This window comes from Topomyia yanbarensis, chromosome 3, assembly GCF_030247195.1.
Source record: "Topomyia yanbarensis strain Yona2022 chromosome 3, ASM3024719v1, whole genome shotgun sequence".
In the NCBI taxonomy this organism is placed as follows: Eukaryota; Metazoa; Arthropoda; class Insecta; order Diptera; family Culicidae; genus Topomyia; species Topomyia yanbarensis.
The window spans coordinates 348,639,200-348,927,557 of NC_080672.1; the positions used below are offsets into that span (position 1 = coordinate 348,639,200).

Genomic DNA, 288,358 nt, shown 5'->3' on the forward strand with positions numbered 1-288,358 from the left:
TGCTCCAATAAAAGTTTGTTTGTTATTCCTAAATTTCGGCTTTGGGACGCACTATGGTCAGCTTTTGATATGTACTGGAAATGTAGTGCCATGTTTTGTATTGACGTCGTAATAATTCAAAGAGAAAGGGGCTCACAATGTAACTAAGGTTGAATTGAAAATTTACTGCAGAACTAGTCTTATTATGCAGTGTCGCGAATTCCTCTGTACTTCACTCTTAAAGTGCACAGACTCTGGGTCTTACTAAAAAACCTGTTTTAATCCACCTAGCGGTGCAATTGTGCCTTTCTCATTTCTCTAAACTATGGCACGGAGGCTTTTTATGTTCAACATAATTGTGGAAATGTCCATTACATTCTTAGTACACTTTGTACTTATACACAATGGCATGCCAGCCACGAACTTGATGAGATACGTGTCGACGGTGAAACACTTGAAACAAAAAAATATCATATTCCATTAGCCTAATCAGCATTAGATCAATGTTACCTGCTTGCAAACTCATTTTGTCATGCGGGGATGGGTATGTGAGGAGGGCGAAAGTCCCATGAACGAACGACTCCCCAGCTTAAATTGGTATGCTTTGTAATATAGTGGTGGTTTAAAGATGATGGGGTTGAAAGGGAGGGGTATGAGGTGGTGGTCTGAGGGGTGATTTAAGGAGATTTTTAAAGGAGGGGAGTGAACAGTAGAGGGGGGGTGTAACCCCTCTCCGTAAACCATCAACTACGCCCCTGTTAAAATCCAGAAACCTTATGCGAGTCGAAAAAAATTAGGTTGACGTTTTTCAGAGTGATTGCATAACCTTTCTATATGAGAAAGGCAAAAATGATTCCGTCAGACACTAGTTACACTATTATCAATTATATTATACATAAATAATATATCTCTATACTTATTGTAATCACTAAATACAACACGTATAGTGTAAAATATAGGTAACCCTTAAATGACAATGTTTTAAATCAACATTGCGAAAAACATCTCAAAATTATCACAGTAAGGTATTAAAGCTATGAGATAATTTTCACAAAATTAAAAGAAATTATTTGCGCCTTTGAGGGTTAATATGACTCCCATGTTTGGAAATAAGTCAAATGTGATATCAATTGATACAAAAAATATCCATTGCACATTTTTAAAAGACTTATTATGTACAATAAAAGTGTTGCCAAAATCGGAACCCATTTGTTGCCAAGATCAGAGTGTGCCAAAATCGGAGTGTGCCAAAAAGGGAGCATGCCAAAAACGGAACGTGGCAAAAACGGAATCTTACTGTACATTTTTTTCACTCTTGGGATTAATAAACAATGAAGAAACTTTAATCGATTATACAAAAAACTTGAAATTATCTGCCACATTGTAAATAACTGCAGGAAAACGTGGGAAAACTCGTATTCCTGCGTTTAAATTTTCACTTCCATCTTCAATTTTTCACGATGTAAACAATCGCGACGCTAACTAGTATTAGTAAAACCATCCAACTTTTTTGACAGTGGTGCCAAAACTGATTAGAAGAAATAGTTTAAAATTCCCTTTATACATTTTTATTTTGACGCGTTACCCATCAATCAATCAAACAGAATAACTCAAAAACGTGTATTTTTGACGATGTTATAAAGGACATTTTTGTACTGAAATAACGCAAATTTCGACAACATTAATCTCGAGCAAACTGGTGCTCCAGCACTGTGATGATAGCTAGAGCTGCAAAAGTAAACATCCAGCGCAAGTATTGCGGAGGTCGCTCGCCGGTTAATTTATTTAATCTCCCAAACTGATAGCTTTTTAATATAATGTTGTATTTAATTACTGAATTGGTTTGTTTTTATTTACCACCGCGCAAAACTTTGTATTTTACCTATAGCATAAAAACAAAACAGGTGCGCGAATTCGATACTGTGTACGACCAAACACTGTTGGCTGTAAAATGATCTTGATAAAAAAGGAAGTTTACAAACTAGTGAAAAAGTTGGTGGTTTTTACGAATATCAACCTGCTTCGTACATTACGTTGCATCATCGGTAAAACATTTAGGATAGCTTTCAAATTATTTCGTGAGAAGTTTGTTCAGAAAACCTTGTTAGCTTATTGGCGTTTGGGTCGAATGTACCCCTGGGAACAGTTCCAGGGTTAAGATAGGGTTTTATTAGTGTTTTGGTCCGATATTCATGCAATATACTTTTGTCACTTTCTAAATACAAGCTTCGCTCTGTGCCATTTTTTTACCTCAACATACTGGTCTTCTTCATGCCACCGAAGGTACAAATATTCAAGCGCTGCGTGGTCTTTCTAGATCCCCGTCTTTGTAAGCATGGTGCATTACTAGGATAGTATTACAGGTAAGATTTTCGTTGAGGATACGTATTTGATTTTCAGCATTAATGTAGTCTGTTGTAAAAGGCCGATTTTTGTTTTGTGATACGTTGCTTAAAGCTGTTATAGAAATGCCTGTTTTATAATAATGTTTCGCTCCAGCACATCGATATCCATTAGTGGGAAATGCATGTATCCGAGGGGCGATAAATGTCATACTAATGGACCATTTGTACCGTACAAGGGGTACGGTACAAAGGGTACGATTTCTACTTCCAACGCTCTTTAAAAAACAATGCTAAAGGGCATTTCAATTCTATCTTCGTTTTCAACTAGAATATTTAATCAACTCTCAAGAAAAAATACACAAATTTGTAAATGAATTGGCAGACAGTGCAAAATAGCCGAAAAGCCCAACAATTCTAGAGTGCCATTCACCGATCACTTCAAGTAATAGATATCCATTTGCCGAAAATTCTAGGTTTATAATTTTTTATTACCGACAAATTAGCTCCAAACATGTGTTGCAGACTTTGTTCATTCGGTTTGTGTATAATTCACTTAGAAATATTGTCCTTACACAGTTTTATTAACAGTTGGCTTTGAGTTAAGAGAAAAAAGCGGTAAAATGGCAACGGATTTAATGCAGCATTCAAATATAATTATTTGGAAAAATACGAAAAGATGAATAATGAAAGTGTATATTATATTGATGTTCTACGTACTATTTCCATATTTCACTTTATTTATAATTTCTAAATTCCGTGCAATATTCCAGTCAAAACAATTTCGCCGTCAAATTGATCGGTAAATGGAGGCCTAGCGGTGGATGGGCTCTGCACGGTATGTAAGAGAAGAGCGCGATAATATTGAAGCAGTACTTGTAACGAAATGCGCCAACTAGTAGTAATAATCTCTTTTTTATGTTCTCATGATGTATTACAGTCAACCATAAATTCAATTTCAAATCACATCCACAAACAAACTAAAAATGAATAGTGTATAAATTAAATCGGTTTCATTTTTATAGGTGACTTGATCAATTCTAAATTCACAACAAACTTTGACAGCTTGTGGTAAGGTTCGTTTGATTTGCGGTGATGCCAGCCATTCAAAAACTACTTAACCGATTTCTTTCAAACTTTGCATACACATTCTATGTAAAAAATACCTAACCTCTACGCTGAGTTATCGAGATAAATTTTCAATTAACGAAAAAACTATCCAAACTATGCAAAATTAAGCATCTGGGCTAACTTTGACACTTGTCACGATTTGAAGGGAGGCTTTGAGAAACACAAACAAAAATCGCAATGCCCTACACTAACTTCGAAAGCTTTACTTTCAAAAAGTTACAAAATAATCGTAACTGAAAAATATTATTTGTTAATTTGGTAGAACAATGAACAATGGACGCACGCGAAAAAAAAAATCCTCCAAACTCGTTTGGTTTGATGATGATAATTACATTCTTTGGGTTGTTTTTAAATCTAAGCACTAAGGTTTTTTTTTACACGGGGGATACGTGCCGTGTAAAAAAACCGTGTAAAAAAACCGCGTTAATTGCGAAATCCGTGTAGAAAAAAACCGTGCTAATTCCGAAAACCGTGTAAAAAACCGTGTTAATTCCGAAAACTGTGTAAAAAAAAATCGCGTTGATTCCGAAAACCGTGTAAAAAAAATACTGCGTTACATTGAATGCAAAAGACTTTGAACGATTTTTGAATTTTGTTTGCACGGATTTCGCAATTACATACCACGGTTTCTGCATTCATTCTAAGTCTTTTTAAATATGTACAAAAAACTTAGAAGATTTTTTAACAATGTAGATGAATCTTGAAGATTGAAGTCGGCACTTCAAGGATATGGGTGTTTTCAGAACAGGATTAACGCCTAGACGCCAAATGTCGATGCCTGACATTATTTTGAAAACTACTTTCGGTTAAGTGAAATTCTCTAAAACCCAATCAATATGGGTATTGTCGGAACGGGCTTGATGAGTGTATAATAGAGATCAATGCCCGAATATATTTTGTAATACATGATGACTACTTCCGGCATAGGAAAATTTTATATAGCTCAGACAATACGGAATGTTTTGGAACCGGATGACTAAGCAGTTTCCGGATGTCTACATCTGAAGCCATTTCAAGATCCAAGATTTCAACTTACCGAAAATACATATACACTAGGTTTTTTGTACACGGGTGATACATACCGTATAAATGGTGCAAATTACCGCGATAATTGCGGACTCCGTGTAAAAAAACAGTGTTAATGCAACTACAAAATGTGCAATAAACACGGTTTTGCGGAAACAATCTATATTCTTTTAAAAGTAAAAAACTTAGAAAATTACAGAATGAGGGATAACGACTGGTCTTGGAGATTCCTTTTGAAAATCAAGATGGCGACTTCAGGTTCAGCGGAATTCTCAATAATTCAGTCAATATTAGTGCTTTCGGAACGGGATTGGCACGTAGATGCCAGAGATCGAAGTCAGATGGCATTTTGAAACCAAAATGGGATTAGGGCGATGCCTGGCCCATAAACCATTGTTTCTTAAACCAAATAATAATTATTTTATCAATTCTAATGGATTGGATTTAGCCCGGTCTGGTTAAGTCAAATTCTTGGGTCTAAATTATGACTGAAATCTTACTTTTATGCATAAACACTAAAGAAATTCAAGCAAAACGTAACAAATATTTGAAAATGGCGAAAGTTATTACGAAAACCATCACCACTGGAACCGTTCCAACAGCGCTTAGAAAAGAAAAACCAACTTAATCCACCTAGCAGTGAGATGAGACATTTCTTACACATATCACTGTTGGAGCATTTATTAGTTTGCAGAATTTACGCGAAGTAGGCACACAACAGTTTCATGTCTGCACGAATAAAACCTCGAATAAACTGAATAAACTATCAAAAATCAATAAAACGAACAAAATAAAAAAAGGATCGAAAAACGAAAAAACGGCTTTCAAATTCTTAAAATCAATAGAAAGATTAATATAAATAAAATTAATAAAATACATAAATCAAATTAGATTAGCTCATTAAATGGAAAATTAGGCAATATTTAAAAATAGTTATAAAACTAATAGAATAAATTAAATTGACTCAAACTAACAAATTGAATAAAATAAATTATCATGAAATGAATAAAATGAATCAAATGAATCAAATGAATCAAATGAATCAAACGAATCAAACGAATCAAATGAATCAAATGAATCAAATGAATCAAATGAATCAAATGAATCAAATGAATCAAATGAATCAAATGAATCAAATGAATCAAATGAATCAAATGAATCAAATGAATCAAATGAATCAAATGAATCAAATGAATCAAATGAATCAAATGAATCAAATGAATCAAATGAATCAAATGAATCAAATGAATCAAATGAATCAAATGAATCAAATGAATCAAATGAATCAAATGAATCAAATGAATCAAATGAATCAAATGAATCAAATGAATCTAATGAATCAAATGAATCACATGAATCAAATGAATCAAATAAATCAAATAAATCAAATGAATCAAATGAATCAAATGAATCAAATGAATCAAATGAATCAAATGAATCAAATGAATCAAATGAATCAAATGAATCAAATGAATCAAATGAATCAAATGAATCAAATGAATCAAATGAATCAAATGAATCAAATGAATCAAATGAAGTTACCTACTTGGTTTTCAAAATGGCCACAGACATCGATATCTGACGTCCACTCATCCCATGTTGATGGGGTTTAGAGAATTTCATTGAACCGGAAGTCGCCATCTTGGTTTTCAAAATGGCCCCAGACACGGCGTCTACTCGTTAATACTGTTCCAAAAGCAACCAAATTGTTGACGTGCTAGAAGGAACCCTTTTCCACTTTTTCAAAAATCTTTAGCCTTTAAATAAAAGCAAAATCCGCGCAAAAAAACTTGATTAAAAATCGTCTAAGTCATTTGCCTTCAATAGGACTGCGAATAACCGTGTTAATTGCAAAATCCGTGCAAAAAAAAACTTGGTTAAAAATCGTCTAAGTCATTTGCCTTCAATAGGACTGCGAATAACCGTGTTAATTGCAAAATCCGTGCAAAAAAAAAAATTATCAAAAATCGTCTAAGTCTTTTGCCTTTAAAAGGACTTAGAACATTTTTGCGAAATCCGTGTAAAAAAACTTGGTGAGAAATCGTCTAAGTCTTTTGCTTTTAAAAGGACTTAGAATATTTTTGCGAAAAACCGTGTTAATTGCGAAAACCGTGTAAAAAAAGCCGTGTAAAAAAACCGTGCAAAAAAAAACCGTGTAAAAAAACCTTAGTATTATTAGTTCATCTTAAAGTTCTCTAAATTAATCAAAATTCACAGTTGAGAAAATGTCATCGAAAACGATTCATACGGCCATTACAAATCTTTTTTAAAAATTATGTCCAAGTACAAATTTTTTTCTGAAGGGGGGGCAAACAAAAAATAAATATTTATTTTAATAAACACAATTTTTTTTTTCTTTTTGCATTTTCTTTCGATTGTTCTCGTGGACGTTTCCGCAGGGTGATTTCGTATAGCGGGGTTGAACTATTTGTTTTACTAGGAAAATTCAAGCAAACATTACTGAATCAATCAAAAGTTCACATAGGAAAGGGATGCTAAAGTTTTCGTTTTGAATAATTTTCCCAACAGTGCAATTTTTAAATTCCCAATAAAAGCTTGAAAGTTCTCTAAGAACATAATGTAAATATTTAAGAGTACTTTGAGGTATTAACTTTTGGTTGCTTGAATAGTTTTCGTTCCGTTGTGGTGGCACATGGACCGACTGTACACTCAAGGCATAAAAATCGGTCAAAGGTGAACCTGCTTGATTACAATGTACAGAAACAGGATTGCAACATTTCACTTATGAACTTTTGGAAAACATTCTGGAATGAATCCAAAGGTAAAGTGTGCGTCAATGGAATTATTCATCTCAGATATGGTTTTCTCTGATATTTTTTTCTATTGCGTATTTCTTATGCAGTAGCCTGGCGAACGTACATCCTGTGCATACTATACTTTTTCGAGCTCTAGTGGAAACATCAGCTTTGGTTTATCGCTTGTGCTTTAAGACTTGTAGATTTGTTTGTTTGGTACATGATAGTAATTCGGCTCGGTTCCGTGTACATCTTCGAAATCTTTGCATTTTTCTCCATCTTGTTGCGCAGTAGGTAGCCACATCAGATAAATTCATTTGATAGTCGTACGGATTTATGAAATGTATAGCAATCATCAGTTCATTGTGTGCCTTTTTCATATAAGGAAGACTGTGCAATCACTCTGAAATTCGACTTTTTAAGCTACACCCGGAGTGTCGAGTGTCATATACCACTAGATTCAGTTCGTCGATATCTGAAAATGTCTGTATGTGTTATAGTATGGTTAAATAGCTTCAAAAGTGCATTGGCTCTAGGTGGGATTCACTTTTGTGCGTAACCGCTACTAATAGTCCTTACTTCTCTTCCTTCCTTTTGTTCCACGAGACTGCATCGAAGTGTTATATCGTGGGGAGGCTGATTCAGTCTTAAGACAAAATGATACATTAGAGCGGTTTAGCTCCGAACACATATCCGGCTAATCGCAGTGGTGAACTTCCGTTAGCCATTTGGCTCCCGTTTCTGTGAACCATTTAGTTTCTGTTTTCGCGAGTCATCTCAATTCCTCGTCGGAAGTTCACCCGATACCGATGCCTTTTACGTGAGTCATTTAGCTCCTAGTTTTGTCGCAATCTTCTCGCATAGTCCATAAATCCTACTCAAAGGGCCAACCAGTACTTGGCGAGGACGGTTCGGCGATACCGGATGGAGCGTAGCTTCTGGTTCGCTGCTTCCGGTTCGTTGAAAACTCGACGACCCACCGCTGGTGCTTCACTCGACCTACTCGATCTTGTCCCTGACGGTGAAACTAGTCTGCTCACATGCTTCGGTCCGGCGATTCCAGCTGGTTCGTGGTGCCCAGTACACTGGCGCCTCAAGCAAAGCTGTGGTTGCTCTCACATCCTGCCCCTTAACATAATCATCGTAACTTTAAAAGTTCAAATCGATGATATATTTTCCGACCGCGCTGTCTTTCGGCTGCTAGTCATCACCAACTTTGTTTTATGATCTTCTCCGTGTCGAGTGTCTCCTCTTCTAGCGATTGTCCGATTACTTGGAACACATCATCCGTGAAGCCGAAAATCGTTATATCTCTGGGAAGGTTCAGCTTCAATACTCCATCGTACACTGCGTTCCACAGCGTCGAGTCGAGGAACGTCAGTTGTAGTTGTGATTCTCCCTTGTCTGTCTCGTAGATCAGTGTTCGGTACTGAAAGTAGCTCTATAATATCCTGCAGATTTACTCATGCTGTACAGCGAATGGGCGATTGCTTCCCAGCTAGTACTATTGAAGCATTCTTCACGTCTAAGGGAACCACCACGCAAAAACGATATCCTTATCTCTGCTGTCTCCACAGTCCCCACAACCGTTTGGATGGATTTCACTGTAGACCTGCCTATAAGGAAGCCGAATTACATGAGATGGCGTTCTCACGGTCCGCGTACTTCGTTAGCTTGTTCAGGATTACTTAATCTCTGTAACATTACCAGGGATATATTAACTACGCTGAAAGATTTCCATGTTGTCCCGGCATCGGAAGCAACATCAGCTTTTGTCGCTTCCAATTATCGGATCGTTTTGAACATATCCGGGCTCTCGTGTATCACTTCACTTTTATGGCTTTCGTCATCTCGATAAGCTGTTTGTTGGTAAATCGATCTTCATCTTTGTGATCATCCTCCTCACTGTACGGCGAAAATAGATTCATGTTGTGGGGAAAACCTTTCGATGGTTACCTCCATCTTTTCCGGGCACCTTTCAGGTGGTGCAGCTGAGCCTTTTATCTTTGTTAGGCCAACTTTGTGGGTCACTCCTAAAGAAATTCGCGTTGGCTTTGTGGCAAGGCTTTCTTGTTCAGCTTGACTGCTTTGTTGAGAGCGGTTCTTGCAGCTCGCTTCCCTCGAGCTTTCTGACTTCTTTTTCATTTTAAATATATTTGACACGGCTCAATGCGTTAGCACAACTGAGCCGTGGAGCGCACCTTGGGGGTCATTTGGTCCGTCGTCTCTCGCGTTTTCGTTTACGTCCATGTCATCATCGGTACTGCATTCATCTTGCTCATCGTCGGATGTTCTTATTTGTTGTTTGTGCTTACGGGTCGCTATTGTAAATCCTTCTTCATCGGTATTAGATTCCTTATTGGTGGTGTTGGTTGTTGGTTTGGAAACATTTGCTGTAATCGTTGTTACTTCGATGTTGGTAATGGCAGTTGGTTTAGTGGTACTGGGGCCGATCGTTGTTGAGCTGGTGCTTGTGAATGCCCGGTCTGCAGTCGTTGGTTTACCAACTGGTTGTGGTTTAACATACGATGATTGTATACCGGCTTTGGTCGTATTAGGTGGAATTTCTTTAGCATTCTCTGCGCAAGGTTTCCCGTGGTGTAGCGGATGATCACAATATTGACTGGTAGGAATCTGTCCTGGGTGCGTGACTAGTATTCGTTGAGAATATTCAACACCATGAGGTGATTTGCATGTGAAAGTTAAGTAAGAGGGAATAGGTTTTGTCGGACGCATTCTCACCACACGAACGCCGTTGCGGAGTCTTGGGAAGAAGTTCCTCCAAGTATCTTCCTTAACACTATTCACCTCTCCGTATTTTGACAGGATTTGTTTGATAGCGAAGGAACTAGTACGTGGTGCCAGGTCATGTATCTTTATTTCAATACTGTCTACATCTATATACGTTGGGATACTGTGTAAAATGTCATTACATTCGATGACGTGTTTCATGTTGTTCTGGGAAGCGAATGATTCTGCTTGACTAATGTTTTTCAACATATTCAGTACCGCATGACATAAATGGTGGAATTGCACCGCATAAAGTACCGCAAGCTACGTTGAACTTCAAGTTCACCTTCAACATTTGCTCCCCTTCATGAATTGATGGTATTACCGGATATTTCGTGTAGTCAACAGCAACACAGTTTGCCCGCATCGTGATATACTTTTGCTTTGCATTGTCACTCATTGTTTGTTCACGTTTCACACACTAGGCAGAAGGAATCAATTTTTGCCTTTGCAAATAGACCAAGCGTCGCGCGGGTAAATTTGATTATTTGCCCTGCTATTGCAGCGGAGCGATTTCTAGCTTCTGAACTGAGCGAGATGAGAAACCGAAGTGATCTCCGACTTCTTCTCCAAGCTCGGAGGCAACTTATACGTAGATCGATAATCGTCGTATTGCACCCGGCGACCGTTTCTCGGTTTCCCATCCCTTGGGATGGTCGCATTACACGCCCTTGTTAGAAGTGCCGTGAACTCGTTCGCATTTAGGTTGAAGAGGATACCCTCAAATTTAAGTTCTTCGACGGACACGTTCCTGTGAAAAATCGCTGTTTTCCATCTTCACTCGATTATATATCTCCCACCTATTCATATTCATGTGTAGTTCATAGTCCTGTTATCAATGCTGTACCAGATCGTTTGGTGGTCGCTGTGGATATATCCTCGCACACTTTTCAGTCCATCTTTCCGGTTACTTCAAGGCTACAAAAATTGACACCGATAATGGATTGCCGGTTCCCCCTGCGGTAAGTGCCGATGATACCATTATTTGAAAGATCTATATTTAGCTTTGCTAGAGCATTCTTGATCGCTGATGGCCAGACAAAGTTCTTTTGATTCCAGCGTCTATCTCGAAAATTTCGCATGTTTCTGGTTCTTGGAATATTTCAGAATTAATGTCACTTCGGCTTCTTGGAAAACGACTTATTCGATTTTCACAAGCTTAGCCTTAAATGGAAGGTTTGGTAGCAGATTTTGATCTGATCAAGTTCATAAGAATCGCACATATGGCTGCGAAAATACGGTATGAACACTACGATCCCATATAAAATCTTTAATTGTCAAAAACTTTTCGGTAAAGCTCATGTATATTGAATATTGAACCACATATAAATCGCCAGGAGTCTGATTTGAATTCAGATTGTTTCCTTATCGAAATTATTTTCGAATACAACGATCGATTATGTCTATCGACTGTTGCGTTTAAAATGGAATCGATTCAGAAGTCGGTCTGTATTAGCCTTTTCATGAGATTTTCGTTTGATAATACACAGATGGGTCCTTCCTTTCGCGACCAGCAAACGTTTCATTTGATGTTGGACTGGATCGATGATCTCATTTAAAATTCACATTTACCCGAGAATGGTCAAAATAAAGATTATCATGGGATGGTAATTTCTAAAACTACCATAATAGTTTTCAGTTACGAAAAGCGAAATCTATGGAAGGTATTGTTGCTCTATAAAACGTGACAATTTTTTGAATTTTGGTTATTTAAAAAAAAATATTTGCCCCTGATTTTTTTCAGCGATTTTGAAGGGGGGGGGGGAGGGTGACATAATTTTTAAAAAAGATTCGCAATGGCCTAATTCCACGATTGCCAAGAGGAGTCGGGAGAAATGATGCATTTTTTAATTGAATTTACGTACAATTCAATTGTTTTTCAATGATTGGATTGTGCGTTTTATGTATTTGAAATGGTTCGTTTGTAAATCTTTAGTTCAAAGTATAAAATAAATAGTTTTCAAAATATGTCGTAAAAATAATTATTAATTATTATTAATTATATTGGACGCAGCTTTTAGATTGTATTTCTTAGAAACAGTATGTTTATTATGTTTCTCTATTGTAGGGTAATAAGTAAAACCCGAACGTTCTGACAGAGGAATTTTTCTAATAATGACATTGCTAAGCGTTCGTTCAGAAAATAAATCCAGTTGCGTCCTTCTCAAATGGTACAAGTCATAGTTTTAAGTCATTTTTAATGCAGACTGCAGTGTTTATCAATTATTCTTTGAAGTGTGGTTGCGGTAATACCGCGTGGTAAAAGCTCATTTCCCGCACTGCATCCGCTGGAAAAAGAATCTCACCGCACCGCAGTTTTTGCGGTGCGGGTGCGGTAAATACCGCGCGGTTGCGGTATTTACCGTAACTCGACGAACCCTAACTTGTGCTTACAACACTATTGGTAAAATTCAGCTCATTCTACAAATACCATCACTGTATGGAGAAAATATAAATTTTTAATATTACATAAGATTTTCCTGGCTTCTACATATCTTAACCTTAACACAGGCATTTGTTGTTATGTTATGAAAATGAGATTGAAGCAAGAGTAGAAACAGCGCCTATCGCACGTCAAATTGTTTAGATTCAGAAATGTGTCCAAATCCACTGGCACCAACCTAATAAAAGTGTTCGGAAAACGTTTATCGACAGCTAGGAAGACTGGATCGAAGGAAAATCGAAATCCGGAGGCTGTAAAAACGGCAAGATGTTTCAAGTAGAACCTTGATCACTTCGTTCGAGATATCGCAAGCAAGCTGGGAGTGTTGTCTACAACCGTGCGTTGAGCTAAAAAACAAAGCGGACTGCCGACTTACAAGAGGGTAGTTGCTCCAAATCGTGACGATAAGCAAAACAAGTCGGCCAGATAATGCTCACAGAAGGTGTACATGAAAATACTGACGAAGTTTGATAGCGTGGTACAGGGTGATGAAACTTAAGCTAAGGCAGACTTTAAACAGCTTCCTCGATAGTAATATTAAACGTCGATTGGAAGAGGAAAGGTGGCAAAGGTTTTCAAATACAATAAACTGTCGAAGTTCGTAAAGAAATATCTCGTGTGGCAGGCTATCTGTTCCTGTGACTTGAAGAGCGACATTTATATCGCAACCGGGACCATCAACCAGGAAATTTATGTTCAGGAGTGTCTGGAAAATTCATGTTTCGATACATCAGTACATCATCTGAGAATATGTGTTACGAGTTTATTAATATATTAGATAAAGTGCTTGTCTTTCTGAACTAAATAGCAGTTTATAGGATTTTTTAGCATTTTCTGAAGAATACACCAAAGAACTTCATTTCCCATTTTATTTTTTACATGAATTGCTATAAATTTATTTGAATAGTTTCTTTTTGCAGTATTTGGCCACACATTATCAATGGTACGCACTTTAAGTGAAAGGTTAGATTGACTTTATATCGAAATCTGAAATTGTGAGTAATATATATTTTATCAAGAAAGCTCAGAATGAGCGCTCCATTACGCATTTACTGGAACCGCTTATGATTTAAGGGCCATTACGTCGTATTCCAGTTTTGTCCACTGTTTCTTATGCTGCGTAGACGCAAATTTAAAGAATTTTCGAAAACATAAAAAATAAACCATTGATAATTCAATCCCTTTACAGAGTTTTCACCGCCTGATTTATGGAGCCAGCATCACCAAAGTGATTTCAATTGCAATATTTCATTACATAACAGCTGATTCCAAAATATGCAGCTCTAGTGATCATAGTTTAAATCAATTAAACAATCTCTGAAACGCATTTACTCAATCTCACTTTGTTTTGAAAGCACTTCTTAACCACAACAAAAAGTCAAGGTAAACTTCATCCTCAACGGAATATAATCATGAATAGCCTTTATATTTATTTGAAAATAAACCAAATAAAACCATTTAACGCACACACATACACCTAACTATAAATGCACCAAACACAGCTCAATCCACCTGCAGCTTCCGGAACGTACCGATCGCTCCGCTCTCCAGCTCGGAGTTGGTGGATTCCTTCCAGTATTCCGACCCCTCAGCAACGTCCATGTCCATTTCGTCGTGAGCCAACAGCTTCGGGCGCAACTGCCGACAGAGCTGCTTGTAGTTTTCAATCAACTCCGCTTGCGGAATCTTACCACCGTACTCCTTTGGCAGCAGATTCTTGTCCACCCTGGTGTAGAGCTCTTCCCAGTTGCGATGGCACTGTAATTATGAAATAAAAGGCACGTCACAGATTAAAACCTCACTCCGAAGAACGCACTCTGAAAAAGGAAACAATACTCACAAACACTCGATTCCGCAGCTTTTCGTTGGCCAACTGAAGAGCAAAATTGGCCACCGTCAGTGCTGCTGGCGGCGTATTGACAAAGTGCACCTCCTGAGTACGCATCGGCGTTGCGTTGTTTAGCACTCTCGTCAGCATACGTATTTCATTGAAGGACACAATATTCAAGTGGGCGAGTGTGATCTTTGAGAAGTCATAAATAAGCACAAAACCTGCACACTGAACTTCATTAACATCATGTAACACCTCGGCCGCCAGCATATGAATTCTGCAGGCGTGGGCTCCCGTGAACTTGGCCGGATCAACACCGGATGCTTCGCTGAACATTAACGTGCGCCCCTTGCTGTCCCGTTCGGCCAGTGGAAACAGATAGCCGGAATCGACCAGAGCACCCAGTTCCGGTTCGTCGACATCCAGCCGACTGAACCATTTCTTGTGCAGAACGCGAGCCGCCAAAAATCGTTCCAGCATTTTTGACGAATTGATAAAATTGTATTTTTTGGTTCTCAGAAATCGAAGCAGAAACGGTGCATCTGTGCGGACTTTTTTGATGTGAGGATGCTTGGCGATCCAGTCCCGGAATTGCTTCAACGATTGTTCGCGTATGTTGTCGTCTTCGCGGAGGTATTTCGTTGCAAGATTTTTGAAGAAATCGTCCAATTCGGGCATATTGTCATCGTACTTTTTGGGAGCCTTGTCCAGACAGGGAGCCAACACTTCACTCGGCATTTTGGCAGAAAACAACAAAAACTCTCACTCGAGACGCGCGCGCGTGCAAACAAATTAGCGCTGAATCTCCAAAATCGCGGTTAGCACTTCTTCGATGCGATGAGCTGGACAATCCTAGAAATCAGCTCCGTACGCGATGGTCCTCCAATGCAAACTAAGCGTCGGCAGCGAGATGGTTTTCTTTTTTAATAAATTGATGTATGTACGACTCATTACCGGAGCTCCCAGCATCGGCGGCTGTGATGACAGTGTATTGAGATTTTGGGCGCATATTCATCCACCATGCCCATACAGTCTCGCGCTTAGGTAATTGCGCCAATGCAATGGCTTGAAATGTAACGAGACAACACTTCATTGCGTGGTGGCGTTTCGGCGTAGTTGGGAGAACCAGATTTACGGGAGACTCGGACAAATTGAAGTTTTGTTGAACTTTCGGGGGTAGACGTGTTGGTAGCAAAAAATAATTCGTTGCTCACTTATATCATGACCGCATGAAAAAGTTGAAGTACCAGATCTATCCATGCTGTAATAATAATTCTTTCACCCACCGATGCGAGCTTGCATTGAACTTTTGTTTTCATACATACAGTGAGAAACAGAAAGAATTGATGGCATAGTAGAAACTGGATTTAGTGCATGGTCGCTCGTGATTGACTTTTTTTTTTTATCCAATACTCGTATTTGGGTGCGATTTTGATAGTCCGGACATTTCGCTTTAGCGTATACATTAGTAATTCGCGAGTTCAATTTGCTAACTGGACTTGATTTATAATGGGAAGGGGGTCATCTACCTGATAATTATAGCACGGAAAGCTCATTTTTATAACATGTGTAATATTAGAAACTTTTCGAAAACATTACCATTTAGTTTCGCTTCACAATTCGCATGTTTTTTTCTTCTTCGTTTCGTAAAATTTGGGGCGCGTTGCCAAAAATTATATATTAAATTATTATTAGATATAAATACAAAGTTTTTTTTCTACCATCATAAAAAAAAATTATTTGATTACAGGTCCACTGAGCGTCGCACCGTGCCTCAGGGCTTAAAATACTGATGAGGTCTTCTAATTATCTACTTAAGCATTTGAATCTCAATTAAGGAAATTTTAAGAAGACGCGCGCGATTTACATATATTTCGCTTGAGATATGCAGTTAGTAAAGCAATAACGATAGTCCCTGTCTATTATGCTAGTGTATATACAACGAACAAAATCCTGTGACTGTGGAACATAAATATAGCCTAACTATATTGATTTCAAATTTGTGCTTGAAAAAATTAGTATACTGGAGATGTTAAGTAATCTTTATTATTCGCCTACAAAAAATATGTGTCCAGTTGCATCGCGGAGCGCCGAAAAATTGTAGTACCACGTTGAAATTTCGTTTTTTTTTTTTAATTTTTCGATTTTTTAGGGTAAATCATGCATGAGTTCAACTGTTAGGCCCTTTTTCAAATTTCTGATCACGAATCGTCGCTTTTGTGCTATCTTGTGACAAGCGCCATTTTGTACATTTCGAGAAAAACGATTTTTAAAGTTTGGGATTGAATATCATGAAACTTATAAATGGTACAAACAATTCAGAGAAGACAATTGTTGCTTCTAAAGGGCGAACACGAAATTATTGCGACACATTCAACAGGGCATAATGGGTAAAAATCAACCAAATTTTGCACACTTTCTCATTGATGTGTATTGTTTACATGCTGTCAAACCCGAAGTCGTGTTTTTCGATTCAACGAAATTGGAGGTGAACCAACGCGAGTCGCGAGAACAAATTCTTTCCAAATACCTGGAATTTCCTGACCTGTCACACCGGCAGTTGGGAAAAATGTTTAACATTCACCATTCAACCGCCTCCAGAGTGTTCAAGCGGTTCCAGGAGCGGTTGACGTTGGACCACGGCAAAGGAGCTGGAAGAAAACCGGGACCGGAGAACAAAAAGACGGAGGGGAAGTTGAAGCGGATGATTAAAGCAAATCCCAACGTCTCAAGCCGTGATTTGGCTAAAAAGATCGGCATGTCGCAGAGCTACGTCCAGAATGCAAAGAAGAGAGCTGGACTACATACATACAAGGTACAGAACTTCCCAAACCGCGATGAGCGGCAAAAATCGACGGCTAAAACTCGGGCACGGAAGCTCTACGAGAAGATGCTGACAAAATATGGCTGCTGTGTGACGGACGACGAAACGTATATAAAAGTCGATTTTAAGCAAATTCCGGGGTTGGAGTTTTTCACCGGCAAGAGCAAGTTCTATGTGGACGACAAAATTTAAGAAGAAGAAAATTTATAAGTTCGCCTCCAAATATCTCATTTGGCAGGCCATTTGCTCTTGCGGACTGAGGAGTGAGCCTTTCGTGACAAAGGGCACAGTAAATGGCGAGATCTACAAATCTGAGTGCCTCGAGAAGCGTTTTTTGCCGTTCTTGCAGCAGCATAACGAAGCTCCGCTATTTTGGCCAGATTAGGCATCATGCCACTATTCTAAAAGTGTCCTGGAGTGGTATGAGGCCAATTCTGTCCATTTTATTCCAAAGGACATGAATCCGCCAAATTGTCCGGAGCTGCGCCCGGTGGAGCAGTACTGGGCAATAATGAAGCGGGAACTTCGGAAGAGCAAGAAGACAGTCAAAGACGAGAAGGACATGTTAAGAAAATGGAAAAAAACTGAGAAACTGGTACCGGATGACACTATAAAGACTTTGATTGTGGGCATCAAGCAAAAATGCGTTACACTCAAGGCTCCATCGATTAAGTTTTCTTTTGATTTTTGACGTAAATCTATGTAGAAAACTACCCTAAAATTTTGGTTTGATTTTAAACATTATAAGAAAAATGGCATGACATTTTCGGTGTCGCAATAATTTCGTGTTCACCCGTTACCTATTCTATATTAATCTCTCAAATATTATGAAGATCGGTTGACTATGTTTCGAGTTTTGACTAAAATTGTAAACAAAAGTCGCACTCACACGTGTCATAGGTGTGCATTGATGAAAAAATTGTATGACGCGTCATAATCGTGCATGGAAAATTTTCCATAGAAAAAAAGCACCACTTATGCACTTTTATTCATATCTTTGGTTTAATTTGGTCTATAAACAATCGGTTAGATGCATTTTGAAGGAAATGAGTCAGGGAATCTAGAAAAATAGTGATTTTTGGTTACAGTGTTGCCAAATAGGCAATATTTCTAGTTTAAAGCTAAAACTGCGTTTTTCTCCCAATACATGTATTTTTCTTTTGAAAATTATTATGCCATTGTGTTCCTACGACATTTTTACACTTAAACGCAACTAAAACTGCATTATAACTTGGGCCAATCCCAAGATATAATGATTTGAAGCAAAAAATTCACAATTTCTAAACACTTTTCTCGCTATAACCAAGCAAAGTTTTAAAATTCAAGAAACGCCATCTTGTAGAGATTCGTTAGACGAGTAATGTGACATATCTAACTCAGATTACCCCAAAATGGCGTTTGTCATAAGATAGCACGGAATACGGTCATCTATATTTTCAGAGGAAAATGTCGTCAGGCATCTCTCCCATACCATTGGGATAGATGCCGCATCACAATTGCGGGTAAGATGCAACACACGATAATTGAGGATTCGTAGCTAAAATTTAGTAAATTTTGGAATGAAAAACGAGAATTTCACCGAATAAATGCTTTTTCAAGATGCTTTCAAGAATAAAACTTAGTGGTGTAAATTCATTGTATTCTCCTACGTCCAAAATCTTATTTTAAGGAATCCCTACCAACACATAGATATGGATCGCTCATACAAATAAAAGCATAAGCATAAGAGATCACCCGTGGTTTCTATTCCGTTATTGACCAGAACCAATTTAGATTGTAAAATGTTCATTGTAACAACATGCTTGGGAATAGAACGATGAGCCACATTGTACAATCTATATTGATCCCTAAATGCTGATCAATACCGCCGCCGACCACGTCCAAGGAATGTTAGTCCAATACATATCGCTGCTGGAGACCGACGAATCCTCTGCATCTCCACATGTATCACGAGAAGGGGAGATTTGTTAGTAAGTGTGCCAGCAGCGTAGCCTTATCATTTAAAATATTGCTCTGGGCAGCCGGCTGCCGAGAATTTAGGAAATTCATCATTTGTTGCGTTCCTGCGATTGGTTAAATATGCAAATTAAGCTCCGGAAGCCTGTTTATGAGGAGCACTTCTTATATTTTAATAATTCAGTATCGTTCAATTTTCTATCACGCCGCGAATGTTTTGCGTATTCTGCCGTGCGTGTGAAAAGTTTTCCCGGCGATCGTTTGAATAAAATTCCGAATCTTATAAATCGTTGCAATTGTACGTGGTTTCGTAGTGAGAGGAACTTTTACTAATCTTGAATTGCAAAAATAGAATGCTGATTCGTTTCGTTTTCGTTTTCTCGCGTGTATTATTTATTGTTATGTTAACTACTTGTTATACTAAGTACCTACTAGATAAGTGTAAAACATGAGATAGTTGAAAGAATTACAGTTCTGAATGATGATATAGAATATGGAATTTCTTTTAAGTTTAAGGGGACATAGGAGTCTCTTATTCCGCCCTCCGACACAATTTTTTTTTTCACTGAAACGGAAAGGCAAAACGGATTGAGGCCCTTCTTGAAAACTACAAAAAACGGCCCTAAAAAACAACCCCCAGTTTTACGCGAAATCCCGTTAAAAGAGTCGGATGCACAAAATAGATGCAACGCGGCACCATGAACCGGCGCTCGCACGTTTACCGATAATGAACAACCCTTTTTACACAAAACATGTCCCATAAACTCTGTTGTCGCACTTCAAGTCCACCCTCACCACGTCACCGACCAATACTAAAGCCATTCTATGAACCGTTTCTGATTAGCTGTTACCTTCCCTGACATTTCGCGGGTGTATCCAGCGTCCGGCAAAATCGTCGATTCGGTCCAACACTCAACAAACATGACCAACGAAAGACGCTTGCTGAGGAGCCCTCAGAGAGCTGTCAAACATACATCACATGGAAAAGTAAATGATCGATTTCTGTTGAGCGAAAACACCATAAGAAATCCTAATCACCACAAAACTAACACATAAAAACAATGTTCACAGTTGATTGCGCCATTGCATTCCGCTTTGTAGTGGAATTTTATAGTCTAATTGGAAAATATATTAGCAAATTACTTCCTTGTGCGATGCCGTTTTGCGTGTTCCGGCAATCGCAATTTTACACACGCTTGTTATGTACTCAATACATGTTTTCAATGCTCAAATATTTTCACTAGCCACCACAAGAGTTCCACGTTAACTCTACACTTATAGCACTTTTTCACTTTTGGCTACTTTAAACACTTGAAAAAAACAGATCTATTGGGACACCAAAAATCTGCTCATTAGCATTTCAGTGATACCAAAAAAACCTGTTTTAATCCACCTAGTGGTGCAATTGTGCCTTTCTCATTTATCCAAACTATGATTTATTAGCTGGTTCCGTTCAATAAAACGGGGATATATCTATTATATTCTTATTACACTTGGTAAGTATATATAACTACACGACTACCACGAACCTGATGAGCAATATGTCGACACTAACACACTTGAATCAAGTAAAAATATAATATTTAGTTAGCTTAATCAGCGTGAGTTCAATGTTGGCTTTATGCTAACATATTTTAAAATGCGGGTTTGTTTGGGACGGGGCGGGTATGATTAGTGGGAGGAGGGAGGATGCGTCGGCAACCACCTAACTTACTTTGGTATACGGGAAGAAGAGTGAAGGGAATGCGGGTGTGAGGTTAGTCTGAAGGGGGGGGGGGGGGGGATGGGGTGAGAGAGGCGGAAGTGGTGTTAGAGGAAGGACGGGGAGGGGTGGATGAGTGTGCAATACCCAGCTGCATATTATACCTTCGAGTTGAGACTAAGCTAGTTTAAATTGGTTCAGTCATCACCGAAGCGGCTTAAGTTCTGGAAAATGCCCGGAACCCGGGACTTCCGGAATCATGTGAACAATATATTCCAAGAATCTGTGATGTGTGAATCAAGTGATCTAGGCCTGCGAATCGAAGTACATTTAATGTTCATTTCAATAGACTTTTAACCTATGAGGTATTACGAATATACCGGTTCCAGTGTGACCGCAATAACCAACCTATAACTCCGGAACCACAAGTCAGAACTGAATGAAACTCAATAGCAGTCAATGGGAGTATTATATCTTTCATTTGAAATCAAGTTTGTAAAAATCGGTTAGGAGTTTTCAGGGAAATAGGTGTGACATTAGCTCAGGAACTTGGCGAGTTCCCCGAAGGCATCAAGAATCGTCATAGGTGGCCAATGTGGTCAAAGCTACTTTGATTGGCCATTAGTGATCTAGACCCGCAAATCCAAGTAATGATGAACCCATTTGAATTTGTATTACTTCATTCGAACATCATAGGTCTGCCAGTTTATATGGGAATTTGCTGTGTGATCACACTCTTCAACCCGTAACTCCGGAATCCGAGGTCCGATTAACTGAAAATTCAATAGTGTTTTATGGGAGCGTTAAACCGTTCATATGAAACTAAGTTTGTGTAAATCGATTCAGCCATCTCTGAGAAAATTGAGTGGCATCATTTGACACACACATAGACACAGACATTTTCTGATAAATCAAATATAATTCTTACGTATAGTTTAAGCACAACCAATTAACATCGAATGTTACATATTGAATCAAATCTTCTTGGTTATCAGGTCATTTCATTTGTAGTAGGTGATCGAATAGGATTAAACTTATTTGAGAAGTTCTGAAGAAAGAAGACAGAAAAAAATTGTAAAAAAATTTTTGTATGGTAAAATAACCAAATTTTATTGTGTGTGGTAAAAATCAAATTTTAGACAATATAATCACACTTCATGTATAGACCAAGCTTTCTAGTTAGCCATTATTGTAACTTTCCTAAACTACGCATACAAATGTAGCAAACGCAGTGCTCTTAATCATATATCGAAACTATAATTATACAAGAATTGAAAACAATTTTATATATATGCGTTTTTGCAACGGTTTTTCGAGTGGCAGTTTATTCATTCATAAATAGGCTTTGTAGTATGTACCTATTAGTAGAATCAAAATAGGATGGGCTGAGTGGAAATGAATCACGCGAAGTGGAAATGAGTCAATGAATTGATCGAACGTAAATAATGATTGCTTTCATGCAGGTTACGCATGCAACCGCTAACAAACAGGGATGCCACATTGAAATTTGTGTTTTGGTCAAAAATATCTTTTTACCATCTGTGATATCAAAAACAGGAAAATCTGTGAAAAATCACAATATTTCCAAAAATCTGTGAAAATCTATGAAATTTTCATCAAATTTCCAAAAACCTGCCATCTGTGAAAAAGAATCTCCGATCGAAAATTGTGAAAAAATCTGTGACATAACAGAAAAGTCTGTGAATATGCTAACCCTGCTAACAAATTAGAAATACCTATCTACATATTCGCCTCAAACATTGAACCCAAGCGCACAAAGCAAAATGCGTCAAAAATGATGATGATGAGTAGAGCGAAAGAGACAACTAATAACACTACACTATGGTAACCGTGTTTGCAAATGGAGCTCGAATGTACAAGCGATTTTGTGTACAATTGTGTTCGAGATTGTACATAAAAGTATGCTACAAAAAACGAGCACAACACAAAAGAAAGTGTTTGAATGGACAAGCTCAGTCGCGTGTTGGACGGTACTGGTTAGCGTGTCTCCACAGCCAGTGCAACGGACTTCTAATTCAGCTACACTGGCTGTGAAAACACACAGCGCCGTGATCTGCTCCGTCTGCCGTTCAACAGGCAACTGAGCTTGTTCGGCCAAATCAGTTCATTAAATAGTCAATGATGACATCAGCGTAGCGCGCTAGGTACACAAATCTGTCGTGCCGGACTTGGGATGCGCTATCTTCTGTGTGTAAATGCGCGATATTTTGACTAGGTTGACATTATTTAAATTTTTAATGCCATGATATCAAACATCTTTGAAAAACAAATGAAATAGATCCTGCTGGTACTGAAGAGAGTCCCGCGCTATATAATTTTAAAACCAATAACTATTTGAGTACTACAACATATGTTTACATTTGTTATTTTACAAATATATTAAATTGTTCATTATCTCGATGTATAAATAAACAGTACCAAATATTTTGTACACTTTCATTGAACCAACAAAACACACTTGAAATCACACAAACCAAGTTCATACAAAATGCAGAAGACGTATTGATTTAGATGTCACTAATCAACTTGAAGTTTCCGGAAGGATCCGATAGCTCCATCCTCCAGCCTTCCCGAATAATTTGTCCAGATATCGTTCGGATTGTCAACCAGCTCGATTTCCATATCATTCATCGCAAGCAATCGCGGTCGCATCTTCCGACACAATTTCTTATAGTTGGCAGTCAATTCGGCCATGGGTAGTTCTCCACCAAACTCCTTCGGCAGCAGTGATTTATCCATCTTAGAGTGCAGATCCTCCAACGATGGGTGACACTGAAAGTAGCACAATTTGTATAGCACTTGCCAGTAAGTTAAAAACTTCAATCACCTACAAACACTCTACTGCGAATCTTCTCACTCATCAGCTGCAGTATCAGATTGGCGATGGTCCGGAAAACCGCCGGTGTGTTAATAAAATGCAGCTCTTTGATCCGTGCTGCGGCAGCCGTGTTCACCAAATCCGTCAACGTTCGAATGTCCTGAACGGTGATCATTCCTAGCACTCTCTTATCAGTCTTTTCCATGTCGAAAATCCACACACATCCGGCGCATGAGATTTCCTGCGTTTCATAATAGATCTCCCCCATCATGTGAATCAGCTGGATAGGGCTGATAATAGTATGTTTGGCAGGATTAAATTTAGACGAGCAGATGAAAAAAACTACACGTCCCTTCGAGTCCAGCCGTGGCAGCGGAAACAAATACGACGTGTCAACCAGATCCGCGAGGGCTGGATCGTCTATATCGAAATTGTTGAACCACTGTCTATGCTTTGTTCTGGCTGTTAGAAAGGATTCCAATGTTTTTGCTGCGTTAATGAAGGAGTACTTTTTAGCTCGCAGGAATCGCAACAAGAATGGGGCATCCGTTCTGCAACGTTTAATGTGCGGATGTTTTGCTATCCATTCTCGCAACTGTTGAATACTTTGCTCCCGAATGAATTCGTCCTCGCCCAGTTCCTTGGCGATGTTTTGAAAAAAATCACTCATTTCGAGCATCGCGTCATCATAAATTTCTGGCACTTTGTCAGCACTGGGTACCTTATAATTAAATCCCACTCCTTCCGTCATGGCACACTACTATATTTACTGCAGCGGATATTTCCGACCCAATCACGTTGCACTACCGGATTCTGACTGAGCTCGTTCTGTGGCTTGGACCAAATATTTATTGGTTCTGTGCTGATCCGCGGATTCGAAGGCATTCATGGTAAAGTTGCAATTTGGTTGATTTTATTGTCGAAGTTTTGCAAAGTTGTTTCCTACATATTTATAGTCTTCAGGGTCACGAATGTCCGTCTGCAATAATTGTATCGGTTTCAGTGCTGGTCTGTTTTCATTTGCGGTGATTGTACCCCGGCATAGGGAGCATTCTTGTGTTCCTTTCCCTTCACGTTATCACTATACCAGGGTGACCTCGCTTATCAGGCTGCATAGAATTTTTTTATTCGCGAACTGTTTATTGGCAGATTGTAAATCTGGTTATGGATTATATATGGTATCAATCACAGATGATGAAATAGGTTTATTGGTAACTATACAATTACAAGCACCATAATTTGGATCACATAAACACTACCCATGTGGATCAATACGCGGATTGTTACATTACATTCAGACGAGCATTTCAACTTCAAAATCCCTGAATATAAATATATTTATTATACAATTACCTAAAAGTATGCTCCAGTCGTGAGATTTTCTTCAAGTATGTAATTTTGTGTACGCTTTGTTATTTGGGAGTTAACAATAAATTAAGCATGAACTGTAACGTAAGATGGTTTTGGAAGCAGCTCTTTGCAAAGTTGGAAAAGTCATATTTCTCAAGCTTCAGGATAAAAATATAAAACAAAATTTCGAGTGAGATGAAAATCAATGTATTGACTTGTATAAATGCAAAAATGTTCGGACCGCTACGTTATACAAAAAGACTGTTACGTTACATGTTCACATCTACAGTTGGATTAAGCACTGAAATGACTTTAATTGTTAAACTTAAGCACCCTAGAACTACACTTCTAAATATAGAATACTAGCTAATACCCACCGCACGTAGCTGCTTTTAACTTTTAACTTTTACTTTTAATGAAATAGGAGTAAAACAAAATTTGTTCCGAAGTGCAATCACGGAAAAAATCTATTCATAAATTCATGAACAAAAGATCACGATTCTGTGAACTCAATGATTTACGAAAACCCTGATCAAGTTCCTTAACTTGCGAAAATGAACCTCGTTTTCATGAAACTATTTGTGTTTCCAAAAAACATCCAAATTACATTCGAATGTTTGGTTGGGTTACATGTTGTTGTTCCCTGGACATGCCTAGTTTTTTTATGATTCTTGATCATAATTTGGGAACAGTCAAACGATGTTCATGATTTCAGGACCTTTTTTGCAATTTTTGTGATTTCTCATCACGTTACCGTGACATTTTATTCATGAGTTTACTATCAGATTTTTCTGTCCGAGTGGCGGGATTTATGTTCATGATTGCAGGGTTTTAATCGCGAATTTCGTAATTTCTATTCAATTATCGTTATATTTTAGTCATTAGTAAAGCGATTCATGGTCAAAATCTCAGGACCTTGGTCGCGATTTTGTTATTGTGATTTATGTTCATGGTTTCAGGAACTTTATTATGGTTTTCGTAATTTCTATTCATGTTGTCGTGATGTTTTAGTCACGGGCAGAGATTTATGTTTATTTGTGTTCATTTCGGGATCTTGGTCACGATTTTTTACATTTTTGTCACGAGTTGCGTGATTTATGGTCATGATTTCAGGATCTTAGTCACGATTTTCGTAATTTCTGTTCGTGTTATCGTAATATTGTAACTGTAACTGTATTGTAACTCATGTTCATGACATCAGCAGTTTTATTCTGTGAACTATATCACGAACACGATTTGTGGTGCTCAACGGAGTTCTCGTTTTCTATCACACAGAACCTTATCAAATAAATAACGATGTTCGAGGTTGTTATAGTGTTCTTATACTTACTGCTCGCACCTATTATTGGTCGCTAGCAGCTCGATATTTCATGAAAAAGTACATGGAACAAAAATGAATCCACGAATAATACCCCAAATTTTTTTGAAAGAGTTCACGTGAAAATTTCATTACAATATTGCATGAACTTGAAAATGATAAGGAATATATTCTAAATATTACAAGCACACACAATATATCGTAAATCATGTAGTAGAAAACATGAACTAATTTACGAATCCATGAATAATATTTCATGAATGGTCAGACGTGCCTATTGTACTAGGAATCGTGAACCAGTTCATGAATAAAGTAATATTTTATGATTTCGTGAACTATTTCATGATGACGAATGGTAAGTTGTGACTATTGTACCAGGTATCATGAACCAGTTCACGAATGCATGAAAAATATTTCATGACTTTGTGAACTATTTAATGAACACGGATATTGGATCCTTAATAATATATTAGGAATCTTGTGCCAGTTCACGAATACATGAGTAATATTTGATGATTTTGTGAACTATTTCACGAACATGAATGGCAAGTCGCGACTAGTTCACGTATACATGAATAATATTTTATAATTTTGTGATTTGTTTCAAGGGCACGCATAGTCAGTCGTGACTATCAAGCTAAGAAACATGAACAAGTTCACGAATACATGAATAACACGGTGCTAGGTTATAGATCTCGTAAAATACAACACAAAACCACGTCTGATCAAAATTTTCATTTATAGCAAAAAAGAACATTTTTCAGGGCTTTCAGCACGAAAATTTTTTCTACGCGATCATTGTTCAAAAGATTTTAAGCGTTTTGGAAAGAAATAGAAATTACCTTTCCAACGGTATGCTATATTTTGTACTTTTGTTAAAAGTACTGTGCGGTTTTGGAACAATAATATGAAAGTAGCCATTATTTTGCAATTTTTTCATTAAAAATATGAAAATTGCTCTATATATTTATTAGGAAGCGTCTTTGTTTAAATAAAAATTTAGGAGAAAATTAAATTCCGCATCCAAAGACCTATTTATGATCAAAATTGGTTTTTCGTATAAGAAATCTGCTCGCATGAACTTTTAAGGGGACATTCTCATATAAAATTTAAAAAAATTTTTTTTTGCTCATCTCAGAACATCTACATTCAATAATATGTGTGTGAACTTTGAGCTTGAATTTAGAAAAAAAAAAATAACGGAAGGTATACTTATAGCATCTTATATTGCGAAACAATACCTCACTAACCCCTTATGGGTTCATGCGAGCAAGATTCTAACTTTATCGATTTTGTTGGCTATTTTCGGCAAATTTGAGACTAAGAGAAACGAAAGCAGTGAAATTGAAAGACGGATAGGTAATCAGTTATAAACTTAGAACGGAAAACTAGAACTAGGCAGGCTCATATGGGCATGATCGAAAGGAAATGTGAAGAATTCTTTGCCTTCTGCAGAGTAGGAGTTGGGCGTTGCACCCAAGTCTACCGCATGGTCTATGGTAGAACATAACTCATCATCATGTTTTACCGCCGACGCCGGTCTCTCTAAAATTTTATTAAATCAAAAACGCTTCTTTAGAAGAATCTTGAGTATTTTTTATAATTTTCAAGGAAAAATCGCAAAATTATGGTTGTTTTCATACTGTTGACCCACAACAGCTAAGTATCTTTGACAAAAGAACTTAATATAGCATACCGTTGGAGAGGTCATTTTTTCTTCTTTTCAGAACAACCCAAAAATTACAAATCGGTTGAAAAGTAACCGCTTAGAAATTTATTCAATGCCGATAGTCCCGAAAATAGTTTTTTGGCCATAAATCAAGACTTTGAATGTATACAACATTTTAAAAAAATTGTCTTAAGTTGCATTTGGCGAGATCTACAACCTATACTAGGTCACTTGAAAAGTACAAAATTACTGTAGCACCGTGTAATGTTTCATGATTTTATAAACTAATGTACGAAAACGGATATTGGATCGTGACTAACATATTAGAAATCATGAATTAGTTCACGACGATTGAATGAATTCATGAATAAAATTCGTGAAATAGTTCACGAGAAAATTTCCAGCATATTTTGATTTTATCAACAATTGTTCCTAAACCTATGAATAGCATCATGACTCAACCTTTGCTTTAATGAATAAAGCTCATAAAGCTGTGAACTAGTTCACGTACAGAAAATCGATTTGGTACTGACATGGCGGAAACCGTAAATGAAACAAAAACAAATATTTTCACTAATAAAAGCCATTGAACACATGATTTTTGTTCATAGTACTGTTTTCGTAACGTAAAAACGTGATTGTTCCAGAATTTATGGTACTTTATTCACGATTTGGGAACAATTTTTTCCGTGATAATAATTAATTATTTAGTATATCCCTCCCCTAGGTTTATGGGTTTGACGGTATTGCAAACATTATCAAGCATATTTCGTGCATCAGTGCTACAGAAGCTCTACCAGACAATTTGTTTAAGATGGTTATTGCATTAAGCTTCGATAGTGGTGTTTTGAGGAGACCGCGAGGGTTTATGGTTCTTTTTTAAGTTTTGTGTTTTTTAATACTCTGCATCATCCCTAACTAACGATCAACCATTAATCTGAGCACGCTGGCGTGCCTGACTGACGGGTCAATGTGGATTGACTGTTGCCGTGTTTACAAACATTGCTTCACACTTTAATGACAGTGTTGGTGGACACGGCGTGCAGTGGAAGGCATTGTGTGTCGATTTATCGATCGACTTCGTCATCGTGCACAGGCCAATTAAAGAAATATCTAAGTAGAAACCTATTAGTGCTAATTACGCAAACATTGTAGCTTCTAGTCCTACTGCACAATTGTTATGTGCTAGTCGTACATCTATATTTGTATGTGTTCGTCTGAGTGTTTGTGAAAGCTGTGTCAGGAAATGGATGCAGAACTGGCCTATATGATGGAATAGTGGGTAATCCTTCCTAGGATTCGTTGGTCACTTTTTCCGGTATTCAATTCGTGCATTCGTTTCGACTCCGGGAACATCGGATTCGATAAATTAAGGTACCGAAGCACATGAATCATCCATACCCGGTCAGCATAGCATGGAAAAATTCCAACAGAATACATTTGTCGTTAATGGTAAACTAATATCATTTGAATACCGCAGCGAATATGATGTTAAGTATCTGTAAGATAGTCTTATGAATGAATGAATGAAAGAATTTTTTTAACCTATTCCGGACAAACCCATGGCTATGGAAAACCAACAGAACACTATAGTTATGTGAAATTTTAAGTATAAGTTCGCTACAGATTTGCCTTTAATGTCATTCGAAGTTAGGTATCTGAAGACGACGGACGTAGCATTTTTTCGGGAGACTTTGGGAAATCAATAGACCCTAGGTATTTAATGGTGACGGTGGGAGAATTGTTCTGGAAGACTGTATGTGTACCCCCAAAATCCGACGGGTAGGTTTCTATTACTTTTGGGTCTATTGTCTTTTAGGTAACAGACCACACAATTGCGCATTGCGATATGAAACCAGTATTACCGTAAACCAGTATTACCGATATGAAACCAGTATTACCGAATGACGAATTTCGGTATGTGCATCACACAACCAAATACTTTTGCAGTATGTGTCAATCTCAGCTGTGTTCGTATGTAGGATAATTCGATCGATTTCTATGATGGTATTAGTATCCAAACCAACCGGAATTTCTGCTGGAATTTAGGCTGGAATCTGTCCCAATAGAAGCTTGCAAGACATCACGCTTGACTAGGGGTCAATCCGGCGCAAGCTTAGTCCGTTAACTTAGTGTTAAGTTAATGTCGGATTCGGATGAGACGAAGTTCAAACGAAAATTCCATAAGTAATTTAGTTATAGGTTTTGGGGCATTTCTCGCGGAAAGATGGTTTTAAACAATTTTCTCCTTAATGGAGAAAATAGTTTTTACCAAAATTGTTCTCCACTAAGAAGAAATATAGCATAGTGCATCTGGCATTGGACTGCTAAGCCAAACCAATCAGTTCGATTTGATTAGTTCGCATTAGCTTAAAATGAGCTTTTTCTTGCGGGATCTCACGCTTGACTAAGGGTTTGCTCAGGAACACTAATTGTGTCTCCGTTTGTTGAAGCTAGCGTCAATCCGGCGCTAGCTTAGTCCGTTAACTAACTGTAACGTAAACTGAGATTAGGTCACATGTGCTTTCAAGTCCCTTAAAAGGAGAGTAAGAGAGAGACAGAATGATGTTCGTGAATGAGACTTGTAAATATTTCAAAGTATTTTTTTTGAGTTGAACTAAACAGAAGGGAGTATACACTGTCTATGCTATGTTGGCGATTGTATTACCGTTGATAGCCCAAAAGCAGTGCATTAGGTCGATTACAATGCAGTCTCTATCAAACCATCCTTATAGCTTGCGAATTGTTTCGTTCGGAATTCTCGTTATGGAGATATGGGTTAATGCGTCCCATTAAACAATACCATGGCAAAGTAATGGTTCAAACTACCGGAATACGTATTTAAATTCTTGGAAAACAATGCGACAATTGAAAGAGTCCCTGGGCATATAAACGTCACCCGGAAAGGAACAAACTAATAAAAATTATTTGGCATCTCTGTCTGAATCAAGTAAAAGGAAACAGTTCATATTCAGAATCGCGTGAGAATGGTGTTTCAAACTAAACGAGCGAGCAGCCAAACTTCATAGCGTACGAAAAAGAGAAAAGGAAGTGATGCACTCCAAACAGAGGACGTCTGGAACGATTTGGAAACGAATGATTCACAAGAGATGGCAGGACCAAGTGATGTCAGTAATGTTACCGAACATGACAATTCGTTTTTGTGCCTGATTTGGAATCAGAATATGAAGAAAAAATAAAAGAGATTGTGGTTAAATTTAACTGGAAACTGGAAATTGTCGCTAGCTCCAAAAGACGAAATCACGATTTGTATGTCTAGGCAAACCCCTAGCCATGTGTGATATCCCGCAAGAAAAGGAATTTTGATTAAGCTAATGAGAAACTTCCCGATGAGTAGATAGGGGAAAGTAGGCTAAGACGGACACTATGGGTAATATGGATGCTTTGCAATTCCTGAAACTGGAAAAATTCAGCTAAAATGTACTGATAGTATAACACTTTTAGAAGATTTCAAATGATTAATTAATGATTAATTAAGATAATGATATTACCTAATATGCGAATTCTCAGATATTTAAGCAAAACGATTTTCTCTCGAGATCACGCTAATGGATATAAGTTTTTGACGCAAGAAAGTAACAATTTGAAGCTGAAATCCGTTGATCTCGGGAAATATTTTTAACTTGACGTGATGTACCGGTTATTGGTGATTGGTGAAAAAACAGTCGATCATAATGCAATAGTTATGCAATCGGTCAGAATTTCGACTTTCTAACCCCGAGGGGATGTCAGTTTTTACCCGGAAGATGAGCGTCCGGTATTCATAGAAGAGCAATAAAAATAGTAATTGTAATTGTTATAAAAGCGAGAAAAAAATGTGAGGGACATTTTAATTAAATAGAGAATTTGAGCTTTATTGTGGATACCAAACTTTATTTGATATTTGGCATTTGTTAAGGGGGCGTCTGATACTTTTCTTTTTTGTACACAATGAGTATATAAATAGAACTTAACATTACACAAAAGATCCATTGTTGCCTTGCCTTCAAAATCGTGAAACAAAATAACTTTCGGTTTGAGCACTTTACGCTCAAACCGAAAGTTATTTTGTTCCACGATTTTGAAGGCAAGGCAACAATGGATCTTTTGTGTAATGTTAAGTTCTATTTATATACTCATTGTGTACAAAAAAAAAGAAAATATTTTTAGTCACGCTGAGCCACACATACGAGCGTTCCAAGAGTAAACCAAGGAGTTTTTATTCTCAGGTAATGCGATCCTCAAAAACGCCGATCAGCCATGTTGGTTTTAGAAACGACAGCTAACAACATTGTTTACTAGTTCTCTCCATATGTTTGCTTGGATTTCAGTGGGCAAACAAAGTTGTTCGCCGTCATCTTTCTTCCCCGCAGTCTGTTGCACGCTTACCTCACTCCTAGTTACTGCCAAAGACGAATCACCTTAGAACTCTAAGCACCTTGGAGTAGACATCCAACCTTTTCCACGCCCAGAAGCGCAGCAACGAACATGATAACTCTTAATAAAAGTGTCTTACACAGGAACTTCAATAAGATTGTAGTTACTCGATGAATAAAAAAATAGAAAAAAGTTTGAGATTCGCTTAACGAAAACCCAAAAATCTCATATTTTACTGTAAAATTTGTTCACTTTTCTTCAAAATAAAAGGAAAAAATCGGTTTCCGTGGTTCATCGACAGGCTACACACATTGTGTATTCTTATAAAAAAAATCAAGTGAATTCGTTAATTAGATTTTGAATTATCGTGTTCGCCAATTCGAAAAATGCGGATTCGAGAAAAACGCTATTAAAGTTGCAGGTAGATTGAAATCTGCGTGTGTTACAGCAAATAGGCGCGAGGAATGTATGGCTGTTTAAAACAAAAGAAGTTAAGCGTGGCCACCAGATTGCGGGGGACTATTCTAGAGGTTCGATACTAACAATTAGGCTAATAAAAAAGCCGATTTTTTGCCCACTACACCAGTCGCCCCCTTAAAACAAACGTTCTTAAGGGAGTTGTCTACTTCATGTCCAATTCAAAAAAACGAGTTTTATTGCATGACACTATAAAATATTGAGGTGTATTTTCGAAGAAAGCAATAGAGCGTTAATTAGGAATGCGAACGCACGGACGAACGCATCCGTCTTCTTCTATGTTCGTTTCTTTGCTGGTGGTGCCGGTTGTTGGCTTGGAGACACTGGGCGCGATTGTTGCTGAGTAAATATTTGTTCTTGTCAGATCCGTAGATATTGTTTTTGTAGCCGTTTGTGGTTTGGCATAAGGTAAAGGTATGCTGTTTACGGTTATAGTAGGCAGGCTTTTCTTAGCTGTTTTTCCAAGAGACCTGATCAGGCTGTACCAAACAACGATAGTCGGTGATGGAGTACGGGAGTTTCTGTTTGCGCTCCGCTGCGAACATACATTTCATCAAACTAGAGCGAATCAAATATTGTTGTTTGCGTATTGCTTTGGGTTGCATGCACTTGACTCATACGATGAGTTTGGAAGTGCTATCCTTCCGCTGAAAAATCGATTTTGAGACTTCTCGTATCGATTGCTCATCCGATGCGATATCTTGAACCCGTTAGTAATTGCAAATCTCGAGAGGCTTGTCGAGTCCAATTCTCAAACCCCATTTATGTCCTTGTACTTCCATTACATGGCACAAAATATCAATCCTTCTTCATATTATCCCAACCGTGTCAATCTCCTTCGTGCTCCTGATTCAACTGTATTCTTGGACACATTCATGAAAGACGAGATTCGTGAAATCCCGAATCACATACGTTCGCAAGTGATCCCAAGCATCTTTCATAGTAAATTTCGTGAAGTCAACTGTAACAAGATGTTTTACACCGACGGGTCAATCCTCGACGGCACCACGGTTTCGGTATATTCAATCAAAACCTCACCGCCTCATACAAACTCAATGATCCTGCTTCAGTTTACGTCGCAGAGCTTGCTGCTATTCAGTATACCCTTGAGATCATTGATACTTTGCCCACCGATCATTACTTTATTGGCTCGGATAGCCTCAGCTCAATAGAGGCTCTCCGTTCAATGAAACCAAGAAAGTACATTCCATATTTTCTGGGGAAAATCTGGGAGCGCCTGCGTGCTTTGTCTGTAAGATCGTACAAGATTACCTTAGTTTGGGTTCCCTCGTATTGCTCCATTCCAGGTAATGAAGAAGCGGACTTTTCAGCCAAGGCGAGCGCTTTACAAGGAGACATATATGAAAGACCAATTAGCTTCAGCGAAATTTTCAGTATTACTCATCAGAGAACCCACGAAAGTTGGCAAACTTCATGAAAAAATCGGGAACTAGGAAGGTGGCATTCGATAATCCCTAAGGTATGGACGAAACCTTAGTTCAAAGGGATGAATGTGGGTCGGGATTTCATTCGGGTGATGTCTCGGCTAATGTCCAATCACTACACGCTGGACACCTATCTCCGACGTATTGGGCTCGTGGATAGCGGCATCTGCGCTTGTGCCAGCCGATTACTGTTCTGTCAGATGTCAACTATTGGATTCCCTTCGGGCCCGAGGAAGATCACCCAATGTTCCGGTTCGAGATTTGCTGACAAGCCGCGATCTTCGCTATATGTCCTACCGTCCTAAAAACCATCAATATTCAGATTGAACTGCCCCTATTATTTTTCTTATCATTCTCAGAAGTGCCCTCTTCCGCCTACCATACCCCAACGATAGTTTGATGCGATTCCAAGACGACACAAAACATCTCCGTCCAATGACCCAACAAACACGAGACCTACAGTAGAGATGGGCGGGTATTTTTACCCGATACCCGATACCCGACCCGAACCCGTACCCGTAGGAATCGGGGCGGGTTCGGGTTTTGTTACCACCGGGTACGGGTCGGGTCGGGTACATTAAAAAAATATTTATTCTGGGTACGGGTCGGGTCGGGATTTTTTTCGAAAAATTCGCACTTACCCGTTTTTTCTGCCAAAATCAAAAAATGATAACTTATCCTCGTAGAAAAATATTAAAACAAGCATAATTTTTCATTTTGACATACATTCGTCCTATAGATGATTGTGTATCGAGTGAACGGGACTATCCATAGATTTTGAAGTGGAAATTCATCATTTAGAAAATTTCGTTTGAAATTAAGTAAGCATAGGAACTTTGTGATTTTCACCCAATCGCACTTTCGGTTGAAAATAAGCTTTTCAACTTGAACGTTTTCGTATGGGACCATTCATAAATTAAGTAACGTAAAAATTGCCCAAAATTGACTTCCCCCTCTCCCCAAGTAACAAAAATTCACAAATTTCTCTCTACCCCCCTTCCCTTATTACGTAACACATTTCGGGATTTTTTTTCTTCAGTAAAAATATGTTACGTAACGATCTAGCACACTCCCCCTCCCCCATATGTCACAACATGTCACAATTTGTTGGACCCCCTCCGCCTAAAAGCGTAACGTAATTTATGAATGTTCCCTATGTGTTGAGTTAAATATTCTCAGAAATCCATGCATAACGTCACGAAAAGCTTTTGCTTCAGCATCGTTCAAAAACGATGTTGAAAAGTCCTTTTTCAAATCGTCCATTGGCTCGACGCACAAGTTCAACCTTCTGATATTCACATGAATGGCTCCCAAAATGAGCAGCCGCTGATGCTCAGACGTGATTTTGCTGAAGCTTTTAAAGGTGTTGTACCAGATATAATGACGCGAGTTTTAGAAGGTTAACAAAGTCGTGGATGTTTTAAATACATTTGCAAAAAAAGATAATGAAAGAAAAATCAATCTCAACTCGTGTTCATTGAATCCCGCGCACGCAATTTACCAATGCGGACTGGGGTTCTTTTCCATGCTGGCGAGGCGATTTCAGCATCCTTGATAATACCAGAGGTTGATCGTTTGATCTGACCCTTCAAATACCCTTGTCGACCAAAAAATGTCATTATTCCATTATTGAATGTGAAATGATCCCGAAAAATATTGGCTGAAATATTTTATATAAAGGCTAATCGTAGGCTTAAAATTTATGTGAGGAGATTCTCTGTCACATAAGATTTTGATAGACTTTGTTATGAATTGTTACTAAAAAAGAATAATTTTCCAATAAATTACTTTTTTTTGTTTTTGGTCGCTCTTAACCCCAAATTGTTGATATTTAATCCGAACACGTTATACATTTTTGTTATAGGCACATCAATACCTTTCGAAAGATGGGTCGATTATGTTGGTCGGAAGATTTATTCTCGTTTGTTTTGTAAAAATCATGGGTGACAGTTTTTGAACGTAATAAATGCATGTCCTTAATTTTGTGAGTTTGTGTTATTTCCGGTGAGTTTTATTATATTACGTGAATGATAATATTTTTCAATACTGCACAATCTAAATCTTAATAAAAGAGATGAAATATGAAAAATCCGCCAACTAACACCGTACTTCCCTACTCAAATAGGTTAAATTTATTTATTGAAAATCGGGATCGGGTCGGACATGGTTTTTAATTTATTTTAATTTGGGTTCGGGTCGGATTCGGGTCGGGTACGGGTCAGGTTCGGGCCGGGTACGGGTCGGGTTCGGGCTCTGATTTTTTTTACAGGCCCGGGTATGAGTCGGGTTCGCGTTTTGTATATTTACAAAATCCGGGTACGGGTCGGGTTCGAGTAAGCTTACAAAAATAATATTCGGGTTCGGGTCGGGTTTTCCCCCCTGTCAGCTTTGTCCACCCTCTCTCCTGTCTCTGATACACAGATGTAGTTTTAGTTAATCAATATAAAATTTTGTTAAAAAATGCCCAACAGTACCACTACCCAAAAATAGCCCTAATTAATCTCCCTAATCTTAATAAAATTGAACCACTCCCTCTAATTATTCTAGTTTTAATATGCTCGTAAAAATTTAATAATTAATTACTCCAATAACCTCCCTTCTAAAAATTCTAAAGTGCATTACTATACAAAACACACAAAATGACCCCCTCCCCCCTAATATTACGAATATTATATTATCCCCTAATACGTATAAGTTAGCTGTAAAATTTCTTTAGTTTCATTATATATAAACATAATAAAATTTAAATGTGTAACTCACTAGTTTTAAGAAAATCAAAATGCAAAACAAAGAAAAAATGGCATCTTTAATCTAATGCGTTTGCGTTCCTTATCAAATAAAGGAATTGAATATTGGTTCTCCGAAACCGGAAACCGGAGCACCAGAACTCATTTTGAAATGGTCATATGTGTCTAAAATTACATTTTTTCTCTTGACTTAATAGAGAAAGTGTGATTTGACATGTCGCATGATGGAAATCTGAACTGATCCTCCGGAACCGGGTACTGAAGTTCCGGAACTGAAGTTAAAATGGCCATGTGTGTCCAATATGGTCTCAATGTCTTATTTCGTCGAGGAAATATGAATTGACGTGTCGCATGATGGAAATGACCTCTAAATCTGAAGTGGTCTTCCGGAACCGCACATCGGACTTTCCGGTAACCTAACATCCGGCAATGTAAGTTAAAGCAATTGAAGCATTCCTGTATGATCTCAAGGGAAAAAATTGAAGTTTTCAGCCGTTTTCATTCATAAACATGAAAATCAGATATGAATTTCTTTAGAAAATACTAGGTGATAGTACATTTCCGGCTATTTCTCCGGATTGGCCACTTGCATCCCTATTTCTCCATATTCGTTTGATAGTGCTACTATTCCTCTATATATAACCGTTTTTCGATTGAAAATGGATTCTCTGTGTCAAAACATATAACCAAAAATATGCAACAAAGTTGTCCCAGTGTTTTAAGGGTTAATTGATTTCACGTGATTTATTTCCAATCAGCCTATCCTATACTTTGGTTCTACTAATACATACTACAAAGCCAATTTATTAATGAATACGCTGCCACTAAAAAACCGTTGCAAAAGCGCAGCTAAGTCCATTTGGTTAAGGCTTCTGTCTGTCACGTTACAAGTTTACGCCTATTTCATAAGATAAGTCTGCAAAAACGACAAAATCAGATTCTATCACAATTGCACATTATTGAGGTCCTAAAACCCCACATTTTTTTCTAAAGGAAGTTATTTTCTATCATGAACGGTTTCCGCATTATTGTCATTTTAATACGTCTGTAACGATACACAATTTTCGCAGTGAGTTTGGAGGTTTCCCGACTAAATTGAAAATGACTGTTCCATTGGCCCCCAAATTTGCGAGAACACAGTTTTAAGTTAAAGTTTGGAAATCAAAGATGAGTTTGAAATATAGTTTTCGTGAAAAAAAACCTTTTTCCCGATTTTATGGAGTATTCTCAATTATCTGTCTGTCACTTACAACCAAAATCTGTCACGTTACTCACATGTAGTTTTCCAGGCTGCAATCAAGGCCCTTAGCTCAGACAAATCACGGTCCAAGCTAGTGATCGCGTGCCGAACCCAAATCGAAGAACTAAGCATTGTCAACACTATCTACCTTGTCTGGGTGCCCGGACATTGCGGTATTACTGGAAATGAATGGGCTGACGAATTGGCCAGGGCAGGTTCAGCGATTGACTTCGTTGGACCTGAGCCCGCGCTGCCAATTTCGACAAGTTGGATACGGGAAAAAATACGGTCCTGGGCTTCGTCCGAGCACCGCAATTATTGGAGAAATCTACAAACGTGTCGTCAAACAAAGGCGTTTCTAGAACAACCGTGCTCAGTGATTACGAAAAATCTCCTACATTTTTCGAAGCTCCACTGCGGCATGCTGACCAGGGCTTTAACCGGCCACTGCAAACTCAATTATCACATGGCAACTATTCAGCGCGCTGAGTCTTTTTCATGTGATCTTTGTGAATCCGACTACGGAACCTCATATCATCTGATATGCAACTGTCCAGCGGTAGCGCGACATACTAAAGTTTCTTATCCAATGTGGTAAAGAGCTTTAGGCTTATTCGCAGGCAAGTTAAACTACTTGTGAGTTTAACTTACCTATTGTTTATTTTTGTTTTTTGTGCTGTTATTTTTCCCACCCTTCCAAATCTACTTCCCCACACCTCCTTGTCCTTTCCTTCCGCTCAGGAAATGATGAAAACACACGGCAAGGCACAAATCCCCGACTACATGCGGGGAACGTGCCTTTTAAGCCAATATATTCCCCATGGAGTGGTTCAAGTATCCCCACTCGTGACCCGTGGGGATACTTGTGCCATTTGACATCTTTAACAAAAATGCGTATAATTTTGATAACACGTTACTTTTGTTTACATGCAATACCTATGCAATGTTTGTTCTTCCATATTCATGCATATAGAATATTTATGTATCCTCAATGAATGAACATGAATAACTAGTTCGTATTTTCACGAAGTAACACTTTATGTCGAAAAATAATCTAGAATAACTTGAAAACAGCTGAATTTCGAAGGACAATTTTTCACGACCATTTTGAAGTGAAAAATCATTTTGAAATACATTCTATAATTACATTATTTATATATGTTGCAAATTAAATGATTTTGTGAAATACGTTTCAAGTTTTTTAGTATTTTCTCCAAAATACAATTATATTCTAAACGTGTTGTGTTTTTTGGGTTTGGGATTTGTGAATAAGTTAATAAAAGGGCGTATTTTCACTACTTGAAATTTTTGTTGAAAGAAAAAACAAAATAGTTTTTTCCTAAGAAAATTTTGCTTCGAAATGGCATTTAGTATTAATATTGTATAAGAGAATTATATTTATGACTGGCAAATACTAATCAATTTAGAAGCGTACTTGAAGTCGTTAAAAATGCTTTCTTACTGATAGCTTATTTATAATGCAATTTCAGTTTCTTCTATTTTTGGGCTTGCGTGTACAAAAAATCATTGTTTTTTGCAATTGCGATTTTAAAATTATTTTTTTATATTTCTTTGGGATTTTTTTTTTTTAAATATTCACTCAGAAGAATTTATTTCTGAGAACTCGCTATCGTATAATTTTGCTGCACAAATGGCGATTTTAGAACAATATATTTTGAAAGTAGTGCATTCAAGATCTCATACGCCCTTTTTAAACATTACTCGTAAATAAAAATCTTTTGTTTAATTGTCCAAAATGCTTTAAAAAATTTCATCAGAATCGAAGATGGTCACCTTTTTAGACGTAATTGTATAAATCTTGATGGAATTGCTTTACAGGAGAGAATATATGTCACGTTACATAATAATTTGAAGGTTTCCATAATATTGTTTCAAAAAGTTTACTCCAAGTAGCAAGAAAAAATGTAGGTTACACTTTGTATGCAAGCTGTTGGTGTGGTCCACAAAACTTTTTCGAATTTTCGATCCGTCACGTTACAAGTTTTTTGTTTTTCAATACATCACAATTAAAAATAAGCATTAATCCAGTTTCATATCAAACTCTCAAGCAATATCATTAAGTTTATATTGAACTACGATGGAAAAATGTGGTTCCAGGGAAAAAGTTGAAAATATGGATTATATTTACCTTTTTAACTCCTTATGGTCTTTTAGTGATTTTCAGGTCACGCAAGAAGCATCAACAAGTTTTAACAAATGAGAGACATGAGAATCTTTTAGGGATCGCCATTCATATTGTTCAATATTAGAGGATATGTACATACGGAAAAAAAACTGTTTGTCGCAAAAATTGATAAAATAAATTTTCGCCTGTGGTTACCATTTTTTTATAGAATTATTTTCGATTCTTGTATATTTATTGCTTCGATATATGATTAAGACAACTGCATTCGGTTCATTTATATGTTTACTTTGGGAAAGTTACAATAATTGCAAAATAAAACTAGAAAGCTTGCTCTAGACATGAAATGTGACTATATTGTATTAAACTTGATTCTTCTTCACCGGTCCGGGTTTTTTACCGCACACAATCGATAAGTTTTTACAATATTTCAAGGATAAGATTGCCCCACAAAGTTTTAAAACAGTATCAGCTATTAGTTCAATTTTCGGTGCAAGTTTTCTGTCTTCTTTCTTCATATCTTCTCGAATAAGTTTAATAGGATTAGATCGCCTACTGCAAATAAAATGACCTGATAAGCAAGACGGTTTGGTTGAACATGCAACATTCGACTTTGATTGGTTATACTAACAAGGTTATTGGCAAAACTGTATGAAAGAAATATATTTATTTTTTATTAATCCAAATATACTAAGAAATGAATTATTTCACATTAAGTAGTGTAGCCCTACGTCTACAGTTCGTGCAACCTGATATGGCTGTCCCTTATAGTTTGTTGAATTTTGCTTGGGATCAATGCTCATAACATCAATGGCTCAAAATCGCAAAAAAAGAAATGTGACTAGCGTCCGGTGTACCGATCTAATAAACAAATTTAAATTAAAAATTAGTAGGTTTTAAGTCCGACGCACGGGTCTACGATATGGCAAGATTTCTGGTTAATGATTGACGATTGACAAAAAATGGAAGAACAGATTACGTTGATGATAGTAACAAAGGTTTTAAAAAACACGTTTATTAATTGAATCACTATGATGATCAGTGAATGAACTCTCTGTGTAGAACCGACAAGGTAGGTACGTAAATGTAATTTAACGGATCCGGTGATTGCATGGCATGGGTAAACCACCAATATGTTGCTGATGTCAATGTTTTTGATACGGAAGAAATTTACAGCATTATTGGGCTCAAGGCCTTCTGCATGAAGCTCAGGATCTGAAGATAAAATAAGCAGTTCTTCGGAAAATAGCAAGACAGATGGAATGAAAAAATCGTCACCGTCTATCTCCGCACCACCATACGAAACAGGTTTTGCGATGAAGGTCGAACCAAACCAAAAGGTACTTTTCCTTTCACTAAAGGTAAAGTATTTAGTTGGTGCTCTTACAATACTCGTATTCGTATTCTAAATAAATGTTCCTACTATACCATACAAGCTGCGCTTTCGTGGTCGTTGATCCAAGCGGTCAACAACCAGCATCTGTACGATTTTCATGCACTGGCAAATCATACAAGCGTGTGGAGGTGTGCAATCCAAATAACCCCCGAATTACCACAGCCAAATCTTGCAAGACAAACGATTTCAATACGCATCACTTGCTGCAGTACCCGAGTCCACAATGACCACACATTCGCGTACAAAGTACATATTTCCCAACCAAATGATTTTTGATCACCTACAGTCTTCCAAAACTTCTCCGAGTTTGTCCAAATTATGTACAAAATGTGAGTCAGTAGGTACTTGCTCCCCGGCGAGCACCATTTGCAAGATCCATTGAACCGCAATACCGTGACGGTCATTATTTTTTGTAGGGTGATGAGCTTATTTTAGCTATATTGCTAGCGTTTGCTGTCCAGGTCCACGTTCAACGCATTGTACTTTTTTCACAAAAGTTTCAGTAACTCTGTGTTTTACGACTTTTTCAAAACCAGTACTTTGATAGGATCGAGTGATATTTTTCTTTTGTGGTTTAATAAAGGTTTTATATGCATAAAAAGGGGGGGATTGGGGTTAAACTTAACACATATTTTCTATGCGCATACTAAAAATCGCCCTACCAGAGAACCTTGAGACTTAATATATATTTTTTATGAATGAAGGGTAGATTCAAGCACAAATTCATCGATTGTATACCTAACCATTAATAAAATAGTATGGTAGGTCCAAAATAGACGTATCACCCTATGTATTCCGATGACCCAATGAAACAACATAAAAGTAGTTGAAATCAAACACTTTTCGGCTTATGAATAATTGCGCCCAATTTGTTGGTTACGGCATTCCCTTACCGCCACTGCCACTGAAGCCAGCGATGGTAGGTAAATACTGCTGATCGTTAGTATGGAAATTGATTGAAAGCAAAATTGACGAAAAGATTTTGTATTAGGTTAAGATCAAAGTATGGTTAAGATCGAAGTACAGGGGAGAGGCAAACGTGAATTAGTGTAAAATAAATATTGATGCTGTGATTTGTTACGTCGTAGAAGAAGCGGTCAGTCGTTGGAGTTGCAGCTGTTTGACCAACCTATGTTGGATCTGAGCAGCTTCGGAGTTTACCTTTGGTGCACTTATGATGATCTTTACGATGCTAACCATCACCCTCATTTGATACTATGAATCTTGACCTACTGGATGATTTTTAGAACTCTAAAATGGTGGGTGTTCTGGAAATTAAACCTTCACTGTTTCGACTTGACCTCATAGAACTGCTTAGCATGTTTCTTGTCTACCTTCATGGTTGGAATGAGGGGTTGACATTTTGTTAGCTCGGTAAACAAAAATACTAACACATGGGATTAGCAAAATAGTTTTATATCTAGACAATTGCTGGTACGGCAAGAATGGACTGCAAAGGATAGGTGTGGATTTTTGTATATTCGAGGAAGAATCAAATATTTGATATTCGTTTTACCTAGGCGCGAACTTGAACCTCAACAAATTAAAAACCGCGCGAGCGTGAAATTGTAATTAGCTATTCTGGTCCCACCCGATACTTATTTTGATTATTACCTTGTGCGACAATAATGGAGAAATGTTCAAATTTTCAATTCAGCGGCAACGTTTCGTATGTACATCCGAGTGTGCTGAAAAATTTAAACGCGCTTTTCTCGAAACCACCCTTTTTGGGCTGGCTGTAAATGTAACTCAAATAAATGATTTTTGATCGTTGTACAATGTACAATTTGTACAATGCATTCAAAAAAAATTTCTTCGACGACGTTGGAAGAATTTTATTTTTTATTTGATTAATTTTTTTACTAACCATTTCATGTCAGACTTTTTTGGTTGTATCCAAGTAGGAAAACTGATCGAAATGGTGAGTGAAAAGAGAGCTTTTATGTGTAAAAAATCCCCCCAGGGGCGAGATTCGAACCCGCAACCTTTGAGACTCCACCAAAAAAGGCTTAAATAAGGTATTGGCACCTACGTCAAAAACCACATAAATGAATTATTAGCATTTTATGTCGATTTTTATGTCATTTTCAGCGTTTTTGTTGTTTTTGATATTTTGATTTTTCACGAAATGAGCCCTCATGGGTTATAAGGGCTCATTTCGTGTAAAATCAAAATATCGAAAATAATGTTATTGTTAGCCGACCGTATTCGGCCCAATGTTGTATATACAGGTCTGGCGAAGATGGCATTTTGGTATTCGTAAGATGAATCTTACATCGATTTGCTTTCGTCATAGCGGTCGTTCCGCTCCCATTGAATCGTGTGACCGCTATGACGTCGACCCGTTGTGCTTCTGGATTGTTTTCATATTTTTGGTTGCCAACACTAGCAAACCGTGTGTTCTGCCACACCTATATATACCTCATTGTATTCGGCCTACGTGCGCACCTTGCATTCCAAGACATTGGCCTTCGCACACTAACTCAGTCAACATCGTGCTGTCAAACTGTCATTCCGGTGAGTAAGCAGAAAAGAATTCCATTGTAAACATTGAATATACATCGTTAGATTTGATTTCAACATCCCTAAAATAATTGACTTAAAACTAGCTTAACCTAGTGTACAATTATTGCTTAGTGCTCTATCTTCCTACTTTACCCAAATCGGTTACGATAATTGCCTTTCAATTAGCAGAATACGCTGCTTTGTTCCCTGTTACAATTAGGTAAGCGGTTATGATATAAGTCTAGGATTAATAGGATATATGTAACTGAATTTATTCGAACAGTTCCTCGACCAAAAACCCATCAGAGTTTCAATATCGCAAACAGATAAGCGAAAACATAAAGGGAACTAAACGTGAGTAATCTAAACCTAAAGTGTATATAGTTATTTATATGATACTTACGTCTAGCTTATCTAAACTTATATCTAGGCAAATGTAATTCCAAACTGAAATTGAATTTATTGTTTCATTACTAGAAAACTTATAATCTCCCGTTACGAAACCTGAGTGTTTTATTGGAGATTACAATTCCGGAAATACCCTACTGTCAATCCGTTGGTCAAAGTTATTGTTACAGTTATTGTTATAAGAATTGCAAATACTAGTCTTAACTCTAGGTAAAAACTACGGAAGATAGTTTTTCGGCCGTTGACTTTTTCCAAAAAAAACGCGTCGTCGGGAAAATACTGCACCGGGCACAGCCGCCAGTTTGCGACAAAATCGCTTGAAAAATATTATTTTTTGTGCTTCATAACTAGTATCCTAAATCCTATTTTCCAAGATCTCGGGTCACCTCTTGATTGCCACAAGACCAATTCCCCTCCGAAATGTTCACCTAACTGAGGAATTTAAATTAGTTCAAATTTCAAATTAGTTTCAAGGTCAAAATCATTTCAAGCTTAATTTTTCACTGATTTCCAAGAAATGAGGTTAGTACCTATATGTCACGTATTGTATAAATATCATTTCGAAATCGAAATTTCAGAAACACCAACCCTCCCGAATATTTTGTTTAATACGCCCCTACTAGTCGCGTTCTAAGTAAGCGGTGAACTAATAGGAGAGATGGCCCAATAGTGGGTGAACTAGAAAACGTCAGTCATCGTTATGTTTGATGAATTTCCAATGAGATTAGTGCAAATATAAAGACAAATCGAGCTGGATCAGAAATTAAGAAGGAATTTAAAGTGGGTTACTGATAAACAGTAAATAACCCCGGGATTCTCCGGAATACATGCACCGAATAATCGAAAGAATCTGGGATAGGGAACAGCTACCAGAGGAGTGGAAGGAAGGGGTCATCACCCCTATATGCAGGAAAGGCGACAAATTGGACTGTGAAAATTACAGAGCGATCACAGTGACAAATGCCGCTTTCAAAGTGCTGTCCCAGATTATGTTCCGGCGCCTATCACCGCTGGTAAATGGATTTGTCGGGAGTTATTAGGCAGGTTTCATCAACGGCAGATCAACAAACGATCAAATCTTTACTATACGGCAAATCCTCCAAAAATTCCGTGAATACCAGGTCCCGACACATCACTTGTTCATCGACTTTAAAGCCGCATATGACACGGTGGACCGTGTAGAGCTATGGAAAATGATGGACGAGAATAGCTTCCCTGGGAAGCTGACAAGATTGATTAAGGCTACGATGGATGGTGTAAGGTATTGTGTCAAAATTTCGGGCGGCCTTTTGGGTCCGTTTGAAACACGCAGGGGACTAAGACAAGGCGATGGGTTGTCCTGCCTGCTGTTCAATATAGCGCTGGAAGGTGTAATGCGAAGAGCGGGATCCAAAATGCGGGGCACGATTTTCACGAGGATCGGACAGTTCGTGTGATTCGCTGACGTGGACATCATCGGTAGCAGATCTATATACCCGACTGAAGCACGAAGCAGCACGAGATGGACTGAAGATAAATGTGTGCTTGGGCAGTAGTATTACGATCGACGGCGACGAGTTCGAGGTGGTTGACGAGTTCATCTATCTAGGCTCATTGGTGACTGCGGACAATAACACCAGCAGGGAGATCAGAAGGCATATTATCTCTGGAAGTTGTGCTTACTATGGGCTCCACAAAACTTTGAGATCCAGGAAGCTTCACCACCGCACGAAATGCGCCATGTAGAACACACTGATTAGACCGGTGCTTCTCTACGGGCACGAAACGAGGACAATGCTCGAGGAGGATCTGCAAGCACTCGAAGTCTTCGAAAGAAGGGTGCTGAGAGCGATCTTCGGTGGTGTGCATGAGGATGGCGTGTGGAGGAGAAGGATGAACCACAATCTTGCGCGACTCTATGGTGAGCCAAGTATCCGGAAAGAAACTCAAAATGGAAGTGATGGTGGGCGGGGCATGTTGTGAGGATGCCGGACAACAACCCCACCAAGTTGGTTTTCACCTTCAACCCGTCAGACGGAGAGGAGCGCAGCGTTCTCAGTGGCTGGACCAAGTGGAGCAGAACCTATCGAGTATCGGGCACCTGAGAAGTTGGAGACAAGAGGCAACTGACCGAGTGACGTGGCGGAATATTGTGGAACAGATTAAATCATGTTAATATGATGTACAATCAGTAAATAATAATAATAACCCCTGGATTCTGAGAATAAGTTGAAAACTGAGACTACAGATTACAGACGTTCATTTATTGATTTTATTTTTTTTTCTTTGCAATTTTTACCAGCCATAAATCAAATTTTCGGATTAAAAAAAGTTGTTTTCACAAATTTGCAACACCAACCTGTAGGGTCTAGAGTATTTTTTTTCAAAATCGAGCTGTATTTTTATAACTTCACCAATCTAACACTTTTCACTGTATCTCAATGAAAAGTAATAAGAATAGTTGTCAGACTCCCAAAAAGTAGATTTCATAAGTTTGCAACATTTCTCACTTCATATTCCTGCGTTATGAACGAAACGAAAAGTTGGCAATATAGTTGCCTCCGCCTTCAAAAGGGTTAAGACTCCATTTTTTTACCAAATTAATTTGTTTTCCGGTTGAGCTGTCAAAATTGTCAATGGCATTAAAAAATTGATCCTTTTCTTGCAATCCAGGACGCCAAGTAAAACAAAACATATCGGCTTTGCGCATTTAATATCTCCCAAATGAAGGAATATATTTTAGCCGAAAAAATTGACATATTTATCTACAAAATAAAAAAAGTTTTAGCCTTTAATTTTGAAACTCTTTTTACTGAACCACGTGCAAAGATTCAGTATGATTTCGACCGTTTATTTGATAATTCCCCCTAAATTGAACAGCTGAACGGATTAAAACGGGTCTCCAACTACACGGGTCCCAACGATGGACGCATGTTGAGCGGACGTCGTCGTCCAACGTTGGTCTATTGGACGATTTTGAAAGCAATCGTGCTTGCGGGAAAATCACACTCAAAAGTGTAATGGTAAGCAACAATTTGAATCGGTTGAACTGGGAATCCGAATGGTAACGCTGTGTAACGCTTAACTTTTGTCAATGTAATCACTGCTATTTTATAGCCTACATCTTGGCGTCAGAATCGTCCCATAACTTCAGCTTCAACTCAACTTTTGCCGCCTACTTAAAAACAATATTTTACCATTCAAATTCCCTTTTATACGAGATTGTTTTTGAAGTTTTTTTTCTAAGGGCCTAGATTTTGTTTTATTTTGAGAATATAAATAAATATAAAAATTTTAAACTTATGGATACTTCATTACTCATTTGTACGGCGAACTAGGAAGCTAACATTTTTATTTTAAAAATTGATGAATAATTTATATTAGAAAATAAATTTGTCAGTTAATAATGAATCTGTATTGTTTGTTATATAATCCATTTTGTGTGCACCGATTTCAATGAAACTTACAGTGTTTATTAGTGCATATGTTTAAACTACATGGGCTAATATCAGCTTTCTACTTGAACGGTAAGTGCAGTCAAACGGGCTTTTTTCTACTTCAAAATTGAATAAATAGTTGAATAATTGAAATTTTACATAATTACATAATACTAATTGTTACTTACGTAGCAAAAGAACCGGTATGTGAACTGGTAGTGTCACCACGAGTCACATTTCCACTGACAGCGCGAAACGCTAACGGCAACGGTACACTGGGGGACAAATGTACCCCACGCCAACTTTGACTCCTGCTTCTAGAAAGCCAAGGGCCTTCCTTCTCTTACTATGAATTCTAAATTTAATTATGGTTATGGTTCCAGGTCGGCAAATGCCGAGTTCTCGTTTTCACACGACTTCAAACATGGGTACATTTGTACCCCAATGCAACGTTCTAGGGCTAACCTGCTAAAATTGGTAGGAATGTTGAATACTGTTTTCTTTCGATTCGCTTTCAATACACTAAATAATTGTCGTATGGTTAGGGTTATAAAGCTGTTTTAACACTCGGAATACCAAGGGGGTAAAAAGTTACGCGGACTACCAAGGGGGTCTAAAAAAATGGGAACGCTTACTTTGACCGGTCATATCTCAGCCGTTACATAATCGATTTTAAATCTGTCTTCACCAATAGAAAGATATGTCTTTTGTAAATACGTCAAATTAAAAAAATAGAAGAATAGAGTTGTCTACCGTAAGTTACAGTAAAAAGAGTATAACAAAGTCAGTGAGAAAAAAAATGGGAACGCTTCTTTGACTTGTCATATCTTAGCTGTTTGCTCACCAATTTTAATTCTTTCTTCATCATTGGATAGGTAAATCTTTTATAAAAACAGTGAACAAAGAACGATGGACATTAAATTTGTATGTCTGAAGTAATTGTAAAAACAGTAATTGAGTGTCAGTACAGAAGAAATGAGTTTTTCTGTTCAAACAATCGTATCACGACCGTTTGTCAACTAATTTCAATTTTCCTTACACCAATGCAATCCTTAGAACTTCTAGACTTGTAATATATGCAATAAATAGTAGATTTTCAAAAATTACTAAACTTTTTCGAGTTTTTAGGAGATAGGATTTTTACAATGTACGTGGCATACGGTTGATTGAAATTCTTTGCGACTTGTTAGTTTTACGGTTTGAAAATTACCTGTTTACTCAATAGTTCTACATATTATACATGGATATTATTATATCAAAATGATTGCACGAACGTGGAGAAATTATTGTATGTAAGTTACTAAATAATAGAGTGTGTTAGGACGATTCAGTAAATACGAAGAAGTTCAGAATTTTGAAATATTCGTCATATAACTTTAAATTTGAAGCGATGATCTATACATTTTAATACACCAGTCGATTGTAATTGATGGCGGCTACAATTCCTGAAAAAACACATTTTTATATTTTCTCAAAAAATAGCCAAAAGTACGTAAAAGTACAGAAATTTCATTTAGTTGGCAAATAACGTCGAATTCAAAGTGATGGCCTATACCTTTTTATATACCAATTGATTATAATTGATTTTGGTTACAATTTCTGAAAGAACGATTTTTATATTTTCTCAAAAATAGACAAAAGTACGTAGAACTACAGTAATTTCATTTAGTTGACAAATAACTTCAAGTATTCAAAGCTATCACCTATGCAAGTTATACACCAATCGGTTGTAATTGATTTTGGCTACAATTTCTGAAAGCACATATTTTTATATTTTCTAAAAAAATAGCCAAAAGTACGTATAAGCACAGAAATTTCATTTAATGGGTAAATAACGTCGAATTTTAAGGGATGATTTATACTTTTTTATACACCAATCGATTGTAATTAATGGTGGCTACAATTTCTGAAAGAACACATTTTTATATTTTCTCAAAAAATAGACAAAATACGTAGAAGTACGAAAATTTGATTTAGTTGGCAAATAAGGTCAAATTCAAAGTGATGACTACACTTTTATATATACCAATCGATTGTAATTGATTTCGGCTACAAATCTTTGCAAGATAAACCTTTTATATTTTCTTTAAAAAAATGACAAAAATACGTAGAAGTACAAAAATTTCGTTTGATTGACAAATAACTGCAAATTAAAAGGGATGACCTACACTATTTATACACCAATCTATTGTAATTGATGGCGGCTACAATTTCTGATAGAACAATTGTTTATATTTTCTCAAAAATTAGCCAAAAATACGTAGAAGTACGGAAATTTGTAGTTATGTGCCAATCAGACGAAATTTCTGTACTTCTACGTATTTTTGTCGTTTTTTTGGGAAAATATGAAAAGTTTATCTTGCAACAATTGTAGCCGAAATCAATTACAATCGATTTGTATATATATGTAAAAGTGTAAGCCATCACTTTGAATTTGCCCTTATTTGCCAACCACATCAAATTTCCGTACTTCTACGTATTTTGTCTATTTTTTGAGAAAATATAAAAATGTGTTCTTTCAAAAATTATAGCCGCCATCAATTACAATCGATTGGTGTATAAAAAAGTATAAATCATCCCTTAGAATTCGACGTTATTTGCCCACTAAATGAAATTTCTGTACTTGTACGTAATTTTGGCTATTTTTTGAGAAAATATAAACATATGTTCTTTCAGAAATTGTAGCCAAAATCAATTACAATCGATTGGTGTATAAATTGCATAGGTGATAGCTTTGAATACTTGAAGCTATTTTTCAATTAAATGAAATTACTGTAGTTCTACGTACTTTTGTCTATTTTTTGAGAAAATATAAAAATTGTTCTTCCAGAAATTGTAACCAAAATCAATTATAATCGATTGGTATATAAAGGTATGGACTTTGGACGCTTGAATTCGACGTTATTTGCCAACTAAATGAAATTTTTTGTACTTCTACGTACTTTTGGCTATTTTTTGAGAAAATATAAAAATGTGTTTTTTCAGAAATTGAAGCCGCCATCAATTACAATCGACTGGTGTATTAAAATGTATAGGTCATCGCTTCAAATTTAAAGTTATATGACGAATATTTTAAAATTCTGAACTTCTTCGTATTTACTGAATCGTCCTAACATACTCTATTATTTAGTAACTTACATACAATAATGTGTTTCTCCACGTTCGTGCAAACATTTTGATATAATAATATCCATGTATAATATGTAGAACTATTGAGTAAACAGGTAATTTTCAAACCGTAAAACTAACAAGTCGCAAAGAATTTCAATCAACCGTATGCCACGTACATTGTAAAAATCCTATCTCCTAAAAACTCGAAAAAGTATAGTAATTTTTGAAAATTTACTATTTATTGCATATATTACAAGTCTAGAAGCTCTAAGGATTGGATTGGTGTTAGGAGAATTGAAATTGGTTGACAAACGGTCGTGTTACGATTGTTTGAACAGAAAAACTCATTTCGTCTGTACTGACTCTCAATTACTCTTTTTACAATTACTTCAGATATACAAATTTGTTTTCCATCGTTCTTTGTTCACTGTTTTTATAAAAGATTTACCTATCCAATGATGAAGAAAGAATTAAAATTGGTGAGCAAACAGCTAAGATATGGCAAGTCAAAGAAGCGTTCCCATTTTTTTCTCACTGACTTTGTTATACTCTTTTCACTGTAACTTACGGTAGACAACTCTATTCTTCTATTTTTTAATTTAACGTGTTCACAAAAAATATATCTTTCTATTGGTGAAGACAGATTTAAAATCGATTATGTAACGGCTGAGATATGGCCGGTCAAAGTAAGCGTTCCCATTTTTTTACCCCCTTGGTATTCCGAATGTTAAGGACTTTTTGGAATTACTTCAAATCCGTGAAACAATATTCGTTTGCTTAAATTTTATGTTGTTGAAGTTTTTTTACCCTGGATTCTTTTCCAGGGTAAAAAAACTCAGACCTTGATTTGGTGTATTTTAGTCCTTTGTTTCGACGAATAATCCATTCGAAATACTTATTTTTGATATAGCGCATCAGAGCACAGTGGTCCAGAATTGTTACAACTGTTGTGAAAATTTGCCGCTAAATTTTTAAAATCACTTTTTGAATCTTCAATCCCTCGGGGAATAACAAAAATGTGTGTCTCAGACATTTTTTTTTCGAAAAACACTATACTATTTACTATTTAAAGTTATTCACAAACAAAATGATTTGGAGAGGACACTCTTAGTTTTGCGGCCATTGTACGTAATTTTAGAATAAAATCCTTTAAAATTTCAACTTTTCATATTTCCTAGGATTGTTCTACAATGATACTGAACGAAGGAACCAACCCTACAAACAGTTAACACCTAAAATGCCCCTTGCTATTCCTAACATTTCTACACAGACCACAAAAAGATAGCATAGATATAGATAGATCATGTAATGATTTCGCGGAAAATAATATTTTCTGTTAAAAGGTCGACCACTGCTCTTAAGTGTTTTTGAGCTTCCGTTTTTCGATCCCAGTAAAACTCAAAATTTACAACGAAACCAAAGAGTAAAAGATTTGTAATTCTCACTTACTCACGCGAAAAGAAGCTTATCCGAGGTCCAACTTTTCCGAGATAAGATGAGCCGTAAAATTCTCCGCCTCCACAAATAGCGTGAGAATTATTTTCCCGATATCTATTTATCTATTTTTTCCTTCTCACCGAGAAGGTGATAATATTTCAATTTTGTGGATATCAATACAAATGTTAAATACGAAAATGTATCAAAAACTCAATCTCGGGGTATCGTGGAATAAGGTAAAATTGGGTAAACCGTGTTGAAGCTAGTTTCCCTTTAACCACGGCAAAAATGACAACTCATTGAGAGGTTTTTTATACTCAACTTTGAGGTAGTTAAATTTAAGTTGAATCTACCTAATTTTGAGTAAACTTCAAACAACTCAAAAGTACCTTATTCCACAAAAGACCCGGACTGAGTCGAACCTCTCTCTTTGTTTTTGACAACACTAATAAGTGCGAAAGCGACGCAAAACTCAAAACTTCCTAAACTAAAGTTAAAAGAATTTATTCTGTGGGTTGTTTTATTTTTCCGTGTACACTTGATTGATTGTTTTATTTGGGGTTTTAACCTTACGGCCATTCACCTTCCGTGCACGGTTTACATATACTAGGCTAGCTCGTTAGAGTGTAAACATTTGTGCGCGTCATAGAAATCGTCGGTGGAAACAATTAGATGAAATTCATTTATTGTATGCTACTAACGAATTCTTTTAAAAGGAAAATATAGAAACCTTAAACATTTAAGATTTTTTCCTAGGCCTGGAGAGCCGAGTCTTGTGTACCAATAGTCTTAGCTCAACAGATTGAGTAAATGTTTGCTATCGAGAAAGAATTATCAACAGGCACTGCTGCCAGCGGGCTCGTAGTAGATTCGGATTGGTTTGTACTAGCTAAGCCTGCTGACTAAACCTAAACCACTTGTATCCCCCAATTCTCATCTGTCTGGGGCAACCGTTAAGCACTACTTCAGTAGGGATTATTTCATGTTAATCGTTCATGTTTTTGTCCATAGCTGCTTTTCTTTGCACGCTGTCCAACCTTCACGCTTTATCTGACCTGCTCTGGTCTGCTGCAACCTGGTGAGACTCAAACAGATCCGGAGGTGTCAACCATAATGATTTAGATCTCTTCACAAGCACCTTCGTAAGGTTTCTTATCCTTCTTGACGCTACTCGTTCCTATTTATCTGCTATCTGAGAATTCCTCGGCGGCGGTATTTCACCTGATACCGATGCCCATATGCACGATCCACTTAGCTGTCAGCCACTCTGGCGGAGTGATCATCGGCAGTGAAATTTCTCCAGATAACAATATTACGATTTTTTCCAACCTTCTGTTTTTCTTCCTTAGTCCCCGTTGTAGCCCGCTGGCCGACATCTGCTGTGGAGCTGGTCTACTTACAACTGTTGCTAATATCGAAACTTCTCGAAACGTGTACCGATTCATCGGAGAAGCCGACCAACTTGTCATACATCACTTTCCAGCCCTCGCAAGGTTTCTTCCTTGTTTTCATCATCGACTAACAAAAAAATAACAAAAATAACAGCACAAAAACAAAAATAAACAACAGGTAAGTTAAACTCACAAGTAGTTCAACTTGCCTGCGAATAAGCCTAAAGCTCTTTACCACATTGGATAAGAAACTTTAGTATGTCTCTTAGTTTCAATCGTCCAAACATGGTTTCGTCTATATAAGGACGGCCGAAGACTCAAAATCGCAATTGTGGTATCGCTGGACAGTTGCATATCAGATGATATGAGGTTCCGTAGTCGGATTCACAAAGATCACATGAAAAAGACTCAGCGCGCTGAATAGTTGCCATGTGATAATTGAGTTTGCAGTGGCCGGTTAAAGCCCTGGTCAGCATGCCGCAGTGGAGCTTCGAAAAATAAAGGAGATTTTTCGAAACCACTGGGCATGATTGTTCTAGAAACACCTCTGTTTGGCGACACGTTTGTAGATTTCTCCAATAATTGCGGTGCTCGGACGATGCCCAGGACCGTATTTTTTTCCTTATCCAACTTGTCGAAATTGGCAGCGCGGGCTCAGGACCAACGAAGGCAATCGCTGAACCTGCCCTGGCCAATTCGTCAGCCCATTCATTTCCAGTAATACCGCAATGTCCGGGCACCCAGACAAGGTAGATAGTGTTGACAATGCTTAGTTCTTCGATTTGGGTTCAGCACGCGATCACTAGCTTGGACCGGGATTTGTCTGAGCTAAGGGCCTTGATTGCAGCCTGACTATCGGAGCAGAAGTTTATAACTCTGCCGGAAAAACTCAGTTGAAGGGTGCACCCCGCACATAATCGCAAAGATTTCTGCTTGGAATACAGTACAGTATCTACCTAGTGAGTGAGATTGTTTCAATCTCATTTCACGACAGTAGACACCAGCACCAGCACGTCCCTCCATCAGGGAACCGTCAGTGTAACAGACCACTTGCGTTTGTTGTTGTCTTTCCAAAAAGCCACTCCTCTCGAGAGGGAATCTTCACATGGAATGTCCTGTACGGAAAACAAGTGAGTGCAATATCGCTGGGAGCAACAATATCTTCACCCCATGTAACCATTTGTGACCACAATCGTGTATGACTGGTAGCAAGATCAACATGATTACTGTTCCAAAGCCCAGTAACCTTCAGTCTGTATGCACATGATAGTGCTTCTTGTTTGAGGTGTATGTGTAATGGTTTGATATTTAGAAGAGCCTCAAGAGCAGCAGTCGGAGTCGTGGTGAAAGCACCAGTCAACGCCATGAGCGCCATTCTTTGCAGATGGTTTAGCTTTGACTGGACTGTCACCACCTCTCCCCTCTGCCACCACACAAGGCATCCGTATGACAGTATTGGACGTACAATTGTCGTGTAAATCCAATAGATGTATTTAGGTTTGAGACCCCAAGTTTTTTCAAAAGTTCGTCTGCACTGCCCGAAGGCCATGCGCGCTTTCTTGACTCTGAACTCAATGTGAGCAGACCAATTCAGTTTGGAACCCAATATGACTCCAACGTATTTGGCTTGATCTGCACACAGTAGCTCAGAATCAAAGAACTGCAAGGGACGAACCCCGGTTGTTATTCGCTTCTTCATGAAAAGAACCATTGAAGTTTTTCTTAGGTTAACTGATAATTTATAATTTAACTTGTCGACACCACTGTTCGACAGCTCTTAATGCCTTAATTGCTTTAAGTCAAAGATTGTTCCGATGCAAAATCCAGTAATTAGTATTGTATGTTACTATGTTTTAATTGCCGCAAGGTTCTACTGTATCGATTTTGTTGGCTATTTTCGGCAAATTTGAGACTAAGAGAAACGAAAGCAATGAAATTGAAAGACGGATAGGTATTCTAGAGCGAATCAGTTATAAACTTAGAACGGAAAACTAGAACTTAAAGGGGAAAAGGGAGAAGAATGATCGCATGGTCGTTCTAGGCGAGGATTTGTGAAGAATTTTTTTGCAGGCGTCGGCGGTAAAACATGATGATGAGTTATGTTCTACCATAGACCATGCGGTAGACTTGGGTGAAACGCCCAACTCCTACTCTGCAGAAGGCAAAAAATTCTTCACATTTTCCTTTCGATCATGCCCATATGAGCCTGCCTAGTTCTAGTTTTCCGTTCTAAGTTTATAACTGATTCGCTCTAGAATACCTATCCGTCTTTCAATTTCATTGCTTTCGTTTCTATTAGTCTCAAATTTGCCGAAAATAGCCAACAAAATCGATGCAGTAATTAGTATTTGGTAATCGTCAGCAAACCCGTAGGTTGGAAATCCAAGCTCATTGAGTTTCTTCAACAAGCCGTCGGCTACCAAGTTCCATAACAAAGGTGACAGAACGCCGCCCTGAGGACAACTGCAAATACTCAACTTCCGTATCTCAGCCTGTCGCAGTGACGAGCAAAGTATGCGGTTACTAAGCATTGCGTTTATCCAACCCGAGATACATGCAGGTACCCTCATGACCGCGCGTCGCTTCCAGAATAGACTAGAAGGACACATTGTCAAAAGCACCCTCAAAATCTAGGAATACACCCAAGCTAGATTGCTTGAGCGAGAAGGCTTTCTCAATGTTGTAAACCAATGTGCGTGCTAACGCCCAATGGAAACCAATGTGCGTGCTAACGCCCTGAAAAGTGTGTGTCGAAGAGACAATTAAGAACATCTTTTTCGTCCGTCATATAAACACCGTCTCTGGTTTTTAAGGAGTTCATCTGAAAATCATTCGATTTGGAGAGAATTTTATTTAACCTGCTAGCCTCGTTCAGACCTGAGACATTAGTGCATAGGTTTTGCCAGCCAGCCCGTTCTGCAGATCTAAGACATTTCTTATATGCACTACTCGCTGACCTGAAAGCCCTGGAGTCATCACGCTGACGCCGGTTCCAAGCTCTTCTCATAACTTTCTTCATTCTTTCAAGCTCAGCCCTCCACCAAGGGGTTCCCCTAGTCGATTTAACAGTACGAAGTGGACAAGCTTCTTCGTAGGATGCTAATATGAATGAGTTTGTCGTATCCACGACGTCATCTAAGTCGTCTAGTTGACTAATTGTTGGAAAATATCCATGAAATTTAGTCGCCAAGTTTTCCAAAAAGAGGTCCCAGTTTGTAGATTTAGGATTACGATATGTCACCACATTGAAGGTGACATCAAAATGATCGAAAAATATATATTTATGATCGGATAGAGACGGTTCAGAGTTTATTTGGAACCAGCCAATTTCCCAGCTCATGCAAAATTCTATCAGAGCAAAGTGTTATGTCTAACACCTCCTCCCTCCCAGACCTCGCAAAAGTTGGTCGGTTTCCCACATTTAGAATATAGAGATTTGTACTACTTATGTACTCCATCAGTTCAGAACCTCTCAGATTGTGATGAGCATTCGCATCATCTGCTACAATATGATACAACGCTTTTGAAATCATCAGAAGGAGACGACTCGTTATGCGGTAGATATGCTGAACAATATATATATTTTTTGTCTACGTTTCCGACAGTCAGTGTAACTGTGACAACACAGATATCGCGAGTTGTGAGCTCCGATATGAGACACGCGTCAATAGCCTTATTTGCAAGAATGCAAGCACGAGGCATTTCACGTGGGTTAATCATGCCTGTCTTGTTGTAAGCAATGAAGGCAGTGTTAAGTAACTTTCCAAAATAGAAGTTTCCTTTATGGAAATACGGTTCTTGAACCAATGCTATGGAAGCTTTACCCTTCTGCATGAGTCGAGATAAATTCATAGTTGCTGTACGTTTATGCTGGAGATTGATTTGTGCTATTCTAACCATTGTTGATTAGAGAACTGTACATTTCATTTCCAACATAAATTGCACAAAAACTAGAGTAGAGGCGAATGACCTTAAGGTTAAAACCTCTATAATCGAAATAAAAAAAATAACTAGAGGACACCAAGCGAGTTGGGATGTTAACGCATGTAGCGAGCCATATCAGGTTTAAATGGGACACGATCATTTGATTCCCACGATTCGCGAAGAAAATAATGGTCCACTGAGTCAGAGATTTGCATAACACAGTAAGGGCAAAACCCAAAATGCTCCGTGCGCGACTGGCATATTTTAGACCCTCCAGTCATCAAGTCCTCGGCACGAAACTACACCTTGACTTAGGGTCTCCTATTTTCAGTCGCCTCCTACGACATGGGAGCAGGACCCTAGTGGCTCAATTCTTGGCCGGATACCACACGGCCTCTGGGCAGGTTCGTCTGTACACATCGAAATTTGATAATCGAAACTCAACAAAACTTCACTGAACTACCATCAGCTGAGAGTCTCAGCAAACCCCCAATCAACAAAAATTCGGCAAAATTAAGCGGACCATCGGTGAAAAAACTTCGGTGCGTAGAGTGAACGTTCCGCTGCGTAATGCAACATACTGGGGAGTTCGCCTAACTCTTCCCAGGCTCCGTTCGCCATTGAGAATATTTTAAACCCCCTCAACAATTTTACCCATAGCACGGGTCGCATGACACTATGGAATTGGGGTTCCCTGTTTGGTGGATTTTTACCAATGGAACAGGTAGTCCGTAGTGTAATTCTTAGCCGGTTGAAACAACCACTACCGACACTACACGGCTTATCTAGGCTGTTCGGAGAAAGAAGCTGACATTGAAGGAAAGCTTTTTTTTATTTCAATTATAGAGGTCGGGACTCGAACCCAGGTGCGCTGCGTACAAGCAGAGAAGAGAAGTACCACTTAGAACAAAAAAAATCACGAAAGTTCTCACAAAAGCGAATCGGATTTGTTGCTGGTTTTCCTTGCTTTGATGTGAGAGTGCACCCGTATGACGTTTCAACTAGTATAAATTTTAAGACTGGCTCGTATAAATCGTTCCAGGCAGTACGGTCGAGCTTCGCTAAAGCGTACAGTAGATAACAGAAAATGTATTATTGCATTTCGTATCATAGATTTTACTTTTCTGATTGATATTATGCTTATTGCTGTATATTATCATTGAACGCTCGTTTTCTAAAACGACATTATCTGTTATTTTTGTGGGGCGTCCAAACAATCATCCAGTTTCAACGGAATGTTCTCTAATTACCTGGTCCGACGGGAATGCTTTTATTAATTTGGCACATTGAAGAGTAACTGGTAAGGAACCTTTACTAAGCAACACATGATTGCAGAGCCCTCTTTCTAAGTAGTGGAACGTGATCTTCCGCATGGATGGTGGATTTTTCCATTTGTCATAATTTGTCGTCAAAATATTACTTGTGATAATTAAGCTGAAGAAGTAAACTTTTTTTGAATTCCAATCCAATGCAGTGAAAGCTAATGTAAGTACTTAAAGTCACAAGAGCACTTAGCACATAGAGACCATTCATAAATTACGTAACGCAAAAATTGCCCAAAATTGACTCCCCCCTCCACCCATGTAACAAATTGTCTCAAATTTCTCCATCCCCCCCTCCCCTATTACGTAACAAATTCCCAGAAATTTTTTTTTCTTCGGTGAAAACATGTTACGTAACGATCTAGCTAACTCCCCCTCCCCCCTATGTCACAACATGTCACAACTTGTTGTACCACCCCCCCCCCCTAAAAGCGTTACGTAATTTATGAATGGTCCCATATTAGGCAATCCAATGGAAGATTTTGTCGTGACAATTCAATTTTGTTAAAAAATATTTGTAATTTTGCGAACAAGAAAATAAAAAAAGTTCGATCATACGTCAGCTGCATCAGAACAAATCGAAAACAGCATATGGCTTAATGACCCAATTAACGTATAAAATCTCGCCATCGTCGGAACAGCATTTGAGTTGTTTTCTCTAACAGTCTAACTATTTTTAATTTTTTTTTAGAAAAATTCTTTAACTTGGCTGCTGAGTAACTGATAAATAATAATTTTAACTTGGCTGCTGAGTAACTGATAAATTCTTGGTACGCAGATCTGAAAAGTGTGTAACAGCGTTGTCACAAGTACAGATTTATCTAGAAAGGTAAAGGTTTAGTTTCGAGTATTTTTGGTACAGATTCTGTACGATACGGATAACATATTTTTGTAAAAAAGTACAGATTTTTTTAACATGACATATAAAATAATTTAACACTGCGATGAATACCAGTAAACAGGTTGTAAATGTTGAGTTAGACCGCTGACAGAGTGATGGCGAGAAACTGAACTGGAGCTAGCACTGACATTAGGATGCGGGATTCGAGAAACTTGCTTGCAGCAAATCAAAGGATTGATGTCACAGTACCGTACAGTACCGGGAGAAACTGGAAGTACTTCTCATTTTCTACTTCTAGTAGCAAACCGAATTAAAAATTAGCAAGTTTTTTTTTGTTCCTGTTTGCTACGGAGCAGCTAGGAGCAAGAAGCGTTATTGAAACAAACCTAATGAAAGCCGAGTGGATCTGCGCGGATTGCTTGCGTTTATTGTAATAGGCCGCTTGCAGAGTGGCGGCGAGAAACTGTGTAGGGGCTGGTACTGACAGTAGGATGCGAGATGCTAGAAACCTGCTTGCAGCCTACCCGGATAGAATTTTACAATAGCATTTACCCTACAAACAATCATAAAACAATAAATATTATAGTTTCTACTGTTTCAACATGGTTCGACGCAGCGTTCTCGCAGTAGATTTACAATAAAATTTCATGTAACAATCAATTTTACTGTTCAGAAAAAACTGATACGGTAAATTCACATTAAATTTGACTGTTTTCGAGAAAAAAAAGTATGAAGAAAAATCAATTTTTTTGATGTTAAGATACATAACCACCCCCCTTTTCTATTGCAAAAATCGATTTTACATTGAAATTTACTGTAGAAACGTTAAAGTTTATTGTTTTTGCGTGGTAGCATATTACTAGAATTTACTATAAATTATTGTAAAATTACTGTACTGTCACAGTGAAAATCATGGTTTTGTTACCGTATAATTCTATTCGGGTATCAAATGGAACCTATCAGAGTAAAAGCAGGTAACCGGTGCAGATCCGCTCGGCTTTCACTTTGACATCATCCCTTTGGTTTGCAGCAAGCAGGGTTCTCGCATTATAATGTCAGCTTAGCTTCTCGCCGCCACTCTGTAAGCACCCATAGAGCACTTGACAATCTGTAACGGTATTAGTGTGTTCAACGATTTGTTTTCCTCCACCTTAAGGACGCTGAATCCTTCTGGATGAAGACTCGACACGTCAATAGTTTGTTTACCATTTATCTGTCAGTGTCATTCCACGAGACCTGTCAATGTCATTCCAATCGAGCAGAAGACTTGTCAAATGTTGCAATCTGATGAATGAATTTTGGAAAGTATTGTGATAGTGAGTTAAAATTTTGAATAAATTTCTGTTTCGAATCTCTAAGGCAAGGTAAAACACAACTTTTATCGTTACAGTGCGTTCTAAAAGTTGCATCAACCATTGCAGCTATCCGCAATGTTGTTATTTTCTGGTAAACCACCAAATCGGACCCATTCCGCACGAAGGTCGTAGTTTACCAGGAAGCGAAAAAAACCAATATTTTTAAAACCGGCGGTAGTTTTATTGGTACAAAACTTCACACAGCACTTCATGATGAAGAAATTATCGACGTTGCAACTCTGCGGTGCTAGTTTGCGGAAAATAATGTTGCCAAACCATTTTATTTAGTTGGGATAAGATGGCGAGTCTTTAGTCGAGTTCAGTAATTCAGCATCTTTACTCCACCTGTCATAAGTGGAGAAAAACAAATCGAAAATAGCTTTTCGGTCGGAATATTTTCATGATGGATCGCCCCGCATAAATGTGTACCATATGCCAACCATTGCATCAATCGTTTCAAAACCATTTTCAATATGGTTCGTTCAACAATAGATTAACCATTGCCTAGTATCATATCGAACATAACCAGTGTCGTTTTTCCATACTCGACCATACAAACAACGGGTTGTTAAGAACAGTCACCATACCAAAATGTGCTGTTTTCCATATACATTTTGACAACATACCATTCAAGAACCATACAGATTATAGTGGCATGCATATTTTAGGTCTAGCGATGGATAAAATATAAGCTGGAGAAAAAAATCTCTCCCCCTTCACATTTCAATTCTATCGATTGATGAAATATTATTTTGCACTCCCCGTATAAATAAATAGCATTCCAGAAATCTTCGGAACCATTTCCAAACTATTCGTATAATGTTCACCATATTCGGTATACTACTGATATATTTCATCATTATAATTTAACTGTTATACTACCATACCCATTTTAGTTACCATTTCCAATACCTTCCGTGTATCCTATATTGAAGATTTGTATACTACATTGTCCTTTGGCGCCAGAGGTTAATATTGCTCTGGTGGGCTTTGTTATTCGTATATCTGTTTACCACGCTCCAAAAATCTGTAGTTTAAGATGGTCAAAAATCCTCGTCTAACAATATTACGGAGATAGCTCAATTGGATAAAGTGTCAGTCCACTTAGTGTCAACGAAGCATTCTTCAGAAGATGGCGATCCGCATACATGTGTACCATATGCCAACCATTGCACCAATCGTTTCAAAACCATTTTCAATATGGTTCGTTCAACAATAGATTCACCATTAACCAACGGAAGGTATTGGAAATGATAACTAAAATGGGTATGGTAGTATAACAGTTAAATTATAATGATGAAATATATCAGTAGTATTCCGAATATGGTGAGCATTATACGAATAGTTTGGAAATGGTTCCGAAGATTTCTGGAATGCTATTTATTTATACGGGTCCTAACTAATCAGTATTGTACGTATCTGGAATAAGTTTTACGGCGGCGTAGATCATGACAACACCATTGAAAAAAATACTTTAAGCGAGCTACTTCAAATGTTTAAATTGACTGACAGTTTTATATATGACAGTTGGTGGAAAACAAACCTCCAATTAGTTTGTGTGTGAAATGATTTGCATAGAACTCTATAGGCTTCATTTGATTTGCTGAATCCAGGTTTGCCACATCTCGCATCCAAATGTTAGTACAAGCCACAGACAGAGTTGCCACATTCACAAATTTTTCTTTAATGTCACAGATTTATTAAACAATTAGGCAATCCATGAGACGTGTTGCTGATTATTTATTGATTCTTTCTTCTGACGTTACTCCGCACTGCTGGGCACAATGTCCGACAAAACCGTTGATTCTATCCAACATCCAACGAATCTGAACTAATGAAAGATGTTTGTCTGACGGGTTTTTCTGTTCGCAGGAGTAAAGCAAATCAAACTTGTTGACAAAACCCACCACTGAGTTGCCAATCAAACGTCTCATATATTGTTTTTTGGAAATATTTTAATTTTTCATATTTTTTTTGGAAATTTTACACAGATCTTCCTTATGTTTAAAGCAAAACAGATGGCTAAAAGATTTTCTAGACTGAAACACAGCTTCCAATGTGGCCCTGGCCGCAGCTCAGCTTAGGTTGAAAACAAAATTACAACGAGAATTTGAACTGGAGCTGATTTTGAAATTACCCAGTTAAATACTCTGGAATTTTGACTGGTTTTTGGCGAAATTTTATCGCAAATGAAATAACTGATAACTGATAACTGATTTTTGGTTTTTCGCAGCCAAATATCAGCATCAGCACCAACTCAGTATATTACTATCTCGAATGAAAAATAATTATATAAAATAATTTTGTTTGTCATTGTGTTAGTACAGAATACGAAAAATTTTCAACTCCCAGTGCAGATTTAATTGTGGCAACACTGGTGAGTAGTCAGACCTATCGTCGTTTGCATTTTTCATACGAATTAATCCGCTGAGGTTTTCGAGCCTATCATGGTTTACAGACCTTGGTGACATTTTCTAAAAATTGAAATGCGACGTTAAATCCTTGAAAAGGTACTCATGAGAATTTATACAAAGCAGCCTTTAATATTAAAGATTGAAAATAATTAAAAACTAATTTCCTCTACTTTTATTAGGACCAAAAAACTTATATCGAATCCTGGAAAAGGAAAATGGTTGGCTATCAAAATGCTGTTTGTGTTTAAATTTAATATCCTTATGTGGTGGTTCTCAAAAGAAAGGACATACAATAACCCTTGGGAAGATATACATTGAAAATCTTTCTTGGTCAGTGCACTAAGAATGAACTATGCAGTTAAAAGTTTCGATATTTAAACGTAAATATATGCTTACAAACTTCTACATTAAAACTTTCGTTTTTCGATGGAAAAGGATAGGTTAATATTTAAAGTAAAATATCCGTTTGTAACCCAAAAACGCAGTCAATGTTTGAAAGATGGGTTAATTATTGCATGACAATTTTTATTTGGAAGAACATATTCTGACCACTTGTCGGATTATCGGGGATGAATTTGCTAGACATTTTATACCAGTAACCTCGTATAATTTTTAACTAATGTGTTGATTAACAGTGTATTTTGCAGGGCTTCGACACCACGTGCCGCTAGTGATTTTAAAAAGAATTGTGAGAAGTTTTGATTTCGAGTGGCCCTTCTCTTCTCTGGTACAAGGCAATCGATTTACCAATTTACCCACCCCTCCATAGCTTCCGTAGATGGCCGAACAGCCTTTCCAATCAATAATAATTCATAAATCAAAACCGTGAGATATTTACCATTACTTTACTTTGTCGTACTAGTAAATGTAAAATTAATATAACAGGACATGTTGAAATTTGAATAATATAATGATGCATCATTTTGTTTTAAAATTTATTATACAAATTTGCAAGGATAGATGTAACAGGATTGAAATTGCCTGGAACATACTAAACTTCTTAAATAGATACTATATAGTAAAGATCTAAAATTAAATAACAAGATTTTAATAACTCACCATCACAACCGTCCTTGACCTATTCTTATATGATAACAATATTTTCCATTGATTAGATCAACAATACTAATACTAACACTCATGTTACCTTGTTGGATATTTGCCAAACAAAACTATCACAAACGTTGTATGTCACCAAAGTTTAGCACGCAGATGAACATGCCACTAACATTTCAGTCAATTTGCAGCTTTCGAAAACTTCCCGCAACTCCGCTGTCTGCCATATCCACATTTCCATGGGTGGGCTCCGCTTGTTCACCCAGTTGAATTTCCATTTCATCGAGAGCGAGCAGCATGTCGCGTTTTTGTAGCAGGTACTTTTTGAAATGCTCGTTTAACTCAGTCAGTGGGATTTTCCCACCGTACTCTTCCGGTAGCAAATCGACGTCAATATTCTTCTTCAATTCAGTCACGCTACGATGACACTGCAAGTGAAAACAAAAAAAGATACAATATTTTTGCGAAACTGGTTTACATCCGAAGCGCGGCGCAACTTACGTAAATTCGTGACTTGAGCTTTTCGCTGGCAAACGTTAGGCAGTATTTGCTGATTTGGGCAGCAAAGCCGGGAACGTTGACGAAATGGTTCTGTTTTAGACGCGCCGGAACGCAGTTAGTGACACTACGCAGATAACCGGTCAAGTTCTCCATCGTCCAGCAGGTTACATGCGCCATGCTCATATCACTATTATCGAACACGTGCGTGAAACCAGCGATCTGATTGGCCTCGTCGTCAAACAGAGATTCCGTAACGAGCATGTTCAGTCGGATCATGAAATCGGAATTATGCTTCTGGGCGTTAAAGTTCCGAACGATTCCGATGAGCACTATTCGACCCTCGCTGTCACGACCCACCGGCAGTAAGGCACAGTAGTCCAACACCTCCTGCAGATCTTTATCGAGAGGATCCAAATTTCGGCACCATTTCGGATAGGTCTGTCTCATTGTCAGGTACTTCTCCAGCATCTCACAAGCTCTTATCACCGAGAACTTTTTGACGCGTAAGAACCGTAACAGGAAACGATCGTCTGTCCTACAACTTTTGATTCGTTGGTTTTTGACGATCCAAGCACGCATCTGCTCCAGCGACTGCTGGCGCACAAATTCACTCTCGCCGAGTTCCTGTTTTGCAATTTTTGCCAAATGGCTCTTTAACTCGGGTAATTCATATAAACACACCTCTTCTACGTCGTTTTTATTCTCCATACTGATAGCTGTGGCAAACGTTCAAACGATGATGGAGATCTTCAATAAACCGTTCGGTTAGCACCAATGTCACGCACGAACTGATCGAGTTCCCACAGAAAAGTGAGGATGAAGTCAATTGTACAAAGTAACTTGTTCTTGCAGTGGGATAAAATACTGTTCTAATAGATATTAGACCGGCACAGATATTGACTTTTTATGTTTCTATATGAACATGTATAGGAGATCAAAACCAAAACATTCAATCCAAAAGTTCACTGTCACTCTGTACACCTCAAATTTGCAAGCTCTAAACAGGGTAAGGCTCGTGGTGCCCATTACCGTTCGTATGAGTGGTGTTCTGAGAAAAATACAAATTATTTTGCCGGTCTTATAGATATGTGTTGGATGATAACAAGTTTTAGTATTAGAAACGATGTGACATTACAGGAATGTTTCACTAAAAAACCTGGTCTAGGCTTAAATAAAAACTATGTCGATTATCACTGCCTCAAGACTTTGAGGTATTCGCTGTGTGTTCGTGTTTTAGGTGAAATTTGATTTCACCTAAAATATACAGAACTGATCATTTCATTGAAATGGTGTTCACATTTTGCAACTTGTATCTCGGGTGGCCTTACCGCATCGGCAATGCACACCAATTGACTTCAATCACATTCAAGTGATGCTACCTCCCACTGGCACTGTCCGGTCGAGCAAATGATAATTGGATACTACTACTGCCTTCGATGATTATGACGATTTTGTATTTGTTGTAGGTTTTTAGTTGGACACTAATCATACGTGAGAAACTATTATCACTGCGTTTCTAGCAATTAGAAGAATGCCAGGTGCGATTCAACGAACAGCTGTTTTGATAACGTGAATGAATAATACAGGCGCAAACGCACGTAGTACCTACTTATAAAGGCGACAAACCAGTGTATTCTCGCCAGAGCTGCAAATTTTCAACATCCGAGCTGCTCAATCATTTTCCATTCATTTTCAATTTCTGTGACCCTGTGAATATCTTTGTACTGAAGTATTGACTAGGTTTTTCAAGCAAAACTACTCTGATCATTCTTGTTACTGTTCATGTAAGCATGAAAACGCAAAACATGTCAACATTTAACCCAAACTGGCCTCTACAGAGCAGATGACAATATTGGTTGGTGAACGAAAAAGCATCAATTTGAAATGAAGACGTACGGTTTAGTTATGAAAATCCTGCCAACTTGAAAGTGAATGATTAAGGGAGGCTTTGAATTTGAATCATGGTTGGGTTTGATTAAAACGAAACTCCCCCCCCCCCCCCCCAAATTTTTTGAAGATTTGAAAAAATTAAATATGTTCAAAAAAATATACCTAATATTTTAAATGGAATTCTCAAAGTTTGATTTGCAAAAATTATCTTGCGAGAATATTTCCTTGTAGTGAAAATTGGCGGCACATCCCGACACCTATCTGTCGGCTCGTTGTGGAGGCTAGCTCAACCGCCGAGAACTACAACGAATAAATCTCGGTGAAGGGAGGAGCTAAATGGCTTCTGGTATCGTGACAAAACTGGGAGCTTATTGGTTCACGAAACGGATATCGGTACCGAGAGAAATTTCGCCACATTCTGCACGGAAAAAAAATTGTTCCCAAAATCGTGAATAAAGTACCACGAATTCTGGAACAATTATGTTTTTACGTTACGAAAACAGGACCGTGAACAAAAATCATGGCTTTTATAATTATGTTCAATTTCTCTTCAGTACCGCCGGTATAACGCTTTCATTAGTGGAAATATTTGTTTTTGTTTTGTGAAATCCAGTCACGCATTCCGCCATATTGTTATTAATCCGAACTAGTTCACAATTTTTTTGAACATTGTTCATAAAGTTACATTGATTTTGTTCATAGATATAGTAACATTAGTTCACAAAATCAAAATATTTTTTCGTGAGCTATTTCACAAAATTCGGAACTTTATTCATTAATCCATTCAATACTTGTGAACTAATTCATGATCCCTAATATTTTAGTCACGATCCAATATCCGTGCTCGTGAAATGAAGTGAAGTTCACGAAATCATGAAACATTATTCATGTATTCGTGAACCGGTTCATGAAATCTAGTATAATAGTCACAACTTACCATTAGTTTTCGTGAAATGGTTCACGAAATCATAAAATATTATTCATGTATTCGTGAACTGGTTCATGATTCCTAACATATTAGTCACGATCCAATATCCACGCTCGTGAAATAGTTCACGAAATTAAGATATATTCTTCATGTATTCGTGGATTGGTTAATGATTCCTAACATATTAGTTACGATCCAATATCCTTGCTCGTGAAATAGTTCACGAAATCATGAAGTATCATTCATTTGATAAGGTTCATTGTGATGTCTAGATAGAAAACGAAATCTGCACTGAGAACCCCAAATAGTGTGCGTGATATAGTTCACAGAACCAGATATCGCGAATGAGTCTTATTTTAATTATCCAGTTCATGTTGTTACGTTATTCCGAGTACAAAAACTGTTAGTAACCAAAAATAATAGATCAGGATAAGGCGAAGAAAATTTACGAATACCATGATAAAGCTTCTGATATCATGAACATTAGTTACATTACTCTCAAAGTCCTCTAAACAAGATCCTAGCATGCGTCAAAAAGTAAGCTCCAGAATAAAATATTATGATAACATGAACAGAAATTACGAAAATCGTGACAAAGATCCTGAGATCATGACCATGAATTGCTCTATTCGTGACTAAAATATCACGATAACATTAACAGAAGTTACAAAAATCGCGATCAAGATCATGAAATCATGAACACAAATCACACAACTCGTGAATAAAATATTTAAAATCGTGACAAAGATCCTGAAATCATGAACACGAATCACTCTGCTCAACATCGCGACTAAGATCTTGAAATCATGAACTTTGATCCCGCTAACGTCATAAGCATTCACAAGTATCGCGAATAAGCTCTTGAAGTCATGAACAACGTTTGACTGCCGACTGTGTATTCCCAAATCATGAACAAGAATCACAACAAAAACTAAACATGTCTAAGGAACAACAACAGTAACCCAACCAAACATTCTAATGTAACGCCATGTATATATTCGGAGCGAACTGCTTTTTAAAAAAACACAAATAGTTGCATAAATACGATCATATTATTCATAATTTCAGGAACTTGGTCACGGTTTTCGTAAATCGTTTAGTTCACGAAATCGTGACCTTTTGTTCATGAATTTATGAACAGATTTTTTCCGTGTGGAGCCTTTGACTGACGGCGAACATGGACTGGAGACTGTGCGAGAAGTATCCCCATAGCGACCACCAGGCGATTCGCTACCGCAACGGCCAATGGAACCCTGCTGCAGTACGGAGAAGGACGACCGGCAAGCTAAAGTGGAAGATGAAAGTCTTTAACAAAAACCTCTTTGTTGAGTCACTTTGGCGAACAGCGGAATCAAGTACGTTGATGCGGCTGATCTAACAGGAACGATTGTGACGGCTTGTGGCGTTACAATGGCACGAAAACTGGAGCCATGCAGTAGACGGCATGCAGCTTCCTGGTTAAATGAGTAGCTCAGTACGCTACACGCTGCTTGTCTTAGAGCCAGAAGGCGGGCTCAGAGCGCAAGATCGGAGAGTGAAAGAGGAGCGCAAGCGACGTTTCGAAAAGCTAGGGACTCTTTAACGGGAGATCAAGATTAGCAACCCAATAGCCATAAGTAGCTGTGCTGAGAAATAGACGCCAATCCCTGGGGGACACGTACTGAGTCGTCATGACGAAGATGAGGGCCCGTCGACACCAGCTGAAATATGCCATGGTAAGCTAAAGATAATCGTTGAGGGTCTCTTCCCGAAGTACGATTCAACTACCTGGTCACCGACACCGTACGGCGAAGAAGGAGCTAACCCAGCCGAGTGGCAAGCGGGAGTAACGACAAGCTCAAAGAAGCGTCGATGTGACTAAAATCAAAGAAAACCCCCGATCCGGATGGAATACCAACCGTGGCGCTGAAAGCTGCAATCCTGGCATATCCAGACATGTTCAGGATGCTACTGCTGAAGTCTTTAGATGATGGCAATTTTCTCGAAATGAGGAAGGCACAGAAGCTGATGTTGCTTCTATTGTCAGGGGAGTAACCGGGCCATCCAGCCTCGTATAGACCAATGCCGCAGCGCTGCCCAAAAGAATGAGCCAGATCCTGAAGAGCTATTTCCATAGAAGAGTACTATTGTTCCAGACGAACAAAGGGCAGAAGGCAATGCGAGTCGCAGTGGGCGTTCCTCATGGCTCCATTCTCGGTCTCAGCGAGATGAACGATGGAGTCTTAAGACTGCGACTGCCCGGAAAAGCGAAAATCGCGTGTTTCGTGGACGACATGTCACTAACGGTGACGAGTGAGACACTTGAAGAAATGGAGGTGTCGGTGACGGAGACAATAGATGCGAGGTCAAGCTGCAAATAGCTCACCACAAGACGGATGTGTTGTTGGTCAGCAACTGCAAAACTGTTCAGCAGGTACAGAGCACCGTCGAAGGGCATGTGATTGCATCGAAGCGTACACTGAAGCAATTGGGAGTGATAATCAACGACTGGTTGAGCTTTAACAACAACGTTGATTTCACCTACGAAATGTCGGTCTATTATCTAGTGTTTCGTAATCGATACTGAGATATGGGGCTCCTGCCTGGGGTGCGGCGCTGAAAACCAAGTGGAACCGCGAAAAGCTGAACAGGATGTTCCGGCTGGTGGTCTTACGAGTTGCGATTGCGTAGCGGAGGCAGTATGCGTTGTCACCAAAATGATCCCCATCTGCCTCGGAGGATATCAAGTGCTACAATCAATGAAACGTCAAAAACGTGAGGAAGCTGATGAGAGTCGATTCGATGGTGATATGGCAGCTGGAACGGAGAAAGGAATGTGGACCTTCTGGCTCATCCAAACCTGTCAACGTGGGTTAATAGAAAGCAAGGAGAGATTACCTTCCACCTGAAACAGCTCCTATCAAACCACGGCTGCTTAAGGAAGTATTTTCATCGGTTCGGGTGCACAACGTCACCACTGTGCCCGGAGTGTGAGAACGTCGAGGAGACACCGGAGCATGTGGTCTTTTAAAGTCTGAAGTTTAAAGTGACGTACAGGGAGCTATTTAAAGCGGGAGGACCGGATATCAACCCGGATAATGTAACCTACAGAATGACAAGCGTCGTAAAGAGGTGGAACGCAGTAAACAGAGTTATGACGTAGATCATGACCGTCTTACAGCGGAAACGGCGTGATGAACATCGGTTTCGGGACAGCAATCACCGCTAGGGAACTCTCCGCAGAAAAATGCTAGATCCACCGCCGAGGACTAGTAGAGTAGACTGCAACAAAGTATGAATCGTCGAAACGCCAGCGAACCGGACGTCATGCTCCATCCGGAATCGCCAGACCGACCATGGCACCCCACTGGCTGTTCCCATAGAAAATTAGCGAAAACCAAAGAAGAATCGGTATCGGAAGAACTTTTTCCCCAGGGAACTCTCCGTCAACTTAAGCTAGATTCACCGCTGGGAACAAGGCTGAGTAGACCGCGACGAGACACCACCAGTCGCGGGTCATCATGGCACCAGAAAATCGGACGCCCTGCTTCACCGCAATTGCCAAACTGACCGCGGCATCTAGCTGATTGGTTCGGTTTCGGGAGAACTTCTCTCGCCGGGGAACTCTCTGTTGGAGTAGGTCAGGTCCATGGTCGGAGACTAGACCGAGTAGTTCGCGAACATGTCGAGGAGCTAAATGGCTCATCAAGGAAGTAGTTCCAAATGACCCAAGAAAAGAACTAAAGGGCTTAAAGGAGTTGCGGCGCTAAATGGCACCGGTAACGGAGCCATAGGACTCAAAAAGTTGGGGTACTGAAACCAAATAAGAATCGGTATCGGGAGAACTTTTTTCGCCGGGGAACTCTCCGTCAGCGTACAGTCAGATTCACCGCCGGGAGCTAGACTGCGTAGACCGCGACGAGACACCACCAGTCGCGCAGGGGCTCCAGCAAACCGGACGCCCTACTCTACTAGAATCGCCGAACTGACCTCGGCACCTGGCTGGTTGGTTTGCTTTCGAACTTCTCTCACCAGGGAACTCTTCGTCGGAGTAGACTAGATCCATTGTCGGGGACTAAACCGAGTAATACGCGAACCAGTCGGAAGCTCAACGAGGAAGTGAAACTAAATGGCATAAGGGAACTGAAGGGCTCAGTAAATTAGACAGTCTGAAGTTTGCCGCCCAGATTGTCCTCGTAGGGGAAGAGCACTAACTCTGGACCCATAGCTAGCTTTCCTACTACTATACCGAAACTGCCACGTTGTGTGGATGATCGAAAACTAGTAGTGTGTCGACGATGGGTGCTGTAATCCTACTGAAAGATTTAGTTGGATAGGAGTGTGTGCTGGGCACAAAAAATCTCTTCCCGAAGTAATGCCGAAAGGTAATGCGGCACAGTCAAAAGTTATAAAAGATGAAATAAATTTTCCCATACAGTGCTATTGAACCTTTCTTATAAGCATAATATCATTTTTATGAATAATCTTTTTTTTACTGATTATATATAACTGAAACTAGGTATAGCAAAATATCTGTTGTTTCAATCTCTACAAAAAGTTTTTGTTTTTGTTTTATTTAGTTGTTATTTTGCACTAATCACCATGCTCCTCCATGTCCATGTTCCGAACTGTTTCACCTGATTGTACAGAATACATTTGTGAAAAAGAATTTCCTATCAACCCACTTAAAATATATTTATAATGTTAGAATCATGTTTGGAAAACATATTGAAGTGATCAACAAAATTCTTTAAATGCCCTTTAAAATTAAACTAGTTGGGCTCAAATCGCATTAAAATTGAAAGAGTAACAGGTTTTTGAAGTGAACATAGATACTGTGATTTAGAAAATGAATTTCATTAGAATTGTCTGACACAGCGATGCTTAAATTGCTATTAAAAATCCTCATCTCACCAAATTTGGAGAATACGTCATTCAATACATAAGAAACCTCAATATATCAATAATCAATATTTGAAACATAGGTTTTGTCCAGTCTCCGGCTACTGTGTGCCGGGGAGGAATCAGGTTCCGTGCAAGATTAGTTGTATTAGCGGGTCGGGTCGTTGGTTTTTGTACATTTTTTTCTTGCTCAGAATTTTTTTAAATTTTTTTTCATATGTATACCAAGGTGAATAGATGTAAAAGAATTTATCGGTTAATGGTCCCAATTATTAGTTGGAAACATTAGCTACATTTTGGTACCATAAAAAAGCGAGGAGTAAGGGAAAAGCCTCTAAACAAAAAAATATGATGGTAAAACCGTGATTAAAGCAACATGTTAAAATTGAAAAAAAAACCTGTTTAATCATACATAAAATGAATGGACAGCCACGATCTATGAGATACTATGTGTCGGTACTGAAACATCACTTGATTTTAAAGTAGCAACCTCTCACTGCATATTCCTACCTAAGACTATATAAGTCAAAAAGCCGGGATCAGGTTGTCGATTTTTAGAGTGATTGCATAACCTTTCTATATGAGAAAAGCAAAAATGTGTCCAAGTCTAAAAAGTCACTTTTCATAACAATTTTTTTTAGATTGCATCAAATCTCAAAGATTCATGCATTATAAAGTCATTTGGCATTAAATATACAAATTCGATTTTGAAATTTTACCTTACTCCCCCAATTTGAGAACTTTTTATTTCAGTTTATATGGTAATTTGCTGTGTGGCCGCACTCCTCAACCCGTAACTCCGGAACCGGAAATCCAATCAATAAAAAATTCAGTAGCAGCCGATGGGAAGGTTGTACCTTTCATTTGAGACTAACTTTGTGCAAATCGATCCAGCCATCTCTGAGAAACAGAGGTGACATTTTTTCCACATACACACATACAAACACAGACATTTTCCGATCTCGACGAACTGAATCGGATGGCATATGACAATTTTGAAGCCCCGCAAACTTCAATTGAAATGTTTGCCATTGGCAATTTGGGAAAATATCAGGGATTGGATGAATATGGATATACCAAAATACGAAAACAAGTGAAATTCACTAAGATTCACAGTTTTATTTAAATTGTTAGACCAAAGATTTGTCCAAGTGCGCCAATGTGAAGTTTTTGGCCAAATCGCGGCCGGAGATCCCAGTATTATTTGCACTGCATTTTACCACCATTGCTCTGTTCATTTCAAATGCATGTTGCTCTTTTGATTTTGGTCCGATTTTAGCAGAACTAGTTTCATTGTGTAGAGGAACGAAAGAACTTGGTAAGTGAATGAAATACATTTGGTAAATTTGCTTGGAACTATGACTTTTTAGTTTAAATATGTTTGAGGTGGTCAGATCAAAAATACTTTTTTCACTAATGTATTCTGTACAAATTTCGGAATCATTTCGGAACGGTCACATAGTATACATTCTATGTAACCTCTACTTTTCGAATATCATGGTCTCGTTCTGCGCCTAGGTGCGCAAAAAGTTTTAAGGAGATTATGAAGCTTTGTTGCTGATATGGAGGCGCATGGTGTTTTGTTTAAAATAGTTAGACAATCTACAGTAAACCAATATGTTATACAATGGATTTAAAGTAGTCCGACTTTTGTTTGAAGACCCGCCACTGTGCACAGTTTCTTAACTATGATCCCGTTTTCATGATAGATTTTCCGTTACTGTTCACCAATGTTAGCAATATCATAAAAAATTAAGAATACTACTTTAAATCCATTGTATAACATATTGGTTTACTGTAGATTGTCTATTTTAAACAAAACACCATGCGCCTCCATATCAGCAACAAAGCTTCAAAATCTCCTTAAAACTTTTTGCGCACCTAGGCGCAGAACGAGACCATGATATTCGAAAAGTAGAGGTTATATAGAATGTATACTATGTGACCGTTCCGAAATGATTCCGAAATTTGTACAGAATACATTAGTGAAAAAAAGTATTTCCTCTACACAATGAAACAAGTTCTGCTAAAATCGGACCAAAATCAAAAGAGCAACATGCATTTGAAATGAACAGAGCAATGGTGGTTTCGGAAATGAAAATCATTGAAAAGTCCGGACTTTGCTACGTTTAAACTCATGTTAATAATCGTGTTCTTATCCAATGATCATAAAATTTTGAATATACATCACTCAATATATAAGAAATTTAGGAAAAATATAAAATATAAATATTTCAAAAATAAATTTTTGAGGTTTTGGCCAGCCTCCATCCACTGTGCTGTGCGCCGTTGTATTTTGTGCAACACCTTCCGAAACTCTAGCCAAATCTTCTTCCAGCATCAGCGGCTGCTCATTCGGGGAACCATTCGCGCGAGTGCCGTAGGGTTAATAACTTTTAAACATGTTTATTAATCGCGAAGAAATTTTCATCCCCGAATACAGAATCCTCCTGATCCAAATAGTGTATTTTGCTTCTCGCTATGTTATAATTTTCAAGTTCAAAGTCTTTTCCGTGTCCACTTAACCAAGGATTACTCCAAAATGGGCTAAATTGGATAAAATTTGTAAAATGTTCCAAATGGAGAATACTATGGGGTACACAAATTGCTTTGAAATATAGTAGACATACGTGGACTAAAAGTATTTCAATAACTTAATAAAAACGTGTGTTGAAACCGTCTACTGCAAAAGCGTCAAAGTTATTGACATTTTCTATAAATAAACAAAAAAATAATATGTTTTGAAATCACATACCGTCAGCATAACTTTCAGGTCAGATTTTTAGGGAAATCCGCCACTATGTATTGTAGTAATACGTTACCGCCTAAAAATATGCTACTTTGTGTTTGTGAATAAAAGCTCGGATAGCAGTATCCACTGGGTCTCATTGTTCCCGAATGCCTTTCATTCGAATGTAGAGTGAACCTCCCAATAAACATTCCACAAATTTCAAAATTCTCTAAATCGCCAGTTATGAACACAAATGACAGATTGCAAGCTTCCTCAGTATATTACAGAAATTATAATACCACTGTTAGCGACTCTACCTTATTATTTCTTCGTTTCTCGAGCGAAGATAAAAGCTCCCTTCCCACTGAGACGTCCAAAAAATTGTTTCAAAATCGTTCAACACGGGTCCAACGATGGACGTTCGTTGAACGGTTATTTGGACGTTGTCCAAATTGGTCCAACGAACGTCCTTCATTGGACGATTTTGAAACCAACCGTTCTTAGAGGGTTGGTTCTGCAATCGGTTGTCATGCTGCTGAGTGAGTTATATGCTGTGCTAGGTACATTGATTATCACATTATCCAATATTCCTGCTTTTTTTTATTCATTTCGTTTATTTGATAGGCACAAATGCGTTAGCTTGGCGGTGCCAAATTCTTTTGTTTTTACATTTTGGATATTTTAAAACTAGGAGGTTACAATGTTGAAATATTATTTTTATAAACGAGAAAATTTTACAGCTATCTTAAGACTAGAAAAAAGATTCTATATACAAGAGAGGGGGCAAAAGATTTTTTTATGAAAAATTTTAAAACAAGGAATTCAATAGTAATAGTTTTTTTTAGGAAATATTTACAGTTATCTTAAAACTAACAATATAGGTTGGTACACAAAAGGGGGAACAAATATTTATGAAAAATTTCACCGGCAATATTCCTGCTTGAATGTAACGATTCGTGAAACGATTTGATCCCTTATGATTAAATCCACTTTGATTCATGCACCGTTTATCTCTTGCTGCAAAATTGTCTCTAAAGGAATGTTATTTATTCTGGAGCCCAAAAATCAGTTGACAAATCAACAATTTTGAGCTGTGGGTAAATTAATATGGATGGAAGCGCAGACTTATTTTGCATTAGGGCCACGATATACCACGTGGACAGAAATTTCTTGGCTTTTGACCCCCTCCTCCCCCTTCGTGGACAAGCGTGGCCAATCTTTCTACCCCTACCCACGAAGTCCACGTGGACTTTTCCCATTGTTTTGTTCATTGTATTTTTGTTTATTTAGTTTTATATTCCAAGAAGTTAGGGATTTTTTAATGCTTTGGACTACTATAATTTTGAATGTTGTCCTTAAAACATATATTTCGTTTAAACTTTGTTCATAAATTTCAATTCTGTTGAATTATCTCATTCTTACTAAAATCGATATAGAAAAGTATTTCAAATTTTTGTACCGTAAAACGGGGTATCTTTGATCACCGGGGTAAGTTTGATCAAATGAGACTTTTTCAGTAACGTACGATAAGATGACAATTTCATCGTTTCAATCTGTAAATATTTTTGTTCAAAAATTAATTTAAAAAATATGATATTTTCTTGAAAAAGTTCAATCAAAGTCAATAGTTTCCTTCAAGGCAATTTTGTTCTCATTCTAGACGTCACAATATCGGGCCATGAAATTGCCTGCAGATATGCAATTTACACAACATTTCGAGCGTTATCTCTCATTTCGATACACATGTTTTGCTGATCAAAGTTACCCCGAAAACAAAGAATGAAAATTAACAGCAAAGTAATTTTATTTTTATAGTAAAACGAAATTAAATAGGGTGATGAGCCTATTTTGGCACCATTAGGGAGAGGGTCGCACTATTTTTTGTACAACTTTAAAAGAAGCCATATTATCTATAACCTTTCTCAGCATAAAGTATCAGTGTACTGTTTCTTAAACATCTATATAATGCTTATTTAGCAGAATTGCCTCAATTTTCAGCATAAATGAAAATAAATGTTCCATTCTGTGCATCTATTCCCACCTCAACGATCCAATTATCGCCTCATGGGTGTGCCAATTTCCACCTCATCGAAAAACAATTTAGTTGAAACGCAATGCCTCATATTCCATTTGCGTCGATTCTAACTAGCTATCCAGATCATGGACGCCAACGTGTGATTTGTAAAACGAATCATTCTGCTTTTTTCAGCCGATCAAAACAAACGTAAACATCACGCACATCAATGAAACTCATCAGCTGTTAGTAGAAGAGCGCCCAGAATTGCGCACGCAGAAAAAACCATTCGAAGGTTAGCAACTGGAATGACAAGTTTCACATCAGCATCACACATTGCTTTCTCCCGATCCGAATTGTATGTGCAGATGAAAATAAAATATCTGCAATCAACAATTAGTTGAATAACTTGAAGTAATTGATTACTTATACCTGGAATTGCATTAAATTATATTTACAAGTTCATGTTTTGGTTTGGCCGCACTGGTGATTCTTTTCTGTATGATGGATACAAAAAGTTGGTTTTGATTGTGGTAGTGTATCAGCAAAACATGTCAATAATAGGAACCCCCGTATTTAGTTTTATCCTATTATAACACTAGGCCTATTCTAGTGTTTGACGAGTGATTTTAAAGTGAAATTATCGTAAAAAGGTTCTCCAGCTAAAATAAAGGTATGTATCAGTGCAATGTTTAGTATATTTGTGCTGGAATAACGAGATATGAGGCGGTAAATGCTGGCTCGTAAGTGTTTATTTTGCTAAGCGCCGTTGCATCCAGTTGCGGTTCACTACGTGAGTGAGGCGGATTAGTAGATATTTCTATAAGGTGATTTTGTTTTAATTAAAAGTTGGATTTAGAGGATAGTTCTAAATACATATGTGCACAACAAATAAAGAACATAACTTGAGCTTATTTTTTCTCACCTGCTTTAGCCAAATCGATAGTGTCATTATCTCATATGCTTGGTTCGAAACCAAGGGGTACGAAATAGGGTAACAATAGGCTCTACTGCCATAATAGGCACATCACCCTACACAACAATTCGAACACTTTCAATCTATGGGAACCAGTACTTGTTTTAAAAATGCAAACAGTTGCATCTACTTGAACTGAAGATAGTTATTCGAAAAACTGTTGAAAAAGTGATCAATGTTTCTCCATGTTACGGTTCATCATAATAACGCAAAATGGAATTATTGGATTGGGACGTGTAACAAGTTATGAAATCTCAAAAATAAAAGGAGTTGACTTACAGAAGATTGGATCAAATGTTTCTGAGAGCAAAATTGTATGATGTCAGTTGCAGAACTTAGGCGATTTAAGCGTTTCTTACTACATATTAGGAAAATGCAAATTTGTTCTACATTCTAGAAAAGGAAAAAAATGTCAAAAGTCCACGTGGACAATTCTCGTACCCATACTCCCCTTTCCCGCCTTTTGTGGACAAGCGTGAACCTGTCTACGTGGTCTACGTTCAAACGAATGTGATTGGATCGAACTTGACACTCGTTTGATTTTGCTGACGTTGTTGCGAATGCAAATGAATTCGTTCTAAAAAGCGATCCGTCGTAATGCAGAATAAGTACATTAGATTGCGGTGGCGGCCTAGCGTCGTATTCCCCTACACATAGCCCAGCTTTCTATTTCGTTCTAAAACCGAAACAAAAAAAAACACTTCCTGCTAGACGTGAAACATCATTGAACCCCTTCCAATTTGAACCGTCGAACAGCTCCAGAATTTATCCAGTTATATCACCCTGTAACACATTCCCTGATAAATTTAGCATTCTTGGACAGTTTCTAAGTTTAAACAATAAATGATCGTCTCAAAAGGGAATGTGATATTTGAAATCTAATAAATTTGCCTGAATTAGAAAAAAAAATGCCACGCATGCTTTTTTCGAAAACGATTACTATTAGCTTATGGATATAAGTGTGGCGTAATCTAGTTATATTTTTAAATTTATTCAGTTTATGATTTAAATGAACATCTCGTGCGGATAAATGTGCTATGCATACACAAACTGTTTCCGAAAAAACTCTAGTGTTTCTTTTGCGAAAAACCGACTCGAGTTCCCATTCAAAAGCTTCGATTTTGCAGCAGTCACCATTCGGTTACGAAACTGCAACCGACATCTTTTGATTTCGTCGCTATTCATCGCATTTCATCACACCAAACTCGATAGGAAACAAAGCGTAGAAAAATCATAAATTTTAATGAGCTGAAACACGTTTTTGGTAAATACTGCTGAATAATGAACACACTTCAAACCGTATCAGACTCAGCCTAGACATCCCAAATTTGCCATTTAGTTTCCTTTGCGGTACCTGTGCCTGTGCCGTAGTTTTGATATGATCGACCTTACGTATACACTTTCACTATAAACACAACACTATAAACACATCGAATCCCTAGTCAATGTTGAGCTTCCTAAAGCTGCCCACCATGCCACTTTCGATTTCGCTCGCCTTACCGCACCCGCTGGCCGGATGATTTTGGTTCCACAGCGCTGTATACTTGCTGACATCGATCTCCATCTGGTCGAGCAGGGTCAGTTCTTCGTGGGAGTCGTGCACTTGCCGGTGAAGGATCATCGATAGCTCGGCCGAGCTGTTTGTTCCATCGTACTCGGTGGGTAGTAGCGATTTATCTAGGTGCTTCTTGGCATCTCGAAGCGTTTTGTGGAACTACGATGACGAAAGGAAAGAGAATAGTTAAAAATCGATTAACGCAAAGATCAACAAAGTAGGTATGTGGTATAATGTGATAATGGGTGATCGCTTCAGGCAGAATGGCTGCAAAGAGGACCGACCGTAGAAAATGTTTCAATTTGACAACTGCTAACCGGCTGTAACCATGACATTGAACATAATTGTTTTGTTCGTGCTAGCTCAAATCACCTATTATGACAGGTTTTGAAGAGCATGGTCAAATTTTGCAAGGTCTGCTAGCAGATATTTACCCACAATCAACTGAATCAGCCGTCGTGCGTGTAGCAGCCATGTAGCCTTGTGTAGATGGAAATAAATTTGGCACGATTAAATCTATATTTACTGTTTATGTTTACAATTTGATTCGATAGATATACATCATTCGTAGCCTATTTCTATTTAATGGATCTATTAGCGAAAATTACGATTAGTTTTCTGTGATAATATTATAGTAATTTTCAGCAAAATAATACTAAGAGTAAAGAAAGGTAAAAGTGGATAACACCAAGGAGCTTTTACTCTCAGGTGATACGATCCTCAAAAACGCCGATGTTGGTTTCAGAAACGACAGTTAACGACATTGTTTACTAGTTTCAATAATATACATGTATAAATTTCCATTTATGTTTACTTGGACATCAGTATGCAAACAAAGTTGTTCGCTGTTATTTTTCTTCCACGCAGCCTGCTGCACGCCTACCTCACTCCTCTCCCAGTTACTGCCATATACGAATCACCTTAGAACTCTGAGCACCTTGGGTAAAACCTTAGGCTTAAATTGTATTTTTTTAGTTTACTAAGCCGTGACTTGAGATCATATTTTGTCAATATAGTTAATTTAATATTAATTCGTCAAAAGGGCGAAAGAGTATTTTGTAAACAAACTTGTTCCGCTCATTAGTCCGCTGCAGAGTGAAATTTCATGAAAAATATGCGTTAATGTAAATTTTCACCCTTCGTAGAAGTAATTTAAATTGTTTTCTGCTTTGAAATTATAGTAAATTAAGAGAAACCACCAAAATAAAAGTTTGTTTACAAATCTTATTCGCCCTTTTGCAAATTTAATATGGAATTATGCTGATAAAATTTCAAACAAATAGATTGTTCTGATAGTTGCGACACATAATCATTTCATTGTCTTTTGGTCGGTAAAATGGATACTGGATAGCTGAAAATATAAATTCGTAAATATTGTGAAAATGATTGTGCAATGCACGAGTTCGTCAATTTTGTGAACTGAACACATGGCTGCTTGATGAACGAAAATGTTCGTAAATTTTACATATTTGGTGTACAATGCACGAATGTTATCGTTGATAACGAAACTATCATTCGTGAATGAAACGAAATGTTACGTTTGTTTTAATAAGTGTTTGTGTATATTACGAACGATTTCGTTGGTCGCACGAATTCATTTTCGTGCATTTTAGAAATTCATTTTCGTGCATCTTTGAAAGTTAGATGCACTCTTGAAATAATTATTTTTCGTGAAATAATTTTTTTTGGAAGAAATCATGAATAGCGCAAAACAAATTTCTCGGGTTGAGGACGAATCTATTTCGCAAGAATTTTTTGATAGCATGGACGAACGCAATGGATCAGGTTCGAGGTGACACCTATCTGGTTGTGGTGTATAAAACTACTTATTGTGACCTCTTTTTACCCCAATCAAATAACTTTCTTCGCCGACAGATTACGACAAAGATGTCGATCCACGGGGGGCATGTCAAGAAAAGATAAAAAATACACAAAACTCTAGCGATTAAACAAACTTCCGCGCCGGCCAGTCTTATTCCAAGAAGTGAAGGAAATTGCATCTGGTAAATATTGTTAAAATTCGCAGATTATCCTGGGATTAATTTCTCAGACGCTTAAACCAAACCGTACCTATACTGTGGCGCCATCAGGACAAAAGGACAGGGAGGCCTGGGATGTCATAACAAAAACTTTGGCTCACCCGACACCCGAAAACCTTCTCATTAGTTGAAATATTGGTATTGCTCCGGCAGATCCACAATATCCCCAATAGTTACGAAGAATTGAATGTTAAATTATAGTAGAACAATACTTAGAACTAAAATCATATGTGATATTGTACGTGCTAAGGGTCCTTTTAATGGTTCGAATGTTAAACATACAATATCTGACATAGTTTCTCTAATGAATAAAACTGTAAATAGATATGTGGAATTCTTGAAATATATTATAATGGATTAGGACCTGCTCTCTTGTAAATATTTAGGACATAATGCTTATTATTTCTATTGCTATTTTTTGCATAAAGTTTGCCGAAATATTATTGCAAATTGCGTATTTCCTGTGATTTTGGGGGGGGAAGAGGCCCAAATCGGACCGCTGGCCTATTCGGACACTCAGCTGTTTCTCAGCTATGCTAATACTATGAAAGGCGTAAACATTTGTTTGCGGAAAAACTTTAAATTTTAACAATTTTGAATTGCTCTAATTTTATTTTATCATTCTCATTACGTATCATATAATATCCAATAATCCTGAATAAAAGTGATTTAAAACATTAAATTAACGAAAAAATAACAATATTCTGAATCAAGATGTGTTTCAACTTTCGTTCCCCTAAATTTAATCTTTCGCCCCCCTCTTGCTCTATTATTTCGCCTCCGTGCGCCCACGCACAATTTCACGACTTCTATCATGCTACAATATCACAGAATTGGTAATAGAGAAAGGATTAGACAAATCCAGATTATATTTTCAAAAACTAGCTATTAAACAAATAATATGTTAACTTACAAGCTCTTGTATTTATAGTCTTGTTATGTTGTGTTGCGAAACGAGCGAGAAGCACACCAAGTTCGTTCGCGAGCGAGCGTGTACGAATAGCATGCCTAGCGCTCTTCATCGTTCGCGCCCGGGTGAAGCAAAATCTCGAGCCCGGGTGAAGCGCGAGAAACCCAAGCGTTCATCTAGTATGTAGGGCATATCCAGGAAGCTTTTCTCGCAAAGTCTCGTGTGCTTTGTTAACTCTCAAGCGAGAAAGACGTTGAAGAGCACACGCGAGTGTGGATGCACGAAGAGCATGGACTACTAAGAGTGTTCTCGATATTTCGCGCGACCGAGGAAGGCGATGTACGCGCCAACGAACGAGAATAGCAACGTGCAAAAACGAACCACCCATTCTTTAGCATGATTCTTCACATTTCCTTTCGATCATGTCCATATGAGCTTGCCTAGTCCTAGTTTTCCGTTCTAAGTTTATAACTGATTCGCTCTAGAATACCTTTCCGTCTTTCAATTTCATTGCTTTCGTTTCTCTTAGTCTCAAATTTGCCGAAAATAACCAACAAAATCGATACAGAATTAATTTTTGGCTTGTTTCTCTATAATCTATTAAAAATGTATTTTGATAGCTTTTGTCTTCCTTACAGAGAAAGCCTATAAACCTGCTCGGTGCTTTTTAGAATCCGCATATCATGAATATATATTCGTAAAACACCAAACATTACGTTTGTAAAAGGTTTTCTAATTATTATTGATATAGTTTAATTGAATTGTTAATAACATATTTTAGAAATCGAAAACAACTGCGCGGAATTCAAAGATAGATTGCAGAATCTTACTATCTTCACTGCAACTGAATAGGTAGAGAGCAGTCTAGGGGGGCTCTTATTTTTCCAGTATATAAAAACCTATTTTAATCCACCTAGCGGTGCAATTGTGCCTTTCTCAATCATGAATCACGAGAATGTGTGCGTTGTTTATATTCATTAAAAACTTTTAAATGCATATATTACATTTCATTATTATACATCACATGACAACTATATACAGGAAAATAAATCATTATTCGAGTTCTAAAATTTTGAAAAAGAAAAAACAGCTATGGTAGTATTGAACTGAAAAAAGGTGCGAAATCGGTCCCAAAAAGTCGATCTTTATAAAAAAAAATTTTTCGAGATAACATAAAATCTCAACGTTTCATGCATTTTAAAGATGTTTGGCATCAAAAATACGAATTCGATTTCTGAAATTTCATGAGGTCCCCCCTTTGAAAAAAAAAATTGAGTTCCGGCTTATATGGGAATTTCATATGTGACCGAACGGTTTAGTCTATATTTCCGGAACCATATAAGCGATTCGTACGTAATTTTATAGACATCTATGGGGATATTGTAGCTATCATTTGGGACTAAGTTTGTGAAAATCGGCCCAACCATTTCCGGGAAACTGATGTGAGTTCGTAAATTTTGAAAGATGGCCGCTTTTCACGGGCACTTCCGGAACCGTCTATGGTGGTCAATGTAGTCAACGAAAGTTTGGTTGGCCGTCGGTGACCTAGAACAGCAAATTTAAGTTGTTTGAGAGACATTTTAGCGAAATTTTTACCTTTTTTGCTTTCATCGGAGTATCGGTTTGAATCACAATTTGCTATGTGATCGCACGCCACAACCTGTAACTCCGGAACAGGAAGTCGGATCGGGATGAAATTAAATAGCCATTTACGGGGACGCAATACCTTTCATTTGACGCCAAGTTCGGTCTAGCCATCTCCGAGAAACCGATGTGACTGTTATTCTGAATTTAGATACTTCCGCCGGGGCTTCCGGAACCGATGATGGTGGCCAATGTGGCCAAACAGACTTTGAATGGATGTTAGTGACCTAATACTACAAATCGAAGCAGTTGTGGTCATATTTTGGAAAAATGTTCACCTTTATACATTCATTGCAGAATTTATTAAGATCGACATTTTCTGCGTGTTCGTACTTATCACCATGTAATTCCGGAACCGGAAGTCGGATCCATTAGAAATTCAATAGCAGCCTATGGGAGCGTTGCACCTTTCATTTGAGACTAAGTTTGACAAAATCGGTTCAGCCATCTCTGAGAAAAGTGAGTGAGATTGTGTTCGCGTACACACACACACAGACGCACATACACACACATACATACACACACATACATACACACACAGACATTTGCCGAACTCGACGAACTGAATCGAATGGAATATGTCACTCGGCCCTCCGGGCCTCCGTTAAAAAGTCGGTTTTCAGAGCAAAATTGCAATACCTTTCTATTGAGAAAGGCAAAAAGGTACTTTCATTTAGTTACCAAGTACTTTATCCGTTTTTACTCGGTTTAGAGATGTTGACCTTAGAAAGAGTGAATAGCTCTGTAAATAGCGAAAAGCGAGGCGAAAACAGGTTATGGTATTTTAGAAAATAGTCTATTTCAGCCGTCTATATAACTTTCTAGAACATCAGAAATCGCTTGAAGCTCCATAATAGAAGTTGTGACGAAAAAGCTGTTTTTGGGGAGCCTTTCACAAACAACGCCCTGTATCTCGAAAACCAAGAGTTTCCGAAAGAAATCTTCCTGGTAAGTTTTTCTACAACTTCATTGAAGTGAGTATTTTTCAATCTGAATTATTGAAGAAAATAAATTTCGTAACTCACTATTAAGGGGATTAGGCAACGATCCGATGTGATTGAAAGATAGAGCGTTTTATTTCAAGAAATTTCCTAAAAGACATCACATAGCTAAAATCAATAGTCTGCTTTGGGACCACTGTGGAACGGGGCGAATGATAGAAACCCATACGAAGAAAAGAACGCTTTATGGCAGTGATTCTCAACCTGGGGTCCGCGGACCCCTAGGGGGCCGCGAAGTCATTACTGGGGGTCCGTGAAGAAAAATATATTTTCCGAGCGCAAATTGAAATTTCAAGTCTTGTTTCCCAACAAACTGAAAATAACATATTTATAGCATACAAAATCGATGTTTATCCGTGGGGGTCCGCAGCAACCCAGGGCAATTTCTAAAGGGTCCGTGGTATGAAAAAGATTGAGAACCGCTGCACGGGAAAAAATCCGTTCATGAATTCATGAACAAAAGGTCACGATTTCGTGAACTGAACGATTTACGAAAACCGTGACCATGTTCTTGAAATTATGAATAATAAACCTCGTATTCATGAAACTATTTGTGATTTCTAAAATCCAGTTCGCCCCGAATATATACATGGCATTTGGAATGCTCCCTGGACATGTTTAGTTTTTGTTGTGATTCCTGTTCATGCTTTGGGAATACACAGTCGACAGTCAAACGTTGTTCATGATTTCAAGAGCTTATTTACGATTCTTGTGAATTCTCATGACGTTAGCGGGATTGAAGGTAGCGATTTCAAGATCTTAGTCGCGATGTTCATAATTTCATTCCGTTATCGTGATATTTTGGTCATGAGTAGAGTGCTTCATGTTCATGATTTCAGGATTTTTATCACGATTTTAAATATTTTTGTCATGAATTGTGTGATTTAAGTGAATGATTTCAGAATCTTAGTCACGATTTTTGTAACTTCTGTCCATGTTATCGTGATATTTTAGTCATGAAATCATCAATTCATGATTTCAGGATCTTGGTCACAATTTTAGATATTTTTGTCACCAGTTGTGTGATTTGTGTTCATGATTTCAGGATCTTAGTCACGATTTTCGTAATTTCTGTTCATGTTATCATGATATTTTATTTTAGAGCTTACTTTTAAAGAGTAATGTAACTAATGATCATGATATCAGCAATTTAATCATGGTATTCGTAAATTCTCTTCGCCTTATCGCGATCTGTTACTTATTGGTTACTAATGTTTTTTTTACTCGGAATAACGTGACAATATGAACTGGATCATTAAAATACGACTCATTCTCGATACCTGGTTCTGTGAACTATATCACGCACACTATTTTGGGTTCTCAGTGCAGTTTTCGTTTTCTGTCCGGACATCACAATGAACGTTATCAAATAAATAACGCTGTTCGAGGTTCTAATAGTATTTTTATATCTACTGCTCGTACCTATTACTGGTCGCTAGTAGCTGAGTATTTCTTAAAAAAGTGCATAAAACCAAAATTATTCCACGAATAATACTCCAACTTTTGTAATAGAGTAAAAAATTTCATTACCAAATAGATACTAGATAGATCGTAAATCATATACTAGGAATCATGAACTAGTTTACGAATACATGAATAATATTTTATGATTTCGTGAACTTTTTCACGAAATCGAATGATAAGTTGACTATTAAACTTAGTATCATGAACCAGTTCACGAATACATGAATAATATTTCATGATTTCGTGAACTATTTCACTAGCACGGATATTAAATAGTAACTAATATATTAGGAATCATGAACCAGTTCACAAATACAAGAAGAATATTTCATGATTTCGTGAACTATTTCACGAGTACGGATATTGGATCGTGACTAGTATGTTAGGAATCATGAAACAGGTCACGAATACATGAATAATATTTTATGATTTCGTGAACTATTTCACTAAAACGAATGGTAAGTTGTGACTATTATACTAAGTATCGTGAACCGGTTCACGAATACATGAATAATATTTCATGATGTCGTGAACTATTTAACAAGCATGGTCATTGGATCGAAATTAATATATTAGGAATCATTAACCAGTTCGCGAATCCATGAATAATATTTGGTGATTTTGTGAATCATTTCACGAGCACGGATATTGGATCGTGACTAATATATTGGGGATCATGAATTAGTTCACGAGGATTGAATGGATTCATGAATAAACTTCCGAATTTCGTGAAATAGCCAGAATATTTTGATTTTGTAAACTATTGTTCCTATAACTATGAAAAAAATCATGAGTCAACCTTTGGTTTTATGAATAATGTTCATAAAGTTGTGAACTAATTCTTGGCGGAAATCGTGATGGAAGTTCACAAAACAAAATGAAATATTTCAACTAATGAAAGCGTTATGCGGGCGTAACTAAAGGGAAATTGAACATAATTATAAAAGCCATGATTTTTGATCATGGTCCTGTTTTCGTAACGTAAAAACGTGATTGTTCCAGAATTCATGGCACTTTATTCACGATTTTGGAACATTTTTTTTTCCGTGTGCTATATGGGATTTCGCCAGGGGCGAAGATTAGAATTGAGTTTCATCTTGCGTTAATTTTCGCCACTTTTTAAAATTGTTCAAAACAAACAAACGAGGCTGTCCAACGCAGGTTCATACGTTCATACGGCGAAACAGATTTCAGCAGCCGAGCTATGAAAACCGTTGCCAGCTAATAAACCTCGAAACACTCAGCATTCGGAGGGACTGCTCTCGAGCCCTGTTCGTCTCGGACTTACTCTCTGCCAGAGTGGATTGCCCTCCAATCCTCAGACGTCTGGATCTTCAAGCTCGCGTTCGAGCTCTACGTAATAACTCTCTTCTGCGAGTTCCGTTCAGGAGAACCCACTATGGTTGCCAGAGCGCTGTTACCGAACTCCAACGAATTTTTAACAGTGTGGCGACGGCCTTTGACTACAACCGGACGCGGAATACGATAAAAGCGAAAATGTTGGCAATTTTAAAATGTAATTAGTTTAAGCAACCACCATTGGGACCAAGGGGCCTGTTGGTGAAGGTAATACACATAAATCCAATAGAAAACATTACTATTGAATATTCTAAGGCTTAGTCACAAAATTTATATAACTTTCCCCGTGATAAAAAATTGTCACCATTTTTAGTTTTCAGTAAAATAAGTGCTCTACAGGTATTACTTTATTTACGATTAAAAATGCGTTATGAAATATTTTTGTTTAATTTAGGGCAGTTTTCACATTTTATTCGTCTTAGTTTGTTTTTCAATAATAGTCGAAATCGGAGGTCCAGATCGTAATTATTTGTAATTGTTCTACAAGAGGGAGGAAAATTAGGGAGGGGGTGAAGAATGATACTTCTACCCTATTTCGTTTAAACTTTGTCCACAGAATTTGTTTTTTTTTTAATTCTGTTAAAATATCTCATTTTTAACAAAATCGATAAAAAAATATTTAAAATTTTTGTGTCTTAGACACATTTTTGCATTCATCACAATAACGCAAAATGGAAGTAATATATGAATTATTGAATTGGGGCGTGCGTGTATCAAGTTATCAAATTCAAAAAATAAAGGGGAATTGACTTACAGAAGATTGGATCAATTGTTTCTGAGAGCAAAATTGTGATGTCAGTTACAGAACTTCATGCGCAATTTAAGTTTCTCTTACTACATATTGGGAGAATGCAAATTTGTTCTAAATTCTAAAATAGGAAAAAATCAAAAGTCCTCACGGACAATTCTCGTACCCCTCCCTACCATTCGTGCACAAGCGTGGACTTTTTTGTGCCCCCCCCCCCCCTCTGAATTGTTCACGTGGTATATGGACGGTCCCATTGAAAGCAACTTTGCATAATCTGTTAAAATTTCACACCGATCGTAAAAGATTTTAGTGATGTATTTTTTTACTCGATTAACGCAAATAATCGAATAATTTCTTAAATAATCGACAAATTTATAATCGATTAGAAGCATTCGGTATAATCGAGTAATTCGATTAGCTGATATCAAATAATCGACAACATAATTCATGATAATAATGTGCTAATGCTAAATATGAAAAAGGCGAAACAAGCGACTCAAAATTTCAAAACAGGCCCAGCGACCTTTTTTTTTGATTCACGAACTAAGATTTACTACCTAATCGATTATTGATTTTAATCGATTATGTTGGTCGATTAACCGAATCAATTAATCAAGCTCTCAAAAATTATTCGATTAACGGATAATCGATTATTTGCAAAAATCAGACATCACTAAGATTTGTTCGAGTCACATTTTCGACCACTCCAAAAAAGTGTTTTCTAGAAATATGACTTTAATATTTAACAGCACGCTCGGTTTGCCCCTAAGGGGCGTAGCAACAGAATAGGATTTTTTGACATTTGAACATTCTTAGCTTTTTAACTATCTAGAGCAAAGTTCAGCTAAAACAGAAATCATTTTTTTTTTAATTTCACAGGGCTACACACTATAATTGTCCAAAAGAATACCTCGTTGACAAATTCTCATATAATTAGACGAGTTGGATTTGATTGTTTCGTGTTCCACTCGTCAGTAACTGACACCGACTTGCTATCAGTTAGAGTTTATATCCAATCAAACATCAAATTGGCGCCAGTTAGACATTAAACCCAAACAGTTTACACAACATATGTGAACGCCAAGAGTAATTGGCTGGTATCGAGTAATGTCTCTGTTAACCAAGCACAATTTGGTGTTTGTTTGGATATGTAGTCTGATAGCAAGTTGGATTCAGTTACTGACGAGTGGAACACGAAACATTCAAAGCTAGCTTTTCCTCATGCGTAAATTGGTTCATCCATTGTTTTCCTCATACAATTGCCGAAAATGCTAAAAAATTGCAATTCGTTTTGTTTTGAAGCAGATTAATCGAACGGTAGCTCACGTAAATCGGTTGCTGTGATTATTTATTACCCAAAACACCTCGAAGAACTATCGAGCCCTTCTAATTTCAAAACCTCTTTGACTATGTAACACTACCGAACGATCCGGTTCACATCAGTTGAGCACCACTGAATTTCCTAAATCTATGCGTCACTCATTGCACAACAATGACGGCGGCACGACCCACAAACCTGCTGACCTTCTGCGCGCCCCAATAAACACAAACGTAACACAACAAAGGTACTCACGAAGAACCGATGCTTCAGCTTTGGGCTGATAAAAGTGAACAGAATATCGACCAGGGTCACACTCATCTTCGGTAGGCGAATCACGTGAATTTCTCTGCAGCGCACCGGAAGCAGATGGTTGATGTACGGCATCATGTTCTTCATATCGGACAAATTGAACAATGTAAAATGCATCATCGTGGTGTCGAAGCAATCAACTATCAGCACAATCCCAGCAACCTGGATCCGTTCGTCGCAGGACAAGATTTCCATGTTCATATGAAGGTACCGGATCAGATGGATCAGGTTGAACCGTTCCACGTTGAAATTCTTTGATTTAATCAAAATTAGAATGCGGCCTTTTTCATCGAAACCGAGCGCTTGGAACACATCACTCTGTGTCAATGCATTCATGTCATCCTGGGATGGGTTGAGATTTTGGAACCACTGAGGAAATGTTTGTCTCATGGCTAGATACTTTTCTAGGGTTTCACAAGCCAACGGGATCGAAAACTTTCTCTGCCTGAGGAACCGCAACAGGAACAGCGAATCCGTTCGACATCGCCGGATGTAGGGATGCTTAGCGATCCAAGCCCGCATCGCCTCCAACGCCTGCTTCCGCAGAGTGTCATCCTCTCTGAGCTGCTCCTTCGCCAGCTGACGATACTTTTCCGATAGGCTGCACAGATACTCATCGAACTTTTTGGGACACTTTTCCACTCCATAGGTGACAGTCATCTTGACGAGGCGACGATCGAAACCAAACTGCCAAGCGACATTATTTTCCGCCAGAAGCACAGGTCAGGACGGTTAGAGCGGGGCGCAACCTTAGGCGCGGTGGACCCAAAAAGAAGAAGGAAATTTTGTGATAGTTTCAATTTTATTGTGCGTTTGGACACACGGCACGAGAGGTGCCGTAATCGGTCCTCCCCACCTATCAGTAGAAAAAGAAGAAGAAGAAAAAACGGTGAATCGGATGTCAAAACAAGACGATAGACTTATTCGTTCAGCTATGGACATGTAGCAACATAGGAGGCTGCAAGGGTTTGTGACTGTGAAGTTTCGCTGCGTGGATCGTGTGAAGTTGCTCGGTGCCTTCCTAGGCTGAGTTTAGAAACATTAATTCTCTGACATTCCGTGTTTTATTAAAAGTTTTATTTCTGGGTTTATTTTCTCTAGGTCGAGATTCATCAGTTCTATAATTTATTAGAAACTTTTGAATTTTCAAAGTTGAGTTTTAAGTTTTACAAAAGAAATCAAACTGATCAAGTAATTTTTATTTCAATTTACCTAATAAATTGCACTTTTAAACTTGACAGATTCCGAAAACAGCGGCAGACTTTGAAACTCGACCATCCCCGGTTCGAAGGAAGGTTTTCAATTGTTTTTGGTTAATGATGTTTTCCACCGTCATTTAACTCATTTTGGCACAAGAGCAATTTTTTAAAAGGGCGTAGAAGTTTTTGCTTGCTCCACATTAAAAATAATATTTGATAACCGTATTTTGTACAGTAAAACCATGGAGATTCTCTTCTTTGCAAAGAGTATGTCGATCCAAATGAAATTCTGTAGTAGTCTTACTTACTTAGGATACTTAAGCTGACCGTACTCCAAAGCAAACCCTATAAGAATCACTTACATTAATGCGGGAATCCTGTGCAAAATTTTCGGGTACTCTGATAATGTGCAAAAATTGCAAAAATCCCTATATACGCCATGGAAGAAGTCTCCTTACATGAAATGAATCAAGTTATTTTCTTCATTAATTATGAACATATTGGTTCAGAACTATCGGCCAACTCGCAACTTTTAATTAAAATAAAATTAGCTTCAAAACAAAATTTTAAATAAAAATCATTCCTGAAATGTACATGAAACACAAACTGGTACACAAATCGACCTTTTTCAAAGACAGACCCATCGAAGACCAAGCCGCCATTGGCTCATCTGTTTGCTCTACCTGGGCTATCTCAAGAAACTGTTACTTAAATTAATTCACTGACCTTCTCGCATTTTAACAACACATATTTCGGTATAAGATTAGTTGCCACCACTAACCGTTGCTGTTTCAGTTAACCTGTCTGCTACAGACTATGCATGAAATATTTGTAAACAGTACTTACCACCACCGGATTTGCATTCTCGTTCGTCCGGTTCAACGCAACTGAATCGATGATGACGAAGCATTCTTTAAGCCGTAGGCGATAGATGTGTTTCATATATTGAAGTTATGTATCGAAACCTAACTATAGCCAGTTATTATCCCTTTCAAAGAGAGAACCAGTTTCCCACCCATAAATCATAGTGCAGTATCGCTTTCTAAATATTGTAACAGACTTAAAGGTGCACTAATTCGCTGTTGTTTCTCTTTCCAATGGTTGGTGATATAACCGAAAATGTCGCCAATTTTGCCAAATCGCCAGTTTTTCCTTTCTTGCTCGCCCAATCGTTGGAATTGACGCGCGAAAGACGAAAATTGACCCATCCGTTGTAGGCTGCGGGGTTTGTCGTTAGACTACTAAAACTTTAGCACGGGCGAATTTTACTGGCTCAAGGTGAACCAGTAGTGCTTCTTGGCGATCGTGGTTTTGGCAATAGAAGAATGTATTTTAGACAGTTGGGATATTTTTGGGTTGATTTTTATGTGTTTCCCTTCATTTTAGATGACGATTCTTCATGTGATGAAACTATGAATGAACCAGTAAGCAACTATACATTAACAGTAAACCAATTTTATAGCTTACCGTATGCTTGTTCCAGCTCTAGCTCATTTGCAGCTTCCATTATTTGTTCTCATCAAGCCTTCTATTTGCTTACACATAATTGACAAAATAAGACTTTTAAGATGAATTGAGCGACTAAAAATAAAAGTCGCATGAACAGAACATGCTTCGTAATAAATGTAGAGTGTAAAAATTGGAATAAGCTTTAAGAGTAAAGATTGGCCTTGGCTTTTCGATATGAGTCTTTTAAAATTCTGATTCTTATAAAGTAGTTTTCTTTAATAGATTAATAATATTGAATGTAACGATATACTTATTGATCTTGCACACGACTTATTTATTGTAATCGGCTTCTATACTGGAGGAACATCCTTGTCCACTTTTTCTGGTGAGTAGGGGAAACCGAGGAGATTTGAAACAGAGGAGAGTTGAAACAGTGCCCATTACTAGCGAAACAGTACCATTAGGGATTCAATTAATAATGCATTTGATTTATTTATTTCGTGCCCACAGTGGAGTATTTACGGTAAACACACTACAAAAATGAGCAAAAGTAAATTTTCGTTATATTCTTCAAATTGGTATATTAGAATATTAAGTGATGTTTTATCATGACAATATCATTATTATGTAGTCTTACAGTTAACATTTATGAATTGTATGCGTTTCTTTCGATCTTTGCAATGAATTAATTGTAAATTGTGGATCAAGCCTTATTTCTCGACCTAGGAGAGTTGAAACACCTTGTTTCAACTCTCCTCGATGATGAACTTCTAGTCTTACAGTAATGTTATAATCACAATAACGTTCCTGAACTAATAATAATAATCAAGATTCTTCTTTTCTGGATTGAGAACAGCGATCAACATTCTCAGTTCATTGTTTCTAGGTCATCTATAGCCGCGGAATATGCATTTGTTCAAATTGTTTGGTCCTATCTAGAGTGACTATACGTCCTGGTTTTACAGGACATGTTCTGGTTTTTCATTGACTGTCCTGGTGTCCTGGGAAGTCGAGCAAAACACTTTATTTGTTCTGGTTTTTCTCCTCTAAGCCTTATGTTTCTAGTTATTAAATCTTCGCTTTATTCACTCTGCTCCACATCGCATTTCGTCGCTGTTGTGCTATCTTATGACAAACGCCATTTTGGGGTAAACTGAATTAGATATGTCACATTACTCGTCTAAAAAATCTCTACAAAGTTGCGTTTTCAGAATTTTGACATTCTGCTTGATTCCTGAGATATAGCGAGAAATATGCTGAGAAATTTTCAATTTTTTGCTTTAGATGACTGTGTCTGGGGATTGGCTCAAATTATCGTGATGCATAAGATGTTTTTGTGGGTAAAATTATCTGAGGAACACAATGGCATAAAAAAATTTCAAAACTAAAATACACAAATAGCAAGAAAAATGATGTTTTGGTTTTAAACTGGAAATATAGCATATTTGGCAACACTGTAGCCAAAAATAACTATTTGTTCTAGATTCCCTGACTAATTTCTTTTAAAATGCATCTCACCGATTGTTTATAGTTCCAATAAAGCCAAAGATATGAATAAAAGTTAAAAAAAAGTTTTTTTCTATGGAAAATTTTCCATGCACGATTATACAAATTTTGTCAATACACACCTATGACACGTGTGAGTGCGACTTTTGTTTACATTTTTAGTTAATACTCGCAACATAGTCAACTAATCTTCGTAATATTTGAGAGATTAATACAGAATACATAGAAGCATCAATTGTTTTCTTGGAATTGTTTACATCATTTATAAGTGTCAAGATATTCAATCTCAAACTCAAATCGTTTTTCTCGAAATGTGCCAAATGGCGCTTGTCATAAGATAGCACAACAGCGACGGGTTACGTCCGTTCGAAACCATAACTGCAACTTATACTCATTAGGGTGGCACAAATTTTAGAATTCAGTAGAACCGACCTAAAACTATTCGCTATACGACCTCATTCAACCATGCAAAATGTTGATTTGATAGGTTGCACTATATTTTAGCACAAATGGTTTAAAGTTTGTATGTGATTTAACATGGATAAATAATCCACATTATTTAATATTTCGTAGACACGTTCCTATGTATTCTAAAAATATATGCTATGCTAATTTCGGTAGATACGAGTACCATGTACAACTTCCCCGAAGAGTTTAATAGGCTGCGACTTCTGGTTCAAAAGTTATTCTTTATACAATGCTGTCTACATCGTTGGTGAAAATTGAATTTATCTGGATACTCTGGCTGATACTTCAATCAAGTTAACCGTGATATGCTAGTCATAAACCGAATTAGGCAGCTATCAACATAGCCGGTTTTATAGTTCAGATGCGAGCGTCATAAATAGACAATCTGAAGGACATGAGTTCGGTTCTTAATTTTTTAATTCTTTTATTGCCTGTGAAGCGGGAAAACTATTATGTGGAATTGTTCGTTTCAAATAAAGTAATAAGGGAGATCGTAACCGTCATTTCCGACGTGTTATTTTATTCTAGCAAAATTATGTTCTAACGCTATATTCACGATGCTACTCTAATCTTAATCCCTGGATGATTCGTTCAAAAGTTTTAGTTGAAATCAAATCGTGCTTCATGGCCGGAGTCACTCTTGCTGACATATAGTGACAGATATTACCCGGCTTACTCAATTAACCTACCTTCAGTTTACGGGGCACTCTATAGGTGTTCCAGTTCCAGCTCCACAGGGATGTGGTGAACACCAGTTAAGCTTCAAAATAATGAGATTCTTTCCCGTTTCAGTCTCGTTTCAATTTCAATTTGCTCAACGTATATTATTGTACACAAAAAAAAATACACAAAAATAATTCTGATACAATTCGATCCCAAGTCCTTTAGATCACATGTTTCGGATGATATCATCTGGACTATAATTTCGCGTTACACCAACGGTATAACTAGTGACCACAACAAATACGTCAAGGTTCACTTGATTGAAGGTTCAGCACGCCGGGTAGCCAGAGACAGCACTATTTTCATAACTTTCAAGTCAACGAAACTTTAATTCCGCAATAACTCATGAACCAGTTGTCGTAGCTATGAACTGTTTTTAGAAGAAGTTGATCTACTTGACTGAATCTATAGAATGTAGCATACAATATATTTGTCACCAGGCGGCATATTTATGAATTTAATGAAAATGTATTATTTTCTCATAGTAAACTCCATACAAACTTAGAATCATTTGTGCTAAAACATGCTCCAACAGATTTAATTCAGATTTAGCGAAGGAGTTCGTTGAAGAATTACGAATTTTTCTAACTTGGTTCTGCGGTATTCAATTTTTTTCATACATGCTCGTGCCACCCTGATACTCATCCTCAATCGACAACAATCGGAGTACGACAAACAAAACTGAATATCCTCGAGCCTCCCAATTATACCTTACGATGGCTTTTTAATCTCTCTAGAGTGCCTCGTTATTTCTCTTTACAACTTCCTTTTCTTACTTGGTAATTGAAAAGAGAAAGAGACATTTGAATCTACGTAGAATATAAATGAACTGTAGTTCTTTGGCAAGGGAATTTGACATCCGAACAAAACGAACCGATTCCAGCTGTGGCTGCTCTGGCCGCTATCAATATCGATAAAACGATGATTACCAGATTCTTCTCGGCTTGAATCGTCTTTCAATCCGGGACCCGTAGAAGACATATCGATGTTTTGGTGATTCTGCTTCTTCTTGAGTTTTCTCGCTAATGGTATTTTTTCGCCTTACTGAAAATCCATTCCATAAAAAGCAAAATAGCGAAACATCAACAACTATCGTGGAATTACTTCATTGAGCGCTCTCTCGAGCTGGTGATAATGGAATCACTTCAGGGTCAATACCAGTACCTAATGAACCGCTCTGCTTGTAAACAGTGCAGTGAATCAAACGAACCTTTCTACCTACACTCTGTTCCCTACATGTACTGCGCCAGTGCTATAAGCAAGCAAAGCAATCGAAAAATAAAAGTCCCAAGCCAGTTTGAAAAACAAAGCACCGTTGCTTTCATCGGGCGGTAACGATACGATTTCAAGATGTTTGAAACTCAATAGAAAAATTTGAACATGCCAATGTTAGAATCAAGATGCCCGTTTATATTGACAATGATAAGAGTGATATTTATTTATTCATTTATTTATTTATGTAGGGTAAGGTGGGGCAAATCCGACCTAGTAACTGGTTTTGGCTGTAAAATGCTCATTTTACATCGGATCAAGTTTTATATACCAAATTAAAGGTTAGACTCCTGGGCAACTTTCTGTATACAGCATTTTATTTGGATCTTCGGAATATCTTGAGATACAAGCGTTTTACAAAAATGTTCGTTTTTGTTGTTTTCAAAAATGGTGGGGCAAACCCGACCCCCTATGTTTTTGGTTGATTTAGTGCAGATATTACTCAAATTTTATGGTTTTTCAATGATAAATCAATGAATGTTGTGTTATTGAATTGTAACATGAAGAAAATGGAGCTCAATATCAATCTTGGAATGCTAAAATCACGAGCAGTAGCACGTAATGATATTCCCATTAGCATCGGGGCAATTGCTCGACGAATGCTATAATCATCACGTTTTTGTGTCTTTCGTTTGTAATTATAAACCATTTTGAATAAAAATAATAAATAATAGCAATAAAAATATATTTAAATTCGATAAATAAAAATTTTCTTAGCAAAAAAGCGGTCGGATTTACCCCAATATTTAGAGGTCGGATTTGCCCCACCGCGTCATTTTTCATTACGATGCAATTTAACAATATATGAAAAAGGTTGAACTAAATTCATCTATGCACTTTGTAGGACTTAAATCAAAGAATTTAAATCCACTTACATTTATTATGCAATCACTTTGACAATCAAAAATATCCTGTAGTCAATGATTCACAAAAGTCAAATCAAAAGTTGTAAAAACACACTTTTTGTCGAATGAGCATCTCAATGTAGACTAATAAAATGCTGTCATACCACCATTATGACTATTTTCGAAGCTCTACACGACAACATTGATATTAGTTCGCGTAGTGCTTCTGATTTTTGGTAACAGAGGGGGGTCGGGTTTACCCAACGGTCGGATTTGCCCCACCTTACCCTATTTATTTATTTATTTATTTTTTTATTAATTTATTTATTTATTTATTTATTTATTTATTTATTTATTTATTTATTTATTTATTTATTTATTTATTTATTTATTTATTTATTTATTTATTTATTTATTTATTTATTTATTTATTTATTTATTTATTTTCCTCTTTTATTTCGATTATGTTAGTCACATTTTCTTTTTTTACATTTTAACGACATTCAATTAGCTAGAGAGCAAGTGAGAGCAAGGATGTGAAGTAAACAGATCGGAACACCAGAAGTGGCAGGGTTATTAGAACAGGCTTAATATCGTACGGGCTCAATCTTTGTCTTCTGCTAATGAGGGTCGAGCTTAGGCAGCCTAACTACGAATCACCCGAGTTCACTAGCATGTATCCTGGTATAGACAGACGTGTCCATCTTTACCGTGACAACCGACATTTATTTATTTATTTATTTATTTATTTATTCATTTATTTATTTATTTATTTATTTATTTATTTATTTATTTATTTATTTATTTATTTATTTATTTATTTATTTATTTATTTATTTATTTATTTATTTATTTATTTATTTATTTATTTATTTATTTATTTATTTATTTATTTATTTATTTATTTATTTATTTATTTATTTATTTATTTATTTATTTATTTATTTATTTATTTATTTATTCATTTATTTATTTATTTACTTTCGTCGAACATATGTAGACTACATATAATGGTATTACAATTTTTACTTATAAACCATCAGGCATTGTATTTATCGCTCATATGAGTAAATGCGTCCAGATAATTTGCTACTGCGACATTAAAAACTCACATTTTCACACGAAAAGTTATTGGCACTCACACAACTTCTCCGGATAAATACAACATGTTATTTCTTCGGATAAATAAAACAGCCGGAGAATGAGCGAATGAGTTTATCACGGTATACTTTTGGCACTCACTGCCTTGCTATCACTCTTCCAAAACACGAAAGAACAAGTCTATTGTACTTCTTTGCCGCCTTTCTTTGAAACTGAATGTATATTTTGACGCTTTTATTGATTTCCACGAAATTAAAATATTATCACCTTCTCCGGTGAGAAGGAAAAAATCAAAAAAAAATTATCTGGAAAATTATTTCTCACGCCATTTGTGAAGACGGAGAATTTTGCGACTCATCTATCTCGGAAAAGTTGGACATCGGATAAGCTTCTTCTCGCGTGAGTGAGAGAGAATTACAATGCCTGTAAACCATACACTACTTCTTCGGTTATATTGAAATTCAATTTGTTTTCCAAACATAGAAATATCAATTATTTCCCAATTTCAATTATAATAACGCATCGTTCTATTGACAGGGCCATTTTTGGTATAGTTTGGCCTAAGAGATTGTACTTGGAGTAAATTACGAGTTCTTAGATGACGGCTAGGTACATAAAATTTTATTTACGAGAGAAATTATTAGGGTGGGGCATTGTTATATGGAAAAACGTAATCGTAACCACATCAATCGAGCACAGGACTTTTTTGGTTCCATTTGGGGTCCCAAGTAACTGTGCAAAATTTGGAGTCGATTGGTTTTGACCCGGCGTAGCGCATTGCGTTTAAAATTTGCATGGAAATTAGTATGGGAAAACCTACTTTTTTACATTTTCAATTCTACAGACTACAATTCTTTCTACAGTATGCAACTAATTAAATAGAAATATATTTCAGGATATGCTGAACAACTTTGCCGAAGGATGTATGGTGTTAGAATGTCCCTAAAACAAGTTATAGTTATTCAAAGTTTGATAGTTCAAATTAATTGCCAAAAATCATTTTCTTTGCCAACACTGCGGGTTTACCAATGATATTTCATATAGCATTCCAAAATAACATCATATACTTTAGATTTACCACATTGGTATGTTTGGATGAGTTATTCAAAAGCTTTAGCTCAATTCCATGGGCGTAGATAGTTGAGTATTAGGGCGCAGTGAGGGGAGAGGGGGGTGACTTTACTATATAGAAATTCGAACTGAAATAGCTGAAATATTGAAATGTTCAGATGAATTATTTTAAAACATTAGCACAATGTCCTATGCATAATAGTAACGATGAAATGAAACATAATGTATCCCTCTGCATCGACTTATATCAATGCAAGTAAAGTTACAGGCACGAAGGAGTTCTTTGACATCATGGAAATTTCGACAGATTTCATGCGAAAACTAGCAAACGAGTGGAATAAAAATAAGGGTTACCTCAATGCAAAACGAGTGGGTTCATTGATGGTTGTCAACGATTTTGGCTTCAGGTGACCGAAAAGAACATCCTATCAAATCATAATGCGTCTTAACCCTTTCATACCCAACTTTTTTCTAGTATATGTAGGGTTTCGAAACTATTTTTCCTTTAAAACGGTGGGGTCAAGAAACAGAAAAAACCTATTTTCATAAAGATACGTGCTTCCATGGCAGTGCTAGAAGCTGGTCAATTTTCACCTTCTAATGCTCCATACAATTCTCCTAGAATAATTGCAATAGTCCAATTACGTGGAAAACGTAGCCAACGACAGTCTAAATTGATAAGTTTTATCAGTTTTCAATAATATTGCACCATAACGAAGATATATGAAAAAATCATTTTCCGTCGTCAACGTAAACTGCCCCTGGCAGCACTGCTCCATCGAAATGCAATCAGACTAATTGGAATAACTTCAATTCTAGTGCTGATCCTTGTAACTGTTAATACTCAAATTAAAGGCAATAATCACATTAATGAGCCTTACTTGTTTTTGTGAGTAAATCTCGCCTCAATCAAAAGTTGTAGCTGTTTGAAAACGTTGTTGTCCACAAACAACATGGACATGAATGGGTTAAACTGAAATATAATATCAATGCAATACTCTGACACATCAACTCAACATCAGTCGATTCAGTCTGTAATTTTACTTCTACTGATATAAGCCAATACAGAGCGATACAGTTTCGTTTCATCGTTACTATTATGCAAATGTTTTAAAATATTTCATCTAAATTGTCCAACTCGACAATATTTCAGTTCGAATTTCTATATATTAAAGCAACTCTCCCCTCCCCTCACTACGCCCTAATACTCAACTATCTACGCCTATGGAATTGAGCTAAGGCTTTTGAATAATTCATCCAAACATACCAATGTGGTAAATCTAAACTATATGATGTTATTCCGGTATGCTATATGAAATATCATTGATACACTTGGCAGTGTTGGCAAAGAAAATGATTTTTGGCAATCAGTTCGAACTATCGAACTTTGAACAACTATAACTTGTCTTAGGGACATTCTAACACCATACATCCTTCGGCAAAGTTGTTCAGCATATCCTGGACTATACTTCTGTCTAATTAATTGTATACTGCAGGAAGAACTGTAGTCTGTATAACTGAAAATGCAAAAAAGTAGGTTTTCCCATACTAATTTCCATACAAATTTCAAACGCAATGCGCTACGCCGGGTCGAAACCAATCGACTCCAAATTTTGCACAATTACTTGGGACCCCAAATGGAACCAAAAAAGTGCTGTGCTGAAAAAATGATCATTTTTCCCCACCCTAATATACATAAATAACAGAAATACTTGATAACTGTATTTAATGCAACCATGCGAAAGATAGTAAAAAATACAGCATTCGAATTACCAGCCTAAGTGTATTCACCTTCTCTTCTGCTATATCTCTGACATTACCTACCCATCTTTTTTATTGTAATTTACAATTTTCTGTGTGGGTGTAGGTGTGTACGAGGCCGGCCGGCGAACGCTGGGACGATGCGGGAAACGGTCTGCTGCTGTTGGGTGGTTCGGTCCGATGCGACAAGCGATGCCACTTTCTGGCGGGCGCGTCGATAAGCGATCACTGCTGTTTCTAACGGCCGATCTTCGGCGACAGACCGGCGATTCAAGGGCACTCTTTCACCTCGTGACTGGATTCACCTACTGTCTAATGAATCGGAGGCCTCGATGGGACCTCGTTGGCTGGTTCGGAATGCTCGTGGACACTTTGGATGCGCTTTTGGCATACATTTTTACATCTTTTTATTTCAGTAGCTCCAAATGGCGGCTATTTAAAAGGATGATGTCTTCACCAAAGTTACTCGAGATGTCAAGGACGGCCCGATAGTAATAGATTAGTTTGGGATACTCTCACTATGCGGCTCTAGTGAGCGTACAAGCTTTCAATACATGGTAGATCGTAATATATCCCAAAAAACTGATAATTTAAAAAGATGTTTTAACAAAAATTTTGAGGCGGTTATGAGATAGGAAACAAAATTGATATTCAATATGGCAAAGAGCTTTATTTTGCGGAGCAATTTGTTGGCAGATGAGAACCAATTGTTTTTGGGCATTTTTCAATGCACAGGGGGTCCGCCAATGTGTCAAAAAGAACATTTTTGGAATGAGTTTTATATTGCAGGGCAAGTTATTGGCAGTAAGAAACCAATAGTTTTAGACACTTTCAATGTACATGCGGGTCCGCCAATGTGACAAAATGGATAATTTTTTAACTTTGTAGGAATTATGTTTACATTGAAAGACAAGTTGTTAACTGTTATAAAGTTGTTGGCCGTTGAAAATCAATAGTTTTGGACATTTTCAAAGCAAACGGGTATTGCACCAATAAAACTATTGATTTTCAACAGCCAACAATTTGCCTTTCAATATAAAACTCATTCCCTTGCCTTTCAATATAAAACTCATTTGTTTAACACTATTGATTTTCATCTGCCAATCACGTACCCTTCAATATAAAACTCACTCCCAAATTTTCTATTTTGATTCATCGATAATGTTCCAAACTATTGATTTACATCTGCCAACAACTTGCCTTTCAATATAAAACTCAACCCCATAAAGTCGAAAAAAATCCGTTTTGACACATTGACGGACCTTCATGTGCATTACAAATGTTCAAAACTATTGATTTTCATCTGCCAACAATTTTCCCTTCAATATTACACTCACTTCTATGAAGTTGAAAATTTGTCCGTTTTGATGCATTGATGGACCCCCATGAGCATTGAAAATGTCCAAAACTAGTGATTTTCAACTGCCAACGCCATGCAAAATAAAATTCATTCCCAAAATGTTGAAAAATTTTCTGTTTTGACGCATTGAAGGACCCCCTGTGCATTGAAAATGTCCAAAACAATTGGTTTTCATCTGACAACAAAACGCCCTACAAAATTAAACTCATTGCCATACTGTTGAAAAAATTTCCATTTTGAATATCAATTACTAGCTCACAAACGCCGGGTAGCCCTACACCTCCTCAAAAATTTTGTTAAAAACATTTTTCTAAATTATCAATTTTTTGGGATATATTACAATCTACCATGTATTGAAAGCTTGTACGCTCACTAGTGCCGCATAGTGAGAGTATCCCAAAATAATCTGTTACCATCGGGTAGTCCTTGATATCTCGAGCAACTTTGCTGAAGACATCACCCTTCTAAATTGCCGCCATTTGGAGATACTGAAATAAAAAGATGTATGCTCACTAGCGCCGCCTAGCGGGTAATATCCAATTTAGTCATTTCATTATCAAACAGCCCTTGTCGTCTTCAGAAACTTTAACGAAAACATTATTTTCCTAAAATATTAAACTTTCGTGACATAACATCACCTAACATGTACTGGAAGTTGTATGCTCCCTAGCGCCGCCTAGTGACTGACTTCCGAAATTATCTATTCGCCTTCGGGCAGCACTCGACCCACTGATGAATATTGCCGAACACACCACACTTCTAAATCTCGATACAGACTTTGGAAAATAGTATATGCTCACTAAACGTCGCCTGGCGGATCTATTTCAATTTGATCAGTCCAGAATCGCATAGCCCTCGATCTCCTCTAGAACTTTACCGAAAACACCATCCTTCTAAGTTATTAGACTATTAAGATGTATCACATTCTATAATGTGCTGAAAGGTAGTACGCTCACCAGAGATTAAAAAAATTGACATCCCTGCGTGAACTTGAAAGGAAACGAAATTCAATTCATGCCCGCTGCGATGAATGAAATTTTTGGTAAGTTTCGCCTAGTCATTCGTTCTCCCGACGCTGCGCATTCAGGTTCGGAGTTTCAGAAGCAAACTGAATATTGTTTCAATGCTAGCTCTGAGAATAATTATTGAGCAAAAGTGCACTAGATATAGATTACGCAGTTTACTTATGCTCTATAATGAAGATGCCAACTTTTGCCTTCAAACCGTCGACATAGTAACAAATGAATGCAATGGTTGGTGAAGGAATTTATAGCTAACTGATTTTGAAATTTCGAAGCAGTGACGCTCACTAGCGCCACCTAGTGAGAGTATTTCAAACTAACATCTGGTAGTCTTTGATTTCTCGAGCAACTTTACTGAAGACATTAAACATGCATGCAAAATCTGGGAAATATTGAAAAGCTGATAAAATCACTATTACCTGCTGCTAGATGACAAAAACTCAATCATAAATGGTAGATTAACGGTCCAATTAACGCTAAAGCTGCAGTGATCTGATTGTTTTGCCCACCACAATAAATTAGAGGCGTTGTTTGCTTGGATGAGGCTCAATTGAGGTTGTTTTTGTTATACGACCCAAGGGAATTCGTTCGGGCAGATTTTTAAGTGTTCCGTCCTCATTGAAGTAAGTTCAATCTTACTAGAAATTAAATTAGCTGTTCCTAAAGGACTTCTTAAAGGCTTCCTTTAGGAACAGCTAATTTAATTTCTAGTAAGATTGAACTTACTTCAATGAGGACGGAACACTTAAAAATCAGCCCGAACGAATTCCCTGTTCCTAAAGGACTTCTTAAAGGCTTCCTTTAGGAACAGCTAATTTAATTTCTAGTAAGATTGAACTTACTTCAATGAGGACGGAACACTTAAAAATCAGCCCGAACGAATTCCCTTGGGTCGTATAACAGTTTGTTGTTATATTTATTGAAAAGTCAATTTTGTGTTTCTACCGGGTTTCGAGTCATCGGAAAAGTAAGATTCCTGAAAATATGCAGTAACGTGCTTTTCCAACCTTGGGTTTCCTAATTCCTTTCGCTGCATTTAGAGTAAACAATAATAAAATAATTAATATTGTCCAGTGATTCTCACTGAGCAAAAGATCGCCGACTATATCAATTTAATTCAAATAATTTTATTTATTTACAGTAATATCACAAATCCCAGCCAAAAAGCAAATAATCATAAATCAAAGTACTATTTCTTTACCCACAGTACCATGGTACCACCTTACAGTAAGCTTCTTTACACCAACAGCCAATTATTTGACACTCTTGCTTGAAACGAAAGCTCTAATCCACGTTCAGCTTCCGGAAACTTCCAATAACGGCTTCATCAGCCACACTGCTATGCACGCCGGTATTGTTATTCGCATTCGGTGATGGTATCGACAGATCAATGAACATATCGGCCTGCTTCAGCAGCCGCTCCCGTTCCTGCATAGCGCGTTGCCGAAATTTTTCATTTGCTTCCTCCAACGATTGCTTCCCTCCGTAGATCGTGGGAAGAATTGACTCGTCGATTGCGTCCTTAAGTGCATCTGGGGTTTTATGGAACTGTCGAAAAAATAGAAAAGAAATAGCGATGAATTTATTTTATTTACTGAAAAGTTTGCTTGATTTAAACTATTGCTGTCCGATTAAAACCTTGTTATGTACCTTAATTCTTTCTTTAAGTTTGGGCGATAGTGCCGCTAAACAGTAATCCATGATCATGGAGGCAACCTTGGGCAACTGAACAATGTGAATTTCCTTCAACCTCAACGATAAAACATCGTTGATGACAGCGACAATCATTTTCAGTTCCTCCAAAGACCACAAACTAAAGTGCGCCATCGTGGTGTTTGCAAAGTCTAAAACAATTACAAATCCGGTCACCTGTAGCAACTCCTCATCCAAATGCATCTCGAAAGACAACGAACAAAGCAGCGTTACCAGCTGAGATGTGAACTTGTGCGGATCTATTGTGCCGAACCGGATCGTTACAACATGCCGACCTTCAGCATCCACTCCCAGCGGAACGACGATAGCTTTCTCCAGTGCAGATCGGAGGTTTTCATCGGCAGGGTCGATTCGCTTGAAATGATTCGGCATGGTATCCCGAATGATCAAATAACGCTCCAACAACTCGCAGGCGGCCATCACGTTGAACTTGGTCGAGCGGAGAAATCTCAGCAAAAAGATGGCATCCGTTCGGCAGGCCCCAATCTGCGGATGCTTGGCGATGAATTCTCGCAACTGAATCAGCGAAGGACCTCTAGTTTGGTCACTTTCATTCAGTTGTTCCTTGGCAATTTGTTGTACTTCAGCATTGAGTTTACACTCGTACTGGTCGTACGTGGAGGGACATTTTTCAACCGTAGGAACACTGACTGGCATCGCGAGGAAATGTTCTCGTGCTGTCGCTATACCAAAGCAAACTGCCGGTAGAACTAGGATGCTTTCCAGTACTTAAGTAATGTTTACTTTTGGCACATGCCGTGAGGAATTTATTAGCTTTTGGTGGATCAGCTGTGTGAGAATTATTGTTCTGACGTAGTTCAACGAGCAATGAAATTTACGTTGACTGTCTATAAAACATGACAAACGCATTAGTGTAGAATATAGCCCATTCATGCCTCAAGTGCAGTGGCGTAGCCATAAATTCGTTTTGGTGAGGGTTTTGATGAAAATCGAAGATTTTTCGAAAATGCTGGAATTTGATGAAACTTTGATAAAGTATTGGGTTTACAGCAACTATGTCGCTACACATCAAAAATGAGATAATGATTAGGGCATTGCAAAAAAATTTTTTTTTTTAATTCTCAAAGCCCCCCCCCTCGCATTTTGTGACAAACGTCAAAGTAAGTTCAGATGCCAAATTTCACATCATTTGGACAATTCTAGACCCCCGCCCACTTCGCTTGAAATTTTTGAAATTGGTGCTATGGGAAAATGTGGAGGAAAAATATATTAAATGCTATAACTTTTGAAGTAACAATCAGAAAATTACAATTTATACCTCTTTTTAAAGGAAATAACCTTAATATTTAAATGGAGGTACCGCTGTTCCTATAAAAATACGGAAAAGTGGGGTTCTGGGTCATTTTGACCCCAAATTTCCCTATTTTTATGAATGTTCTGCTCCGTTGTGCAAACCATACATATTTTGCAGTTTTTCTAATGTGAAAAAATCTCAGAAATCGAACGGGACCTTTAAAACCTTTGTCCGAATACGAGAAGTGGGGGTTATAGGGTCTTTTGTCATTTATATAGAATTTCATCATTTTCTCGTGCATATATCACTATTATTCTTCATTCAATTTTAATAAATTGTACCTTGTTGAACGTGGAAAATTCTTAGAAATACAACAAAAATAGATTCTTTTGCGTTAAAATTCAAAAACATCAAATTTTTTGACATTAACTCTACAAACCACATTTTTTTCATTAAATGTCCTAATACCTCAACTTCACCTATTTTTCCAGGTATGATACTTTTCTCATGTGATTCCTAAGCGTATTTTTCACTATAAATAGTAAATTAAATAAGAATTTTGTTGTTAAATGGAGTTAATATGTGCGATTTTATGATAAAAAATGTGAAATCGAGACTATATGTCAGATAATTTTATGTTTCTGAATTTTACCGGTAACGAATCTATTTTTATTTTGTTTCTAAGGATTTTCCACGTTCAACAAGGTACAATTTATGAAAATTGAATGAAGAATAATAGAGATATATGCACGAGAAAATTATAAAATTCAATATAAATGACAAAAAGCCCTATAACCCCAACTTCTCGTATTCCGATAAAGGTCTAAAAGGTTCTGTTCGATTTTTGAGATTTTTTCACATTAGAAAAACTGCAAATTATGTATGGTTTGCACAACGGACCAGAAAAATTCATAAAAATAGGGGATTTTGGGGTCAAAATGACCCAGTACCCCACTTTTCCGTATTTTTATAGAAACAGGAATATCTCCATTCCAATACTAAGGTTATTTCCTTTAAAAAGAGGTATAAATTGCAATTTACTGAGTGTTACTTCAAAAGTTATAGCATTTAATATATTTTTTCCCATAGCACCAATTTCAAAAATTTCAAGCGAAGTGGGCGGGGGTCTAGAATTGTCCAAATGATGTGAAATTTGGCATCTAAGCTTACTTTGATATTTGTTACAATATGAGAGGGGGGGCTTTTGAGAATTCACAAAAAAAAAAATTTTGCAATGCCCTAATAATGAAAGCAATGGATAGAGAATTTCTTCATCTACATTAGAATTTTGCCAGATTTCAAATATGTAACAATAAACAAGAATTATGGCAGAAATTAATTTCCAATTATAATGTAAAGGATGCTGCGATTCAAACTTTAAACTCGTTTTTCTCGAAATCAATTTATTGTCACTTAGTCCGGTCTGACTTAACACCGACCAATTGATTAAATCAAGTGCCTTATCGTGTTTATAGATCTTCTGGACAATATCCGCTTTCATCTAATATCATGCTTTGTATAAAACTATCAACTGTTTTAGCTTAATCAGTGAGTGAATTGTGAAATATTCCTTGGTGACCTTGGACCTTTTGACCACTGGCGGTTTCAGAGAAGGGCACGGGGTGGCACGTGTCCCTTTCTTATTCGACCAGAAAAAAATATTTGCATTTACCTACTTCAATATAGAGTCAAACCACGTCAAGTGGGCCTCGAAATTTCCACAAAATCGCCGATTTTTATGAAAAAATATTTTTTGTGTAGGGAACATGGAGTGTAGCTTTTGTTATAAATATTTTGTTATAATTGCTTTTTTGTATAAATTATAGGCTTTTAAACTTTTGAAAACAATAAAATTGTATTTTTTCAATTTCTTATTTCTTAAAAACTACTCCAGATAATTTAATGGAATTTTGCACACTTATAGAATGATACTTACACTGTCATTAAAACTATATTTACGGTATATTTGTTTTAATGGCAGTATTTTACATGCATTTTTAATAAACAATTTAAATTTTTTTCGTGTTCTCGGCGCTATAAAAAATCAAAACATATATCAAATGACGCAGCAAACGTTTACTTTCAATAATCAATAAGATATTTTTGTCATTTTGTTCCAGTTCAGTGATATGAAAGTTTTATGCCACGCGCCGCGCTCTTTCAACATGCGGCGCATTTCGTTGATGCCCATGATAACGCATTAGCCACAGCCCACGCGCACGACCAACAGGCATGTTCAAACTTGCGTTCAGCACATTGCGGTATTTATCATTTAGCACGCAGCCACCTCTGTTGTGTAGCAAATCGCAACTTCTATTGTTTAGAACATTGTCAGTTCTATTGTTAAAATTTAGTTTAATATGTGATAATTAAAATTATTATCAAGAATAAGATTTTATATAATATACTAATATTTTTGAAATGGACGGCAGTTGAGGTCGTTGAGATTTTTCTGAGGTGAAAAAATCTGTGGTCACGTCTTCCTTCGGAAGGGAAGTAAATCCGTTGGTCCCCGGTCCATGAGTTTATGGATCGATATCTCGTCCAGATAGTGGAGTCCAGAGCCTAAAAAATTGACATTACTGCGTGAACTTGAAAGAAAACGAAATTCAATTCATGCCCGCTGCGATGAATGAAATGTTTGGTTCGTTTCTCTCGTCATTCGTTCTCCCGAAGCAGCGCATTCAGGTTCGGGCATGTTCGGTTTCAGAAGCAAAGTGAATTTTGTTTTTATGCAGGCTCTGAGAGGGATTATTAAGCAAAAGTGCATCAGATATAGTTCACTGCAGTTCACTTATGCTCGAAAATGTAGGAGATGCCAACGTTTGCCTTCAAACTATTATGTCGAAATAACAAATGAATGCTTTGGTTGGTGAATGAATTTATATTTCCTCTGCACTCAACCATTCGATTCTGCATAAAATTTCAGTCAGTTGGAATGAATGAATGAATGAGGGAGGCGTTGAATCTGAATGTTGGTTTCGGTAAATGCAAGCAGAAATAGGTAACTGATTTTGAAATTTCGTGGCTCCGGCGGAGTCACCTCTCTGGCGGCGGTAAAGAAGAAGAATCCAACTTCTATACTTACTAACAAATATCCTCCTCCCGTGATACTTGTGGAGTGCGCAGTAGTATATACGGCCTCTAGCAAAAGCAAGTATTGGACTAACAATTCCTTCCCCCTTTCCTTCCGCGATCTACGTTCGGGCCTGGCCGGCGACGGTATTGATCAATAAACACTTTAGGATTACCAGAAGTTGAACATTGAAAGATGTTTCGCTACTCCCAAGCATAATTATCTACTGATTCCCTGTGCAACTTCAGCTAGTCCAGATCGATAACGGAGTAGCAGCCAGGGGTGGTCGCACAAGCTCAAGCTCATATACTAATATTTTTGAAATGATGAACAAGGTGATCATTTTATTTCAATCTGTGCAGCACTTTTTAATCAATTCAGCAATTTCAATTTTTTTAGCAATAAGCAAAGCATGGTTTCTATTTGAGTTGTGCTACCGCTAGTACCGGTATCGAAAATGCGGGAATACCGACCCATTATTTGGACATATCTAAGTCATATTAATACGTGCCAGTTCTGTAAAAAACGGCACATTACGGTCTAACCTGCTTAGAAACCCCTGAATATAAACGCTACGTCGAGTACCTCAATATCTACAACCAGTACCATCATTGAGGAAGTTCACACTCGTAAGGGCAAGAAGCAAGGAAGAAATTGGATATTCGCGCCGCAACTATGATGATGACACAGAAATGTACAATAGAAAGATTGAAATGAACACCCCCCCCCCCCTAATACCCAGTTGGCGAGGAAAAAATATTTTCTCGACCCTTAAACAGGTTTCCGCGTACAATGGTTAAGCGCTTGCACGAGATCTCCCGGACAACCGTTAACATTAGTATAGTATAAACACTAGTCATCACATTCTAGCGTGCTACACAAAAAAAAAATATTTCAATCTGTCTGAGAACGATACAGTCGAGAAGGCAGTTTATGTTTCACGTAATTTTAACGCAATATCGTTTTTATTGACACTTCATTTCATTTTTATGAGGAATTAGTTCCGCATTAATACACTGTAATCCGCAAAACGACAGTCTATTCTCAACTACCAAAGGCAAAGTGAAAATGCAGCTTTGATTTTCGGAAGTCAGCTTCATCCAGTTGGAGCACGTCAGGCACGCGGTGCTGATAACATTCAACAAAATCGCCCAGGCGAAGATTCATTTCGCAAAACAACTTAAAACACGTGCTGAATTGTGACACCGCTCAAATCCAGATCCCTGTGTATATAGATAACGGAAACGTGGAAGTTAAATTACATGATTTGCACCACGTGCTTGCAAAGCGGCTATTAAAAGATTCATGTCGTATTTCAGAGAAGTGGAATCCATTACGGAGGACACGTGGAGGAACTACTTTTCAGGTATTTCATATGGTGTTTTTATGGTGAGTATGCTGGAAGACCAACCCATTCCCTCCTATCTTACCCTGCAGTACAAAACAGAATGGGGTGATACCATTATACAGCGAACTCTATGTACATATCAAGGAGAAACTAACACGTGCCAGTTCTGTAAACAAACGGCACATTACAGACAACCGAAAGAAAAGCTCATCTACAGAAAGAAATGTCAACACTCAGTCTCCAATATCATTCCCTGAGCCACAAACGATTGACAAATTTATGGCTGCTGCTCAAGCAATAATGACAACTGCGAAAGCCGCATCAAGTACCACAAACTCAACAGATAATACCATCAATGAGGGAGCTACTAGCAATGACGGAGGGTTCACGCTCGTGACCCAAAGGGGAAAGAAGTTAGGAAAAACACCTGATCGCGAACATGAAGGCGGTAATCTCGATGATGACCCGAACATGTGCGACGACGCCAGAGATATGAATGACCCCCATAATTCAGTTGACGTGCAAATATTTCCCCGACACGAAAACGGATCTCCACGCGCAATGGCAAGTTGCGCGTACGGGATCGGATCAACTCTTAGTATTAATTGTTTATTATTTTTATTTTTACATCATGTAAATATATAAAAGACCCACGGCTCCGTGATGCTAACGCCTTGAGCGGCACCAAATAAACGAATTTAAAAAAAATCCGCAAGACCGTAATATCTTTAGCAAATGTGTAAAAGAAAAATCTGCTAAAAAGTGGACAGGACAAAAAGTGGTCACTCTTGTATTATTTACTTTGCTAATACGAAGAAACCTACACAGTAGCAATAGAATTAAAGGTCATGATTTCGGTTTTCTCTTTCAATTGGATACCATTAGCTGCTAAATCAATTAATCAAAGAATTGATAAATAATGTTTACTTTCAATTTTTGCTTTTAGGCTACGTTCACACAATACATTTAATGTTGCAACCAGAAGCAGCATCTTAGTCGTTTCCTATGGTTGCCAACTAATGTCCATGTAAGTTTGTAAATGACGTGACAATACAGACATCAATAGTAAATCACGAAGAGCGACCAAAACGTTGTGACTGGTTGAAGCTATAAGCCAATAAATTGGAATAAATGTTTTGATTTCATGTCTTAAGTATATGACAGTCTGTCGTTCTATTTTGCTCATCATGGAATAAAATAAAAGAGATAATGTTCATCTTCGTTATCCGAGCAGCTTTGATCCGTTATGTGTAGCAACTTTAATTGAAACTATTTTCCAAATGGTAAGGTAAAACAAACCTGTAAACAGACAAACGTTACAACTTTTTTCAAGATGTCACACATCTCATCCAATCTTGACGATGATTGTAAAAAAATCAAGAGGTAATTGTTTTTATTCAAAAAACAAACCAATTACTGAGCAGATTAGTGTCAACATATTTGTTTAACGAATTGACGAAAGTTTCACAGGAAACGGATAAGTTGCTATAATTTAAAAACAGACAACTCTAAAAGAGAGACTCTTTGGCAAAGGAGAAGTAAGTGCGATGTGCTCACTTCCATGTGTCGAAAGCAAGTGATTCTTAAGGACATTATACATGCGAGCCACAACATAGCTGCTACGCCGCACACACCCCTCTCCCCTGCCTAACCATGTATCTGACATGAGCAAATATAAAAATACGTTTTTTAACACACTGACCTTGCTAGTTTGCCACGAAACTGCTACTTAAGGAAGCTAGAACATTTTCCTATACAATCAATCCGAGTTTTTGACGGAATGCCATCTGTAGCTCCTATTTTGTGCGAAAATATCACCCCTCTTCACATGGGGTTTCTTTTCGAAACACTCTTATTTTTCTTATTTTTTATTCTTCTTGTGTTCATTGCACTTTTTCAAATGCACTTTATTCTCACACCACTGCAAAAACACTCGCGAAACTTTAATCGTTTACTAACAAAACCTCAAATTTTCTGCCAATGTGTAGATGACCAAAGGAAAATGTTCGGAAACTGTCATTTGTGCGTTTGAATTTTCACTTCAGATTTCAGTTTTTCCCAATGTAAACAAGCGAGTCGGTGCCTAGCAACGTGGCTTCCACATATCTTCACCTTAAGCTCATCCATATTTATAGTTTCTGGTTATTTTGGTGGTGTCATCAATTTACATATAACAATTTTTACGTAAACTAGAATCTTTCAGTAATCAATGCTAAGTGATTTTCTTTCGATTAGTGAACAATTTCTGAGCAGTTTCCCTGAGTAGATTAAATTCTGATTAGTATCCATTAGTAGATTAAATCATTGAAATATATATTTTGCATTGTCCAAAAACCCACGAATTCCGAAATAAAAGCTTCAAATTTTCACATATAATATTTTCTTAATCTAGGTAATGGTCTCAATGGTTTTGTAAGATTGCTGAAAGTCAATAGATCTGAGGTTCTTTTTCTTGCTATGAAGTGAAATCAGTGCACATATTTTACATTTTGGCTTTTAGCGTAGTTTCAGGAATTCTTCCGAACTAGAGAAATCAGTCAGCGATATTTTTAAATCGTAAGTCCAATGATATAAAAAGAATCGATTATAAAAATAGGATCTGTGAAAGAATCTACTTAAATAGATAAATAAATAGTTATTCTCAGTTATCTGATAATATTGGCGAAGATAGTTTTCAACCCATTCCCCACGAGAGTCAAACGAAAAAAACATATGACTTTCTCAGGATTTTTATGATTACGACATAATCCGTATCATTTAAATTGAAAATTTCATGAAGTTGAGTTAGCGAAAATTTCTGGTGAACTCACAGAGCTAGTAATTCTAACAAGACGCCTGATCGTAAAAATAAGAATTGAACCTATTTTCTGCATCTACAAATCGCCTGCCTGATCAGAAGATTTTAAGAAAATTTCGACATTCACTTTGTTCGGACCTTCTTTGCAAAGGTAATCTTAGATTTCACACTGATACATTCCTATGGTTCATGGGGATAACAATTACGTTGATTTCGTCCTCCATCACTGCGGAACACAATTTGATTAGCAAATGCGTGTAAAGTTTCGTGAGACAGATTTTGTTAGATATTTTTCTACTCATTCCAATTCAGTGTCTTCTACACCTTGTAAACATGTAGTCTGGAACACGTTGCATTTTCAAGCACCCCTGAATACTTTGAACTCTTAAATATTCATTTTTTTTGTAACTAGAGAAAATTGTAGCTTATAAATTCATTATAATGAAATTCAATTCGTCGATGCACTATAGTCTTTCTTGTAACAGATAACATATTTGTAGGATTTTAAGTGTATATTGTCTTAGTTTGTTTTCACTAAGAACTTTTCATAACTACATTCAGTTTCCCGTGACTATCTCAAGTCATCAGAATTAATACATTTATGCAATAATTTTTAAGCCCCTTCCGAGACGAAATCCTGGCTGCGGGCCTGGAAGTTACTTACACGCTAGCACACGCGACTTACAAACGTCCACGCAGTTGGACACGTTAATTTACAAACGCCCAAGCCCTTCTCGATGATACACAAAGATGAACATGCAATCGCGATCATCCACGCACAACTACGCCCAAGATTTCGCAAACACAAAAGGGCCCCGATGGGCTAGCGAACGCTACCCGACCAGGAGAAAATAACCAATAACCCGAGCATACTATTTTCTAGTATCATACCAAATGTTGGTATGAATTAATTGTTAATACCTCATTGAGGTGTTAAACAGGTATTGAAAAAACATTCTTCAATACCTCAAAGAAGTATTATACTTTATTTTGGTATTATTTGTGTATTACAGTGATGTTTAAAAATACCAAATCAATACTACATTGAATACCTGCATATAGTGAATTTTGTTATTGGAAGGTTGAAAAAGTTTTATTATTATTCGGTTATTATAATAACTCGTTTCATTATTAACTAGTTATTCGTATAACATGTCTGTGTTATTATTTTTGGTATTTTACCTCTTATGTAGAGCTAATTAACACCATAAAGTGGTATTCAGTCATTGTTATGGAATACCTGAATTTAGTATTTCGCAGTTATTTTCTTCTGCTCGGGTACAGCACTTATATTTTCTGATTATCCCTTAAAGGCGCAAAGCAATTTTTTTCAAATTTTCTGAAAATTGTCTTACAGTTTTAATACGTTACTATGATAATTTTGAGATGGTTTTCGCAATGTTGTTTTAAAACAACATTGCGCATTTAAGGGTTAACGCGTTCTCGATCGTCATGGCCCCCGCCCGCACATCTGCCTCGTACACTCAATATCACAATCACATCCCGCTGCAATTGGCCTTAAGTAAAGTTTTAGTGGATGACATTTCGCGCCTCAACTGAAATTGTAGTGAGTGATTCTGACGGAAAGCCCTTCCAAGAACCCTGCTACAGCACCAATCATTTTTATTCTAGCACCATGAACATCCTGTTATTGAAAAAAAACCTACCTTAATCCTCCGTTTCAACTTCTCCGATATACGTGCGATTAAGAATTCCGCGATCGCCGCCGCATACTTGGGCAGTTGCACTACGTGGATCTCCCCTATACGGAGCGAGGTAATATTGTTTAACGCATCCAGGACTACCTTCAGCTTTGGCAGTGTCCATATAACAAAATGATTTGTTGTCGCACCCAGAAAATCAAACACAGCGACCAACCCAGCGACCTGATGAATCTCCGTATCCACGTAAGTTTCTAATACTAAACACCCAAGTCGAAACTGTATTTCAGCAGAAGTGGTTTCAATATCGAACTGTCCCAGTCGAATGGATACTACGAGACGTCCATAGCTGTCTTGTCCTAGAGGAATCATAGCGCACTGTTGGATAATTGGATCTAGTACACACGGATCGATCCCGGTACAGAACTCCGCTTCGCGAATCCAAAACGTTAAATGTTTCACCAGCATCTCAGTGGCGGCCATTACGTTGAACTTTTTCGATCGAAGAAATCGTAGCAAAAATATGGCATCTGTCCGGCAGCGCACAATTTGTGGATGTTTGGCGATAAATTCTCGCATTTGTGCCAACGCCGGCTCCCGAATGTGATCATGTTCGTTCAGTTCTTCCCGAGCTTTGATCCGATACTGGGGCTCTAGTGTGGTTCTGTACACGTCGTACACGGAAGGTCGCTTCTCGATGCTGAGAACGGAAGCCATCGTGGACCGATTGGCGGTAAAACTCGGGCTAGACTAGTCAACCATTATGATTGGAAAGTTTATCGATAGCACCTGAGTGGATCACTAGTACACTCACTCTCCATTATGATGATAAGTGATGGATCGCCAAAGCATTTAATCCCCCTAGTGGTGTGATTGTTCATATCTCATACATGAACACTAGGATTCTTTGATTCAATATAAATTTTCAAACGCCTATTACATTGTGCAAAAGTTTTACTACTTTGTTATACTACATAGCATCTATATAAAAGATTCAAATTCAATATTAAAATTTGGAAAATGTAGCAAAATAGAGATTGGAGATTGTATCAAATCTCAACGATTGTATAAACATTTAAAGACATTTGGCACCTAAAGCACAATTTCAAATTTCATACAAAATAAATTTAGTTCCTGCTCATATGAGAATTTTAAATGGGACAGTACAATTCATCCTGTAGTTTTGGAATCATAGGTACAATTCAATTGCAGTGTTTGGATACCTTTCTTTTGTGGCTCAGTTAGTGAAAATAGAATTAACCATTTTTGAAGAACCGATTAGATTAATTCAGGAATATGCCCGAAGCCCACGAACTTGGTAACTTCGTCCGTCCGAACCGTCGTAGGTGGCAAATGCGATCCCAGCAAAGCACCAAAGGACGAGATCTATGACACAGCGCGAGCAATTGGCATATTTTAGTTATTCATTCCACAACACGGACATACATTGAGTTAGGGACTCTGGTTGTCCGTAGCTTCTTACGACATCGTAGCAGGAACCCAGTGGATTGATTCTTTGCTGGAATAATTCAATCCGCTGGATGCCACTCGGAATCTAGGCTGGTTTTGTGAAGAGAAAGATAATAAACTGCAATTATATTTTCCAGTGAACCACAGCCCCAGCTATCTATTAACCCTGGGCACAAGATCAAACTGCTTTGCCGCAGCTCTGTGACACACAAAAACAGCTATAGATTCACTTTGCACAGGTGATGAAGGAAAAATAAAATCACAAAAACGGCTTTGTTTCGCTCGAACAAATGATGTGCAAAAAAACTGAAGAGAATAAAGATCACAGCAGTGTCATTCACACGGGCACACGGCACTACATGAAACCGACGTAATTTAGTTTGAGTTTGTTTTCTAGATTGGCTACATCCCCAAGCTGGAAACGGTTGATCAATTTTAGTTCATCTTAGTTAAAATGTCCAAAAAATCGATTGCAGATTGCCATTTTAATGAGCATTTAGATTTTTTTGTGTGTTACCAATTATAGAGATAGCCACTGAGTGAGTTTGAAAACGAGGCAAAATAAAGAAAGTGACGTAGGTACCTATTTATGGTGTACAATAGACCTTTCTCGTCAAAAAAATTTATTTGCTCACATGCTTCAATTTTCATCCTTGAATCGATTCTGCCTATTAACGCGACGATTTGGGGGCTCTAACTAATGAAAAAATCAAAAATTCCGAGAAATGCCCAGTTAACCCAATATTCTCATGCCTCATCTTACCTCGCTTCCCCATACTATTACACCATTTGGATGAATTTCGCGTGGGGAAAATAAAAAAAGGCACGATGTAAGAAAAAATGGTGGTAACGTTAATAGTATTCGAGTGTGTCAGTTTCTTGACACGAAATTAAGCATGATGGCCGGGTCCGCGAAACGGAAACAGTTACATTATAAACCTACTAGAACGAAACAAGAAACTACGTGTTTTTATTTTCCTTTTCACTCTTTATGCCGGTTTGAAAAAAAATCTTATGCATTGTGAATGTTTCCACCTTTCTATACTACACCGTGTTGTGGATGAACTCGCTCTCAAGAAGTAGAGAAGACCACAGATATGAGGCTTATGTAGAGATGCGCGATGCACATACATACATTCTTCATAAATATTAATTTTGAATGACACTTGCTGCGAACAACATGTTCATCGGCTCAAGAATCAAGGCGTTTTCGAAGTTCATGTTTGTGTATAGTGCGAAATACTTAAAAAAATGCATTCATTAAAACTACACGTTACTCGATGTTTACAGAAAACTCCTGATTGTCAAAACTAGCAGACAAGATAAATCCCGTGTAATCAAATTTATTCTTTGTTTCTTTCCGCGCGTCTTCATATTTTAATCATCGTCTTTGGAGAAAACAAAAACAATCTACTGATAAATGGTGGAAAAATTCGATCGTTGTCGGATTATGTCGAAAATCACTCGATTTTGGAAGAACACCGATTGATCCTACGTTCAACAATGTGCAGGTATGTTCTTTTAGGCATTACTATATCGCGCAAGATGTCTAATGAAACATTAATTTCAGGATCAGCTACACACGGCTTTACGTCGATTCGCGTTCCCAAAGATAATCATGACTCCGTATAAGCACTATAGTCCTGGAATGAGTTTGTGAGGTCTTTTAATGTACAAAGTGTACTATGAACGGAATGACTACTGGATGAGTGCAAACCGTCATTCACGCCTACATCCAAAGCTAAAGGTATAAAGTGTCGCATCGGATTTTACATCAAGACCTCAACCCGTAGATCTTACTGGTGGATCATAACGGTCACGCACAGTTCGCTTATTTTGGCCTGGCACGGTCGTTCAACTTTACTATGCTGACTTATAGCAACGAAGAATAAACTCTTGTGCGGCGCTGGGGATTTTTTTAATGAAATTTTACGCCACGGAATCTATTCTGGCAACCGATGGTTTGCGATTCTACCAAGCGAAAGGTACTGCCGTACTTCGATAAGGCGGAGTAAACATTGAAATAAACATGTTCTCTTTGTTAATTTTTTCACTGCTTTTGGGAAAATGTCCGTTATGCCATTTATCGTAAAATTTTAAAACTTGGATTTATTTTACTATCTTCATTTAGATACCTAGGTATTTTTATTCTGATCTTAGGGGAATCGTATGCGAAAAAAGAATCTCTGTCATAAAGGAAATAAACGGAAAATCGTTTAATTTGGGATAACTTGTTTAGTAGGTATTCTTGTAACTTATTATTTCTAAGACCGCCAGAGATCTTGTATCTTTCTTAGCCATGATTGTAGAAATAAATTGTCTTTTGAGAAAATAAATTTAGTCACTTGCGGTCAACGGAAATAAATCTTGGCTAAGTGGAAAACATTTTTTGTGTATATATTTCTTCCTTTTTCTTGTTACCTTTCTCTGATACTAGTCGTACACTAGCAAGATACTGTATTAAAGAATCACTATTGCAATTTTCATTGTATTGTATCCATTGAATGGCAGACTATTTAAACGAAACAGAAAAATAACCAAAAGCTTGTTTATCCTACTTCAACTTATTCATTTTATTCATAATATTATTTCCACCCAGCCATTGAAGTATCAAATCACAATTGTTCCGAACGGTTTAACATCGTTTGGTTTTTTGTCGACTGACTCCAACGACTTTCGAGCTGATTCTTGGCGAGTGACAGTTCTTGCTATTTTTCATCTTCCTCACGAAACTTCTCAGCCCTGGAAAACATTCGGGGCCCTATTCTCACAGTCACGTCACTTGGTGACTAGAAGGAAATTTCCTTCTAGTGACTAGGTGACGTGACTATGAGAATAGGGCCCTCGATAGCTATCAGCCCGGCCGAATTGGCCTTGGTCATTCTTAATCGTGATGTTCTTGTCCTTGCTGGTACTTTCTTCCCTAGCTGACTCGTTTAGAATTCCATTGGTGTATAAGAGGATGTAACCTCAATCGTGGATCGCGATGCTTGGTGATAATGTGCGCTTGGTTCGATTGCATACTGTTATCAAACCTTTTAAGGGCTGGATTTGTCAGAGGATCTTTCCTAAATTTGCGCCTAAATTCTCCTACGAAGTATGTTCGATATGATTACCTAAGTTCACTCGTCCCAGATGAGTATCTCCGGCAGTAGATCGTACTTCGAGCTATGATCAGGCCCGTAGCCAGGATTTTGTTTCGGGAGGGGCTTAAAAAAATTGCATAAAGATTTTAATTCTGACAATTTGATATAGTCACTAGAAACTAAATTAAATTTTGAAAAGCTCATAATGAAATGAATTTCAAATCTAAGACAATCCTAAAAATATGTTCATTGTCACAAGAAAGGTTATAGTACTTACTCTCGTTACAACAAAGTATATTCTAGAGTTCACAGTGTTTATGCGCTAACCGAATATGACAATGCTTGACGGTGCTGGAAAACACTAGGTGTTCCAAGCTACACCTTTAAAAGGCGTAGAAGATGCTAAACCGAAATGAGTAGAAAAATATCCATAAAATGTTCGAACGAAGAGAATGTCGAAATTCGCACAAAATCTTCTGATTTAGCGAGCGATTTGTAGATGCCCAGAGACGGTTCAACTTCTATTTTCTTTGTCTTGCGTTCTGCGAGTATTACCAGTTCTATTTAAATGAAACTATTTTCAAGACTAGCCTTGGTCTGGTAGATTAGAGCCCCAGTTAAGAAGGATTTTTGGTGATCAATAGGATCAAAATATAAATTTAAATAATTAAATAAACTGAAGGAAACTGCCCACAATTTAATTTATTAAAGAAAATTGTCTACAAATCGAACGAAAACACTGATTACTAATATCTTCTAATTTTCCTTCAAGCCGCCAGTCGCCGTGCATGTTTCGTTCACCGTGCTGTTTCAAAATCACGAAATTTAAAGAACTAGCTCCCTGAATCTATCGGAGAGATCCAGATCCCAAATCCTCTCGTTTCATCGTTTTATTGAAACATTCCAACTAAAGTTGAATCAAAATTTTAAATACATGGTAAGTTGATCATATAACGTGCACTGGTGCCAAACAAACTACTTATTCTCGTTTTGTTGCTAATAGTTTTATATTATTTCTAAATTGTGACGTATTTAGATAGGTATTTTTACGGTGACTATGAGAGCGGTTTTCATTTTGATAAAAAACAAAGTTGGAAGTCACGTCAAATCCACCTAAACGCACGGTAACTGGTGACTTGACGGTACGTGAAATTTGTTAAATGTATTACCAAAAGAACTAGAATGTCTATCTTCTGACGTCGCAAAAAGCAGAAGCAAAAAAAATCGCTACGCTTTAGCAGGCTATAGGCACCAGTGAATCAAGCTAGCTATTGTTCTATATCAGTGCACATACAAATTGTATCGTTGCTCCTGGCTGCGGAGTGAAATGAGTTTGCCAAATGAAGCAAAATTGTCTGTGCTACGGGATAACACGAACAGTTCAGGAAGTGGAACAATTAGTTAAAGTGAAAATGGAGCTTAATCTCGCTGAAGTTACCTACATTCAGCTACATCACGTAAAAAACTGTGTTTTGATCACGTTTAGAAGCTTAGCACAGGCCGAAAACTTCATTGCAAAGAACAACATGCAACACGAAGTCGAATTTAATAACACCAGAATCAAGATCCCCGTGCATATGGAAAACGACATGGTGGACGTGCGTATCCATGATTTGGCCCCGCACACGAAGGAAGATTTCATCAAACGAATCATGTCGCAAATGGAGAAGTAGAATCTATTACGAATGATACCTAGAAATTTTTTTTCACCGGCATTCCCAACGGCGTTCGTATTGTGAGAATGCGAGTGACTAAACCAATACCTTCTTACATGACTATCGAATGCAAATCACCGAAGGATGGCGTGACCTATAAGCAAACAATGCTAATCACATATTCCGGGCAGACCCCAACATGCCAATTCTGTAACTATACAGCCTACTACGGAAAAACATGCGCCGAAGCAACTAGTCAAAACTCATCTACTACAGCCAACTCTAACTAGCAGCCACCGATACCTTCAGATAAACCTAAAACAACGATCCAATTACCCAACAATGCAGGTACAACGACCACGACAACCGCTCCCAAACCAACAACTAGCATCGCCAATAAAGAAGCAAATACCCATAAGAACAAGAAACAAATAAGAACCTCTGATCGTGAACAGCAAGAAAGCAGTACCGATGACGACATGGACGGGAACGATAACGCGAGAGAAGGCAGACTGAATGACCCCCAAGCGGCCTCACCACCAAGGAAAAAGATCTCAACACGCAGCAGCAAACTGCGTCAACAAGAACGCATTCTCCGCATAAAATGAAATTGAGTGTCAACCGAAATACTTTACTATTGCATTAAAATGACGCGAAAACAAAAACTGTCTTCTCGACTATATTGTCATCAACTAACGGAAATGTTTTTGTCTAGCACGCTTGAGTGAGATGCCTGATGTTTCTACTAAGTGTACAGTGCACTAACCTATTACAGAAATTCAATTTGCTTATGCTTTAACTAACTTTATTCTGGCTAATATATAACATGATATCTGAGTTTTGTTAGACACAACCACTAGCGATAAAGTTCTCATTTTGGGAGTTTTTGAGCTCACTTTTCTACAAAACTTCTGCATTTTATTATATATTTCGTTTATTTTATTCGGTTCAATGAATTAGCTAAATGAAGCCTTGTGTGTTCAATATATTTCCATGATGTGAACAATGAAAGTGATAAAACGTAAATGGTTGTCCTACAGATCTCGGTGGAACAACTAACGATTGCGTGTGGAGAACTATTTACTAGGCTGGGAAATATTTTTCCTAACCAACAGTGTCGCGGTGGTTGTTCATTTCTATCTCGTACACTTCCTTATCATCATAGTGGTTACTGCCATGTCCATGTTCGCGAATTTCTGACGGGTCACGAGTGTCGACTTCCTCAATGATGGTGCCGACCATTGATTTTGAGATACTAGACGCAGTTTTTGCCGTCAATATTATCCGAACAGCAGCCAAAATTTGGCAAATGTTTGTTTTTCAGGAAATGGTTTTGGAGACTATGTATATGCAAAGATATAATGTGTAAAATAATACTATCGCATTCAGTTTTTACGTGCAGGGTCAGGTTGGAGGAAATATGTCTGTTCACCTAGATTTTCACCACAAAAACACCATTTAATATATAGGGAATTACTTCCTAGATGTGTCCTTTATAATAAATACCATTTTTTTTTTCAAATGTGACAGGAATCTTTTAATAGCCACGGTGCAAGTAAGTGGTATCAGATCTTGTAGCCGAGCAATGATTTTCTCATCGTCCATATATATGAGGATCAACCACATGTTTCAAGTTGTTATGCAAAATGACTGGTTTCGCTGAGCTAATTTGTTAAATGGCATTAGCACTGAACGCCTGACATGGTTAAACTCGTTAAAGGCGATGTTCGTAAGCATAACCTCCATATTAACCTTCAGCAAATATTTCACATCATGAATGTTGCTCCAGCCAAATACGGAGGCTATTGACTTCAGGTCTTTTCGCATAAGATCGATCTTATGCGAAAAGACCGGAAGTCAATAGCCTCCGTATTTGGCTGGAGCACTACTTCTTGCTTCTGCGACTCAATCATTCGACAGATCCCCACAGCAAGAATTAAAGTAACAGTTTCTTTTGTTCTTCCGACGAGTCACACAACATGAAGGGAACTGTTTTATCACACTCAGCATACTGAGTAGATATCCTGACCGCTGTCTTCGGTGGTTCGAAATAGCAATCTTCCTCACAATTCTCGCATTAGTTTGTTGAAACCAAACAAGATACATTTTGTTTAAGAGTCACCGAAAAACAGGTTGTTTCTTAAATTTATTTTTGAAAATTTTCGGGGGGGGCTTTAGCCCCCTAGCCCCCCCTCTGGCTACGTGCCTGGCTATGATATTCCATCAATAGTCAACTTAGGAACGAATGCTCCGCTATCTACATTTCGTTCTCCGTTCAAATTCTTTTCCAATCCGTAGGCTAATGCAGCTGCCGTCGATCCATTAAAAATTTATTCACATTACATTCAAACTGGCGATTGTTCCAGTATCCCTTGTAGTCTTTAGTATTATGAATTTTATTACTCGCCTTTAATCCTGTTAGTTTACACTTCGGTTTTTCGATTGATGTGCACCGGGATAGTTCTGTGCACTGGTTTTGCACTGCACCGGTGCACTGCCATCGAAAACGGCTTGTTCGTCAAGTCACATTATATGGATTGACTACTCACTCTTAGTCGCCAGGGGTTCCTCGACGGCCTCATCCCAGTCAGCTTTTTGATTAACACGTAAATCCTTCGACACAATTCACCGCCAGTGCCATTGGGCGCAAATTCAGTCCTTGCAGCGTTCCGACCAGAGAAATTAGTAAGGAGTGAGTGCAGCCCCTCTCCAGCAAGTCCCTCTGCGGCACTTTTCTTACTGTTCAACATATTCTTCTGTTGCTGCTCAGAAATACTCTGGATAATTCTTCGTTAGCAGTTGTATCGGTTCGAATAAATTCAACTGGAAACGGTTGGTCAAAATATCGCTGATCGGACAAGACTAGATGTACACCAGATTTTGGACAACTGTGCCAATTTGCGGTCCTGGGTATTGACTCGACTATTTTATAAATCGGACGCACTCTTTAAGAATCGTAGAAGCACACTATAGGTTCGGTTCGTTTCCTTTTTGAAGCGGCCGGATGATTGCGTTGCAAAAATGTTTGTGTGGCTGAATATGATGTCCAAGGAATACTCAGCATGGTCGGTGGGTTGTTTTTCTGCATCTGAGACCAGGTCTGTGATGCTGCGCCCACACTCTTGCTTTGGCACTGAGCTGATAGTCTAGCTAGATTTTTAGTCAATTCACAACTTAGCAACACCGACAGGTAATAACACTAGCACAGAATTCAAACTGGTATTAGGTATGTGAAACAAATACGTTTTAGTTGAATCCTGACAACCACTGACCGTAACGTGCAAAAGGCCAGTTTGTCGCTGAAAAAACTAATCAGCCCTAAATTGGCTGGGAAAAAAACTGAACTTGACGTCGTTCTTTTGTTTGTTGTAATCGTGGATAGCGGTGAACGGGTTATTTGATGTCAGATTGAATCAAAAGGTCGTTGATTTTGCGGCCAATTTAGCAGCAAACACTGTTCCGTCGTTTCATCGTAACCTGGTTCTTTGTAATATTGTTGTAATATTGTCGGAAAAGGACACATAGCTGGGAGTTATCCGGTTTCCTCGGTCGTTGGAATTTTGACCTTGTTGACAAAAAGTTAAATTTGACAAAGCGAGGTTCACTCAGTTTGTCAACAATTAATAATGAATGTGGTATTGCTATTCACCACTTCATTTACAGTGTTCCCGATAAAATTATCGAAGAAAATCCAAACAGTGCTGCCGAAACGTATATTTCGCGTCTCACCATTCTTGAATTGGTGAAAAAAATATTCAACATCCTTGCATTTTGAAATTTTTAAAATTTAATGAAAAATCCAAGGATCGTCCTAAGAATCTAATCTGATCGAAAATGTTTATAAAAATAAGAAATCTATTGATAAAAAATAAGAAAAAGGGGGGTTAGGTCTGACGAGAAAGGTCTATTGAGTACCGAGTTAAATGATGTAACTAAATTTTGTGTACAAGGTCGCGTTCGCAAGTTATGCACTTTTAAGATCAATAATACTGATGTAATTATCCAAACATATTTTTTGCGGTCTAGATCATATAGTTTCAAAATCATCGTGATGATTCTATATCTTTTAATAGTTTTATAACATCATCTGTGCACATCTTTCAAAAAGAAAAATTTTGGTGATTAACTCTCCTAGAAGTAAAATCAAAGAATGGACTCTTCAAAAACCTTTATTGAGTAACTTCATTAAAGCTATTGAAAATGAAACAACAGAGTATTCATATTTTCAACCAAGCTTTTTTCTAATATAATTCTCAGTAAAACTTTGCTAAAGGCACCAAGTCTCTAAATAATGGTTTTTGAAGAGTTGATTTTCCAAAATTACTTTCAGGGGGATTAATCACTAAAATTACCCCTTAGGGACCATTCATAAATTACGTAACGCTTTTAGGGAGGGGGGTAGCGGGGTACGACAAGTTGTGACGTGATGTGACATAGGGGGGAGGGGGAGTTAGATAGATTGTTACGTAACATGTTTTCACCGAAGAAATTTTTTTTTCTTGGAATTTGTTACGTAATAGAGGAGGGGGGATGGAGAATGTTGTGACAATTTGTTCACTAGGGGGAGGGGGGAGTCAATTTTGGGCAATTTTTGCGTTACGTAATTTATGAATTGTCCCTATTAGATCATCTTAGAATACTTGAATACTCGAAAATATCTCTTAGATCATCGTAGAAAATACCAGGGCCTAAAATTCTCATACCCATTCAATGAACGATGAAATTCACTGAATTCACCTTCGTCTTTTCGCTGCCTCCTTCGTTACTAAATTCACACAAAGCAAAACAATAAAGACAACGCCCCTTCTTCTTTCTATTCTATGGAAGCGAGTAGCAGAAGTAGTGACTTTCGTTTTCCTATGACAATACGAAAATTCAATCTCGTTTTAATTTCAAATCAGTAATTTTGATGTTTATTTTTATTTTCATTAAATGAAATTATAGCAATGTGCATCATAAAATGCAACTAGAACGCCGCAAACACTGGAAATATGCACACCAATAGTGCTTCAGTCGTCCAATATCATCGCTAGCTTGTAATTCTCCCAAAAAGAACAACGACAAATAAATATCGTTACTAGTTTCTATTCGTTTGGCCAGCTCTATGTGCAATATCGAAGAGACTAATGAAAACGAATGTATGGAGGAAATAATGAAATTTAATTTACCCGCATGCTTTGTCGTAGGCCGTTGTCTCATTTTCGATTTCGTAATGTTCTAGTGGTTTAGAAAGTAGCATCGCTCGCTCGTCATTTTCGTCAGATTTTGGTAAACGAAAAAAACATTTTTCGACTCTGGAAAATACTAATCCTTCAAAGTTGACGATTTCTGAATATGTGTGAAATATTGACGATTTTGTCTTTCTGTGTTCCCTATGAAAGTCGAAAACCTAGGCCGTGTGTTATATACCATTCGACCAAGTTCGTCGAGATCGGGAAGTGTCGGTGTGCGTTGGTATGTTTTTTTTTGTAATAAGGTTTAAAAAGCTTCAAAAGCCTGACCTGTAGCTTAAATGACCGCTATAACGGTAAAACTCCCACTTAATCTTTTTGTCGAACGGAACTCCGGTTCCAGAGATACGGGTTAAAAAGTGCGGTCATGCGGTAAATTTCGTTATACAGTGGTATCACAATGATATCAAGATTATGTAAAACTGAAGATAGACGCAAAATTACTTATATTTGCAGTTCTAGATCACTAATGACTAACCAATGTCACTTTCACCACATTGATCACCTATAACGGTTCTTGATCCCATATAAGATATTTCAGATATCGAATTTGTCTTTTTGATGGCAAATGTCCTTAAAATGCATGACAAGGTTACGATTTGAAGTCATCTCGAAAAAAAATTTGTTTGGCCAGCATCGACTTTTTGAAACTTTGTTGACTTTGCACTGTGTTGCCCTTCTCATATAAAGAATCCCAGCCAATTTTTTTGACTAATCTATGTTCTCTGAAAACCCCCGTTTAATCCTTCCCCTCAGAAACCTCACACCTAACGCGTGGTGGTGCGATTGGACCATAGACCCGTGCAAAAAGGACTTCCCCTAATACTGATATGCCACAAGGCAAGATGGACATCCAAATAAAATCGACTGAAATTGTACCCACCCTTCTCAATCGGGCGGTTCATAATCTTCTTCAGGACCAAAGCCAACATATTTTTAAATCTGTTGCAGATGTGTTGAGTTCTAACGGAACCATATTCTACTGTGACAGAAATATGGAAAATTCGCCCCGAAAAGCTTCGGGGAGGTGGTAAATAGCTTGAAACAACCAAATGATATTGCTGGCTACGGGCCTTTTACGAAGGAGTATAGAGTGTATGTACCAACGAATCGGGTTGAATGTGACGGGGTTGTCACCGATTCAAGTTTGAATTGCGCGGATCTGCTGACACATGGGGTTGGGTTTTGAAAAACCCCATGCTATAGCCAGTGAAGATAGTGGAATGTAGACGCTCGCATTCAGCATCAGTCATAGCTGACTGGAAGAGGACTTATGTCACCTTAGACTATTATCATGTGACCTTCGCCGGCTCTAATCTACCCAAATACCTCCTCTCTGACAAGATTCGACTACCTGTTCGCCTCTTAGTGACGCGGGACATGAACTAAACTAATTGCAAAAACAAAATTCATTAGTATGGTTAAAGAAATGTGGTGTCCTTGAACTAAAAAAGAACTTTTTATTTAGATTATAGAGATTTTAACCTTATGGTCATTCGCCTCTTTTCGGGTTAGAGAAATCTCTTGGAAAAATCTCTAACCCTATGTGCGGGGTTGGGAATCGAACCCAGGTGAGCTTCGTACAAGGCAATCAGTTAACCAACTACGCTATGTCCATAGCCAAAAAAGAATTTTTGTTGGAAACGGAGACGATTTTTCCAAAAAAAAAACAATTTTCACCTGAAATTTTTTTTAAAAAAACACGGCGGTTAAATTACAAACAATTTTACAAAAAATCGTGGTCACCGCCAAAAAAATCCGTCCGTCCTAGCACCCCAATGATTATTAAAAAATAAAGCTCATATGTAGGGACGTCCGATTAGTTCTCGATTAAGCGATTTTATAATTACGTTTTACATTCACGATGGTATCTTTGAATAATATGAACAAATCCGTTGGAAAGATTAGATCACTCGCGGGATTACGAATTCAAGGTTGGCATTCGCGCCGGATTCGTTCTATTATTACTCTTAGGTTGTCATGAGTTCCAGCAAGGAAAGGCTTAAAACAGTACTGGCAGCAAACGGTCTGAAGATAAGGAGAGGTTTAGATACACTTTATGCGTCTCTCCAGCAGACACTATATCTATGAGCAGTTCTATGAATTCTGGTAAAGGTTTATTTAAATTAAACTTGATAGAAGCTGCACCGTCTTCACGCGTGGCACACTGGGTCAAGGCCAGGGACCACGGGATTTTGGGGGCCCACGCTTAGCATGAATATAAAATCATTCTAAAGACTATATTTAAAAAAATATCTCACTCAATTTAGTACAAGTTTCAATTTATTTTTAATAACAATGCAACGTTTGGTACACTACGTATACAAAATTTGAAAGTAACCGGACCTTGGCCAACCAACAAAAAAACCTTGCTTGGCAAGCGAACTGCAGATGTGGCAAACTAACCATTTCTCAATCGCATCTTGGTCTTTCAACGGACAAATCCACCTGGAAGCGTCCAAACGTAATTACTTGAGGTCTTACGAAGACTCGACACTTTTTGGACGGTTTTGGCATGTTTCACTTTGCCCGGTCAGTCTTAGACTGGTACAGAACCAATACTGTTATTTTGGCATGGCATGAGATAGAAGTGGTTCCTTAATGCTGGGAATCAGTGTTGGATCATACTCATTCTCGACAGCTGTTTTTACCTATTCAATAAAAGGGGCTCCTTAGCTTAATAGTGCCCAGAACCCCCAAATAGTCTAAAGAGAGCCCTGGGCAGAGCCGGCGGAAGACTTTTTCCCGAGTGGGTAGTAAGATTCGGCGTAATTTTAGCTCGCATTGATGAAAGTTTAGACATGGCGTATGTAAGTGAAAATAAAAACTTCCTGATAAGAGCTTGTATTCATTTGGAAACACCCTTTGTTGACCCGCAGAGCACGATTTGAATATTTCTCCGATAACAAAAATAATGCCGATAAGTTTCCTTTTCAGTACAAGCCATATCCATCTAATACAACCGGCCGTTAGACCGTCTACTTCCGGACCAAAGAAAAGCCATTTAACATCATCCATATATCGCGTGATCTAATTAAACAACACTCAGGCGTGTACGAATAAATATTTGTATGCGTACCCGCCCGCGAAGTAGAGATTGATGGTGTAGTCTCTGGGAGGGGCCTTAATTGCGAAATATGGGATTGGCTCCTTCATTCGCTTCAGTCAGTGAAATTTCTAGTATGCAAGCAATTGCGTTAAGCAACAATCGAGGAGTATAAGAAAACATCTTATTTTCCATTCGCCTCATTTCGAGCCTTTCGCCGGATCTTTTCTTCCAATCTTTGTTCTTTTGAACGGGGCTCGTCTAGCTGTTCGCCTTTACCGACGTTGCAAACAAAAGGGTTATATAGTTACCCATCGTAGAAACAAGGTACGGAGCGGAAAATGCGATAAGAATCGTGAACAGTTTTCCTTCTGTGGAGACACTCCGCATGAACTGTTGACATATCCCACACATAAATTAGACGGGGAAACATTGAAGCCTTCTTTTCACGTCCAGTCCGAGAAGAAATGCCAAAGAGGACTACGCCAACGGCCACGACTAATTTCTACGCTCACTAAAAAGCGAGATTCTGACAATCCCATTGAGGGAAGATCTTGTAATGTGCCTACAAATTTTCGAAAGAGGAGAAGCATTTCCTCTCCTGAGCTTCCTGGTAAACGCTTCAAAGTGTCCCTTGATGGGTGCTGTTACGTCACTTCTATTATTTTCATAAGATTTACACAATGTATTTGCGTTATAGAAAAGCTGGTTAACTTTCGACGTAGATTAGATTTTAATATTATTCGTCAGAGCCGCAAAAACACTATGTAGGAGCATTTTTGTGGATCAAAATGTGCTATTATTTAAATCGGATTAGTCTTTATTCGGTACCAGGTATTGAAGTTGTCGCCTGTCAAATCCGAATCAAATTGGTATTGGTTCTAGGTGACTTCAACACTTTTTAGTATATCTTGTTAGAGGACACTTGAAAATTTATCAAATTTCGTGGGGTAATGAAAATTTTGGAATCCGAAAGATATCAGCAGACCTTGGTTAAAGGGGATGGATGAAGGTCGTAAATTCCTTTGGGTGATATATCGGGTAATGTCCAATCATGGTACGTTGAATGCACATCTTCGAATTGTTGGAGTCGGGGAGAACAGTCTCTGCGCTTGCGGTGACGGTTAACGCAACATTAAACATATTGTCTGGTCGTGCGCCTAGTGTTCTAGCGCCAGTTATCCGATCCTATAGGTCTCTCATACACATATTTTTGAACCCCCGATTAATACCCGAATTTAGTAATCTCTTCTCTTTTGGTTGACATGCTAACAGCTACCTGGAAATATTATTCCCAGTGGATCTAAGAAGGCCAGTCGGCGATCCAGTTCATGATATCCGGACAGTGATTTTTTGTTTGTTAAAAAAACTGCAAGTTTAATATGAAATTGTTGTACATCGAGAATTTCAGACGAATGCATTTTGTGCGCGAGGCACTACGTGGTAAATTTCAGGATGTGGTTTGTTCCAAACTTTCGAGTGGGTAATTCCCCCCTCGGTAATTTTCGAGTGGGTGGTACTACCCATACTACCCACCTATTCCGCCGGCCCTGGCCCTGGGTAGAATATTGTGAAGCCAGCGTCAGCCGTTCGCCGAAATTGTACTATATACCGAATTGAACGATCGTCATAATCACAATCACTCAACAATAACAAAATCCTAGCTACAGAAAACATCCATGTTCGTACAAATAAGTTTTTAATATTTGTGTAAACAATTTAATGAATATCCGTTAAAACAGTAGCGCTGCCATATCATCATATATATTGTTTTTTAATCTCTATGCGATTAGCTGCGAATTCAATCAAATTCACTAGCGCACCTTGCAGTGCTATTCCAATCACTGTCAAATAAGACGGGGAGGGGACTGCTCTCTGAAAAACTTTTAAACTAATTGATTACTTCGATTAATCGATTATTTCTTGGTTTTAATCGATTACGGTTAATAGCTATGTAAAAAATAATCGATTAGCTACTAATCGATTAATTGGAAAAATCGGACATCCCTACTCATATGCACTAGATAACACCTTCTATGACGACATGACCGGGAAATCTGATGATATGGAAGATCTCGTTTTCTTCTAGCATTTGAACCATGCAGCGAAAATTAAGTATAACGTTCACGGTCCGCTCTCGATCATCCAAGAACACATGCGAATATAGATAAAATAGAATTTCTTCATGTACAGCACACGCGACAAACATACGCACACACGATCGAAAACATTAACAAATGCTCGAGCCCTTCGTGATGATACACGCGATCGCGAAGTGCCTACGCCCGCACATATCTGAACCGTACAATGAATATCACATTCAAAATCACGTCCCGCTACAATTGGTCGCAGTGTTTTAGTGGGCACCATTGCCTGTCTCGTCTGCAATTGTAGTGTATGATTCTGACGGGGAGCCCTTCCGAAAACTTAGCTCTACAGCTCCAGTAGGACATCTCTCGAAAAAAAAATGATCCCAAATCACGGTTTACGTGCAATTTGCGAGCAATACGTCCATGGATGAGTCGAATTTGCTATTTAGCCTTAAGGCGTCCGTCTTAGTGTATATCAGGGATCTGAATAAAGCAAGCTTCACTAGAAAATAATTGGAGAGTTTTCTAACGGCACAGTTACACTCCAATGGATTTTCATACAAAGATAAGCTTACATTATCACGCGCCTTATTGAAGTTTTACTCTAGAATATCTCAAATCAATTCCCAAGAAACTTCATTAGGCTTGCTCTATATTTACAACATTGACGCTGAAGCTTTACAGTTCTGTTTAGCAATCGACTTAATTGCTTAACCCCCTCTTGCCCATGTTATTTGGAAACAAGAACGCTCTCTGTATATATCTTTGTTGTGGCAAATGCCTGTGATGTATTATCTTTTGTTATGAGCACTAACTCGTATTACATATTAGTAATACCCCTAAATTTATTAGTCTGACTGAAATAATAGTAATAGGATTCTATATGCCCCAGGGTAATGTTGGACATGAAAGGGTTACCTATTTCTTCCCCGCTAACTATCATATAATCGTTCCATTGTATGAATATCTAAACAGTGTTATTAATTAAGCAACGTTCACGCTCACTCAAATCAAGATCCAATGTTGCATGTTCTCGGGAAACTTTGACTGATCTTACGTGCCAAACAAATCACCCCTACTGTAAACAGTATCAGCTTCAACGTCTTCACAATTAACAATCCATGTTTCTACGCTTTTACTGCGGCCTCAAATTTTTTCTACTCGAAGGCAACCCTGCCCAATAAACACTCAAGTATACGACATGCAAATCAGCTCTAGTTCAAGGTCCACGCAAAACGCATATGATGGCTAATGGGCCATATAGTAACCGCAGCCGACGCCCGTTACCACCTCCAACCCACCAGGTATCCAAGCGTTCGAAGTTTATATGTGGTCGGTGTTAAGTCAAACCGGACTACGTGACAATTTACTGATTTAGAGAAAAACGAGTTTAAAGTTTGAATCGCAGCATCCTTTACGTTAAAAATAAAAATTATTTTTTGCAATTTTCGCTACATATTTCAAATCTGGCAAAAATCGTATGCAGCTGAAACAATTCTATATCTAGTGCTGTCATTATCTCATTGTTTGATGTTCTGCGACCTAGTCCGGTCTGACTTAACACCGACCATGTATACCTAAGCCTTTGAAAGATTTGTTTTCAACTGTCGCTCGCACCCTGTTAATCACTACGAGAGCGGTCGAGATGTGGAAAGTAGCAGCGTCACGCTTGTTGAATTGGACTGCTGCCGCCGTGCTATAATGGGTGGTAAATAATTGACTACGGCGGAAATGTCGTTGCCTCGAAAATGATGAATAAGTCTACATTGCTCAGTGAGTGAGGTTAGATTTCAAGTTAAAAATAGTTTCAATTATCGCAGTTTAATGCAACAGCCAGAAATAATACTGTTTCGTGAAGATATGCAATACCTACAAAAAAATCAAATGGTGCATCAAGCTATTGCTCTATATAAAATACCTGAGGTGGAACGATTTAGGCTGTGAACTTTGGTGAAATTTTTAACTTTTAGTTAAAATCTCACCCTTCGAAAGTTATTTGCAAAATAACCCTACTCTGCAGCATGGTTAAAATTGACAACTCGATGGTTAAAATTTTGCCCATGATGCAGAATAAAAAGGTGGAAACATTTTCTGTACATAATTGAGGTTGTCAATATTTTTTAACACAAAATTAAGGGATAAAGATGGAAACGTGTTGTGATAAGATTTGTTTGGGTTATTTCATGTTTACTTTTCGAGGCTATGACTGTCATACTTAATGTAATAAGAAAAAAAAACTAATTTTAAAATATCGACAAATGTTCACACCTCTACCAGCTTGTGGTCATCGCAGCTGTCAATTCTAAATAACTATCCATATGTCAACTTTTGAAATGGTTCGCTCTCTCGGTTAAATTTTTCCATTCAAGACAAAATAACTTTCGAGCTGTCAAATTTTAACTAAAGGTTAAAAAAATCGCCAAATGGTTCACAGCCTTAGCGCATAACGCATTCGGCGCATGGCTGAATAATCAAGATGAGGAATTTATAAAAGATTCGCGATACCTAGGCATATATGTATTTATATTAGACATGCCGATATAAAATATATTCAACTTTCTCTTTCGGTTATCATAGCATAATGATTCCAAAAACCTACCTTAATCCTTCCTTTCAACTTCTCCGATACACGTGCGACAAAGAATTCCGCGATCGCCGCCGCATACTTAGGCAATTGCACAGCGTGAATCTCCCTAATCCGGTACTGGGTAATAGTGTTTAGTGCCTCCAGGACTACCTTCAGCTTCGGCAGTGTCCATATTACAAAATGATTCGTTGTCGCATCCTGAAAATCTACCATAGCGACCAGTCCAGTGATCTGATAAATCTCTGTATCCACGTAAGTTTCTAACAGCAAACACGCAAGACGAGTCTGAATCTCTGGGGAAGTGGTTTTAACATCAAACTTTCCCAGTCGAACGAAAACCACCAGACGTCCGTGGCTATCTTGTCCCAGCGGAATCATAGCGCACTGCCGGATGACCGGATCCAGCACACATGGATCGATCTCGTTGAAGAATTCCACTTCGCGAATACAACACGATAGATATTTCACCAGCATATCCGAGGCTGCCAGCAGGTTAAACTTTCTTGATCGCAGAAATCGTAACAAAAACACGGCATCTGTCCGGCAGCGCACAATTTGTGGATGTTTGGCGATAAATTCTCGCATTTGTGCCAACGCCGGCTCCCGAATGTGATCATGTTCGTTCAGTTCTTCCCGTGCTTTAATCAGGTACTTGGGTTCGAGTGTGGTCCTGTACTCGTCGTAAACGGAAGGTCGCTTCTCGATGCTGGGAACGGAAACCATCGTGAACCGAGTGACAGTAAGTCTCGCGTTAGACTAGAAACATTTTATGGTTGAAAAGGTTTCCGATTGCATTTGAGCGGATCTCGCGTGCACCCACACCTTGTTATACGCGTTGTATCACAATGGGACCGGTAGTTTGTATAACCAGGCGGGAGATTGTGAAAAAAATTACAACTAGTAATTGAATTGCAGTGAGAAAAACAAAGTATTTCAACCTTACATTGTGTGAAGAGCGTTCTGTATGAAGAGAATAACATCACCCAGATATGTATACAGAACACTCTTCACACGATGTATTTTAGTACATTTTTCCATCCAATCGAAACACAGGCAATTGCCTACAGATTAACAAAGTAAATTGATGCACCTCTACTATTAAGATCAATGACTATGACTATTAATTTATAAACAAATTAACAAACCGGTTCATACCGTAAGTGGGGTCGAATCTTAGGGTGACCTAGATAAGTAGAAATAATAGGGTAACCAAAGCAAATGAGAATAATGATGTACTAATACCATATGAGGATAACCCACCTTAATCAGAGCTCATAGTGAGCTATCTAACAAATTTTACTCATCTGTGAGTAAAAATGCTTTCCTTGCAATGAGTCGTGAAGGGTCCTGTAGGCGACTTTAATGACAAAAAAGCGCAGGAAGGAAGTGACTAATTGAAAAGACAATTTAAAAGTTTCCTCTCGGGATAGACATGATATTGATATCTGTTTGATAAAATTAATGAAAATAAGTTGTAAAACAAATCAGGATACGGGTGCCATTTCAAGGTATGCACTAAAGACTATTTCACGTGTAATCCGGACACTTTAACCTTCTAGTGCCCATTTTTTTTAATTTTAGACAACACCATATGTCTTATATAAAAAGAGAAAAAAAACCATCAACTAGCCGAAGGCTCCCCTAAATATTATTAAATGATAAGAACTAATATTCTAAAAAAATAAAATAAAATATTCTAATAGCAGCATTCGCCCAAAGTTTTTAAATCATAGAGGAATGTGGTCGGTTGTCGGCACCTTTTTGTCTTTGGCTCATAACATTTCTCCAATTGCATTATATAGGGACATAAGCATACCAATGGAAAGTTAGAGGCCAGAGTTTGAAATTTTCCCACTTGTGGGCAAAAATAGACGATATTTCACCTACTTCGACCAGCAAAAGAAAAGCAAGCATGTGATACCACGTTTTTGGCTGCCTAAATTTTCGCGGAAAGGTAGCATCCGAGCTTATCTTTTCACGGTATAATATGAGATGAGATTTTTGCGACCAAATATAATTTGTAGAACTGAGTGTCGGATCCAGGGAGAGGGTCCTTGGGGTCCGGACCCCCCCAGAAAATTTTTATCTCTTTGAGAAATTTTAAAAAACTTTCTATTTCAAATTCGTTATAAATTCCAACTCATTCCAAACCATATTCGACTACCAAAACTGATTTTAATTAAAAAGGGGTATTACATATTACGTATTGTACATTGAACATTTCAAAATTGAAATTTCGGACCCCCTCCGAAATTTTTTCTCTGCATCCGCTCCTGGTAGAATTATCAATGCTTCCGCATAAAAACACATAAATGAGTATCCGTATTTATTTTTAGAATCAAAATACTGTAGAAATGTTAAAAAAATAGTACTATGATATAATGAATTATTTATTTTTCTTGCACTTATTTGAACGGAGCCGCGAAATTCCATATTGCATTGTCAGGAACTTTTCGCAATTTCATGATCAACGAAAAGATAGGTCCTTGCTTACTAAGAATCAACAAGATGTGCGATAAACTGCTTGTTGTTGAAATGAGTGCATATTTCAACCTCTTCTAGAGGCCTTTGCTAATAAGGCACCGTCCATATACCACGTGGACAGTTTTCGGGGATGATAGGGGGCACTAAAATGCCCACGCTTGTCCACGGAGAGGGAGGTAAGGATGTAAGGATACGAGAATTGTCCATGTGGACTTTTGAAGGTTTTTCCTTTTTTAGATCGCAGAATAAATTTATATTTTCCCGATTTGTAGTAAGAAACAATTAAATCGCACATGCAGTTCTGTAACTGACATCACACAATTTTTCACTCAGAAACATTTGGTCCAATCTTCCGTGAACCAATTCTTATTATTTTTTTGTATTTGATAACTTACTACACGCCCCAATTCAAGAATTCATATGTTACTTCCATTTTGCGTTATTATGATCAATGCAGATATGTGTCTTTTAGACAGAAAATTATTAAAAACCTTTTTAAAGAGGTTTTATTATAAATGAGATACTTTTACAAAATTTATAAAAAAAGCAAATTATATGCACAAATTTAAAATGAAATATATGTTTTAATGATAACATTCAACATCAAAGTAGTCCAAGGTAATGAAAAAATCCATAACTTCTTGGAATATATAATGGAAAAACTGGACAAAACAATGGGAAAAGTCCACGTGGGCATCTTGGGTAGGGGTACAAAGATTGAGTGCAATTGAGTATTTTTGGCGGTCAATTTCTTTTGTCAACAGCTTCAGACAAATAAGACAAAAGTCCACGCAGGTACGTAGTCAGATGAGGATGGCGGCGAATTTTAAGAAAAAATTAAAAATGGGTAGCTAGCTGTTTGTCCGACGACAAACATAACCGTGCCATTTTCCTGATGAGCTTGAGCTTGAGCTTGTGCGACTACCCCTGTCTGCTACTCAGTTATCGATCTGGACTAGCTAAAATTGCACAAGGAATCAGTAGAAAATTATGCTTGGAAATAGCGAAACATCTTTCAATGTGCAACTCCTGGTAATCCCAAAGTGTTTATTGTTCAATACCGGCGCCGGCCAGCTCCGAACGTAGATCGCGTAAGAAAAGGGAAGTAATGTTAGTCCGATACTTGCTTTTGCTAAAGATCGTATATACTACTGCCGGCTCCACAAGTATCACGGGAGGAGGATATTTGGTAATAAGGATAGAAATTGGATTCTACTTATTCATTCCCGACGCCAGAGAGGTGACTCCACTATCTGCACTAGGTATCGATCCATCAACTCATGGACCAGGGACCAACGGCTTTACTTCCCTTCAAATGTGATACAATGTGTTTCATTTTTTACCACCCTTAGAACAAAATCCATTATGATGGTAAAACCGTAAATAAAAAAATAAATAAAAGTGAAAAAATAACTGGTACGTATTTTGGAAAGCTATTTTTCGGAATGATTTCTGTTTGGATGAAAGCACAGATATTTTCAAGACACTCACCACTTTTGTGTGAAATGAGCGTATTCGGACTCCCTATTTCCTCAACCACCGTTCAGCAGTTTGCGACTACGCACACGATTGCACACGCCACTGCTAAGAAAATAGGCGAACTGTGGTCAAAACCGGCACCCTGAGCTTAACACTTTTTCTGGGTTACCACAAAACCAATAAAATTATATTTTCTACGCAGAATTCTTCTGCAGAAATTGCTTAAAGAGACTTAATTTTGTCAACGCTTCAAAAAATTAATTTCATTAAAAATTATTGGATGCAAAACTTGGAATACGAAGTCACTTCTTCTAGGCACTGCAGGTAAAACCGACACCCCTTAGGGGTAAGATCGACACCCCCTTTAATTTATTTTCTCTCCACTTTTTTTATTAAAAATTGGATATACGTGAGTAATAAAGTGTGAGTATGTGTGGTGCAAATATCTTGAGCGTTTTTTCAAAACGTCATATCTGCAATGAGTTACTCTCTTTGTTTACTTTCTCTTTCGATTTTTACGGCGTCACTATAACACTTTTCACTTATTTTACAGTACAGATCGAAAGACGGTGGTTTTAACTAGCATATTATGCAAAGAGCTGAGGGATAAATGCTAAAGTGACCGAATTATTAACAGAAGAGAAAGTAAACAAAGAGAGTAACTCATTGCAGATATGTCGTTTTGAAAAAAAAAAACGCTCAAGATATGTGCTTTTAGTAGCACTATCATGTAGTGAGGGGAAGAGAGTTCGAAAGCGTAGTGTTATAAACAAGAGACTTTTATGCTACAGGATTATTTCTTGGTATGCATATTTCCAAGCAATCTTTACGCACATCATTGCAACTTTCAGTGTCAATTTATTTCGCAAGAGAAGATTTTCAAGCATTATACATTTTGCTAATAGGATTCATTCACTTATAAGTGACACACAATTCTTAATTAAACTACTTGGTTTAGACTTTGATTTTTCGGGACTTTGATCATCAATGATCTCCCGGGTTATCTTTAAAGATCATTATCTCACTGTAATAAAGTTCATCTACCGAGAGAACACTAGAAATTCAGTTTGATGAGCTTTTTGCAGAAATAGCCAAAGCTTCGATAGAATCTGATAAGCAAAAACTCTAATTTTTGATTTTTAAAGAGACTCTAAGAAATAAGCGCAATAAAAGTATTTCTGTGTATTTCTGCTATTATTATAGTGTGCAAATAGTGCAATTAAAGTGTCAGATAGATCCTAAGCCTTTGTAATGAATCGCAAATAAACATAACCATCTTAACAGCATATCGGTTTTACCCCAACCAAAGGGTACAGCGAACATTAAAAAAAAATTGAATGCCTCAAACTCTTCTTCATTGTACCCAGTAGGTCATAAGAAAGGCCGATAATAATAGGTACTGGAAAAATTGGTGATTTGAAAAGCTGTTGTTCGTTTAAATCCTTAAAATCTACCAAAAAATCTAACATCCAAACGAGTATAAACGCTGCTGTCGTATGTTTTGTTTATTTTTATGACATTCAACGCACTAACATAAAACCAATCGGGCTTGAAATACTCTACATATTCGTACTAATAATAAAGTGTCATTATGAAATGAATAAAAATTTGATTTCTAGGGAAAGTTGTGGGGTGTCGGTTTTACCCATAATTTCCGTACATAATGCCCCAACCGACAGCTGTGACTACCCAGATTATTTTTTGTAATTTTTTTTAGTTTCATAAGGAGTTTCTCTAATAAATATTTCAAAGCTAAACATAATTCCATTTAAAAAAAATAAAAAAGGACGGTCTAAATTCTCTTGTAGGGAAGTTCGAATTACCCCTACATTATAAGAGGATGGATAAACGTAGAGTTTTGCAAATCATCGCGTAGCGCTGCCATGGAGCGGTGCAACTGAACTTTTATGGCACCAAAATGTAGCTGAGGTTTCAAACTAACAATGAGGACTTTTGACGGGATTTTTTTTCACATCTATCCACCTAAAAGGGAGATTAGCTTAGGCAGGTCAAAATAGCCCCAGGTGTGCAAATTTCATCCAATGATCAAAAGTAGTTTTTGAGACACAAAATTTGCAATTTCGTAGGGAAATAAAGTGAGTATTGAGTTTAGACATAGCTGATAAATTCATTTCAGTACTCATGCGAAGTAGAAAAATCAATTAAATAACCGAACTAACTAATAAGGCAATAAATAAAAATAAGTCTTTGTTGAAGTTGGCAATTTCATAACACGAAGAGAATGATTAATATACATCAAAATACAATGAATACAAAGAAACAAAATAAAAAGAATTAATTGCTTCAATTAATTGATCGAAAAGTCCTGGGATCGAAAAAGTAATCAATTGCTCAAAAGATGTTACTATAATTTAGTCGATTTATACAGTAAAAACAAAAATTAATTAAATGATTTTGAAAACTTTATGCAGCCTTGAATTTCGATCACTGATTCATGCAATCTAGGGTGCTAAAACACAATGTTTTTTTTAAATACATTAAAACCAAATCTGAAAATATTGACTGCTAAATATTTTAATGATTTCACTGCTATTATAACCCCTTTCGAGAAAGAGCGTAGAATCGTTTGATTAAAATCCGATTCTATCCACGAGCCATTTGAAAAGAGCCATTCATGCTAGAAAGGGATAGAACAAAACAGCAATTAATTTGCCCCTTTATTTGCCGTTGCAGCTTCGGCTTGGGTGCGTTCGCTACGCCAGGTTGTTTTGCTTCATTTTCTTTGCAAGCAGAATACCTCATAGGTGAAGAAAACTTTCTTATGTATGTCGAACGAATTCACGTTCAGATTTGATATACGAATACGAATACGATTTTTTGGATTATTCTAAAAAAGCTGTGAGTCGAGTAATTAAAAAGTAGAAGGAAACTCTTATAACTGCTCCCAAAGTGCAATGGAAGCATCGGAGAGGAACCGTCTATCATCAACTGCACTTTCCGAGTAACACACGGTCATTCAGAAAATTAAGGCTGATCCCAACATCTCTGATAAGGATTTGGTGAAAAAACTACAATTGTTACCGAGCAAATAAACAGCTCAACCGAAGCGCTAAATAACAAATCTGTTCCCGTATGCTGTACAACCAGGTGCTGATAGAACTCAATCGATTTGTCTTGGCCGACGATGAATCGTTTGCGAAAGCCGATTTTAAACAAATCCCGGAGTACAAATTCTACAAGACTCCTGCATCCGGCAAGTTTCCTGGCAGATTCAAGTTTGTTATAACAGCGGAGAAGAAAATGGGACAAAACAAAGATTGTGTGTCTTGAGTGGAAAATAATGTAAGGTGTGAAGGAATGGAAATCCTTGTGAGCTTCGTATGCAACAAGTTGGTGCGAAACCAAATACTAACAAAGCCTTTTTGCACATGAATGTGTCCCGATCAGAAACACATAACAAAAAGCATTCAAAAATATATCTCGCGTTGTTACTTGTTATAATTTTCTGTTATTTTAACTACTAAAGAGACCTAATCTATAACACAATTTGTTACGAAAAAAGCATTCTGTTATAAACTTGTTATTTCATTCAGATCGGGGTGACATCGAATTTTTTCGATAGCGATGCGCTCATCTCCAGTGGTGCGTAATTTCGAAATCGGTTACCCATTTCTGCTTGTATTTACCGAAACCAACATTCAGATTCAACGCCTCCTTCATTCATTAACTTCTCAACTGACCAAAATTTCATGCAGAATCGAATGCTTGAGTATAGGAGAAATATAAATTCCTTCGCCAACCAAAGCATTCATTTATAATAAGGTGTACAGTTTGAAGGTGTAAGTTGGGATATTCTACATTTTCGAGCATAAGTGAACTGCCATAACCTATATCTGGTAGAATTTCGATAATCCATCTCAGAGCTAGCATAGAAACAAAATTCAGTTTGCGTCTGAAACCGATCATACTTTTTACTTTATTTTATTTACGTAATTTAAAATTAAAATCATTCGTCACGTGAAACTATGAGAACGTGAATTCGCTGTATTGAAAGAAAGAATGACGAGGGAAACAATTCATTCATCGCGGCAGGCATGAATTGAATTTCTTTTCTCTCTCAATTTCACGCAGGGATGTCAATTTTCATAAGCTTTAAAACTGTGCGCGAATAGTTCCATGTTCAAAAAAGATTTCCAATAAGAAAAGACCAAATAATCTACGTGATTTACAGAAAAATCAATACGTTGATAACACGGCTGTACGGGAAACTGTTAAGCAGACCTGAATGAGTAGGCTTAGTGCGTTTTATGTCGAAACTGGGCTTCCGGAAACGTTCAAATTAACAAGAACACGCAGAAATCTCGCTGCTATACTATCTGGCTGAACTCCTGATAAAGTTGGTGTGCAATGTTTATCATATTAATTATTAGTGATTTTGCCGATTTGGTGCTTCGTATTGGACATCGAAATGTGAAAATTAAGATATATGTTCTAAGGAACCATTTGAATCATTAAATATTAAAACTTGAGATACCCAGCGTTGTCCGTGAAAATTTCATGCGATTTTTATGATAAACAATTTAAGAAAATATTTCAGTAGTTTAAAATTTTCGCTCGATCGTCTTTACGAAAAAAAAAATGTTTTATTTATTCTATTTTTTGTAATTTTATATAAACGTTTGAATAGGGCTAATACGATATGTAAACAAACATTTGTTTTGCTGATTTCTCTTAACTTGCTATAATTTCAACACAGAGACCATTTGAAACTGCTTCTACGAAGGGATGTGGATTAATATGCATCTTTCGTGAAATTCGTCGGCAGCGGAATAATGAGCAAAACAAGTTTGTTTACAAAAATCTCTTTAGCCCTTTTGAAGAATTAACATTGAACTATAGTTTACAATAATAAATCTATCGCACAAAACAATCGTCGTTGAGAATTTTTATATTGAATGGGAGTTTAATGAATTATTTAATTTTTCTCGAACCCTAAACTTTTTATGAATAATGTTTTTGGTTTATGGTTAAGAATTTTTTAATATAATTTTTAGTGCTTAAAACAACGATGTTTTAGGGAAAACGTTCCCGAATGCAAGAAAAAATTATTTATTCAACTTATCGTTAAGGTACAAGGATTACTCCTATACTAATGGAATTTTGTGAGTTTTAGGATTTTAGTTGATCTATTGGTCTTCAATCGTGATCACCGCAAGCCTCTTAAATAAAAAGAATGCTATAAGCCGCCAATAATCATCAAATTTTTTATAAACTAATGCTTATTTTTTCACCGAAAAATGTACTACTAAAATACTTTGGTGTAAGAAAATCATTGCTCTATGCCTTTACGTAAATTCAAACTTTCTTGGAATTGTTCTCGCAAAAAGGTGTGTAACCCCTTATTTTCGAAATTCTGGTATTACACAAAATCATGTCTATACCCTTCCCCGCGTTCTCAGGGGTACCTATACAAAGGAGTATACATTGTTTAGTGGCGATCACAGGATTTGTAAAAATACTTTAACAGTTATAGTATATATTGAATCGGTTTTTGAGCACATGTATAGGTATGGCTGGAATTTGTTGGTTTTTTGAACTACTAGAAAAAGACAAACTAACACTTTACAAACAAACCATAATCTAAGCAATTTTGGGCCTGCCACAAATGTGCACAAAATAACTACCTTATGAAATATTTCCAGATAATAGCTAAATCCACTAACAATATTGCAGTTGTGAAATGCGAATTCATTCTTCAGTAGATATCTTCAATCTGAATAAGAGGTCCTTCCTGGGGCCGCCTCTGTATTATCTTTTCTTACTCTTAATATAGCACAATCAACACCCTATCGTTGGAAAACTTACCTTAACCCTCTGTTTCAACTTCTGCGATAAACGACCGATGAAGAATTCCGCTACCGCTGCCGCATACTTGGGCAGTTGCACTATATGGATCTCCCTGATACGGAACGGGGCTATATTGTTTAATACGTCCAGGAGTACCGTCAACTTCGGCAGTGTCCATACCATAAAATGATTCGTTGTTGCACTTTGGAAATCATACACTGCAACCAACCCAGTGACCTGATGAATCTCCGTATCAATGTAAGTTTCGAACATCAAACATGCCAGCCTAAACTGTGTTTCAGCAGAAGTGGTTTCAACATCGTACTGTCCTAGCCGAACGGATACCACAAGCCGTCCAAGACTATCCTGTCCTAGCGGAACCATAGCGCACTGTTGGATAATCGGATCTAACGCACACGGATCGATCTCGGCACAGAACTCCGCTTCACGAATCCAAAACGTCAGATGTTTCACCAGCATCTCAGTGGCAGCCATTACGTTAAACTTTTTTAACCGCAGAAATCGTAGCAAAAACACGGCATCTGTCCGGCAGCGCACAATTTGTGGATGCTTGGCGATAAAATCTCGCATTTGTGCCAACGACTGGTCTCGAATGTGATCATGTTCGTTTAGTTCTTCCCGAGCTACGATCAGGTACTTGGGCTCGAGTGTGGTTCTGTACTCGTCGTAAACGGAAGGTCGCTTCTCGATGCTAAGAACGGAAGGCATCGTGAACCGGTTGGCGGGAAGTCTCGCACAAAACTAGCAAAACATTATGGTTGGAAATTGTATCGGTTGCAGTGGGCGGATCATTCGAATTCCCACTCTCAGCTATGCTAGATGTTATAGTTATATTTCACTATTATACAAGCTTGTACAGACTAATGTTTACTATAGTATAGTCTCTATATGTGGCAGGCTACGAGCGTGCTCGACGATACTTATCGTCGGAGATTTTTCTTACAAAGTTAAGTGCGTTTATTTAAAGCTATTTATCGACACTTGGATGCTTTTACCTGGATAAGACGTATAATCGCCTTCAGCCTCAATTATGCCCTGGACTTCAATGGGACTGGCGTCAGGAAACTGTGCTGTCCAATCCGACTTATTATCTGACGACGTCATTCTAATCTTTCAAAGCGCTATGCAGTCTACTTTTGTGTTTCGAACTGCTATCCTCTTGAGGAACCCAGTCCTCGTTCGTATTGTTTGGCAGTGGATAATGGAGGATTTTTATATATTTTTTTGATTGGTTTATAAACTTTTTCATGCAACGATTAGTCAAGATTTTTATAAAAAAAAGCGCTTATCATTTTTTCATCCATCGAAGCAATTCTCCGACGAATCATCGACAATTTTTGTCTTAAAATACCAGCTACTCACGTCGTAACACATACCTTCGGCTTCTGTTATTTTTCTGTCATTTACGATCAACATCAACAGAAACAAAATTTAAAATTTAAATCTTCTCTTCTTCAGATTTGCTCCTTAACTAAAGAATCTCATTTCTTTAAAATGATCACAAGGCAAGCCATCAAGCTAATTGGAGAATATCTTCTCGAAGAAACATTACACGGCGCTACAAAATAAAAAAAAATAATGTACTTTTAAAGTGGTCTGATTTAGGTTGTAGATCTCGTCAAAACCACGTTTGATCAATTTAATATAGGGGCTATTCGGACCTACTTAAGCAAAACGCCCTTTTATTTTAATAGGTAAAACAAATGAAATATAGTGCATAGAATCAATATAATGAACTAAGTGAAATGATGAAAATATTATAGAAATAATTGGCATAATGCACACGGTGTTGAAATAAAATGGTAATAACAATATAAAAAGAAGACTGTATACTATGTTTTATGAGAAAATACAATGAATGGAATTCATGTATTGAATATGACCATGTACCGTTTATGGCAATAACGAGTATTATAAATTTAATGAACATTGTTTATGAATAAGCTGACCAACCGTACGGAATTTGGGAGGACAGTACGGATTTTTGGTCGCGTGTCCGGAAAAAAAATACTTGTACGGATTTGTCCGGAATTCGCACAGAATTTTCAACCTCAGTGGAAGTAGAAGTACTCCCGGGACAATCTTCCAAATCTTCCACAAATGGAAACAGATTAAATAACGTTGCAAACTAGGTTGCCCAGGTTCAAAAAATGCAATTTTGTTAGCAAAAGGAAACCAGTCAAAAAGAGTGATAAAAAATCAATTTTTGTAAATTATCTTATGAGCTTTGGGACTACGTAAACTTTAAGATTTTTTTTAATATAAATGAAAAAATGAACTTTTATGTGTCCCGCTGCCCGTCTCGACTAGTCGTTTAAACTATTCTCCCAAGTTGGGTGACATTTTTAAATTCAGTTTCTAGCAGCCGCCAAGTTGATCTATCTAAGTCGAAACACAATTCTCAATTTGCCTCCTATGAAGCGATCTCAAAATGATCCGGATTATACATTTTTTATCTTTAATCTTTTTCAGGACCAATGTATTACCACTGCACTTCGAATGTATTCTGTAGTGCTGAGACATAATACAATTAAAATTTGCAGTGGATTCTGGAACTCCTTCAAATTTTCCATTTACATAACTTAATAGATTTATCCTTTAATTTTACTTGAAAGGTTTACCCGAAAATTTCAATGTACTCGACGAACATTAGATACAGAAAGAAGGCTGTTAATTACAATAGAGTACTTAATTTTACGTTAAATAAACTGATGGGGCAGCTTGATACAGACAAGGAACATGACAAACATAAGTGCAAAATGCGTGGACACGTGGCGACATAACCAACAAGGAACTCTAGTGATATTAGGGAACTCACTCTCTTCTAGCATCTGAGCTAGACACTGCAAATAAAGTATCAGATACAGGGCACGCGCACGATCATTCAAGAATACATGCAAATATGCGAGTGGACACACGGTTATAATACGCGAATTTATACACGCGACGTTACATAAATGCGACACACACGTTAACATGCAACCGCTCGAGCCCTTCGCTATCATCCGCGCACACCTACGCCTGTGATCTTGCAAACAGGATAACATCCCAGTGACTAAGTGAACGTTTTAGCAAACGCTATTTCTCAATAATGAATCTACAAACGCCCGTTGATCATAAATCGGTTACGTCCGGAAGTTCCTCCTCGCGGCCCTAGCAGCCTAGGCCCAAGCCTTCAGTTGAGAAAAAATGATGCTCATATCCACTAGACAACACTTTCCATGGTGACATGACCTGGAACTCTAGTGATAGAGTTGATAGTGATAGAGAACTCACTTCTAGCATCTGAACTATACACTAAAAATGAAGTATCAAATTCAGAGTCCGCGCGATCTTCCAAGAACACACGCGAATATGCGAATAGACACACGATTATAAAATCGAATTTATACACGCGAAGTTACACGCTAGCACACGCGACATGCAAGCGACCACGTGATCGAACACGTTAACATACAAACGCCCGAGCCCTTCGCGCTGATACACTTCCGATTAACGCGGTCTCAAGCACACACAAATCCGATTAACGCGGTCTCAAGCACACACAAATGAACGTTCATTCCCACGCGATCGTAAAGTCCATACGCCCGCACAACTAAACCGTGTACTCAATATCACAATCAGAATCACGGTCCGCTGCCCGTTAAGCAGTGTTTTAGTATGTGACATTTCCTGTCGTCTGTCAGTAATTGTAATAAGCGATCTGACGGGAAGCCCTTGTACCTAGCTCTACAGCTTCAGTAGTACAACTTTAAAAAAATTGAAACAAAATAAAATTTAAAATATATTGAAATTTTACAGATTTTGGAAATTTTTGGTTACGAGCATTTTGATTGGAAATGAGAATCGTATTGTGTAATTAAATTATGTTTTTGTCTGCCAGTCAGTATGAAATTTAGAAACATGTTTAAAGCTGTTGCAAAAAAAATATTGTTACCAATTACTTTTCTGCGATGCAACCGCATTAAATACGTTTCCATTCTCTCCAGACTTTCGATAACAAAAAAAAAGTTTTTCAAGAATAAGTTTTTTGTAGTTTTAGTTTTTAATAAAAATTTTAATTTTTTTGAAAACTCACAACTTTTTATTCAGTTGTTTTTTGCGAAGAAAAGATTATTCCCTGCAACTTTTTTTCGGAGTGTTTTGCTGTTCAAAATACAGGAATGGCATTCCGCATCTCGATTCGAGTGACTCGATTCGAAACGATTTGAAGTCGTTTCGACTAAATTGCGGCATTACACGCAGAATTTTATTTATGCATCGATAGCATACTTTTCTATCTGCCTCTCGTTTCTTCTGCTGTAAATTTTATGCATTGGACATATTCGGTCTATCCACTCATTGAATGCTTACTAGAAGTATAAGCATGAAAATACATAAAAATCACAGCAGAAGAAAAGAGACGGGAATAGAAAGTATGCTAACTATGCATATTTATGTTTCTCAGTGTACGTATCGAATTCGACCAAGCGTTCGAGCTTGTTAGATTGCGGTACTAGATTCGAGCGCAAACTGTCAAATAAGAGTATACACTGAGAAAAAATATTTTTAATTCTGCTACGAATAAGTTTCATAAATCCAACTTTGGTAAAATATAGGAATTGTTTTATTTTAGTTTTTAGTTGCTTGTTATCGAAATATATTTGGATAAGTTTCGCAAATATAGTAGTAGTTTTTTCTAGTACACAATAGGGGTGAGCTCTTTGAAATAAAATCGATGTTGTCAAACATAGATCCAAAAAGATCCGATTTAATACGGAAATACGATTTTTTTTTCCATTATGTACGTAAAATAAATTTACCCTTTCCAAAAATATTTATACTATATAAAACAATTGATAAAATAACGAATCATTTCGTTTCATTGACGAAAAATAGCTTAAACATCGATGATAACTTTTATGCACCGTACGTCAAATTTACAAATAAAATTTTAGTTCATTCCAAATTTTTTCTTGCATTCTTCAGCTAAAAATATTTGACAGATATTTTTGTTATGGCTGAATATAATATTTACTTCAAGGTATGAGCTTTCAACTTCACATTTTTCAATCACTGATAGCTCGTAAAGTATTTGATGCATGGAAAAAAAATAGTTCATTCGAAAACGCACTTTTTATTATTAATAAATTTTTCGTACAACTAAGATTTTCTGAGTTATCAGTGGTTGAAAAATGGTCGTATTCATAAAATTCAAAAACTCATAACATGAAAAAAATCTATCGTATTCAGCCAAAACAAAAAATAAATCAACCCGGGCGATACTTACAAATGTAAAAATAAAGCTTTTTTCATACATGCGAATGAGGGCTTTGAAACGCAACGAATTAACCTAAAAATTTGGATTCTACGATATTGTTTTCTTAAATTACAACAAAAAATACAACGGGCGAAACTGTATTTTTGTTTATTTATTTAAAGTTTCCCCTCCACGCTCCATGCAAACAAACAGGGCGATACTTTTTTTGCTAGCAGTTTAGAGGCGAAATTGTTTTTTCGCATTTTTTTTGGATTATCATGCTGATACCAGCTGTAAATAGTAACAATGATCGCTATTGAAACAACCCGGACGAAATCGGTGGTGTAAAATGGTAGTTATTGTAAAAAAAACGTAAGGGCGATACTTCAATGCTGATAGGTGGGACCGAAAAAGTAAACAATCGCCAAAGGGGCGATACTATCATTTTGTTAATTTCAATAGCAAAAACAAATTTTAATTTAATAATTTCAAATACTTTATGAAGTTTTGGGTTTCGATCACTGAATGATGCAATCTAGGATGTAAAAAACACAATAGTTCTTAAATAGGAAATAAAACTAAGTCTGGAAATATTCACTGTTGATTTTCTTTGAATGGTGTTACTGCTAGTATCGCCCTTTTCAAGAAAAAGCGTTGAAATGTCAATTATTTTGTGCTAAGAACGAAAGAAAAAATTTTGGAAGGAATTAAAATTGTGGTTGTAAATTTGACATGGAATAACCCGTACATTAAATATGTAAAACTACTCAACTATTCGTTCATCAAGATGCCATTAGACGAAACGAACTATTTACAATGCATAAAAATGCTTCGTTGCAGAAAATGAGTAATGATTTTGTTCATCGCATGATAATTTTAATTCCACCTAAGATTTTTTTTCGGTGTAAACAAAATTACAGTTTGTTTTGTTTTTTTTTCGATGAGCGTCAAATTCACAGAATATAAATAGTGATAGTGGTAAATAAATTGACCCAAGCATGTTCATAATTTGTTCACGTCACTCTCCCTCACCACCTTTTCCAATGCTTGGGCATTATTTTAGTTTGATATAACTGTATTCTTGAACTTCTTACCACAAAATTTTAATATATCTCGCTGTTTGAGTTGACGCACCGAAAAATCAAAATTCCTAGCTGGTAGTGTGTCTTATTCGGACCTCAGTCGCATTCCATCATATTATCTGCAGAATGAGTTATTCACAATTATTCTTAGACTAGCTCATACCCATCGCGCGTTGCTGCGACTTTCATCGAAATAGGAGGAAAACTCAATTTGTTCCGAAGCGCCATCTGCAGGGCAGATAATCCCCAACCAATAGCACACTAACACGCTCCATAACAAACGCCTACTATGTACAAATTTTTATGGCAATCGGTTAAGCCGTTTGAGAGTCTATAAATCATATACATACAAACATTGACTTTTATATATATAGATAGATAGATAGATAGATTAAATAATATATTTAATATCTAAATAATTGTTTAAAACAACGCAACTTCGAAACCGCTTTTCTAAAATCTTTTGGAAAATAATCATAGCGAGCACTGCCCTTTTCAATAAAAATTTTGCATTAAAATTTTGGTTTTCAGGGGGATTCAGTAAACTGATAGCTTCCAAAAGCAACAATTTTTTGAGCAATTGATGCCGCAAAAATTTAAAAACTAGTTCATTAAAATAGCCATTTCAAAACAAAAATGCGTTTTCGTGTTTGCGGGGTTGTTCATGTACTTGTTAGTTAATTATTCTGCTATAGCACACAACTAGAGAAAGGGAGAACACAATCAAAATGAAGTGTTTCCAGAAATTGTAGATGGCATAATTTTCAATCAGTTGATGCATTCAAATTTGTTAGTAATTTAATTTGATTCAAATTTGTTTTGCTATATACGATAATATTCTGTATTTCCATGCATTTAATACAAATGACTATTTAACACCTAATTCTGTTGGTGTATAAAACGTACATTATGCAATTGAATTCAAGGCTATATTGTGATATTGAAAACAATTGAGGTATAGTCGGGAACAAATGCATCAATTAGAATATAAAATTGTTTAAATCACCACTTCGAAATCAAGAATGATTGTGATTCTATACATCTATCAAATAGCGATTAGACTTGGTGTCTTCACTTTGCTCAATCGATACGTAAAGTACGTGGGAGCTTTTTACACCTTTTGGTAATTTTAAATCCTCTAAGTATTCCGAAATAAAAACACAAATCTCGAACGACAGTCGACAGCAATAAAACTATCGAGCAAATACGTGCCACTCGAGTCGCTTTCGAGTTCGATTGTTATGGATCCATAATGCCAACACTTCTCGATAATCTAGTACTTCTTCGATCTAACTCGAACGAAAATTTACTTTCGAGCTTGGTTCGAAATACATAATGCGAAACAAGGTCGAGTCGATAGAATTTTGATCGAATCGAGATGCGTAAACCCACCCCAGATCTCGATTTTTTTTTGAAACTCTTAGGGCCTTTTAAAATATTGCTCTCGAATCAAAATGCTTTGCTTTGTTGTGCAAAATGCTTAGAACCCATACTGGTAAAACGTCGTGATTTTAAAGATTTTTGGATGAATCTTGGAGGAATTATTGTATTGTAGAATCTATCGGGAAGTGCCGATTTGAACATCAGTTCGAATCAACGAAAAAGTTATCTTACTTCAGTTCTAAAAGGTAATTTTTTTAGTTTGATCGTAGTAAGCCATGCCTAACTTTATTTTTATCGGGTTGTAGAGAATATTTTTATGAACAATTCGTCCAAAGATACCTGTGAATTTATTCGATGGTTTGGCCTCTAGTGAATTATGTTCACGTTTTTGGGGTTTCCGACCACTCTGCAGCGGTGTCTTTTGATGACTCCTTCTCGATAACAAACATTTACCCAATTTGTTGAGCTGAGTTGTTTGGTTCACAAGACTAGGTCTGAAAAAATCTTCAAAGTTTGAGGATTTCTGTACGTTTCTTTTAAAATAAACCTTAAAAGATTAAACCCCCCCCCCCTCTTGAGAATTTTCTGCGAACCTGGGGTAAGTTGACGGAATCTCCTTTTCTCCATTATCATTAGACATACAACGCTGTCTCTCGTTGTGTGTTTTTGTTGCAAAACATTTTGTTTTGTGGAAGTTGTTGTCGAATTTATGTTTTCGACCATACTTTGTAAATTTTCTTAATTTTAAATATTTTGTGTTATTTAAAGTAATTTTCAATCTATATTATATATATATAAAGAGCTTTCAGTATCCGTATAAGTATTATACCCACAATCAAAAATTATTTCTTAGCTCCTTTTTTATAAAATATGCGGTTGGGGTAAGTTGGCGGTGACGCACGCGGGGCAAGTTGACGGTACTACTTACAGTGCAAAAATAGTCATCAAATATTTTCATTTCTGGAATTTACTCCAAAGAACGAGTATTTGGTATTGTCTCTCGCCAATGCAGGGGACATTTATTTCGGCCAATCGCCTGAAGAATTTCGAAAATTTGCTTTTGAATATGGAGTATGCGTGGAAGTCAAAATGCCGGGGTATTGAGACTTAAATATGTTGGCAAGTGTCGAATAATATATAGTTTTATTGAAAAGACAATAAGCACATTTCGTAAGGACCATTGCTTATTTTCTGGCATTCCAGCAACTTAGTAAGGGGTAAGTTGGCGGGTTTTCCGCGTCATTTGTCTCTAAAAATGGAGACGTTGTATCTATCAAACATTTCAATAAAATTCAGAAATGTTGCCAACAATCTGCCCTTCCATGCAAAGTGTTCAATTTTAAAAGATCTACATAAATCAAAGCGATAAAAAAAATGTAAACGGAAAACACCGCCAACTAGCCCCGGTCTCCCCTACTGGAATTTTCTTTTTCACGAAACATTTCGATAACCTTCCGTCACTTCTATTAAAAAATGTCAAATACTTTATAATTTACATCATCTTATTAGGAACAGTTGTTTAAGAAGCTTTTGTAATATTGTGTAAGAAAAGCTGAAAATTTATGAATTTTCTCTATCTGCAACATATAAATACTTAAGTATACCAATTAATTTAGGATACCCTTTTAACATAAACTATCGCACCCCTGAAAACTACCTGAAAATTGGTGTAGTTCGATGCAATTGAAATCAAATGTCCTCAGAAAATGGGATGTACTTATTACTGTGAATAATAAATACAGTAAAGACCCGTTTTTATCATCTCTATGGTGTATTTAAGGCTGACAAAATGGGGACATTGACTAAATCGCGACATTTTTTTCCTCATAATAAGCTGAAACTGTTACAATATTCTTCCCTTCCCTTGATGTAGTCTAATAACTATCTCTGATTATTTAAAATAGTCTTCTAGCGCAAAAATTAAAAAAAAACTGATTTTATTTTTGCATATTTGCATCGTTAAGATAAGGAAAACATGGTCAAGAAAGGATTTACTCAAATTCAGCCTTGTTTGTCTGCTAGATCCCATCAAACATATTTTCATATCAGGCTGATAAAATTGGGGGCTGATCAAATCGGGTCTTCAATGTATTATAATAGATAGGCAGTATTCCAAGAAGTTTGTTGTGGACGAGTGTAGAACGACTTTGTTTTGACTTACTTGGAGTCAGCGGCGTAGTCAGAAATTCGTTTTGATGGGGATTTGGTGAAAATCTAACTTACTGTCCAAATGGCATTATTACGAAACCGCCATCTTTGAAGTTTTAAAATTATGGAGAATCAGTTTTTCAAAAAATTGTAACAGAGTCTTTAGCCAATTTGTTGAGACTTTCTTTTAAAACAACTTTATTGTAGGCATGAATACTACGTATATGGAGTATATCGAGTTATAAAATAATATTTACGAAGTGTGGTTATCCTGTCGTAAAGTTGCCGGGTGTGCCTGTACGTCGATCGTGAAATATCGTAAAATTCGCCGTCCCAGCGTTGTTTCTAGTGAAGTTGAACTCTCTAAATGTCGTATTAAGTGCACTACAATTCGATTGATTAACCGGCTGACTGTAATTTTGCTGAAAGTAGTCGTTAAATTGTTATTTTCGTTACCCGCCATTGAAAGCCAAGAAACCTTTTCAAACTCATCACCAAAAGAACGAGCGTTGTGGCAAGAAGAAGCAAATAATACGATAGACTAGCTGCTAGAAGACTGTAAAAATGAGCTGTAATAAGTGTGCCGGTTTGTTTGCTCCAGGAGAGATTATTGTCGTTTGCGAAGGTTTTTGTTTAGATCAGTACCATGCAGAATGCGTTGCACTAACCGTTCCGGAGGCACTAAGCTGCAATAAAAATCGAAACATTTTTTGGATGTGTACTCCATGCGCAGATATAATGAGCGATGCTAGGCATTTCAGAGCGTTTCGCGATAAAGGCCAGGCTTTATCCGATGCTGATTCTTTTCTCCCCATCCGTGTTCCTTCTGTCGCTGTTCACAAAGAATTTCAAACAGATGAAAATAGTTTAAACTACCACGACGAGTTAGGCAAACTGAAGCAACAAATTGCAGTCATACAAGAGTCTGTCGCCGAGATTTCTCGAGTCCGTCACGATAGTACATCGGCACTAGAAAATTCACCAGATCTGTCATCGACAAGAATATTGCAAGGCACCGGTACCATATCGAGATTTGCGCACTCTTCAATGAGAAGAAATTCTGCGTCATCACTTTGCTGGCTGTTTTTTACAAGAATAAAAAACACAGTGAGCGAGAATGAAATCGCTTGTATGGTAGCAGAGTCTTTTGGCAGCGATGCTCTCAGCGTCAAAAAGTTGGTACCCGAATGGAAGGATGCTGCATCAATGCCGTTCATCTCTTTCAAGGTGGGCGTCGACCTGAAACTAAAACGTAGAGCATTGTCTCCAACTACTTGGCCTCGCGGAATTTGTTTTCGAGAATTCCATGAGCGCTTCAGCGTTTGGGAACCTTAAGGATTTGTTAGCGTTGTTCTTATTTAAATATTGCATTTGGTTAATGTTATTAGTGTTGAATTAAGCGTTTGTTTGTTTATAATTGTATGATGTGTAATTAAATGTATGTATTGCTACTGTAACAATTTTAGGTTAAGAAATAAATGATGTGCTGTTTAACATTTGTAAAATTCATCGAAGATACTAAACCTGCGAAATTGGCGGAACGAAAAACGCCATTTTTCATAAATTACCCTACTTTTGGAAGGTGGTTTTCTCGTTATTAATTCTATAACGTTTTCGTCTCAACTCGACGCATTCCCAACATAAAAAATATTTTAAGCAAATGTTGGAAGTTATGCAATTTTTCGGTGAGCAGTTCTAAGTTTCATAGACATTGAAGCTCTTCCAGTTTCGCTTCCTATTAAAAAAAGACCCTAATCCATATTACAGTACACTCCTTCAAAATAGGAAATTATGATTATGATCATGATTGATTTCAGAACTCTGAAGTGAGTTTCTATTGGAATGTTTTGGGCAAGTATTTGATATTGTTAGTTATTTTAGTTGGGGGGTATGGTTAAACCCCCAAGCATCCTCTTGGCTACACCACTGCTTGGAGTTATTCATTTCGCTTCTGATTTTCCGAGATATGTTTCAGATCGATCCGATGGTTATAAGTCAGAAGGTTCGCGCAAATGAAATTTTTTGCACCGATAAGTAATCAAGTTCCATCTGGACAACTTTGAATTGTTCGGTGGTTATTCTAGCGGTTGTAGATAGAAAAATGAAATACGAAATTCGTTTTATCGAAATAATATCTGGCTCATTTAAATGGATTATTACTATATTGAACAATAAATAGGCGACAAAGGGTAATCCACAAACAACAAGTCATAACTTTTAAAGTGTTCGAAATATGTATTTGATGTCTTCAGTAAAGTTATTTGCAAAAGTAAGAGCTACAAATTTGCTGAAGGCTTTATTTCAATACAATCACTTCCAAGAAAATTTATGAAAATATCTCACTCTTAGGGGGATTAATCAGTAAAATCACAATACCAAAAAAGAGCATATTGTATGCTTTAAATTCTTCGAAGATACTATTGACCTAAAATTTTCCGTTTTGGCGCTAATAATACATTGAATATTTTTGGTCTTATTTCTGGCTATGGGAAATGATAAAAGTCTTTCATCCGCATTTAATATTAAATATCTCTTTTAATATTAGTCCGATTTCAGCAATCTATAGTTCGTTCGAAAGGTATTCATATAAGCTTTCTAAAAATATATAAGTATATGTTTAGTTATGTCAATTTCGGCAGCAAATTTAAAAAAAACTGCAAAAAACGCAATTTTTGCTCATTCAAGCATTCATATCTTGAAAACTAAACATCAGAATCAAAAACCATTTAATAGCGTTCTGTCTGGGTGACAGGCCTTTCATTTAAAATTGGTTTGGATAAGATCGGTTCAGCCATTGCTGAGAAACACGAATGAGAGTTTGTCCGTTACATACACACAGACATTGTCCCAAATCGTCGAGCTGTGTCGATTGGTATATAGGACTCTGCCCTCCGGGCCTCGGAGAATTTTTTGAAAGTTTGAGCGAATTCTATACATTTCTTTTCTAAGAAATGTATAACATACTATAACTATTTTCAATATTGTTTGTCAAAATCCTACCGTAAATTTATACGTTTTTATTTGTATAGTATTTCGCTAGAATACTATATTTGAACTATACGAGAAATAGTAGAAACTCGGAACTAAACGACTATTTGTGGCAATGTACATGTATAGTCCACGAAAAAAAAAGTTCGAAAAAAAACGTCGTTTTGGTATTGTAACATAACCTAACGCCATATTCCCAAATTGTTATCCGACTGAAAACAATACCCCAAATGACGGAAACAATTTACGGTGTGGCGTGTTTGTTGTCGAATCACAATATACCAAATTGTGAAAAAACAATATTACAAATTATCCATTTATTGTTCTCATTTATGCGGGAGTGCGGTTAGAAACCAGTTTTTAGTGTCACAAACAATAGTTTAGAAATTATGAATACTCTAAGAAATTTTGAACCAGCCGAATTATGTGTGCTTAAAACATTACTCCCTTATGGTACATTTCCAGATAATAAATATTTTCCAGTAAAAACATTGCAGTTGCGAAACACAACTGCCCTTTTCACTAGGTACTATCTTCTGGCTCTAAAAGAAAACGGGGATTTAAAGTAGCCATTACCATTACTTTGTCTTTCTTTTATTACAGCTATATGAAAGTGCTGTCGTTGAAAAACTTACCGTAACCCTTTGTTTCAACTTCTCCGATAAACGGCCGATAAAGAATTCCACGATTGCCGCCGCATACTTGGGCAATTGCACTATATGTATATCCTCAATACGGACCGGTACAATATTATTGAATATGTCCAACGTCACCTTCAGCTTCGGCAGCGTCCATGACACAAGATGATTGGTTGTTGTACTTAGGAAATCACACACTGCGACCAGCCCAGCAACCTGATGAATCTCCGTATCTGCGTAAGTTTCTAATACCAAACACCCAATTCGGAATTGTATTTCAGCAGAAGTGGTTTCAACGTCGAATTGTCCTACACGAACTAACACCACCAGACGTCCAAAGCTATCTTGTCCCAGCGGAATAACAGCCCCCTGTTGGATAATCGGATCTAGCGCACATGGATCGATCTCGGTGAAAAAATCCGTTTCGCGAATCCAAAACGTTAAATGTTTCACCAGCATCTCCATAGCGGCCATTACGTTGAACTTTTTTAATCGTAGAAATCGTAGCAAAAACACGGCATCTGTCCGGCAGCGCACAATCTGTGGATGCTTGACGATAAATTCACGCATTTTCGCCAACGCCTGCTCTCGAATGTAATCATGTTCGTTCAATTCCTCCCGGGCTATGATCAGATACTCGGGCTCGAGTGTGGTTTTGTACTCGTCGTAAGCAGAACGTTGCTTCTCGATGCTGAGAACGGAAGCCATGGTGGACCGATTGACGGGAAGTTTCGCGCTAGACTAGCAAAAAAATATGATTGGAAATTAATCGATTGTATCGACGTGGAATGTGCGTGTGCCCAGTCTCCGTTAAACATAATGTTTCAATTATAGAAGGTGATGAACCTATTTTCACTTCATTCTTATTATCATTATATGGTTAGAACAACGTCGGTTTTCTTTGTTCAAATGGTAGGTAAAGATTAAGACACACAATTTGAGATTTCATTGCACCCAAATATGCTCAACCATTTCAAGCGATTCCTGTTTTCCTAGTAAGGCTTAGAAATGAATCAAAGATATGGACACCAATTTATGGGCATTCCATTAACTGAAGCACGAGTAAGTTAGGGAATCGTGCTGCAGATACCCTAATATGACCGAAATTGGCTCATTATCTGATGTCGATATTAAAGGACTATGGATATAAGAAGAGATCGGGATGTAGGACACAATGATTTTCTTTCGGATGATCGCAATACAGGTTTGGAAATGGATATTGATGATGATCTTAGAAAATGGTATTATGAAAAAACAAAACAAGATTTTTTAAAGATATTCTTATCATTCAGAAAGCCATTAGAATGAATCCAATTGACATTAATTTGTGTCTTTTTTGTTTTTGGTACAGTTCAACGCGTACCCAGTTAGGATGAAAAAAGCATCTTTATAGGTCATGCTCATATTTTATTACGAAATATTTCTTATCAACTATTGTTATGAAATAGAAACAGTTAGGAAATAACAAAAATTCTTCTAAAAACTTTCCTACAAATAGGACGTATTTTAGTCCGGGAGTCAGGGATAGTGCCACACTATTCCATTCCCTACAATCAAGGGAATGCCTAAAAATTGGCATCAGCATCTTTGCTTCGTTACGAAGAACCAATTTAATAACAAAATTTGGCTTAAGCGCAACGAAAACTCGAATCGAATACCCTAGTTACCGTAAAACCATTTGAACTAATGCGTTGAATAAAGATGGCAAACACTGCTCTAACGAACGGCATCAAATGGGTAGGCTGACAATGCAAACAGTTTAAAAATAGGCTAATTACCCTATCGTGTTTATAACAAAGGTTAATAGCAAAATAACACGATCGTAACAACTTGTAATAGCATAATTATTCACAGATAGCATGTTCGACTTGAACGTATAATCGATCCGCTCACAATACTATAGCTCCTGGTTTACCTAAACTGCCCCAGTTTTTCTAACGACTAGCTAAATTTTTTTCGACAATCAGTTCTTCTCAAGACTAGATTTTCTATACGTAATCAGTCTTTTTCAAGACAAAAACGTTTTCCAAGAATAATTCAGTCTACAGAAATGTTTATCTCTTCAAACATGGCTGGGTGCTTCCAGAAAAATGTGCCAACTACTAAAAAGAAACGAAAAAGAGTAACTTCTCCACCCGAAAATACTTAGATTTATATATAGATATAAGCAAAGAAAAAAAAATTAGGGAGGGGTTCGAAATTTCGATTCAAAAATGAACATTGTACAATATGTAATACCTAAAATCCTCATTTAATAAAAGTCAGTATTGGTTTGAATAGATATTGAGTTTAAAACTAATATAAAATTCAAAGTGATTTAAAATTTCTCAACAAGTTGAAAATTTTCGGGAGGGTCCGGACTCCCCAAGACTCTCCATAGGACTTGTATATGTAGCGGATCCAAAAATATTAGAAATTTTCATTATTTTCTCTAACCAATACTGCAAAATTTTATTAAGGGGTTACACCACTGTAGAGCACGAAAAATAGGCATGTTTTGGAAATTATACTTGGCGCAATGTAAAGATAAATCGAGATCTCGTAAAATAGGATTTATGATATCAGTTTTGATATACAAATAATACAATTGTCAAGTATTGTCAACACAAGATGGCGGTTAGACAGTATTTGCCCGCAGATGAGTATTTTTGGAAAGCGTCCCACAGTGTCGGACAAAACCAAAAATGTTACCCAATCTGGCTGAAAATTACATGTTAAGGTAATTGTGGTGTGCTGAGTACATTTTGTAAGTAGCGGTTTGCCCACTACTCGGGTTCCAATTGCCCGACGGATGCTTCTTATCAGGGCGTCCTAGGTGCCTATACAATAATTTTCATAACAAAACAAAAAGGTAAACAAAAAATCTAAATTTACCGACTATTGTTTCCTCTAAATCCTCTTGCTGCTCTGTGCACTCTCCGCTGTTTGCCAATCTGTTGCTGTTGGCGGGAAGACAGTGGTTTCGTCTGACCGGCCAGGACTACAACGGCCGAGTTATCCCGGAATGTCGTTGTTGGAGCCTAGCGACGTTGACGAATTATCGCCGGATCGACTTGCTCGCCGCAAGCGATCCCAGAAGTCACCGCTTGTCCTCCCTGATTCGTTCTCCTTGTCAATCAGCTACAGAGGAGAGCTTGGCTCGTTTGACCTATCCTCTGTAGCGAGAACGGTCCATGTCACGATTCCTTTTCGTTTAGCCGGAAAGCGGGTAGACTCCTTAACACTTAGCTAATCCCTGTTGGCGAACCGACACCGTTATTGTCACTGGTGCCCGAACCACAGGCCGGCACTTTTCGACGGTCTTAGTTTGCCGTCGCACACGCGCACTGAAACCTTTTCAAGTGGCGGAAAACTGTCCCGGAAAAACTTAACGTAACTGACGTCTGTCGATTGTCGTGGTTCGTAAATAACTAAACTCGATGGCCGCCTTCCAACTCGTCCAAAACAAATCGCATAGTTGTCATCGCCGATGCACAGCATAGTCAGCGCACTTTTCACCGCAAGAGGAGAGTGGTAACATATCTAAACACTATGTTAATCATAAAAATTTACGTAATAAAAATTATCTAACCCATCTGCACGAACAAAACCGTTCACAAATGCGAAACTATACAAAAATTTACAAAGAAACGTGAACGGTACGAAACAGCGGTGAGCATTATTTTACGTAAACAAATACACTCTACGGAGTGTATAATCAAAATTAAGTATTTAGTGCTAAATTGTTACCCTGACGGGTTACAATTTTTAATGTCGAAAGTTACAAAAGATAAGATAAATTTTCCAATACAGTGTTAGCGAACCTTTCTTATTAGCATAATACCATTTTTATGATATTTTTTTTTGTGTGTTTGTTTACGTTTTATTCAATTGTTATATTGCACTAATCACCAAGCTCCTCCAAACATTTAAAAATGTCAATTTTAAACCCCTCCAGGCGAAAAGAAGCAAAACGAGACTTTCAAATTCCAAAAGTGGAGATTATTTCTCATAGAATGTATAATAAGTGACCGTTCCGAAATGTTTCACCTGATTGTACAAAATACATTTGCGAAAAAAAAAATTTGCTATTAACCATATATAAGATATATTCGTCATTTTGAAACACAGTTAAAATCAAATTTGGCGAACATGTTGAAATGATCAACAAAGTTCTTGAAATGCTCTTTAAAATGAAACTAGTTGTGCTCAAATCGGATCAAAATTTAAAGAGCAACATGTTTTTAAAGCGTGATTTCAAAAATTTCATTAGAATTGTTTGACACAGCGACGTTCAAATTGTTATTAAAAATCTAATTCTTATTCGGTGGTCACAAAATTTGGAGAATATGTTATTCGATATATAAGATACCTAGAAAAAATATTAATAGTTGAAACGTAGGTTTTATCCGGCCACTGTGCATCCGTAGCCAGAAAGCTATCTACCGTAATATTTGACCTAGAGCCAAAAACAAGTTTTATCGATTCCTTAGAATGAAAAAAGCGACGTACCGTCGTGCGGGGTTTCTTTGCGCACTTTTTATCAATTTTTCAATTTTTTTATGATTAATAAATTTATTTAGGCCCAAATGCGGTAGCTCGACGAGACCGATTGTTTATTTTTTTTACAATAAATTAAAAAAACAACTATGTTAAATTTTTGGTCTCGTTCAGGCGCAGCTTGCTGCTGCGTGTTGAGATCCTTTTTCTAGGGGGCGAAATATTGCCAGTGTTGTCCACTGCAAGTTGACGTTCGTTTCGTTTGTCTTCTTTCGCGTTATCGTTCACGTCCATGTCCTCATCCGTATTACTTGCCTGCTGCTCGCGGTCAGATGTTCCAGTTTGTGTCGTACTCTTATCGGTCGTTATTCTATGTTCGTATTTTTCGGCATTCGTTTCGTTGTTGTTGTTGTTGCTGGTTGTTGGTGCTTGATCCAGAGATGTTGGTTTTGCAGCTGTTAGTGGTTTAGCGTAAGATGGTTGTGTGCTGATTTCAGTTGGATTTGTTGAGTTATCCTTAACAGTTTCTGCGCAAGGTTTTCCGGGGTGCAGCGTCTTCGTGCAGAACTGGCACGTAGGAATTAGCCCTGGGTACGTGACTATTGATGTATTGTTTGAATGAGAACATCGTCACTTTCTAACACTGTGACGGTTATGTATGAGGGAATTGGCTTGGTCACACGCATTCTCACCACACGAACACCGTTAGGAATGCCCGGGAAAAAATTCCTCCATGTATTGTGTGTATTTTTGCAAGCATTTTTAATCACGCTGTCAGGGGTACGCGTAGCCAAATCATGGACACGAACTTCTACAGCGCCGCACAGTGGCGGGTCTTCAAACAAAAGTCGGACAAAACCTCAAATGTTACCTAATTTGGCTGAAAATCACAATTTAAGCTAATTTGGAGGTGCTGAGCTCATTTTTGATGTCAAAAGTCGTAAAATATTAAATGCATTTTTCCATACAGTGTCATTGAACCTTTCTTATAACTATGATCCCGTTTTCATGACAGATTTTCCGTTACTGTTCACCAATGTCAGCAATATCATAAAAAATGAAGAACACTACTTTAAATCCATTGTATAACGAGTTGGTTTACTGTAGATTGTCTAACTATTTTACACAAAACACCATGCGCCTCCATATCAGCAACAAAGCTTCAAAATCTCCTTAAAAAAATTTGCGCGCCTAGGCGCAGAACGAGACCATGATATTCAAAAAGTAGAGGTTATTTCCCATAGAATGTATACTATGTGACCGTTCCGAAATGATTCCGAAATTTGTACAGAATACATTAGTGGAAAAAGTATTTTTGATCTGACCCTCTCAAACATATTTAAACTAAAAAGTCATAGTTCCAAGTAAATTTACCAAATGTATTTTATTCACTAACCAAGCTCTTTCGTTCCTCTACATAATGAAACTAGTTGTGCTAAAATCGGACCAAAATCAAAAGAGCAACATGCATTTGAAGTGAACAGAGCAATGGTGGTTTCGGAAATGAAAATCATTAAAAATTCCGGACTTTGCTACGTTTAAACTCATGTTAAAAATCGTGTTCTTATCCAATGATCATAAAATTTTGAATACACATCATTCAATACATGAGAAATTTAGGAAAAATGTAAAATATCAATATTTCAAAAATAAATTTTTGAGGTTTTGGCCAGCCTCCAGCCACTGTGCGCCGTTCTCAATGTATACGGGAATGCTATATTTAACATTGCCGCATTCGGCGGTGTGCTGCATGTTGTTTCGCGAGGTGAATTACTCGGCTTATTTAATGTTCTTGAACGAAATCAGCACGCAATGTTTGATATGATGCATTTGTAGGGTTTTCACTTCAGTCAGGTTGAGTTCCATCTGCACTTTTACTAACTGTTCCACTTTCCGAATGGCTGGTCTTACGGGGCATTTCGAAAAATCAACCGCAACAAAGTCTTTTAGCGCAATCGCGCAACACTACTGTCAAATGACCTGATGGAAATAAATGATGAGATAGTCTCATTCCAGTTTACAAGTCTCAACGTTCGGAAGTGTTTATTAGTGCTAAAGAAAGGTCCCCCTAAAGCTGTTTTCTCCGGATCTCAGGTTGTTCGCTGTCCGCATTGTACCGACGGGTCTGTTGGGATCTTTCCAGACAGTCCGGTCATAGGAAGACCGTGAGTAAATTAACACATTTAGAATAAAGGCGAGATGTGAAGACAAACTGATGAATTTTTCAATTTTGACGAATTATAACTCCTTTAATAATTGATGGATTTGTATCATATGAGCACAGATTTATCGTCATAGTGTATGTATTATTTATGCCAAATGTGAGCAGAATGGGTTCACACATAAAAAAGTTGTTCATATAGCGTTCAAAAATATTTTTTTACTTTGCACACTTCTTGAATTCGATATAAAATAAAAATTAACCAGTTTTATTTACTTTCATTGAAATATGATTAATTTATACTGATATCAGAGGTTTTTCAACAATAAAGCATCACGCATTTATCGCATTTTCTACAATAAGGGATTCATTTTAATTTTAATTCGTATAGAAAAATTGCAATATCAGTTTATTTCTAGAATGTGTTTTTAAGAGCATTTAAAGAATTTTTGAATTATCAATTATAAAAATAGCCAGGTGGGATTGGAAATTTCGTAAAATAAAAAAAGTGAAATAAGGGGCTATTTATGACGTATATTTGAGTGCAAAATTGATGGCGTAATTAGTACATAAGGCCACGTTCTCAAGTTATGCACTTTATGTCAAGAATTCTGAAATAAACATACCGACTTGAACCATCGTTCGAACCGGTCACAAATCTTGATAGCTCCTGGCTTACCTAGAGTTTTTCAACTGCAACAGTCTTTCTCAAGGCTACCTATATTTTCGCTCGATCAGTCTTTCTCAAGACTACCTATATTTTTTTTCGACAATTAGTCTTTCTCAAGACTACCTACTTTTTCTACTCAATCAGTCTTTTTCAAGACTAAAACATTTTTCAAGAAAAATTCAGCCTAAAGAAATATTTAATTCTTCCAACATGCCTGGGTCCTCCCAGAAAGGCCGTGTGCCCAAAATTTAAGCTAAACGGAAAAGGGTACCTTCTCCACCCGAAAATGCAATTGACTGCAGCAACTCATTCGATGTTTTATCCGAATGTGAAGCTGATGAAATTTCTAAATTTCCTCGCATTGTTCATAATGCCAATGAGAAGAAAACGCAACGCACCTCCGCCTATAACAGTGATGATCTCCGACTTCAAAGCTTTTCGAACTGAGCTTTCGACGTTCCTTCCGGACGCGATAGTCTCTTTTCAGATTGGCCGAAGAGGAGAATGTCGAGTTACAGCAGAGGAATTGATTGGCCACAAACGACTACTCCAGTATCTTACGGAGAAGTTATATAAATTTTATTCATATGATTTCAAGACAGATAGACCATTCAAGGCTGTCTTAAAAGAGCTACCGCAAGGTCATAGTTTGGATGAAATATCCAACGAATTGAAAAATTTACTTGGTTTTTCTCCTTCACAAGTTATTCTTATGAAGAGAAAGGCTACCGGCGATGACACGCCAGTACGCTCTGGAATTATCCAGGAGCTATATTTAATTCATTTTAACCGTAATGAGGTTAATATTTTTAAAAGTATTTGAAAAAGCACGTTTTATGTTCCACGTGCGAGTAAAGTGGGAACATTATAGACGACATGGGAGCAGAATTCAAAATCTGACCCAGTGTCGTAGATTCCAAGGCTTTGGGCACGGCACAAAAAACTGTCATTTGGATTCCCAATGTATGATCTGTGGTGATAAATCGCACACGAAAGATACTTGTCCGGTGAAAAAATCACAAAAAGTTTCAAATGCGCTAATTGTAGCGAAAACCATAAATCGAATTTCTGGGGCTGTCCTGTTCGAGAAAAAAATTATAAATTCTCGTTCTAGACAACAAAAACAACGAAAAAAAATGTACCTTCAGCTACACTTCAAGAAAACACGTCCAAACGTGTTAATCCGATACAAAATAGATTAACAACTTCTTCTACCTCCGTCACACCATCCTACACTGGTGTGTCATCGTATGCTTCAGTGGCAGGTAACAAGACAAAAATAACGGCTACCGTTACCACGCCTACAAAGTCGTTTGCACCCAACGCTTCCTTTAGTCCAATGGATCTAGGTAGCGTAACGGAAGACAAATTAAAATACTTGCAGGACTCTATGTTACCTATGATGATTGCCATGTTAAATTCTACCTCCATGTTTGAAGCTTTTCAAGCGGGGTGGGAATTTGCTAACAAAATTGTAATGAAATAAAAGTTTAACAATGACTTTAGAAAATCATTTAAATTCATTAAATTGGAATGCTCGTTCATTAAAACATGCGAAGACGAATTTTTCAACTTCTTGAGGATACATAATGTGCATATAGCCGTTGTGACCGAAAATTTTTTTAAAACCAAATATTAAATTGAAGAGTAACTCTAATTTTGTTATTCATCGATTTGATCGAATTGTTGGATTCGGCGGAGGAATCGCAATTGCGGTTAATCGCAGGATCAAACATTACGTTACTACTTTTTAATGATTGCTCTGCTGGTTATTATTCAATTTTGTTCCCGAATGGTCCTACGTGCTATTCGTCTGTAAGGAATCCATCAACAATTGATTTGGTTTTGACAGATCAAAGTCACCTTTGTAGCGAATTGATTACACAAGCTGATTTTGATTCTGATCATCTTTCAGTAACTTTTTCACTTTCTCAAGAAGCTGTTTCCAATACCATTAGCTCAGTGTTCAATTACCACAAAGCGAATTGGGAAAGGTACAAAACTTATATTGAAAATAATTTTAATCATGACCTTGATTTACAACATAAAGCTGATAAACATTAATACGGCATTACAAACATTTCAATTACCACAAAGCGAATTGGGAAAGGTACAAAACTTATATTGAAAATAATTTTAATCATGACCTTGATTTACAACATAAAGCTGATAAACATTAATACGGCATTACAAACATTAAACATTGATACGGCATTACAAAATTTAAGTAATTCTATGGTTGATGCTAGAAATTTATCAGTACCAACAGCACAGAAAAAATTTAATACTCCTATTATTGACGACGATCCTCAACTTCTGACTCACTTGAAGAATGTTCGAAGACGTCAATATCAACATTCTTGTGATCCTGCTATGAAATGTATCTATCAGGATCTGCAAAAAGAAATTAAGCATAGATTCACATTCTTAAGAAATGAAAATTTCGCGAAAGAGGTTGTACAAATCAAGCCAAATTCTAAACCTTTCTGGAAACTTTCTAAGGTTCTTAAGAAACCTCAGAAACCAATTCCAGCTTTGAAGTAAGGTTTACCACATACTTCTTACAAACGTAGAAAAAGCTCAAAAACTTGCTCAGCAGTTTGAAAGCGTCCATAATTTTAATCTCAACGTTGTCAGTCCTATTGAAACCGAAGTCTTACAAAAATATGAAAACGTTTCAAATCAAGTATTGTCTCTAGACGATATTGTTGAAACAAACTATGATGAGATCAAATCCATCATGAAAAAGTTAAAATATATAAAAGCTCCAGGTTATGATGGAATTTTCAACATTCTTCCTAAAAACCTTCTCGAAATCACCATGAGATACTTGATCAAAATATTCAACAAATGTTTTGAATTAGCATACTTCCCTGAAAGATGGAAAAATCCTATTTTGAAGCCAGATAAAAACCCAGCAGAAGCATCTAGCTATCGACCAATTAGTTTACTCTCTTCTATTAGTAAATTATTTGAAAAAATCATCCTAACTAGAATGACGTCACATATCAATGAGAATTCTATTTTTCTTCCTGAGCAGTTTTGATTTCGTATTGGACATTCAACTTCTCATCAACTTGTGAGAGTAACTAACATGATAAAGGCAAATATCTCAGAGGGCTATTCCACTGGAGTTGCTCTTCTAGACATCGAAAAAGCTTTTGACAGTATTTGGCACAAAGCATTAATTGCCAAAATGTGGGATTTCAATTTTCCAATTTACATAAAAAAGATAATTAAAAATTATCTTACTAACCGTACCCTACAGGTTTCTTATCAGAATTGTAAATCTAATAAGCTACCGGTTAAGGCAGGCGTCCCTCAAGGATCAAGCGTCGCACCAATCCTATAGAATATTTTTACCTCTGATCTTCCAAATCTACCTACAAGCTGTAAAAAGTCACTTTTCTGTGATGATACTAGCATCTCAGCCACTGGGAGGAGTCTTCGTATTATCTGCAGTCAACTGCAATTTTGAATATTTTCAATGATTACCTGAAAAAATGGAAAAATTTCCACTAATGCGGCAAAAACACAATTGATTGTGTTTCCGCATACGCCAAGAGCTTCTTCTCTTAAACCAAATAATAACCATATTATTGAATTTAATGGTTTGAATTTAACGTGGTCAGATCAAGTTAAATACTTAGGTTTGATTTACGATAAAAAACTCAGTTTTAAGGATCACATTGAAGGAATCCAAACAAAATTCAACAAATATATAAAATATTTATACCCTCTTATAAATAGGAATTCTAGGCTGTGCCTAAAGAACAAACTAATAATTAATAAACAAATATTTAGACCGGCAATGCTATATGCAGTGCCAATCTGGGCAAGTTTTTGTGCTACTAGGAAAAAAACGCTTCAAAGGATTCAGAATAAAATTCTGAAAATGATTTTGAAGCGTCCTCCCTGGTTTAGCACAAATGAGTTGCACAGACTCGCAAACATAGAAACATCAGAAATTATGACGAACAGTATTATAAGCAACTTCCGACAAAAATCGTTGCAATCTTCAATTGGTCGATGTTAAGTCAGACCGGACTAAGTCGCAAAGCATCAAAAAATCAGATAATGATAGCACTAGATAAAGAATATCGTCAGCTACATTCGACTTTTGCCAGATTTGAAATATGTAACAACAAACAAGAATTATGGCAAAAATTAATTTCCAATCATAATGTAAAGGATGCTGCGATTCAAACTTTAAACTCGTTTTTCTCGAAAGCAATATTTTGTCACTTAGTCCGGTCTGATTTAACACCGACCAATTGCAACGATTAGCTCTCTTTATAGTTTATAAGTTCGTTTATAAGATTTGTTTTGCTCATTATTCATAAGACATTTAGGTTTAAAACATCCTACTGAAAAAAAAAATACTTAACTGCGAAAGCATATTATATCTTAATAATAATTAACTGAATCATGTAAACAATAGGGATGAAAAGTCACCACTTGTGGCTGAACACCCAATATACTAAATTAGAAACGTAATGCAAACAAAACCATATAATCAAATAGAAAATCATATATAAAAAATGTCATAATATTGTGCACTTCCCACCAACCTGGGTTCCGCACTTTCAAAGTGCGAGTGATCCCAAAACTGCGAGCTGTCAAAACACATGAATTTCAAGTGATAAAGATGGCACTCTCATAGACAGACCAGTCGATCTAACCAGTCTATGAGAAGAATTTAAAAGAAAATTGGTAAGTGCGCAGTGCGGTTAGAATTCAGTTTTTAGTGTCACAAGCAATAGCTTACAAATTATGCATAATCTAAGAAATTTTGAACCAGCCGTATTATGTGTGTTCAAAACATTACTACCTTGTGGTACATTTCCAGATAATAAATATTTTCCAGTGAAAACATTGCAGTTGCGAAACACAACTACCTTTTTCATTGGGTGCTATCTTATGGCTCCGAAGAAAACGTGGATTTAAAGTAGCCATTACCATTACCTTGCCTTTCTTTTATTATAGCACTATGAAAACTCTGTCGTTGCAAAACTTACCTTAACCCTCAATTTCAACTTTTCCGACAAACGGCCGATAAAGAATTCCGCGATTGCCGCCGCATACTTAGGCATTTGCACTACATGGATATCCCCAATACGGACCGGTACAATATTGTTGAATATGTCCGACATCACCTTCAGCTTCGGCAGCGTCCATGACATAAGATGATTGGTTGTTGTACTTAGCAAATCCCACACAGCGACCAGCCCAGCAACCTGATGAATCTCCGTATCTGCGTAAGTTTCTAATACCAAACACCCAATTCGAAATTGTAATTCAGCAGAAGTGGTTTCAATGTCGAATTGTCCTGCCCGAACCAACACCACCAGACGTCCAAAGCTATCTTGTCCCAGCGGAATAACAGCCCCCTGTTGGATGACCGGATTTAGCGCACATGGATCGATCTCAGTGAAGAAATCCGTTTCGCGAATCCAAAACGTTAAATGTTTCACCAGCATCTCCATAGCGGCCATCACGTTGAACTTTTTTAATCGCAGAAATCGTAGCAAAAACACGGCATCTGTCCGGCAGCGCACAATCTGTGGATGTTTGGCGATAAATTCACGCATTTGCGCCAACGCCTGCTCTCGAATGTAATCATGTTCGTTCAGTTCATCCCGGGCTTTGATCAGATACTTGGGCTCGAGTGTGGTTTTGTACTCGTCGTAAGCAGAAGGTCGCTTCTCGATGCTGAGAACGGAAGCCATAGTGGACCGATTGACGGGAAGTTTCGCGCTAGACTAGCAAACAAATTGATTGGAAATTAATCGATGGTATCGCCGTGGAACGTGCGTGTACCTAGTCTTAAACATAATGTTTCAATTATAGAAGGTGATGAACCTATTTTCACTCCATTCTTATTATCATTATATGATTAGAACAACGTCGGTTTTCTTTGTTCAAATGATAGGGTAAAGATTGGAACACTCATTTCAAGCTATTCCTGTTTTTATAGTCAGTCTTAGAAATGATTCAAAGATATGGACACCAATTTATGAGTATTCCATTGACTGAAGCACGAGTAAGTTAGGAAATAGTGCTGCTGATACTCTAATAGCGGTAAGCTTGAAATTAGTTGGTACCGCCACACGGTACTATCTTTGATTTTAAGCCTGAGTTTAGTCCGGTCTAAGACATTAGTACCTGTCATTGCAGAAATGGCTGCATCCTGAAACCAAACGAAAACAGTGTAAAAGGCCGCCATGTTCCTCTTGCATACATCTCAATAATTTGAATCAACTTTTTGACCTTCATTTGCATTATCATGGCCCATGTTGCACACAAACCATATGAGGGCAAGTAAGCAAGTTTTATCCCGTACGAAGAACAGGTGTAATCGAATTTTAAATGCAATTTTTTATATATTCTTTATCGTCCTATATCTAGAAGGTGCTACACGCTCATTTCAAAACGCCACATCGAAGAGTTATATTGCAGGTTAGCAGAAGTCGAATCATTTGTAAACAAACCGTCGAACGACATTTTATAATTGGATTCAGAGATGAAAATTGTTTTCAATTGTTAGTTTACCTATGGCTATCAAAATGAGTGAAGTTTAATTTGCTCACAATTTTTTAGTTATATTAACAAGAGTAAAAGAAAAGAAGTTTATTTATCTATTTACTGCTTTCAAAGGATCTCAAAACTAAGATTGAATAAAAATTGTAAATGAAGCCATGCCATCTAGCCTAAGTAACACTTTTAAATATGACGGCAAACAAGCTGCTACAAATATTCCCATTTTGATCGTTATTTAAATGTTATCGGAGCTTGCTTATATTGTTTCGTAATTTATACTTTTCTAGCATAACGTTGAGACATTTGCACAGTTGTTTTTCACAGCATTTCACAAGTAATTAAGGGAGCTTTTATTTTTTGGTCGATTTTCGATTTTTTCGTAGCACTTTAAAACCAAAGTCCGATTATTGCTAAAACAACGATTAACACGTTATTGTAAAATAATAATATTAAGCAGTTTGCAAAAAGCCCTTGTAGCCTGGGCAATGATGTGAAGAAGAAAAACTGTGCAAAATTCAAAACGATTGGTCCAAGAAATTTTGAGATATGATTTACACCGGATTTCGTCGAGATCGTGAAGATTCACTGTCTGCATCCAGTATCAGATTCAATTTGTAAATTTATAATGGACAATTCATTATCAGACTGATCGCAGACTATAGAAAGTAACTAATTATAATTTTTATTAATTAAAATTACTGGACTTTTGGTATTGCAGGCTTGGTTGGGTAATCGTGCTGATAATTTGGATTACTTCATTTTCAGAAAAGTAGGTCTTCCATATGCATGCATGGTTAGTAGAGAAGGTGGGTAGGATGGTATAATAAGCCCCACCAGGCTAAAATGTCAGATTTCTATTCCATGGACGACTGATACAAATATTTCAAAAGATTTATGACATTTTCGACGTTTTTTCACTCAAAAGCCCCGTAAAATTAAAATATCGAAAAAATCCTGCGTACGTCGCAATTGACATAAGGAATCAGAAAAACTTTAGTTTTTGGCACTAGGTTAAAAATCACGGCCGCGGACCCCTTTTAAAAAACGCGCATAAGGTAAAAAAGCTACAGAGCCGCCATCTTGTGATGAAATTGCTCGAAAAAATTATTTTGTTTGATTCAATACTTATGTTATAAATCCCATTCAAGAAGTTGTCGATTGACCTTTTTATTGAGCAATAAAAAATTCTCGAAATAAACCTATTTTTTCGCGCTCTACAGTGGTGTAACCCATTAGGCTAAATCGAGAATTTCAAAATCGTTTTAAAAACATAAATACATAGACTAATAAATGGCATGAACAGGGAATTTTAAATTAACTTCACTGTACAGTTTTTTAACATTGCCGTGTACTGCTGACCAGAACGCAGCAATGCAAATGGCAGCATCATGTTACCAGAAGAAGACAAAAATATGCAAACAATTGTCATGCTTCTCTTGCATACATTTCGTTATTTTCAATCCTCTCTTCGGTTTTCTTCTGGATAAATATGGCTCTCTTTGCTCGCAATAAAGATGGCACTAAATAAGCCAGTTTATCAGGTAGGAAAGACAAGTACTGACGAACTACACTGATAAAATAAAGTACTAATTAATGCATGTTCAATAAAAGCGGAATAACCCATTAACTGGGTAAAGAGTCAGCCTGGGTATGTTTTACCCATTATTTTTCGTAGAATTGCTACAACAAAATGCGTAAAAGATATCCATTCATGAAAATCGCGCCAGAATGAAAAATACTGCCAATAGAATTATTTCTAAATTTAAAAAAAAACATAAATTAACATTCATTTAACATTATTGTCTCCTTAACCACTTAACAAAATAAAATCGCCAACTGGATATATTTTTGATGGCTGGATCTTTTGGCTGCGCTAAAAATGCCGAACTTGCGCATATTTGCAACATCCTCAGTAGTCTAAACAGCCGTTGTTTTATGAGCGTTTCCGAAATGTTCCGTTTCTGCCACGGATTCAGATGCAGGCCGATAATTTGCAGGTTCCGCTACGAACCTTAGTTTGCAGGTTAACTCGCTTAAAATAATTCTTAATGATTTTTCACTCATTATTAAGATTAAAATGTCAATGGACCTCATCGAGTAGTTGTGAAATGGATAAAAAGCACTCATTGTTAGTAGCAAAAAATACCCATTTTTGACAGCTCGAATAATTTCCGAGAATGGGCAATTTGAATACAATGGGTAAAGTTTTTTTACCGTGTATATTTATCCGCATTACACAGAAAACTTGCATTTCCTAGCAGTAGGTAATCTTAAATCTGCGCATCCTACTTCCTCCAACGAAAAACGAAAGAGAGGGAATCCAAATTTACCCAAAAATAATGAGATATTCCCCAAAGCCGACTAAACTTCATCCCATTAATTTTGAGTAAAAAAATCATCCCCTCTCCCTTGTTTTCCGGCCGTGAAATAAGGACAGCAAATTAAAATTACCTACTGGTAGGTAATAGATTTTAAGTGTGTAACTGTTATGAACTGTGTTTATCCAGTAACGGTTTGTCCGGAATTTCCTTTCAAAGAGAATTTTGACAGTTGGCTTTTAACCCGTAATCATATGTTTGTCGAGAAATAACTATCATGGCACCAATTACAACCACTCCTTTAACTCGACGAGCGCCTATTCAAACTGAATAAAAACATGCATATGTATACCAATTTATTTTCTTTTATGCATTTAATATTGTGTCACTACAAAGTGCTGTACATCATCGGCCAACTTTCAACTATCCAACACGTTAAAGTTCTGAGTTCAGAAACATATCGGCTACAACTTGACAAAAATTGTACTCAAACGCTATAGAACGAGACATTTGACGAAGAAAAGCTATATTACTGCACGAATATATCGGAAAGAAAAACAATTCACCATGTTGTCTAATTTACTCATTTTCATTAACTTGAATTTGTTGTTTTTTTAACATTGACGTGTAACGCAGATCAGAACGCAACCATATAAATGACAGCATCGTTTGATTAAAGCTTACCAAATATTTTAGGCCGGTTTAAAAGTTAGTCCGGTTTAAAAACTGTTGGTACGGCTTTGTGCTTACGGCTATAATAGGACCAAAATAGGCTCATTATCTGTCGATATTAAAGGACTATGGATATAAGAAGAGATGGGGATATAGGACACAATGATTTTTTTCGGAATTCAATCGGTTTGGAAATGGATATGGGTCATTCCACGCGAAGATTTATAAGTTAACCCAAGCAAAACTTCAATGGTTCTTTTCATGAAGAACCGAATAACAACCGGGATTCTTTGAATCTGAGCTACTGTGTGCAGATCAAGTCAAATATGTTGGAATTATATTGGATTCCAAACTGAATTGGACTGCTCACATTGAGTTCAGAATCAAGAAAGCGTGCATGGCCTTCGGGCAGTGTCATCGAACTTTTGGAAAGACCTGGGATCTCAAAACTAAATACATATATTGGATTTTAACGACAGTTGTACGTCCAATACTGGTATACGGATGCCTTGTGTGGTGCCAGAAGGGAGAGGTGATGACAGTCCAGTCAAAGCTAAACCATCGCTCATGGCGTTAACTGGTGCTTTCACCACAACTCCGACTGCTGCTCTTGAGGCACTTCTAAATATCAAACCATTACATATACACCTTAAACAAGAAGCACTATCATGTGCAGACAGACTGCAGGTTACTGGACTTTTGAACAGTAACCATGTTGATATTGCTACCAGTCATACACGATTGTGGTCACAAATGGTTGCATGGGGTGAAAATATTCTTGCTTCCAGAGATATTACACTCACATGTAGTTTTGCTTACAGGACATTCCATGTGAAGATTCCCTCTCGAGAGGAGTGGTTCTCTGGCTATATGGAAAGACAACAACAAACCAAAGTGGTCTATTACACTAACGGTTCTCTGATGGAGGGACGTGCTGGTGCTGCTGTAGTAATGTCTACTGCCGTGAAATGATACCGTGCTGTATTCCAAGCAGAAATCCTTGCGATTATGTGCGGCGTACAATCAGTCCTTCAAATGAGTTTGTCCGGCAAAGTTATAAACTTCTGCTCCGATAGTCAGGCTGAAATCAAGGCCCTTAGCTCAGACAAATCACGGTCCAAGCTAGTGATCGCGTGCCGAACCCAAACGAAGAACTAAGCATTTTGAACACTATCTATCTTGTCTGGATGCCCGAACATTACGGTATTACTGGGAATCAATGGGCTGACGAATTGGCCAGGGCAGGTTCAGCGATTGACTTGGTCCTGAGCCCGTCCTGCCCATATCGACAAGTTGGATAAGGGAAAAAAATACGCTTCTGGGCTTCGTCCGAGCACCGTAATTATTGGAGAAATCTACAATCGTGAGGCCAAACAAAGGCGTTTCTAGAACAATCGTACCCAGTGATTTCGAAAAATTTCCTACATTTTTCGAAACTCCACTGCAGCATGCTGACCAGGGCTTTAACCGGCCCCTGCAAACCTAATTATCACATGGTAACTATTCAGCACGCTTAGTCTTTTTCATGTGATCTTTGTGAATCCGACTACGGAACCTCATATCATCTGATATGCAACTGCCCAGCAGTAGCGCAATTGCGATTTCGTGTTTTCAGCCGTCCTTCCATAGAACTCATTGTGTCCTTTTATACACTCTGTGAATTGTGTGAACTAAGAAAGGAATCTGTCCAGATTTGAATCATAGAATAACATCAGCACTGTATCTATAGCCGCACTCCATTGAACTATCATTTTCATTTGCTAAAGTATTTAATATTGCAACTTGCAATTTAAAATTCTTTTAGCATATGCACTTTTATGAATATCACTGTGTGAGGAAACGTCTAATCCCACTCACTGAGAAGCCAAAATAAGTGTTTGAAGATCGTCCAAAACAGGTTTCAAATTGGAATGATTCACCAACGGAAAAACTCCAACTGACCATTTTTAAACAGATTTTTCATAACAGGGAGACATAAACAAGCCAAAATCAGTTTTATGGAATTTGTCGTTATGATTAATTAAGAATTCAATACATATTACTTTGTCGATTATCGACATGCTACGTGCTTTCAAATGTCTTAAATTAGCCTTTCGAGACGAAGTCAGGAAACACAATTAAAAATTTAGAAAATGGTCATCTTATTTTCTTATAAAAAAAAACAATTTTAAATTTCTGAAATATGTAAAAGATTTGTTTGGAATCAAATTAAGAATCGTTCAGCGTGATATTTAATATATATATATATATATATATATATATATATATATATATATATATATATATATATATATATATATATATATATATATATATATATATATATATATATATATATATATATATATATATATATATATATATATATATATATATATATATATATATATATATATATATATATATATATATATATATATATATATATATATATATATATATATATATATATATATATATATATATATATATATATATATAAGTCACAGTTTGTATGTATAGCGTGTTTGTGTGCTATTGGTTGGGGACTATCTACCCGCCAGATAGCGCTACGGAACAAATTGTGTTTCCTCCTATTTCGTTGAAAATCGCAGCAATGCGCGATGGGTATTAGCTAGTAGGAAATAAATCGGAAAAAAACATTGAGTGCTTTGTTTTAAAATATTTATTAGCACCTATTTGCAAAAAGCGAGAAATGCTTAAATATTAGTAAAACCCCAAATAATTTTTCCCACTATCGTAATGGTTGATTCTGTGAAATTGCATTGTATTTTTTGTTTGAAGTTGAGTAATCAGGAAATTATATGAATAGAGGGCTGATGTGAATTAGGTAGCATCTACATTATAACTTGCGGCCACTGCGCGAGACATATCCGGTCCACCTCATTCCAAGACCTGAATATTACACACATGGTGTCAGCCGGGCGAAAGCTGTAGAAAGTTTGATAAACAGCTATGTTTACAAGGAATTGACAACAATACATCTTAAAAAGTACGAACAAAAATTTCTTAAACCAGTTTCCTGGGAACGCAATGAAGCTTGTTCTACAAGAACATTGCCGCTGACGTTTCATGTTTCTGGTTAGCAATCGATCGATTATTTCCTACACGCTTATTATCATATAATCGCCCCATTCTAAAAACTGTTGTATAAAATTGCGATGACGTTCGTTCAAATCAAAATCAAACGTGGAATGCATGAGAACTGAAAACATTGACTGATTTAACGTGCCGAACAGAACACCCTATTGTAAGCGGCATCAGCTTAAACGTCTTCCTAATTAAAAGCCCATTTTTCTACGCTTTTACTGCGGCCTCAAATTTTTCTACACCACGAATAACCCTGGCCACTAAACAGAAAGGTATGCGTTATGTAAATCGGCTCTAGTTCAAGGTCCACGCAGAAAGCATATGTTTGCTTATGGACTACACCAACCGTTAGCGGTCGCCCGCTAGGACCAGTTCACCATGCGTTAAAATTTTATAGTTACGCCTTTTAAAGATTTGTTTCTGTTGCGTACCTACCCTGCTAACCGAGAGCAGATCGTCGCTGTTGTGCTATCTTATGACAAGCGCCATTTAGCACATTCCGAGAAAAACGATTTTTAAAGTTTGAGATTGAATAGCTTGAAACTTATAATTGGTAGAATCAATTCAAAGAATACAATTGATGCTTCTACCTATTCTGCATTAATCTCTCAAATATTAGAAAGATTCGTTGAGAATGTTGCGAGTTTTTACTATAAATGTAAACAATGTCGATGAACAATCTGTTAGATGCATTTTGAAGGAAATGAATCAGGGAATCTAGAAAAAATAGTTATTTTTGGTTACAGTGTTGCCAAATATGCTATATTTTCAGCTTAAAACTTAAACTGCATTTTTCGCACAATGCGTTTATTTTTGTTTTGAAAATGATTATGCCATTATGTTTCTCGGATAGTTTTACACATAAAAACATCTTACACATCAAGATAACTTAGGCCAATCGCCACAGTTATTTGAAGCAAAAAAATTAAAAAATCTTAGCGCGTCTCGCTATATTTCAGTAACCAAGCAGAATATCAAAATTCTGAAAACGCCACTTTGTAGGGATTTTTTAGACAAGTAATGTGGCATATCTAACTCAGTTTACTCCAAAATGGCGTTTGTCATAAGATAGCACAACAGCAACGGGATGTCAATACAGTTAACTCTCTCTATGTCGATATTGAAGGGACCATCGACATAGAGAGAGATCAACATATAGAACACAATCGAAGACTCCATATCAAGAAGACTGATATCTCTTTCCTTCCCCCATACAAACGAGAAGCGACAGAGGTTACAGCGCCTCTATTGGAAGAAGGGAGGAAGCTTTATGTAAAAATGTATATGTGTGTGTGCATCACTATGGAAAGTACCACCTTTACCCGCAAGTGGCGTTGCTGTTACTGTCTCCGGATTCTGGACAGAGTTGCCAGTCTTCTTGATATGGAGTCTTCGACACAATGATTTTCTTTGAGACAACTTTTCCTTCAGGACATCATAATGCATACCGAGAAATGAAGATAGATGCTCGTATTGGGGGGAGTAGGGTAGTAGACGACGAGATAAAGTGCACTCGCACTGCAAAACAGCAAGTTTGCTGTTTGAGAAGGAATCCCTTATTTGCAGTTTATCATTCTGCCCCACATCTCTAAAATCTCTAAAAAAGTTTTCAATCCTTCCAAAGTTATTGAGATATAATGTAAAAAGTATTATTCGTGTTCATAATTTTTTGCGGAATTTTTAATTTACTTTTTCAAAAATTATAAAAATTTGTCTGAGATCGAACTTATTTTTGGGAAAGTCTCCCAACTGCGGGGAGACTTGACCACGAGAATTTTGAAAAATCAGATAAAAAAATAATGACATAAATAATACTGCAATCCTTTTTTTTTTTTCATATTGTCGAGGTCATTAGGTAGCAATTAAAAATGTAAAAGGATTGCATTTCATAAATTTCCTTTTAAGGATTAACTGTACTGCTTACATTGCATATTAACACGTCACGCAATCCGCCATATTACTACTAACTTTGTTTACTAGTACAAAAAGATATAGACCGATGTTTGATGTGGGATTTTTTTTGTGACGTGATTAACACTAACAGTAGGTACGACAGCAAAGTAAATATCAGAAAATTTTTATCTTTCTGCGGCTTATTGCCACTTGGTCATGTCTCCCCATAAAATCTTGGTCAAGTCTCCCCAACATTAGTTATTGCGTTCAATCTCGTGCAAATTTTAGTAATAACTATTTCTATGTTCCGATTTATGTAAAATAATTTCACTAGTTCATAAAGTATAAAATAATTTATAAGTACTTTAGAAGTAATTATTAGGCGAGTAGATATGTCCATACAAAGTTTGATACAAAATTACATCATTTAACGCAAATTTCCAAACTTTTAAAATTACCTTGACGGACCGAAAATAGTAGAAATTTTTTTAAGAACCTAATAGAACACGTCATAGCTAATAATAGAATTCTGCGCTTGGTTAAGTATCTCCATGTTACCCTAATTGAAATTGTTCTGACCACGAAAGAATGATTTCCGTGCTACAGATGGCTGCATTTTAAATATTTTTATAGCACGTTAAAGTTAAAATTTTGAACCCAAAAATGCATAATTTCTAGAAAACCTCGATATATGCAGATTGAGATGAATTCGTTTTACAAAGTTTCGTAGGAAAACATCGAATATCCACTTTACCCTAAATCATGTCTTTACTGCCCCTACATGCAGAATATTTAGAATTTAGAAATAGTTATAAGAAAAATTGAATAAATTGAGTCAAGCTAATAAATTGAATGAAATAAATAAAGGGAATGACAACATGAAATGAATAAAATTAAAGATATGAACAAAATGAATTGAATGAATCTAATGAATCAAATGAATTAAATTATTTAATTAATCAAATGAATCAAATGAATCAAATGAATTAAATGAATCAAATGAATAAAATGAATCAAATGAATCAAATTAATCAAATTAATAAAATTAATCAAATTAATCAAATTAATCAAATGAACAAAATGAATAGAAGAAAAAGTAATGAAATGAATAAATAAAACAAACGAATCAAATAAACAAAATGAACTGAATTGATAAAAAGAATAAGAAGAAACTGAGCAGAATAAAAAGCATTGATTAAAATGAAAAATTATAGATGTTAAAAGGTTATAAATTAATAAAAAAAAATTGTGTCGAAGAAATTATTTGGATGAAATGAATAAAAAATGAAAAATTAGTCAGATTATTAAAATGAAGAAACTGAACAAAATGTGTAATGGATAAAATAAGTTAAATTAATGATACGAGTTAAATGCACGAAAAGAATAAACTGATCAGAGTGAATCCAAAGAATGAAACGAATAAAATATATAAATACAACGCAGATAAACAAAATGAATAAAAAGAAGCTGAATGAAATAATTAATGTAATGATCATACTTTTAAAGCAAAATAAAAAACATTTTTGAATAATGAAAATGAATAAACCGGATTGTACGAATTTGAGAACCATTGCATAAGAAAGTCATGAAATGTTTTCGAAAATGCCATCTTCTGAGAAAAGGCTAATTAATATACAAACGTTTTGTTTTAGTCTTTTCGTTTTCATGCTTATTTAGTTGTCGCCGTCGTTTTAAGATTATCTGGTGTTTCTACTTAGTTGATGGACCTTAATTAGTTATCAGGAACCACGAACATTCAAAAAATCCTATACAAACTAATACTGTGAAAAAGAAATGGTTCAAACTATCAGGATGGTAAAAATGTAATCAGATCACACATTCCACGCACTTGTATCGCTTACCTCATGAAAATAAATCTGCTAATATAAGTAAAAGTTGTTCTTAAATATGTTGGTATAGGTTTAAGGCTCCTAAATCACAGATATAAAGAAATTTTTTAAAAGAATTTTATGACGCTCGTCAATAAAAACCAGTAATACATATAAGACTCGTTTTTAATAATTGAATAGATTTTCCCGTACCACACCAGTATGTTCATAATAAAATTAATTTGGAGTAATCTTAAATGCCATTTTATTGTATACATATTGTACAAAGATTTCATCCTTGGACGCAGATTTTTTGAGTGAATGGATTGTCAAAATATTGTGGTAAATAAATTTTTGAAAAAAATTGGAACCGGGGTTCACAGTTTAAAACCAAAGTTTGTATGGAGAACTATGGGTGTTCAAGAGGCAAGATATCAATCAATGGTCGTCTTAAATTTTCGCATAAAGTCTTACATAAAATGCTTATTACATCGAAAAAGTAATCTATGCAAGTTTTAGCTCAATCGGACATCATTAAGGGGGTGCGGCGTTTGAATATTGTTTTCATAATATAAGAAAAAATCCAAATGGGAGTATGAAATGTTGAAAATCGAAAAAAAATTGTCGAAATATGTCTAAAAATAGCATGAAACATCAGCATCTAGTCTCAAAACAAACGAAAACCGCTGAAAACAAATTATAAATTTTTTTTAGATCCAAGGACTTGGAAATTTTCGAAAAAATGATACGAAAATCGAAAATTTTACTGTAATGCCCTAAGATTGAGAAAAAAAATTCCCATCGAACTGGGTTTGGTAGCAGCACAAATAAAAAGATGGTAGGGATTTGGGGTTCCAACTAAATAACAGTGAAGGAATTTTTGAAAAAAAATTAAACGGGACTTCACAGTTTAAAACCAAAGCTTCGTGAAATTTTTGAAAATTTGCATCTTTTAGGTGAAAATGGACATTTTTGATCGAATTTTTCCAACGTACTGGGCTTGGGAGCAGAACAAATGACGATGGCGGAGATTTACGGTTCCAACTAAATTACCGTGGAGAAATTTTTGAAGAAAATTGGAACGGGACTTCACAGTTTATAATTATTGACCACTTGGAACAAGCCATGGTTTGTCTTTTCGGAATTAATTTTTTCTACGTGAACCAAACATCGTAGTTTAACACAGCTTTTTAATGTTTTTATAGCACGTTAAAGTCAAAATTTTATCGAGCATACGCATTTCTCAGAATTCGCAAATGAAAGATACAATTTCACGAAATTCTCCAGTTTTCTATCATTTAGATAATTCAGTGACAAGCCGACCAGCTGACCCATAAGACCGCAATTGTGTGTAGATTTTCAACAATTTTTCTATACTGTAATATATTCAAATTTTCAAAAAGTTGCGCCTTTCCCTTCTTTTCCAAAAATCGCGTAAAACGGCTGCATTTGATTAATTTCCGCAATCATAACTATTAAGTGTCTTCTTGCAGATATGTGAGTAGAAATGGTTGAACAAACGCCAGAGGTTGAACTGGAAGGGCGATATGCTATTTCGAAATCTTTACTTCAACCATATTACTGGTTTTTTGCGATATTATATACAATATGTAAATATCATAACTGCTTGACTGAGTATAATCGTTTGATAGTCTTACCTTTGCTTGAAAAAACTGATTTGGTCAACAAAATAAAAATTTGTTGAGTCACCCTAATAAACAGTTAATTTTATTTAATATATTTTCCGATGTCAATAATATATTCATCTTACCAAAACTAATTGAAACCACCTTTTCGAGTCAATAAAAAGTGGCGATTTCAAATCTTTGTTTTGAGTTATTCACATGTCTAGAGGTAATATATTTCGCTTTGTTTGAGCCTCAACAAACACTTCGGTCGCGTTAGGGGACAACACTTCATATGCTACCGTTTGTGTTCATTTTGGTGTTATCCCCTAACGCAGCGTTTGCAACGGTCGTGAAAAAAATTTCATAAAAGCACGAAAATCTAAGTATACAGTATTGTTCTGTGACTATCGACGATAAAATTCCTAGAACAAATGGATGCTCTAAAGTTTTAGATAGAGCAGGTTTTTTGATACATACAAGTGTAGGTTGGAAAATCAATATTTAGCTCTGTTGTCCCCTAACGCGACATTTTTACCTCTCAGAATGAGATGACAACCTGAAAAACATCGAACCTATAACATTAACGTTGTGTTAGGACTTATTAAGTGTTTTGAGCGTACATCGAAGGATTTTTTTCAAACGACAAGCTGTTAACAGTTGCATAGTGCGTGCAAACGTTGTCCCCTAACGCTGGAATGTTTCTCATTTACATTTGACACATTTACATTTATTTATTTATCGCACCCATCAACAGGCCGCACTCGGCCCCAATGATGGAAACTTAAACTAATTACATTTAAAAAACTGCAGGAATCGCTTTCTTAAAGATATCCGAGACAAATGAAAGTCGAACAGGTGCGACACACGATTGAAGAGGCGTTGTAGTCCCGTGATAGCGGCATTAGCAGTTTGAATAGTTCGTCGAAACGGCACTCTCAGAAGAACGTTTCCGCGTAACGTAAGCGTTTTCTCAACTATCTGTCCAATACATAAACTCCGATTGTAATCCTCGCTAGTTTACTTGTACAATATGGAAAACTCGAAACGTGTACTGAATTGCCTCTCTACTAATTGTGACTGCCATTGAAACATCAATTGAAGTGTACTCAGTATAAAGCAGATATGGACGACGATAAGTTAGAAGACACATTGTATTTTCATCCCCCAACGAGAGTGGGGATTTTGGGAGACTTCTTTTCCCGGATCAAATTCGTGGATAGTTTGGGGCTTGGATCCGTTATTTTTCATGAAAGTTCATACCAATACAATGCATATGCATTTTCAATAATATCATCACAAAAAATAAGTTCTTAGTTTACACATGACTTATTTGAGCATATGTTTCATTCAAAATTCAGTAGAGATACGATATAGTTTAAATATCGCAAGTGGAATGTCTCTTTTGAAAATTTTCATCGTCAAACATTCATATTACCCAGTTAAGCCAAATATTTTTCTGAGTTAGCCATAAATTTCCTTAATTAGAGTGTATATAGAACTGAATTAAACTTGAGTTGATGTAGTTTTCCGTTTCTGGTCACCTGTCTACCCATAGTGCAACGTTTCGAAGGAATACCTCTCTCATTTTGAGTTTTCCCATTATTATTTTGCAAATTTTCTCAGGACTACAAATATTTTATTTCCGCGAGTGACTCTCTTCTACATAAAAAGGCAAAAACTATTTATAGGGTAACAGAACACAAAAAAATAGTTTTGTTTCCTTAAACCTTCACAATTACATCGCACACATGACATTAGCTTGGATATTAATAATTATTTCAGATTAGCAGAAGATCTTATCACACAACTTAGAAATGGATAGAGAAATATCAAGATAGATGTGAGTCGTGCCAGCTGCCACGAACACGCAGGTAGAGAGAGAGAGAGAGAGAGAGAGAGAGAGAGAGAGAGAGAGAGAGGAGAGAGAGAGAGAGAGTGAAAGTAAGACAGAGATAGGGGCGTGCGAGGAATTGCAAATGATTTTCAATGCCGTGACCTTCTCTTTATAGGTATATTATGCGATATATTGATTCCTTACATCCTTATAATAAATAATGTAAATAGTAATTTTTGCGCCATAACCGGTATAACCCAAATCTTGTAAAATAGCTAAATTTTCGCTAGTTTTGGTATTCAAAAATACGGTTGCTTTCGGTGATGCCACAAGTATAATCATATGAGAAATCTTTTATCTCACTACTAGGTGCATTACTTGATGATCTGTGTAATAATATACCATCCAACATTTACCTCACGATTGAACGCAACGTCTAATCCAAGGGATAAGTACATGAACTCTAGAAAAAAATTCACTATGAAGTCAACTCACACATTAGGGATCATCCATAAATGACGTAGCATTATATGGGGGAGGGGGGAGTTTTGTATTTTGTGATGATGTGTGACGACAGGGGGGTAGGGGGTCATATCATGCTACGTAGCTTTACCCGTTTCATCTAACTAACATCGTTTTTTTTACATTTTTTGCGGGGTCAAGGGGGGGACGTTTACCGTCAAGCTACGTAATTGCCAGGAGGGGTATTTAGGGGTTTGTGACGAAATGCTACGATGAGGGAGGGGGGTGTTAAAATCACTAAAAAATGCTAAGTCATTTATGGATGATCCCTTATATTGTCTTTGAAGTGAACTTTGAAGTTTTAAAAATCGAATTCCTTGAAGCACGTAGATGTGTTTTCATAATCCGATATTAAAAATCGGTTTAGTATTGCCCCTAAAACACCAGTAAAGCAAAACTCTGTACGAAACGGTCTCATTTTTAATTAGTGAAAATCGGTAAGTGGGAAATAAAATTACAAAATATTTAATATCTCCGCCGCTCGTGAACGGATATTGACAATCTATAGCTTGTTAGAAAGGTATTTTTAGAATTTATGTGCGGGACAACAATGCTTTGTTCGAAAATTATTTGCTAAAACCTGTTGTATTTTGAAAAAAAAATCACTCATATCTCACAAGTAAATAACATGTCGAAAAACAAAAATAGTAGCCGAAGAAAATGGTGATTTAAAATGTGCATTCCTTTCTCTTTCTTGTATTAAAGTACTATGAAAATGCTGTCGTTGAAAAACTTACCGTAACCCTTTGTTTCAACTTCTCCGATAAACGGGCGGTAACAGATTCCACGATTGCCACCGCATACGTGGGCAGTTTCACCAAATGGATTTCCGTAATACGGATCGGTGCAATATTGTTTAATAGGTCCAAGAGCACCTTCAGCTTCGGCAGTGTCCATAATACAAGATGATTGATTGATGTAGTTAGGAAATCATACACTACGACCAGCCCAGCAACCTGGTGAATCTCCGTATCCATATACGTTTCCAATAACAAAACGGCAACTCGAAACTGTGCTTCAGCGGTAGTGGTTTTAATATCAAATTGTCCTAGCCGAATTAATACCACAAGACGTCCAAAGCTATCTTGTCCCAGCGGAATAACAGCCCCCTGTTGGATAATCGGATCTAGCGCACATGGATCGATCGCGCAGAAGAATTCCGGTTCGCGAATCCTATACGTCAGCAGTTTTACCAGCATCTCCGTGGCGGCCATTACGTTGAACTTTTTCGATCGCAGAAATCGTAGTAAAAACACGGCATCTGTCCGGCAGCGGACAATTTGAGGATGCTTGGCGATAAATTCACGCATTTGTGCCAACGCCTGCTCTCGAACGTAATCATGTTCGTTCAGTTCATCCCGGGCTTTGATCAGATACTTGGGCTCGAGTGTGGTTTTGTACTCGTCGTAAGCAGAAGGTCGCTTCTCGATGCTGAGAACGGATGTCATGGTTGACCGATTGACGGGAAGATTCGCGCTAGACTAGCGAAAAAGTATGGTTGGAAATTAATCGATTATATCGACTTGGAACGTGCGTGTGCCCAGTATCCGTTAAACATAATGCTTCAATTATATAAGGTGATGAGTCTCTTTTCACCCCATTCTTATTATTACTATGCCCACTTAAAGCTGTTGGCTAGAACTCAGTTTTTATTGTTCAACATATTGACTCCAATGATAGGGAGGATATAACACTTGCATTTATAGAAACTATTCAATTTATGAGCATTTCACTGAAGCGCAAGTAAGTAAAGAAATAGTGCTGCAGGTACCCTAATTTAACCAAATTTGGCTCATTATCCGATGTCGATATTGAAAGACTATCGCTATAGGGAGAGATCGGGATATAGGACACAATGATTTTCTTTCGGAACGTCGTAATTTGGGAAAAGTTGGTAAAGAGCATATTTCGGTCCTATCAGGGAGGATGCCGCACTATTCCATTAATTACGTGTCGTACAATCGATGACATGACTAAAAACTGGCATCAGCAACCAATCTTCGCTCTTAAGAACCAATCATATCAAAAAGATAATGATAATGGTGAAACACTTAAGCGCAACTCGATTCGAATGCCCCAGTTATCGTACAACCATTTGAGCCAATGCGTTGAACAAAGATGGTAAATACTGCTCTAACGAACGGCTTCAAATGGGTAGGCTGATAATGGAAACAGTTTAAAAATAGGCTTATTACCCTATCGTATTGATTACAAGGGTAATAGCAAAATAACACGATCGTAACAACTCAAATAGCATAATTAATCACAGAAAGTAAGTCCGGCTTGAACCTTCATTCGATCCGGTCGCAAAAATTGATAGCTCCTGGTTTACCTAAAGTTTTTCAACTGCAATAGTCTTTCTGAAGACTACCGATATTTTTTTTCGACGATCATTATTTCTCAAGACTACTTACATTTTCTACACAATCATTTTTTTCAAGACTAAAACATTTTCCAAGAATAATTCAGCCCAAAGAAATATTTAATTCTTCCAACATGTCGAGGTGCTCCCAGAAAGACCATCAGTGAGATGAGACATTTCTTACACATATCACTGTTGCATCATTCATTAGCTTGCCGAACTCAAGCGAAGTTGGCAAGCACCTAGATGTGAGATAAGCACAGTTTCGAGTCCTGCACGAATAACACTTCGAATAAATTGAATAAATTATAGAAAAATGATTTAAAAAAATAAAAATAAAAATTTTTGATGTAAATGAATAAAAAAATGGATAGAATGATTAATATAACTCAAATTTATAAAATAAATAAATCATATTAGCTCAAATGACAAATAGACAATATTTTAAAAAAAAGTTAAAAAATTGGGAGAGTAAATTAAATTGTGTCAAGCTAACAAACTGTCATCCAATAATAAAAATAACTGACTAAACCGAATTAATAAAATAAAGAAACTGAATAAAATATATGAAGTGAGAAAAATTAACAACTTAATAAAATGATTAAAAATAATAATAATAAAACCAAAAAATTAATTAATTGAATTAGTAAGACAAACATTAATATGAATAACTAGATAATACCCGTCGCGCGTTGCTGCTACTTTCAACGAAATAGGAGTGAAGCACAATTTGTTCCAAAGCGCCATCTGACGGGTAGACACAAACATGCTCCATAACAATACACACAAACATGCTCCATAACAATTGTCTACTAAGTATAATTTTTACGGCAATCGGTTAAAGCGTTTGCGAGTCCATAAATCACATAATACAAATATTGACTTGTATATAGGGGAACCCGGGGCAATTAAGACAGTGAGAGTAATTCGGACCCCCTTGATTTCTCAGAAAATAGTAAGACTTTCTAACTATCGTACATATTCGTGGAACCGCTATTCTGAAACACTATATATATATATATATATATATATATATATATATATATATATATATATATATATATATATATATATATATATATATATATATATATATATATATATATATATATATATATATATATATATATATATATATATATATATATATATATATATATATATATATATATATATATATATATATATATATATATATATATATATATATATATATATATATATATATATATATATATATATATATATATATATATATATATATATATATATATATATATATATATATATATATATATATATATATATATATATATATATATATATATATATATATATATATATATATATATATATATATATATATGTATGTATATCTTATATCTTATACATATATATGTTTTTTAAGTATATAAAATTGACCATTTTTCAATCACATATAACTATCATTTGACTTATGTATCCTGCAATAAGCAGAGCCAATTTGAAATCACTACTCTTTTAATTGGAAGTATGATTTAACATAAAACGATATCAAAAGAAAATGATGCGTATTTATTGTAGTTTAAAGATACATTGTAGGTTTTCGTGTTTTTTTTATTTTTCTCGAATGAACATTTGAACTTTGGGCATGATACCCGTCTTTAATTTCTGCACAAGCTGCTGGTTAACATCAACGGTTGTTTTTTCCAGTATCAAGTCATTGAAATAGCATCCTCAGCCATATTTCCATTCTATATATTTATAGTGTGTCTATACACACTATAAATATATATATACACTATTTGGATTGGGTGGAATTCCTGTATACTTCGATTGTGTGGAATTCCAGTCAGTTTAGAGAGTTAAACCCATTCTAATGGACGTTGACGTCATTATCCCGGTACAGCGATTACGCACTCTTACAGTAGTGGGTACTCGCCAAATTTGGCAAAAACTTGGGAGGGCTTCGGTGAGACAAAATTAGCCACTAGACACTTTTCAGATCATCGTTGATTTATAACTCGATTCATATTGTTGGTTGTGATGAAAATCGGAGTCTTACGGCCATTACAGCAAATTTACTGCCAGATCATACACTTTTTCAGGCAAACTTGTCCGCAACAACAATTTTATACTTCTTGGGAATATCTCAGTGATCTTTGGCAACATAAAGCTTCTACCCTGGAAGCTGTTTAAAGTTAAATTTGGCAGTTTCAGGTACCACTTCGACGATACGATGACACTTTCTGGACAGCAGACAAACATTACTTGAAATCAGATTATACTGCACATATAGAGGTGTGGCCATTGTGATCATCATACTCAGGTTTTCATTTCAGAATTAATTCTCACGTTTTTTACATCGCTTAACAATTTACGAAAACATTAACTTTTTTCAAAATTTTTGCACGAGGTTTCAAGAGAAAAACGTTGTAAGAAAATTGCAGTCCAAAGCTTCCGAAACCGACCACAAGCACTGTAGCGGATAAGAAGAAGCATAACGATTCCACATTCGCAGAGCTCAAATATTTCTAATTTTTTGTAAATTATAGAAATTATGTTGGGAAAATTGTGTTAAAAATAAGAGCGGATCTCAACATACGAGCTATTCCAAATTTCACAGGCCGCCTGCTATAAAGTTACCTTGCATCAGTTGTTGAAAGACAAATATTTTTTTTCGTGAGGATCCAAAATAATGAGAAGTTTTACAACTTAATAAAAAACAAAAAAATAAATACAATCAATAAAAAAGTATTATGAACTGGTTAAAAAATCCATAAAAGATTCAATGTGAGATACGAAAAAAACAAAAATTAGATTTTTTATTAAAATTGCGTAATCAGATCAAAATATTTATCTTTTTATCTCGCCAGGATTTGGTAATAGATTATGGCCCACTGATGACGTATATTATAGTGCATTAAAAATCTCGATGGCCTTTGTTATCGCTCGATGAATTTCAATTATTTGTGAAATCTTTTTTCCACTGTAGGCTTTAGGTTTTAAAAATAATTAAATTTTAATTTTTTTTAATTTAATTTTATGATATCTATTTTTTCAAGACAATGTGTGAATTCTCACCTAGATTTTCATCAAAAAAAACTTTTTTAATTTATAAAAAAAATCTCTATCTATAGTATTGAGTGAACCTCTAATGGATTTATAGGTAAAATGAAGACAAACTAAAATTTCTGAACAACATCTGAGTAACTCCGAGAATCAAGTAGAAAGTAGAAAATAGTCTTTCTGTAGGGCTTGTGAGTGGTCCAAAATGCATTTAGAACGCATAGTTAGGAAAGAAATCATTTTTTTCGTAAACCAGTGCTATTTATAGCGAACGACAAACCCGGGTATTTGATGCAAACCATGTTCGAATGCTCCATTTTTTTTCTTGATCATACTATTTAGTAGTAAATCTTTACATAGTAGTAGTTTGACGAAATTTATATTTAGTCATCCTTGACTAATCTGGGATCGACGCCAATTCCGAAGCCTATCATGAAACCAAGAAGCATGTGATTATGGTTTCGTTTCTTCGTACACTGTATCATATCGTATTTTCGAGTTCATCTCCATGCTTCAATTTTTTAATCTGATTACCAGCCCACAAGTACTATTGTCATAAGGTAATGGACCGTCGTTTTTCTTCTAGCAATCCGCTGACAAAATATTCTGTCAATGGGCGTTGTTTGCTAAACAGAAAACGGAAGAGTAGCTTAAAACACAATAGATCTAAATACTAATCGAAGTGGTTTGTCTCCAACAAAAAAAAGCCTATATATTTTTTGGTACTGGTCATTAAACTAAGTTTATTAATACATTTTTTGCAGTTTCCTAAAGGAATGATTTTAGATGTTTCAGTAGCATTTTTTCCTATAAATGAAACGTCTAACTTCAATATATGGGTTATATACTAGAGCATATAACTCAATAGTTATGATAGCAGACACCATCGTGATGTATTGCTTTTTTAGTAGGTCACTCTTAAATAAAAATATAACAAATTAACATAAAAACTATAAAATGATTAAAACTGTTTTTCAATATGCATCCCAAAAACCTATTTTCATATTTCTCATTCGTATGATGAAGAGTTCTTGCACAGTTTTTAGCAACATTGAATTAGCTAGAGATTACTTAGTAGGGAAAGTTATGAAAATATAGAGCCATAGTACTCAAGTAAGAGCAAGGATTTCAAATATACAGATCGGTAAACTATAAATGATAGGATAATTAGGAACAGGCTTCAAATTTTCCGTACTAATCTTTTATCTTCTGCTGGTAGGAGTCGAGCTTAGGCAGAGTTACTACGAATTGCTCAAATCTACCAACATGCCTCATGGCAAACAGCAGAGTCTTTCTTTATCATGAGAACCGACATATTTTCTATCTGTATATTTCAAATCCTTTCGTAACTAGGATTTTTATAATTTTTGCTACATTGTAATCTCTAGCTAATTTGTTGTCGTTAAAAGGAAAAAAGATATAAGTAGAAAATGTTGTTAATTAAAACAAATAACATCTATATATTATATAAAAGTTCTTCTAAGATTATACTACTGTTAAGTTTTAGAAGAAAGTTGAAAGTTTCTCTTGTTATCGCTTTTTAAGTAATTCCTCATGGAATCGCCATATATTCCTTTGCAATAAAAAGTTTATAATTTTTAGTCAAAGCAAAAAAACAAAATTGATCACTAGCACTCTTGTATTTTTAAGTCGGTAACCGAATCTTTACTGCAGTTAACACTTCCTCAAAGCAACCTTATCATGTTATCGATAGAGATTCCTGATTTCAACAAACTTGCGGCAACTATTGATTTTATCGAGGCGTTCAACGACTACATGGCTTGCTTAAACAAAATGAGTTATGCAGTAAGTTTCACATGTTTCTCATAAGTCTTCAACATTATAATAATACTTATAATTTTTTTTAAATATTTCAGAATATTAAGGGGGGCTATAGCCCCCTAGCACACCCCGCGCGCACGCCAATGGTGAGGAGTTGTGAACCATGGGGAGATGTGAACACCGTCAATTCACGCTAAGCAGGCATTGTAATTCTCTCTCACTCACGCGAGAAGAAGCTTATCCGATGTCCAACTTTTTCGAGATAAGATGAGTCGTAAAATTCTCCGTCTCCACAAATAGCGTGAGAATGTTTTTCCGGATAAAATTTATTTGACTTTTTCCTTCTCACCGGAGAAGGTGATAAAATTTAAATTCGTGGAAATCAATCAAAACTTCAAAAAATACACATAATTACAAAGAAAAGCGGCAAAGAAGTATGATAGAGTTTTTTCGTGTTTTGGAATAACGACAGCAAAGCAGGGAACGCAAAGAGGATACCGTGATAAACCCATTCATTCATTCTCCGGCTGTTTTATTTATCCGGAGAAATAACACGTTGTATTTATCCGGAGAAGTTGCGTGAGTGCCAATAACTTTTCGTGTGAAAATGTGAGTTTTTATTGTCGCAGTAGCAAACTATCCGGGCGCATTTACTCATATGAGCGATAAATGCAATGCCTGACGCTAAGCTATAAATGATAAAAATGTGGTAACTACTTTTAAATGTTTCTACTGTCATGACGTCACTTTCTCATTAGCAAATGTTTCAATAACTTATGTTCTTCGTGTTTAGGTAACTAGTGAATAAATATACCAAACAAAAAGTTTTTACTGAATTGTATCTGTGGTGTATGGAGTCCCGTTATGTAGCTGATTCCAATGTAAATTAGTGCACAGCATTCCTTGGGCAATTGGCTTTCATTGATAAAAAATTTTGGATGAACCTTTAGTGTGTCGATGGAGATACGTATTTTTCGAAGATATATGAGGTGTTGAGTTATGAACCACCATTAGTGGGGAGTTGTGAACCATACATTTCAATGGATTATTGTTTTTTTATGTTTTTTTAAACAGTACAATAAATCAAAAAACAAAGGGATGACTCATACATATTATGATATAAAAAGGTTCAATTTTATGCAAAGAACAGGATTCTACTACATTTTTAATGTCCTCGTGCCGCAATAGCGAATTCAGGTGGCTTGGCGCGAATCATGTTGTCAACTATTCATTGCGAATCACATCACTTTTCCATCTCATCTTTAGTTCTTAAAATTTATCTTCTATAGCTCCAATAAAAATAAACCCCAAAAATATTCCATTTCTTCAACTTTTTGCGATGATTCACAACACCCCACCAAACAAAAAAAAATGATGATTCCACGCAATTCACGCATTCTACCATATCTCAAAAAAACATAATGATTATTTTAAATTGTATATGTATATGTAGCCTGTATATGTATTAAGGTGTCCTTTCCAAATACCAGGTCAAATTTCGAAAATCGGCCAATGTTTACGGTAGTTCTGCCCCGAAAACAAAATGTTCACAACTCTATACCGTCCCCTATTAAATTTAGTGCATAAGAAAAATGATTTTTTTAAAACAACCTTGTTATTATTTAGGTACAGAATCCGGAACAGATTTTCTATAGAAGAGTACCGACAGGAAAGATTTTTCAACTTACGTTACTTTAAGTTTTAATCTTTATTCTTAGTTAAGATAGTCTAGAAATTGCCCTTCCCTTAAAAGTAGTCTAAAAATTGCTACTTACTTTATGTATGTAGCTAAAAAAATTATTCTGTAATCTCATAGTTGTAAGCAATTTAAAATTTAAAGTGCAAAAATTAGCACCTTTAAGCAGTAATGGTACCGTGCCTAATCAAATCAACAGATTGAATAAAAAATCATTTCTCTTTGACACCACGTCATCCAATCAAATTTAAAATAAATAAAACACGAATAAAGTTTCTGTATCTAGTTATTCATTAAATCTATTTAATCACATCATCGAATTAATTTCAATGGTATCACTACCCTAAGCTAAATTTTTTTCAAAGTTAGATTAAGTAACCGCACGATTAAAGCAATTAATTGAAAAACCTTAGAAACACTATCCAAATTCTCATTTGGATATAAACAATCATGAGATAGTTTTATATAACCATAAACGAAGTTTTCTTGTGCCGCCACCGGTTTTATTGCGCCCAGCCGACGTTACCGACCACGCAGGGAATCGATTTGGCGATCGTTACATTCGAATTCGACTATCTTTTGGTGCTCGCTTCGTTTACCATCAGCAAAAGCCACTTGGTGCTGTAGGCGAATATGTGTCTGCCTTTTGAATGACATAACTCAAACCTTAGCGGTTCTCGCTGTGTTTCTCAAATGTTTGTAAAGGGCAACCGGACCGCTCCGATGCACTTTGATGGAACAAAGCATGGCAGCATTGAATTTTATTGTTTTGCTTTCAACCAGTTTCTGGCTATCGGTGCAGTTGATAAAGTAAATCTAGAAATACTGTGCTTACAACATAGCTGTTCTCAATGTAAACCCTTGAATACCTTGAAGCTTGAATAAATTAATCGAAATCATGTCAAACACAGCTGACACTTTTCAATCTAGACAGCGTGTATTGACTAATCATTAATCTAGCGTTAACTTCCTAAAACTACCAGCAACCCCTGAATCGATGCTTTCGTCACTGGTTTGATGCCACATGTCTCGGTATCGAGTGGTGTCGATTTCCATCTGGTCCAACTGAAGCAATTGGTCACGTTTTTCCGAAACCCGCTCGATAAATTTCCTCTTTATCTCCTGAGGGTCTTGGGTACCTCCATCGTAGTCAGTGGTCAGCAGTGATTCGTCCAGATGTTTTCTTGCATCGGTCATTGATTTGTGGCACTGAAACGAAAAATAAATTACACACGTAAATAAAAATTCAATAGTAAGTCTATGATTTCGGGTTCGTCACCTGGAAGTGACAAACGATTTGAGCACGGTTGGACTTTGGACAGCTTATACTGAGTTTTATTAAATCTTTGTCTTTAGATTCAATCTTCCGTCCTCTAGTTCTCTAACGGCTTAACATCATGCCCAGAACAGTTTATGTATTTTAAATTCACTAAAATCTCATTCGTTTAATTTTTTTATTTTTTGTCAGCGAAAACTTAAAAAAGTTAGTCGTACACGGAGTGTCACACTGAAAAAAAAGAATTTGTAAATAGAATGAAAACGATCGTGCAATGCACGAGTTAATTCGTCATTTTCGGAAACGAAGTATATTCGTGTCTTTCGGCAACAAAGTATATGCGTGTCTCGTTCATTTCCCGAACTGAAAAAATGCCGCTTGATGAACGTTAGTTTTCGTAAATTTTACACTTTTCGTGAATGAAACGAAATGATCCGTTATTTTAATAAATGTATAGTACGAAGGAAATCTCCTTGGTCGCACGAATCAATTTTCGTTCATCGAAGAAAAGTTTTCGTAGATGTTGATCCACTCATGGACCGGGAGACAACGGATTTACTTCTCTTCCGAAGGAAGGTGATACCACGGATTTTTTCCACCTCAGAGAAATGACAACGACCTCGGCTGGGATTGAACCCAGACCAACTGGAGTGAGTGGCTGTCATTTTTATTTGTTTATTAACAGATTAAGACCGAAGTGGCCTGTGCCGTATACAAAAGATTCCTCCATTCCACTCGGTCCATGGCCGCGCGTCGCCAGCCACGCAGTCTGCGAAGGGTCCGCAAATCGTCTTCCACCTGGTCGATCCATCGTGCTCGCTGCGCGCCACGTCTTCTTGTACCGGTCGGATTGCAATTGAGAACCGTTTTCACCGGGCTATTGTCCGACATTCTGGCTACGTGCCCGGCCCACCGTAGTCGTCCGATTTTCGCGGTATGACAGATGGGCGGCTACCCCAACAGCTGATGCAACTCATGGTTCATTCGCCGTCTCCATGTGCCATCTTCCATCTGCACTCCACCGTAGATGGTACGCAGCACTTTCCGTTCGAAGACACCAAGTGCGCGTTGGTCCTCCACGAGCATGGTCCAGGTCTCGTGCCCGTAGAGAACTACCGGTCTAATCAGCGTCTTGTAGATGGTCAACTTCGTATGACGGCGAACTCTGTTCGACCGAAGTGTCTTGCGGAGGCCAAAGTAAGCGCGATTTCCTGCCACGATGCGTCTACGAATCTCTCTGCTGGTATCATTGTCGGCAGTCACCAGTGAGCCCAAGTACACGAACTCTTCAACCACCTCGATTTCGTCGCCACCGATGCAAACTCGAAGCGGGCTGTTCTCATTCTCTTCTCGTGAACCTCTTCCTATCATGTACTTTGTCTTCGACGTGTTGATGGCAAGTCCGACGCGCTTGGCTTCTCTTTTCAGTCTGATGTAGGCTTCCTCCATCTTCTCAAAGTTTCGTGCAATAATATCAACGTCATCGGCGAAGCCAAGTAGCTGAACGGACTTTGTGAAAATCGTACCACTCGTGTCGATCCCTGCTCTTCTTATTACACCTTCCAGCGCGATGTTGAATAACAGACACGAGAGACCATCACCTTGCCGTAACCCTCTGCGTGATTCGAAGGGACGCGAGAGCGTCCCTGAGACACGTACTACGCACATCACCCGATCCATCGTCGCCTTCACTAATCGTGTCAGTTTGTCCGGTAATCCGTACTCGTGCATAATCTGCCATAGCTGATCTCGATCGATAGTGTCGTATGCGGCTTTGAAGTCGATGAACAAATGATGTGTGGGCACATTGTACTCGCGGCATTTCTGCAGTACTTGACGAAGAGCGAACACCTGGTCCGTGGTAGATCGTTCGCTCATGAAACCCGCCTGGTACTGCCCCACGAACTCTCTTGCAATTGGTGATAGTCGACGGCATAGTATTTGGGAGAGTACCTTGTAGGCGGCGTTCAACAGGGTGATTGCTCGCTAATTACAGCAATCCAGCTTGTCACCCTTTTTGTAGATAGGACACACGACACCTTCCATCCACTCCTCCGGTAAAATCTCCTCCTCCCAAATCTTGGTAATCACCCAGTGCAGCGCTTTAGCCAGTGGCTCGCCACCGTGTTTTAGTAGCTCGCTTGGTATTTGGTCAACCCCAGCGGCTTTATTATTTTTGAGCCGGCTGATCTCCTCCTGGATTTCTTGGAGATCCGGAGCCGGTAGTGTAATGTTTTCCGCGCGTGCTCCCAGGTGCGTTACCGTGCCATCCTCGTCGTCTGCTGCATCGCCGTTCAGGTGTTCTTCGTAGTGCTGCCGCCACCTCTGGATCACCTCACACTGGTCCGTGAGAAGATTCCCGTTTGTATCTCTGCACAGTGGCTGTCATGCTGACCACTCAACCACCGGCGCCCATTCCGAGGTGCTATAAGCCAAACGTTTTTGGTATTTTCTTGTTGCTGTACAAATACTGCTGGTGATGAAATATTTAGTGCTGTGATCGAGTTTGTTTATCTGCAAATTTATCTTCAGCATAAACGTACAGCAACTATGAATCAAACCCGCTTTGTGCAGGAAGGAAAACGTTGCATAGCTTTGGTTCAGGAACCGTATCTTCATAATGAAACCTTCTATGTAGGAAAGCTACAATAACCCCGTCTTAGCAGTCTATCTTCTGACATCACACAAAGCAGAAGCAAAAAAAAAAACGCTACGCTATAGCAGGATACAGCCACCAGTGAATCAATCTAGATATTGTTCTACGTCAGCGCACATACAAATTGTATCGTTGCCCCCGGCTGCGGAGTGAAATGAGTTTGCCAAATAAAACAAAAGTGCCCGTACTACGAGATAACACGATTTCTATCAACTTTAATAAAACTCGTGTTAGACCCACAGTTCAGGAAGTGGAACAATTAGTTAAAGTGAAAATGGAGCTTAATCTCGCTGAAGTTACGTACATTCAGCTACATCACGTAAAAAACTGTGTTTTGAGCACGTTTAGAAGCTTAGCACAGGCCGAAAACTTCATTGCAAAGAACAACATGCAACACGAGGTCGACTTTAGTAACACCAGAATCAAGATCCCCGTGCATATGGAAAACGACATGGTGGACGTGCGTATCCATGATTTGGTCTCGCGCACTAAGGAAGATTCCATTAAACGAATCATGTCACAATATGGAGAAGTAGAATCTATTACGAATGACACCTGGAGAAATTTTTTCACCGGCATTCCCAACGGCGCTCGTATTGTGAGGATGCAAGTGACTAAACCAATAACTTCTTACATGACTATCGAATGTAAATCACTGAGGGAAGGCGTGACCTATAAGCAAACAACGCTAATCACATATCCCGGGCAGACCCCAACATGCCAATTCTGTAACCATACAGCCCACTACGGAAAAACATGCGCCGAAGCAACTAGTCAAAACTCATCTACTACAGCCAACTCTAACAAGCGGCCACCGAAGCTTACAGTTAAACCAAATTCAACGATCCAATTAACCAATAATACAGGTACAACGACCACGACAACCGCTCCTAAACCAATAACTAGCATCGCCAACAAAGAAGCAAATTCCGATGAAGACGGATTTACAACAGCGAACCGTAAGGAACAAGAAACAAATAAGAACATCAGATCATGAACAGCAAGAAAGCAATACCGATGAAGACATGGACGGGAACGATAACGCGAGAGTAGGCAGACTGAATGACCCCCAAGCGGCTTCACCGCCAAGGAAAAGGATCTCAACACGGAGCAGCAAACTGCGTCAACAAGATCTGGCAGATAAACATTCTTAATTCGTTTTATTTTTACTTATATTGTAAAAACTTAAAAGATCCACGGCTCAGTTGTGCTAACGCATTGAGCCCTTTCAAGTAAATTATTAGATTAAAAAAACCGCGTCTTAGTAGCTTTCAACAAAAATGGCGACATATGTCTATTGTTCGGTATATATGCCGCATAATGGCTTCCATTTATAATACTCAGTGATCCAATTTGTTTATTTTGTTTATGTTTATTACCTTCACCCCCATGGGCCCAATGGTGGTTTCTAACGCATTGAGCCCTTTCAAGTAAATTATTAGATTAAAAAAACCGCGTCTTAGTAGCTTTCAACAAAAATGGCGACATATGTCTATTGTTCGGTATATATGCCGCATAATGGCTTCCATTTATAATACTCAGTGATCCAATTTGTTTATTTTGTTTATGTTTATTACCTTCACCCCCATGGGCCCAATGGTGGTTTCTTAAACTAATTACCTTTTAAAATTACCAATATTTTCGCTTTTATCGCATTCCACGTCCGGTTGAAGGCCGTCGCCACACTGTTAAAAATTCGCTGGAGTCCGGTAACAGCGCTCTGGCAGCCATAGTTGGTTCTCCTGAACGGAACTCGAAGAAGAGAGTTATTACGTAGAGCTCAAACACGGCCTTGGATATCTAGACGTCCGAGGATTGTAGGACAATCCACTCTGGCAGAGAGTAAGTCCGAAACGAACAGGGCTTGAGAGCAGTCCCCCCGAATGCTGAGTGTATCGAGGTGTATTAGCATAGCTCGGCTGCTGAAATCTATTTCGCCATGGGAGATGCCGAAGGGCGAAGCGTACGAACCGGCGTTGGACAGCCTCGATTCTGTCAATCCCGTTCTGCTAGTACGGATTCCAAACAACAGAACAATATTCTAACGTTGAGCGGACCAACGCGCAGTAAAGCGATTTAAGACAGTATACGTCCCTGAAGTTTATCGCTATTCGGAAGATGAACCCAAGCTATCGTGATGCCTTATCCACGAGGTATGAAGTATGTGGATTGAACGTTAGTGCCGAATCCTTGATGACTCCGAGATCATTGTTGTGAGAGTGTCTTAGAATGTTCGAGCCGAAGAAATGGTAGTTAAACTGAGTCGGATGGCGTTTCCGCGTGAACGTAAAGATTGAGCATTTGCTCGGGTTTAAAACCATTCTATTTAGAACACACCACGTACTAAAGTTGTTCAGTTCCCTCTGAAGAAGCTCGGCATCGATTTTATCCCGTATTTGTCGAAAAATTTTCATGTCGTCAGCGAAAGAAAGGCGGAGTTCTTGTAATGTGATATTGAAGTCATTAAAGTAGTGGAGGAATATTACTGGACCGAGATGGCTTCCTTGTGGTATGCCGGATGTAGCGAAGAATGATGCAGATAGATAGTCATTAATGCTGATTTGGAGTTGCCTTCCATCGAGGTAGGAACGAAACCAGTGCAGAAGTTGTCCATGAATGCCGAGTTTGTCCAGCTTCGCTATTGCGATATCATGGTTGATTTTGTCGAGGGCCGCAGATATATCCATGTAAATAGCATCCGTTTGCAATCCGTCAGCGAATCCATCCATTACATATGTTGTGAACGAGAGCAGGTTTGTCGTTGTCGATCGTTTAGGCATAAAACCGTGTTGGTCATCTGCAATGTAGTGTTTGCAGTGAAAGAAAATAGGGTCTAAAACAACCAGCTCGAATAGTTTTGATACGGCACTTAAACATCGAGATTCCCCGATAGTTGTCAATGTTCGCTGCGCTGCTTTCCAGCAGGAAGGGAATGTTCCAGTAGTGAGTGATAGCTTTAAGTCTCGCCGAAGTGGTTCGAGAAGTCCGCTGGTGCACTTTTTGACAAAAAATCGAGGAACGCCATATGGACCCGGGGAACAAGATGCTTTCAGTTTGGCTTTTGCTGCAAGAATGGCAGCATTATCGACACAAATTCGGTTGATGGTTCGTACTAGAGAAGGAGTTAAATTGGCGGCGGCAGCGACTTGTTGTGATGGAAGGCGCTCGTTGAAAAAAACGCTTGAAAATTTGTCGGAGAACAGTTGGCAAATTTCCTTAGTGTCGGTGCCTAAAACTCCATTAAACGACATACAAAATGGTAAACCGGATTCTTTTAGCTGCTCGTTAACATACTTCCAGAACGACTTGGGTTTGGATAGAAAATACTAGATACTAGAAAACGTCATCGCTGCTTCGTTCCGTCGTCATTGTTAAGATTTTCGTCCCAGTTTATATCCAACAGCGTGCTAACGATGCTGTTTTTAAAATCGTAGACAATAGAGCTTGAGACGTCTTCAAAATTCACTCCTACCTACCAGCGAATACAAGATGTAGTGGGGGATGATGACGCACCTGCTTGACTAAAGGAGTCGGTGCAGTGCAGCAGTACGCAGCTTATTCCCGTGCACTTACAAAGCAGAGGTCCAATGTACGTCCATTCTCGTTGGTGGCATTATTAATTTGTCGAAGAGTTGCGCTGTTGTAGTTCTCCAAAATACAACTGGAATTGTTAATAAGCGCAGATTTTTCGATATCCAAACGTAGAAAACCATTATTTGCCTGGCACTACGTCAAGCTAGGTAAGTTGAAGTCGCCCAGTACAACAATATCATCAGACGGGGCGGCGATCGAGGCGATAAAAGAAACGGAGGAAAGATGTACATCGAAATACTTAAGTTACATAAATCTGCATATGCTCAATGTAGGAAATCAGCCAACATTTCCACGATCAGACAGGGAAGTGGTATTGGATGCAACCCCCTGCTCCTACAGTATGACGCATGAGTTAGCAAACAGGCTCATACCGAACGAGCTCCGGCCATCGTCATCTGGCCATAAATATATCATCATTGATCATTTAAACATCCCATCAAATATCCTCACATATCGTAATCCCAAATCTGTGAGCTGGAATGAGGAAGAGGGCTTAGCGACTAGATTTCATGGGTACTTTCCAACGACTGAATCCCCAAATATTTGGATGAGGTCATAAATAAAATAAAATCACCTTTAGTAACAGCATACCAAGCGGTTTCTCCGCTTCGAGTTATGCGTGCTTCTAGAGGAACCATTGTGATCTTTCTCTTTTGTCGGTTCTCATTTTGAAGAGGGACAAGTTTGTCGCTGACGTGAGACATATTGGTAGATTTGAGCGATTCGTAGAAACACTGCCAAAGCTCGACTCATACCAGCTGAAGACAAAACATTAGTACATAAGATTTCTAATAGTACCTGTTTCTAATGACCCTGCCGCTCCCAAGCAAACGATAAGCCCATAATACCTCCGTGCTCATGATCCAGATTCACCCCCATTATATGGTATTTTGATGGCGTTCGTAAGGGGATCAACCCATAAAAACACCATCGCCATGGTCCGGTATATCCTATACAAAAACCATATTCTGGTGCATCTATGGGTTATTGAGACCATTTTATGGTATTTTTATGGTTGTAAAATTTATAACGGACCATATTCGTGATTTTTAAGGGATTATATGGTGTTTAAGACCACGAAAATTTACTCTGGCGACAAGTTTTCCAATCTGTATATTTCATATCCCTGCTTTCACTTGAGTAGGTTCTATAGCTCTAAATTTTCAGAACTTTCCCAACTTAGCAATCCCTACACGGAAAAAAATTGTTCCCAAAATCGTGAATAAAATTCCATTAATTCTGGAACAATTACTTTTTACGTTACGAAAACAAAACCATGAACAAAAATCACGGCTTTTATAATTATGTTCAATTTCCCTTCAGTAACGCCCGCATAACGCTTTCGTTAGTGGAAATATTTGTTTTTGTTTTGTGAACCTTAGTAACGGTTTCCGCCAAGTTATTTCTAATTCGATTCTTAGCACGCGAACTAGTTCACAACTTTATGAACATTATTCATAAAACCAAAGGTTGACTCATGATTTTTTCATACATAAAGGAACATTAGTTCACAAAATCGAAATATTCTGGCATTTTTTCGTGTACTATTTCACGAAATTAGGAATTTTATTCATGAATCTATTCAATCGTCGTGAACTAATTCATGATCCCTAATATATTAGTAACGATTCAATATCCGTGCTCGTGAAATAGTTCACGAAATCATGAAATATTATTCATGTATTCGTGAACTGGTTCATGATACCTAGTATGATAATCACAACTTACAATTCGTTTTCGTGAAATAGTTCACGAAATCATGAAGTATTATTAATGTATTCGTGAATTGGTTCATTATTCCTAGTACTTGATTTACGATCTACCTAGTATCTATTTGCGTGCTTGTGATATTTAGAAGATATCCCTAATCATTTACAATTTCATGCAACATGGTAATGAAATTTTAACGTGAACTCTTTCACAAAATTTGGAGTATTATTCGTGGAATCATTTTTGTTCCATGCAGTTTTTCATGAAATACCCAGCTGCTAGCGACCAGTTATGGGTACGAGAAGTAGAAATAAAAAAAACTATTAGGACCTCGAACATCGTTATTCATTTGATAAGGTTCATTGTGATGTCAGAAAACGAAAAACCCCAAATAGTGTTCATGATATAGTTCACAGTACCAGATATCGCGAATGAGTCTTATTTTAATGATCCAGTTCATATTGTCACGTAATTCTGAGTAAAAAAAACCGTTAATAACCAAAAAATAATACAGATCACGATACGGCGAAGAGAATTTACGAATACCATGATAAAACTTCTGATATCATGAATATTAGTTACATTACTCTTTGAAAGTAAGCTCTAAAATAAAATATCATGATAACATGAACATAAATTACGAAAATCGTAACTAAGATCCTGAAATCATGAACACAAATCACACAACTAGTGACAAAAATATCTAAAATCGCGACTAAGATCCTGACACCATGAACATGAATTGCTCTATTCATGACTAAAATATCACGATGACATGAACAGAAGTTACAAAAATTGCGAATAAAATCCTGAAATCATGAACACAATTCACACAACTCGTTACAAAAATATTCAAAATCGTGACATAGATCCTGCAATCATGAACATGAATCACTCTAGTCATGATTTAAATATCACATGAAATCACGAACATCGCGACTAAGATCTTGAAATCATGAACTTTAATCCCGCTAACGTTATGAGAATTCACAAGCATCGCGAATAAGCTCTTAAAATCATGAACAACGTTTGACTGTCGACTGTGTGTTCTTAAATCATAAACAAGAATCACAACAAAAACTAAACATGTCCAGGGAACAACAACAGTAACTCAACCAAACATTCTAATGTAACGCCATGTATATAATCGGGACGAACTGGTTTTTAGAAAACACAAATAGTTTCATGAATACGAGGTTTATTATTCATAATTTCAGGAACTTGGTCACGGTTTTCGTAAATCCTTCAGTTCACGAAATCGTGACTTTTTGTTCATGAATTCATGAAAGGATTTTTTTCCGTGTACTAAATTGAATATAGGTAAAATGTAAAAACGCCATAACTACTGAAATATGCTATACTTTTCGAAAAAAATCCATAACTTTGATGTCACAAAAGATAGACCGATGATTTTTTCAATAAATATGTTTATCCTGGCAATACAAATAACTGCTTCGAATATACTGAAGCTTGATTTTTATTTATGTATCTATTCAAGAAGTCAAAAATAAAAATAAATAAATAAAACAAAAAAATAAGTAAAAATAAAAATAAAGGTTAAAAACGATTTTTCAAGGAGTCGAGGAAATTACATTTGGAGATTTCTGGTTTTCTGTAAAGATACTTATAAAAAGTAGCTCTTTAACATTTCTAGGAACCGTACTTTGTTTCTCATACTTTTGAAAAAAAAATAAGAAAATATCTAACTTCAAGAGAGATTGATCATTGTGTAACTATATCATTACAATGTACATCCCAGAAAACATCAGATCCCAACGTGCTAGTTCTGTAACCAGACTATATAAACCCATGCACCGATCCATACAAAGAAAACTAATCAACTCCACTGGGTTCACCTGGGCTCGATTCCCAATACCGCACATAGAGTTAGACATTTTTCAGAAAAATGTCGTTTGACAAGGTTAAAACTTCTATAATTGAACAAATAATAACACACTGCTACCTACAACTGCTGCTAAATCACAAATAGCCACCCAATCAATAATTGCTGCACCTAACATCTCGAAACCAACAACCAGCTCATCTAGTAAAGTAACAATGATTATGAATCGTGTGAAATATCGATCTAAATGAGCGGCAAATATTTTTCCATGCTAACTCATAATCAAAACTTAAATGCTATACGAAAAGCAACCAATCACCTCAAAATTTGCATTTGGAACTACAGGCGGAACTCAAAACACAGGTAGGTAGATATATGACAAGTCATCCTAATGGATATACAAAAGCAACCCCCACGAACAAGAAACAAACAAGAATATCGGACCGTGAACAACAAAAATAATGTAGAATAACGCGAGAGAAGGTAGAGGTTTTGTGGAATGGCCCTTAAGATGTGGTGGATAATGCTGCTAATGCCTGATCACCAGTAACAGTGCGTCAACAGTATCCAACAGACAGGAATTGAATTTAGTTTTTTTCCACATATAATAAAACAGAAAAGACTCGCGGTCAGTTGAGCTAAAGCATTGAGCCGTCAAGCTGAAGCATAAGTACCAGCAAGATGTATCTTTTTGGATTGTACTGTCTAACTGGAGCCAATTTGGTGCTGGTTTGGATTTATTTAATTTGCATTAAGTTCGTGTTTATTTCGTCGCTGTTGTACTATCTTATGACAAGCGCCATTTAGCACATTTCAAGAAAAACGATTTTTAAAGTTGAAGATTGAACATCTTGAAACTTATAAATGGTACAAACAATTCAGAGAAGACAATTGATGCTTCTATCTAATCTGTATTAATCTCTCAAATATTACAAAGATCGGTTAACTATGTTGCGAGTTTTTACTATAAATGTAAACAAAAATCGCACTCACACGTGTCATAGGTGTGTATTGATGACAAAATTCGTATGACGTGAAAAAAAATCATCGATTATAAACTTTTATTCATATCTTTGGCTTCATTTGGTCTATAAACAATTGGTAAGATGCATTTTGAAGGAAATGATTCAAGAAATCTAGAAAAAATGATTATTTTTGGTTACAGTGTTGCCAAATATGCTATATATCCAATTTAAAACACTAACTGCATTTTTCTCACAATTCGTGTAATTTTCGTTTGAAAATGATTATGCCATTGTGTTTCTCAGATAGTTTTACACATAAAAACCTCTTATACATCAAGATAACTTGAGCCAATCCCCAGACACAGTCATTTGAAGCAAAAAATCAAAAATTTCTCCACACGTTTCTCGCTATATCTCAGCAACCAAGCAGTATGTCAAAATTCTGAAAACGCAACTTTGTAGAGATTTTTTGACAAGTAACGTGCATATCTAACTCAGTTCCAATACAGCGATTTCGATCGGCTATACTTATAACCATTCACTTTGAATTTCCGAGGAAGTACGCCACACAACTTACGAAAATCCTTTCCTTCAACTTCGAACTCAAACAGGACATTGCCAGTTCAGCCAACGTGACAGCAAATTTAGGCAACCGCACAGCATGCACCTCACGCAGTCTAACCGGCAGCGAATGGTTGACACAGTTCATAATGTTCTTCACATCCGTCAAGCCCCAGATGGCCAGCTGCCGCATCGTCACATCCACGTAGTCCAAAATTACCACATAACCGCCGATCTGTGTTTCCTCGTCGTCGAAGATTGTCTCCAGAAACAGCTGCAAATGCCGCGACTGATGAGTTGATGTGAATCGGTCCGGATCAAAGTTCTTTAGTTGAATCAACAGTACGGTTCGATCTTTCGAATCCTGACCCAGAATCTGGAACTGGTTGCCATCGAGTAGTTGCTTCATAGTGGCATCCTGTGGATCGAGATTCTGAAACCACTGGGGAAACGTTTGTCTCATCGCCAGGTAGCGTTCCAACGTTTCCTGAGCTCTCGGAATGGAAAACTTTCGCATGCGGAGAAATCGCAGCAGAAACAATGCATCCGTACGGCACTTTTTGATAAATGGATGCTTGGCAATCCAATCGCGCATCTGCGCTAATGACTGTTCCCGAACCTCGTCCGTTTCACCGAGATCATCTTGTGCCTTTTTGCGGTACCTTTCGGCCAGACTGAAAGTATAGACATCGTACTGTTCTGGACACTTGTCCACGGTGATGGGGGTTTTCATTTTTGTTCGCCTTCAACCACGAAGCACTAGTAGGTATCAACAACAAACAATTATAAGCACGCACGCAGTAACTGCTGAATAGAGACTAAAATAAGTGCATTTATGGCCTCAGTACGTGGAAGTCTGAGAACACAATTGTGCGCAAGTCAATGCAAATTCATCAACTACATTCTAGTGATGTCTGTAGAGTAATTTATCTTCTTGATTTGATTTACAATGCATCTTGTTACTTGTCATTAAACAAGGTAGTAAGTCTATTCATAGCTAATTAGTGGAAGTTTGGAAGGTTGGGCATTGGTTCGAAGTTCGATCTACGAAATAAAAATTTGTTCGGTGTTTGATCGAGTGTTTGAGCCATTATAGAAAATATTATACAGGCATTGTTTTAACTAAAAAGATTGAAATTTAGACTAGAGTGAAAAGAGGCCCGTCCATCTTCTTATATATGTATACAATGTTCGCGCTTAACGTTAGATCGTCGAGTTTGATAGCTGACCTTGGGTGTGCATCATATCATTGATGATCAGACACTGTTTATCTGCTGCGCGCAACAAAGCACACTTTCCTATGTATCAGCTGATTGATGATCAAAGATTTCCGAAGTGAAGTAGGGTAGATGAGCCCTTATTCATCTCATTGGTCAGGATAGCACACTATTTCGCTGTTAACTCAGCCTGTAATGATTTGATTACGCTTAAATGGGTACCAAAATTTTGTTTATTTGTTCCTATGAAGCATTAAAATAAAAAAAAATCTGGCCTGTGAAAATTAAAAAACTCGCTTTCAAGCGAAGCGGAAATTCGAGTGCAACGCACCCTTTTTCATACCATTTAAAGCAATGCGTTGAATAGAGATAGCAGACACCGCTCTAACTAATGTGCTCAAATGGGTGGGATGAATAGAGATGCTAAGATGAATTGGGCCACAGTTACCCTATGCTGAGATAACGATTTTGCGATTTTATGCGACTTTTCATGCAAAATTTTCTAAGCAGATCTTCGAAGCCATGGGGTATTTTGAAATTTAAATGTATTTGTCCCAGTTATCTGCCAAGACGCCATGTTTTGAAGCCGAGATCTAAAGCGGCACAATAAGGTCGAGTTTTTCGATAGCAAAACTTTATGAAAAAAAATCACCATCTTTGAAACTTCAGGATATGAAAGAGTGGACTTTCACCTTTCATTTGTGACCAGTTTCAAAACAAGCTATCGAGGGGTACAGAACAACTTAATTTTTTGTAACATTATGGGTTTTACAATGGAATTAGTTCAATTTGTCTGCCTCTAGTTGTTGCTTTAGACGTTCTAACTACATTAAAATTGAGAATCGGATAGTTAATTAAATTCTCTAAAACTTCGTTAACAACTGAAAATTGATCTGAAATCATCCGAAAAGGTTGTTTAAGATGTTGACGAAGTTATGTGCAAGTTAGTTTCACACGAGTTCTAGTGTTTTGGAATTTGATTTCCTCGCACTTATTTTATTTGCAAAAAAATGGATTTGGTTGGAAAGTGCACTCAGAGGAATTTGAGAACTTGAAAAGTCTCATCTTGTAACCAAAAGTTATAATTCCTTATACCACCTGATATAGAATACCATTGATGTCTTTTAAATAACTTCCCATGAACATCAAAAAAATTTGTACCTGTGTGCATTGGCGGCTCCAGCTGGCTGACAAAGGCGGGCACGCCTTTCTGACAAAATATTGCCTATAGACGAGATTTAAAAAATAAACACATTTAGAAGCGCAGATTCATTTCTTATTTCTTAACACGGTTAATATTTAGGGATTTGCTACTGGTGAATCAAACACCATCCTTTAATGAAATCACTATACGGCTCATTGCGGGGTCTTTTATAGATTTACAAAATATAACTAAAAACAAGACCAAATGTTATTGAGTGTTCGTCGGATTTCGTATGTACTACTTTCTATAGCTTATTTCGTGGCGGGGAAAACGTGTCTGGTCGCCCGCTGCATCTTGAGGTTCATTTACTTTTCTCTTAACATTCACGTAAAGATGGGAAATCTGTTCGCGCACGGTTCAAGATAACTGGTTCTTCAAATAGAAAGAAAGGGAGTTCCTTTTCAACGCACATTAGTACTTACCTCATTCGCTTAGAAACGAATTGGTCAGTTCACCTACAGCAGGTCGCCGAATTCCAAAGACCAATTGTTAAGAGAACGGATGACAATGAACTGACCCACCGTCCAACAAACTGTCGTGGATGCTCTCTTAATTTTGAACTGGACGAAGAATGACATTCATGAAGAATAGAAAAATTCCTCTCACTCTCTATTTCTGTAATTTCATTATAAACAACTGGCCCCCCGTCAACGAACCTGTGTAACAGTTCAGCTGGCAAATGCTCAATGAGAGTTTTCGCTCCGAAATTATACTGCATGCGTCTTCCAGATCGGAATGTTTCGACAATCATTCGTTATATACAATGAAAAATTCAACTGAACGGTAAAATGGTTCATGTGATCTAATTCTTTTTACAGAACTAGTCTGCCCATCTCTAATCGGTAATGCCATGTTCCGGCTCAGGATCAGATGGTTTTTGTAGCCTTTTGCACTTACAGGTCACTAAACCCGCACTGAAGGTGCTGGCTGTTGATGTTGGGGTGCTTGATGCTGTGTTTTCACTTGAATAGTTGCCACAAATTTGGCAACCTTATGTGGTTCAGGTGTTGGTAGTTGGTTTGATTTGCCGTAGAGGTGTTCGCAATCGGTGGGTGGTGTATTCTCCTAACCGTCTTCCGCGCAAGATTTTCCGGTATGTCCCGTTCAATTACAGTACTTGCACATAGAAATTTGCCCGTCATGGATGCTTAGCTTGTTCAATTATAGTTCCGTTGTGTTTTAATTGTATAGCCAAAAGGGAGTAGATCTTTCGACCCGCATTCTCACCACAAGAACATCATTAGCCATATTCGGTAAAAAGTATCAGGTGAAACCAGGCCCGATGAGAGGGGGGGTCAGCCAGGGTAATTGCCCTGGGGCCCGGGTCGTATTTGGGGGCCCGCGTTTTTACTCGGTAGATGGGCGAACACGTCCGGTATTCATAGAAGAGAAATAAAAATATCAATAGTAGTTTCTTTGTAATCGTTCGTCTTATTAAATTATTAAATGATGGAGGCGTAAAAAATGAAAACTTTATTTGATAGTTGACATTTGTTAAAACAAACGTTCTTAAGGGAATTGTCTACTTTGTGTACAAGTTAAAAAAGCGAGTTTTATTACTTGAATCGAGGAATACACTACGAAATATTGTGAAGCCAATTCAAAGTATGTTCGAAGAAAGCAATAGAACGTCAAACAGGAATGTGAGCGCACGGACAAACGCATCCGTCCTCTTCTACGTTTGCTTATTTGCTGGTTGTGCTGGTTGTTGGCGTGGAGATACTGGGCGTGATTGTTGTTGAGTGAATATTTGTTCCTGTCAGAGCCGTAGATATTGATTTTGTAGCCGTTTGTGGTTTGGCATAAGATAACTTTGTGCTGTTTACGGTTATAGCAGATGGGCCTATTGTTCTTTTGCACAAAGTATTCTGTGGTGGTTTTTTTTGCAGAATTCGTTTATAGGAATCTTCCATGGGTGCATAATCATTAATCAGTGTTGCCTGATGAAACGTCCCATTTTCGGTTGATTTGCATAAAATGGTTACGTATGAAGGAGTTGGTTTGTACGGAAGCATTTTCACCATAAGAACAACGTTAGGGACATCCGGGAAAATGCGAAGATTCAGTTGTTATGAAAAGCTTTTTTCCGTATCTTGACATAAATTTGTTAATCACGATGTCAGGGGCGTGTGGAGATAATTCATGTAAGCGTATCTCTCTAGAGTCCTTGCCTATATATACTGGGATGATGTTGTTAACGTGGCAGCTTTCGTTGGTGTGCTGCACGTTGTTCACAATCTACACGTTTAGTAATTGTTTCACTTCCCGAGTGGCTGATCTTACAGGACATTTCCAAATCAATATCAACACAATTAGTCTGCAGTCGTTTTTACCGTGTATCTATAGCGGAACGATTTTCAGTTTCTACTCTGAGCGAGATGAGAAGGTAGACCGACCTTAACTAACCGTTGAATAAAAGGTTAATTTTTATATTTTTGTATTGTTATAGAACGTACTAGTATTTTCCCTCTAAAAATGCATTGTGTTGAGATAGAACGGTGATTTTGGGCCTCACCAAAGATGCGTGTGATGTCTATAAGAGCCCAATTATGATGCGCAAAATAAAGAAATCAAATCAGTTCAGCTAATCCAACAGCAGCAGTATTCAATTGCCTACTGTACTCACAGTTGTGTTATTTGCGTCTGATTACTGTGTTCTGTGTTTATATGATTTTGAGCTGCATCTGCTACCTTCTCATTTTTCTTACAACAAAAGCCAAAAACTGCTCCACCCCTACCAGCAAAAAAACAATCCATGTGTCGCTTTGTCTGCGCAGTAGAAGCAAAATATTATGTTCCAAGCTACTGTGTCGAAAAAATGAGTGACGATTACAAGTAGAAAGTGGTCTATTGCGGTCAAAATATATTCCTATTTACTTTTCGAGACGTTCCTTAAGATCTATTGTTAAAAGTACAAATGGAGCTAAAGATGGCCAATGTTTACTCCATACAATTTCACCATGTTAGACATAGCGTGCTGATTATGTTCCAGACCATCAATGGAACAGAAGCGTTTGTTTCGCGTAACAAAATATATCCGCTCACTGTTAAAATACAAATTCTAAATCCCTCCGTGGTTTGGAAGTATTATTCCCGCTATTGTAGCATCTGCAGATCCTGTTTTCCTTACCCCTAACCTTACTACTTCCCCAATCCTTGCCATCAGGGAAATGATGAAAAAACGATTCATGGCAAGGCACAGATCTCCGATCCACATGGGGAATGTGCCATTTGAGTCAGACGCTGCTGATTCCTGAATACCCACAAATTTAAAAACTTGTAACTATGGCAATTTTACCCTATTTTAATACCACGGAATAAGAAGCTGTCGAAATTCGCCTGTCTGGCACGCTATCTGTAGATGTGGCAGTATGAGTCAACCGGAGTCTAATAGAAACCACGGACTCATGAGTTTCCCGTGGCTGAAGAGATACTAACTCATACTACACTAGAGGACATAGGTTTGAAGGGGCCCGGCAGTAATACAAGCCTTGAGGCCCGACGCGGCTCTCGACGGCCCTGGGTGAAACGGATTCTACATCTCCAATATCCATCCATCTCCGTGTATTTTGCATTTGGCTTACGGGCGTTGATAGCTCATAAAACCTTACCTCTATACTGTCATTTTCTATATACACGAGATCTTAATTACAATACTGTAACTTTCAGTCACGTATTTTAAGTTGTTCTGCAAAACGAATATTTCTGAGTGGTCTAGTATTAGTAGCCATTGATTTTGGGCAGATTCCTCGTTCAACGGAATGCAAATTAGAGAGTTTGAGCTCATCGAGAAATTAGAAAGTTTGAGCTCATCTCTGCAAGCTTTTAAAAGCCTTTTATTGTTTGTTTTGCTCGGTCTGTTTATGTCACAGTTTTATACCAATATGGTGCCGAGTTATTCCTCAAGTAGGAGGAGAAAACAAAAATAACAATAGACAATTCTGAATGCAATGTGGCTCGAGTGATTAAAAAGTTCAAGGAAACTCCCAGTACTGCCATCCATTCTCGTCAACTGTGGTTGACGGTCATTCGGGAAATGAAACCTGATCTCAATACCTTGAATTATGGTTTGGCGAAAAAACCTGTACGACGAGGTACTGACTCGATGGATGTGTCTTCAGTGACGATGAAGTCTGTAGGAATTTCAAGCAAAACGGGGCTCAAACTCTACAAGGCTTCGGCTCATGGAAAGGTTCGTAGAAGATGTGGAAGTATTTCAAAGGGAGTGTTTCAATAAACGAATTTTACGCTTTATTAATTTTCATGGTAATCCAGTTACGTGTTGGTCAAATCTAGTAAGCTGCCATAACAGCAGGTCCGTGCACAGAAAATTCTCAAGGGAAGACAAGCCTTTTCTTACAAAAGAAAGGTACAAAAATGCTGAAACACTGAAGATTATTTCCGAGCCGTGGAGGGCCGAGTCTTACGTACCAATCGATTAAGCTTAACAAATTGACTCAATATCTGTTATCGAGAAAGATTCTTCAACAAACATCGCTGTCTGCTGGCTCGTGGTAGTATCGGATTCTTACTGCAGTGGTTTGTAGTAGTTAAGCCTACTGACTAAACCTAAACTTCTTGTTTACCCTAATTCTCATCCCCCGGTTCCATCGTTAAATATTATTTCAGGATGGATTGCGCTCCTACTTTTTTATTTTGTGTTAATAGTTTATGTTTTCTCCATTACTACTTTTTCTAATCCTTCTTAGTGCAGCTCGTTCCTATTTATATGTTAGCTTGTGCTGAGAATTCCTAGGTGGCGGTATTTCTCTCGATGTCGATACCCGTTTTCGTGAGCCATATAGCTCTCAATAACTCCGATGGAGATATCATCGGCAGTGAAATTTTTCCTGACAGCGACATCCCAATTTTCTTCGACTTCATGTGGTTCGTTCGTCTTTTTCCTTTCTTTGATATCCCGTTAGTAGTTTGCTGACCGACATTTGCTGTGTCTACTGACAAATATTGCTAATATCGCAACTTGTCGAAAGAGGGACCGATCCGGAGATGCCGACCAGTTTCACTCACATCCCTTTCCAGCCACCCTCGCAATATTTCTTCCTTGATTTCTTCAACGGCTTGTTTCTAGAGTGTCTGAACTCAAATATTATTTTATGTTTCAAACGGCTCGTAATAGTGTTTCCTGTTAAGACATTTTTAAAGGTAATTATTCTAAATCCTCATGCGATGGGTCTGAGCCACCAAAACCCTCCCCGTGCGCGCGGGCTGCGTGCTACAATTGTCCAAAAACATAGGAGTCATTCCATCTCAAACAAGCTGAATCCGCAAAATTATTACCGGTTCCGTCCAATAGAAAATGAAAGTGTAGATGAAATTTCTGGCAATTATGGGACTATTTCAAATGCAACATTTTTTTGCCGCCCAACCCGCCTTTAAATCGCCCAGGGAACGCGCCATTTAATCGCCCTTAATTGCCTAATATGAAAATTAAAAATAATGCTTATTTTCGGATTTATTATCTACTCACATATACTTACCAGTATACAAGGTAATCACCACCAAATTATAGGAAGAATCAATGGTGAAATTGGTATTGCACTTCAAAACTTATCACAATCTTCACGTTCATTAAGACTTTAGGTCAGAGATCTTGTTCTACTATACATACACACGATTCCACAATTTCCCACATTCGTTAGCTAAATGAAGTACACTAGACAAACAAAGTACAAGTGAAAACACACCCATTGTTCAAAAAACAATTTTAAGCTTAAATCAAACATGAACCGCCATGTTTGAAAAACGCGAAAACAACCAAGTCCATTTCAGCCGCCAGAAAATTTGTCTAAGTATTGAAATTGCCTTTAAATCGCATTCGCAAATTGCATTTGTTCCGAGGGGCAATTAGCACAGGCGAGTTAAGTCAAACGTCAAACTTTTTAAATCGCCTGACCATGTTCGTTCGCATTTTTTTAACAGGGATATAAAGGCTCGCACAGAGTGAAGCCAAATCTACCTATCGAACAGTCAGATGGCTACCTATCGTGCAAAACAAACAAACATTCTTCTTTCGGAGAACAAGCAAGAAAAGTATTAGTGTTGAGAAAAATAATATCATGGCGAAATATTTCAATTGCCGAAACAAGACAATGTAAAATAAATTACATGAAATAGTATCATGAATAAAGTGCTATACACTGATAAAATCAAGTACCCATTAATGCGTAGAAAACTACTCATTTTCAATAAAAGTGGAATAACCCATTAAATGGGTAAAGCGTTTGTACCCATAAATGAGTACAGACCTTGTACGTCAACCTGGGTATGTTTCACCCATTATTTTTCGCAGAACTGTTACAACAAAATGCGTAAAAAATACCCATTCTTGAAATTCGCACCAGAATGAAAAATACTGTCAATAGAATTATTTCTGAATTTAAAAAAAAAACAAAATAACATTCATTTCACATTATTGTTTCCTTATAAAAGTATAGGAATCTAGATAGAAATCCTAATCTAAAACTACTTAACAAAATAAAACCGCCAACTGGATATATTTTTGATGGCTGGATCTTTTGGCTGCTCTAAAAATGCCAAACTGGCGCATATTTTCAACATCCTCAGTAGTATAAACAGAAGTTGTTTTCGGAGCATTGCCGAAATGTTCCGTTTCCGCCACGGACTTCGATGCAGGGCGATAATTTGCAGATTCCACTACGATCCTTAGTTTGCAGGTTAACTCGCTTGAAATAATGCTTAAGGATTTTTCACCCATTATCAAGATCAATATACCCATTGACATTACCTCATCGAGTAGTTGTGAAATAGATAAAAAGTACTCATTGTTAGAAACAAAAAAAAATTCCCATTTTTTAACAGCTCGAATAACTTCCGAAAATGGGCAATTTGAATACATGAAATGGGTAAAGTTTTTTTACCGTGTAAGTCACGAAACAGTAGGTTTTCAATTCACTCCACTGTTTAACTCGGGTGAAGTCACTCAAAGTTACAGCAAAAATTGTGGGTGCCAGGAACAAAGAAGAGGGCATCATTTTAGGCAGTGTGGCGCATTCCTCTGTACGGGACTCTATAATACCACAGACTCTATATAATACCACAGACTCTAGTGGCTACCATTTGGGTGGTAGCAAGGAATGATTCAGTAAAAGGCAGAGGTGGATTAGGTTATCGGACGGGCGAAATCTTGAACAACTCGAGGTTTCTTAATTATTATGGCGGAGTCATCAATTAAACGAACAAAGTAGTAATAATCATTCCATAGGGATATAAGTAAACTGCTTGGTGCTTCGATTGGTTCGAAAATGGTTTTTCTGTTAGTGAGTTGAACCGATAAGGCCAAAAATATACTCCCAAATATTTTTTTTGCATTTCCCTAAACTTCGCTCCACTCTCCGATCTATCCATACAGATTTATGATTTTTTTATTCATACTACTCACGTACTATTGTCGCACTATCAACGATCCTCTCCTAAAATAGCGTTTTACATAATTTGTGTTGAATCAATCTGTGATTGATGATTTAAAATCTCGGTATGTTACAAGATCTGATCATTTGAGAACTGCTCCGTTTACCTTACTATATATTTATATGTAAATTGGTATTAGTATATCCTAGATCTCAAAACCATAGTATCCATTTACATCTATCTCACGACTATGGGACGATGGGGCTGATACAGATCTTTACGGATACGGTGTGAACGATACCCTCATTGTTATTTTTCAGCCCGTTGGATTTGTGCTTGATCTTTTATTTTAGTGATCGTTCAAAAACAGCTTCGACAACACGTATAATATCGCAGTCAATGGCTAAATCAGACATGTTTTGTGTGGACAAAAACAATGCCAATCACGATCCGTACGTGTTCACTCTTTCCAGCAGATACAAGGAACTGGCCAAAAAAGAACTCATGGAAGACGAGGAAACCCGACAACAATCGTTGGCCCACCTTCGGGAATGGATCGGCAAACATCCATACATCCAAAAATGTCGAACGGATGCAGTGTTTCTGTTGAGATTCTTGAGATTTCGAAAGTTTTCCGTACCACAGGCTCAAGCAGCACTTGAACGGTACCTAGCCATGAGGCAGACCTTCCCCGAATGGTTCCAAAAGTTGGACACAAAGGATACGCTAGTACAGGGAACGATCGACGATGAAGTATTTACCGTTTTAGGCCGGGATGGGGAAGGTCGCACGGTGGTTTGGATACGATTCGGACGGTTCAATGTGGAAAAGTTGAGTCCGATAGCGATTTTCCGCTACACTATGATGTTTCTGGAAACGCTGATGGATGATGAGGAGGTACAAATCGGAGGCTATCGGGTTTGGGTAGATTACACTGAGAGCACGGTGAAGCACTATGGTATGTGGGGGGTTAGTGATATGAAGATGCTGATGGATGCCGTGAATCGGTCGATGCCGATGCGAATTCGAGAAATTTCCGGGGCTAAGCTGCCAAAATTCGCGATTGTGGTTGCTAATCTGCTGCTCTCATTTGCCTCCAAGAAGTTGAAGGAGAGAGTAACCGTAAGAATGTTATAAACTTAAATTATATATAAAGAACAATATTAAAACACAGCTCATTTTTAGTGTCACTCTACAGTGCTGGAATCAAAAAAAAATTTTGACGAATCTCTATGGCCGCAGCAATATGGAGGGTTGAAAAATTCAGCCGATTTGGCACACAGTTTGCGGAAACAGTTTTCAGAAAAACGTGACGCTATTCTAGCTTTGGATGACATGGAGATTGAGATTGAACACTATTCGTCCATGTGGAATCAGACCAGCGTTAATGACAACAGTGGAGACATTGACGGCGGTATTGCCGGATGTTTCAGGAAGCTCAATGTGGACTAGAGTATCTTAGTTTGGCGCCGGTTCTATTAAAATATTTTGTTGTTTTGATTTTCGGTAAACGGTTTAGATTATATACAATGTAAGTTTTTGATTTGTTTATTAAAAGCCTATTGCTACTGTAGGAATAAATAAGGAATGGTGATATTGAAATCAAAATATAGTAGGTTTGGATCATTTGGTCAAATCATTTGTCGACGGAATTGTTTCGACTAAAAATAGTAGCTTAGCTAGGAATCTACAAAATATAGTGGTTATATACAATGCAAGAAGGTACAAAAGGTTAATGTTACTTGAGAAAATAAATATAATTTCCTAGAAAGTTCAGCATCGACAAATCAAGTAGGTAATGTAAGAGAGCCTGGAGTTAGTTGGCGGTTAGGGCCGAGTTCCCTTTCCGACCATATGTCTCTTTTTGTGTACATCAAGTAATGTGAAATACATGTTCCAATATTTTTATGATGCATAACATTTTATTTTGTGGAATTATATTTAAATTTTCTTTCAAAAAAATTTTAAGTTGTGGAAATACGCTTATTTCCTAAGTTATTCAGGTTTCTCCGTTTACTATCAAACGCTCTCTATAATAAATAAAAGAAGAAAAGTTTTAGATATAACTGCAGGAACACAGTGCATCAATTCATGGCTGAGATACCAAACCTGTAGTATGGACCTCCCAAGTAACAATTTTAGTGTTATTAAAATCTATTAGCGGTTTTTGAGATTTTTTTTGTATAACCAGCATTAAAGCTTTCAACTACCTGAAAACATTCTAATCACCGCTTTAAGATTACATTCCAGCTAGTTGGTCCAATCTACATTAAGTTTTTAAAGCTTGTTTAAGAATGCACAAAAAACTGTTATAAAACTCTTCTGAAGCAGCATACATATTACCGAAAATGGTTTTAAAACCGCTTAGCATTACATTTGTTTAGAATTATGCATCTCGTTTAAAATAAGCTTTAAATCTTGTCTTATTTATCATTGCTTTTGAAGGCAGCCTAAATGTAAACAAATAATATAAACATCGTCTTTGTATCGGATCTATTCGTGAAAAGAAATAATCTGAGTGTGCGTGTAATTTTAATAGTCAGATAAGTGAAATCTAATATTAAATTTGTAACTTTCCCAGTCATGCAGAACATACGGTTCAAATTTTATCGTGAATATAGCAATCAAAATGAGAATCGCATACCATCGCTTTCATTATAATGCTGTTTTAGCAAAAAAAAAGTACGCAAAGCTAAATAACTTTAAAATAACTAATTCATCACAATTTGTATACCAATTAATTTCGCCATGTTCTACAATCATTTCTAGTGTTTAGCTAACAGTATAAAGTAGGTACTTATTCTAAATTTTCTCATTTTGAAAATTTTCAATGACTTGTATTTCATAAAAAGTTTTTACAAATGGCGACTCAGTGGCAATCATAATAATGGCCTCCAGCGAATTATTCTTCACCCGTAAAGCCATATTGCCTATCAAATTGCTCACTATAAATGCGTTATAAAACTGCGAGTATTTATAACTTCAACGGTGGAGGCTTGATACTCTTATAAGTAGGGTACGCAGTACCGACCCTTTTTAGCGAGAACCGGTACTACGGTACTGAAGCCCTCAGTACCGGTAAAGTACCGGTACTCGAATATTTAAAAAAAAAATCGAAAAAAGCTTTAAACTGAAATTGAATGCTCAAACTGATGATTTTATTCTCAGATGATTGATTTGTGCTGATCAAAAAACATGTTTATTGTTTTTAATTGCTTCGGAATGGCAAGACTTATTTCACAGAAGATATTTTTCATATAGGGCACCTTCTTTAATTTCGAAATCTAGGCCACTTTGAAATCAATAACTGCTAAGTGGTGCGACTTTCGTCGATTTGAACAGATGGTAAATGTATGAAACCCTATTAACAACAGTAAATCAAAGCGAGAATGGCAGTAAATCCGAGTAGGTTAATCGGATTTCCTCTCTTGCTTTTCTGAAAATTGGTTCCGACCTTTATGTCGTTTGACCACTATTCTCTAATGCATATCAAAGCTCCTTGTTTTCCTGTAAATTATGGAGTTTTTCTGAATTTTCCGCTTACCAATAACTACAAATCGCCCCATTTGAAGCAGTTCACCAAGTCTAAACGCTGTTCGTTCTTTTATAGATAATGGTTTAAGAGCAAACCAAATACAGACATGACTTAGATCGTAGTCTTATTACGCGCCACCCAGTGAATAATGGAAACCAATCGGAATGTCGCTAATAAAACTTTAACTTCTAGAATTATTATGATGATAGCCCTACCTCATTCCCACACAAAGTTGTTATCTCAACGATTTATCTAGAAGGCAAATTAATATAATTAAACGTTATCTTGCATACCGATATTTTGAAACAGATCCCCCTGCAGAGTTAACATATTTGTCATGAAAAATTGTATAGTACCGAAAATACCGGTACTGGCTTTTGTTCAGTACCGGTATTACGGTACCAAAAATGGATCGGTATTCCCAGGATTTCCGGTACCGGTATTACCGGTACCACAACCCTACTTATAAGAGTTTTGAAGACGCTTTTCGTAGACTATATTTTTTATTGAGAATGTTTTTAAAACTATTATAATTTCTTGTGTACTTCAAAGCTGTCATAAAGCAAATAATAAGGCCAAAAAGATTTTTTTTATTGTAGTCAATCACACAATTTATTGGAGGTTTGAGGATAGCTTTAAGATATTAATAAGAACTGAATTATCTGGCAATGTTTATTACTTTTATAAAACCGATAGAAATGGTGGTTACTATAATAAAACCTTTATAAATTTAGTTAAAACCCGAAACGCATTAGATTTGTTGTTTGGGGCTCCTAGTGGATAAATTATTCACGCGAAAACAGTAAAGCGTACAGCAATGATGTCTTCTAGGATGTTTTATGATTATCCAAGACCTCCATTTTGGTACAGTTATAGTGATGAACCCCCCTGTGAAGTAAGATATTTGCAACAATTTATTTCAAAGTATGAAAAAGAATATGAAGTCTTCAGAAATATTAAACAACTTGTGCGACCATATTTACTAAAGACCAAAAATCTCTATTTACAATATACTCGAAGTTATTGACCACTGTTTTGTGAATAACCCCTTAAAAATTTTTTTGCTACATAACTTCTTATATATCCTAGATAATGCAACATGTTCCAGAAAATTGTTCGTTTTATCAAGATACATATCTTTTTAGAAGAGATCACCGGTGTATCTCTTACGACTGAGAAATTAATAGGTAATTTTTGGTAAAATTGACAAAAGTTTTAAAAGTAATAATTTTTGAACGGGCAGAAACGGACAACCAGATCTAGTTGCAATTAGAAATACTTTTTTATATTGTAACGACATATAATTAGCAAGGGACTGGAAGGTGAAGTATTTTTCAAATGTTAAGAGCCATAGTACTCAAGGGAGAGCAAGGATTTGAAGTAAGAAAGTTTAGAAAAGCGTGGAGTAGGGTCAATGAACAAGCTTAGAGTTTCCCGGTTACTTAGCTTTTTGTCTTCTGCATCGCAGTAGTCAGGATCTTTTGGCATTAAATGCGAATCACCTGAGTCTGCGGCATGTCCGGACAAGCGTAAAGTCAATTTAATGACCTATGCTGTCGGAGCCGACAGCATAGGTCATTAAATTGACTTTACGCTTGTCCGGACATGCCGCAGACTCAGGTGATTCGCATTTAATGCCAAAAGATCCTGACTACTGCGATGCAGAAGACAAAAAGCTAAGTAACCGGGAAACACTAAGCTTGTTCATTGACCCTACTCCACGCTTTTCTAAACTTTCTTACTTCAAATCCTTGCTCTCCCTTGAGTACTATGGCTCTTAATATTTGAAAAATACTTCACCTTCCAGTCCCTTGCTAATTATATGTCGTTACAATATAAAAAAGGAAAAAGATTGACTCACTATAAGTCGTTAATAAAAAAGGAAAAAAAAAATTAGAAATACTATACATCAATACTATAAAACTCAATAGAGTTTATTTGTCACTCGTTGTCTGCAGTAGAGTTATAGATAATTTGAAAAAAAAAAAAAACTATTGTGTTCCAAAAAATGTCGTTGAAAATACTCGAGATAAGAAAAATTATGCGCTAAAAATAAAACCTGCAGCAATTATAGTTCAAAAGATATTTAAAAAATATGTTCGGGGATCATCTAAATATAACGAGCTATAACTTCTTAAGCATTTAAATAAGAGACTTCGTGTATTCAGAAACAAATATTCGTCAAAGCAATCTCTACAACTTTTCGAAAGACGTGAGCTCAATTCTTTTGCAAAAAAAACCTGTTTTAATCCACCTGGCAGTGCAATTGTGTCTTTCTCATTTCTCTAAACTATGGCTCGGTGGCTGGTTATGTTCAACATAATTGTGGAAATGTCTATTTCATTCTTAGTACACTTTGCCCTTATACACAATGGCTCGCCAGCCACGAACTTGTTGAGCTACGTGTCGGCGGTGAAACACTTGAAACAAAAAATATCATACTTAATTAGCCCAATCAGCATTAGTTCAATGTTCTCTTCTTGCTAACTCATTTTGTCATTTTGTCACGAGCGAATGACTCCCCAGCTTAATTTGGTATGCTGTGTGATATAATGGTGGTTTAAAGATGATGAGGTTGTGAGGACTGGATGGGGTGGTGGTGCAAGGGGAGATTTAAGGGTATTTTAAAGGGAGGGAGTGGACAGTAGAGGGAGGGGGTAACCTCTCTCCGTATACCCCTAACTACGCCCCTATTAAAATTCAGAAACCTTATACCAGTCCAAAAATTAGGGATTAGGTTGACGATTTTTAGAGTAATTGCATAACCTTTCTATATGAGAAAGGCAAAAATGTGCCTAATTCCAAAAAAGTGAATTTCCGCCAATTTTTTTTTTTTGAGTTTACATCAAAACTCGACGTTTCATGCACCTTAAAGACATTTGGCATCAAAAATAAAAATTCTATTTTCAATTTTTGCTATAATATGGGAGTTTTTTGTGTGGCCGCACTCTTAAATCCGTAACTCCGGAACCGGAATTCAGATCGACACAAAATTCAATAGCAGCCGATGGGAATATGGTTCGCAGTACCGACCCTTTTTGACGAGAACCGGTACTACGGTACTGAAGCCCTCAGTACCGATAAAGTACTGAAATTGAATGCTCAAAGTGATGATCTTATTCTCAGATGATTGATTTGCGCTGATCAAAAAACATGTTTATTGTTTTTAATTGCTTCGGAATAGCAAGACTTATTTCACAGAAGATATTTTTCGTATAGGGCACCTTCTTTTATTTCGAAATCTAGGCCACTTTGAAATCAATAACTGATAAGTGGTGCGACTTTCGTCGACTTGAACAGATGGTAAATGTATGAAACCCTATTAACAACAGTAAATCAAAGCGAGAATGGCAGTAAATCCGAGCAGGTTAATCGCATTTCCTCTCTTTCTTTTCTGAAAATTGGTTTCGACCTTTATGTCGTTTGCCTACTATTCTCTAATGCATATCAAGGCTCCTTGCTTTCCTGTAAACTATGGAGTTTTGCTGAATTTTCAGATCACCTATAATTAAAAATCGTCCCATTTGAAGCAGTTCACCATGTCTAAAACTGTTAGCTACTAAATCGCTGTTCGTTCTTTTATAGATAAGTGAATAATGAAAACCAATCAGAATGTCGCTAATAAAACTTTAACTTATAGAATTATTAAGATGATGGCACCACCTCATTCCCACACAAAGATGCAGGGATGCCAAATGTTTTTTCAAAAAATCTGTAATATTTTTTTAAAAAGTCTGGAATTGTCTGGATGACCCAAATTCTTTAGGAAAAAGTGCATTTTACTAATTTTACTAATGAAACATGTTTGTGTATTAGTAAATATATCGGATTACTAAAAGAATTCGTTGATTGCACTGCTAATCTGGAAATGTCAAATGCTTGATTTTCAGCATAGAGCACATTGATTAAATTTGAATCTCAGAGTTTCTAGAATCTTGGACTGCTGGAACTTCTAGCTGATATAATTCGGCAAAAATTTGTTAACTTTCGGCGAAAAAAAACTGTGGTATTTTGTGTTTTCAGCTTTCTCAAAAAGTGGTTTATGAATCAAGGAAGAGTTCTTGAAACTTATTTTGTCTGGATAAATCTGGACAAATTCCCTGAAATCTGGATCAGACAAACATAAATCTGTATGTCTGGACGAGGCTTGAAAATCTGGAATAATCCAGATAAATCTGGAAGGTTGGCACCCCTGCTAAGATGATATCTCAACGATTTATCTAGAACGAAAATTAATATAATTAAACGTTATCTTGCACACCGATATTTTGAACCAGATCCCCCTGCAGAGTTAACATATTTGTCATAAAAAATTGTATAGTACCGAAAATACCGGTACTGGCTTTTGTTCAGTACCGGTATTGCGGTACCAAAAATGGGTCGGTATTCCCGGGATTTTCGGTACCGGTATTACCGGTACCACAACCCTAGATGAGAAGGCTATACCTTTCATTTGAGACTAAGTTTGGGCAAATCAGTCCAACCATCTCTGAGAAGAATGAGTGACATTTTTGACACATACACACAAACATACTGAGTCGAATGGGATATAACACTCGGCCCTCTGGGCCGCGATCAGGTTGACGATTTTCAGAGCGATAGCTATAAACTCAGCCGTTTCCACGGTAACAACCAATCACCATTTGAAACACTTTTTTTGTTTCATGGCACCACATATCTAGCTGTCGTCGTTAAAAAATTGTGGGCATTTTTTCACAAAAAAGGGTTTTTTGAGTACCAATATCAATGATTTAGCAAACGAAAGATAATTCTTTTCCAAAATGGAAAAGAGTTTAAATGTTATAATGTTAGTTAACTCTGAAAACTGTCTAAAAGATATGAAAACTGCAAAAGTTATTTAAAAATTGGGTTTTCGTGAATTGGGCCTTGCTAGTATATTTAAACTACTTTCACGGAGGACAATATATAAGATATAATTTCGTTAACACGACACAGTTTTAAATAGTGGGTACGGTGGTTCTAAATTTAATAATATCAGAAATTTACTTATTAATGACACGAGATAGCGTTTCACAGACTTCCAGAAAATTGTAGAAAATCAAATTTTAAAAAACTTTGTCGAAACACTGGAACTCTATGTCTTGCACTTTTCATTTTACAAGAAATTTACCAAAAATTGGGGTGTTACTTAAAAAATTGGTTTCTATATATAACTTTTGCAGTTTTTATTTTTCGTTAAGATAATTTTACAAATACTTTCAGATATTTTGAAGGAGAACAATTTGTCTCAGAACGCTATACCATTAGTTTCATTCGTTAGGATGTTACATATACTTTATAAAAAATAAATTATGTCTTGAGTAAATATTGCTTGATATACAAAATATTTAATGTAACAGCAATGGCATTTAATGAAGATGAGATTTTAAAAAATTATATTTTTATGTAAAATTTTTCATAACTTTATATAGAAAAAAGTTTAGTAGTTTGTGTATAAGAACAAATTATGCGCCTTTACATAATCTTTAAGTTGTCCTAAGGACAAATTTCGCGCTAAATCGTGTTCAGAGTTGGCAGCACCCTCTCAGATTTTAATTAAACTTTCTGTATATGAAGAAACTTTCTGTACATGTACACTTTGTCACAAAAAGCCATTTTGCATACTTTGTTTTTCCAAAAATGATCTAGACTTTTTCCAAAAATGACCAAAACTGATCTAGACGAATCCTGGATTCTAGAACGTTTTTAGTAAAAAATTGCTGTTTTAAGCTCTAAAAATTGTATTAAAAATTCTTATCCATGAAACAAAAATTTATGATTCAAAAAGGAATCGTTAAAGTATGAGAAAAATTAATTACGATCAATTGATTTTTTTTAAGAAAATTGATTGAGTAGTTTTTCGGCAATCGTGATCACGGATAAACCATTTTTAGTAAGACGACATTTCGTGATTATCGAGCCTAAAATTTCAAATTACTACTGCTCTTGGTAGACGAAGCGCGCTTGGAAGCGCTGCAACTTTCGATCTATTTCTCGGATCTCTATAAAACTTTGGGAAAACATTCTCAAGGAGTTGTACTTTCAGATAAAATAATAAAAAAAATTGATTCTATGAAAAATGAAAAAGTATTAACCCCTTAATAAAAATATGCTTAGTTGCTAAATTAGACAATATCATCTCACAAACTGAGTTTTATTGGATTCTGAGATGATTATGACTTTTATTGGTTTAGTTTTCTATAGAAATACACTGAAGAAAAAAAATCAGTTTGGACAAGGAAAAGTTTTTTTCAAAGAACTTTTTTTCCTTGAAAGTGCACATCTTGAATTTTTGACGGTTGGTAGGAAACATAATTATCTATCTTGGAACAACATTTCATCCAAATAAAAAATGGTTTTTTTTTGTAAATCGACTTTAAATTTTTTAAATCGTTTTTTTTTCAGCGTCGGAGTCAATGAAGAATTTTTTCAATATTTTTATTCAAAAATTTGACTAATTTTGTGAAAATCACTCCTACATCACTTTTTCGTAGGACTTGTCATTTTTAGATTAGAGCCATTTGAAAAACATTGGTAAAAAAAGTTTGGGTCTTTTCAAAAGACAGTCTAGATCATTTTTGGAAAAACAAAGTATGTAAAGTGGCTTTTTGTGACAAAGTTTTCATGTACAGAAAGTTTCATTAAAATATGAGAGGGTGCTGCCAACATTTGTTCGAGTTGGCGCGAAATTCGTCTAAGGTTACTTTAGTGTAAAATAAAAACGTTATATCAATGAACGCGTTTTCAAGGTACACCTTAGGGCTTACATTTGAATTACTCCTGCAATGGAAAGAATGAAAGATAGAGCCTACGTGTCTTCAGAAAATTTGTCTAAAATGTGTTGTTCTGCAACTACATCGAAGGCAGTCAAGCTCTATCTCGAACTGCTGGAAAGTTCGTTTTTTCTTCTTTCTAAAATTAGAACCACCCTTACTTCTGTTCGAACGAAAAGAAAGGACTTGCAAAGTACAACAACTATCCTGGACGTGTTAAAAGTTGACAAAAAGTTAAAATTCCTATATTTCTTGTTTTGAATTGAGCCATGTTTTTTTTCCTTTTTACAAGGTGTCCACTGGAAAAACCCTTTTATTGGAAACACTGAGAAAAGATATGTCCTCAAGCAGAAATCGAACCTGCGATCTCTCAGTCTCTAGTTGGGTGCGTTATTGGAGACATTGAGGGTCGATGGCTCCATTAGTAGGTATTGGAGCTGTGAAGGTGATCACGATACTGTTGGGAATCTGTGATGACATCATCACAGTTCCTCAATGGCGGAGTGGTTAATGCACTCAACTAGAGACGGAGAGATCACAGGTTCGATGACTGCTTGAGGACATATCTTTTCTGCTATATGTCTAATAGAAACGAAGAAAAGTGGATTCCGCCAACTTACCCTAACCACCAACTAGCCCCGGGCTCCCATATTATTTTGTTTCGTTGTGATTCGGGTAGCAGTATGAATAATATGCTAGGCTGAATAAAAACTAAAAGCAAAGCTCTAATAATCGACGCAGTGTGTAGTGAATATATAGCCTTCCTTGTGTGATAGTGGCGAATATGTAACCTAGAAAGAATCTGCAATAATTTGAGTGACAAAAAGTTTTATTCATTCTAATTAATCTTGCTTTAATAGGTACTACAATGAAAATTAACACATATAGGCGTTTCTCATAGAAAATCATCTCAGGGATTCAATGGTGCATTTCGATTTGAAAAAAAAATGAGTATTTCAAAAGTTACCATTGAAATCAATATAACTATGTTGTTCAACACGAACTTATTTACATTCAGAGTGTCATCTCTTTATCGATAAAAGCGTGTTGAAGGATCTCATCTAGAATTTTATCGAGTTTTCGAAAATCATAGTGTCATCTTGCGCCGTTTTGTGCCAAAGATTGATATTTGGTCATTTGTTAAATTAATTTTTTCATGGAGACGCATGGTATTTTTTGATTTCATGAAGTTTTGCATTATTATTCACACCGCGTCCTAATACCAAGATGAATAGGTATTATTATTACATATTTTTGGTTTTACACATACCAATAAATACCACTCGCGTCGAATCAACAATGTCTGTGCAACTTTAACATACAGTCCACGTGCTCCTGGGTCGATTGGTGAGCGACGAATAGGGTAAAAAAATTAAATGCGGGGCTTCTAAAACTACCCAATATTAACTAATGTCATTTAGGTGCTCCATAATGACGGCTCTGCCCGAAATAGCTGCCTCAGGTATGAAAATTTTCATTACCACTCATTATTACATTACATATGATATTTTGAATTATACAATGGCATCTAGCTCCAGATAGTGGGTTAGAACATTTTTCATGTCGAAAATTTGAATTGATATTTATTTTTTTTATTCATTTATTTATTTATTTATTTATTTTATTATTAATTTATTTATTTATTTATTTATTTAATTATTTATTTATTTTGTTATTTTCAGCTCATATTGAGATCCTAATGATAGTAGCTATCCGAAATGGTCATAGCACGGGACAGGTCTCGTTCTCACTTGCAATGCATCGTATCCGATAACCAGAACACAACATTCGTAACGTGTGCTAGTGTGAGTTGTTTCAACACAATAGAAAGGGCAAACCGCACAAATCTACGCTGAACTGACTCAATTCGATGGACACGGTTCAGATAATGAGGGACCCACACATGTGGCAACATGCCAATGTTGATCGAACGAATACTTCAAGCATCAAATATCTGAAAAGTACTTAGATATTCTCATTATGAAACCCAAACAGCGTTATGCTTTCACAACAATATAGGTGATATGCTGCTTAAACGTTAATTGTCATCAAGTCTGAGATCTTTTACAAAGCTCGCTCTGTAAATCGTGAATTCTATTAGACAGTATTCGCGTTTTTTCCTCCAGAACGCAATGATCATGCATTTTCAGAATTTGGGGTCATTTGGTTTTTTTTTTTTTTTTTTTATCTTAAAATACGTTTATTTAGGCCCAAATGCTGTAGCTTAACGAGGCCGATAATTCATTTTTTTTTATATTACATGTCACATGTTAGTGGGGGAAGGGAAAGCCGTATTTAGGGGCGGCTTGCTCCCCTCTTATGTAAGTAAAGGACAAAGGTAGGAAGTGGGATACATATTGTGTAATTGACATCGTCGTTTGCTGATTGATCATTGTGGCGGATATGCACACTTTGTTGTAGTGTTGTAGTTTCCAGCCTGTAATCGCAGGGGCGAGGGGAGGGTCGATATTTCGGATAATTATTGGCACTCTATATCATCTGCATGTGCGGTATGTCATGATGTTCTGGATAGACGGTTATCAAGAAGAGTGTGCACCGAAGACTCGTGAAGCAATGCCATATTGTAGATACAGGGATAGGTTGGTGAGATTCTACTGTGAATGAGAGAGGGTAAAATGTATTAAACTTGGACATCAATGGTTTTCAAAAAGATATAGATAAGAAAAATATAGGGGTGGTCACGGCTTGCCAGGACGTCCCGGACTGGCACATAGGGTGATCTACCTCGGGCCCGAAGGGAATCTATTAGTTGGGACCTGGCAACACAGTACTCTGCGCACAGCCAAACAACATGCTCGATGTCGTGATAGCCGTTCTCACAAACACAATGATTATTTTCAGCAAGCCCTATACGACGGAGATGCGCGTCAAACGAGTAATGGTTGGACATGATCCTTGACATCGTACGAATAAAGTCCCGGTTCACATCCAACCCCTTAAACCAAGCATTCGTTGATACCTTCGGGATAATGGAATGTAGCCACCGTCCCAGATGCCCATTGCTCCATGAGGTTTGCCAACTATCGAGCGTCCTCTGACGAGAGATACTGAAAAATTCGTTGAAGCAAATTGGTCTTTCGTAAGTGTCGCCTTCTAATGCGCCCACCTTGGCTAAAGAGTCCGCCTTCTCATTGCCCGCAATAGAACAATGTGACGGGACCCAAACCAAGGTAATCTGGTAAGATTTTTCAGATAAAGCACTCAGATATTCCCGTATTTTCCCCAGGAAATACGGTGAGTGCTTTCCAGGCTTCGCCGCACGGATGGCCTCAATGGAGCTGAGACTATCCGAAACGATAAGGTAATGGTCTGAGGGCAGGGTGTCAATGATCCCGAGAGTATACTGAATGGCAGCTAATTCTGCGACGTAAATTGAAGCAGGATCATTGAGTTTGAATGAGGCAGCAAGATTTTCGTTGAAGATACCGAAGCCTGTGGACCCGTCGAGAATTGATCCGTCAGTGTAGAACATTTTGGCGCAGTCGACTTGATGGTATTTGTTATAGAAAATATTTGGGACCACTTGTGGGCGAATATGATCCGGAATTCCACAAATCTCTTCCTTCATGGATGTATCGAAAAATACAGTTGGATCAGAAGTATCTAAGAGATGAGCACGGTTGACGTTATATGTAGATGAATTGATGTTCTGTGCCATGTAATCGAAGTACAAGGACATGAATCGGGTCTGAGAATTAAGCTCGACAAGCCTTTCGCAATTTGCAATCACCAATGGGTTCAGAATATCGCATCGAATGAGCAATCGATATGAGAGGTCCCAGAATCGATTTTTCAGCGGAAGAACGCCCGCCAGCACTTCGAGACTCATCGTATGGGTCGAGTGCATGCAACCCAAGGCAATACGCAAGCAACGATACTGGATTCGCTCCAGTTTGATGAAGTGTATGTTCGCAGCGGAGCGAAAGCAGAAACATCCGTACTCCAACACTGATAATATCGTTGTTTGGTACAACCTGATTAGGTCTCCTGGATGGGCACCCCACCATGTTCCAGTTATTGTACGGAAAAAGTTGATCCTTTGTTGGCACTTCTGTTTCAGATACCTAATGTGACATCCCCAGGTACCTTTAGAGTCGAACCATACCCCGAGATATTTGAATGTTGAAGCCTGAGCAATAGTTTGATCCATTAATTGAAGCTGTAGTTGCGCTGGTTCACGCTTTCTAGAAAATACGACTAGCTCAGTTTTCTCCGTGGAGAACTCGATACCCAGTTGGAGAGCCCATGCAGACAAATTGTCCAAGGTATCTTGCAGTGGTCCTTGCAAGTCGACGGCTTTAGGACCTGTAATAGAGACCACACCGTCATCTGCAAGCTGCCTTAGCGTGCAGGAATTGACAAGACATTCGTCAATGTCATTCACGTAAAAATTGTAGAGGAGAGGGCTTAGACATGAGCCCTGGGGAAGGCCCATGTAGCTAAATCGTGATGTCGATAAATCGCCATGCGAGAAATGCATTTGTTTTTCAGACAACAGGTTTAGCAAAAAGTTATTTAAAATTGGCGAAAGACCATGCTGGTGCAACTTCTCATAAAGAATGTTGATCGAAACTGAATCGAAAGCCCCCTTAATATCCAAGAATACTGATGCCATCTGCTCTTTGTTAGCATATGCCATTTGAATTTCTGTTGAGAGCAACGCAAGGCAATCGTTCGTCCCTTTGCCTTTGCGGAAGCCAAATTGTGTATCTGACAGTAAGCCATTTGTTTCGACCCAATTGTCGAGCCGAAACAGGATCATTTTCTCGAACAACTTCCGGATACAGGACAGCATTGCGATCGGACGATACGAATTGTGGTCGGAGGCTGGTTTTCCTGGTTTTTGGATGGCGATGACCCTCACCTGTCTCCAGTCATGTGGGACAATGTTACCCTCAAGAAACCTATTAAATAAATTCAACAAGCGTCTTTTGGCAGAGTCTGGCAGATTCTTCAATAAGTTGAATTTAATTCTATCTGGCCCCGGGGCTTTATTGTTACATGATAAGAGAGCAAGTGAGAACTCCACCATCGTAAACGGTGTTTCGTTCGCGGTATTGTAAGGCGACGCGGCGCGGTAGATTTTCTGTGCCGGGGCGGAATCCGGACAAACCTTCTTGGCGAAATCGAATATCCAACGGTTTGAATATTCCACGCTCTCGTTAGTACTGTTTCGGTTTCGCATACGTCGGGCCGTGCCCCAAAGAGTGCTCATCGATGTTTCTCTTGTTAACCCGTCGACAAACCGGCGCCAGTAACTGCGTTTCTTAGCTTTCATTAAATTTTTCATTCGCTTTTCTAATATCGCGTACACTCGATAACTAGCAACTAACCCGTCGTTCCGGAAAGTTTTATACGCGGCAGCTTTCTCCGCGTACACGTCTGAGCACTCTTTGTCCCACCACGGGTTGGGAGAACGTTTTTGGGTGTTCACGTCGGGTACTCGTTTCGTCTGAGTTTGAATCGCGCTATCGAGAATCGAGTTGGACAAAAACTTATATTCTTCCTCCGGGGGAAGTATCTGTGTTGAATCGATAGTTTTGGATATCTCAGCAGCGTAGCTCTTCCAATCAATGTTTCGTGTGAGGTCATAGGGAACATTGATTGGTGTCGATGGTCTTGAACCAGTGGTGATTGCAATTACAATTGGTAAGTGGTCACTACCGTGGGGATCAGATATTACCTTCCACTTGCAATCTAACCGTAGTGATGTCGAGCATAAAGATATGTCCAGTGCACTTGCTTGCGCAGGTGGTCTAGGAATTCGTGTCATTTCCCCTGTGTTCAGAATTGTCATATTGAAGTTGTCACAAAGGTCTTGAATTGTCGAAGATCGATTATCGTCGTATAGACAGCCCCACCCCGTACCGTGAGAGTTAAAGTCTCCAAGAAGCAGGCGGGGCGAGGGAAGGTGTTCAATCACGTTGGAGAATCTTCGATATCCCATCATGGCCCTAGGAGGAATGTAAATAGAAGCAATGCAAAGATCTTTGCCTTTGATTGTTGTTTGACAAGCGACAACTTCAATGCCTGGCGTCGAAGGGAGGTTGATTCGATTGAAGGAGTAGCACTTTTTGATCCCTAAAAGTACCCCCCCATATGAGTCTTCTCGATCCAAGCGGATAATGTTAAAATCGTGGAAGTTGAGGTTTATATTAGAAGTTAGCCATGTTTCACATAGGGAAAATGCATCACAATGATTGTAATTTAGCAAGTGTTTTAATGAATCAATTTTGGGGATAATACTTCTGCAGTTCCACTGTAAAACAGTGATCAGGTCCCTGATTCCGTCTAATAAGTTAGCCATCGAAGGATACGATCGCTGTAAGGAGGGGCCATTGTTCAGTCAACTGTTTTAAAAATGTTCTTACTGTTGGTAGAATAGCAACCAGCAAGCTTTTCATAGGATCGGTAATGTTGAAAGCTGTGAATATCCAGTCCACAATGTCAGAAAATTTAAGGAATCCCGTTTTAGGTTGAGTTTCTGACTGTAAAATTGGAGCACTTGGGATTTTTGGTGCCCCGGGGAGTGCTGGGAACTCCTGGTTGTATCTCAATTTCCCAAAACCAGGAGGTATTATCTTCGGATTTGTACCAGCACTTCCAGTTGATGAATTATTTTTAATTTGTACCCTTGTTTGGGACAACCTAGGACCCTTACGAGGAAGTTCAGGTGAGTTTTGATTAGGTCTTTTCCTAGAGTTTCCAAGCGGAGCCAAAGAATGCCCCTCGCAAGGGTCGTTAGAGGCGTTATCGTCAGTTGGCAAGAGAGCGAATGGGTTTTCGGAGATAAGTGGAACAGCTCTTTTAAGCATTTCTGCGTAAGAGCGTCTGGAGCGATCTTTGGCGGATCGCTTCAGTTTATCCGCGCGAAGTTTGTACGTTGGGCATGTCAAAAGTGCATGCGGATTCTCCCCACAGTAAACACACTTCTCAGCAGGGCTACTGCAAGTATCATCCGCATGGCGTTCCCCACATTTACCGCACCGTTGCTTGTTGCTACAGTAGGTGGCCGTGTGACCTAGCTGCTTGCAATTGGAACAATTCATGACCCGCGGTACAAACAGGCGTACAGGTAGACGAGCTCCTCCCACTTCAACGTAGCTCGGAAGTGCAGATCCGGCGAAGGTTACGCGAAACGAGTCTGATGGATAGTAATTACCATCTTCGATGGACTTTGAGTGCAATTGCTTGCACTCCAAAATCTTAACTGATTGAAGGTTAGGGTCCTTAAAGCGGCCAGCCCCATCATTCATCAGATCATCGACAGTTAGACCCGCATCACTTACCACACCGTCGATCTCCACATCACGAGAAGGGATGTAGACGCGATACTCCAGCGTAAAGAGGCTATTTCTAACGATATCATTGGCCTGTTTCAAGTCAGAAACGACTACGCGCAGTTTGTCTGACTGAACCTTTTTAATCTCGGTTACGGCCGAGTAACGTTTTGTCAGCTCCCGTGCAACAGTTATGCTGTTTAACGGTTTATTTTTGGGCCGAAAGTATACCACCCAAGGACCAGCGGATCCATCCTGGTAAACCTTGACTCGGGGGGGCTGTGAGACATTGGGGGAAAGTGGGGGAAGTGGATCGACCATAACATTATCTGTCTCAGTATCAGATATACGTTCTTCTTCTTCATAATATTCCTCTTCGGAGGGTGATCCTTCTGTTTGTTCCATTTTGTTGCGGGAGCAACACGCTCGACCGCACTGTTTAACTTAAATCAAAATAAAAAATCAAAAGCAATAAAAAGAAAAAAATCGATAAGAAAAGTAAAAAACGAAACACTTCACCAGTTGGTTCCTGACGAGCTGGTAGGTGAATTGATCCTTCGTTTGTTTTATTCGTCACCCGCGTGACCTTCACACATTAGAGCTGATATAGCTCGTCTAAACAAAGCCGTCTTTCAGGCAAGAAAAATGTTTAGTAACGCACTTCACTGCACTACTTTAACTGATATCGCAGATAACAATTATCACTCGCGGGACTGTTTATTAGTAATGCTTTACTGCAGCCTCTGCCACAGCAAGCACCTTCGTACCACCGAAAAAACTAAACCACACCGGAGAGAACAAAAAGCACTTGTTTCCCGGTACAAAGTTGGGTTACGAATGGGGGTCATTTGGTTGATTTTACACCATTCTGCAAAGGTCACCAGTTGACGTTGAATATATAACTTGAGATCATCAACAAATGACAACCGTGAACCTTCTAAGCAAAAGTCGACGTCGTTGAAATACGGGAGAAAAATCAAAGGACCAATACGGCTGCCTTGCGAAATACCTAAGAACTCATCGGATCGACAATCGCCTATCTTGACAGTTAGACAACGATTACTGAAATACGGTTACATCCAGCGGAGAATATTAGTACCAAAGCCAAGTCAACCCAACATTGCCACTGCAATAGCGTGATTAATCAGACAGTAGATGAAAGGTATTAAGTCAGTTTGAAGGTTGTCAGACATTGCATCTGTCATATAGGTTGTGAACAATAGAAGAACAACGTTTCGACATAAATTGCGGAATTGCGCTTAGCATTGTAATATCAAGGTTATTGTCAACTTCTCTTTTATCTCCTTTTTTGTGAACAGGAAACTGGTTTTCCAGAGATCGGAAAAAAACTTCGATTGTAAGCGACAAATGAAACATGACAAAGAGGTTCAATTACACCGGCAGAACATTTTTTAAGAATAATACCATCTGGGCCTACCGAGGTTGAGTTTATTTTACCAATCACTTGGTCCAATTAATTTTAATTCCTGATACTGTAGAATATAACTGAAAATATCAATACAAATTTTCGACATGAAAAATGTTCTACTATCTGGAGCTAGATGCCATTGTGTATTTCAAAATATCATATGTAATGTAATAATGAGTGGTAGTGAAAATACCGGAGGCAGCTATTTCGGGCAGAGCTGTCATTATGGAGCACTGAGTCGAATGGGATATAACACTCGGCCCTCTGGGCCGCGATCAGGTTGACGATTTTCAGAGCGATAGCTATAAACTCAGCCGTTTCCACGGTAACAACCAATCACCATTTGAAACACTTTTTTTGTTTCATGGCACCACATATCTAGCTGTCGTCGTTAAAAAATTGTGGGCATTTTTTCACAAAAAAGGGTTTTTTGAGTACCAATATCAATGATTTAGCAAACGAAAGATAATTCTTTTCCAAAATGGAAAAGAGTTTAAATGTTATAATGTTAGTTAACTCTGAAAACTGTCTAAAAGATATGAAAACTGCAAAAGTTATTTAAAAATTGGGTTTTCGTGAATTGGGCCTTGCTAGTATATTTAAACTACTTTCACGGAGGACAATATATAAGATATAATTTCGTTAACACGACACAGTTTTAAATAGTGGGTACGGTGGTTCTAAATTTAATAATATCAGAAATTTACTTATTAATGACACGAGATAGCGTTTCACAGACTTCCAGAAAATTGTAGAAAATCAAATTTTAAAAAACTTTGTCGAAACACTGGAACTCTATGTCTTGCACTTTTCATTTTACAAGAAATTTACCAAAAATTGGGGTGTTACTTAAAAAATTGGTTTCTATATATAACTTTTGCAGTTTTTATTTTTCGTTAAGATAATTTTACAAATACTTTCAGATATTTTGAAGGAGAACAATTTGTCTCAGAACGCTATACCATTAGTTTCATTCGTTAGGATGTTACATATACTTTATAAAAAATAAATTATGTCTTGAGTAAATATTGCTTGATATACAAAATATTTAATGTAACAGCAATGGCATTTAATGAAGATGAGATTTTAAAAAATTATATTTTTATGTAAAATTTTTCATAACTTTATATAGAAAAAAGTTTAGTAGTTTGTGTATAAGAACAAATTATGCGCCTTTACATAATCTTTAAGTTGTCCTAAGGACAAATTTCGCGCTAAATCGTGTTCAGAGTTGGCAGCACCCTCTCAGATTTTAATTAAACTTTCTGTATATGAAGAAACTTTCTGTACATGTACACTTTGTCACAAAAAGCCATTTTGCATACTTTGTTTTTCCAAAAATGATCTAGACTTTTTCCAAAAATGACCAAAACTGATCTAGACGAATCCTGGATTCTAGAACGTTTTTAGTAAAAAATTGCTGTTTTAAGCTCTAAAAATTGTATTAAAAATTCTTATCCATGAAACAAAAATTTATGATTCAAAAAGGAATCGTTAAAGTATGAGAAAAATTAATTACGATCAATTGATTTTTTTTAAGAAAATTGATTGAGTAGTTTTTCGGCAATCGTGATCACGGATAAACCATTTTTAGTAAGACGACATTTCGTGATTATCGAGCCTAAAATTTCAAATTACTACTGCTCTTGGTAGACGAAGCGCGCTTGGAAGCGCTGCAACTTTCGATCTATTTCTCGGATCTCTATAAAACTTTGGGAAAACATTCTCAAGGAGTTGTACTTTCAGATAAAATAATAAAAAAAATTGATTCTATGAAAAATGAAAAAGTATTAACCCCTTAATAAAAATATGCTTAGTTGCTAAATTAGACAATATCATCTCACAAACTGAGTTTTATTGGATTCTGAGATGATTATGACTTTTATTGGTTTAGTTTTCTATAGAAATACACTGAAGAAAAAAAATCAGTTTGGACAAGGAAAAGTTTTTTTCAAAGAACTTTTTTTCCTTGAAAGTGCACATCTTGAATTTTTGACGGTTGGTAGGAAACATAATTATCTATCTTGGAACAACATTTCATCCAAATAAAAAATGGTTTTTTTTTGTAAATCGACTTTAAATTTTTTAAATCGTTTTTTTTTCAGCGTCGGAGTCAATGAAGAATTTTTTCAATATTTTTATTCAAAAATTTGACTAATTTTGTGAAAATCACTCCTACATCACTTTTTCGTAGGACTTGTCATTTTTAGATTAGAGCCATTTGAAAAACATTGGTAAAAAAAGTTTGGGTCTTTTCAAAAGACAGTCTAGATCATTTTTGGAAAAACAAAGTATGTAAAGTGGCTTTTTGTGACAAAGTTTTCATGTACAGAAAGTTTCATTAAAATATGAGAGGGTGCTGCCAACATTTGTTCGAGTTGGCGCGAAATTCGTCTAAGGTTACTTTAGTGTAAAATAAAAACGTTATATCAATGAACGCGTTTTCAAGGTACACCTTAGGGCTTACATTTGAATTACTCCTGCAATGGAAAGAATGAAAGATAGAGCCTACGTGTCTTCAGAAAATTTGTCTAAAATGTGTTGTTCTGCAACTACATCGAAGGCAGTCAAGCTCTATCTCGAACTGCTGGAAAGTTCGTTTTTTCTTCTTTCTAAAATTAGAACCACCCTTACTTCTGTTCGAACGAAAAGAAAGGACTTGCAAAGTACAACAACTATCCTGGACGTGTTAAAAGTTGACAAAAAGTTAAAATTCCTATATTTCTTGTTTTGAATTGAGCCATGTTTTTTTTCCTTTTTACAAGGTGTCCACTGGAAAAACCCTTTTATTGGAAACACTGAGAAAAGATATGTCCTCAAGCAGAAATCGAACCTGCGATCTCTCAGTCTCTAGTTGGGTGCGTTATTGGAGACATTGAGGGTCGATGGCTCCATTAGTAGGTATTGGAGCTGTGAAGGTGATCACGATACTGTTGGGAATCTGTGATGACATCATCACAGTTCCTCAATGGCGGAGTGGTTAACGCACTCAACTAGAGACGGAGAGATCACAGGTTCGATGACTGCTTGAGGACATATCTTTTCTGCTATATGTCTAATAGAAACGAAGAAAAGTGGATTCCGCCAACTTACCCTAACCACCAACTAGCCCCGGGCTCCCATATTATTTTGTTTCGTTGTGATTCGGGTAGCAGTATGAATAATATGCTAGGCTGAATAAAAACTAAAAGCAAAGCTCTAATAATCGACGCAGTGTGTAGTGAATATATAGCCTTCCTTGTGTGATAGTGGCGAATATGTAACCTAGAAAGAATCTGCAATAATTTGAGTGACAAAAAGTTTTATTCATTCTAATTAATCTTGCTTTAATAGGTACTACAATGAAAATTAACACATATAGGCGTTTCTCATAGAAAATCATCTCAGGAATTCAATGGTGCATTTCGATTTGAAAAAAAAATGAGTATTTCAAAAGTTACCATTGAAATCAATATAACTATGTTGTTCAACACGAACTTATTTACATTCAGAGTGTCATCTCTTTATCGATAAAAGCGTGTTGAAGGATCTCATCTAGAATTTTATCGAGTTTTCGAAAATCATAGTGTCATCTTGCGCCGTTTTGTGCCAAAGATTGATATTTGGTCATTTGTTAAATTAATTTTTTCATGGAGACGCATGGTATTTTTTGATTTCATGAAGTTTTGCATTATTATTCACACCGCGTCCTAATACCAAGATGAATAGGTATTATTATTACATATTTTTGGTTTTACACATACCAATAAATACCACTCGCGTCGAATCAACAATGTCTGTGCAACTTTAACATACAGTCCACGTGCTCCTGGGTCGATTGGTGAGCGACGAATAGGGTAAAAAAATTAAATGCGGGGCTTCTAAAACTACCCAATATTAACTAATGTCATTTAGGTGCTCCATAATGACGGCTCTGCCCGAAATAGCTGCCTCAGGTATGAAAATTTTCATTACCACTCATTATTACATTACATATGATATTTTGAATTATACAATGGCATCTAGCTCCAGATAGTGGGTTAGAACATTTTTCATGTCGAAAATTTGAATTGATATTTATTTTTTTTATTCATTTATTTATTTATTTATTTATTTTATTATTAATTTATTTATTTATTTATTTATTTAATTATTTATTTATTTTGTTATTTTCAGCTCATATTGAGATCCTAATGATAGTAGCTATCCGAAATGGTCATAGCACGGGACAGGTCTCGTTCTCACTTGCAATGCATCGTATCCGATAACCAGAACACAACATTCGTAACGTGTGCTAGTGTGAGTTGTTTCAACACAATAGAAAGGGCAAACCGCACAAATCTACGCTGAACTGACTCAATTCGATGGACACGGTTCAGATAATGAGGGACCCACACATGTGGCAACATGCCAATGTTGATCGAACGAATACTTCAAGCATCAAATATCTGAAAAGTACTTAGATATTCTCATTATGAAACCCAAACAGCGTTATGCTTTCACAACAATATAGGTGATATGCTGCTTAAACGTTAATTGTCATCAAGTCTGAGATCTTTTACAAAGCTCGCTCTGTAAATCGTGAATTCTATTAGACAGTATTCGCGTTTTTTCCTCCAGAACGCAATGATCATGCATTTTCAGAATTTGGGGTCATTTGGTTGATTTTACACCATTCTGCAAAGGTCACCAGTTGACGTTGAATATATAACTTGAGATCATCAACAAATGACAACCGTGAACCTTCTAAGCAAAAGTCGACGTCGTTGAAATACGGGAGAAAAATCAAAGGACCAATACGGCTGCCTTGCGAAATACCTAAGAACTCATCGGATCGACAATCGCCTATCTTGACAGTTAGACAACGATTACTGAAATACGGTTACATCCAGCGGAGAATATTAGTACCAAAGCCAAGTCAACCCAACATTGCCACTGCAATAGCGTGATTAATCAGACAGTAGATGAAAGGTATTAAGTCAGTTTGAAGGTTGTCAGACATTGCATCTGTCATATAGGTTGTGAACAATAGAAGAACAACGTTTCGACATAAATTGCGGAATTGCGCTTAGCATTGTAATATCAAGGTTATTGTCAACTTCTCTTTTATCTCCTTTTTTGTGAACAGGAAACTGGTTTTCCAGAGATCGGAAAAAAACTTCGATTGTAAGCGACAAATGAAACATGACAAAGAGGTTCAATTACACCGGCAGAACATTTTTTAAGAATAATACCATCTGGGCCTACCGAGGTTGAGTTTATTTTACCAATCACTTGGTCCAATTAATTTTAATTCCTGATACTGTAGAATATAACTGAAAATATCAATACAAATTTTCGACATGAAAAATGTTCTACTATCTGGAGCTAGATGCCATTGTGTATTTCAAAATATCATATGTAATGTAATAATGAGTGGTAGTGAAAATACCGGAGGCAGCTATTTCGGGCAGAGCTGTCATTATGGAGCACCTAAATGACATGAGTTAATATTGGGGAGTTTTAGAAGCCCCGAATTTATTTTTTTTGCCCTATTCGTCGCTCATAAATCGACCGAGCAGCACGTGGACTGTATGTTAAAGTTGCACAGAAATTGTTAATTCGACGCGAGTGGTATTTATTGGAATGTGTAAAACCAAAAATATTGATATTGATAGAGTCCAAAGACTGATATGACATTTCTGAATTTATTACGAGCAAACCAATGTCAATGGGATGGTCAGGCAATAATGAATGTTATGCATCTGCAAATCACATTTCAAATGACACCCATATAGATGATGCTCTGCAATGTTATGTAGTAACAGGAAGCTGCCATCTTGGATTTAAAAATGGAGTCAATCATCATTTTTCGTCATCTAAAATCCTTAAATTGGTATTATCCAAAACGAAACTTTGCCTGAAATTGGTGCTAACAATAAACTACACCACTCTTTTGTTCTAGTCTATAGTAACCACCCAGAGTGATTCTTGAAATCGTTGTCAGGTCACTTCTGTTATTGTGGTGATCGCTTTTTTTTGCTCTCACCTTACCCCACTAAATGAGGAGACAGTCAGAATAGGGCCTCCCAAATCAATCGCACCACATAGAATTATCAGCCTGGATTATTCATTCAAACCCAAACGCAACACATATAACAGAATATATTTTCAGTTCAGTCACACAGTAAAGAGATCTAATACACATATCTCTAACGGAATGTCGAAAACGCAGTTCATATAATTATGCGCCACATAGCTAACCCTAACTTATATCATCTGTATATTTAAGAAGATTAAACCACCAATTGAGTCGATCTCGTGAAACCATTTTGAGTTATGCCCCCGTTTCGGTTCAATCAATCTCCATTCCGAACTCGACATCTTCATCCCTGCCGTGGTTCCAGAATCCAGCGTAAGGCGACACATCTATCTCCAACTCGTCCAGCTGAACCAACGCTTTCCTCGCAGCCTCCAAACGCTGACGTAATCTCTCGGTTATGTCCCTCGCATCCTGAGTGCCACCGTACTCCATCGGCAGTAACGATTGATCTAACAGTTGCAATGCATCTGCCAAGGTTGCGTGAAACTAGTGGTCATAAATAAATGATGAATTATTCACCATCGGACTGAAAACAAACAGCAATGTACAACTCACATGAATTCGACGTTTCATCTCGGTGCTAGCGAAACTGAGGATGAGATCTCCGATTGCGGCACCGATACGAGGTAGCCCGATTATGTGTATCTCCTGAACACGTATCGGGAGTGCCAACTTAAGATGCTCCATGAAGTTCCTGATGTCGGATAGTTTAAACAACGTAAAATGGGCCATGGATGCACCCTCACAGTCCACAATTGCCACGCCGCCACCAATCTGAACCTGTTCATCGTCATAGAACGCTTCCAATGCCATATGCGTAAATCGACCCAGGTGGAAGCAGTTGTACTTGGTCACGTCAAAATTCCGCACCTTAACCAACCCTACCATTCGACCACGTCCATCAAAGCCCAAAGGCAGCGCTCCCTCCGTGACAACCAGTTGCTTCATGTACTTATCCTCCGGATCCAAATTCTCGTACCATATTTTAAACACCTGACGCATGGACAGGTACCGTTCCAGCATCTCACATGCATCCGGAAGGTTGAACTTACGTGCCCGCAGAAACCTCAGTAGAAACACCGTATCCGTACGACACTTCCGGATATGCGGATGGCGCGCAATCCACTCACGCATCTGCTGCAGACCTTGCTCCCGAATTGTGTCATCCTCGCCGAGTTCTACCTTGGCCAACTGTCTGTCCCGATCCGCTAGGCTGCAACTGTACGGTTTGTAATCCGCGGGACTTTTTTCCACACTGAAACTTTCCGAGCTCGCCATGCTTCGAAGCTGACTGCGGACTACTACGACGAGGCAGCCGACTGCTTATGGACTCTGCCAGTGGTGATTTTGCTGCGAAGCGGAAGAATCAGCGACGAACGGCGTTGTGTTTTACAGGAGGAAAAAATGTATGGCGTGTTGGTGGATAAGTAAGTACCGATACTGTTGGTGTGCTGAAACGAGTTACCCTTGCGCATTGTATATCGCTTTTACTTTTTACTGCGCGCATCGTCTGCGACCGTGCAAATGAAAGGGTGATAATATAATAATGTACATCTAGGTGTCTTTTTACGCGGGGGATACGTACAGAGTAACTTAATACCACGAAAAAAGTCGCTCAAACGTTTTGTTCGATGCTCACCCATAACACGGAAAACTACGCAAAAACGAGTGTATTGCGATAGCTTTTGAATTCGCTGTGACTAACAATCCGAAACAAAAACCGAAAAGAGTTGATTGTGCAAATTCGTGCGGTAGGGCGGTAATAGTAACATATGATAAAACGTAACTGCTTCAAGTTTGAAATTGTGTTTTTAGGTACCTGGTCACAGAAACGCAAGTGCATGCACAGGGAAATTGCAACCGATTTTGCTTTACTCTACTATATGGGGGTGGGTCTGAGCACAAAACTAAAATTTGGACACCCATTCACGTCAAGAAATTTTGGCGTAGATTTAAATAATTTTAATGTTGTTCTAATTGTTCATGGGTTTTCTTGATTTAACCACGCATTGATTCAGATAAGTCCAACTAAAATTGCAAATGTTTGCAATTTCATTTTGTTGTTTCAATTGTACACTGTTCAAAAATACGTATTGGCAAATTGTGAAAATGTGAGAAAAGAGTCAACGTTTTTGAGTTCGTTGCCTCGATTGTCGATTGATGTATTTTCATAATTCGACCACGAATCGATTAAGACAATTGCGAATATATTGAGTTGTTATCAAAATTACTTGTGTATAGTGCACAATGGAAAAATCCGTAAATCTGTGCGACAGGTACAAGATAGATACAATTTCCGCTAGTTTGTGCAAGACTGCACGCAGAGAAATGTATAGTAGATATAACAATATTCTGGTTTAAACTCGACAATTATTATTATTATCTCAGGGCCAATAGTATTTAATACTTGATTTAATCTGTAATATTGTTATATCTACAATACATTCTGATTTTGACGTTTCTAGAGTTCAATCACATCATCGGTTGAATCAACAATACTATTATTGAAACGATTGCCAGTATTATTGCTCCAATGTTGTGAACACGATTGGTTCAGCAATATAATTTTGTTGAAACAACGAATATATAAAATATTTACTATTGATGTTTGTTAATAAAAACTTAATAAAATATTTTTATTGATTTATTTTCAAATTTTCTGTAAATTTTGAAAAGTTGCAGGATAATTTGCCAGTTGTTAATATTCTGCATTTTGAGGTTATTCTGAAAATTTTAAAGGTTAATGTTACTTTCAATGTTATTGATTATTTTACACTGATAATATAAATTCGTAAATATAATGAAATCGATCATGCAATGCACGAATTCATTCGTCGTTTTCTGCAGCGAAGTATTTTAGTGCATTGTAAATAGTAGGTTTCGTCATTTCATGAACAAGAATGGCCGCTTGGTGAACGAAAGCTTTCGTAAATTTTACAAAGGTTGGTAAATATACTCATGCACTACATCAGCTTACATCTGACCATCAATACAAATGTCTTAAAAACGTATTACTTACTAAGAAATCAATAAAAATGTTTTTTTTTTTTCTATTTCCGGCACCCAAATTTCATTTTGACCCGTGGCGGAATATATTTTGGCCATGTTTGCATATTGACATATTTGCGCCCATTTCGTATACTCGCAGTAATTTAATATTGTAGTAAACTACCAGGTTCCATACAAACAAGTGGCCAAACATATTTTGTCTCATATACTTTTGCGAAAAGCTTATTTAAGTTGTTAATAATGCACGACACTCATAATGGACGTATCCAGGATTAAAAATCTTAAGGGAGAGGGGGAGGGAGAGTTGGGGGTTTGGTGTAAAGTAATCAAGGTGTTTTTTTTTTCAAAAAAAATTAAAAAAGAGACACAGAGGGTTTTATCAATTCAATCACTTTCCATATAATAATGCAACAGTTGGGTCAGTTCTGCACATCATTCCCCAGGTAACCACAAGACCTTTCGATAAAGTTATTATTACAACTAGTTTTACAAAAAAAAAATTAATAGATTTTTTTTGAGCGAAAATGGTACTTTGGTTTCAAAGTGTTACAAAAAACTCAAAAATCGAAAAAAAGAAAGGCTAAGATAACTTGTGCTTTCTAACCCTCAAGCCAATAGTTACGGAGAGAGAATGCGAATTCGCAAAAGAGGCAGACAAATATTTTAATTCATTCATTTAAATAGAAGTAAATAGAAAGTAGTTTGAAGTGCATAGGCTATTTAGTGATTATTTCTCAACAAACATATGATTACGGCTTAAAAGCCAACTGTCAAAATTCTCTTTGAAAGGAAATTTCGGACAAACCGTTACCGGCTAAACACAGTTCATAGCAGTTAACGAAAGAGAAAACTTTGCTCTTTTGTTTACTACCAACATCTGTAATTGGCAAGTAACGGTTTGTCCGGAATATCCTTTCAAAGAGAATTTTGACAGTTGGCTTTTAAGCCGTAATCATATGTTTGACGAGATTTCAATGTTGAAATGACCAATGAGCTTTAAAGGTAACATCGCTCTTTCAGTTGATTGCTATGCCAATATATCTTCTTCATATTTATAGTTTGCGATTAATTATTGTTTCATTTGGAACTCTTGTTCCGGAGATATAGTATAATGAATCCTATATAAACCAATATCGCGAAATCTACAGACACTTTATATAACAGACTAGCGCAGGGCTGGCGGAAAGCGTGGGTAGTATGGGTAGTACTACCCACTCGAAAACAACCGAGTGGGTAATTACCCACTCGAAATTTTGAACCATTTCAAAAAAATTAGATGTGCAACGCATGTATCTCGCACTACACACATTTGAAAACATCGATGTACCACAATTCCATTTGCTCAAACGAACGTGATTTATTGTGAATGTAATGTCAGCGTGTGTATTGCGAAAAGGGAATAAATCCTTACTAATGGACCCCTCACCCTATGCTTTCTACCCACTCGGGCGTAAAGTGTTTCGCCGCCCCTGGACTAGCGGAGAGAAAAACAGTAAAACTAGCAACCATGAATGTAAACTGGCATCACGGAAGCTCCCATAAACTTTGCATGGGCTTCCTCTTATACTTCCCTTCTCAAAACCATCATGCTTGTTTGGCTGCACTTTTTGACAGTTCGTTTGGCTGCAATTTATGACACTTCGCTAGTCTGTGTATAAAGTGTCTGTAGTTAAAACTATCAGAATAGGTGTTAAAATACATTTTTTATATTACAGTCCTTCATGCCTCCAAAATCTACAACGGAAAAACAATGTAAATCGATGTTTTTGATTTCAGATTGTTTGGGAAAAGATCAATTTTTTCATTGTTACATCCCTTAGCGCCCCCCTTTTTCCATGTAAAAATCCGGTTTACAATGAAATTGGATGTAGAAACAACAAATGTGATTACATTTCCATTGTAAATTTCCCAGAATAACATTGTTTTTCGTTGTAATGTAACAATAAAAAATGCTGTAATACTGTTGTGCATTTCTATTCGGGTAGTTACTACACAGCTTAATAATTTCATTGTTGATGTCGTCAGCAAGAACTTTACATGCACGAATCCGATGATATGGTGTGGTTTCATACTTGTACAAATATGTCTTGGTGTAACAGATTTTTTTTTTGTTTTTTTTTTCGTTTCTCTACGCTCGATAACACAAGGAAAAAGTAAAATAATTATCACCTATTATAATTATCAATACCTTTTCCATAAACATCCGAAAAGGACATGTTATGTGACGTCATACTCGATTCGCTCCGGCATTTGACATGTTCAATTGGCTCCGCACAGTGTCTCCGCCTAACTAAGAATATAGTAACTATACTCATAGCGTATTGTACACCGATGCCATTGAGCGCTTTAGAATGTCATAGGCAGGCTTATGAATTCATTTATCTTTATTCATGCACTCCATAGACGTACAAATAATGTATTTCATAAAACAGTGTTATGACTTCGCTCCAATATATGCGTTTAAGAATTTCATAAGTTATTCTCATGAAACCCATATGAGATCTGTTATTGATTCTATATAATTATATTCATTTTTTAATAAACGTCACTTTTGTGAAAAGTTCATAATTGTTTCTTATGAATTCAGTACTGGTCTGGACGGCCAACCAGGAGCTAATAGTTTCAGGCCAGCACTTTTTGGTTATCGCTGTTTGAAGCAAAAGAAGTGAGATTTTTAGTCAAATTGCAACAACATTTTAAATAATTGTTTTTATGTTATTCAATAAATTACTGTGAGCATTAAATCAGTTTACATGGTTTTACAGACGAAATCCGATTATTTGAAATGAAATAAGTTGTGCATATAATTAGTACCTGACGCGTACTTTATAATTATCAAAATCATTTGAAAAGTAACAATCATTATCATTCAGTTGTCAAGTCCAGTTTCCCAGTTGTCTAAGCCCAGTTTCCCAGGAAATATTGACGAAGCATTGCTCATTATGTACAAATTTTAATATTTAATGAAAGTTTTCTCTTCAATCTTCTGAAGGGATCTACACTTGGCGGTTCATTTGTCCCGAATTGAGTTCAACAAGATGACCACACGAATGAACTCATGATGAATGACGTTCATGTTTGACAATTCTCGGTGGTTTGTTTACTTTGTCAGTAGCATGAGTTCGAGTGCAACGGGTGCCCTTCTGTTACATTCTAACTTAGAGTTACTATATTAAGAGTTAGGCGGATACAAAAGCCGGAAAACTTGCAGTTCTTATTTCAGGAAGAAAACACTGGCATCTCATGTAAATGTTCAAGCTCTACCTTAATAATTTCATTGTCGTCGTGAGTAAGAACTTTACATGCACGAATAGAAAAGCCAATTCGAAGAACTGATGATATGATTTCAAACTTGTGCGAATATCTCTTCTTGCTACAGAAAAAAATTTGGTTCTTTTTGTTTCTCTACACTCGATAACACAAGATAAGAGTAAAATAGTTATGACCATAAGCACAATACCTTTTCCATATACATCCAAAGAAAACATATTATGTGACGTCATGCTCGATTGGTTCCGGCATTTGACATGTTCAATTGGCTCCGCTCAGTGTCTCCGCCTAACTATGAATAAAGTAACTATATTCTAACTCACGTAACTCCCATGTAAACAAACCACCGAGAATTGTCAAACGTTCATCGTTCATCCGGCTCATTTTGTGGGGTTATGTCGGTTTGTGTAATACCTAATAATATTAATGATATTATCAGTGGTGCAAATTTTCATTTTCAAATGCCAACTTTCAGTTCAATCAAACCCAACCATGATTCAAATTCAAAGCCTCCCTCAATCATTCACTTTCAAGTTGGCGGGATTTTCATGACTGAATCGTACGTCTTCATTTCAAATTGTTACTTTTTCATTCATCAACCAAAGCTGTCATCTGCTCTGTAGAGGCCAGTTTAGGTTAAATGTCGTCATGTTTTGCGTTTTCAAGCTTACATGGACAGTAAGAACTATGTTCAGAGTAGTTTTGCTTGAAAAACCTAGTCAATACCTAGTAAAGAGATATTCACAGGGTCAATGAAATTGAAAATGAATGGAAAATGATTGAGCAGGTCGGCTATTTGAATGAATAATGGAAACGAACAACTGCGAATTGAACATAGTAGGGCATGATTTGAGAATTTTTTCTCCTTCAAGTTCAAAACAAACTGTTGAAAATTTGCAGCTCTGCCTAATATGCTCTCAAGGTTGATTTTTACCGCTGATTTTTTGTCTACTAGAAATGCTCGAGAAATGTCAGCCATGTTCTATTTTTTATATAAATGCACAACAATATCCATAAATAAATAATTTATGGCATTCATTCGAACATTATGATGGATTTCATAAGACTGTTCTATGGAAATCATTATTTCTACTTTGTTTTCTGCTTATAAATGTCAGCAATTTTCATAAATGGGAACCTAGGGCGTTCATTCGGACATTTTCATAAATTTCATAAGACTGTCTTATGAAAATAATAAGAGATGGATTTGGAAAATTTCCCCTCCAAATTATAAGACAGACTTATAAAATCCATTTAAATTCCTTATTTCTGAATTTCTGTTTTTATGGAAATTCAATGTAAATTTTGCTCGGTGTATGATCTACGATACAATTTTTCGTATAATTTACGCAATTTTACTTTCATCAATTAGTTATGATTACAGTAACATAATTTGTTCAACAAAACATGACGTATTTCAATTACAATATGTTTTGAAAGTAGTTCGCAATATTGCTACTTCCTCCAGTTTATTTTTCATTTCTGTGTAGCGGTTGATGAGTTTCAACAATCTTGTGATTTATAATGGTAATATGTATCTGCAAAAATTATCTTGATATACAATAACTGCAATAAGAGTTTTTCAATAAAACTACTAGGTACTAGATTTTCAAAATTGTATGTAAATTCGTTTAATAAACATGTGAAGTGGCCAAAATACCTCTGTTACCCTATTCAAGCATTCAACAAAGTTGTTTTAAATGACAGTCTCAACAAATTCGCTATACACGAAGTCTGCTATTTTTTCGACAAAATCATTCTTCATAATTTTAAAACTTCAAAAATGATGGTTTCGGAATTATGCCATTTTGGCAGTTAGTTCGCTAACTGCCGCCGGCTACGCCGTTGACTCCAAGTAAGTACACTCAAAAAAAAGTAAACGTTATGCCCATTGATTTTACACATAGATTTTTGCAAATAACGGAGGCATATAGACACTATTTGCTGGCACATAAACCTAATGTGTGTATTCACAAGAAATATTAATCTTACATTCACATTTCATAACTATTAGGCACATAAAACCCCATTCTATAATAATATGCACATATAACTTATGTGTGTGCATACATAGTTTATACAGTTGACACATAGAAGGTATGTGTGCGCGTGATAACAATAGCATTTCTTCTTCATATGAATTTTAAGCGGTTTGAAGCAAATAGAATTAACGTTTGGATTTCTTTCAGTGTAGAAACAAAGTAGTTCTACACTCGTCCCCACGGAACTTCGAATACTGCCTATGTGTTAGCACCCGATTTAGTTTGCGAATATTTTTGCAAGTGTAATTGGGGGCTTTAACCAGAACGGTGAATGTCTCAATAAATATGCTACGGAGGCTTTGTCACGGCCAATCTGAATGGACTTACGAAATAATCGAGATAGAGAGAAATATCGAGACAGGGAGTTAACTGAACCAGGTATGGATTAATGTGAAGGCGCCCAAACGAAGATATAATTTATTTAGATAAATCGATCGCTCAGACACTTTCGTATTTTCGCCAGGAAAGTGCTCTTTACACTTCATCGAACGGACGGCCTCCATAGAACTACTATGAAGTCATAATGGCCTCAAGGATGTATAGATGGCAGTCAAATATTGCTGCGATGTAAACTGAAGTAAGCTCACTGTATATCCAATCCACGATATTAAAGAACAATCCCGAACAGAGTTGTGAACTGTAAGATGATTCATGAGTGTATTATCAATTAAATGTGAATTTATGAGAAAGACATGTCTACAACATTAGGTGGATTAAGATAAGTTTTTCAATTACCTTTTATTAAATTAATCTACATTCAATTTTCTGAAGCTACCGACAACTCCTGAATCATTTTTCAATCCACTTTGGCTAGAATTCTCCTTCAGAACCAAACATGTTGACAGATCCACTGCCATCTGGTCCAAATTCAAAATGGTGCTCCGGTGCTTAGACAGCAGGACCCTTAAATTGTGTTTGAATGTGTTGATCGGCACTTCTCCTCCGTATTCCTTGGGCAAACTTGCTAATTTCACGTGCTTGATTAAATCATCTATTGAGCGGTGACACTGCGGATGCAATGTAACTTAATTAAACTGTTTGATCAATTATTGTTTCGATATACTCACATGAATCCGCTTCTTCAGTTTAGGACTGGCAAAGCTAACGCACAGTTCGGAGACGGCGATCGCATAGCGTGGAAGATTCACCGTGTGAACCTCCTTGATCCTGAGAGGGAATGTGTGGTTCACACAATCGACAAAATTTTTAATATCCGATAGAGGCCACTGGGCGATGTGACTCATTGTAAGTCCAGTACTATCCAATATAAATACGCTTCCCGCAATCTGTACTCGTTCCTCTTCATAATAACTTTCCAGGATCATCATCATCATTCGAATCTGGTCCACGTTGACAAACTTTTTCAGGTCAAAGTTTCCCATTTTGATCAGTATCAGCAACCGTCCAATTTCGTCATATCCCAATGGAAGAATTGGCCAATCGTCAATCATTTCGTCCACCCATGCCTGCGTGGTATCCAGCTTCCGGAACCAGTCAGCATATCGTTGCCTCATCACAAGATACCGTTCCACACTTTCACAAGCCGCCAAGTGATTGAACTTGCGAACGCGCAAGAATCGCAATAGGAATGACGAATCCGATCGACAGAATTTTATGGCGGCATTTTTTGCGATCCAATCGCGTATCTGCGCGAGTGATTGATCGCGAATTTCGTCACTTTCACGCAACTCATCTCGGGCTAGCGTCCCGTACTGGTCTGACAGTGTAAAACAATATTTATCACTTACCGGTACGTTGGTCATCTTTCGATCTTGAACTTTTAGACGCAGTAGTCGGAATGCAACTGCGTCATGTAATGCCGCTAGATGCAGCGCAGGTAATTAATTCATTAATTGCCGTTCCCACCCGCTTTGTGATTAAACAAGTTGAGGTAAGGTATATATCGCTGCAATTATGATGATGTTAATCTCGGGCTGTTTTTCAATTAATAGTGTGTATGTATGCTACTACATATAGAGCTCGAGGAATAAGGCAAATCAATTAACGTAAAGATTTTTGTACAGAAAAAATACCAGTTTTACCAATGGATAAGCTCATTACAAGAAACGAGACCAATAAGAACAACTTATCTACAGCATGGACGACACACATTCAATAATACAATCATCTTTTTTTTTTGAGGTCGCTAGCCGTGCATTGAAGAATGCCTAAAACTCTGAACTAGGCCCCGTCGAGTCCAGTCCGTCATCTGTCCGTCTCGTCCTGTCGTGTCTGGGGCTTCCAGGTTACATGCATTCACCAGACGAGACTAGCTTATGTCAGCTTAATTGTGCACTGGTTTCGTAGAATCGAGGCGATTATCGAAATGATAGATCCTACGAGTGAATGCACTTGGCCCAGTCACCTGTCGAGCATTTGTATATTTGCGTGTGTGAATGTTTACGTGTGTATGGGAAGTGTTGCATGTTGAGATATGTGTGTTACCTGTAAATAATATGTTAATACAAATATGCATGATGTTAAAATAAGACATGTGCAATATGCTACTTACAGTTTGTTGTTCGTTCCTACTTATCTGATTCAATTGAGTATGAAAGTACATCTCAATTTTTCTAAAACCTGGCGACGTCTGATGGCAGCGAATAGTCATTGTTGACAGCAATGTTGCCCTTTAATGTTAAATTATCTCGGAGAAGTCATCAGAGGAATATGACGCATGAGATCGAAAATAAATAAAATAAAATAAAGAGTAGAGTTAGTACTGTTATTGAATATTAATTGAACAACACATGTACCATGCAATAAAACTACTTGGAATTGTCCAAATGCCAGAAAATGATACACATATATATACATATATATACACATACACATACATACATACATACTATATATATATATATATATATATATATATATATATATATATATATATATATATATATATATATATATATATATATATATATATATATATATATATATATATATATATATATATATATATATATATATATATATATATATATATATATATATATATATATATATATATATATATATATATATATATATATATGTACATACACACACACATACATATATACACATATCTACCATTATCGACAATTAACTCCGTTAGAAGTTTCTCATGCTATGCTGGACGGGAATGGATCATTGACGTGCATCGGTAAATCAATCGTTCCTTCATTTATCCAATCCGAATGAATCGAATCGAATGCACAAATTGAACACCAGTAAAAAATGACCAACGAATCCCAAGAAGGATTCCCCACTATTCCATCATATAAGTCAGTTCTGCATCCATTCCCTGGTCCACATGTCACAAATACTCAGACGCCCACATACATAGATAGACACACGGCTAGCACACAACTGTACACTAGTACCAAAAACCACAATTATTACAACACAACACAACTAATAGGGTTCTACTGTTATTTTTTTTAATGCGCCTGTGCACGTTGCCGAGGTCGACCGATAAATCGACACACAATGACTTCCACTGCGAGCCGTGCTCACAAAGACTGCCGTTAAGCTGTTGAACAATGTCTGCAAACACAGCTCACAGAAAACGTCAATCCACGGCGACCCGCCAATCGGCCACGCCAGTGTGCACAGGCTCTTAGTTGACTGTTAGTTTGGACTGATGCAGAGTATGAAAAAACACAAAACATAAAAAAGGTCCATAAGCCCTCTCGGTCTCCTCGATGCACCACTAACGAGGCGCAATGCAATAACCATCCTAAAGCAGGTGTCTGCTCAAATATGCTTGAAGATGTTTGCAATACCGTCAAACCCGTCAACCTAGGAGAGGGACATTCAATAATACAATCATCTGAACCAAAAAAGGTTGACAAATTTGTGACTGCAATTTTAGGGAATAATGGTAACAGTAGACGCTGCACCCAGTACTTTCCAATCAACAGCCAGCACCATTCATAATCTTGATTCTATTCAGCGATTTTTGTCACACTAGCACGCTGTGGGGACATGCAATATAACAGTATAATAAAAAAAAAATCACTGTTACTTTTACAGTAGCAGATAAGAATATTTGATATTTTTCTACACGTATATGAACAACATACACCAGCCATGCCAGAGTGAATTTCAGCCGACTTTTTCGGATGCGCCTCAAGGCGATTCTTACGCCGCAGAAACCAGACGAATTACCGTAACAATAATGCGTTTTATTTCCAAAACACTAGATTCCCTCCCCCGCGCACGCCGTATTTCCATCTCAGTTACCCTGCTGCTTGACTTCCTGCACCGCATTCGACTGCGTCAGTGTGTTGTCCTCATAGGTCTCCAAAACATCAGCCAAATGTTCGTTATCTCGTGGTTTTTTGAATTGTCTTTTCTTGGCCTGTGCCTTCTTTCGCTTCGGAATCATCGGTTTCTTCGGCCCATGGTCCTGCATCGAACGAATGCCTTGCTTCTCTAGATACTCATCGATCTTGGCATCATCCATCGCGTCCACTGTGACTGCTCGCCACAGCTTCTGGAAATCTTCGTCAATGTGAAAGTTTGCCGTCCGGTCGTTGTAGAACAGTACTTTTTTCTTATCGTTTGGTCGAGTAATGAAAACTATTTCTGAGGCACGGTTTTTCAGGACCTTTTCGCAATGGGGCAACGATTCCTGAACATCGTCCAAAAGTACTCCTCCTAAGCCCTTCAAATCATGCTGCTTAAGCAAACGCATCAAACTCTTTCCATCCTTAATTCTGAAGACTGCCTTAAACACGTACCGTCCCTCAGGGGTGACTTCAATCTTTGGATTATTTCTGAGAGCTTCTGTTTGGAGCCAACTTTTCACACTTGAACCAATATCCAGTTGATTGGTTTCATCTAGGATGTCCTCTAGTGTAAGAGGATGGTCTTCTCCTTCCTGGTGGCGGGAGCGCATATGCTTTACAATCTTTGCTAGGACACCGAACCGGTACTGGGAACTCCCGGACATCGTTTTATAGCTAACAATCAAATTGGAACGATTTAGACATGAATAACTTTAAACTACCAGCTCGACTTACTTGCTAGCATCCATCTTCGGTGGGGCGATCGACGGTCGCGGTTTCTTGACGTCTTTCGGGGAGGCATAGCTTGGTTCAGTGCGGGCCTTCTTTTCGACGCTGAAATTTGTAATCATAACAAATTGATGAAAGTAGAATCTACAATCTCTATTGTACTATTGTTTAGACTTACGTTGGCGTAGCCATGGCCCGCCGCTTGAAGGCCTCGCGTTCTCGGAGAAGTGCTGGATCCATTTTGGAATTAATTAATGAAAATGACTGGATGAAACAAAATTTTATTATTTCGGAAAAGAAACGTTATATTGCGCCTGGAGATCTTAGCGAACCTCAGCACATACTCCCAAAACCACGAAAAATTCAACAGCAGAATAAAATTGAATTTATTATTTATAAACGTCAAAGACAGCAAAACTATAGACTGGCCGCTCTATTTGAGCAGTTTGGTGAGTGCCTGGGTGAGTTCTGGTGAGTTCCAACAATGCCGAGGGGCCTATGCAAGTAATATCAGAGGGGCAAATAACGCCTTTTGTTCCCGAATGGCAACAATACGTAAATCAAATTCCGTAAATTTGAACAAACTCAACGCAAAAACGATAATTCAATTTATTTAGAGTCCGTTAAATTTTCCCTACCGATTAGACACGATATATCTATATACAACTTCATCGATTGCTTCATTTTACTTACGTTTAGTATTTTCACTTATTTCCGTCACTTCCGGGAAATGGTCTCGTACGGTCGTCTAACCCTACATATTTTATTGTTATTTAGGTTTAAGTTTTATAAATATTTGCTTTACCTTATCATGAGCTCGGTTACCTGCAATGCTTCAATAGCACGAACTAGCTGTAACAGTCCTGTGATAAATTTTAGGTTAAATTCATCTTTATAGCACATTTTACCTCTAGCCTTTAATAAACTCAACCGTACTATTAATTATAAGAATTCAGCACCGTACTTTTAGCTGTTAATCCACTCCGTACTACTATATATAAGCAACCTTAAAACAATCCTAAACCGTACTTCTAGCTATTAGAGTTTCAATTTAATTTCGCTTTAATGACTATCTCAAACCACTTTTTTAATCTCGATATCTTTCTTCGTCGTCGCTATCCTTTTTTTTGTTTGTTTACCACTGACTTGTCAGTTACCCGCTGTCCCGCTTGCAGCTGGGGCGGCTGACCTCGTTGAGGGTAAATTGATAACGGAGGCGCGTTCGCATGTTGCGTAACACTCCCCCCCAGTACACAGGCTCCGGGTTCCTGTGTATTCGCTGTTGCGCCGACGTCTAGAACCGCCAGCTTGACTGCTGGGCGTTCGAAAATGTTCGCTGTTGTCCTCACTGTTGCACTACGAAGCACCAAGATGGGGTGTACTCATCACGTGCCTAGTAGTCCGTGCCGTCCATATAGAGATCGCCCACACGCTTAATAGCAGTTCCTGTATCATGGCGTTGCGGAACTTCATGGCCAGGCGTGGAACGCCTTTAGAACTATTCAGTGATCGTGGAACTAATTTCGTTGGAGCAAATCGTGAACTGACCGAAGCAATTCGCTCTCTAGATCAGGAGAAGCTCATGCAAGAGCTCGAAACCCCAGATACCAAGTGGACGTTCTTGCCACCGAGTAGCCCACACATGGGTGGAAGTTGGGAAAGATTGGTGCAGTCTGTTAAGAAAGTACTGAATAATATGAAGCTTCCAAGATTGCCAACCGACGAAGTTCTCAGGAACAGCCTCATGGAGGTGGAGAATATCCTAAATTCGCGACCCTTAACTTACGTACCCATCGAGGATGTCGAACATGAAGCCATCACACCCAACCACTTTTTGTTAGGTTCATCCAGTGGTTCCAAACCATTACTACCCTACGACGAAAGCCTCGCTACGCTATCGAACTCTTGGAAAACATCACAAACTCACGCGAATTTGTTCTGGAAGAGATGGTTACGAGAGTATTTGCCGTCGATAAATCGCCGCACAAAATGGCATTACCCAGCTAAACCAATCCAGATTGGTGATGTTGTCGTCATTGTCGATCCAGATCTGCCAAGAAACACGTGGCCCAAAGGACGTGTTGTGGACGTCAAGCTGAAGGATGGACAAGTTCGTAGTGCAACAGTGAGGACAACAGCGAACATTTTCGAACGCCCAGCAGTCAAGCTGGCGGTTCTAGACGTCGGCGCAACAGCGAATACACAGGAACCCGGAGCCTGTGTACTGGGGGGGAGTGTTACGCAACATGCGAACGCGCCTCCGTTATCAATTTACCCTCAACGAGGTCAGCCGCCCCAGCTGCAAGCGGGACAGCGGGTAACTGACAAGTCAGTGGTAAACAAACAAAAAAAAGGATAGCGACGACGAAGAAAGATATCGAGATTAAAAAAGTGGTTTGAGATAGTCATTAAAGCGAAATTAAATTGAAACTCTAATAGCTAGAAGTACGGTTTAGGATTGTTTTAAGGTTGCTTATATATAGTAGTACGGAGTGGATTAACAGCTAAAAGTACGGTGCTGAATTCTTATAATTAATAGTACGGTTGAGTTTATTAAAGGCTAGAGGTAAAATGTGCTATAAAGATGAATTTAACCTAAAATTTATCACAGGACTGTTACAGCTAGTTCGTGCTATTGAAGCATTGCAGGTAACCGAGCTCATGATAAGGTAAAGCAAATATTTATAAAACTTAAACCTAAATAACAATAAAATATGTAGGTAGTCACTTCCGGGAAATGGTCTCGTACGGTCGTCTAACCCTACATATTTTATTGTTATTTAGGTTTAAGTTTTATAAATATTTGCTTTACCTTATCATGAGCTCGGTTACCTGCAATGCTTCAATAGCACGAACTAGCTGTAACAGTCCTGTGATAAATTTTAGGTTAAATTCATCTTTATAGCACATTTTACCTCTAGCCTTTAATAAACTCAACCGTACTATTAATTATAAGAATTCAGCACCGTACTTTTAGCTGTTAATCCACTCCGTACTACTATATATAAGCAACCTTAAAACAATCCTAAACCGTACTTCTAGCTATTAGAGTTTCAATTTAATTTCGCTTTAATGACTATCTCAAACCACTTTTTTAATCTCGATATCTTTCTTCGTCGTCGCTATCCTTTTTTTTGTTTGTTTACCACTGACTTGTCAGTTACCCGCTGTCCCGCTTGCAGCTGGGGCGGCTGACCTCGTTGAGGGTAAATTGATAACGGAGGCGCGTTCGCATGTTGCGTAACACCTTTCCTTGAAAAGGACCAATAAACCAAATTACTGAACCGAGCAAAATGGGTTAGAAATTTTGTTAACCCATTCATGCCCATGTTGTTTGTGGACAACAACGATTTTAAACAGCTATAACTTTTGATTAGAGCAAAATTTCCTCACAAAAACAAGTAAGGCTAATAAATGTGACAATTGACTTTCATTTGAGTATTAATAGTTTCAATGACTATCTCTAGAACTGAAGCTATTGCAATTAGTCTGATTGGGTTCCGATGGAGCAGTGCTGCCAGGCACAGTTTACGTTAACGACGGAAAATGATTTTTTCATATATCTTCGTTATGTTGCAATATTATTGGAAATTGATAAAGTTATTAATTAAGACTGTCTTTGGCTACATTTTCCACACAATTGGACTATTGTAAATATTCTAGGAGAATTGTATTGCGCATTGGAAGGTAAAAATTGAGCAGCTTCTAGCACTGCGAGGGAAGCATCTATCTTTATGAAAAAAGGCTTTTTGTGTTTCTTGACCCCACCGTTTTTAAGGAAAAATAGTTTTGAAATCATACATGCACGAGAAAAAAGTTGGGCATGAAAGGGTTAATATACTTCAAACCGCTATTTAAAACCGTAAGCGAATTTTGTGAAATCATTGTACACATTCGTTATATTTCGATAACATTCAATGATTTCCGGGGATTTTACTTGATTTAAGCATATTTTGTTCAAAATAAATTTTTGGTCCTTTACTTTCACTGCAAAATGAAATAAATGAATTTACACGATCTTAAGGAATTGATCGCAACAATATTGTGTGTTCCGTTGAAGCCATTAACGGATTTTTAAATGTTTGAACTCGGAGATGTCGAAGCATCTCTGCTGGCGCGCTTACCGTATAATCTAAAGCATAAAATAAATTAGATACCCCTTATCGGTCGTCCTAACGCTAATGGTGTGACATCAAGAACGCGTCAGAGAATCTTGATTGATACCCTTCGACACAAGTTTGACCGTACCAAGCAGTAAAGTGGGTGACGTCAAGTAAACTGTCGAATACGAATTGCCAATAGCCATAGCTTAATTTAATACATGTGATAAACTCTTGCAGGAATGGTTTTTTGAAAGAAAATTCGAAATTTTGGTTAAGTACGACGAACAAGGTTGTTTGAAACTGTCATCATTAAGCATTTTATTTCCCAATTATAGCCGCCGATTTATCCTACTTTCCGGTTAAGATATCGACGGTTTATAAGTTTCTCAGAACATTACAAATCCGACATTCAATAATAGTAAATATAAATGCGGATTCTACTCGCCAGCAATTGGGTCATTAAGCGATATATAGTTTTCCGTTCCATTCGATAAATTTTAGGTCCAATATACATAATATAATATTATGTTAAAAAATTTCGTTGTAATACGTAAAAAGGATTTTTTGTTTTTTTAAATAAATCTTATGTAAACATAGACAACTATGTACAGAAAAACTGCGGTTGTTTACATCTGGCCTATCAAGACAACACCCAAAATGAAAAAAAAACTATATGCATTGGATAGTGTGTATGTCAACTAAAAATAAACCTGCGGGAAAACCAGGAAAACACGTATTTTTTCTGACAGGGCATCATTTGTCGTGAAATTCGATATGTCAAATGCTTCTGATAGTGTCAAACAAAGATTGTCAACATATTTCTTTATTTTAAATTTAAATTTTATTTTCACGTTTCCTGAGTTGGAAAAAAACATTGTTGTAGTCACGAAAATCAGCTTTATCGATGTACGTAACAAAAAAGATTTTTTTCTCATTGAATGACCCAATTCGTTTCGCCATAGGCAGACATAACTCAACACGTGTGGGGCTACTTCAGGTTCCAATGATTCTACTATTCTTAGATGAGCCCAGGATTCCGCTCGGGTGCCAAATCTTCGGAGTAATTGGTTGATTCTCCGTATTAGTAAAGTGGGTTCTGAACTAGGGGCAGATAACTCTAGAAATGTATAACAAATTTCCATCAAATTAGAAAAAATGCATTTAATTTTCATTTTTGCATCAACTTTGCACTCCCTCGCAGAAAATTTTGTTTAACAAACGTCCTACGCTGATTCACTTTGTTCGACGTTTTGTTGAATGTAGGGCTGATTTTTTGTAGGGTTTTTACGTCTTACACGCAACGCAAAATACATTACGAATTTCTATTTTGATGAAAAGAAATGCATTTAATTTAGCTGATTTTAAAAAATGCATCACAAGTGATCTGCCCCTAGGTTCTGATCAGGTTTCTCAAATTTTAAAATTCTCCGGCTCGGGTTGTACAAAATTTTCATTCTCGGGTACGGGTCGGGTTTGGGTTTTTAAATTTTAAAATGTTCGGGTTCGGGTCGGATTCGGGTTTTTCAATTTTATAAGTTCGGGCTCGGGTTGGGTTCGGGTTTTTAAATATTCAAGCTCTCGGGTTCGGGTCGGGTTCGGATTCGAAAAAATTGAAACCCGACCATCTCTACTTTGCACTCCCTCGTAGAAAAGCTTGATTAACAAACGTCCTACGCTGATTCACTTTGTTCGACATTTGTTTGATGTAAGGCTAGTTTTTTTGGAGAGTTTTGACGCCTTACACACAACGCAAAATACATTGTACGCAACACAAAATACTTTATGAATTTCTATTTTGATGGAATGAAACGCATTTAGTTTCGCTGATTTTTAAAAATGCATCACAAGGGATCTGCCCTAGTCTGACCCTAGGTTTCAATGGTCTAATAGCTTCACAACAAACAATTTAGTTGGATAATGGCTTAAACGGTTCTTGTTCAGATTATTCTCTCGGGTCAAAAGACTGTTCAGTTTTCGTTGTTTGTTGGGTTTGCCTGCCTTTGGATTTTAGAACACAAATGTGGGACATCCGCGAAAAAAATAATTTTCCATTTCCAGGGGGAAAAGTACCTAAAGTAAACCAATACCGAAATATTTGGGACACGTCCGAATAGAAATGTACAGTAACGAAACCATGATTTTCGCTGTGACAGTACAGTAATTTTACAATAATTTACAGTAAATTCTTAACATTAAAAAAATCGATTTTGCCATACATTTGTTTCTCGAAAACAGTAAAATTTACTGTGAATTTACTATACTAGTTTTTAGTTTTTACTGAACTCTGCGCCGAACAATGTTGAAACAGTAACAAGTAACTATATTTTTTATTGTTTTATGATTGTCGGGTAAATGCTATTGTAAAATTCTATTCGGGTACATACATCTTTAATAGGTTTCTTGAGCGCGTCATGCATTCATCTCAGGAACATCTGGTCACTTGAGCTTAAATCTGATGGAATAATCTCATACTCACTGCAACTGTATTGGTTTCATAGACGTCAAATAAGTCAATATGTAGTTCACTTATGTTAAGGTCTCTAATGGTCGTTTTCTTCACCCTTAACTTTTCAACCAGCTTTAACGCACCATAAAATCCGGTTACAAAGTAAAGCGAGGGTGAAGAAATCGGCCTTACTGCACCAATGGCTATGATGTCAACGGCTCGTGAAGCTACAGAGGCTATATTTGATGCGCATTTAAGATTTTATTAGAGCTGAGCACGGCAATCGTTTTTTCGCTGTTAAGTGGTTGTCTAAACTTTTTTTTCTAAAATTTTAAACATTTTGAATTATAAACAATGTATTAAAATTTTAATTTTAATAAAAAATTTATTAAAATTTTAATTTTAATGTTCAAAAAAATAATATCTTCCGGGTAAAGAGCAGTAGCTCACGTCACTCACGTCCTGGTGCACTGGGTGCACTCAGTACTCATCAGCCAAAAATTGTGAAGATATGAAGGTGGCCACATTTTTCTATTGGCGATTCTACGTTGAAACCGCTCGCAGATAGCGCTGGAAGGAAAGTGTTGCTGATTTTATTGTTCTGTCATAGTGCATATATTTTCTGTAAACATTGGTAAAAAATGACTTTTAAACACCAAATTACCGATCAATTTGTTGATAATTGTTTATGAAAATGGAGGAAAATCATCATTTTATCAGATAATGAGTAAACATCTTGCGAAAAGAGTGTAAAACATAGTGGTTTCTAATATTATTCGCAGAGCTATATGCGCGCTGTTTCGAAATGTAATTTGTTGAGCACCGTAGCCGCCGCAACAGCATTTCCCGTTCGTCCTAAGTTAAGCTAAACCTTCATGAGATGGTGTAAATTCATGAAACTCTCCAGATCACGCAAGGAAAGAATATATCCGACTAATAGGAAAGTGTCAGCTTTGTATCATGCACAGCCGATCCTTCTCTCCGATAGTCTTCACTGAATCTCCTACGTAGTTCAAAATATAAAGGAGTTTTACATTGGTGCTGATTGGGTCTCGGTTTCGAGTTGGAACTTAATTTATGGAACGATTTTTTATAACCACAATAATACCCCGATTACATTTCGAAGAAATGTATGAGTCAAATAGTTGCAAATGGCTGTACTTTCAGAATAATTGCAAATAAAACTAAATTTCTTACTCGTTTCATTCATATTTTGGCAGTGGTTAGCTTTTTCCGAGAAGATAATGAAGATTTTGTTGTAAGCTACGACTCACTTACGGGTGAAAAAAGCAAATTGTATTACTTTGCCAGTTCATGAGCTGAATCATAGGTGTCGCATGACTAATTTTGGTTTTGCCGCAAATCGCCAATAGTGACCCCAACATTTTCAATTAGGCAATCCATGAGACGTTTCTGATCAGCTGATTAATTCTTGTTTACTTCTTCTGACGTTACTCCGAGGGGTGCGACGTCCAACAATATCGTTGATTCGATCCAACATCAAACGAATCGGACTAACTAAAGATGTTTATCAGACGAGTTTTTCTGTTCGCAGGATTAGACTTGTTGACAGAACCCATCGCTGAATTGTCAAACAAACGTCGTGGTGGATTGCCTAATACTATTGTCAAAACTAAAAAGTGTTAATAATTAATAATAATAATTAGAAAATAATAATTAATAATAATAAATAATAATAATTATTATGGTGTAATGAAAAAAATTGGATTAATAATATGTACATATTCGACATATTAGGCGCAGTTTTTTTAAATCAAGGAAACTTGTGCCTTTTTTGTTCTGATTTGGGACGGGACATGCGGATAGCTACCTTCTTCCCTTTTTCTGTTTGTTGAACGGACTGGTTGCATTTCAGGTTGAGCTTTTTTGTATTCACGAGTCTCATCCCAGGTTCTGATTGGTTAATGATGTAAACGTATAATTTTTTTTGGCTTTTCATTTCTCGAAGCATGGGATCGTTTAAATTAATGGTTTTTATTTACGTTATATTCTGCGGCTCTGGACTCCACGATTAACTATATTTACAAGAAATCTTGAGCATTTTTTCAAAAAAAAATATCTGCAATGAGTTACTCTCCTTGTTTACTTTCTCTTTCGATTTTTACGGTGTAACTATAACACTTTTCACTTATTTTACAGTACAGATCGAAAGACGGTGGTTTAAACTAGCATTCATGCAAAGAGTTGAGGGATAAATCCATATCAACATTTGAATAGGGCTAATAAGATTTGTAAACAAACTTTTGTTTTGCTGATTTCTCCTAATTTGTTATCATTTCAACACAGAAAACATTTGAAATTGATTCTACCAAGGATAAAGATGTTGATTCACGTGTATTTTTCATGAAATTCAACTCGGTAGCGGAATAATGAGCGAAATAAGTTTGTTTACAAAAGTCTCATTAGCCCTTTTGAAGAATTACTATTGAAATGTTAAGGTGACCGAATTATTAACAGAAGAGAAAGTAAACAAAGAGAGTAACTCATTGCAGATGTCTTTTTGAAAAAACGCTCAAGAAATCTTGAGCGTTTTTTTAAAACGTCCTATCTGCAATGAGTTACTCTCTTTGTTTACTTTCTCTTCTGTTAATAATTCGGTCACTTTAACATTTATCCCTCAACTCTTTGCATAATATGCTAGTTAAAATCACCGTCTTTCGATCTGTACTGTAAAATAAGTGAAAAGTGTTATAGTGACCAAGGATGCAAAATGCCTACCTTTCCTGTAATTTTTCTGCCTACATTCTCATTTCTCTCTCGATGCTGCTGTCATTCGCTAGTGCAGGACGCCCAGCGCTGTACGGCTGCCTGTGTGTAAAGCAGTAACATGACAGAAAACTACTGTCCCCAGTACAGCCACCAGACGCGAGCGGTACAGCTTCTCTTTCCTTATTTTACATTTTTTAATATTTTCAATCTTTTTAATATTTTTATTCAAAAATGACTACAATGAATGCGGCTCATTTATGCCACGGCCGGCATCAACGCTTTCGTGTGCGGGACTCTCCCTTTGACTATGCAGAGAAAAATGTACAAAGCGAGAGAACAAACTTTACTACGCCACACTCTCACCGAGCAGTCGGAGTACAGCAGCAAAACAAAAATGTATTCAACTGCTGTACGGGAAAATGTACTCGATTTGGCTACTGTTCTGGCAAGAGCTGTAGTGATGCGTCGCTGTAGCGGGCTGTACGGCTTGTGCAAATGTAAATATATCGAAAAAAATGTAGTTTATCGGTACCGTTGGCATCCCTGATAGTGACGCCGTAAAAATCGAAAAAGAAAGTAGAGTAACTCATTGCAGATATGACGTTTTGAAAAAACGCTCAAGAAATAAGATAAAATGTAATGCCTACACCTTTCTATTTTATTATATTGTAAAAAAACTTTCAGAGCAAAATTTGTTATCTTGACGTTCGCTTTCGTTGCTTTCAGCGAAATCTTCCAAAACATAAACAGACATAACCAGTTATTATTTTCTGCATTATTAATCTTCATAATACCTATATTGATTATCCCTGTCTTTTGTCAGCTCCTGATGGACCTGAGTGTGGTTTGTTCCTGGTGAATTGCTAGCAGTCAAACCGGTTTGCCTCTTCGTTTTCGGCAATAACCCGTAGTGTTACTGGCCAACCAAGTTCTCCGGTGAATATTACCAAAAACAGATCGTTCGCCAATATCGTGCCTGAATAGATAACAATGGCAAGGTAAAGAAGGGAAAGGGTAGCAACGGAACCGGTGGCGGACAACTTGTGCATAAATATGAGTCAATGGAGGCGCGCCCACTACAGTCCGTGAAACGATTGCCATCGACTCGACGCACTCTATTACTGCAGACAAGACAAGTTCAGGCAGTCAGTTCATTGGCCGCAGCGAAAGAAGAAAGTTTAATTTGGACAGATTTTCGGTGCTTCACACGAAATTAGTTGGTGGTAAGTATGGTAAAATGAGCGAATGTCCAACGTATTTTTTAAATACAATATTTTTAAATCTAATTACGATTAGTGTTAAATATTGTAATTTGTAAAATTACATGATAAATTTTACTAGCTGGCTGGAATAGACGGAACCTCAAAAACCAGCTGGAACGTTTATTCGTGTGTTGTACTGCCGTTCTACGCAAAATTGCCTCATGTATATAGGGAATCCCATAGAACATGGGACAAATATGCTTATTACGGCAGTGTATGGGTTGCATGATTCGTCTGAGATGCGAATTCGTTTGGCCATTTTTACATGACCCCTCTTCAATAGAACCTAACATTGTGCGGAACGAATTCAGTAATATAACAAAGTTCACGAACACTCAAACATATTTTACTTTATATACTTCAAAATAAGATATGATTTGAGTAATATTCTACACTTTCAAAACTAGTGTCTCAATTTGAAAAATGTTCATGACTGTGACAAAAAATATTCTGCATAAAATTATCAGAACCACCCTAGTTCATAATTAACGCGATATCGCTTAATTGTAGTGTTCGATTATTGTTTTCTCCCGCTTGTTCGACACCTTCTTACAGGTTGTACAGTTGTATTTCTATGCGGAAAGCGACGAATAGACAAATGCAAAGTATGCAAGCCACAATATTAAGCATGACTGATTGGTTTTAATTTACCGAAAGGTGTTATTTCTGTAAATCAGTCGTTAGATAGGGAATCAAAATATACAATTGTATTTGCCATATCGTGTCTACAAGTAGATAGCAGTAAATAGAATCGAATCAAATGACGAACAATAAATATTTTTTTATCTCTTCAGAAACACCTCGCACGAATGACAAGATGAAAAAGCGCTTTGCAGGGGATGTTTTGGTTTTCATCAGCTTGATAGTTATCGAAGCAGCATTATCACAAAAATCAACAAGGTAAGATCTACAGAAAAAAAACATTGAAGCACTTCGAGGATGCTAGGGTATTACCGAAAAAGTTTATTATAATTTATATTATAAACTTTATAGAATCATTATTATAAGCCTTGTTGGCTCGTTCTTTGGGCAAAATTTTTAATTTTATTTTTCTAAACAACTTTGAAGAAGTTCAAACAAATTTAAGAGTTTTCGTGAACAGTAATGTTACAAAAAAAATTTAAAAGAAATTTTTCTTCAATATTCCAATAAATATTTTTTTTTCGCAAATATCCTGATATATATCAATACTCTGAAAACAGAGAAGAACTGCAACAATCTTGTTCTGTAATAACATGCTCCAACAACAATGCTGAAGACATTGAGTATCCAACACAATTTTTAAAGATTTTTTTGTCTACAATTACTTTTAGGAGGATTAAGCGTCAAAATTATTTATGAGAAGATGCATTTATTATCTTTCGCAAAACTTCTCAAAAGGTTCCGAAATTATGTTATCTTGACCTTAAAAACTGTTTCGTACATGCTTGTGTTTTACAAATCTCCTCTAAACAAGGTCCTAGCATGCGTCAAAACTGTTAGTGGTAGTCAGGGATGCCAAAGGTACCAGTAAACTACATTTTTTCGGTATATTTACATTTGCACAAGCCGTACAGCCCGCTACAGCGACGCATCACTACAGCTCTTGCCAGAACGGTAGCCAAACCGAGTACATTTTCCCGTAGAGCAGTAGAATACATTTTTGTTTTGCTGCTGTACTCCGACTGGCGTAGTAAAGTTTGTTCTCTCGCTTTGTACATTTTTCTCTGCGTAGTCAAAGAGAGAAGCCCGCACACGAAAGCGATGATGCCGGCCGTGGCGTAAACGAACCATATTTATTGTCGTCGTTTGTGATTGAAAATATTGAATAGATTAAAAATATTAAAAAGTGTAAAATAAGGAAAGAGAAGCTGTACCGCTCGCGTCTGGTGGCTGTACTGGGGGCAGTATTTCTTTGTCATGTTACTGCTTTGCTTACAGACTGCCGTACAGCGCTGGGCGTCCTGCAATAGCGAACGACAGCAGCGTCAAAAGAGAAATGAGAATGTAGGCAGAAAAATTACAGCCGCAGAAAATGTAGGCATTTTGCATCCTTGGTGGTAGTGAACAGAGACAGTCTATAAAACGTGGTATTGATGACGTAGACGCTACCATTCGCCCATAGAAACTGTCACAAATACGAGCGCAGGGACAGTTTTCGTTTTGACGCATGCTAGGACCTTTTCTAACTTCTAACTGTAATAACCAGGTCCCTGTTGGGCAGCCATTTTGTCCTAGCCAACATCTGCCCTTGTTAAAATCAAAACAACCCAATGCTATTGCATGGGCGACATGGGCCTAGAAGCGGCTAGGCCCACATATGTTAGCTACTGCCAAAGTCTGTATATCTCCATAGCGGAGTGACAACCCCCTGGTAATAATCCGTCCGACCGGGAACGTGGACCAGCAGAGGCAGCTTCAAAGCAAAGAGCAGGTTCACTCAAACTTCCGAATTCTTTTTATAAGATTAAGGAAACAAACAAGGTTATTATTTTGATCGCGCACTGGAATAAGAGACTCATGTCTCAAATCCAGCTGTTTTTATTTACCTTTCTGCAAAAAGACCGTAACCTAATTTAAGGTATAATTTAGTGTTGTACTAAGTTATACACATTTTAAGGTACACAACAGCGAGAAGCTGAAATCTACATTGAAACTTTGTCGTGTTTTAATTGTGGCATTCAAATGCATCGAATAACTTAATGATACCAAAGAGAATAGTGAAAGAGACGCAGAGTGAAAATCAGTCAAAACGGCAACACTCCCTTTACGATGATTTCAACACTAGAATTTGGCAACCGTTTCCAAAGGCAGCACTTTAAATGACTCCTATTATATTTTGAAAACAAACCTTTTGTCGATCGTTGGATTTGTTTATCAAACGATGTGCATTTCGAAACAAAGAGATGAAATAATTCTAAAACTTGTTTTTACTCATACATAGACTCTAGAATGCACCTTACAATCACGATTGCACTAAATTCTGACGAAAATTCAATTTTTTTTTGATAGATTTACAATACTTATCTCCTCCAACTCAGGCATGAGTAATGTTTATTTACATTGCACGATTGGTCTGCTCAATAAGGTATTTTTGGCTTCACACTATTCGACTCTTTTCCTACTCTCTTTGAATGATACGAATGTACCATTGCAGGTGCTTCAAGCTGTCCTCAACCCCTAGTCAGCAGTTTTCACGCCACCCTCCGCGTTACCGCTTGGTAAGGCAAAACTGGTGTTGAAGGGGGTCAATTAAGGTTGTCTGACGTATTCGTGGTGGTCACATCATTGGCATCTCCGCATTAGAATCGGCAGACAGCCTTTGTTGATTATAAGAATAGGGAATATGTATGCAGTGGTATGAAAACTCTTTTTCACTCACTAATTGATATTCGCGCCAGTAGAGCTTCTTGAGCGTCTCATATACGAGTTCAGAAAATGATGGATTTTGATTCTATGAGACGATCGATCGACGGTTACAAAATGCCGGAAGAGATAAGCCGCGATAAGACACTGAAACGAAGTTACACTAACACATGTTTCTTATGTGTACAATTTCACTGAACTGCCTGTGACCTTCGACTGGCATTGTTCATTCTCATTGGTTCGAATGTCTGCATGTCTGATTGGTAGACGTGTGCTCCTACTTACATTTGGATAAATCAATTCGCTTGGGAGTTGATATGTGGATTCGGTTAGTTGTCGACTCTTTTGACCTTGGGTATGAGGCTAGTTCAGAAAAGGAGTGGCACCTAAGAGATAGTTAATTACACAGGACTTGTTTTTATGATGATTTATCTCGGAGAAGCACGACACGACATCACACGCTCTCTGAAACAAACTTGTGCTAAATAGTATGTATATAAGTAAGAATGTAAGCTCGTATGTATGAATGTATGCCTGTATGTATGGACGTGTATAGGAGCAACGTATCCTTGAGCAACATGGAAGGACAGCCTCTGAGCCGCCATAACGCTTATAAGAAGCCGGGTGTGTCATAGGTGTGGCCATGAAGTACTGCACATACCTACCAACAGGTACAACGGTGAGACAGTAGGTGCCCAGTTAATGCACATAGGTTGCAGAAATAGGTTGTTGAGACAGCACGATTGTATACTGATAAATAATCATAACAATAATACACAGACTACATGCATTCATAGCCTTCCCGAGCAAATACGCATGGGTTCAAACACCACATAGCCCCTTGAAAAGACCTTAAACATGGTCCGTGACAAAATTCACAACCATCAAGACACCATAAAATGGTCTCGATAACCCATAAATACACCAACATATGGTATTTTATATGGGATCTACCGGACCATGGCGATGGTGTTTTCATGGTTTGAACCCTTTTCAAACACCCATGTCAAACCCCATGACCATAGGGGTATTATGGGCTTTTCGTTTGCTCGGGTTGGCCATCCAGAATACGAAAATTGGTGTGGATTTTGCATGTAGATTTCATTGTTCAATTAGACAAAATACCTCCATCGGACACTACTGTAACATAAAACGCATAAAATATGATGAACCTCGTGCAAGCATGATAACGTGATGAATTTAGCTTTTTCTTTTCTCACCCCTTACAATATTTTACTGTCACTGTCTACGACGACAATTTAGTTTTCCTTACCCAGTTCAACTCATTTTCAATTGGATTAAGTTCACATGCCTTTGCCACCTCCTTCAGCAATAGTGACATCAGACGCATAACATGTTACAATTGTGTTTCAATATTTGCTACCAACCACATCCTAGATATACCAGCTCAATACAGTTGATAATAAACCTTTTATAGATTTGATACCATCGTAAATTACTCTGATTACGCTTAACTCCTATTTGTACCTATTTAGAATATCAGTAAGAGTGTAATATCGGCCGAGAGAAGATTGTCTTTTGAGTCGCTTACTAGAATTACAAGTTGAAAGTGAGTGAAAATATAATGCCATGAAATCTTCTCTTGTCACACGAACCATGCTTGCTGCTTCATTAATAGCGATCATTGGCACTGGCGTATACGTGGTTATTGCGTATACACATGTGCATGACTATTCGGAAAGGTGAGATCTTTTAAGCGTCGAATCTCAAAAGAATCGATTTGCTTTTCTTTTTGTGGACTCAGCTCAACTAAATAGATTCGGTTCGGTTTAAGGGCTCCTTCTTTAACCTGCAATACATTTACTTAAGCTCTAACAAAAGCTAGCAACATCTCAGAAAAAATCTAACAAAATCTCCTTTACATATCTTTTTCAGCACTCCCGTATGGGGCTACCGGTGTGTGGACAGTCGCTGCGAGAAGGTTGCACTGGATGCCAACGATACACTGCAGAAAGCGGTCAGTCTGTCAGTGTGTCGTCTGTATTGTAATGAGATTTTCGGAACGTTGTGGCCCCGTCCGACCGGAGAGTATCGGCTCGGTAACAACTTGATACACATCAATGCGTACGATATCCGATACCAGTGGGATAAATCGTACGAGGTTTTGAGTAAGAACTGGGACGCCAGCGTGGAACGATTCCGGGGTCAATTGATGAATAAGGCTTCCGGAGAGGAGCATAAATCCGGGGGAAAGCGTATGGTGGTGAATGTGGCCGTCGACACGGATTCGCTAGTTTTGAACCATGGAACGGACGAGAGCTACAAGCTAGCAATAACCGGTTCGGAGACCGGAGATGTGTCGGTAAAAATCAGCGCAAACAATTATTTTGGGGCAAGACACGCTTTGGAAACGTTGTCGCAGTTGATTGTGTTTGACGATTTGAGAAATGAGCTGCAGGTGGTTTCAGATGTTGAAATTCAAGACGCGCCAGTATTTCCGCATCGTGGAGTAGCGTTAGACACATCTAGAAACTATGTCGATTTAAAATCTATCAAACGGACGATTGACACATTAGCCATGGTTAAGATGAACGTTTTTCATTGGCATATTACTGACTCGCAGAGTTTCCCGTTGGTAATAAAATCTCACCCGACTCTGCACACGTATGGCGCTTATTCTCGTAAGGAGATCTACACGGCTGAGAACGTGGCAGATGTGGTACAATATGCGCTGGCTCGGGGAATTCGTGTCATTCCAGAACTTGATGCTCCGGCACACGTTGGAGAAGGATGGGAAAAAACAAATCTCACCAGCTGTTTCAACTTCCAACCGTGGGTCAAATACTGTGTGGAACCACCATGTGGTCAGTTGGACCCTACGAATGATAAGGTGTACGACGTACTGGAAGATATATACCGTGAAATGAACGTCATGTTTAGTAACTCGGATCTATTTCATATGGGAGGAGACGAAGTGTCACTGAGTTGCTGGAATTCCAGTGTTGAAATTCAACAGTGGATGAAATCGAAAGGTTGGGGTCTAGAGGAAGCAGATTTTCTTAAGTTGTGGAATCATTTCCAAAGCAACGCTCTTGAACGCCTCGATAAGTCCCTGGGGGACAACCGCCCGATCGTGATGTGGACAAGCCATCTTACCGAGGATCCTTATGTAGACCAGTATCTTGACAAAAATCGATACATTATTCAAATTTGGACCACTGGTGATGACCCTAAACTTACGAAACTCCTTGAGAAGGGTTTCCGTGTGATCATTTCCAACTATGACGCCCTCTATCTAGATTGCGGATTCGCTGGGTGGGTTCAGGGTGGTAACAATTGGTGTTCACCGTACATCGGCTGGCAGAAGATTTACAATAACGATCTTAAACTGATGGGTGGCCCTTACTCTTCCCAAGTGCTAGGAGCCGAAGGTGCACTGTGGACGGAACAAGCCGATCAGCTGACGCTGGATGCCCGTTTGTGGCCCAGGCTAAGTGCGCTGGCAGAGCGACTCTGGACTGATCCTCGCGGTGGCTGGGAGCTGGCAGATTCACGAATGCTGATACACCGAGAACGGCTAGTTGAGAACGGTATTGCTGCGGAAAGCTTGCAACCCAAGTGGTGTTTGCAAAATGAGGGCAACTGCCCTATGGATCAAGGCAGGTTCTAGAATTCTGTTTGATATTGTCCATGCAGCTGTGATTATGATTGAAAAATCCGTCGCTTCGAAAGCAAACATGCAATATTCAGTACTTGATGACAGGTTTTAGAATGGTTATAACTTTCTTTTAATATTAATACTCAATCTTTAGAATACTTACGAGGAAGAAATAAAAACTATTGGAAAGTGTCTTCCCTTTTATATAAAACGTTGGAGCAAATTTACTAGATGAAATTTATGCAGAATAAAGAGATTTTCTACCAGCTTTGATTATCCCTAATAATAGATATAGTTAAAGATTGACTAAAACTTTTCGAAAGTTCCCTGGTGCTACAAGCTTGAATCCGATTACCATTTCATTATGGTATTGTGCATTGGATTGAAAAAAGTACTTCTAAGTACTAGGACATAGAACGCACCTTTTTCAAACAAGTGCTACCGTAAAGTTTATCGTTTTTTGGCACTACGAGTACAACAGTGCCTAGGATTTCGATTGCATCATAAGATCCGAAAACGGATGTGTATCATACGGTCTCGGACTTTGTTATGCATATTGCTCGGGACCTTATGATGCACATCCGTTTTAGGATCCTGTTAATTGCATGGACGTTGTGACGCACTACCCTTCGGACGTTATGACAGTGCCCATTATTATGGTGGTCGAATAATCCGGGTGCCTCGAATCATGACTTGCAGGTTACTCCATCATGGGCCGCCTATATCCAGTCTTCGTAAACGCAAGCCGCATGCGTATCGTCGACGACTGCACACAGTCAACGAATGCGGGGTCTGACCTGAAGTCGACGACCTCCTTCAGGTTTTCTGCAGAACACAAGTTTAATAGGTCTCTTCTGGTACACGCCGCTACACGTCCAGCCCACTGTAGGCTGCCCAGGAGGGTGTCACTCCTGTCATCCTCTATGGAGATATACAGACTTTGACAGTAGTCAACATATGTGGGCCTAGCTGCATCTAGGCCCATGTCGCCTGTGCAATAGCATTGGGTTGTTTTGATTTGAACAAAGGCAGATGTTGGCTAGGACAAAATGGCTGCCTAGCAGGGGGCTGAGTCTGCCGCATTACATCAGTTTTTCGATGTCAGTATGATTGTGTACTTGGTACACTGCGTATAATCGTAAGTCATTCCCATGTAGATAGGGAACCCATAGAACATGGGACTGACTTACGGTTATGGGCAGTACAGTCCGTGGTTCATTCGTCTGTACCATTCTGTAGTCTCTACTGTACCGACCGGTATACTGCCGCTAGAAGCATAATTGTCCCATGTGTATAGGGATTCCCATAGCACATGGGACAATTATGCTTCCAGCGGCAGTATAGCACGCAGAATTTAAGCACATCATGCACTCGATAAAGTGTGCATCCTTCAACGCCCAATGGCTCATGGTCGAACAGAATTACAGTATCAGTGATTTGTACGATGCAACTTTTAAGTGCATCTGTAGACTACCGGGTATTCAATTGGGTCATTAAACGAAGAATAAAATAATCCTTTTATTTCATATACGGATAGAGCTCATCTTTCTAAATAGAACAATTTTTTGAGAAGGGCCAATAAGCATGCTGTCAAAATTCACTTGGAGAAAAGAAAGAGAATTTTGACAGTATGCCTATTGGCCCTTCTCAAAAAAACACGCGAGATTTCAACCTTTAAAACATCACTATCGATCTTCCTTGATAGTGAATTTAGCCACGTGGGTTAGCATTTTTGACAGTTACTCCGCTTTCAGTAGCTTCGTCTGTCTGGAAAATTTCTCGGAGCATTGATCAAGACGAGCCCAAACGGTCGTCAACCATACTGCCATCGTCCAGCACCACTTTTGCCTTTCCCAACTTCCTAACAGAATACTTGTGCCTTTCCCAACTCAGGCAAAATTTCATCGATGGTAGTGAACTGAAGGTGGGGATGTTTGAGCGCTTTATTTAGTGGAATGGAATCGAGATAAATCCGAACGGACTCTGAGTTCTACTCCTTGCGTTTCACCAACACAGTGTTGCTGGCCCAGCCAGTGTGTTGAGTCTCCTTCACGATCAACCTCGAGGTTATCAAGGTTCGTTTGCTATTCTTTCAGCTTTTCTCTCATCGCAATTGGCGCTCTTCGAGGTGGTTGTACCAAAGGTGTAATGTTTGGGCGTACCTCCGGACGGTTCTAGAGAATTTGCTGGTACCTTAAAAAATCTCTTCGTGTTGGTTAACGATATCCTGAACTATCATATCACACGGTAGATATTCAACAACCCTTCTCCCATTGACCGGCAGTGCTTTTATGGAAGAAACTTGTCTGCATATATTGATAAATTTTGTATTATCCATAGATGTACACATGTTTAGCCCTGGAAATGAAAAGCGATAGCTCTACTGTACTTCCAACGATCCATTTCAAGAATGCCTGTTTATACACGTATATTCTGAGGCCGACTTCATATACAATAAGCCCCGCGCGAGTATATCCACGTATCAATTGAATATGTGTAATATATTTGCACTTCCAGAACGAAAAATAATATTTTTGATTCTGGCACGTATTTATAATAAGGTAAAATATATAAACATTGAAGAACAACACAAAACGATCTCACCAGCGAGTTGCTCTGAATTCGTTATTGTCTATCCTGAGATAAACTAGCGTTTCGTCGATTTGTTGCTTAATGTGACACACATGAGTGCGAACGAAACAAAAATAAACGTCAAACTGTTTTTTTCGCTTGCACTAATACAAAGTGATCCTGCGCGTAATTCGGCGCACAGCTTGGTGGCGCATGGCTGAAATGTCACGATGTGGATTTTAGAAAAGATTCGCAATACTTTGTGGCTTTTCTGCGAAGAATTCTTCTCCATCCACAATCAGTGAAATCGTTGCATCAACTAGTCAAGTTCAGATGGCGCTGTGGATGCTAAGTGGGTGTATTTTTTAGTGGGTGGCTTAATTTGCGAACATACATTAGGATAGGGTGACCATATCAGACGAGTAAAAAACCAGGACAGTCGAAAGAGTACTGCTTCCTCCTGCTACCTCTCAATCGACATAGCCACACCTCAATGCATTACCTGAGCCGTGGATCCTTTAATATTATCAATGTGTAAATAAAAATAAATAAATCCAATTGGGGGTAGACGTAGCGTAGTCGGTAAATCGATTGCCTTGTACGCAGCGCACCTGGGTTCGAGCCCCGATCCCGCACATAGGGTTAGAAATTTTCATAAGAGATTTTTCTAACCCGATGAGGCGAATGACCTTAAGACTCTATAATCGAAATAAAAAAAATCGAATTTCATTGTGTATCCATCGGATCTTGTGTACGTGATTTGTTACTTTGCGTAAAGATCTTATTTCTTATTGATTTATTTCATTGCCTCTTGTTGCTTGTGGATCACTTCGTCCGCTTTCTCTCGGTTTATCGTTTTCGTTAATGCTATCCTCGCTGTTAATGTTCTATGGGCTTTCACGATTACCTGGTTTGAGTTGTTTGTGGGGCCTACGGGTCACGATTGCGTATCCGTGTTCTTTGTTATTCATTTTATTATCGGTGGTGCTAGCAGTTGATTGGGAAGTAGTAGGCGCATCACAATGATTGGACACGCTGTGCGTAGGTTCTGTTGTTGCACTATTCGTTAGTGCCTGAGCTGCAACTCCAGTGGTTTGTGATTTAGTTGATGTTGATGAAGGCCTGTGTGATGGGTATGCTTGCAGTTGATATTGCTTCGTTAGAGGTTTGTGTACATGGTTTCTCGTAGTGTGTCTTCTTGTTTAATAACGTGGGGCACGCAGGGGTCTGTCCTTCATACGTGCACAGCGTAATTTGAGATTTGGTCACGCGTTTTGTTTTGAATTGAAAGTTCAGATATGACGGAATAGGTTCCGTCACTCGCATTTTCACGAAAGAAACACCGTTGGAAATACCTAGCAAAATTTCTCCTGGTTTCAAACTTAAATCTTATGTATTCTGACATGATGGTTGTAATAAATTTATTAATAGTGCCCAGGTGTAGATCGTGCAGATGCATATCAATCTTATCATTGTCAATATATACTATCTATCTTGTATCTATCTATCTTGTACCTTGGTCCTAACATTATCATGCTCAACGATGTATTGCATGTTGTCTTCCATAGCGTAGCTTTCCGTTATGGCCAAAGTTTTAATCGTTATCAGTAACGAGAGTGTGGTGGGCTTGTATAACGACGACTTCCGTTAGTCTGAGCTGCAATTGCAAATTTGCTGTTGAGTTTCAAACATCTTAAAATAAATGATCGATATCGCACCGATGAAAGTAACGGTGCTTTATTGTTCACACTGGCTTGGGACGAATTTTATTATTCGATTGCTTTGCTTATTTATAATACTGGCACGGTACATATAGACAGCAGACTTTAGGTAGAAACGTTTGTTTGATTCACTGCACTGTTAACAAGCAGAGCGACTGAAAAGGTACTGGTATCGACCCTGTAGTAATAGACCTTTCTCGTCAAAAAATTTTATATGATAGGATACTTCCTTTTTTATCCCCAATTGGGTCATTAAGCTATATATAGTTTTCCGTTCCATTCGATAAATTTTAGGTCCAATATACATAATATAACATTATTTCAAAAAAAAATTCGTTGTAATACGTAAAAACGATTTTTTTGTTTTTTAAAATAAATCTTATGTAAACTTGGCAACCATACATAGGAAAACTGCGGTTGTTTACATCTCCTATCAGGACAACACCCAAAATGAAAGAAAAACTATATGCAATGGATGGTGTTTATGTCAAATAACAATAACCCTCTGGGAAAACCGAGAAAACATGCCCTAATTTTTTCTGACAGGGCATCATTTGTCGTGAAATTCGATATGTCAAATCCTTCCTATAGTGTCAAATCCAGACTGTCAACATATTTCTTTATTTTAAATTTTAATATTATTTTCACGTTTCCTGAGTTGGAAAAAAACATTGTTGCAATCACGAAAATCAGCTTTATCGAGGTAAGTAATAAAAAACGACTTTTTTTTCTCATTTAATGACCCAATTCGTTTCTGCCTATTGCCCCGATGATTTGGTACCTCTAACTATTGAAAAAATCAAAAATAGTGCAAGCTGCTCATTTAGCCCCATATGCTGAATACCTATCTTGCCTTGTTTCCCCATATTTTTACACCATTTGGATGAATTTCCTGTGGGGAATACTAAAAGGATGCCAGATCTGCATATATATTAGTAAATCTGAAGATTTTGCATTTTCACTGCAGATCTTTTGCAGATTACAAATATTTAGCAGAACAAAGCCTATGCCAGCCAATTTATACACCAGCCTTCAACATTTTCGATCATTTAAATTACATACATTTATTGAAGATTTTTGTAGCAATCGGCAGACTTTTATATTTTTACTGCAGGCTATTGTTTAAATAGACCTAGCATCACTGATGCTGAAATGATTCATTCATATACCTGTCAAAAATATAGAGCATTGTATGAAAATGTATAACCTCACTTTTCTGACAGTTCGGTGTGCTTGTTTACCTAAGACTTGTTTACACGGACTTTTAAAATTTACATTACTTGAATACTTTCGATGCTCTTTGAAAGAATATCAACTCAAGAGGGATGAGGATTGGAACAATGGTAACCTGGTTCATACATTGACCAATCGGCGCTGGATGTAAAACCCGGTGGCATATGCTGAATCGTAAGATCAAGCATTGGGCTATAAAACGATTGCTTTCTGGATGATGGATAAGGATTTGTACACATTTGTTTGTTTGCTCGTGGGTTAATTCCTAACAAGATGATCCGATTGATTATTCATTTTTAGGTGGTGAAGTTTACCTGAACTTTATAGGTAACGAATTCGGTCGATGATAAGTTGTTGAAATGATTTTGATCGTTCAATGCCCATATCGAAGAACGTTTCCATTGTTCAGAATGCCTACCAGCGTATGATAGCTGCAAACATGAGGACAACAAGGTTATCGCTTTCGAATGGAACAATTATTTATTATTCGTGTTCAAGTTCCATTACAGCAAAAGTTTCGTCGATTATCGCATTGTCGTTGATTTGGCCGGCAAATGCAAAACAGCGCTCGGCACTGACGATAAGGAGTAAGAAGAATTTGATTGGAGTGATAATAATAATGCAGAGCATTATACATTCTGGTAGAATATCAGGGAGGAGAAATTATATGTAAATTTATATTATATCCCGAGTAGCCATCATTTTGGCACCGCAATAAAGCTATCTGCTGTCTTGTTCAAATTGGCACGAAATAACTAGGCAGCGAATGATAAATTTCATAGTCAATTTATTTACTTTTTCTGAAGGATAAGTAATTAGTATGGTGTGAATGTGAATGTGTCGCCGGTGCCGTGTGTTATGGTGGTACCGGACGGAACCGTTGCTCAGCAGACCGTCCTTGTCGTACTGGTCATAGATGTGAGGTTTTTGCCTTTCTCATATAGAAAGGTTATGCAATCACTCTGAAAAACGTCAACCTTATCCCGGGCCGGCGGGCCGAGTGTCATATCCCATTCGACTCAGTTCCTCGAGATCGGAAAAAGTCTGTATGTGTGTGTGTATGTATGTGTGTGTATGTGTATGTATGTGCGTATGTGTCAAATAATGTCACTCATTTTTCTCAGAGATGGCTGGAGCGATTTGCCCAAACTTAGTCTCAAATGAAAGGTGCAACCAAATACAAATATGTTAATACGGAATGCTCTGACAATTTTTCGAATGCACATTTTATAACCCAGGTACACCGATAAAGGTACACTGTCAAAGTGACAGCATACTTTGATGAAACAGTGGTATACTGGCTGCACTGATGAAAATTTTGATTGTTGTTGATTTTCTGACACTTGCAAAGGTTTTTTTGTTTGCCGAAAAAAATCAGAGAAAATCTAACCAACGACTTCTAACGATCAAGTTTGTGCGCGGTTAATAACTGAATATTGGAATTGAATAGAATTAAGTTCGCTGTAGAATATAAGTGGATATTGCAGATACTGAATGAAAATTGTTGCGGCAGCACGAACTCTACGATTTATTCTAGTTGTGCCAATGTCCAGACGCCGCTTGTGTGAAATCCTCCTCAAGCCTATTACATTGTCCGCAAAAAAGATTTGAACGAGGACGATATGACCTTGCTGGTGCAAAAGCTGTCCAAGCTGTACTCTTTGTACATCTGTTGCACACCTGAATCGACCGTCATTAGAAGCACTTGTGCCCTCCTTATGATCATTCTGGGGAGACTTCATGTTGCTAGCTGCTATCAATAAATAAGTGTTGCTGGTGAGTTATTCTACGGTTCGATCGTTCTCGTAAAATTCTAATAATATTAGATATCAACTATCTTGTAGCACCAGAGACGTTGAGAAAATATTATTCGGATTCGCTAAAAAAACATCTATTACAGTAAAGACCCGTTTTTATCAGCCCCTTGGTGAATTTTAGGCTGATAAAACGGGGACATTGATAAAATCGGGACATATATTTTTCTTTCTTTTTAGGAAACCGAAACTCTTAAAATATTCTTCTTTGATCCCTAGATATAGCCTCATAACCTTTCCTGATTATTTAGCTTAAGCTTCCCTTAAGGGGGTCTGACAGAGCAAAATTTAAAAATTTTTGTTCCGATATTTCGAATCTCTAAGATAAGAAATATATGCTCAAGAAAGGATTTACTCGAATTCCACTTGGTTCGTCTGCTAGAGCCCATCAAACTACCAACTATCAATTTTCATGAGGCTGATAAAATCGGGTCAAAAGCTGATAAAATCGGGGACTGATAAAATCGGGTCTTCACTGTATATGCAGCTGTAGCCGGAAGTTGTAAAGGCCTTTCATAAATCACCTACTCATGAGAGGAGGAAATGCAGCTCGAGTCTCCGTTTTTCTACTGAAGCGTAGAATATTTGTGACAGCACCCAATTCATACAATGGATCATTTTTTTTATCGCCAGGAACTAATTTCAGTGCACCCGATAAGTCATACTTCCAAGGATTGTAAGTGGTTTCTCTAGAAACACGAGGCGAAAAATAGGTTCAAATGTTCCCTCCCTCATTATTGTTCGAATTGCTTGTATGTATGAAAGTATGTAGGTAGCCAGCATCCTATCATGGGACTTCCGCCAAAGGCGGGTTCACACGAAAGTAAGTTTAAATTTCAATACCATTCTGAACGCAATATAACGTTATGCGAATGACAAAAAAGTACAGATTCAGTAACGAAATTCGCAACATTTTTCAAGCATATCACGGTAGAGATAGTTTTCCTTCTTGGTCCCTGTTGGCCTTCCAGTTAATAATTCAGTTGTAGCTTTAATGATGCCGTGATGTAGGTAACTCCTCTCTCTACAACCTAGAAGCAACTTGGTAGCGTGACTGAGAAAGGTGCCTATGCTTTTAACTGATATAGATTTAAAGTGACAATACTATTGTAAGAAAAAACACAATGGAGTAGTAAAATGGAAAATACATAAAATATTTTTAAGCATATGTATGTATATTTTAAGATTATTCATCGAAATCGTCCCAAATAAATTACAAACCTTTTCATGTGTTAATAGTCTTATGGTACAAGCCGTGTTAAAGCATTCGACTTTTGCAAAATTGGAATTGCATCAAAAAATCAGTTTCTTCTTCACCGCTCAATAGCTCCATCATTGAATATACCAATGTGAAATGTGTCCGCTGTTTTACTACTATAATGATGGGGGTGATTTGCTATTTTTATGGTCACTAGTTCAGCTGGTCCAAAGAATCTATCTTGACCAGGGGCTTAGCATCCCCAAGACGATGTACAGACGTTGACAGTAGCCGTTTCCAGGCTCGCATGGCGGCATATGCTCTTGAATTGGATTGTTTTAATTGTAACAAAGGCAGATGTTGACTTTGGAAAAAAATGGCCGCCTAGCGGAGGATTGACCTGGACCAATCCCGATGCATTTGTAATATTAAACAAATAAATCTCTGCCTTGCATTTTTGCAACTACACCCCATACGAAAAAAGCAACGCAGGGCTTTAATGAGCCATGGTATTTAAAGGCTTCCAATAGCAGGGATTTGAATAATTCGAATTGTAATTTACATCATTAATGCACACATTCCAATGAATCGTGCATATTTTTGAAACACGATGATTCTCATGTTCTGTTGCAATACTTCTGTTGTCGAAGGTTGCAAGATCCAATCTGATTTTCTGATTATTGCTAGTTGGACCGAATCCGTTACTCCACGGTATAGCTTTATGTTCAACCGTCTGGCCGTCTTTCCAAACTCCTGAAGCAATTTATTCCACATGAATCTAGCATTCTTCTGTTGGTGTATTTCCCGCTTTTTAAATTCCATGAGAAGCCGTAATGCGAAATATTACGTTATTACGGATGGAAGTTATGAAATAGGCGGTATAAGAATGTCCAATAGCAAAGCTTCCTATGGATGCCATTTTTACTAGACAACAATGAAATGTTTTTATGAAGTTTTGCGTCCAACTCACAAAATAATTACGACTCAAAAGCACCGCCTCTACCGCCAGGAGTATTATCCTCCAGCGGATTGAAATAACCTCCGGAACCATCCTTGATCGATTGTTCTAAGTGGTTTTATCATGTTAACTCCATCGAGCCAGGAGAGCAACTCAGGTAGATACCGGCTTGCTTTTGGACTTGTATGCACTGCACCACTCAAAAGCAGCCATTAGCCGTTATTCCGCGCAATGCACTAATCGTAAGGATAAACCTGAATGAGAAGGTAACGCATTTGTTCTTCCGGTTTGCAATGTAATTCGTCATTAATCATTCATCCTGGAATAGAAAAGCGGGATAAGAGAAAAATGCACGACGTCCTAGAACGTGAACATCGAAAAATGCTGTCAACTCGAAACACCACCACCACCGTCGTCGTTGATTTAAAATAGAAGAAAAACCATCTCTACTTGGGCAAACTCTGAAGTTCGACACTCCTAATATAATTCCAGCTGGCCATTCACATTCAACGTCAGAAGATCTAGTTGAATTTGGCTTCCCGGAGCTCGTAGCAACAACCAAAACGGCGAGTCTCAGCCATAGAAACTACTTTTATTTTGACTTTATAAACAAACTAAAGTTTTTAAATCATAGGCATGCTTTGATCAGGAATCGTTGCCAGTTTCAATGTATTTCAGCAGTTCTCATCTGTCAAGGCAATACAGAGGGATTGGGTAGTGTAATTTGTTTGTTTCGTGAACCAAAAAGTGAAGACCCTTTTGTATGGGACCTTGGCGTATTTAATTTGATTTGCTTCTACAATGAATCATGTACAAGAAAAGTAAAAATGTTAAATTTAACGGAACAATGTATGATGCCGACATCAAATAAAAAATTACAGCTGAGCGACCTTGATTGGAAAGTGTTAACATTTGGCAGCGAACCAAACCAAGTTTCTCATACTATGATCAAATCAACAAAAATTCCAAGACCATGTAAACAATCTCTCTGAACTGTCAAAAAAGTGAGGTTAAACATTATCATGCAATGTTCTCCACCGAGAGGTTCACTTTAGTTTGTTTACATAACCAATGAACTTAGTACCGCGACTCACCACTTCATTTGCCGCGTTGCCAGGAACTCAAGCAAAAATATACAAAACAGTGTTGCCTAAACACACATTTTGAGTCCCACCATTCTTGCAAAGGTGAAAAAAATACTCAACATTCTTGCATTTTTCAAATTTCAAAAAATCATTAAAAAATCACGATAGCTCCAAATAGTCTCATTTCAACGACAATATTCTTAAAAATGTGTAGTCTTTTGAATAAAAATAAGAAAAAAGGGGGTTAGGTCGGACGAGAAAGGTCTATTCCATGATCCCCAGCTCGAGAGAGCACTCCATGAAATTTTTCCACGATAGTTGATATTTTTCTTTTTATGAGATGGATTTCCAGTAAGACGAAAAAAAGCAACTAGCAAGTGAACACAAGCAGAAGCACCAAAACGCCGATGTGTCTTTTCAGAGGTACCAAAGGGAATGCTTCGGGTCCCGGATTGAAAGGCGTTTTGAGCCGAGAAGCGCTGATAACCATTGTTTCATCGATGTTGACGAGCCACTCTTGGGAGTTTAAAAAAAACCATCGGAAGGTACAATGGGGAGATTCGACTGTATTAAGTTTTGTTTGTCGCATTCCCATGGAATTATGGTTGCGGTCGGTCGTAACTGCGATCTGGAGCATTGTGGAAAGCGAAGACTGAATAAATAGAAATATATTAGATTTCCAGGAGAAAAACCAGGACAAATTAAGCATTTTCCTCGACTTCCCAGGACACCAGGACAGTCAATGCAAAACCAGGACATGTCCTGGGAAACCAGGACGTATGGTCACCCTACATTAGGATGTGACGATAAAATCACTACGTCAAATCACTGAGAACTAACTTGCAAGTAAAGTTTTAAATGTATGTAAGAAACAAAACTGTTGATTTGAAATACCACCAGCAAGTAGCAACTTACCACTAGACGGCGCAACGATCGGCCAGCAAACGGTCTTGCGTGCAAACTTGGATGCAATGGTTATTCAAGCATGCGAACCTGTATGCGATGGTAATTTTTAACGTATTTGAAGACTTTTTTCAATAGGTCCAATCTGCAAAAGAGAGCCTCTCTTTGTTTACTTTGTATTCCGCGAATTACTCGGTCACCTTTCTGATTTCCCTTCAACTCTATGCATAATAAGCTAGTAAAAACCTTGGCCTTTCGAGGCATACTGATAAATGTTTAAAAAGTTTTATGGTTTCGCAGTAATAAACGAAAGAAAAAAGAGGGCTCTGATTGCAGATTGGACCTAATGAAAAAAGTCTTCATTTTCATTTAAATGTTTACACAGGCTATTTAGGACAGATTGTTCTAGCTTATATGTCTGTTCTCTGTGGTCAAATTACACTATTCTCGCGATATTTTTGCCTATTGCCACATAACACAACAGGAGAAACGACCTACTGAGCGATTAACTTCGACTTCCTGTTAATATACTATATCACTGCTAAATTTTGAAAACTATTGGACGAACACAAAATCACTTCCGAGCGATTCAGCAGTGCTGCCCTTGGCGCCGTGAACTTCACCATATTAAAAAATTCCACAAAGCCCAGTGTAAACGGTTATACTTACGACCTTTTCTCTGACACGGAATTTTCACCAGCCGGCTGCAGCCCAATAACTGGAATGTTGTTATCACCGAAACCCTGCAGGCGATATGTGGATGGTAACAACTCGATTTTGCTGTTTTCGGTCATCTTTCCAACCAATTCTCGACAAACATATGATTACGGCCTAAAAGCCAACTGTCAAAATCCACTTTTAATGGAAATTCCGGACAAACCGTTACTAGCTGAACACAGTTCACAACAGTTTATGAAAGAGAAAACTTTTCTCTTTCGTTTACTACCAACATCTGTGATTGGCATGTAACGGTTTGTCCGGAATTTCCATTCAAAGTGGATTATGACAGTTGGCTTTTAGGCCGTAATCATATGTTTGTCGAGAATTGTGTCCCACAAGGCTTGTATTCGCATCAGTATCCAATTCGCATCGTACCAACTGCCATTTGCCAGCAAGGAATAAATCCGCCAAAACATGTCCGCCACTGCCGGACTTGTCATTGATTGTACCGATATATTATATATTTGAGCAGACCATTCGTGCATTGTAAATAAACATTACGCATGCTTGAGTTGGAGGAGATCAGTATTGTATATCCATCAAACAAGAAATTTAAATTTTCGTTCGAACTTAGTTAAATCGAGATTGTAAGGTGCATTCTAGAGAATATGTATTAATAAAAACAAGCTTTTGAAATATTTCATCTCTTTGTTTCAAAATGCATATCATATGCTAAACAAATCCAACGATCACCATACGGTTTATTTTCAAAATATAATAGGAGTCATTTAATTTGCAGCCTGTGGAAGCGGTTGCCAAAATATTGAAATCATAATTCTTACTCTTGTCTCTCTCCCTATTTTCTCTGGTCTCGTCTTGTCTTAGCCAGGCATTCACATTTACTTTTACGTCAGGAATACACCAGGGAAGTTACTTGGGACCATTGATGTTTTTTACTTCAATGGCGTGTATTTAGTGCTGTAGCATCCACTAGTCTTTCCCACAGTCTATAGAGAACAGTGAAGTCAAAAAAAGCCTACCTATCGAGCACAATTGAAATCCATCTCTGATACCTCTGCAGTAAAGTTGGATTCTAATTTTGCTCGATAGGTAGACTTTTTTCGACTTCACTTTCTGCACACTCTTTGCGTACCTTTATGCTAAGACCTTTGGTACGTTTCATAACGTGCTAATTCTTGGAGATAAACTCAGAGGCAACACCCAACAGGCAGCACAGTACACCGAATGACCGGAACAACCTTGGAACAACGCGTGATATGTGAAAGAAACTCGGGACGCAAATCGTGAACGTGTTTATTCAAGCTAATGCTACAGTGGAATGGATGACACATTTTGCTTTCTCTGTCTGCTGACAACTAGGTTGTCCAGTTGCGCCAGGTATAAATATTACTCCTACTTTTGCACTGCCCACACTCCTTCTTAATATTTCTCCTCAATCTTTGAACTTACATAAACATTGACAAAGTCTATTACACTTGTTATTGCTCGACCGATGCAGCTAAATATTTCTAGAGAAAATTTTCAATAGGACGTAAGTAACAATGAGATTCTATTTGGGGTCTTTCTCTTCTTTTCGTTACTCGGCCATTTCAACATTTACTACTCTATTCTTTGCATAATATTCTAGTAAAAACCGTCGGTTTTCGATATGTATTGGAAAATTAGTGCAAAGTGTTGTAACGACGTCGTAATAAACGAAAGAGAAAGTAAACAGTAAAGTAAAGAGAGGCTCTCAATGTTACTTACGTTCTATTGAAAATTTTCTCTAGATTTTTGCATCACAGTATTTGTATGCTACAACGCAAGCAAACAAAATGTAGATTTCTGTAAAATTGACTCCAGTTTGCCCAAAACTACTAATGGTTAACAAAATTAATAAGCCACAACACATTATCATCATCTTCGCTTTCAAATAATTTTCATTCGTCACAGCTCTAAGAAAACGTTTGGGGCCCGACACTACCGTGGTATCAACGTCAAATCGTTTCAGAAACACTCCTGATTTTCTACAAGCCGTCCACTCGTTC

General features: G+C 37.4%; 11 protein-coding genes across 19 annotated transcripts; 3 read left to right on the forward strand and 8 right to left on the reverse strand.

The window, feature by feature from the left end:
- Nucleotides 1–13,851: 13,851 nt before the first annotated feature.
- Nucleotides 13,852–15,173, reverse strand: LOC131690389 (clavesin-1-like). Its single transcript, XM_058976118.1, has 2 exons — nt 14,308–15,173; nt 13,852–14,225 (listed from the first exon to the last, which is right to left on the reverse strand). Exons 1-2 carry the CDS (start codon nt 15,034–15,036, stop codon nt 13,971–13,973), a joined length of 984 nt encoding a protein of 327 aa, XP_058832101.1. The 5' UTR covers nt 15,037–15,173; the 3' UTR covers nt 13,852–13,970.
- An 8,145-nt stretch (nt 15,174–23,318) lies between these two features.
- On the reverse strand, nt 23,319–24,421 carry LOC131688168 (clavesin-2-like). Its single transcript, XM_058972334.1, has 2 exons — nt 23,633–24,421; nt 23,319–23,573 (listed from the first exon to the last, which is right to left on the reverse strand). Exons 1-2 carry the CDS (start codon nt 24,368–24,370, stop codon nt 23,319–23,321), a joined length of 993 nt encoding a protein of 330 aa, XP_058828317.1. The 5' UTR covers nt 24,371–24,421.
- A 40,442-nt stretch (nt 24,422–64,863) lies between these two features.
- LOC131692638 (retinaldehyde-binding protein 1-like) lies at nt 64,864–66,485 on the reverse strand. Its single transcript, XM_058979794.1, has 2 exons — nt 65,463–66,485; nt 64,864–65,389 (listed from the first exon to the last, which is right to left on the reverse strand). Exons 1-2 carry the CDS (start codon nt 66,168–66,170, stop codon nt 65,138–65,140), a joined length of 960 nt encoding a protein of 319 aa, XP_058835777.1. The 5' UTR covers nt 66,171–66,485; the 3' UTR covers nt 64,864–65,137.
- A 13,324-nt stretch (nt 66,486–79,809) lies between these two features.
- Nucleotides 79,810–92,081, reverse strand: LOC131691777 (alpha-tocopherol transfer protein-like). The gene is made up of 2 exons (XM_058978408.1): nt 91,176–92,081; nt 79,810–80,596 (listed from the first exon to the last, which is right to left on the reverse strand). The coding sequence occupies exons 1-2, from the start codon at nt 91,890–91,892 to the stop codon at nt 80,321–80,323; spliced, it is 993 nt and encodes a 330-aa protein (XP_058834391.1). The 5' UTR covers nt 91,893–92,081; the 3' UTR covers nt 79,810–80,320.
- Nucleotides 92,082–106,120: 14,039 nt separating this feature from the next.
- Nucleotides 106,121–146,568, reverse strand: LOC131693557 (clavesin-2-like). Of its 4 annotated transcripts, none has more exons than XM_058981476.1 (2): nt 145,814–146,568; nt 106,121–106,557 (listed from the first exon to the last, which is right to left on the reverse strand). In XM_058981476.1, the coding sequence occupies exons 1-2, from the start codon at nt 146,522–146,524 to the stop codon at nt 106,294–106,296; spliced, it is 975 nt and encodes a 324-aa protein (XP_058837459.1). In that variant the 5' UTR covers nt 146,525–146,568; the 3' UTR covers nt 106,121–106,293. The 4 variants fall into 4 exon arrangements, with proteins under 4 accessions (XP_058837459.1, XP_058837458.1, XP_058837460.1 ...); XM_058981475.1 differs by lacking the exon at nt 145,814–146,568 and adding an exon at nt 136,037–136,769; XM_058981477.1 differs by lacking the exon at nt 145,814–146,568 and adding an exon at nt 116,866–117,724.
- On the forward strand, nt 118,564–222,306 carry LOC131693556 (retinaldehyde-binding protein 1-like). 5 transcript variants are annotated; one of them, XM_058981472.1, is made up of 3 exons: nt 118,564–118,908; nt 218,587–219,355; nt 219,419–222,306. In XM_058981472.1, exons 2-3 carry the CDS (start codon nt 218,633–218,635, stop codon nt 219,683–219,685), a joined length of 990 nt encoding a protein of 329 aa, XP_058837455.1. In that variant the 5' UTR covers nt 118,564–118,908; nt 218,587–218,632; the 3' UTR covers nt 219,686–222,306. The 5 variants fall into 5 exon arrangements, with proteins under 5 accessions (XP_058837455.1, XP_058837452.1, XP_058837454.1 ...); XM_058981469.1 differs by lacking the exon at nt 118,564–118,908 and adding an exon at nt 217,774–218,142; XM_058981471.1 differs by lacking the exon at nt 118,564–118,908 and adding an exon at nt 218,257–218,357 and having other exon boundaries at nt 218,433–219,355.
- A 21,049-nt stretch (nt 222,307–243,355) lies between these two features.
- On the reverse strand, nt 243,356–244,749 carry LOC131693559 (clavesin-2-like). The gene is made up of 2 exons (XM_058981478.1): nt 243,888–244,749; nt 243,356–243,818 (listed from the first exon to the last, which is right to left on the reverse strand). Exons 1-2 carry the CDS (start codon nt 244,608–244,610, stop codon nt 243,585–243,587), a joined length of 957 nt encoding a protein of 318 aa, XP_058837461.1. The 5' UTR covers nt 244,611–244,749; the 3' UTR covers nt 243,356–243,584.
- A 7,321-nt stretch (nt 244,750–252,070) lies between these two features.
- Nucleotides 252,071–254,426, reverse strand: LOC131693560 (clavesin-2-like). The gene is made up of 3 exons (XM_058981479.1): nt 252,721–254,426; nt 252,389–252,660; nt 252,071–252,290 (listed from the first exon to the last, which is right to left on the reverse strand). Exons 1-2 carry the CDS (start codon nt 253,414–253,416, stop codon nt 252,400–252,402), a joined length of 957 nt encoding a protein of 318 aa, XP_058837462.1. The 5' UTR covers nt 253,417–254,426; the 3' UTR covers nt 252,071–252,290; nt 252,389–252,399.
- A 1,381-nt stretch (nt 254,427–255,807) lies between these two features.
- LOC131692266 (general transcription factor IIE subunit 2) lies at nt 255,808–257,047 on the reverse strand. The gene is made up of 3 exons (XM_058979225.1): nt 256,841–257,047; nt 256,669–256,767; nt 255,808–256,608 (listed from the first exon to the last, which is right to left on the reverse strand). Exons 1-3 carry the CDS (start codon nt 256,900–256,902, stop codon nt 255,879–255,881), a joined length of 891 nt encoding a protein of 296 aa, XP_058835208.1. The 5' UTR covers nt 256,903–257,047; the 3' UTR covers nt 255,808–255,878.
- A 991-nt stretch (nt 257,048–258,038) lies between these two features.
- LOC131691815 (uncharacterized) lies at nt 258,039–259,305 on the forward strand. Its single transcript, XM_058978479.1, has 2 exons — nt 258,039–259,228; nt 259,274–259,305. The coding sequence occupies exon 1, from the start codon at nt 258,116–258,118 to the stop codon at nt 259,019–259,021; it is 906 nt and encodes a 301-aa protein (XP_058834462.1). The 5' UTR covers nt 258,039–258,115; the 3' UTR covers nt 259,022–259,228; nt 259,274–259,305.
- Nucleotides 259,306–266,666: 7,361 nt separating this feature from the next.
- On the forward strand, nt 266,667–274,453 carry LOC131689622 (chitooligosaccharidolytic beta-N-acetylglucosaminidase). 2 transcript variants are annotated; one of them, XM_058974844.1, is made up of 3 exons: nt 266,667–267,164; nt 267,998–268,103; nt 272,445–274,453. In XM_058974844.1, the coding sequence occupies exons 2-3, from the start codon at nt 268,021–268,023 to the stop codon at nt 274,177–274,179; spliced, it is 1,818 nt and encodes a 605-aa protein (XP_058830827.1). In that variant the 5' UTR covers nt 266,667–267,164; nt 267,998–268,020; the 3' UTR covers nt 274,180–274,453. The 2 variants fall into 2 exon arrangements, with proteins under 2 accessions (XP_058830827.1, XP_058830825.1); XM_058974842.1 differs by lacking the exons at nt 266,667–267,164; nt 267,998–268,103 and adding an exon at nt 271,862–272,251.
- The last annotated feature ends 13,905 nt before the right edge of the window (nt 274,454–288,358 follow it).

What these genes read in the sequence shown, in the direction of transcription:
- LOC131692266 (XM_058979225.1), bottom strand. Translation starts at nt 256,902, where the DNA reads ATGGATCCAGCACTTCTCCGAGAACGCGAGGCCTTCAAGCGGCGGGCC. An exon ending in CGGGCCATGGCTACGCCAAC is followed by an intron (nt 256,768 to 256,840) that starts GTAAGTCTAAAC and finishes TACAAATTTCAG; the next exon opens with CGTCGAAAAGAAGGCCCGCA. An exon ending in CCGAAGATGGATGCTAGCAA is followed by an intron (nt 256,609 to 256,668) that starts GTAAGTCGAGCT and finishes TTTGATTGTTAG; the next exon opens with CTATAAAACGATGTCCGGGA.
- LOC131689622 (XM_058974842.1), top strand. Translation starts at nt 272,139, where the DNA reads ATGAAATCTTCTCTTGTCACACGAACCATGCTTGCTGCTTCATTAATA. An exon ending in GTGCATGACTATTCGGAAAG is followed by an intron (nt 272,252 to 272,444) that starts GTGAGATCTTTT and finishes TATCTTTTTCAG; the next exon opens with CACTCCCGTATGGGGCTACC.
- LOC131690389 (XM_058976118.1), bottom strand. Translation starts at nt 15,036, where the DNA reads ATGCCGAGTGAAGTGTTGGCTCCCTGTCTGGACAAGGCTCCCAAAAAG. An exon ending in AGCTGCGGAATCGAGTGTTT is followed by an intron (nt 14,226 to 14,307) that starts GTGAGTATTGTT and finishes TCATAATTACAG; the next exon opens with TGCCATCGCAACTGGGAAGA.
- LOC131693556 (XM_058981472.1), top strand. Translation starts at nt 218,633, where the DNA reads ATGGCTAAATCAGACATGTTTTGTGTGGACAAAAACAATGCCAATCAC. An exon ending in AGTTGAAGGAGAGAGTAACC is followed by an intron (nt 219,356 to 219,418) that starts GTAAGAATGTTA and finishes GCTCATTTTTAG; the next exon opens with TGTCACTCTACAGTGCTGGA.
- LOC131693560 (XM_058981479.1), bottom strand. Translation starts at nt 253,416, where the DNA reads ATGACCAACGTACCGGTAAGTGATAAATATTGTTTTACACTGTCAGAC. An exon ending in AACTGAAGAAGCGGATTCAT is followed by an intron (nt 252,661 to 252,720) that starts GTGAGTATATCG and finishes TTGCATCCGCAG; the next exon opens with TGTCACCGCTCAATAGATGA.
- LOC131691815 (XM_058978479.1), top strand. Translation starts at nt 258,116, where the DNA reads ATGGCGTTGCGGAACTTCATGGCCAGGCGTGGAACGCCTTTAGAACTA.
- LOC131691777 (XM_058978408.1), bottom strand. Translation starts at nt 91,892, where the DNA reads ATGACTGTCACCTATGGAGTGGAAAAGTGTCCCAAAAAGTTCGATGAG. An exon ending in AGCTGAAGCATCGGTTCTTC is followed by an intron (nt 80,597 to 91,175) that starts GTGAGTACCTTT and finishes TCGTCATCGTAG; the next exon opens with TTCCACAAAACGCTTCGAGA.
- LOC131688168 (XM_058972334.1), bottom strand. Translation starts at nt 24,370, where the DNA reads ATGACGGAAGGAGTGGGATTTAATTATAAGGTACCCAGTGCTGACAAA. An exon ending in AGATTCGCAGTAGAGTGTTT is followed by an intron (nt 23,574 to 23,632) that starts GTAGGTGATTGA and finishes TGCTACTTTCAG; the next exon opens with TGTCACCCATCGTTGGAGGA.
- LOC131693557 (XM_058981474.1), bottom strand. Translation starts at nt 107,379, where the DNA reads ATGCCAGTCAGTGTTCCTACGGTTGAAAAATGTCCCTCCACGTACGAC. An exon ending in AACTTAAAGAAAGAATTAAG is followed by an intron (nt 106,558 to 106,659) that starts GTACATAACAAG and finishes TTTTTTCGACAG; the next exon opens with TTCCATAAAACCCCAGATGC.
- LOC131693559 (XM_058981478.1), bottom strand. Translation starts at nt 244,610, where the DNA reads ATGGCGAGCTCGGAAAGTTTCAGTGTGGAAAAAAGTCCCGCGGATTAC. An exon ending in AGATGAAACGTCGAATTCAT is followed by an intron (nt 243,819 to 243,887) that starts GTGAGTTGTACA and finishes TATGACCACTAG; the next exon opens with TTTCACGCAACCTTGGCAGA.
- LOC131692638 (XM_058979794.1), bottom strand. Translation starts at nt 66,170, where the DNA reads ATGGAGAATAAAAACGACGTAGAAGAGGTGTGTTTATATGAATTACCC. An exon ending in AGCTCAAGTCACGAATTTAC is followed by an intron (nt 65,390 to 65,462) that starts GTAAGTTGCGCC and finishes TTTCACTTGCAG; the next exon opens with TGTCATCGTAGCGTGACTGA.